Below are 288358 nucleotides of genomic sequence, written 5' to 3'. Positions count from 1 at the left end.
AGCACCCATAAGATCATTTGATATAATATGATAGAAAGAATCAGGTTCCATTAATACCACTTACAAGCATGACCCACCCTTTGAAACTAGACTTTTAGTTCATTGAACATCTGGTGACTCTTTTAAGGACTAATTTCAAGTATCTTCACAGTATTCTCCTTTTATGGGTTCAATCTCTAAATTCTGAAATATGTGGGATGAGATGATTATATTTTTCACAGTTTAGCTATAGCAGTGAAATGGAATTGCTGTTTCACTTGTAACAGACTTGATCCAACAGCAACATATAGGACTAAACTAGTGGCATCCGTTAAATTACAGAGGCATGTTAGGGGTAAACACCCCTTACATAACTAGCCCTACTAAACTTATCTCCATTCTCCATGAGCAGGAAAATTTCTAGCTGCAAAATAAGAGTATCTTGTGATATGCTGGTATGTCCTCTTCTGGCTCAGTAAATCATGTCACTGGGATGTCTACACTGGATGAAGAAAGATGGAAGGTGAGGTGCACTGCTTTTACCAATTAATAAAGAGACAGATACCTTAATAAGGCATGGAAATAATGCCATAAAACTAAAGAAGGTGACAGTAACTAATCTTACAGTGATTATTTTGGCCAGAGCCTTAATTGTATAAAGGCATCTAATTACCACTAATTTCAATCAAAGGAGTTGAATACCTCTGTGATTTGGCTTTAGATACCTTAAATAACCCTAGGAAGATGGATCATTGTTCAACTTTTGCTACATGTTTCCCCCATGTTTCTCCTCTTATTTTCATACTCAGTCATGGTTCAAATATTCTAATTTATTTTGAGATATCGAATGTAATACAGAAGTAGCTGAGGTTGACAAGGGCCTCTGGAGATCACTTAGTCAAACGGCTCTGGTCAGAGCAGGGTCATCTAAAGCAGGTTGCCCAGGACCGTGTCCAGTCAGATTTTTAATATCTTCAAGGGTGGAGGCTCCACATCATCTCTGGGCGACCGGTTCCACTGTCTGACCACCCAACACTCTGCCTCCTGACACACCGCCCCTGGCTTATACTGGCAGCCCGCGCAGGGTGCCACCCACATTTAATGTAAGATGTCATTCATGATCACAATTTGCAATACCATTGATGGAGCCAATGGGTGGGTGTGATTCTTACCCACATTGCCTGCCGGAGCCATGGCATTGCCTCTGATCCGCTGTTCGCTATCAGTGATGGGGTAAGCTGCCATACGGGCCCATTGCTGTTCATCTTTCTTATTGCCTTAATAAAGTTAGTTTTCTAATGTGTTGTCAGACTCTATTACTGTTTGGATTCACGTAACCCTCATGGTGAACCAAAGGTCCCAGACTGAGGTGGAAGAGTGGGTCTGGGCTTCAGGTGGGGCGAGTCAGTAACATTAAGGCCTATAAAGTGCCATGAAGGTGTGGCAAAATCCTTGTTTAATTCACAGTAAACAACATCCACTGCTCTTCCCTCACCCACCCACCCAGTAATCTCATCCTAGAATACTATCAGTTTTGTCCACCGTGATGTCCCCTTCACAAATCCATGCTGAGTGCTACCAATGACCTTTTTAACTCCCATGTGTTTGGAAATGGTTTCCAGGATGACTTGCTCCGTCACTTTCCGAGGAAGTGAGGTTGAGGATGACCAGCCTGCAGTTCCCTTGGTACTTCTTGCCCTCCTGGAAGACAGGAATGACATTTGCTTTCTTCTGGTCCTCAGCAACTCTTAGCACTTCCTTATGTGTGTTTGCCTATGTTTATGGTGGGCCACTTCTGCCTTGTTTTATAGTTTTCAAGCTCTGTTGTCTGTATCTGGTACTTACTGAAAAGAGTAAGATATTATTCTTATATATTATAGTACATACTATTCTGCATGTACCACCAGACAGAATTTTTCAATACAGTGTCATAGTCCTGACACATTTAACTGCTAACTGAGATTCACTCTTTCAAATGGAAGAGTGTTTTTGTTGCAGACAAAGATCCCCAATGGCACTCGAAAATCCTCGTCAGTCAGGATACACAACAGAATGACAAAAGTAAAGCTTCCGCTGACAACAGATGTTTTGTCATATTAGGAACAGAAGAACAAGAAAAAGGCAAGGCTCTTGCCTTCATCAAGGTTAGCCCTGAAATAAAACCATTTGTTAATATTTTATTTTCCAATTCATTTTCTGTGACACAGAATGATACAAATGTTCATGCAAAAACCTTCTTAGTACTGTAACAATTAATTAGACCTATGTAGCAGCAAAAAATAATCATTCACAAATAATGAATAAACTCAGCGAGCCAATAAATCAAAATAATATGTCTCTACTAATCCCAAATTTTCTATTATACTCTGGCTAGAAGTGAGTGGAAAATTAGCATTTAACAACACAATCACTAAATATAATCTTTTTATTGTTGTAAATTCTATGATGTGGACGGACTTTGGTTCTTCTTTGCTTTGTCATTGTTTGAAAATTATCCATGTATGGTATATGCAGTTTCATTTTAAGCTATAAGGTAACATTTACAAAACCCTCTCTTTTAACTTTTCATTATGTCCATTTTGTATTTGGCTTCTTCATCTGACATGCAGGTCATCAGTGCATCAGAAAACACTAAAGAGTTTGTACTGTGGTCATCAGAAGGGTGGTAGTGTCTGTTTCCACAAACATTCCAATGGATACAATTTTTCTTGCATAAGTATTTAAAGACAAAAAAACAACAGGAAGGCCATCAGATTAATTCATTATTTTTATTCAAGCATGTTCTGTAGCATTTGGCCTGCCCTGGCATTGTCACTGAGCACCAAATGCTTCATTTTACCAAGTGTAATGTGAAATGGACTTAGAAGCATAAATGTTGTTTGATTGTTGTGATCTCTTCTCTGATGTTAAATGAACAAGTATTCAAATATTCCTTTCCAGAGAAAGGACTGTCTTGAGTTTATAGCTCAGGAATTTGCAATGAAGGTAAATCAAATCCTGGGCTGAGTCTGCAGGGGCATCATTTGCAAAGATAGAGATGTGATCATCCCACTCTACTCACCGCTTGTCAGGCCACATCTAGAGTACTGTGTTCAGTTTTGGTCCCCACAATACAAAAAAGATACAGAGAGACTGAGCGGGTCCAAAGGAGGGCCATGAAGGTCAAAGGGCTGGAGAACCTGCCCTGTGAAGAAAGACTGAAGAAGTTAGATCTCTTCTTCCTGGAGAAGGATCTGGGGAAACTCATTACAGTATGCCAGTACTTAAAGGACAGCTACCAAACAGATGAAGGCTCCCTCTTCACAAGGAGCCACATGGAGAAGAAAAGGGGCAACAGGTAAAAGTCACAGCAGAAACGGCTTCTCCTTGATGTAAGAAACACATTCACTGAAACAACCTCGCTAGGGATGTGATGGAGTCCCCATCATGGGAGATTTTCAAGATGCTACTAGACAAGGTTCTAGATAATCTAATCTAGGCTTGCTTTCCCATGAAAGGTTGGACCAGATGTTCTTTAAATGTTCGTTTCAACCTGAGCAGTTCTGTGAATCTATGAATACCACTCCTGACTCTGATACAGCTGCTGGCACCTAAAGCCTTAGGTCCAGAATCTCAAAGTTATTTTAATCCCTAACTCCTGATAAAAACAAGAGTAAGGTGCCAGAGTAGGATTCATGGTTATTGCCTTTAGAATGAAGAGTAAATAAAACTCTAATAAAACTATTTTTTTTAATCAAATGAATTATTTGTGTACATTAAAGGCTAGTGAGATTAAGAATGGTCTTGTAGCTAATATTCTGTTGGTCCAGTTTTATAAGGCGTTTGGCTAATCCACTATTATAAAGATAAAATGTAGTTCACCAAACAGCAGCAGAATTCAGCAGAAATATTTCTGTAGTCTTTCATGAGATTTTGACAGGCCCCATTAATATTTGGGGTAGAATTATCTCACCATTGTTATCTCACCGATGATATTTTACATCATTATTTTGGAATATTTCACTCCTGAAATAGTAATATCCAGTTCTGACTATGTATATAATTTCTAGAAATGTCTAGAACACGTTGACCAGAAATTTTTGTTTTGTGTGCATAATATAGGGAGAAACATTCTGGGGAGGTTTTTTTTTTCTTTTTTTTAATCCCTTTTTAATAACCATTATGCATTTTTTCCCACTAATAGTGAGTTCCACTTACAGTTTTATGTATTTTCATGAAAACCCAACCAGATGTTCTTCATGAAAGTGGACATTTTTTCAGGAACATTTTTGTTTAACTGAAAAGCTATTTCATATTATTAAAAGTGGAAAACCTTTCAGCTAGTGCTAGTTTTCACAGATTTCTAAAAGATTGAAGGATACTTTGCAGACCTCTTCCTGAGAGCCAAAGTGGGAATAACAGAGTTGATCTTTTATCTTCCTCTTGGCATTCTGTTGTAGGTATCATTAAGCATGACAGTTTTTTAAAGTCTTCTGTTTCAGAATGCCCATTTACAGAACTCAGTATAAAACCCTGTCTCTCCTGTGAGAGCACAAAGCAGTTTAAAATGCAACCTGATTTAATATAATTGCCATGTTCCAGTCCCTTACCTCTTCACTTAAGAAAACAACAATTTTTATGTTTGTTATTTTTTCTTTTTAAATACACTTTTCAGACAAAGTGTAGCAGCCAGCAATTTCTTTCTCCCTTGATAAAAATACAGTGAAAACAAGCTCCCTCTCACACTCATTCTTATTAAAGAGGGTACAAAAGGGGAACCTGTCCTCTTGGAACAAGACGTTACCCTTGGAAGAGGGTAACAGAATGAAAAATTTGGGTTTCATGACAATAGACAAGCATTGTCTTCATTCCATTGTTTATTCAATACAACTCACTTCACAAAGACAACTAGTTGTTCTCAGATGATTCATTCAAATACTCTACCTCTATGTCTTCCTCTTCAAAGAACACATTACAGCATGTGTCCCTAAAGCTCCATCCTCAAGATCCAATATGAGGACCCAAGGGGAAAACATGGAGTCTTCCATCTCCAGATCTCTAATGGTTTGTGAGTAAGATACACTAGGTCTTCTATTTAGCTGTATAGTCCCTATTAAAAGAGGTAAAAAGTGTTTCTCCCCCTTCACAAAATATCAGTGGTGGCAGTAGTAACGACAAATGTATTATACCACTAGCAACAAGAGCTTTAAGAGTGGTAGGAGTGTTGCTAGTATTAGTAAACACATAGGTCCTCAAAGTCTCTTAGACACCCAACAGAAATACATCAAAGCCAATATTGAGTCAAATTCTCTATTATCAAATCCAAGTGTTTAAAATTAATAAACTGCACCTTCTCCCTGCAACCCTTTCTGGCTTCACTCAATGAAATTATGCAAGTGACATAAATATTTGATGATTTACAGAAATACACAATATATTTAATGAGTTCTACTCACCTTGTGTTTTTGAAGCCTTGGCAATTTACTGAAGCCATGTTTTCAAGCTCTGCTTCTCTGCAAAGCTGAGATGCATTTTTTTTTTTTAAAAAAGGTTGAGATTCTCACTTAAACACATCCCCTGCAGCCAAAATTTTAAGAAAAGCATCACAAATGGCAAGACCACCAATAAAATTCTAAGCATTGACAACACAGTAAGAATTAGTATTCTCCTGTTGAAGTCAATGGGGTTGTACTGATTTTGTGCTAGTTGAGAATCTCATCCACTGTTTCTACTGCAAATAATTTATAGTCTAATTAAGAACTTATTACTCTGTGAGGACTAAGTCATGCAGCAGGTAAGGAACCAGTTTTATAGAGGATATCTCTCTTGAATTTATGTAGTGACCAGTATTACAGGCTAAATTCTAGAAACAACATGAACAACAGCTTGTACAGCTTCAGATGTCACATAAATTAGGTAATCTTTTAATCTTTGGAGGCTCCCTCTCTAATTCTTCAATTACAGTCCAATTCAGCAGTTCAGGAACCCAGCACCAAGCTGTGACGTACTTGTGTATAACACTATGTGCAATCACAGCCTGGGGCAAGGAAGAACCATCCCTCCCTTTCTGCTGCATGGAGTAAGAACTTTTAAAATTCATATCATATGCCCACTTCCAGTGCCCAGCAGCAAGACTTCCCTGGCTCAGTAAATAATGTTCTCTGCTTTTGGAACAGAGAGAGCTTTGTTACAATAATGCCAATATCTCAGTTTAATCATCACAACTGAATTTGGGGCATCAGAATAGATCCTCTGACTGTAGACATGCAGCAAAGAAGCACACCAGACTCCACCAGGTTCAGCAAGCCCCATTAGGCAGCACCAAAGAGAAGGATGAATCCAGCTGAGTCAGTGGAAAGGGATAAGAACTTTTGAAATTAACGTTCAAATAGGTACTTGGACAAGGCTCTATAAGGGCTTCAAACTTCTGTGATCTTCATGTAGAATGACCAGACATCAATGTAGCCCAGGAAATATTGATGTAATATTGATGATTCGCTTGACTTGCTTCTACCAACTGGACATTATTCTTATCTAAGTATATTGTAGATTCTGGATTGTTGACAGAGACTACATAGACTGACATACATTTTCTGCAGAAATAACTGAAGTGCTGGGAAGTACAGCGCACCAGTGTCACAGTGGTAGTGGATACTAATACTAGAAGGTTTAATCATAATGGTTGTTACAGTAGCCTAGATCATTGTGAAAGGTGGCATATTCCTTACAATTTTTTTTAAGAAACTAGAGGAAAACTGGTGTGACGGCCAGGTAAAGCCCTGGTCATTACAAAAGTTGTTTTGTTTTGGGTTTTTGTTTTGTTTTGTTTTTTGTTTTGTTTTGTTTTGTTTTGTTTTTTGTTTTGTTTTGCTTTGTTTTGCTTTGTTTTGCTTTGTTTTGTTTTTAAATAATTGTTAAAATCATCCTGTTAAAGGATCTAAACAACAGGAGGAAAGCACTGTGAAGGAGGAGCCAGTGGCTGTGCCGAGTAAACTGGGGAAGATGTGCCATTGAGGACCTTGAACAATGTCAGTAAGAAGAAGCCTAAACAAGTCTCAGGAAATGTTAATAATGCCATGGAGGAATAACTATTAAGGACATGAGGAGTTTACAAAATCTGTATTACAGTGCAAAAAGAGAACTGAAAATCATAGTAGAGACTAAAATAAACTGCTACCAGAAAAAGACATTACTAGGTGACCCAAATTAGTCAGAAAATCCAATAGTTAAGACAGTTTCAAGGTAAGTCAGTGGCTGAATCAACTGAAACTGAAAAGTTGATTAAGCCAATGGAGTTTATTTGGAAGAGTATGAATCTTATAATTTGATTTAGTGAGAGCCAAAGAGGAATCAAAGCAGAAACAGCAGAAAGGGTACATAGTACGCATTTGATTACACATTAAAACAACTATATCAACATAAAAGTGTTTTTAAATGACAAAACTACATCATAGATTTGAAGTAGAGGGATGAAAAATTATCATGATAATCTGCATTTGAGTAGCAATCACAGGGAAGGAAGTGGAATCTGCACTTAGGTACTGAGTTTGACAGACTTGCATCCTTGGCTTCTCTACAAGAAACTGAAGTAGAACTATGTCTGCATAGCAAATTTACATGGAAAAGAAGATAGTCTACCTGAAATAGTTGACTAGGAAAAGTGTAGAACCATTACAAGCTGATACTATAAATATTTAAGAGTACGTAAATTCTGATGAAGAAATAACAAAACTATTCTGGTGTGGACAAACAGCATGCTCTTGGGGAAGGAGGAAATAATAGTAAAAAATATGTCTGAGGCAGTGAAAAAATGATTCCATCACAAATACATAGAATTTTGTGGCAGTATTGCATTGGGCAAAGATTGATATAAGGGAGTTGGGCAGATAAGCCAGGCTAAATTTAGCAATTTTTGCAAGGCATGGAACATGAATTTAGGGTGAACAGGCTTTATGATCATAGAAACAGTACAACAGGCTGCAAGTGAACTAGAATGTCATAGAAAAATTTTTATTGTGACAGACTACTCTTGAAGAGACAGAAAATGGATTGAACATACCTTGGATAAAGTTCTAACACTGAAAGAGGAATGAAATGGCACTGAGCGTAAGCCACTGTAAAGACACCGGTGTAAGATCTGTAGTTAGAAATAAATAGAAAGAAGGGTAACGGAGTTAGAAGAGTTACATACAGATTTACAAAAGGTGTCAGGTTTTAAATGGAATGCAAACCTGAGAAAAGAAATTAAGAGCAGTTTTAGGTGTGAACCAGTACATTAGATGTCTAACATCCCTTTACACTCAATAGAAAGAATGAAATTCAGACAGTGGACAAAAATCTGGATCTCTGCTTCAGGTTAAGCTCAAGTTTCACTGTGTGTAATGAGTAGGGGTTTGCCCTACTGCCATTTCAAGTGCCCTATGGGAGACTAGTGGCACCTGGGCACCATTGCCTGAATAAGGGTGTCCAGCACCATTTATGATGCTCAAAGGAATTCTGTCTGGCCTTCAGCTGACCCTCCAGAAAAACCAGGAGGTCGTAGAGTTCTGCATTATAGCTACCTGCCTTGTACAGGCAACTTCTACAACCTCAGGCACCCATAAAAACCATAGATGTTTGCTTGTTGCACTTAAATTATGCCCCAAAGAAGCCTATAGATATAAACATGGAAATGCCTAAATATAAGCATCTCAAGTTGGAACTAGTTTTTTACCCAGAAAGTTTAATTATGGAAATATAGAAAATCACTCACAAAAAGAAAAAGACACAGTAGAAGAAGTACGTATCTAGAATGTATGATATGTGTCCAGAACCTAAAGACTATTAATCGTTAAGCAGATGCACGAGATACATTAGAGATGGATATAAAATACAGAATTGCCAGTGTTTAGTGCTGTGAGCTTTGCAGGAATTACAGGCTCAAAAAGGAAGAGTTTCCATACTGTCAAAAGTGTGACAAAATGGTAGACAAGAAAGATACAAAAATGTTACTAAACTTTTGAAAATCATTATCATTTGTGAAGTGCATTCAAGAACACCAAATATGTGGCTTAATATAGAGGAAGGGAAAAGAGTGCCTCCCTATAGACTTTGTTGTTTGATAATTTGCTTAATTAAAAATTAAATTAAAAATGGCAACTAGGATCTGGCAGAAACTGAAGAAACTGTGGGGCATGAAAAACATAAGCATAAACCAAATTATTTGCTGTGCACTAGAATCTCATGATACATTATCACAGCAGTACTGTGCACACTGAGTATAGTCACACTGGATATAGACATGACAGAAAGCAACCTTGATGGGAACACTTGCAACACTGAAGAAGGTGATAAAATTCTGAATTCACTTACAACAGTCTAAGTTAGAGATACATTAGTAGTTATGTTTCCATTGAGATCTCAGGTAATGGGAAGAAATAACAATAATATATAGTTTTTATGTGGGATAATCCAAATGCCTTTGACTTCAGTAGAGCTAAGCAGTGAGCATGTATTTAACTTTGAAGTCAATGACTTCACAAATATTTCAACAGAGGTGATTCTCACCTTCTAGATAAAATAAGGTATAGATTTCACAAGTGATTCATGTATTTGGTTTATGACTTTTCACTGAACTAGATTATATGCTTTAGAAGATCACCAAATATGATTTATTGGTTTTAAGTGATTTTGCATCTACACATCCTTTACTGAATAGATCAAATGATCAATTACCACTATTCCTATTAAAAAAAAAATGTTGGTTGATAGTTATCTAGAAATGTACAATACCTGAAATATGATCAGTAGATTAAAGTCTTCATTACCAGTCAGGCAGGTTAAGATGAAGACTTCAGCTAAAAGAAAAACAGTGTGGCTTTTAAATTCTATAATGAATTTGGCTGTTAAATTATATGGACTTTTTAACTTTTTTCATTTAGCCTGTATAGAGTTCATATATATTCTGAAATTGGAAAACTATGAAGAACCTGAGCTTCTGCTATAAGTTGAACCTACAGATATTCAGCGTTTTTCTACTGTTAAGAAGTCTAAATATACAATGAGAATTCTAACCGTACTTACCCTTGTTTGAAATGTTGGTTGTATGTGTATACTAGGCAGGAAACTTTTCTCGCATATTGTTGCCTTATACAGGTGAAGAATGCAATAAGAAATGTCTGGACCCACTGTGAAGATACATCTGAGAAAAAGGACAGATAAGAGTGGCTAACACAAGGTTGAACCAGCTAACAAGTTACCCAGACAAAGAATGGAGAACCTAAGTCAGACGACATTTTAGAGAGGGCTGTGTCTGAAATTCTGGATGATTACTATATTTTTATTTGAAGTAGTAGAAGAAAATTGTTGGTAGACCATACCTGGCATTTGCAAACCTCTGCAGAAACATTATGGTTACCATACCCCAAAGATTGCTCCAGAACACATCATGGACAAACAAATGAGCTAGAACTGACTTTACAGTGTTTTATTGAAGGCTGTGGCAGCTGTGTTTAATTTCCAGTGACATAATTTGTCTTTACTCAGAACTAATCTGCCTTACCCAGACAGATAAGGCCAGATAAGGACTGGGTTAAATCTGAGATACATTCAGATGACTATTCATGTGCAATAAGAATTTGTCCAGATACTGTGTGTTCACCAGTTCCAGAGCTTTTTATCAGTGTTTGAATCTAAAAGTAGGTTGGTTTTTTTTGTTTACTCATAACATAAAGAAACCTCCTGAGATTATTTCAGTTTATTCTGTTTAAAACAGAACCAGTTTGTTCTAGATTAGCAAGTAATTTAATCAGTATCTCCAAGCTCTTAGTGACTTAATGATTTTAAAATCAATATTTAATAAAGATAAAACTTAGTATGCCCCACACAGAGTGAGTCCTGTCTGTCTTTTGCAATAACGACATGCTGCTCTCCTCCATCTCCAGTAGCTGCATTCCAAAATGAACTCATTTAAACAGTGAAGCATTATGAATTACTCTCAACTGGTTTTGCAAAACTAATTCAAGTGTGAGAAGACTTTTCTTCCCTGAAGTGTAACCTTCCCTCTGCCCTTCCTTTTCTTCTTGCACAGAAGAAAATAGTTGTTTTCTCTGTGAAGGAGAAATGTGTTCTTTGAGGAACTGAAGAGCCACACACACACAGGTACAGAGGGGGAGAGTGCACCTATTGTGCTGTTCAGACAATCAGGTGAGTAACATTCTGCTTCCCCTATGTCAGCTAACCTGGATTTTTTTTTTCTTAACCTAAATCAAGCGCTAGTACAATTTCCGCTTTGTGTATACACCCAGCAGAATAGAGTGGAAATAGAGGACAGAAGTTTTCAAAGTCTGGACTACAGCAGTATTCAAACCGTGTACTCAGAACTAGGTATTTTCTATTCTTGTAGGAAATACAAGGGAAAACATGCAAGAAAACCATTTCCTCTCAAATTAACTATGAAAAGCTTCACTTTTGAAGAGTAATGGAGAGTGGGAGAAAAAAGAAAAAACACACTATTTGAAGATGATTTTTTCATACATTTTGTCAAGAAACCAGCGTACTTTAATATCAAATGGGGGTTTTAATTTTGTCTGAAATAGTACAGGTTTGAAACAGTAATTTTGTGAACGTTAAAATTAACATCCTCCCTTAAAAGTCACAGATTATCAATATGTTATCTACAATAGTTATTGACCACTACATAGTCATTGGCCTCATTCATATCATATATCATTGAATTTTCTGAATTCACTACTACTTGAACTGAACACAATTCATATTGTGTAATATTTGGTTTCTTCAGAAGCTTAGTTTTCCAACAAAAATAATTTAATGGGAAAACATCTTCTCAGACCTGTTTAGGAATATAATATACAGATAGATTTTAAATTGGAGCAAAAGAATTTCTTTTTTAGACAGAATCTTTAACAATATACACCCAACAACGCTTTCCAAAAGGACTAATAATTCTTCACTAATGCCCTCCTGTACGTTCTATACTAAACCAGTTATGACACTTTATTAATTTTTAGAAATTATAATCATACCTTCTGCCTTTTTTTTTTATGGAAATAGGTTCTTTAAATATTTGTTTCTACTGTGATGAATAAAAGTATATTGGCTGTATTGTCTATAAATTTCTGACTATCTCTCCAGGTAATTGTAATCTAGTATATCACCACAGAGTCTGATAAAAGAAAGTAAAAACCTCTGCGAAGCCTGCAAGATCAAGTATCTGTTGTGTCAAGGGGTGTTTTAATTTAACTAGTTTTCTAGATTCCTGTCACTTCTATAATTTGGAGGCTAAAAGTCTGGTGATCCCATCACTGTGCTCATAGAGCTGTTGATGGATGTATGTAAATTACTTATTTATTTCATCAAGAGGCAGTAAGCTGAGGGCCTCTGCAAATTAGCAAAGCCTCATGTTAGTTTATTGTGAATTCAAGGTTGTTTTCCTTCATTTTGTTCCTCTTTTTTCCCATCCCTTATTTTCTGTCTCCCTCTCCTCTCCCAAGGCAACCTTACATCCTATTAATTGGTATATTTGTGTATAACATATTAAAGTAAATTTTTGCTCACCTTTTCCTTCCACTTTTCAATAATCTCCTCACTCCTTCAAGTATGTTTCAAATAGATTTATTCAGGAGAGTGATGGAAGGGGAAGGGGTTTATTTCCAAGGTTTGGAGAAGAGCTATAAGCTTTCTTCTACCCACAGGCAGAGGTGATGAATGTGTGTCACCTTATCAGGAATACAACATGATGAGTGAAGAACAGATGCACCATGCAGGAGACATAAGAATCTTCTTTCTTATGTCTAGTAGAGAAGCAGCAGCATACGAACTGTCCCATTTATGCTTATTTTAACCTCTGCTTTCATATATCACTGCTATTATTGACAAAAGCTTCTTTTCTACTTTTCCAGTTAATGGAAACAGCTGTCTTCAAAGATTCAGAGCATAAACCTAGAAGGGATTGAATAGTCTATGCTTCTGCATGATACAGGCCATTATAAAGACTGTGAATCAGTGTTCATTTGAAGTAGAGCATATGTCTTAGGAACACAGCCACTATTGATTTTAAAATTTCTAGTGATGGAAAACCTACACTGGCTGTTAATAATTTCCTTCCATGTTAAATTGTTCAGTTTGTTAAATACATAGACTTTATTTCTAGTCTGAATTTGTATTTGGTCTTCTAGGCAATGTAACTGTATACGTGTTCATTCTGTACTGAGCTAGGGCACCTCTTCTCAGAGCCACACTGGCCAGCACATTGTTTCCACTCTCTCCATAGCAAATAGAAGGAATTCTGTGTTCCTAAAGGGAGAAACCACCATCGTAAGCAAGTAACTTCCCAGGACTAACCAAAGTGAATCAACCAGGAGGAGTTTCCAACTACCTTTCTGCAAAATACATTCAGACTTACAGCACTCCTGCAGAATATGCTAAATACAGCCTTTAAGTCATTTTATTCATGAAGGGGTTTGAGTCTTCCCATTTTACATCTTTTCCAGCTGGGCAAACTGCACAGCAATGATAATGCATATAAGTAGATGGCACACTCACATTCTTCCATGGAAATTGTTCTGCTTCGTAGGGATAAATACAACAGCTGAAGGAGAGCAATTTTATGGTATCATTACTTATTGCACAGTGAGACCAGAGATCAAATCTGTACCATCTTAGATGAACTGCCAGTACACAGAGTAACATAATTGTTTTGCTGAATCCAATAATAAATCATGCTTTTATTTTCTGTATTAAAAATTAAATTAGAAGGGAAGAAAGCGTCAAATTCCAACATTGATCCATGACTTGGCTGCTCTAAAATTTACCTTTAAACCTAAGTAAATATTCTATATGTAGTGCATGTTCTTTCCAAGGGGTCATTGAGGAATCCAACTTCACTCCCTTGCAAGCTACTTTATCTAGGCACTAACCCTCAAACTAGAGAAAGGTTAGTGAGAAAAGGTTAGTTCTTTGTTACAGTGGGAAGAACATTGATTTTTTTTCCTTTTTTAATTCATGCCATTCTCTGAAGCCACATGTAGGCTTTCAACAAGCACTCCACCAGGAAAAATCTCTTGTAAGTCCTTCTTGAAGATAAAAATCCCACCAATAAATTCCCATCCCCACCCCCACCCCCACCCCACCCCACCCCCCCACCTTACTTGCAGTGCTGCTGTACCAGTCTAGCAGAAATTGTAAATTGTTTCCAGGGAAGGTTATACATTTCTAGAGACCTTTAGAAAGCCAAGAACTTGATAATACGGAGGTGATGGAGGAAGGAACTGTTGGGATTCAGAGATGTGAGGTTGAGAAGAACTGAAGTCAGAGGTGAGACTGCTTCATGGGTGATATAGTCCAGATTACCACTATTTTGTCAACCTCAGAAAGATGGTAAGGTCCCTAGAGAATTGTAGTCCTTGGATATTTTGTCTGAAATTGAACTATGTTTATTATTTTTAAATATTTATTGTAACAATTGTGACAACCTCCTTTTTCTACCTGGAAAAATGGTAACAATTAGCTAGGAATATTTTGTATATACTCATGAGGTAAAGATACCTGCTGGAAAGGAAAACGTATGACAAATTCACATAGACAGCTCAAAAGAGAATGAATGATTTGCCATAAGATCAGATGTGGTACTCCATTTCCAGTACATAAAATGAATACAGAGATAAAGCAAATCATTTCCATGTTAATCTGTAGGATACTAGTAAGAAAAAACTAAAAAATTAACCTTTTTCTTCTCTGACTGTTGTGTCAGCTTGCAGCATCTGCAGCAAGCTATTTTGTTCCCCAAAGGGGAATGTACGGTTGTTATCACATTCATCTTCTAATCCATCTATTTACCTCATCACTAGAAATTATTTGCTTTCAGCATCTAGGTCTAGCTACTTAGTCCATCTATGTTTTTCTCCTTTTTGACTTTTATCATAAGTAAATTTCTAAATAGTTTTCCAAATTTTGGTGTTGCAGCCTCGAGAACACAAAGGGATGAGAGAACAGGACCTTAAACTCTTACAACCTTTAGCTAAGAGAATAGACTCCCCTTTGGCTCCCATACGCTATCATATTATCATATGATAATATATCTATCATTAATAATGATCTTTGCAACCCTGCTAACCCAATATTGAAGCTCCATGACAGAGCTGTCCCAAACCCAGGGAGGCTGGAAGTTTGTTCCCAAGCAATCCAAGCTATTTACTCCGTCATGCATAATGAACCATTGACAATTCACCTCTAAGTCTGCACCACAAAAGTAATTGCAACATAATTCAAAAGAGAAGAACTCTAGGTTTTACATTTATTAATTCCTTTTAATATTCCTTAAGAATATTAAGATATCATTGGAATTATCTCACAATTCTTGTTGTTTTGTGGTTTGGTTTTTTTTCCTTTTGTAATGCCCAAGCCAGATCTGGAATGGACCAGGACTTGCTTTTTCATGTAACTGTTACCTTTCCTTTGTTCCATTTATCTCATCACTAGTAGGAGCAATGCAGATGAGCTGCAGATGTGCATTAGGAGAATGTTGAATGGAATGGAAACACCCCTGGTGAAAAACTCACCTGAGAAAATAAGTCAAGCTGAGAGTTTTGGCTGAGTACTTGGGCATAACATCACACCAATGAAGCTATTTTGCCTTAAAAGCTTTACCTGAACTATATTAGGTGGGCATACTTCCTTAGGTCAGCATTAGCTTGGGTATCTTTATATCAAAAGGTGTAATGTAGCCATGCAGTAGACAACAATTATGAAACTAATACAGATTTTTATTATAATAGAGCTACCATTATATTACTCAAAGGCTGAGATGTCTTATCCCAAGTTCATCCCACATCAAACTCTTCTGGATGAAAAATAATCCCCAGAAAGTACTGGTTTGTAATGGAAATGCTGACAGGCCCTTAGTTATAGAAGCTCTACCAGCTTTGCTGTTCTACAAAGTCCCTAACTGAATTTTTATTCTTCAATTCAATGAGAGGATTTTGCTTCCAAATCACTTTTAAAATCCTCCAGCTGTGCTATTTCTTAGTTTATGATAGCTAAATTAGTTCTCAATTAAATTATTCCAATTTTCATGTATTTTCCATGTTGCATTGTAGTCATATTTACACTTTTCAGATATACTGGGATCTGCCCACCTCTCTCATTTTGCCTTATAAGCACACAAATGTAGGAGTTTTATACCATATTTAAAGCTAGGGTGACATCAACTTTGAAGCTTCTCTTATATTTTACCAGTTTCTCCCTCAAAAAAACTTAGTAGACCTTGCTAAGTTCTCTCAGAGGAGACAGCAGCAAATACGTTAATATCTGCCATTCTAAGTATGAGGCAAGAGAAACAGAATTTGTGGCACGGCATGCGGTTGACATCTTGCTATAGCAACACCACATAAATGTGTTAATTTGATACATGCCACCACTTCTAAACATTGAGGTCATTTGAGATACAGTTGCCTGAACAGAAGTATCTAATGTTCTCATTCAAGTGTGATGAATTTTCCCAGTTGTGTTGCAGATGCTAGTCGAGAACGAAATGATCTTGTATTGCATGTACCAGCCCTGTGTGGTTGTCTGGGATCTTCCAGGGCCTCCTAAATGATACTAGATAGCGATTCTGACTATGCTGCTACTCCTTGGTGGCCCTGGGGCCACCTTTAAAGAGTAGATTCATCTTTCTGCAGAGCAAGCCTGAAGCAAACTCCAGGTTCTATCCAGAACACAGGGCACATATACGGTAGAGCACACTGCTGCACTAACATGCCAGCAAGACTATTTGGAAAAGTTCTCTACAGTCAATCTTCAAGCTGTCCACAGGGTAGCCATATGGACAGAAGGTCAGCAATATGTAGACCATGGAGTGCCTGCAGCCAATCTAGAGCAGAGTAAGAAATACCCATTGACAAAATACAAAGCATTTTTAGGCCGATGAATCTCCAGCTTTCTTGCTGTCCTTTTGGCAATGTTTCCTAGGACAGTGTTCTGACTGCTGTGTGCTTTGTAGAAACAGGTTGCCACACGTAAGATTGGGAGCACACCACTGCCATTATAATTTCAAATGAAGCTTGTTCTGCTTCATTGTCTTGTGATATCAGGACAGTTGTTGTGTCTCAGAGCATGACTGTGATTAGCAGTATATTTTGGGGGTGGGTACGGGCTTACATTGCAGGAATCTAAGCAGTTTGAGGAGATTTCTGAGGTCATCCCTTTGGTTTTAGAGATCTGATTTACATATAAATTTAATTTGAAGTATGTAGGTGTTATTTTGGCTTTCAATCTATGTCCTAAGCTAAAATTATACGGAATATGCTGCATTGTTAGCAAAATATGTTAGAACCGTATATACTGAAGATTAGAATCAAGGTTGTGTTCTTAACTTTAATTTTGGTGGTTTAAAGCAAGATTTATCTACTTAATTCAAGAAAGGGAGGGAGGATTTATTCAAAGATTAAAATGCTTATTTTAAAATGTCTGTATATAGATTTCTAGGGGGACATTAGGGACAGGATTCAGCTTCCTGAACATAAGCATCCACTGTTACACCACCATGGGATATATTACACGGCCTCCTGCTGTCAAACCAGAATGCTATGGGTCTTGTGTAAGTCTTGTGTCAGAGCTGCCAAACCCATGTGGCGCTGTCACCTCAGAGCATCTCAGCAACTAAATCACCTCCTACTTATCTTCTTTGGACTAAAATGAACCACTCTCCAGACTACTGATTTCATTTACTAGAGTTCAGACTTTCAGTACTTGTTGACAATTGTGGTGGATACACAGATGTAGATACCTCAGTCTCAAAAGAAATCCTACTCTAAGAATTCACAGTTGCTTTAATATGAGATCCTTGTACTGAGATCTAACAGTCTAGATCCACTTTGTAATGAAGAGGGAAATTGTCATTTCTAGAAAGCAATTAATTTGACTTAGTGTGGTGGGTTGACCTTGGCTGGACGCCAGGTGCCCACCAAGCCACTCTATCACTCCCCTCCTCAGCAGGACAAGGGAAGGCAGGAAATAAAATGGAAAAAACCCAAACTTGTGAGTCAAGATAAAGGCAGTTTAATAAAGCAAAAGCAATGGCCATGCTCAGAAGCAAAGGAAAACAAAAGATTTATTCTCTGCTCCCCATCAACAGGCGATATCCAGCCACTTCCCAGAAAGCAGGGCTTCAGTACATGTAGCTGGTGCTCCAGAAGACAAATGTTGTAATAATGAATGTCCCTGCTTCATCCTCCTTTCTCTTAGCTTTTATTGCTGAGCAGACAACATCTAGGATGGAATAGCCCTTTGGTCAGCTGGGGTCAGCTGTCCTGGCTATGCCCTCCCAAGACCTTGCCCACCTCCAGTCTACTAGTGAGGGGGAAGGCTGGGGAGACAGCAGCCCAAACACTGGTGTGTTATCAACATCTTTCTAGCTGCCAAGACAAAGCACAGCACTATCAGGGCTGCTATGGGGAAAATTAACTCCATCTCAGCCAGACCCAAGGCACTAAAATATGCCTATTTTAAGAGCGACATATCCCTGTTGGATATTTCATGACCAGCTTAGAAACAGAAGTCCTCAAAGTAGCTAAGATTAAGGTGAGATGTTTACTACAGCCTTCTTAAATTATGAGAAAAAAGAGAAATCTACAATGAAAAGTGCTCTGGATTTTATTTTTTGATTAGCAATGAGTACATATTTGTCTTCATTAAATTGTTACCTCATTTCAGAGATGTGGATTTACAAACAGTCAAACTTTGGGAGCTTTGAAACAGCCTTTAATCAAAGCAAATGAGACATACACAGTTTGATGTAAAGCAAACATCAGAGTGCTTACACTGACTTTGGACTGTTGCCATAGTCTTTGCTGCTTCTGAAGCTGAAATCCAGACAACAGGAGGATGATTGTACTAGTGGAAGACATTATGCAGTGTACTATTGAGTATACCTGCCCAAACAAGTCATAATGAACAATCCACAGAAGATAGTTTTAGATTGAAGTGCAGGACATGGGGTAAAGAAGAGCACAGATCTGCTCTTCACCTGCCTTCCTGTTTTCCCTTTGTGTAAGTCTCGCTACCCTGATTAGTCTCCTGCCTTCCCCCTTTCAAATGGGCACACAGGTGGCCCCCACTACCTCCAGCACACATCCATAGCATTTCCATAGTCAGATCATCAGCTCATGTATGTGCCACACTTTCTTTATTTCCCTGAATGATTCCATACCTGACGGATTCAGCTAATCTACATCATGGGGAGACTTTATAGACTGTGGAAAGGGAGCAGATATACCTGTAACTTCACCAGTGTCCTTTGTCTGACAGGAGCATTAGTCCATAATGGCAGTGAATTTTCTGATAGTTTCAGTGATCTTTTCCCTGAAGGTCTTACACAGCTAAGTATATTAAACACACTCTCACACATACAGTAACTTGCTTCCTTCATCCATCTTGTCTTCTCTAGAGGGATTTTTTTTCACCTTGATATGTTGTTCACCTTGTTACCACTCATCTTGTCAGCTATTTCCTCTGTGGTTTCAGACATTTTATGTATGGCTGCTTATGTTTCGTTTTCAGATTCTTTCTGCCTAGGCCTGGAATAATTTTTGTTGATTCAATACCACGCTCCATTTCCCATATATAAAAGTTTAAATTCATTTTTGCAGTATCTTCCCACCTACTTTCCAACACCTCTGAGGCTTAAACATTGAAGGGAGCAGTACAGGGAGCGGAGGTGGAGAGGAAAAATTTAGTGAAGGGGAGGTAAGTGGAACTGCCACGTGAAACACACAAAATGTGGCACGTTCATGTCTACAGCACAGTTAATGATGTCTAGAGTAGCCTGACTCAAAGCCCACTGAAATAAACTGTAAAATGCAGACATGCTTTTGCAGTTTTGGAGCTTCTGAGACCAAATTTCCAGAAATAGAGAAAGTGGCATGAAGTAGATATTGAGATGAGGGTGCAGTGCAGATGGCCTCACAATGAGGACACAGGAGACTTTCTCTAAAAGCTGGTAATGGTCTGCTATGTTCAGGCCCTCACATTCCAAGGGAATTTGAACCATCCTAACATCTGTGGGGAGACAACATGGACCTGGGTGGATGGTTCAGAAGGCTCCTAGATCACGCTGGTGACAATTTCCTTACCTGAATGCTGGAGGGGCCAACCAGGGTTGATGCTGAACTTGACCTGCTGCTCAAAAATGAGGCCAACCATGGTGACAGCGATCATGGACAACAGCTTCAGAGTTGAAAACAAGACAAAGGCTGGAGGATGGGCAGCAGCATTAAGACTATGGCCTTCAGAATAGCAGGCTTCAGCCTGTGTAGGGGACAACTATGCAGAATGCCCTGGGAAAGCACCATAAGTACAAAAGGTACCAAGCAGAGCTGGCTTGGTTTTTTAGGTGTAAACCACTCTGCTATGCAGAAGAACTAAGAATTGTAGCAGAAGGCTAAAATAATTTTTTTTGGTGAACCGATACACAAAAAGGGAGCATATAAAAGGGGGAGGGGACGGGGGGACACAGGGCGGGGGGGGGGGGGGGGGGGGGGGGGAAGAACTTGGCAGCGGAAAAGCCCACTCCAGTAGAGGAGTTGGATTAGTGCCCTCCCTCTTAACCTTTTCTTCCACTGCAACTGTATTATAGAGCATTGTTAAGTGGGATCAGGCAGAGTAATGTGGAATGGGTGCCTCTGAGTACAAGGCTGAAAAGCCAAATAAATGTAGGGAAGAGGAAAAACAGAGAGCTTTCATTGTGCCAGACATGGGGAGTACTCTTCCTCTTAAACTTTGCTCTAAATTCCAGTCTAATACATGCTTGCATTAATCTGTCCATTGGCTTCACTGGCTTTGGTTTCAGATCCCTGATGTCTAAGGATTATGCACAATAAGACAGGAAATAAGCAATCAGGGAACAGAATTTTTTGAAACCTCATTATCCCAACAAAATGTGTTTGCCTAGCCAGGTTTTGCTCTCTGTTTACAGGTGTCATATCTGCACCTTTGCAATTCTTTTTTTCTTCCACCTTTTGCAGTCATAAAGCTCTTAGGCAATACAAGGCAGTCTGGAATTAAGGTGTGAATAACAGCAAAAGTATCCATTATTCTATTAGAATGTTATTTTAACATCCACTATTCTATTAGGAGAAAGCTTTTTGATTCATACAAATTTTGAGGATTAATCAAGTTTTAGCTCATCACCTGCACCATTAGCCTTAAGCACTATGAAAATCTTCTGCATAATCTACTGAACATAGACCCAAGTTAGTTAAAGGGATTTTTTTTTTTCTGATATCACATAATCATATTTAGGAAATTTGAACCTGAAGTTCTAAGGTTTTCCACTGCTATAATTCACAAACAGATTGACCACGACATACCTCTCTTCTATAATAATTACTCTCCTACCATAAAGACTATTCTGCATCAAAGGTTATTGCTTAAAAATATTTCTAGCAGGCCCAGGAGAAAGCTGGAAATGTGTAACCCCTCGTTTTCATGAAGACAAATTGCATTTTAAGATTCTCCTAATGAAGCAGCATTCATCAGCCCTCCTTCATCTATCTTTTCAGAGTGAGTTTCAGTGCGCAGATAAGAAGATTAATGCCTCTGAACTTTCCAACACTTTTTGTGCCGTTATAGTACTACCCCAGTGAGATGAATTAAATCAATATGGCTACTACTGAGTCCAGAAACATTTTTATATGTTATGATATTTGTCCCTTCTGCCTTTCTCTTATAGATAAAATAAAGCTATTGTGAATCTGATTGGAACTTTGAATCTCATTTCAATACCTAAGGACTCTTAATAAGCAGAATGAGTAGGACAACTATCATCAGTATAAAAATTCTTCCATGTTCATGTGTGGCTGTGTTTATGTGAGTGTATATGAGTATATGCATCCACTAGACAGGTTTATTGTTTAGGGTTTTTTTGGAATGCTTAAGGAATTTGCATGCTTCTTATTTTCAAACAGCAGAATTTTCATGGGGTGTGTCCTCAGCATCCTACAGCAGTATCTACAATCAGCATAATTTGGATACTGACTGCCTTGTCACACTGTCATGGTTTAACCTCAGCCAGCAAATGACTGACCCAGCCACTTGCTCACTCCCACCTGGTGGAATGGGAGAGAGAATTGAAACACTAAACATGAAAAAAAACTCATGGGTTGACATAAAGACAGTTTAATAGGTAAAGCAAAACCTTCATGTGCGTGCAAGAAAAACAGGCAATTCATTCAGTGCTTCCCATCAGCAGGCAGGTGTTCAGCCATCTCCAGGAAAGCTGGGCTCCATCACACATAACAGTGACTTGGGAAGACAAACACCGTAACTCCAAATGTCTTCCCCACCTTCTTCTTCTCCCGCCTCAGCTTTATATGCTGAGTACAATATCATATGGTATGGAATATCCCTTTGGTCAGCTGGGATCAGCCCCCTCCCAACTTCTTGTGCACCCCCAGCCTGCTCACTGGTGAGGTGGGGTGAGAGGCAGAAAAGACCTTGACTCTGTGTAATCCCTGCTCAGCAATAATGAATACCTCTGTAATGTCAACACTGTTTTCAGCACAAATCCAAAACACAGCCCCATACTAGCTACTATGAATTTATCCCAGCCAAAATGAGCACACACATAAATCCCATTTTTCCAGCTCCCTCATATGACTGCAGAGAGAAAAGCTCCCAGAGTTTCCATTCAGACCAGAAAATGCCATGATTACAGGTTTTAGCTTAAGGTTTAGTTAAAAGCTGCAATGCACCCGCTTGGTCTGACTAGCACCTCATTCTAAGTGCCTTCCCATGGAGGCAAGGCTAGTGTAGCACAAAGGGCTTTCCAAAGTTAGGAAAAGGGTGAGATTCTAGTAAATATGCCTGCGAGAAGTAATCCTGATGGAAGGAGCTTGCAAAGAAGATTGTTATGATAAACTTATTTTCTGGCATATATGAAGTTTCTAATCAGCAACTAAATTATGTGTCATAGTAAGACATCAGAAAAAAATATCACATGAATTGTCAGAAAAATCAAAACCACTCTAATGAGAAAGGTACTTCATAGACAGGATGTTTACAAGAAAGCATGTGTAGCAAATTTTTTAAACTAAAATGTTTTGCAGAAGGTATTTAGCAAATAGTTTTAAATAATACACATAGCTGAGAACATCACAGTCTGTTTAGATTCCCTGGTAATGCCAAAATGCAGGGAACAAAAACCAATTGTGTGTGTAGACCAAAGCTGTGACAAAATCATCACGTCACGTGGTTCATACCTGAAACTACTCTCAACACTGTTAGCAATACCATGAGGATCAATCAGTTTTTCTTTAAGGCAGTGAAAATTCAAGGTAACATCAAAGGAAGCAGCTAAGTAAAATCAGAATCAAGCTCTTGGTTTTTAACATATATGTGAATATATATACATGCACATACACATATAAATGAATCAAGGCTCCAGCATAACGTGCCAAGAATATCAGTGACATGTTACCGGATGGCTTTTTATCTATAATGTGTCTCACTGGAAACAGCAGTTTGACATGTCTATTATTTCAAGGAAGCATTCACATTTCACAAAATGTTGACACATCCCTCTCACAGTTTTTTTTAGAAACAGTTTTAATTCAATTATTTTTGCATGATAAACTAGTAGTCAGGAATATTTTCCTACTCATGCAACTAAATGAGTCAGGTTATAGTTTGAATAGCTTTAAGATGACAGGGATAACTCTCATTACATTTTTAAAAATATTAAAGCCCCCTCCTTTTTAATATACATCTTGGTACATAAGACAAACCCCTAAATTTAGACCAACCTAATTTTTCATAATTTTTCATGTTCTTACTGTTTTACAACAGTTTAAGACAGACAACGAAAAGTAATGGATTGTCATTATCATTTATTTGTACTGTGAATGGACCAAAACTTAAGCATAGCACACATTGAACAAACCCAGATTCCTTTCCAAAAATACTTAGGGTTTATGTATATATGTGTATGTATATGCATTTATAAAGCTGCCAGTGAAGTTGATAGGTCGTATTATATCATTCAGTTAGGAATATATTAATAGCTTTTTCAGACTTCCTGAGAGACATAGATTTTGCTATTCCCAGTTTGGAAGCAGCTTTGATTTACCTCATATGGAAGCACTACAGCTAAAGAAGAACTATGTATTTCAAAATTATAAGAGTTATTCATTTGCACTATGATCCTGCTTCAGGTCTCCAGTCAGAAAAATGTATCTATCTCCTTGTAAATTTTGGGCAAACCCAAACAGGAAAGATGGTCTTTGCTACAGAGAGCTCATGATCTACATGTAAAACAAGCAAGGACAAATAATATACTTGTAGATAACAAGGTGAATGGAAAGAAGTGTTGCTTACCATGATATACAGCAGCTGAAAGGTTTATAACAACAGGATTATTTTTTGCAGAATATTTTTAGTAACTGTTATGTTGGACTGGTTAAAAGAAGGTCTTAATGGAAGCCTGAAGCTGTTTGTGGACATCTTCTAACTTTAGGTGGCAATAAGAAGGAAAGTCGTTGAGTCTTTGATGAAAAACTTGAGTTTGGCTTAGAATATATGGCCTAGATGTTGTCTCCGAAGAAGTGACTGTTAAAGGTACACAGTAATATTCCCAAAATACCCAGAGCAGCAGAGCAATGTCTCCCTCCCACCCCATAACCGTGGCAGACAAGCCTAGTATTTAGCTTAAAGCCCAGCCAATAAAAGTCAGAATTCTGATATGAAAATATTAAAGGATTAATACAATTTACTGGCCAGGTTCTTAGTTCTTGGTCTTTGGAGGTCTTTCTAACAGGCTTGGCCTAGTCTGGGGACTTGAAGCCTGGTGATTGTTAGACAGAAGTGATGCACAGACTGAAACACAAGAGTCATGGAAGTTAACACCACTAGCTTGTTTTCAATGTGTCTAAGGGGGAGCTAGTGAAGCATTAGAGGGTAAGTTGTAGCATGATCTCACCCATGTGATAGGAAAATGATCTTTGTAGCAGAGAAAGCTGTAAGCAGGGTAAGATTTTACTCACTAGGGCCAGGGAAAGGCTGCCTAAGGATGTAAGCCGAAAAAGTGATCTGACTGTATGGGGTTTCTATGTTTTGTTCTGGGATAGCTGCATTAACATAAAGATCTGCAAAATCATCAATCTAGTAGTCATTTCCTCATCAAATTTATTTCTGGGGATCCTCATTTGTGTTGTTTATTCCAAAAAATATTGAAACTCAGTGAAATTCTCTGCATGCATTAGGCAGCAGGTCAGACTAAATGATCAGAATTATCCCTCCTGGCATTAAAATTATTAAATCCTGAAGCATATGAATATATATTGCACTTACAAAATGAGCCCAATATTCTAGTTTACAACAGCAAATGCAAATATGTGATGCATACGGTTTAACTCTAGCATTTTGCAGTGTAACTGTACAGCATATACACCAGTACGATATACATGAAAAATTATGTTAATATACATTACCTACATTTCAATGTTTTAAATATACATATCTCTGATTATTCATGAGATCAAACAACAAAACCTCACAAAACATTGCCTACTGCTAGTATGAGCTAAAACTACTGCACCACCTTGAGAGTTCTCCAATGCCTAAGAACACACAGAAGGCTAAATGATGCTTTTAAGCACTGATCACACCAAAGGGTGGTGAACAAAGTGCAGTGTCCTAGGATTATCATTTTAAAGACACCACACGGTGTATGGGAATCTCTTTTTTTGCTTCACCTTTGCTTGTAAGAAGGGGAGTAGGTAGCATTTTGCTGATAGTGTATCTCATTGCTTGATAATGCCATCCCAGAAGTTACCTTGCATTCATTTAACTACATAACAAGGAAACAGCCAAGAGTCCATCCTCCCCTGATTATTGCCTCTTACCTGTAAAAGATAAGAGCATGCACCTGTCTAACTAGACCAAAAGCTCAGGAAGTTTACAAAAAGCTGGAGAAACACAGCTTTTTTCTTGAAAAATACAATTTGTCAAAGTACGAAGTTCTGTATATCCAATACATTTTTCTCAAATGTTTTAAGTTTGTATGTTGGGGTTTTGCCATTTCCTACTGGAAGCGGAATTTATGTCACTTAATATTATGTCTGTAGTGCAAAGCTCTGTACACTGAATTAGTTTTTCAGCCTGTCTTTGTAGCCTGGGGAGAGAAATGGGCGCTGCTAGATTACAATTTGTATCCACCTCCTTCATATATCTAAACTAGATATAACAAATTACTGCCCAGAAATTCCCTTTCTCCTGTGGATTATCAAATGGGTCTGGACTGGCTTGTTCCAACATAGGTGTCTACGTTGCAGTCATGGGTGTTCTTTTCCATGACTGAGTTGTTAAGGGAAAAAGAAAATGAAAAGAATTTGCAAGAACTGACAAAGCTTTACTACAATTTTCTGAGTATTAGCAATCTGAAAATAATGAGATTTTATTTTTCTTGCCACTTTCACAATTGTTATCATTATAGCCCTGATGGAATAATGAGCAGAGAAGTGAACAGCAAGTATGTGGTAAGTGGTATCAGAACTGCAAATAATATGCAAAATTGCTAATGCAGATAAAAGAAGTAGGATCTCAAACTATACAGGAAATCTATTAAGTATGTTAATGAGTACATTGGGTCTACGTGGATTGACCTATCAAAAGCAAATGTAAAACAGTAAGATTAGTTAGAATGGAAGAGTAAAAACTCAGACAAAAGACTGTCTTGAAATCTCTAAAAGGAAAGCTTTGATACCACTGAGATGCCAGTTACAACACAATGCTTAAACATACACAAATATAATACTTACAGTAATTAGATTATCTTGGGGTATTTGTTGTATCGTGGTTGTAATACGAAGTATATAACTTCAAAAATTCATCTTTAAGAATGACAAATGGGGTTGTGTGACAATATTTGAAAACTATACAGAGAAGAGATAGCGAAAGGCAAAATATGAACAAACAAGGAACAAACAGAAGGACAAAGTGTAAGTACCATAACATTATCATAATAATCTCATCATAATACACCATCGAATCGCTAAGAAGATTGAACAAACTTGAAAAAGCAGAGTAATGAAAGGCAGCTTATTCGCCATTGGTGTCAGGCAGAAAAAAGTAAAGGAAACAGATGAGAAAAAATAAAGAACAACAAAACAGTCATCTACATTTTAGTCATCAAAGAGAAGATTAAACCTATTCTTCTTCTTGAATTAAAATTTCCAGGGGTTTTGGTAAAGTCTAGATCCCTTTACAGACAGCTAATTTTAGTTGTTGAGGTTAGCCATAAATAATTTGTAAATTATGCTATATAGAATGTAATGGGAAAAAAAAAAAAAAAAAGGAATCAGAAGTATTTGGAGAAGAACACAGAATCACAGAATAAACCAAGGTGGAAGAGACTTTAGGAAGTCTCTGGTACATCCTGTTGTTCAAAGCAGGCGCAGCTGTGAGATCAGACGCTGCTGTTCAGGAATTTCTCCATTAGGGCTTTGAATATTTCCAATGACGGAAACTGTACAGCCTCTCTGAGCAACCTTTCTGAGCAACACATGGCATGCTCAGAGAAGGAGTATTTATGTTCATATGCGGGTATCTATGAAAGGTGACCGTGCTGATTTTTTCTGGGGTAGAGTTAATTTTCTTCGCAGTAGTTGGTATGGGGCTATGTTTTGGATTTGTGCTGAAAATGGTGTTGCTAATTCAGGAATTCATAGATGTTTTCATTATTGCTGAGCAGTGCTGACAGAGTCAGGGGCTTTTCTGCTCCTCACCTTTCCCCACCAGCAAGTAGGCTGGTGAGGCACAAGAAGTTTGGAGGGAACACAGCTGGGACAGGTGACCCCAACTGAACCAATGGATATTGCATACCATATGGCATCATGCTCAGAATATAAAGCTGAGAGGGGAGAAGAAGGAGGCAGGAAGACCTTCAGACTTATGGTGTTTACCTTCTCAAGTAACTGTCACATGTGCTGGAGCCCTGCTTTCCTAGACGTGGCTGAACACCTGCCTGCTGGTGGGAAGTGGTGTATGAATTCCTTGTTTTGCTTGATTGTGTGTGCAGGTTTGGCTTCACCTATTAAATTGTCTTTATCTCAACCCACAAGGTTTTTTTCACTTTTAGGCTTCTGATTCTTTCCCTTGTCTGACCAGAGGGGAGTGAGCAAGTGGCTGTGTGGGGCTTAGTTGCCAGCTGAGGTTAAACCATGACAGTGACAGATAGTTTAAGAAATAGATTCTTATACCAGTCTCCTGGTTTTGACTGGGAAAGAGTTAATTTTCTTCCTAGTAATTGCTACAGTCATGTGTTTTGGATTTAGGATGAGAATAATGTTGATAACACGCTGATGTTTTAGTTGTTGCTGAGCAGTGTTTAAAACAATTCAAAGACTTCCCAGCTTTTCATACTGCCCTACCAATGAGTAGGGTGGGCGGCACAAGAAGCTGGGAGGGGACACAGCCAGGACAGCTGACCCCAACTGACCAAAGGGATATTCCAGACCGTATGATGTCATAAAGAACAATAAAACTGAGGGTAGAAGACAATGGGGTGGTGGCTCACATCTCAGGGACTGGTGGTGCATCAGTCAGCAGCTGGTAAGCAATTGCATTGTGCATCAGTTGCTTTGTATATTCTTTTGGCATTATTATTTTCCCTTCCTTTTCTGTTCTAGTAAACTGGTTTTACCTCAACCCATGAGTTTTAACTCTTTTCTGATTCTCTCCCCCATCCCACTGGGGGGAGTGAGTGAATGGCTGCGTGGTGTCTAGCTGCCTGCTGGGTTAAAGCACTACAATTAGGCACTACCTGTTTCTGTGTTAACATGTTAGTATTGACTTATGATATGGTATACGACATGCTTCAACTAGTGCTTAGAGACCTCAGTCAGGGTAAGAATACATTGTACTAAAGAATTAATCAAGAATGTGGTCTTTAAAAAGGAGCACAACCACTTAAAATGGGATGTGAGACATAAAAAAAAAAAAAAAAAAAGGAAAAGAAGGGAAAAATAATCTCAGTTTTAAACAGATAAACATGATGCGGAATGAGAAAAATAATAACAGTTGAGCATCCTGTTGTGAGAACTACAAGCTTTAAATTGACAACAAATACCCAGAGTAGTCTGCAGTTTCTTTTCCTCATTTGAAAAAATTATCAAGATAAAATGTTTGTCCTTAAAATGCCAGCATAGGTATTACTGGAAAAACCTATTAGGACAGTTCTGTGTGTCCCAGTTGAGTCACAGAGTGCTCTCTTATCTCAGTGATCTGCCTCAAGGATCTGTCAGATTCCAAACTCCTGGTTCTGTGTAGAAATACATAGAAAACATAGATTTATTGCTCTACATATTTTATTAACTAATCTCTATTACTAGAAAAATCATAAACCTTTTATAAAAAATCAAAATAATAATGGTTAATATCAAACCCTCAAAGTAACCTAAATATCAGATTGAGTCCAACATATTTAAATTATTAGGTCATTCAACTGCTACATTATCATTTGAGAAGACAGCAACCTTATTTCACTATCAGCTATAAAAGTGATTGAATATTGTCAGTCTCAATTCTGAACAGTATATATTTATAGCATTTCCAGCAAAATGTCTGGCTGCATGAGGGTCATATCACTGCCAAGTTTAAACTAATGCCAGATAAGGCAGCCTGCCCAAACTGTAATTCCTCGCGTTATGCAGGTCCTGTGTTATACACAGGAAGACACAGTAGATGATGGTAGAATTCCTGCTGGCTTGGAAATCTATGAATCTAATACTTCATCTCTTCCGTGTCAGAATAGGGTTTCAACAGAACATCCCAATACAAACATCCCAAGGTGACACAGACTGCTACATTTCAAATTTGCATGACAAATTTAGGTGAAATTACATGAGCTCTCAGGATTAAACGTACAACTTCCAACCCATGAAATATATGCATGTGTGATCTTTTAGACAGCGAAGTTGTTTACCCAGGGGCTGTTTTGAGTTTATGAGGAACCATCCCGTCAACACTGTTTTCAGATAAATTCTGTAAGAAATTAACATTCCCGTGCATACACCTATCACCCACCACTTGTTGCATTAATGCAGGAATGCTGCTTGACTCCTCATCCTGGTAAGTGAGATGGGGAACAAGCCAGAGACAGTATTCACCTGTATGGTTGTCATGACAAGGAGATATCAATAAGATTGCACTCTGGTTTCACTGGATTTTATCTTTAAGGGGTGGATTCTGTGGCTCAGGGAGGTTTAGTTCTGTCAAATACTAGATGTTTAATGCTCATGGAGTATTCACTGATGGAATGTTGACGGACCCTCCTCAAGACTGGCCAAGGCACAGAGGAATGCCCTTTCTCAGGCGTGGTTTCATAGGCTGAGGCCAACAAGTGGTTTATCAGCCCTGTCATAGATGGTGCATTCAGGAGCTTCACCTTCTCCTGTTATTTCCATTTTTGAGGGTAGAGGTCTAGAAGAGAAGCTCTTCCTATGTAGAGGAATCAGTATAAGACACAGTTATGAGAAAATGGAATCCAGTTGTATTGGTTTTGTGTACAAAGAAAAAAAAAAATTCCCAATCCGATAACTAAGAGCTTGGTAATTGTACAAATACAGGAATAAAACTTTTAAGTTAGCTAGGTATTTTAACATATTTGAGGTGACAGCCTACAAATATTAACTTAGCCACAAGATCATTTTTTAAAAAATAGCAACAGAAAAGTAGAAATAAAACTATCCAGAATAAATTAGTCAATTTTGTTCAGCTATCCTCTGGGAGAGATAGTTCGTGCTTTGCACTTAGCTTTAGACCCACTTTTATACTGAATATTTGGCAGCTCAACTTTGTATTTCAAAATGTAAAACTAAAATCAGCCAGAAAGTTGGATTTTAACTTCACTAATATAAAAAGTTTTTCTTCCTAAAAATCAAAAGTTGGATTGACAGTTTTTATGTGTGGACCTATCTACCTTACAGTATAAGGTACATGTTGGGTTTTTTTATTCTGATTTTGTGTGAAAAGATCATCGTAGTTGGTTCAGCTGCCACTTTTATGTGTGCAAAATAGGAGAAACTTAAATTAACCACAGTTATACATGATTTGTTGTCATTGTGACCGAGTTCAGAATTTGATCTAAGAATTAAAATAGGACAAACCCATCCAACTGCCTGTAAAAATCAGAGGAGACAATACCAGCTAAATCCATTGTTCTTGAAAGTCTAAAATACTAATTGCTCTCTTTAGTAGGATGGTAAATTCCAAATTTGGTTAATTTCTTTTTTTATTACTTTTTAATCTGATGAATACGTTTTCATTTATATAAAGCCTAATAGATGGTTGATCTAATTTAAAGCTTATGAATTATACAGTTATATATATAATAATTACATTATAGAAGTCTAATAGACTGGTGATCTTTTTCAGAGATTCAAAGAGTTGTTCAGTTCAACACTCCATGGATGATTAATTTTCAGTGGTTTTCTGGTCTAAAATTGCGAATTGTTTAATATGAATTTGCCATGTGGATCACCAGTCTTAATAAGTGGTAAAAGTGGTTCAATTAGTTACCAATACCTCTTCAAAGGAGAAAAAAACAACAACAACCAAACCAAGACATTTTAATGAAAGATGGATTTTTATTTTTTGTTTGTTTGTTTGCTAGGGTTTTTTACAGTAACGGCTGCAGCTTCTATTCAAACAAGGAAGCAAACAGGTAAACAACAACAAAACTACCTAGAAGTAGTCATCATTTATACAAAAAGACAGGGAGAGCCCACAATATTTTCTTTTAAATGTCACATTTCATGCTATTTATAGTGTTCTTGCATCACTCACTATCTTCAGGATTCTTGACCTTAGGGGAAAAAACTATCCATTTTTCTACAAAATATCTTGTTCTGTTTACTTGCTAATGACTTCCGTTGAAAGACAGCAGAATCACCTTCTGTATTTGAGGTAATTTGGTTTCATTACCAACTCTAAACTAAATCCTTGAAATGATGCCATTAGCTGCACAGCAATAAGAACTGCATACTTGCCCTTTCACCCATCAACCTGAAGCAAATGGTATTCCATGAATGCTCTTTTGATACACAAATGTGCGATCATGTCATTCAAAAATGCATGTTCCAGGATTATTTTTCTTCAGGTGAACATAAGCAACTGGAACTGTGCCAACACAATGATGTTAAAACCTGCTTTCTTACTAATATTTCCTCAGAGCCCTTCACTAGACATAATTAAAAGAGAGATTTGTGTTTATTAGCCATTCAAAAATAAGGCATCTCACCTTATCTGTTGAAACTGTACAAATATTTTGATAATCCTAATGTTATCTTTTACAAAATAAAATACAAAAAACCTTAATAAAAATCACAATGAAAAAAATGCCAAAAGGGGTATAACAGGAAAGTGCCATTCTTCATTCCTTTTCTAGTAAAAGATCCTATTAAGATGAAAGAAAAAAAAAAAACAAAACCCACACACATACTTTAAGAGAGGTTGAACACTGCTACTAGCAGGTAAAACTGTTGCAAAATTGCAAACTTTGGGATATAAATCTCAATAGCTGTAATTGTCATAGAAGACACCAGTATGATTGCAATCCACCTGCTGTGACCAAACCTGGTGTCTCTGGATTTGAAATACAATGCTAGGAAGAAGTAGATGAAGTAGCAGCATACTTGATACAGCCAGTGGAGTGAGACAAAGATCTGCTCTGTACTAGTAACAGTAGCAGAGGGGAAAATTAACACAACAGGCTTCCAAAAGAGTTGTTAGTCCTGGTACAGTGGATAAATTTCATAATGCTGCCTACTCCCAGCCTTTGAAATTCTTCTTAAGCAGCTGTGAGTTTTAGCTTATTCTCCTTACTTTTCTTTCTTATGATTAAAAAGAGCAAAAGCAAGTATCTTCCATAAAAATACTGAAAGAGGACACATCACCTTCCATTTACTCAGCATCATTCCTCAGTTTCTTGGCCAAAAAATGTTGACTCCAAGGAAATAAATATGATGCTGTCCAAATTACTGATAATCTGCCAGCAGTCGTGCCAGCCTCAAATATGCTGAAATCTTGCAAATGCCCTGCAAAAATCATTAGCCAAGTTCTGAAAAAAAATATTGTTCTCTTATGACTTACTGAACATTTACAGCAAAGCACAATACCCAAGCTTTTCTCCTCACCTACTGCAGACATATAATTAATGAAAAATGATAATCTTACCTAACAACTATCCCCCAAAGAAGATGTTAAGAAGAAGGAAAAGCATATTAACTGGGAATGCTGCACCCATGTAGAGGTACAATTTAGAGATTCTCTAGCTACATCTGTGTTAGTGAATTGAACTATGTCAGGGACTGCTGCTTGGGCCAGGTGCCCAATGACAGTTTAAAGTCTCTGGGAACAGACAGAGCTTGAAGTACACAATGTAAAATCATGACAAATCAAAATACTTTGGATTACTTCAGCTGTCACAGATCAGTATCCTCTTCTGCCCTGATTTATCCATCGGTCCTTCACTTCCTTCAACATGTTTAAATGGTGTCTTGGAAGACTTGGATCTCCCCAGCTTGTGGCTCCTTTTCTTCCCATCATGGATATACTCTGCCTCTTCACACCCCCACGTCTCTTCACTGTGATTACCATTCATTCCATCAGCTCTCACTTGCCTTCTGTCTTTCTTAAGCCTCTGAAACGAATCACCTCTCCTTGTAATTCTGAGGCCCCTTTAAAATGTGACCTCCTTATCAGCTTCAACATTATCAAAATGTGTTTCAGCTTATCCATTGCTGGTTACCTGCCCCATGGGCAGAGGAGGTTATACGGTTAATAGTAATGTTCCTTTCAAGGACAGCCAGGTTTAAATATAAAAAAAACAACAGGATTTAGTAGCTGCTCTGCTAGATGAGAAGGCAGGTGTATCTTTCAGTCAAAACTGAGCTTGTCATTTGTCAAGTCAGGTAATATCCTGAAATTTTGTTTCAGGTAAAAATCAGCAGCTACTCAAGTGAATTACTAAGTCATGATATTCAAAGAATCACGATATTTAAAACAGGTCACCTCAATGACCTATTACAACTCCACCTCTAGCTTGTCTGTTTTCATAACATGAAACTGTGGAGATTAAGGAATTCAAACATAGACAATGCAACCTCCATCAACCTCCAGGATCTTAATACCACCCCACACTAATGAAAAAAGCTTTTTTTTCATTTTTCACAAATATTTGTTTTGTGCCATATACACTGTAAGAACTAAAATTTAATTCCCTTTTCTCTATTCAACTTGCTGCTTTAAATATTTATATTGCAAAACCACAACATTCATGCTTACTTGAGTTCACTGAAGGCTTAACAACTGCACTGAGATGAAGGACATTTCCTGAGGAAGTTTCTATGAACAAGTTTGAAATATGTTCATATAGTTCACTGTTTGCTACATGTTATCTAAAGTGAATTTTAAAAAACTGTTTCTTTAGATCAAAAATAAAAAAAGGAAGCTCTAAATACCCAAATTCAATTTTAAGCAAAAAATATTATCTTGCTTCTTTTTCAGTGTAATTTTGAAACCATTATTGAGCTTGTTCTGTTTTTGCAAAGCCTTTTGACTTTGAAAAATTTACAGTATTAAAGTAAAAATGGTTTTAGCTTAGAAAATGGCAAAGGATGATCTGGTTTTAGGAAGAAAATACAGGAAAAAAATTGAGACTTAATAAATATTTTCTTCCCTTTTCACCCAGACATTAATATTGCCAGTATTACAAACAATAAAACAGCTTGGACATCTTGTTAAATAAACAGGTCCTTATATTTAAAAAATAACAAATAAAACATACCAAACCCAGAATTTAGGACTACTTTTGGTGAGACATAATTGCCTCTATGCCCAATAAAAATACCTTTTGAATAGCTAACACCTCCTTGAAGGCAGAAAAAAAAATATCAGTCCAAGGGATATGTCTTCACCTTCTGAAATTAAACATTTCCACGAGAATTAAAACTAGCATCTTTTTTTGTGTATTTTATAATGGTAAAGGTTACAACTAATTGATTTTGTCTTACTTTTACGAGGTCCTGGCAGAAATGGTGACTAGAGGTACAGGACAGTGCTCAGAGGCAGAGGTTAGGAAGATAATAATTTAAATAAATAAATTTAAAAAAACCCAAACAAACCAAACAACCATGCTGTTGAGAGGGTTAACTTGAAAGACGATTTCATCCTCTGTTTAAATAAATTGTGTGCAATTACCAGTATGAGACATCTTGTGCCCTCAAAACAGAATACACAGGTTACTCTCTTCAGAAAAAGCCAGTCCAAAGGGAACATCTGGGATCTCCACAGACCATCCAGCACCTTGGTGGAAAAAGCATCCATGTGAAAAAAAGTGATGATAGTCTACTCATTTCTTTTTTTATGAGATACACGTGCTCTGTGTTCATTACCCCTGAGAAATGTGGAGTTGATTAAATAGCAGAGGTCTGCGGCAGAGTGGAGAACTTTGATCAACAAATGAATGCAGCTGGTGAGTGTATCCATCCACACCACCGTGCTCTGAAGGAAATTTGTAAAGTCAGCTCGAGGAGGAGTGTAGTCCTGAGCAAGCAGGTCTGATTCCAGGGTCCTGCTTTTTCTCAGAGGCCATGTAGGACAAATGGAATAAGTCAGGCGATATGAGACTTAACATCCGTCTTGACTGGGTTTCTCAGGGATCCATCCTAAATGCTGTGGTGTTCAGTATCAGAATTAACAACTTCGGATCACAACAAACAGTGAGCCGGCTTACTGAGTATGCAGATGTAAAAAGTCGAGAGGGACCCTTAGCACATTTTAGGTAAAATTACAGTCGAAAATTACCTTTTCAAATTGAAGAAATAAACTGGGGCAGGGGAGGAGGAAATGGCAGGAGGAATTTTGACATTCTGTTTTCAGGCAGAAAAGAAGGGCAGATAGAGGATGGTGAATGGCTAATGAGTATAGCAGTTCTGCAAGGAGCATCTGAAGGCTGTAAGAGGGGTGCAGTCACCACGTGGCAGCAGACAGTAAATGCTTTATTAACATTAATAAACTGTGGTATAGCTCTGATATCAAGCAAGAGTCAGGAAGCAGTGCTTAAATCGCACTATGCACTGAGAATACTTCAGTCTGAGTACTAGCTAGTTTCCAGCATTGCACTTCTGTGAGTTGACCTAATTGGAGAAAAGCAAAGGAGAGATCTAGAAAACACACGAACAGCAAAACAGCAAAAAAACACAAACTGTTTGAATCTACAAATGAGAAGACTGAGACACATGACAGTAAGCTCTTGAAATAAAGGAAGAAATAACCCATGCTTAAAATTTATGGAGGCTAAGACAATGAATATGGAGAAAAAATTAGATTGGACATCAGGAAAAAACCCCACATTTTAATATTAGTATTGATTACCTCAGGAATCTTGGTGTTTCCCTCATTTGGTCTCTTTCAGAGGAAGCTCTAAAACACCTGTCAAAAAGAAATAGCAATAACTTATCTTGCCTTGGGTTCCTCTCTTCCCTGGATGATCCCTTGAATTCCTTTTCAGCCCTGTTTTTCAGTGATTCTATGACTTCAGAAAGCTTTCACAAAGATAATGGCACTTTATTGCTACCTAGCTTTTCAGCAGCTAAGTCTCATTAAATTTAATTCTATTTCTGAATTCATAAAGCTAATTCTGAAGCTCCCATGAGAATTTTACTATCTCCTAATCTTTTTTTTCTGCAAATACTCTTTTATCAAAGGATTCCTACCAATACATCCAATTTCTCATGAGAGATCTTTAACTGGTAATGTTGTAGAAACAAAAGATTCTAAAGCAAATGAGGATTAGGAAAGGTCATTCTGGAAGTCAGATTTAGGGTTACAGTATGCTATCAGGTATTAGGTACCAGGCACTGATTTCATTGCCTGTAGGAATTGTAAAAATTACACCTGACTGCAGGTAGTAGAAATTATATGTGTTTCTAAGTAGGGTCTTGTTTCATTTTTTGTGGTTTTTGTTTGGTTTTTTTTTTTTTTTAAATATGTGTGTGTGTGGTTTTGGATTGACTGCATGTTTCATTGTCTGCCTCAGCATGGGAGAACACTGCTGCAATCTGGCAAAAAGTACACTTTTGAGCTCATATATGAACTAAATATCTTCTCACTGCTTGCAGCTGAATTCAATGGAAATTATTATGCACCTGTGATGATACAATCTGATAATTCATGAAGCTCTTTGCTGCTTAGCTAGCTCATCAAAAGAGGATAATATTTTTTTCCTTCCTCTCTTCCTCTGCTTTTTACTTTAACTCCAATTTAGAATGTTAGCTCTAGAGGAAAACAGATACAGTATTGAAACTCATTGCCATAAAGCAGGATTGAAGTGTTTTTATGATGAAAAGGTTTAAGTGTGCATACATATATATCAACATCGTGACTGAAAGACATCAATTTATACTGTTGCTCCAGGCAAGTACTCACTGGGGCAACCCTTTTATCTTTCAGTTTAATAAACTTAATATTTAACCCATCAGTCATAATATTATATTATAGTGTTATAAAGATATATGTGTTGCTAATAGTGTAAGTGAGGAAACTAAGGCACCAAAGACAAAGCTCTGATGAAAACTTCTCGTATGTTAAGAAAGGATTCAGTGATTTGAAGGGATCTGTAAGCTGTCTTGATTGCAAGAGTCAAAGATTTGTTAAGGTGAGAGAATCCTTACTCATCCAAATCTGTCATGTCTGGACCTTTGCTTACCACAGTCATGCAACCCCAGCTGGCGGTGAATGTCAAAGCCAAAGATTAAGCAAATTGTAATACCGAGATCCACCATGTTGTTATAACATAATGACCCACAATTGCCACTAAAAGGTAGAATATACCTGAACCCTTGAGGGTTGCTGTAATTTGGCTGTGGCCTCATCTGATTATTCAGCATCCAGTTGTGAAGCAACAGGTTCTCTAACCTTACTCAGATTCACCTTCCTTTCATTGAACTGTACTAAACTGTGTTGTTACCAACTATAACACTTCAAGTTCAAGTGACTTGATGAGGACTGTGAATTTATCTCAGTGTTAAGATTTAGAGTTTGCAGGTCATATAATATCTCTAAAATTTCCTAAAGTAGATGCAGATAGATAATTTGGAAATGTGTTAAATATCCAGGAGGTCACAGAGGCTGTTTGGAAAACATGATGATCTAGTACCTGAATTGGTATAGGGTTCATGTGTGTATGTCTGTATGTGTTATACTCCAGGTGGTAAGGAAACATTTATTGCCCATGAGATCTATAAAGCTATCATGTTTAGAACGTTTCCAGATTATTTTTTTTATACTCAATAGACTGTAAAGTTTGTTTTCAAGTTCATCATCTACTGTGCACATGTAGACCCTAGAATTTTGTGATAAATTAGTAGTTGACCCAACAGGACATTTCAATAGTTCAGCCTGCTTCAGCACATTATTCTAGGAGTACCTGAGGTCTCAGAAAAAGAGTGATTCATTGACTGCCATGCATTCTCAGTTGATTAAGTATGCCTGGTAAATATTCATAGGATATTTTTGTTAATATACTGTATACTATATGGTCTTTTCAGTTAATCACATTCAGACAAAAAATAAGGCAATTGCTTTTAATTTCCTTTTTTTTTTCTCCAGTGGTTAATTGCCTGAAAACAGTCAGTGTGTGACAAAAATATAATGCATTCATTAATAAAGCCATCCCTCCACAAAGAGATTATGAGGTGTCAGATCACATAGTGACTCCCTTCACAGTTATGAAGTCATACAGATGGCTTTTTTTATTATTATTACTTTCTACAGGCTTGATTAGGGTGCCCCAAGGGATGCTGTACCTCAGAGAAAATTATGGGAGACAGACTCACCCTTTGTTACTTCTTGTTTTTTCTAAGGAATAAATTTGTTGCGTGTTGCCCACCTCAGCAACCCATTACAGTATGGCTGTGATTCTCTTGTGCTAGAGCTGTAAACTCTTGGTTAATTCCTCATCAAGCTTTTGGAGAGTAAACAGATTTCTGGTACTCCAAGTATATGTAGTCAATACAGAACACAAGAGGAATCACATTCTCAGTTCATGCCCAACGTGGTCAAATTTTCTAAATAATGCAACTGTAAATGTTCAGCAAAAGAGATGGCAAAGTCAATAGTCTAGAAGGTGGAGTGAGCGGTGTCTGTAAACCATGCTGAGCACAGGAGATTGGCTCATGAGTCCCACAGAGGTATGAGGGCCAGAAAGTTGGGCTGGAGGCAAAGAATGAGACTGATTTCAGAAAAGATTAGTATCTCCCAGATACAGAGAAAGGCTAAAGATTACAAAATAGAACAAGTACCTGCTTCTGTGGAGTGCCCACACTCTTCTCAACCAGAGAAATATTTCAGGCAAACCACAAAAAGTAAGTATTGCCTCTTACCTGGGGATGGATCACAAGACAGATGTCAAAAAGTGAAAGACTGGGATTGTTAAAAATAAAAATTAGATACTTAGATGGAGGAGACACATGAAATGTGTAGAACTACAGAAAACTTTAAGTTGGAAGGGATCTCTGGAGGTTATTTAGTCCAACGCTTCACTGAAAAGTGAGCAAATCTCCAGGTTTAGATTGTGCAGAACTTCGTCCAGTCAAATTCCAAGAGTGGAGGTTCAACAGCCTTTCAGGATGAGCTGTTTTAATTCTTAACCACTTGCATTCTGAAGAACTGATTCCCTTCTTGCAATTCCTGCCCAATGTGTCTTGCTCATTCACTGCACAGCTCTGAGGAAAGTTTGTCTCTCCTTCATAACCTCTCTTTTAGGATGACTGCAGTCAGATTTCATATGCCTTTCACACAGCCTCCTTTTCTCCAGGCTAGGGCACTTCATGCCATCATCAGCTGAGAACAAACAGTAATGAATCCAGTATTAATCCATGAGGAACTATTAGCTTGGTACCAGTTGGGCTTCTTACTGCTGAGTTCGAAGGTTTGTTGTTGGTTGCCTCTAATCACATATCTTTCAGTAAAACTGTCCAGCCAGTTTTCCACCCAACTTATGGTCTTCTTATCTAAACTATAACTAAAACATATCTAACCATACAATGATGTGTACTGTGTCAAAATCCATGCTGACTGTCCCCAACCACCTTTATGCCTTTCATATGCCTGGAAATTGCTTCCATGAGCCATATACAAGATCAAGCCCTGTAGAGAAAACGTCTAAAGCATTTCTCATCTCAGAACACAAAACCTAAGGGCTACTCATTGAAATAGACAACAGATTTAAACACGTCATATTTTCATGTGCCTCCTATTTAGATTGTGTAAAACATTGCCACAGGATGCCAAACACTCTGCCAGTACTAGAAGGGAGGATTCATGCCTTGTGCACACAGATGCAGAGCTTGGCCTTGTGCAACTACTGCATCAGAACAAGAAGTAAGTGTGCAATGTTCTGCTTCATTTCCTCCTGCCGTTTGCATGGAAATCAACAAAAGAGAGGGGCTGAAGTTTATTCCAGTGGATCCCCTCAGGTACACAGCTCTGTTATGCAAGGAGTTGTCCCTTATATGTGTCCAGGTTCAGTCTGTGATCACACTGCTCTTTGATGCCAACGCTGTATTTGAACCCAGTAGTAGATAAACAATGCGCACCAGTCAGAAAACACTTCTGTACAAGTGGCTTCTTCCTCAGAGGACAAAATAAAATAAGTTCAAAAGATTATTTTTCTTAGGGTATTGGGTTTTTTTTTTCCCCTTAGAAACTTGATTTAAGATGGTCAGAGTCCTCACTGAACACAGTTTTAAGTGTAGACTAGGCCTCAGAAAAGAATTGCTTGCTTTTATTGATAAGGAGACAGAGTTATTATACTTAATGCTAAAAAAATGCTTTGAGAGCAGTTATAATCCTCAGTCTTGAGAGATCAATGACATCTTAACAGAATGAAGCCTTCCAGGGGACAGGCTTTAATGCATTTTCCAAAGTTTCTTAAGTGGCCACTACTAGAGAAAGGATACTGGATTAGGCAAGGTATTCCTATGTTCTTGTGCTCCACTTACTGGTAGGAAGAGTAATTGGCAAGGGGGTTACAGGTCTTAAGAAAAAGAACTTTGTATCTTGCTTATGGGTTGACGTTATGGACATGCTGATATTTTTCCCCCCTTGCAAATGTTGAACTCATCTGTGTGTTCTGAAGAACATGACACTTATCAGGCATGTTTGAGGAAGGTGGGGTTTTAAAAAGGCATTAGTTAAATTTTTGCATCCTTCAAAATTCACATGCACAATCACATGAACTCTGAGAAAGAAAATATAACTAGTTTGTATTATATATGGCAAAGAATTTGAATCCAATAAATTGGGGTCTTCCTCACCTGCATGTACTTTTTCTGGTTTTCAATGAGAGATGTGCAAATTGTCCAAGAACATAAAGCTTTGATTTCTGTAGATTAGCAATGCTGAAATAATTTGTCAAATATCAAAATCACTGTATGTGTTTCAGGGCCATGTGATAAATTGTAAGGAAGCTCTCATAGGTGTTGGGATTGAAGTGCAGTGAAGAAATGCTTCCCAAATGTTTGAACACAAAAGTGTTGCCCATGAAATATAGAGTCATCATTCTGAATCTGCCACTAATTTTTGATGTTGCCTTGAGCAACTCACCTAAATCTCTGTTCAGTTTTGTCTGTTTAGAATTGAGATACTAAAATTTTCTTTTCTATTCTATGTAGGTATCTTTGATTAATTAGTTAATATCTGTAAAATCTTCTGAAATGTAAATTGTTATATAAATATGATACATTGTTTAAGAAGAAATTTTCATGTATAAATGACAAATTTCTCCAGTCATTAAATTTCCTAGAGGAACAGATTAAATACAAAAATGAACATATTCAGAGAGTGAAAAAGAGCAAGGTTAGATATACCTTGAAAGAGGAAACTGGGGCATAGATGGGATGGACTGGTGCAGCATCACAGCTATCAATATTAGGCATATTTATGTCCTTCATACATTGTACACACTGTAGATCTGCTGAAGTGCTTTAGGATAATGATGTGGCACTAATACACTAAAATGTGGTGTCACTGTACAAAAAAGACAGTTGCATTGTGGAAGTACATTTTTAATCTATTTGAAAATCAGAAAGGTAAAGAATTGGGCTACAGCAGCTTGCTGTAATAAAACTATAGTGAATGAAGGGACAGAGAACAAATAAAGAAAATATCATGGAAAGTGGCTTGGAAGGATGTGGTATTTGAAAAGTCATGGCAGTCAGGTGACTGCAAAACAGAAAACATTGCACCCATTTTTGAAAAGGATAGAAAGGAGGACACTGGGAACTACCAACCTGTCAGCCTCACCTCTGTGCCTTGGAAGATCATGGACCAGATCCTCTTAGAAGCTATGCTAATGCATACGGAGGACAGGAGATGATTTGAGCCAGGCAGCATGGCTTCACCAAGGGTAAGTCCTGTCTGACCAACCTAGTGGCCTTCTGTGATGGAGTGAGTCCATCAGCAGACAAGGCAAGATCTACGGATATTGTCTATCTGGACTTCTCTAGGGTCTTTGACATGATCTCCCACAACACCCTTCTCACTAAATTGGAAGATGTGAATTTGATGGATGGACTGTTCGGTGGATGAGGAATTGTTTGGATGGTCACATCCAGAGGGTCAATGGCTCAATGTCCACATGGAGACTGGTGACCTTTAAAGGTCACTTCCAACACAAACTATTCTATGATTCTATAGTCATATGCTACAAACTGCTGATAAATAAAAGAATTACTGAACTCTGGGAAATAAAACACTAAAATCTAATTATTAGATAAATATACAAACACAAATGAAACAACCAAGCAAAGAAATCTTGAGACTGAAAAAATCAAAATAGTCAACATTTTGCCAAAGGAAATTGGTGTGTTTTTAGAATGCATATAAGATTTAATGTAGTAGAAAACCATATTCAGAAGGTTGATGGATTATTGCAGAAGAGACTCCCTCATGACAGCAGATTATTTTATTTTTGCGTTGAAGGGTGTAAAATTTACTGGTGTCATCAAGGTTATCCTTTCAGTATTGCCCAATACCATGGACAAAAACTAATTTTAAAGTATTTGGAATAAAACCCCCCTCTAGGTAATTGTAATAGATTGGATGGAAAGAATAATCTTAACAATTTTTTTTTAATAAAATAATCATTTACTTGCAAGAAATTAGAAATGTTACTCTTCCAATATAAATCCTTTATGGTTTGAAATGTATACTAATTTACACCTATAAATATTTAAAAATGGAAAGGCACAACTCAAACCAAAACTTTCCTAAGTAACTGAAATGAAGCTTTATGATGGATTATTTTATGTTTTTCCCAAAGCACCTGAGATGCATGTATTTTAATGTCAATTTAGCAGAGAAACAGTAAGCACTTTGTTGTTGTGAGTTTCCTGCAGCTGAGAATGATAATACCGTTTAGGAGGTAACTGAGAGATGCTGAGTAGCTGAGCAGATGGTGTATTTAGACATGGTAAGTCTCTTTTATCACGCAATTTACTTAATATAATAACAAATATCACTAAATAACTCTTACGAACATCTATGAAGATGCTGAAAGTGGGAACAAATTGTGATTTCCTGCTGTTTGTTCAGGTACATTCTTCACTCTGAAAAACTTTTATTTCTAATTGTCACTAACCATTGAAGTAATGTTTGCGCTGGCAATCTGAACCCACTAACCAATACATTCAGCTAGATGCTAATAACTAGCTCTTTTTTTGGTCTCAGTACCCAACACACTGCAACGTTTCTCCAGTGGTCCCTGTGTCTCATCACCTGAGAATGAGTTAAGGTCATCCAGAGACATCTCCCCAGTTGGTGATATGGTCACTCACAAGGACCAAATCTCACGCTGCTCCAGCAGCATGGTCAGCTTTAAACAGCTGTTGTCCGGTGAAAAGCCTGATCTTGTATTGATCCTAAAATCACTTGGTAAGCCTCCCTAAGGTCTGGCTAGTCTAGACATGAAGGAGTTCCTTTCCATCATCAGAACTGGCATCAACACTGAGCTGCAAAACTGCCTTGTGAAATCAAGCACTGCCTTTTAAATCCCACACATAACCTAAGACCCAAGTTCTGTAGAGAATGTTTAACTTTGTCATGTTTGGTACATCTCAGGTTTGTATATATGTATACCACCTTCCAAGATTGGAAACTACTAAGCCATATTCACCTGAGGACCTCTTTGAATGCTTGTAAGATCACCAACATGGAGAGAAGAGTTCTACGTTTGGAGATGCCACAGCTGTCAGATACCTGCCTGAGTTGTGTTTGTAGCTTTGATTTGTTTATCAGTCTTTTGCTGTCAGGTGATCTTTCAAGAGGGCACGACATGAAATAATTTTCATATTTCCATTGTTTGTGCGGGTACATTTATACAGTTTGTACACTCTCTATAAGTAGAGAAATAACAAGATTTGTTACTGGTATTCTAAAAACCCCACAAACTTCAAGCATGCAAAAAAAGAAGCAAACAAGCTACTGATACTCTCCTCCTTCTATGTCTCCCCATGTCAACAGTTGAGTATACGTCTAGAATAAAGTATGCAGGGCCTCACATTATTAGAAAAAATCTTGACACATTGGAGGAAATTCAAGGAAAAGCAACATAAATTATTAAGGGGCTGAAAGGATTGACTTAGAGTGAAAGATTAAAAGAAATAAATATGTATTACTTGCCAGGCAATGACTGGAGGGAGGAAGGGGGAAGGGACATGTTAACTGTCTAGATACATTTGAAGGCTATAAACATCAGGGATGCAGAGGAATTATTTAAGGTGGTCTTAGCCTATAACCAAGATTAAATAAGATGCACTGCAAATTAGTGTTGGTAGAATTAAACTAGAAAATAAAGACATCTTAAACTGTACATTCTTTTCAAACACAGGCAGTCTTTTAAGGGAGACGCGACTCTTCAGACTTTTTACCAGCCTTCTCATTTAGCCAGGATGTTGCAAAGGTGTATTCCAATCCCTCCATTGCAAGAAAGAGGAGTTCAAGTTTTCCAAATTCCCAGTGTGTTTTCACACTGGTGGGAACTGGCTTTGTATTGGTGTCTCTATATCTTTTCTCTTCTTTCATGAGTTTCAAATGGTCTTTTGATTCAGAATGAAAATCTCTGCTGGGAGAGGGTGGTGGTGTTTTGGTTTGGTTTGATTTGGGTCTTTATTATTTTATATGTATTTATTTTTTTACAAAATTGAGTTGTTTTCTGTCTCGGTCACCAGTAGATAATTTACCATATGAAATGTTCTTGCACTGACAAGGAAAGGGATGAAATGATCTAATAGGCTTATTTCATCTGTAATACCTATATTTATGTGACAATTTTTTTCAGAAAAACAAAGGCTTCACACTCAGACAGTGATCAAAAACCTCACAAAATAAAGCACAGAGGTAGAATGCCAAAATAGCCTGACAGCACCAGACTTTCAAACACCTTTTTTCCCTGTGTCCACTATTCTTCCTTGTAAAAGGCTCGAATTCCTTTAAACTGCTGGATTGTCTGTAAACCACAAAAACTGGTGTCATTCCAGCTTTTTTTAGCTAGAAATGAGACCTTTAAAGTTGTTCTAAATCTAGAAATACTTGAGTCATTAATGTAACTTTAGATTTCCATTTGTCAATAATGAAGAACAGATGGAGTCAGAGAGGTATCATGGGATCAACAATGAAGTAACTTGTTAGGTGAATGAAAAAAAGCTCTGGAGAAGAATGGATTGGAAGCCAGCTTTTTATTGTATAAACATAGGTTGCCTGCTAGCTTGAGAAACCTAAAATAACAATTTCTACTAATCGTGCATCATTTGTCTTATGAATATAATTTCTTTAGGCCAAGGCTTTTAGGAATTGCTGATGGAGAGTTTACTTTCAAGTAGTATTAATTGCCTCTATTATTTTTGCTTATGAAAGTGGGTTACTGGGAAATAGTAGGTATAACATGTCCAGGACTCTAATTGAAAATATTTATTGGATTGCTTTCCTGTACCCTTTTTCCATCAAATAGTAAATACAAGTTTATGATCCTTCCATTCACATGTCTGAAACCTCAAATGCAAATGGAAGGAGTCTCCATCTGAACCTGTAAGCATATATGACAGTTTTGCCAACAAGAACTTGCATTGAACCTGCCAAGATCGTGGACGTCTGTCTAAGTTGTAAAGCAAGAGAGAAGCCGCTATTTAGCCAATATTGCACATAAAGGGAAGAGTTCAGAATATTCATTGCAACCCTGAAGCATTGGTTGTTGTGGCTTAGCCTAGTAAGCCCCAAACCATACATGAAACTCTGCTGATGTAACAGACAACATATTGTTTACTAAGAAGTTATCCTTAGCATAGCCAAGTGGTGGACCAGGCCACATGTCATAACAATCAGCTGCTGGAAAGTACTTTAAGCTATTTGAATGTTGGAAGGAAACTTCAAAAAGAATCTTGTAAGAAGAACATTTGGTTTTGTATGGGAGAGTGTTGTGGTTTAACCTCGTGTGGCAGCTCACTCTCCCTCCCATCCCACCTGAGGGGAATCAGAACTGTAAAAGTGGGAAACCTCATGGGCTGAGATAGAGACAGTTTAATAGGTAAAGCAAAAGTTGCATGTGCAAACAAAGCAAAATAATTCCTTCACTACTTCCTATTGACAGGCAGGTGTTAGGTATCTCTAGGAAAGCAGAGCTTCATCACACATAACGTTTACTTAGGGAGACATAACTCCAGATGTGCTCTCCCCCCAACTCCTTTTTTCCCTGAGCTTTTATTGCTGAGAACAATGTCATATGGTCTGGAATATCCCCTTAGACAGTGCAGTTGGCTGTCCTGGCTGCATCCCCTCCCAGCTTCTTGTGCCCCCCCCCCCCCCCCGCCTCCCCGAGCCTGCTCGCTGATGGGGTGGGGTGAGGAGCAGAAAAGGCCCTGACTCTGTGTCAGCGCTGCTCAGCAATAATTAAAACATCCCTGAATCATCAACGCTTTTTTCAGCACATATCCGAAACACAGCCCCATACCAGCTACTGTGAAGAAAATTAACTCTAGCCCAGCCAAAAACAGTACAGAGAGACGGGAAGGAACACAGCTCTGACTTGCTACAGTGGAAAACTTTTTCACCGCAAGGGTAGCCAATTTTTGGAACAAGTTGCCCAGAGGCACTTTCAGGTTCTGAAAGGAGAAAAACCCTGAGTGACCTGGTCTGATTCATAGCTGACCTTACTTTGAGCAGGAGGCTGGGCTAGAGATGTCCTGCAGTCCTTTCCAGGCTGAATTGTCCTGTGGTTTTGAAGGGGTGGGTGGATCTGGTAGTCCAACAGAGGTGAGGCTGCTCCAGCTCCATGTCCCCACCTTCAGCCACTAGCAAGTCTGAACGCATACTCCCAATAGGCACACAGACAGAAGTAAGCAACACATATATAGATATACACGGCCAGCCACACGGATCAGCTCAGACAGAAACACAAACAACATTCATGCAAACACAAAAAGCACCAACAGACTCATGCTGTTCCCTTTTCTGGTTGATCAGGATAAAAGCCCATTAGTGGAAAATATATTGGCATATATAGACATATATACAATGTGGATCCCTCCAGGAGCTGGCTTTGGACACTGTTTGTTTTGTGAGTGGGTAGCCTGAAAGCTTCAACATTTCCCTAGTGATATTTTTCATCTGAACTACGATATGATCAAAATGCAATAGGAAACTGTGTACTTGAATTTTGGATCCAAAGATCTGCATTAGCGACCTGGGTTTTGATGAACATACAAAACAATAGAATTTCAGCACTAAATCTTCTAGAAGAAAAAAAAAAAAAAAAGGAAAAAAAAAAACAACCAAAAAGCAAAACCCCCAAACATTGTGTTACACTGAATATTAGCTTAGTAATCCTGAAGCCAGAAGAAGTTAAAGACATCACAGGTTCAAGGTGGTCATATCCTTTATATACCTGAATGGTGTTGAATGCTTTCTCTTACCTTAAACTGTTTCCAGCAGATATTCAAATTACTCTGTACTCATTGTTTCAGGAGTACCTGTGATGCTTTTTACCTAGTTTTCAAAGCAAATTTGGATCTATTCCAGATAGTTAAACAGAACAGAGATATTCAGTTCATGAAGGTATTTTCCTTTAAACTACACCGAGATGCATCTTTACATGATTGCTTTACATTCAAAAGACTCTGGTGAGTAAACTGCATATTCCTTTACATATGAATAGATGTTGCTAATTATTGCAGTTTTCTCACAAGTCTCACTATGGTTGGTAACGACCTGAAAGATACTGTTCTGGAGACAAGCAACGATATGATACAGCCTTATATATTTTACATGTGTGAATTTTGTAGCCTTGGTTTTGTGGTCTAGCTTGAAAGTATCATTAGTAGGTGACTTACAAAAAGTTTGGAAAGAATATATGTATGAAACTGTATCATGTTAAAATCCATGTTATATCTATTTATATGTTACAATATGCATATATATGTATACATATATGTATATATAACATGTATGTATCTATTTAACAACATATATGTGTTTAAATGTTAAAACTAACTCCTGAGTTCTGAACCTTTTAATTTTCCATACCATGGCTGCAGCCTATGTTCTCCTAAACTAATGCATTATCTTACGATTACACAGTATTTTTCATCCCTAAAAACCAAGAGGCCTATTTCTCAGTTTCACAGAAGCCATTTTACATTTCATGGCAATATAACGGACCATTTAGTGGACACAACTTCACTTAATTCTTATTTTCAAACCCCTTTAAACTGCCACAGTTGTATAATTTAGCATTTGTGTGACCAGAAATCACAGCCAGGGTTATCATTACAAGATTCACTCTGCTGATCACTGTCTGGGAGTCAGCAACATTGCATGACTCTTAGGACACCAAGGGAAGTTGTGGCATATGAAGGCACAGATCTCACATGAGATCTTTTACTGTGTTGGTTATATATAATCACTTATCCATCCAAGTTTTGCCCCGGAATGTGTCTGTGTGTAGTAAAGCAAGTTTGCAGCCAGTTCACACTCCACTGAGGTGTTTACTCCTTCTACTCTCATCTGAGATCTCTTCTTCCCCAATACTTAAGTTGAGGAATGCTTTGGGCACACCCCTCATTACAGACAGGTGAGGCATAATCACTCTGCAGCCTGGCACCCAGGCAATGAACAAAGCCATTTCTCAGAAAGGGCCCTTACAATTCCCCAATTGTTGTTTGTAAAATTGGATGAAGTTAAGGTTGTGTGAATTTGAACTTTCATAGCTTGATGTATAGCCCTTTCTATCATGGCTGACATCAGGTTAGACCTATAACAATGGCCAAAACCTCTAGCAATATAACCTACACATCTTTCGTATCACATCCGAACTTACTCAGTGTGGTTTAAGTCTGTGTAGTGGCAACGTCAGGTGCAAGGGAAGAAGCAGCAGGAAGACCCACATTATTCTGGCTTGCCATTGGTAGGAGGTCTGTGATCAGCTGGTCAAACAAGCTGAGTAGGGATCCACCAAGGCCCTCAATCTATATTTTTCATGTTCTTTAAATTATCCATTGTCTGTTCAGTAGCTCAGTCCTAGTACTCAGTTATCAAAACTGTATACTGCATAGAGATAAGCGTCATATAACACAGCATTTTACAATCATATAGGGTAATTGCATATCTTTCTGTAATGGCAGCGTACAAGTTCATGGTAAATGTCGATCTGAGTCCAAGATCTTTAACTGAGCATCTTAAGTTTTTACAGCCTCATATGGGAGTTTTCTCACACAGCTGGTCACTCTAGCTGGTATCAGACAGGGAATACACTGAATAATTCCACCTCTCCCTTTCGCATAGCCTCCTTTCTGCACTGATCTAAGGCACCATACCATACTCTTTCTCTTACTTTCAGAACTGCTTCAGCTCAAGTCTCTTTTCAGGTCTTTGTCAATAAAATGCATAATACAATTTAAATCTGCAGATCTAGTCACAGTTGCAGCACAGCACAGCAAAGATTCAGGTTTTTCTCTTGTTCCTTGCTGCAAATACATGAATGAAAAATCATACAGCCTTTATTAGACATGATATCCTACTGTTGCAAGAGGATAAACATGATTACCAGGGGAATGCTTGTTTCAGAAGACTATAATCTTGGATGACTCACTGGAATGTGACAACTCTGTTTTGTCCAAAATACAGAATCTGTGGGTGAGGGCAATTTCAGCTGTTTCAGTCCAAAATATCCATATGACTTTTCTGTTCCTGTATTAATGATTGTCCCACAGTTCCCAGCTGCTCACCTACTGTCCTGCAGTGGTAATGAGAGCACTTACATATCTTTCTTCACATACCCATCTTCCCCCTCCATGCTCATTTAAAGAGATCTCTTCTTCCCCAATACTGAAGATGGGGGAGGCTTTGGGCACACCCCTCATTACAGACAGGTGTGCACAGAATTATGGGCACACCCTTCACTGGGATGCTTTGGGCAGCCCGTCATTACAGACAGGTGAGGCATAATCACTCTGCAACCTGCTACCCAGGCAAAGAACAAAGCCTTTTCTCAGAAAGGGCCCTTACTTACAGAAAGGGAGGGATATTACATATGAGAGGTAGAGATGTCTACAAAAGGTAGTTTCCATTATTAATTTTGACTGCTAAACCTGTTCCTTTTTAAAAAAAAGTTGTATTCAGTTTTATTAAATATTAATAAATCACTCAGCAATAAAATTGGAAGGCTTCAGTGAAGAAAAACTTAGATGTTGTAGTCACTAAGGAACATGTCATGACTCAAAGTTTTCAGTCTAAAATGACAAATAAGCTAAGATTGAAGGAATTCTATCTACTTGCCAAGTGGCTACTGAGAGGACGACTATAACTGAATCCTCCGTTAGTGACTGCTACAGTCGCAAATGCAACAGAAAAAATGTATTAAATCCATATGGTTCTCAGAGGCAGCTGAGAAACTGCTCATCTACTGCCTATTCATATACTGTTGATCAGGCTGAACTGAAGGTAGCAATCGTTCTAAGGCATTGATTAGAGCAGCAGAAGTCCAAAGAGAGGTTTCCTTTCAGAGAGAGATTTGTCAGCTAACTCTGATTCTCCACCTTCTTTACAGAGCCAGCTTGCCAAAAAAGACAATTTCACTCATCAGATCTTCAGTGGCATTCCTTGCAGCAGGGTCAGTGGGAGTCTATGCTTTCAGAAAGCCAAGACCACCTCTCAGAGAGAAAACATCCCCATACTCTTATCAGGCGCATGAACTGGAGCAAAAGACATGGCACTAGGAGAACAAGGTAGTTATCATAACTGCTTGACCAAAAAAATGGTTTAAAGGTTTACCTACAGATTCTGAGATCTTTTGATACCAGTACACCTCTAATATTCACAGACAACATTGCTTATGCTTGGTGTTTTAAGAAAATTTATGTGTGTGATAAATAAAGCCATGACCTGCTTTTTAATCCTTCGTGAAGTCTCTGTATCATCCTCAGTCACACACCTAGGCCAAAAGGAATACAGTACCAACAAAATAATCAGCTCCTTAGTTTATGAGATTCATGATTTCCCCCTCCTCCTAAGGATGTGACCTCCCTACCCTTCATCATCTTTCTTACAAGTTCTCTTCCATGAATGATAGACTGTTGTTAACATTAAAAAACACAGCTGATTAAATCTCAGCAGGAGCAACAACTGAGTTTTAAAGCTCAGGGACTCTAGAATGAGCACTAAAGCCAAATAGCATTGCTTTGGACTCAGGCTGGTAAATGTGAGATCATAATATGGAGTACCAAAATATTAAATACCTTGATTTTATATCTCAGTACGTCATACTATGTCTACTTAGTAGTCAAATGCCACCCTCTAAATCAACAATACTTCTTGCAGACTTTTCTTAAAACTCCTGCCTTTGTACTAATCTAATCACACCCAACTTCACATCAGCTACTGACATTGAGATGTCTACATCCTTCTGGTCTTTATAAATCTATTTTTTCTTATTCTAAAATATTAAATGTATCGTTACAATTCTACTGTGCTAGGAAAGGCCTCTCAGAAAAGTTTGTCAGCCTGCTATCAGGTTTAATGTTTTAGGGTGGTATTGAAGAAAACTTTCTTGATTATAGTAAGATAAATTCTCCAGACAATTTATGTTAATTTTTTTAATGGAAGGGAAGTTTGGAACACAGTGATTATTAAAACAGAGAAACTCATCCAGCCTCTTATTAGATTAGATAAGGAAGTCATTTTGCTTAGAGCAACAAATTTGAAATCTCTTAATTTTCTTTCCTGTTCATGTGACTCTAACAGTTTAGATAAAACAAGCAGTTAAAGCAGATGATGAGTATCAGATCTCAAGTTAATACAAAGTAAATTGAATTCTGAAGTATCTCCTCTCTTTGTAAATTTGCTGCAGGTGTCAGGGTTCACTTGCTGAATAGCTTCATTTATTTAGCAACATTGCAGAGGCCCCAAAGTCAGTTTGAGGGAACATCTTCCACCTTGACAGATTTTCTGATCCGAACAAATCTGAAGTACGCTTCAGATTCACATACGGTTTTTAAGGAAAATTCACATTATAAATCCCCATTACCATTTTCCTTTCCCAACATGTCCTATTTTCAACCATTTGGTTAACTGGCATACATACTCCAGGAAGCCTCCCAGCAGAGAGGCCTTCATGAAACCTTGCTGCAGACAAATGAAAAAACTTCAGTTGACATCCACGGATTTTCAGTCAGGTCCTCCTTAAACGGTGCTCATCTACGCTCAACACAGCTAGATTTGGGGCTGTGCATAGAAGTGTGTCCAAAGCTACTTGGTGAAGGATTATAAGGCTGCTTTTCCACTATTCTGTGAAACGCAGTGAATTCACATCACAGATAAATTTAAATTAGCACATGAACATCTCTTGTCTCATTAGGGCTCACCAAAAAATCTTTGGAAAGAGAGACTTTATTTTCCAGAGTCAAACCACCAGGAAAAAGGCTCAAGGGACTACATTTAGAGGGTCACCCATGAGTTAGACAAAGCTCTGAATTTGACTCCATTAGGTAGGGGTTGATGTCTGTGTCCCCTGCCACTGGGGATGATACACTTCCTTCCATATTTGTTATTCATAATTCTATCCTTTCTATTCATATATTTGAAATTATCTGTGGCTTTGGATTGTCTGAATTTGGCTGTATTCTGAAATCCAGCTATATAAGTTATATACCAGCAATGAATAGACCAAAACTGGGATTACAGCAACTTGGAGAGACAGAAGGGAGGAGAGACATCCATCTGTATCATCTCTCCATATTCCTCATTCTTCTGCTGGAGATCTCCCTTCTGTAATATTTTCTTCTTGTCATAATCACCATGGTGATAGTCATACCATTGTGATTCCCTGAATGTCCAAACTCTGTGACTGGGTTCTCCAAGTCATACAGCATTGTTTATATCTCTTTCTATTTCTACAAATAAGAGGAAGACATGAGAATTTTGCTAGCTTAAGGGAGAGAGCATCTTATGGAAAGGCGTTAGGAAAGGTGACCAGGTCTTGAGAATATTAGGTGTGGTGGGTTGATGCTGGTCAGCAGCTAAGCCCCCGTCCAGTTGCTCACTTACTCCCCACACATCTCCATGGGGAAGAAAATAGGAAGAAAAAAAGTGAGAAAACTGCTGGGTCAAGGTAAAGGCAACTTAAGTGAAGCAAATCTAAACATGCAAACACAGCAAAATAAGTAGTACAGCAACTACTCATCAGCATGCAGATATCCAGCCACCTGCTGGAAAGCAGGTCCTCAACACGTGTAATGGTTCCTGCGCAAGACAAGCACTATAACCGCAAAAGTGACCCCGTCCTCATCCTTTAGCTCAGCTTTTATTGGTGAATATGGCATCATATGGCATGGAATATCTCATCGGCCAGTTTAGGTCAGCTGTCCCTGCTTGCTGGTGGCGAGGTGTGTGTAAAGAGAAAATCTTGACACTGTGTAAGCACTGCTCCACAACAGCCAAAACACAGGTGTGCTATCAGCACAGACTTAGTCACAAACTCAAGACACAGAACCATATGGTATGCCACAAGGAATGTGAACTCCATCGCAGCCAGACCCAGCCCATTACTTTTCAAAAGAGCTGGCAAATTAAAAATGTTAGAGTTTAGTCTTGCATGCAGGAGCTTCTTTATCTGTGTTGTTAAATTATTCAGGGGGTCACAGGTTTTGTCAGCCAAAGCTACTTCTCAAACAGTGCCTGGCCATAGCTCAGAAGTGAGCAGAACGCAGGGACAGGTATCAGTGGGTGGCTTGGATGCAGTCACTCTGTTTTGGAGAGAAAGAGATTGCAGCAATATGCATGTGGCCTGAAGGCCAGATAATGGACTCCAGTTCTGATTAGTTTGTAAAATAAAGAAACCTGCATTAGCTGTCCTCTCTTTTATACATGCATTATCTTGTAAATATATAGATCGTATTTCTAAAGTAACATGAATCTTTAATAATAATAAAAATAACTGTGGAGGAAGACATAAACGATTTAGACTAAAATTTACTAGCAGTGTACAGACAGCTGCCTTTAATTACCTTTTGTCACCATTATCCATGGTAATCGTATTTGCATTTACAATCCTGTTTGAAAAGGGCATTGTCACATATCTTTGCCCATCTTGTTTGATTAATTGCCTCACTGTCAAGATGTTAACCAAGGATTTTGGTACTCTGTTTTTCCTGTCACTGATCTGATACTCCATGACTGCTTCTGTTAAGTTAGCATTTTATTTTTTTTTTCCTATAGTGTTTCAGTTATCTTACTAAGGAACTTACTAAAGATCTTTAAAGCATCTCGTGTTACATCATTAGTAAGTTCCTTACATTTTTAGATGTAAGGCAAGTAACATCTTTTCTTAGATCAGCAGATACAGCTGGGAGAAAACAGACCAGCATTTGGACACACAGGCATATATGACCTATAACTCCCTGTCATGCAAGAATAGTTTTCTTAAATTCAGGTGATCTCTTCTTTGTATTGTTATCTTTTCCTCTTGTTTTCCAGGTGGGAAACAAGACAACTTTCCTAGATAAAAAAACCCAAACCAAAACAAAACCCCCAAATCCAGCACTCTCCCCCACTCCAAATATCCAAATCGGATTTAATTTAAAATATGAGAGAATGTCTTTATTAAAAGACAACAAAGATTACAATTCTTACCTCTTCTTGAGGTAAGACTCCTCTCTTGTAATACTCACAACACATTTTTTCACTTATCCATTTGCCCATTTGCCTTTCTAATTTTTTTTTTTTTTTCATTGTTACTTGTTACTCAGGTAGTAGCACCTTCTCCACCTCCAGTCATAGCCCAGCCCATGTTGTGCTAAACGTTATACAAGGAGAGTAAAACAAAAATTATTATGCATTCCAAAATCATTAAAATCTGAACATTTGCATGTAAGCATGAATACAGAGCTTTCTACATGAAAACTTTAGTGTTTTGTTAGGAGTTTTCTTCTGCTTTGTATTCCTAAAAAGACAGAATCAATTAGAAACTTCTGTTAATCCCTTAAGTCACATGTGAAGCATGCTAAAGATCTTAAAGATGAAACCTTTGGGGTCAGCAGTGTTGAAAACACTACTAAATTAATAACAGTAATGAAAGAATGCTTTGGTATTGATGCTGAGGAGATACACTTCGTGGGTTTCAGTTTTCCGTCATTTCACATAGAAGGAAAAAGGCTCTATCCAGAATACAAATACTAAATGTTTAGCCTTCAATACAGAGGGTAAGAGTTTAATATAAGTTCACTTCCGTTTTCCATCTGTCTATTGCTGTGGAATTTGAGCTGCTATTCTGTCATGGAAGCCACTACAGTTTAAAGGCCACCCATTTGTGCAATGACACTCTTACGGTTTTGCTTAGCACATCGAAGGCTTGAGAAAGGTGTGAGATTGCCAGCTTTGGAGCCAGAAAGCGTGGGTGGACCCAACACACAAATGCAGCAGAAAGTTGCCATGGACTATGCAAGTGGACTTGTAGAATTGCATTTATAACGGCACAGCCTGACATATAGAGAGCAGAGAAAATAACCTAGTTTACTGCAGACACCACACAAACAGCAAGAAAAGGAAAAAGCTGTATCTGTAATCTCTGGCTAATGCTGAGTTTGTTGGAAAGCTTGCATCTTTCCTAGTACATGAAGGAGAACTAAGCCTGAGATTTGACTCCCCAGTTGACAGCCTTCATAAATTTTGCAGAGTGATGAATCTGAGATGTGAATGGCTATCTTCCAGGACAACATTTTTCCTTTAAAAAGAACAAAGAATTTAATCACAGTCCAGATTTTGAGCTACTGTTTTGGTTTGCTTTATACTGCCTAGCTAATTCTAAGCACACAGAATCGGTTACTGCTGGGATCTCTTCAGTTCCTAATATACAGTCACATTTTTGAGTGAGAAACATTTCAGTGGTTCTTTTTAAAGAGGTGAATTTAGGACTCAAACAGCATTAATATGCAGGGATAGTTTGACTGAGTCAACTTAATCCTGCAAAGACATTTATGAAATCTTTGGGACTCCATTTTGTGTTTATATAAAAACTTCACTAAAAAGTATCAATGACTCAAAAAATGTGAAAAGATGAGGAGAAAAAGGGAAATTCCATATCAGATATCTGCATCTTTCTCCCACAGCTTCAGCTGTGCATTTAAGTCTATCACTTTTCACATTCCTGTGACTTCCCTGTTATTTTTAGCATTTCAAGAGATGCTTAGTAACTACTTAATTCTGCAGTGATTAGAGACCACTTTACAAAATAGTATCAGTAAACAAGGTTAAATTTGGAAGTCAAAAGGAAAACCAAGTAAACAAACAGAAAAGCAATATCTTCGATAAAGTAACAAAATTCTTATGCAAATAGCAATTTTCCTGAGTCGTATACATGATGCAAAAACTAATGCATAATTATTCACAAAAATACTATTCACTATAACATAATCATCAGATCTAGATCAACAAAGGCAATTTTTCATAAACATCTAAGACAATTAAAATCACAATCTCAAAAATATAATCACCAGCTATTTAGTACTTCTGAATGTGAAATATCATTTAGAATATTTTTATTCTGCAGGAACTTCTTGAGCCTTTGAGTAGGTCATTATTTCATCTTGCATTTAAAGTTCATTCAGTTAAAGAGCCCAGGATCACTCACAATTGAATGAATGGGGAAAACCTGCCACATGTAAAGATATTGTATCACAAATTCACAGAAACACTGTGGTTGGAAGGTCCCTGTGGAGGTCATCTAGTCCAAAGCTTTTGCACTCATAGCAGGTTAAGCCAGAGCAGGTTGCCCAAGACAGTGTCTGGTCAGGTTTTGAGTATCACCAAAGGTGGATACCCAACAGCCTCTCTGGGTAACCAGTTCCAGTGTCTGACTATCCTCCCAATAAATTCTTTTTATGTTTCCATTGAATTCCTGTATTTAAATTTGTGCCCATTGTCACTTGTTATCGTACTGAGCACTAGTGCGACTGGCTGTGTCTTCTTTACTCTCCTTGGTCAATTTATGCATTGGTAAGACTCCCTGAACCTTCTTTTTGCCAGGTTGAATAGCCTCAGATCTTTCAGCCTCACCTTGCAGGTCAGATGCTACTACATTAATCATCTTCCTGGCCCTTTGCTTGACTCTAGTGTGATTATGTCTCTCTTGTACTGGAATGCCCAGAACTGGACCTATCGCTCCAGATGGGTCTTGACAGGACTGACTGGAGGGGAAGGATCACTGCCTTTGACCTGATGGCAGTGCTCTGTTTTCTGCAGCCCAGGAGGCTTTTGGCATTCTTTGTTGCAAAGGCACATTGCTGACACAGGGTCAGCTTGTTGTTCCAGCAGGATCCCCCAGGTCCTTCCAGGATCCCCCAGGTCCTTCTCTTCAAAGCTGTTTTCCAGCTAGTTGGCCCCTGCCTGTATGGGTGTGTGGGGTTATTCCTCCCCAGGTGCAGGACTTGGCATTTCCCTTTATTGAACATGGGGAGTATTGGCCCATTTCTCCAGCCTGTGCAGGTCTTTGTGAATGGCAGCATGCCCATCTTGTTCACCAGCCACTCCTCTCCATTTTGTATCATCTAGAAACTTGATGAGGGTGCACTGTGTGCCATCATGCCAATAATTAATGAAAAGGTTACACAGGACTGCCCACAGTATCAATCACTGAGTAGACCACTATTGACCATCCTTCAGCTGATGTTGCTGATCACAACACTTTGGGCCTGGAAGTTCAGTCAACTTTCAGTCCACCTCTCTGACCATTAGCTAGCCTGTAGTTCATCAATTTACATATAAGGATATGATGGGAGACAGCATTTAAAGCCATAGTAAGGCCAAAATAAACACAACCACTGGTCTCCATTCACTGAGCTAGTAATTCCATTTTGGAAAGCTATCAGGTGGGTCAAACATTATTTCCCTTTCATAAGTCCATGCTGTTTGCTTCCAATCACCTTGTCCTTCATGAGTTTGGAAATGATTTCCTGGATTAGCTGCTCTGTCACCTTCCCAGGGATTGAGGTGAGGATGACCATTCTATAGTTTCCTGGGTTCTCCTTATTGCCATTCTTGGAGATAGGAGTGACATTTGCTTTTTTCCAGTCCTCAGGAATCTCTCCCAATTGCATGATCTTTCTGAAATTATCAAGAGTGGCCTCACTTTGACATTGGCCAGCCTCCTCAGCATTCACAAGTGCATCACATCAGGTCCCATGTTTGTGCATATGCCCAAGTTGTTTAAATGTTTTCTGTCCTGATCTTCTTTTGCAGAGATAGCACACTCTTTTCCAAGTTACCCCCTAAAATTCAACTCTTCTGAAATGATTACCTTTATTGTTGTACAGCGAAACTTAGCAATCTACCATCTACAAGTGATCTTATACTGTCCTCTCCATCCCCTGATGTTATCCTGTGTTTGCTCCAGACCCTGGCTAAATATCACAGGTCAGGTTGTGGTCTCTTCAGAACAAGGACTGACACTTTACACTTCTTCAAGAGCTTTGTAGCCTCTGTTGTACTGTTTCATGATGCAACTCCAGTGAAGAGATATAAATACATAGTAATAATAATAGCCCAACACCATGAGACACACTGACTGAACACGCAGCTACCACTGGAAGGTCTATTAAAAAGAGATTAAATGCCTGCAAGTGAAGTGATAAGACACCGTTATTTTTTGTGATGCAACTGCAGAAGTCTAAAGAGAGATGATCAGCTGAAGATGCTTCAGTTTCTTGAATGTATAATTCTCTGAGCTGCTGCATGTCTGATTTCACTTTAGTAATCCTACTACGTATGTAAAATAAAAGAACAACTCCCCCACAAATGCCTTCCATATTATTATCATTATTTATTTGAGATTATTCCAGATTTATTTCTGTTGGAGTTTTGCAAATCAAATGTCCTTCTAAGCCCATAGCACATGTGAGAAAAAACAATGGTGAAAAGCAGCTACATCTGGAATGGTAACATGACAGTGGAGGAAACTTCAAGCCATCTAGGTTCAGGACATTCCACTATTTCATCCATTTCTGATCATTATCTATTCTATTTCTCCATCAGACTTGACCTTAAATGTACTTTTCAGCTCTAGTTGTTTGTAAATATAAAACCTTTATAAAACAGATAACACCTGCGCTACATTAACATCAATACTTTAAAAGTCTGTTCCAAAAAGCCACACAGTTTGACCTTAAAAAAACCCACAGTATCCCCTTCCAGATGTCTAAATATTGCTCCTTTAACCCATTATTTCTGTACTGCCAGCAATGTGTCTTTTCCCACACGCACATTAAAGGAATCAGGAATCTCTGTCCAGCACTAGAATTGAATTCAAATGGATGTTTATTAGAGATGTCAAAATATCTACAACATCTACATTTTTCTTAAAAAACATTTGTCTTTTTTATTATAGGCATGACACCAAAAATGGCAGAAATTGTCTTCCTTCTAACATTGAAAATAGTTGTGCTGGGAATCTGTTTAACACCCCCAGGCAGCACAGGACTCCCAAAGCAATTTTAACACTGGTAAACTTCAGGTGAACATCCAAACCATCAGGTATAAAGCTGACATGTACGTGAGCTGAAACATGTTTGAGATTTATTTTTATTATACTGCCTCTGAAATAAGATAAGTATACCAACACCGAAGGTATATTTGAAAGGCACTGTTCATGGCTGATACTGAATTGCAGCAAGCTCAACAAACTTCAGCTGAAATCAATATGGTAGTAGAATAGTCATCAATCTACTCCATACTTGTTTAATCCAGGCCAAGATTTAGACAGATTACTTATGGTGACGCTGCATACTGACACAGGTATTATTAGTGTCTGGAAGCTGGAAAACCAGGGAGAGTTCTTCTTGTATATGAGCAGGGGAGTGGCTCTAGTAAAGAACACTGACTTCACTTTCTGTGTGGATCTGAAGGGAAATGTGTGTAATGTGGATAACCTCAGAAAGAAGATCTTCCAGGTACGAGAAACTCAGTGTGTGCACCTAAAAGGGTCTCACTGGAGGCACAGGCAAAGAAGGAGGTGTTCTTCAGTCTCCCTTGAATCTGACTTAATGGCATACAATGTATCTCATTTTATGGTGACCAGAAATTATAGGATGACTTCTAGTGAAAAATAGTTTTCCCCCTTTTACCTGAAAATGCTCTGAGTGGGTAAAATTGCTAAGGATTGTACCCAAAGGGACCATGGAGAAGAATGGGGTTTAGAGGATAGGAAGGAGAAGGATAAGAAAATAAAAGCAAAAAAAGAGAACGAGTCAATGCTCTGTATTCATTCATATGGGTTTCCCTTAACAAACCTAACTGTTGCGTTCCTTTGTTTGCACATCTGCTGTGATGTCTATGAAGTGCCTGTGAAGTTTGATTTTTGTTTTAAGAAGTTAACTTTTCGTGACTGATGTCTTCAGCAGAATACATGGTGACTGATATGCAAGGATGGCCTGAGGCCTGATGTATCTTTATACTGACAATCAATGCCAGGCATTGCACGGTGATTAAAAGGAATAAAACTTTGTTTATTCTAAAGCTTAAATGCATCAGTAAGAAGTAGTCTTCTAAAGCTGCTCAGTAACATGAAGATTTGGCCTTCTAATGTGTTATGGTTTATTCCCCAGTTCTACTGTTAATTATCACTTGGTCAAACCAGTTGGCATCTCACAAAGCTATTTTAAGAAGTACAGTCATTATTTTTATTTTTGATTGAGAGGATATATTTTGATGACCCTGATCAATATAGTAGGCTGATGATTAGGGTCAAAATTTGCAGTATATTTTTACGAGAATTTGTATTCCCAAATTGTACTGTGTTTTCATACTTGTGTAGTAGTTAACATCCTTTTAAGTAGACTGGTTTCGTCTTGAAAATATTTGATGCTGCTCTCAAATTAGAATGATGTGGTAGAAAACAAATTCATCATGACCAACAAACTCTAAAGGGAAGCGACACAGATGACAGCCTGTGTTATATAGCTGTAAGGTTTTGGCTTGAAACAACTCAGGAAGCAAATGAAAAACTATTCTTCTTGGAAATAAAACCACAGCATGTATTTTCATATTGCTGTGATCCTAATCATAGTAATCATGGAACTTGTATGTGTACTTAGGGCATGAGTGATGGGCTTTAAATCCCACCCTTGGACCACAGATCTGAAACTAGCAGTCGATTTTTCTGATTTTCTCCTTCTTTAGGAAAGAATGGCTTCTTCCTAGAGAAATAGCATCAACAGCAACCCACCCCCTGACAGAAACTGGTATTCCCAATTAGAAGGGTGCTGAAGTCTCACAACCCATGTGTCTGTTCTCCAGCACACATTATTTTGGAACCACGGGGGGGAAATGACACTGCATTTAGCATCTCACTGGCCTCTGTCCTTGGTACAGCATATGCAGACCTCAAACCGTATGTTCAGCAAGTGTAAACTCATTTGGTTCTATTGCCTTGAATGGTTTTATATTAATCAGCTAAGGATGTACACACACACACACACGCACACGTGCACACACACACACACACACACCCACCCCACCCCCCACACACACACACCCACACCCCACCCCCCCACACACACACCCCACCCCCCACCCCCACCCCCCCTTCAATATATATTTTTTAAATATAAGAGTATCATTTTCTATGGAAAATCCTGACCCTCATTTCTTTATACAGTACTCCCATTCAGTTCTACACCATTGATAACTCCTGCCAGAAGCATTGATACCTGACAATACTATAAAGAAGCTAAATGTTAAAGGTGATAAAGTTCTAGAGTACCAACCTGCGTATGCACAATATGAAAAATTGTGGAGTGAGAATTCAAATAAACTAGAAAAATGCAATGGAGAGAATGTAGCTTCTGACCCCCACAGTTTCAGGAAATACTGCAACCATGATTAAAGACATTAGAGGCTTTGGAAAGCTTCTTAAAAAATAAATAAAAGGAAAACAGCTGAGAATGATGCAGGAATATCAATGAAGGAGATGTGTGAAAAACAGATAAGGAAAAGGCAACATCAACACAAAATTATTGGCAATAAACTAAATCATTAACAAAGGTTATATTCAACAGCCCTCTTTCCCCTGCTTGCCCCTGAAATGTAACTATTTGACTATTTGACTGAGATGCTGAAGGTAGAAGCCTTGCAAACTGTATGTAGAGTACTACAATAAAACAGTGCAGACCATAAACAGGCTGAATCTAGATCAAATAAGCCAGGTCTTTTGGAGTGACACTCCTCAGTCCTGCTTCACTCATAAATTCAGGAAGTTGCTAAGATTGTTCCAAATAGATGAACATGAATTATTTCCCCTCTCTTTTTGCATCACTTCCTGCCTCCTTTTTTTCATATAGACTCAAATAGAACTCAGGTGAGCAACACTGCCTCGTTGCAGGTGTCTCTCTACTGATTACTGCAAAAGATCGGTGTATTTACACTTTGAAGTTAGGCAACTGAATAAAAGCTCTAAATTTTTATGACTGGCTTTTGGTGTGCTGTCCATAGAACACATTGATTTTGCATTCACAACATAAAGGACTGTGGCCCTGGGATTGAAAAAGAATAAGGTGCTTCTTACAGCAGTTAAGAAAATACACATGTGAAATTACACAGGTAATCCTTGTCCTTCCATTTATAAAAGCAGATGGAGCCAGTTTATATGCTTCATTCATAAACACATGAGTTTGTTTATGAATGAAAAATGACGTTTCTATGAGCAAATCATTGGAACTGTTCTGGTCTCTGTGTAATGGCAGATAATAATATTTACCTTTTTCACAAAGCAAAACATATTAAACTTGCTGTCAAGTCTAGTAAGTATAGCATTCTGCTGCTAACACTAATACTGAGAATGTAGATTATTTATGTTTAAAGCCATCGTATCTTGCCAGAATGACAGATGAGTTTGGTGGTTTGGATAATTACCTAAAAGCTTGGACATGTGTCTGAATTTCATCCAAAGAATGAACTTCTTGAAATGAGAACATTTGGCTAGAAATATTTCATAAACAGGTTCTGTTGCACTGCATCCAGTATTTTCTGCACTCAGTCTGGTTTGAGAGATGGAGAGAACAATGAAAGCTCCACTTGTTGCTCGCTGAGGTTTTTGGTGCAAGGTCTATAACACTGGTTTATTCTGGAGAAGACCATACTGTGGATAACTGTGTCATCCTGTGTCCAGCATTATCCTGAAGTGGAACCTAAGCACAAAGTATCAGGACAGCTTCAAGCATCCTTCAAGTGTGTATAATTTATTCTGTTCTGAGAGAATCAGAATGTGGCCTGAGCTTCTGTTCCCTACAGGTAAAAGGTTTCCGGTAGGTCTTTTCTGGTTCAGGATTTTCCCTCTGTTTAAATAATGAAGCATAACTATTTTCAAGTTAAGATAATGCCAGAAAGTATGCCTCTGCTGAAGCAGATGGCAATTTTGCTGTCAGGGGGCAGGATTTCACAAGTAATGGTCTTTTTGACATACAAATTAAAGTTCTTAATAATGGCTTAAACTGATTGTTTTCAAAATACATAACAAACTGTATTGCAGGCAAATCTTTGTGTACTGGATCAACTTTATTTTAAATTAATTATAATTTTGTTTCCTAATCTTCCCAGATGGCAAACAGGAATAGATAAGAGAAATTAATAATATTGGAAATCATTGTTCATTACATTGGTGTATCTTCACTGGATTAAAGACAAGTACCTTGACATTAAAATAGTGTTGTGAAATGCAGAATCAAGCCCTTCGAAAAAAATTCCCAGAACTTTAATTATACTGCAGCTTTACCAGTGACCCCCCTGATGACAGACATCCTCTTTAGTTTTGCTCAGGATTTAGTTGTTGAATACCCTCATAATCCTCTCAATGCCTTTTCTTTTAAGCAGTGCCATTTGCCCTGAATAAAACTCTTTGTTGTCTTATGCTAGCAAAAATCAAATGTAGCACTTACTGGGTGCTTCACGTTTTCTGGCACAGTGCTGTTATGGGTATACTGGTCTACAGACATAACCAAGTCAAGTGTTGTAGGCTGAGGTAATCTTTGATATAGAGATGTCATGACTGGAAAAAATGTGTGTGTTGTGGGTTGGAGTTCCTTGTGTAATAAATATCTCAGGTCAGTAAATATTCAGGTCAAGGTGTTGTTGACATCATTACATTTAGATGCCAAGCTCATACATGTATCTCCCATTTGAACTTCCCACATGCCTGTTTTTGGAGACATACTGGAGATGCAGAGGCCACTATGAGCTCAACCCAGCTAACAGATGTGGTTAAAAACGGGATGGGGGAATAAGGGCCTGGTGCTGCTTATATACGCAAACCAAGGGAGATGCAGCCTACGAAATCCCCTAAGTCAAATGGACAAAAAGGTTTATAGCCAGAAAGACAAGTCTTTTCCCCACAACAATATCAGTCAGTCTAATAGAAGTATTTCACTTTCAAAGCACTGTACAAGCATGAATCAATGTTTTAGTAAAACAACATATCGGTCTTTTCTTGGTACACTTTCTGTGCTTCACAGCTTGGTAGTAAAACTAGCAGTTAGGAACAGACATCTCCCTTCATCACTTTAGAGTCTTAAGCTATTTCCAAATTATAATACCAGCATTCTTACATGCTCGTCATAAATTCAGTCCTAAAAGTCTTCTCCTATCAATATACTGAGATCAAAATGTATCATTAGGCAGCATGGGCATTGCCATTCTCATCTTTATAATTCCTAATCAAGAACACTTCAATATCTTATTATTATATATTATATATTTTATAATTATATATTATATATATATTATAATATCCAGGTCCATTAATACCTGGAATCATGTTTCTTTTTCAGAAGAGAGAGGAGGAAAAGTTCTGTCTCAAACAAGTAGTACTTTCAATAAAGTAACCGAAATACTTAAGCTACATGACCTTGAAAGCTATCAGTAACAAAGGAGGAAGAGCCTTACAGCTAGAGCACATGGTCCTGCCCTGAAAAAAAAAGAAACTCTAGGCACAAAAAGAAAGCTTTTCAAGGGAGTTACAGGACATCTCATCACTGATTCTCAGTGCAGCATGCAAAAGAAATTAAAGAAAAGGAGAGAAGAAAACAAAGAAACAAAATTAGAAGTATCCTTAGTAACAAATTATTGCAGCTTTTCATAGGGAACAAAAGCATTAATATTGTACATGAGAAAAGTTCTGAAAGTTCCACTGAGGAGACACAAATGGTACCTGGAATAACTTTGTGATAAAACACATTTCCATTTAGTATCATTATCTAAACAATTGCATTAGCATTTTGTCTTTCAAAACAACAGAAAATACAATTGCTGAGATATAGCCTATTTAAAATGTTTACTTTTTGGAAGCTCTTGAAAAAACAGGCATGGCTCCTAATGAAGCCCCATGTTGATCTGCCATAATTATGAGAAACTGAGACACTATCTCCTACGTACACACAGAAAACAGAAAGAAAAGTATGGTAGTTCCAGGAGGGAGTGATCTACCATTCTTTCTGCAAGAAACTTGGGCAAAACTGAAAGCAAAATAATTTTGTTTTAACAATAGTTTTAACAATAACATTTGTTTAAAACAAGAGCAATTCTCTTCATCCTGTTACAATATTTACTTTAAAGTAGATGTTCTTGAATAAAGACATTTCTTTTTATACTCTTCACAGGTTCAGTTTTGTTGCAAAAAGCCACAAGTCGTAATTTCCTGTGATTCATTACCAAACCCTTCAACAAATGCATACATACACACACACTGGTCTTTGTAACCAAGCTTCATTCTAATGATCTACTCTAGGGTGTTTTTTTCTTGTCCTCATTTGCAATGAGTCCATTCAGATTTCATGTTTCAGAACATTTCCTCTAGGAGAACTTACACATTGAATAAACTTCATATATAGGAGCAACACAGTCCTATCTGTTACAAAAAAAAAAAAAAAAAAAACAACAAAAAAAAACCAAAAAACCCACACCCAAAAAAACCCAGGAGAAAGAGTTGTTAAGTATCACATTTTACAATCAATAGGTTGGGAAAAGTAAAAACATTTGTAAGAACCTGAAGAGTCAAAAGACTAGATCCACTTGAACAGAGTTTTTAAGTGACAGCTGAAATACACAAATAAAAACTTTAAGGAACACTGAAAGAGTTCTTCTATATCTCTATGAAAATGTATACAATCTTGTCTGAGAATCTCATGGGGTATCTCAAACACACTATCTAAAGTGTGTTTAGATGATCACGGTCATTGGTACCAATATGTATATACCCACAAGTGTTCTAATTATCAAGCTACTGAACATAATGCAGCGGGGATCTCTTTTGCTCTTTACTCCTGGTTTCTAGAAGACAGTGGTCCCCTAGTTTAAGAAATTCAGCAGGTGCTTCCTACTTAAGAATCTGAAGCTGAACAGGTCCACAGTAAGGATTTAGATGGGTACTAATGCATGTTTCAAGACTAACTTTGAAAAGGTAAATGTTGATCCTCTCTTTGATATATCTGCAAGCAAAGTTTGGCAGCTCTTTGCTTAGCATGTAAATTCATTTATTATTTCTATGGCTATAACATTTGGGACCCCTGAGTGTGAAGCAGGTTGTTATTGTGTTTAAGCATTGTATACAAAGAAGAACACTTGTTCTACTGCATGAGGCAACAGTCAGACAAACAGAGCAGTACCATGACACAAAGCATGATATGCAGTTATCTCAATATATTAGCAGCCTAACTCTTGCCAGGGTTTTTAGGCGTGGTGGCAAACAATTTTAAATATCAGTCCAAGGAAGAAGAGTGATACAGACTGAGAGGGCTATTCAGTAATTTTCATAGAGGTGCTTGCTCAAAGTAGTGTCAACAGTTGATCAGAAGTGGTAACAAGAGACAACACAGAAAGCCTTGGATGATCTTTATATGACTAGGAAAATCTTGAAAATAAAATAAAGGCAAAAAAACCCCAGGCAGTTTATGCTGAATGCAATAAAAGAACAAATTAAGTAAAATGTGAAGAGAGGGTGGGTACAGGAAAGCAACTGCATGGGGAATTACCTTTGTCACAACATTGTAGATTATTTGACTGGAGGTGGACTTATTTCGGAAAGGTCCAGAAATGTGAGTTTCTTACATTGACCACTGAGTTTATCCTACCTATAACTGTTGTTTGATATCTCTTTATCCTCATTCACTAGGAGGGAGAGAGCCTTAGATAACTTATCTCCTCCTTTAGTCACCTGATGTTGTTTGCCTTGAATCTTCTTTCCAGCAATGAATCTATCTACAGATTGTGAGTATAACGCCATTGAAATTACTTGCATTAAACAGTGCTCCCTTGTTCCTTTGTTGACTGGGCAAATATCTGCAAAGAGGTATAAGCCCTAGGTGACTGCAACATCCTAAGGAAAGACAGAAAATATCCACGTCAATAGGGAAAAATGTGTATTGACCCAATTTCAATTTACCATGTGCTCAAAGGACATCTGCTGTTGTGGTGGTGGTAGGCATTCAGCTTCAAAGTCTAAACTTTAAGTGTTTACATGTCAACTTTCTTATTGGACTCCATAAACTCAAACTCGTTACGTAAACAGAGGCACCTAGTACTATTTTACACATTATACACTATCAAAGATACTTCCACCCCTATAGGAAACTTTCTTGATCTCAAACAGCAGCAGATGCCTGGTTTTAGGCAGCTGAACAAGACCTAAGTTTCTACTAGGAAGCTGCCTGTCTCATCTCCCATTTTACTGAATGGAGCCCTTACCAGTACAGTCCATGAATCTACAGACCAGTTCAGCTAATAAAATTTGGTTCCCTACTATAAAGCAGTGATACCCAGCTCTGCTCTGTAGACTCTATTGACTGGGTTTACCAGGGGGGGCACACCTTGCTTGTATTTTTTCTAGCCTCCACCTGTTGCTTCAGAAGGATACAGATCTTCCCTAGCTTCCAGGCCATACACATAAGGCCTGTGCTGATGTCTTACAACCCCTGAGCCCACACAGCTGCAGGGACCCATGGCAGGTAACTGAAACCCACCTGAGAACCCCAATAACTAGATTGGAAATTTTGATACCAGAACACATCTTGACATTGTGAACACCTAAATTAATCTGAAACTGAATCTTATTGTTTCTTGAGGGTACTGTGGTAGACTTCCACAAGCATCACTCCTGGGCTAAAAACAGTTTCATATTGTCTTCTTACCCTTCTCTCCAGTAGTGATTCTATCTTCACATCGAGAGTAAACTTGGCTTAACCTCAATTGCAATTAGATATGAAAAGGGACATGAAGACTAGAATTTGGGATTCAACATAAAAGGCAGTATGCCTGAAAGGGAAATGGAACCTTAAACAAAGGAAATTCATTTAGTAATATCATTAGCCACTGTGAATATTGGGGACCCAATCTTTTTCCTAGCATAAATAACTTTAACAGAGCTGCCCACATGAGTGAAATTTATCTGACATCCTAAATACAGGTTGTCTGGAGAATTGCTCTGTAAGGTAGAATAAATCTTTCTAAAGGTGTATCTCACGTAAGTTACAAAGTAATTTGTAGATGTTTAGATCTGTTATTGTTTGCTGTTGCTTGAAATTTTGGCCCAACTTTTTTTCTTTTCGTTTTGTTGTTGTTACTGTTGTTGTTTTTTGTTGTTTTGTTTTTAGGAACTATTTGCTATTTGTAGTATATGTCTGGAATGTCACAAGTAAAAATAATTCTTTAATGAAATTTTCATCTTTTTTTTTTTCTCAGACTAAATACTGTTAGTTTTAGGAATTTCAAGATTTCCCCAAATATAATGCTTTTGTAAGAATGTAATAAGTTAATTTGGTCACAAGTTTCCTATTTTTATTTCATATAGGAGACTAACAGTTCTTTCTTTTGTACTGGAAAAGAATATGTCAGATTTAAACATTGACTGAACTTCCAGGGTGGTGTCATTAAACAAATACAGGAAATACATATTCACATCACCAAAGCTCTATTACAGCGAAGCCACTTTTAAAACCAGTACATCTTCAGCATAAGCAAAGCTGTCAGCAGCATTTTGCCAGATGCTCTGGAAGAATATCTGGCTTCCATTCTATTTCTTCATAAAACTACAGTTTCATGGGATCCAAGTTCACTGCTGGCTAAATTACTTTTACAGGCCTCAGCTGAAGCGACTCAGCTGTCTGCTCAGGATGGCTGGAGGGTCAAGAAGGGAGGAATGCTTCCCAAGGCTGAGGAATGATAACGGAACCTCTGTATATCTCCATTTTACTCCCGAGGATAAATAATCTTCTAAGACCAGGGTATCTCAGGGTCAGATAGGTCTAATCTAATTCTTAAGCAGATCCCCACAACAGGTGGGCTCCTTCTCCTATAATCCTATTCTGCTAAGCATTAATAACCCAGCTGCAGCTGGTCTTCTTAGCTCCCCCCGCACTCAGGTAGTCATTCATCATCCTATGTGCTACTGCCAACATCCCAGAGGCGAGAGGGAAACAGAACTGGTCAAACAGCAGCAAGCACTAAGCTGTGATCGATTGGAGGAGAAGAGAGAGGTGAGAAAGGAAGGATGTTGTCCCTCTGGCTCAGTCTTTTAATGTGATTCCAGGATCCCTTCTGCTTACAACAGGCATATCCTGCTGCATAATGCAAGTTACCTTGTACACTGTATTAAGACCATATGAAATATCTGTTGGTAAATCACAGTTGTACGTAAATCTTTGCCTAAAATATGGCCTCTTAAAAATGTGTGTAATAACCAAATCGACACCAGGAGAAAAAAATGTTTTAATTATTTTAGCTCATCCATAACCACTCTGGATCTCTCTATGAAAACCAGCTGCAGAGGCAATCATTTGGAAACTGCAGTGTTCAATAACCTCTGCATATCGCTTCCCATTAAGATATGAAAGCCTAAGCTATCTACTTACGTCAGAGGCTAGGAGTCAATGCATCTTCAAATTGATGCTTAATATTCACAAAATTATTGTATTAGCATGCAAGAACATAAGCTGTTGGGGTTTTTTCCCCGCTTCTTTTTATTTGTTATTTTAGGTTTCTTCAGAATGCAAACAGTCTCTTCACACAGGATGTAAATTAATATTACAATGAAAGCAGCCAGAAGGACAGAAGCTTGGAAATGATTTCTCCTCTGAGCAGTAGGAGATTGTTTGGGTCCTGCTGTTTTGAAAACCTTCTTCCCCCCACGCAGGCTACCCCGTGAAGAGAAAGCCGTTTGAATATTTTGGCAATCAGAGAAGGCCCCAACATAAATTATGGATACAAAAACTCAGAAGACATTCTAACAAATAGGATACTATGGAATCCATTTTTCAGCCACCATATGGTGTCAACAGAATGCTACTTTGTTTCTTTTGGGTAGCAGCTCATCGTTAAAAAAAATAAACAGGCTAGGGTTTTGTGGTGAGCAGAGAATCTGCAGTTACTGTGTTGAAAAGACAAGTGATAAACTGGCCTATTGCTTTACCATCTTCTTTCATTGGTGCATATACATAGGCATTTAGTTGTTTTTGTTTTCAAGCAAGATCAGGAAAAAGGCTGTCATTGAAGCTCAAATGCTTTAATTTTCCAATATATTTTCAAATGTCAGAAAAGTTATTCAAACTCTTTTATAACATTAGATTTGTTTCAGGTAATTTACAAGTATTATTTTAAAGGCTAAACCTTGGTTCCTTCTCAGACACACTGTCCATGTATTTCCCTTTTATTGTGGAATATAGTAATCAAAAAGGAGACCATTTGGGGGTTCTGGTATTCATTTATGGGGAAAAAAAAGAAAAAAAAAAAAGGTATGAACTGAAGAGTGCAATTACCTTCTAACAGGGAGAAGACTTTGTTTGCTTTGGCAGGGTTTCCTTCATTATATTGTCTGACATAAACCCAATTATTTCCTTCCATTAAGTAGAAAACTTGAAAAATATATCAGTTTTCATCATAATTCCATGGATATTTTATGCAACTTTAATGATTTTCCATTCCTTCTAATCTAACCCTAAATTGAATTAGGTCAGTTTATACAGTTTTTGCTTTTCCTATATTGAAAGTAATACAGCTGTTCTTGAAGGGCTACCCAAAAAAAGCTCCAGAAAAAGTCAGTCTCTCTCTTAGTTTTTTTTTGTACTCCCATCTTCATTTGTTGCCTATCCTGCAGACAGGTCATGAATTGGGTCTTTGACTGATTTTCAGCCTTATGATTACAATCAGCTCTGACAGAATGCAAGATCACAAGCAGAACAACATGAATTTGATGCAGACTTGGTATTTTTAATGAAATAAGTCAATGGTTTGTGTAGATACCAACATATTGGGACTGGAGCCTGAAGTTGTTTTTCTTACACTTTAATTTTTACTTTACTATCCCAAAGTAAATGTACTTTGAGAGATCTCTTGGCTGTTTCATTGGCTTTCTTAGTCTCTTCTTTTTCCTTCACTAATACCACATTTTGTATTTAAAAAAAAGAAAAATCATGCCATACCATGGAAAAAGCCATACCAACAAGCTGTCAAAACAATGAGCCTGAGTCCATTTACAATCATAGTAGTTTGGCTCTGTGTGGAAAAATATTAATTTGTCAATAGTCCCATGTGTCTTCTTCCTCCCTTATGGAGGAAAACAACCATTATTGCTTTCTCCATATCCCAGCTGATAGCAGTAAATCAGAAAGTATGTATAGCAACTTCTCCCCTGTGTCAGGTTAATTTAGCCTAGGTAGAGGTTCATGTAATGATAAAACATTAAAATGTATCTTTGTAGCTAAAGATCATACTCTTCAAAGCAGCAAAACTCAAAAATCAACTATATGGAATTAAAGAAATCAGAATGAAATTACTACTTTTTATGTTAACCCAGTATTTTACAATTTAGGAATGTAATAAATCTACCAAACCATTCTCCCAAGACAAAAATTTTCTGGAACAATTTGTCCAATGCATTTTCCAATCCAGTTGTAAAAAGCTATTGATGATGTGCAATTTCCTGTAAGGGATCTATTATTAGTCCAGGATATACCACAGCCAGGAAAATCTTACTGTTTCTCTTTTACTCAGTGGGATATTTTTCCCAAATAGGGCCTTCAGCAAGTTTCCATTGTTAGAGCAGATATTCCTCTTTTTTATTTGTTTAGTCTAGCCTTTTTTTTTTTTTTCCCTTTTTTCTTTCAAATGTGAAAGCAAGTAATCAAAATACAAAATCAAACATGCTGGCTATAAGCACAAGTCTTTTTCTTCACTGTTGTTCTGTGTCTGAAATTCATAAAATCCATCTATGCTTGTCTGGTCACAGTTGTCTTTCATTTATATCTGACTGGATAACTATGAATTAGAATCATACTTATAAATAGCTGTTGATCTTTATTATTTGTATAGCACCAACACTATGAGATATCTTGCAAAAAGTATTATCATATCTTTGGCTGCATATAGTGGCAGCAAGAAATGATGGAGCCCTGACAGTTTTGTTTGGATTGTATACTCAGATGCACAAAATACAGCAAGACTTTCTTCTAAGAAATTCCCTACTCTTGACCAGGGATAGAGGTAAAGTAGGGACAGCTTAGAAAACAGAGTGTTACAGTGTGTGTATATAAATATATATCTGTTAGGGAATTAGAGATCACTAGGATGGGAGTGTTTAGAAGACTTATAAATCAGTACAGTGTAAATAAAATCTTTGCTGAATTAATACATTAACAGTGCACATGCTAATGGTTAGGTCTTACATACTATTAATCATTAACACCATACAAAACTGTTAGTCCTTAGCACCTATATGCTAAATTAGAGATGAGTGCACACCACCACAGCCATACAGTTAGCACTGATTGCTATGACCACTGAAGATCTTGGCAGCTGAGATCAGACTTCAGAGCTCATTGATTAGAGAAATCAGAATTGAATCAGTCTTATCTCCTTTCACCTCCTGACACTTTTGCTATTGCCCCCCTCCCAAAAGGAGTAGTCTCATCTGCCTTATCTGCTCCTGACACTGCTTATCTCAGGTTTAGGTTTTGCCAGTCATCTTTTCTATATTCAGCAGGACATTCTGTTTGCAATTACTTGAGCTTTCCTTGTTCGTTTTCTAGTAAATTATCATCGTGTGGATGTCTCCTACAAGCAGCTACATTCACCTTCCCTTGCCCATTTGGTGGACACATAGCTTAAATAGTTATGTAATAGATGTTATGTCTGTCTATGCCATGACAGTGCTACAAAATACTTATAGACTTGTTCTCATTACAGTATTTTAGTATGCTGATGTTCAGGTTCAAGGCAAACTAATATTGATTATTCTGATCAGACATCTGTTTTGGCTGCAGAGGTAACACAGTTTGGTCCCTTCTCAAAGAAAGATGAGAAGTATTACTCTTATAATCTGAGCTAATATTCCCTACTTGAGATGTCCTGAAAGAATCCTACAGAACTTTACTTGCTCACTGAAAGACCTGAGATAGGATCCTAATTCCCCAAGTCTCGTTCAGTAGTGCTAAGAGCAATCTGGAACCAGTTGCTCTCCATTGTGCTTAGGCTCCCTACAAAGACAGTTCAGTAAGGAGAATAAAGCCACGTGAGATGAACTCAGATCTAGGGTCTTAATCATATTCTACTGATTATTTTTTTTTCTAGAACTGAGCAAACTTTGAAGCAGAAGCAATTATTTCTTAAGCAATAACTGTATTACAAAGCTCCAAAGAGCTCAAGGCATGTCTTTTAGAAGATGTACAATGCTGTAAATATCACTGTTTACCGTTTCAAATCTAATAAAAATCCCTGTGTTTTATCTGATAATTTATGATGTGAAGGGAGAAAGAAAAGGGTCTTTATGTGGCCACTACTCTCTTTAAACTAATTTTTATGGTGCTTTCTGAAAGTTATTGTTATCCATTTCACCAATAGATAAATGAATCATGAATAATGGGTAAGCACCTTTCTACTGTTTACAGGGTTTCAGACTTTAAAGTTTACATCCTAGTAAGCTGATATATCAACTTAATTAGGTGCTTTGAGTAATTTAGCCAAGTAAGTTGTTTGGTGATAAGTCCTTAGTCCTCAATCTTCTTCTGATTAGAAGGATGATTAATCTTCAGTTGTTTAAAAAGCCTTCAGTGACAAGTATCCAACCACAGTTTTTGCTGATATTCCCTTTTCTGTTTATATTCTGAGCATGGGAAGTAGGTGGAGAAGAGGTGCCTGACATTTTGTTTGTTGGAATATATTCAGTATTCCATAATTGCAAAATTTCCTCATGTCATGCTTCAAGGGTGGGTAGTTTTAGGTTATTCCCATTTTTGGTGATATGCCAGTTGGTACAGCTCAGTGCATTTTGGAGCACTGTAAAATTGGAGTTCATGGAACAACTGGTTTTCATTTCAGTCCCTCCATTCTCATAGTCTGTTGCTTTCTCCTTGGTGTTCTGAAGTTCAATCTTTATCTGCAGTTGTACTTTTTCTTTTTGTAAAACCCTACACGCACACACACACACACACACACACGTTACATAATCTCTCCATTAAAAACTGTGGATTTAAAGCTTCTGTTCCCTTTTGCTCTCCCTGGAGGAATAAAGACCTGCTACTTTTCCACCCTCTGCTTGCTTCATTTCTTAATAGCCAAATTACAGCAGTGGTTTCCTGCTGCCCTAGAAGTATGGGTTGCACCCTAAACAATCCAAGAAAGCGAGCAGGAAAGCAAAAATCAGGCTTCTGGCTCATGGAGACCTTGCATTTCTTCCTAAAAGGGAGGTTGTCAGAAGAAGAGCTACTTTGTGACAGAAAATGCTACCTTTGGGCCACCAAGGCTTTCTGTCCTGGTTTGAAACCTCTTCATGATGACAGTGTGCTCCATCCATGCTTTCTTACACCAGTGGTGTATTTTGCACGCCAGGCAGCTGTGCTACATATCACAATTATTGGCCAGCACCTGCATGTAGCACTTTGCAATGCAACATGGCAGATGCCTGTTTTGTGGGATCTGAGACACCTTTGCTGCGCTGGGCACTCTCAGTACATGAATGTAAATGATGCTGGGGAAGGAGAAGGGATACCTCACCCAACTTCTTCACTGTAAGTAAGAAAATTATAACCAAGAGTTAAGGTCTTTGCATTTTAAAAGTAATTGGAGGAAGAATACAGCTAAAGCCAAAGCATCACACTCCTGTCACTTTTCTCAGGGCAGGAAAATATCTCTCAGAGGTTCCTCATTTGAGTTATACTCAGACCCAGTAATTTTAAGTCATAAAGGTTTACAATATATTTTTTATACACTGACTAGACTGGCTCTTATTTCATGGACTACATTTTAGCTGAACCAGATTAATTTAACCCATGTTTGTGGCTGGCCATATTTTAAACTGCCTTCAGGATGCTACTTTACCAGATTTAAGTCAGCAGTGAATCACAAGCAAACTTTGGTCTGGCATTACTTACCTTGCCCTCAGGTTAGTGGCACTGCTTAGAAATGCCTCTTAAGGAAAGTTGCCTAGAAATGCTAGCTTGAGCATTTTTAACTTCTCTCCTTTGTATAATACTGCTCTAGGCTTGAAGAGGTAATTACATAGAGTAGTAATACCTGCTGCCGTGCTCATCTTCTGCACATGTGCAACAGGAGAAGCTTTGTGAATCCGATTGGGATTTTGTAATTTATTATTTATCTGGGGGCACTTAGCCCTATCTCTCACTGTGTATCTTCTCCCTTTCTCTCTTTTGAGCTCATTCTCTCTATTTCCTTATGTTCCATAAGTTCCTTGTGATCTCTTTCCCCCCTCCTTCCTTTTTTCTTGTCTGTTGTTTCTTTTCCTCCATTGCCAAGCCTTGTCTTTCTGCTTTCCTGTTACATTCCCTGCCCTTATTTTGTCCAGGTATTGCAGTTGACACAAACCTGGTGTTTCCAGAACGACAAACTGTCCAGCAGAATGCCTCTTCCCTGATGTACCTCTGTTAACTAAGGAGAGAGGATAGGGAATTAGCTGGGCAACTAAATCTATTTCAGAATAGTCTATATTTTTCCTTATCTAATCCAGAAGATACTGCTGCTGTGGGAGAGAGACAACTGATTTCAGGATACAGCGAGTGTAATGATGACATAACATCTTTGCTAAGCTTTGCCAAACAATCCCTCATTACATTTTCCTCTCATTTACTGTGTTTATTGTGACACGCAGAGCATGACAGAGGATTTACTTGATTTAATGTCAGCAAAACCATTGGGATCAAAACACTGTTATCCAATGTTATGTTAGTTTCAAGCAGGTCATGGTGAGTTAAACTACCTGAGCAGTCTCCTCCATTGTCTCAGTTTAGACTTTCCCTGTAAAGGAAACCACACACAGAATAGGGTTTGATTAGCAAAACTTTTCAGAAATGTCCCGCTTTCTGTACCTCAACTGAACACACACTTGCAAGGATGTGTAAAGAACTGACTTTGCATGAATCCAATACCTTCTCTCAATAAAGAAAGAAAAATTATAAAAGCCAGCTTTAATTCCTCTGCATTAAGATATACCACAGCTGCAGAATCATGGAATCACAGGATAACTCAGCTTGGAAAACACATCAAGGAGATCAACTATGAAAGTCAGAACAGATTACTCTGGGCCTTATATTGAAAGCCACAAGGATGAAGACTGCACAACCTCTCCAGGCAACCTACTCCACTGCAAGACCATCTTATAAAAAAAAAAACCACCCAGGTTGAAAATGTTTTCCTTATATCAAACCTGAACTTCTCTTGTTTCAGCTATGTGTAGTCTCCCACTCTCATAGGATGCCCCACTGTGAAGATTCCAGCTCCATCTTCTGCGTTTTCTGCAGAGCTGTCCCCCAGCTCCAGCCTGGATAGGACCAACAAGTTGTAGTTACAAATACAGTTCTTCTGCACTTTTGATTGGGTCTTCTCCCATAATAAGGATGAATATTTCTTCTTACTCTTAAGCAGAACCATAGCATCTTCTGATGACTGTGCTTACCTTGTTTGTAACCAATTTTTCAACTGATACTAGATTTTGCAAGACACATCATGACTGATGAGTCAAGTTCCTTGTGCCTCTCTCTCTAGGACTTTGCACAAACAAATCTAAATATTTCTCATGAGCATCACTGTTCAGTGGGTAAATTTTCTCTTTCTCATCTTTTCCTTAGTATTATGGTCATTAATCTTTTTTTGGTCTTCAGTCTCTTTATTTTAAAATGAGTTGTTTTCTTCTCTTTCGTGACCAGTCAACCCTTCATAGTAAAGGGTTCTCGTTTCAAAAATCTCTCATAGGAAAGAGAAAAGAGTCCTGTGACAACTTTTCTGATTTTATAATTTTATTTTTTAAGAAAAGCTTTATCACTTTAAATCTTACTTTTCCCATCACCATTGTCCTAGTTCATTTCCACTGACAATTAAATATGGAAAAAACTGTCTCTTCAAATCTTTCTGCCAATCTTGTCCTTCTCAAAATAGCAAGATAAAGAACTCCTATAAGGTTTGGTTTGGTTTGGTTTGGTTTGGTTTGGTTTGGTTTGGTTTGGTTTGGTTTGGTCTGGGTTTTTTGTGTTTTGTTTTCTTTTAATTGCACATTCATAATTTTGGAAAACATGGCTGGGCACTACAGTTGTGGCAAAGACAAAAGCTTGACCAAAGGGCTCGCTAAGAGTTCAGACTCTTCTTTTCAGTTGTGGCTATTGCAACCATAATGTACTGACCACACGATTGACATTCAGCAGAAGCAATAAATAATATATTTTCTTCTGTAACACACTTTTCTGATCCATGCACAAAAAAAGCATCATTGCCTCATGCTATTTCCTTTCTTTGATACACATCTCTTCTATTTTCATGGTTAAGGGCACCTATATGTGACACTAATCTCCTTTTTTCTTGATAATGTTGCTTTTACAGAAACAATGTGACTTCTACCAACTCTGATCTGCAGCTACACTAAAATTTCACCAGTTCTGATGCACTTTCTAGCTCTTCATAGCAGGTGTATGTCTTTATATAGCTGTGGCACTTTAACTTATCCAAAGCAGATCAGTCACAAGATTTAAGCTCCTCTTCTTCAGTGATTTACATTTGGCTCTGATTCAGATTTAAGCTGTGCTTCCTACTTCTCTGATAATGCCATTAATTTTTAGTTATGCTCATCATTGGTACTGCCAGGTGCTAAAAAACTATTCCTACATTTCTTGCCCCATTACCTAGGATGTCTGTTTTGCACAGGAAGCACCTCGGAGACTTTTTTGAAGTGCTGCTTTCCAAAGGAGTGTTGAAATGCCTGTTTTTAGCCAATCCAGCCTGACAGAATCCAGTGTGATATCAAATAACCTGAATATGTCTTGCCATTAAGAACTCATATACAACTTAACAACATAAGGTTTGCAAATAGACGTCCAACATTGTCTTCCTTATAGTCAAAGGGCCAAAAACATCCCACCATAATGGAGTTTTTCAGTGCTACCCCCCAGGAACAAAAGCTTTTCTGAAATTCTCCAGGTTTCTTTCTATTGCTACTGCAAACATTAGCTGGACCATTTGTATGGTCCCACCATCTCTTCATTGACGTACAGAGCTGTAGGCGCTGGCAATCCTTTCTCACTTCTAATATTACTATTTTGGGCAGTTTTTCCTGACATTACTCCTTCACACTTGAGTGGAGCAGATTCCTTTTATATGCCACCAGTTTGACTAATAGAGAAATACTTTTGCACTCTTAGCATCATGTTTTAGAAACACTTTTATTTTGCTCTGTCTGAAGGAAACTTTTAAGGTGTGATTCAGTATCAGTTTTGAAATTATGCACTTCTGGTCCTTCCAAGATGCACCTTTTTGAACCTCCCTGGGAGAATTTAATCTTTCTCCACTGACTAAGAAGACATTTAAGAAGACAAACTTGGAATTATGTGGAAGTTGGCATAGCATACAACCAATAGCTAACTGTCCTGGGAAGCAGCAGAAGAGGATTTGAACCCATCTTAAACTACAATGGGCCTAAGACCAGATTTCCAATGCCTATGTTACAGTTTACCCCATGGCCTACAAAGTTAGACTAGTGCTATGATTCTGGTGCCAACCTGTTACTCTAGTATGAGCAGACAGAGCAGAAGGGGAAAAGACAAGACTTTTTTTTTTTTTTTTCCCTCTATAAAAAATTACCCTTAAAGAAATCCATAAAGACCTAAGGCTATATCCCTTTCTATAAAAGATACCCTGAGGATTTCCCTACTGGTGGTAAACTACATTATTGTGTGGTGAGCCATAAAGGAGCAAAAGGGTGAAGAACAGTGATTGCTGCTCATTGTTTTGTCTCACTTTTCCTTGTACCACCAGCAAAAGTCAGAAGACAGACTCTAAGATTCAAGAGAATTACTAAATTATTTTATTGCCTGTAGAGTTTGTTTGCTGCACCAGGTGATTTGTAGAATCAATGCTAATAAATAAAGCTCTGCTCCGTGATTACTCTTACCTATGTGAGAGTTCACTATCAATTTAAAAGGAAATAAAGATGTGGTCATAGAAAAAAAGGTCAGTCCACCAATTTTATTTAAAATAGCGCAACAAGGCTATACAATCAGGAGAACTGCTGCAAGACAGTAACAGACAATTACTCTGCCAAACAAAACAGAAGCAAGGAAGGAAGTCAATTTGTTTACAAAGTAAGGGATGTGACTGTCCTGTAATAAAGTCCCTTTCCAGCAATAGCTTGAAGTGATAAAGCTTAGAAACTGTTACAAAACCCTGTGATAAAGCTTAGAAAAATTTATATTAGAAAGAGAACAAATTAAATCTCAACAATTCGTAGTGAAATATTACTATATTTTTTTAAAAATATAAGTATCTAACTTCCTTTTCCTATAATTTGAGTGTCAAAAGAAAAATGCTAAATAATGAATGCCCTGAACTCTCAATTTAAAAAGAAATAAAGATGTGCGCAAATAAAGACACCTCCATTTAAATAAAATAAAATAAAAAACAAACAAAAAACAAACCAAAACCTAAACCCAAACATTTAGTGGAAAGCCAAAAAGTGTTCAAAGATTTTTACATTAGTATGTGTTGGAAGAGAGAAAAACAAAAATAAACTACCCAAAACTCCAAAAGCTGCCAGTATGGGGGTTGCTTGCTATTGGCTAGGTCACGTTCATCTTTTTCTTTGAAAAAGTACTTATGTGGCTCAGGCTCATATACCAAGATATTAAACAATGTCAGACTAGATGGCCAGGATCTTTATCATCTGTACTGCTAAACTGTCTGAGCGACCTGCAGCTCATTTGTACCTCACTACAATAATCCAAACCAATTCCTAGGCACAGTGCCAGGAGTTGGCACAGGTCAACTGACGGCCTGTTTCCAATAGGTGTATGGATGCGGCCATCCTGGTTTAAATCATAACACCATTTACTGGCATGAATGAGATCTCATGGTATACTGGGTCTGACTGGGTTGGAGACAGTTTTCTTCCATGTTGTGCTGTGCTTTGTTTTAGTGAGTAAAGCAATGCTGATAACACACTGGTGTTTTGGCTGTTGCTGAGCAGTGCTTGTCTCTTTTTCCAACTCTGCTCCCTCAACACCTCAACAAGTAGTCTGGGGGTGCACAATCGACTCAAGCTGACTAACCATGCCATACAACATCATGCTCAGCAATAAAAACATAAGGGAGAGGTTTTACAGGGGGGGAAAGACAGACATTGCTCAGAAACTGGCTGGGTATCATTCTGCTTGTGAGAGGTGATTAGTCATTGCTTTTGCATCACTGGTTTTGTTCTTTTGCCTTTTTTTTTTTTTTTTCCTTTCATCTTTCTCTTTCCTTCACTTATTAAGCTATTTTTATCTTGACCCATAAGGTCTTTTTTGCTTTTGCTTTTTCTCTTGTTTCCCCTGTTCCATTGCAGAAGGCAGGGAGTGAGCAAGCGTCTGTGTGGTGCTTAGCTGCTGGCTGGGGCTAATCCACAACATCTGGCCAGAGAATAGGCTCTAGTACAGCTAGTTTGCTAGTGGATGTAGCCTGAGTCATCTTGTTATTCACTAGTACATAAATCTATTTTTAATCCTTGGTCAACTTCTTGTATTAAGTTTTGGTCTAGAAGAGTGGTTCTGGCTATTCATTTTTGAGTTATTAATGCACAAACAGTTTCAGAAAAAGCATAGGATCAATAGAATCAATTATTCTAATTAACTGGAAAAGAAAAGAATGACAAGTGATCTCACATTGCAGCAAGGCATATTTTAGGTGCCTCATATTAGGAAAGTTTTTATATCAGGACAGAGTTTACTGTCATTAACAATAAGGAAATATATCTGAATATCAGCAGTGCTTCAGACTTTAAGGATGCATTTCAGTGGTAAAATTTGATGCAGAAAATAACCTGTTAACATACCCTAGTCAGTATAACACAAGCACAACTGTGCTGGAAGTTCCTCTCTCCTGGGACAAGGGTTTTTCCCTTAGGGTGGATCATGGTATTGCTTTTTGCCAGTTCTCTTGTGTGACCTTGGACACATCACACACCTATTCCTAAAATCCCTGCTTTAAAAATACTTTAATACCATTTTGGGAAAAGATTGTGAAATGCAGAGATATTATGTTGATGGAAGCTGTATATTTTCTAAAGTAATTGTTTTTCTGTTTGACTTCTTTTTCTTCCTCTAGGGCACTGAGAGTTTTGGTTGCACAGGCTCTAGACAACTGAGTAGGCTCTGCGAGTGATGAGGGACTGTTTGGAAATTAGTTCTGAGCCATGTCATTATGCTGAATATCATCCAAACTCGAGTCTACGTCTGACTCTCTAGGTTTGTAGAATGTTTTATTTGCCATGGTACAGTGCAGCATTCACATTCAAGCCAAAGCTCTTGCTGTCATTCTACTTTAACCACATTGTATCATGTTATGTTATTTTGAGAAAATGTATTACAATTGTTCAGATATTCAAGGTCTTAATAAGCAACCAATTCAGTACAAACCATTAAAATGTGTACTGTATAATGGAGGGACATGACATTGGTGAATTATTTCCTTTTAAATCATTAACTGTCCATTAGTGAGACAGTTTAATTAAAGCTTTAAAAGGCTAAGCTACTGCTAAGAACCAGTGAAGAATGACAGTCATATGGAAGTGGTTCTGAAGCAAAATATTTGCAAAACATACGAGGGCCAGAGAATATGCCCATCTGATCCTTGAGTTTCTCAACTTTTTCCTCCAAAAAAGACACTATCAACCTTAAAACTGCCTGCTGGTGCCAAAGTATTTAGCACATGGGACATCTTCATCTGTGCAGTTGGAAGAAGCAGAACAAAGTAAATTCTTTAATCAGCCTCTACTTGGCCCTGGTGAGACCTATCCAGAGATCTGGGTCCAGTTCTGGGCTCCCCAGTACAAGAGAGGCATGGAATACTGGAGTAAATCCAGCAAAGGGCCACAAAGACAATTCAGGCCTTGGAGCATCTGACATAGAATAGGAGGCTGAGAGAGCTGGGACTGTCCAGCTTGTGGAAGAGAAAGCTCAGGGCACGACTTTAGCAATGTAGATGAATACCTGATGGCGAAGTAAATCATACAGGCCCAGGGAATTCTGTTTAAACACAAGAAAAATATTTTTTCACTGTTAGAACAGTCAAACACTGGTGCAGGTTTCCTAGAGAGGCTGCGGACTGTCCAGCCTTGAAGATATTAAAATGTGACTGGACAGTGTCCTGGGTAACCTGCTTTAGCTGGCTGTGCTGTGAGTAGAGGTGTGTGTGTTATCTCAAGGTGTCCTCCAGCCCCAGTGATTCTGTGTTTCCTTGATTATTAAGCTAAAAGACTTCCTCAATGTCTGTGTAGCAGCTTCCCAGCTGCACCACAGAAGTGCCTTCCCCATCCTTCTTTCCTGTGTATTTCTATTTAATCACTACTTACAACATTAATAAAACCTACCAAGAACCTTCCAGCTAACTGCTGGAAGAGCTGTGAGTTATATGAATTGAGTACCTACTGCTTAAAAGAAGTTCTGGACAGATATATAAAAAAAATAAAATTAGTACTTTGTTTTCACCAGAATAATGTGGATGTACACAATGCCTGAAATGGAATGTCCATTTCTGGTGAGGAGAAAATAACAATTCTGTCCTTGCTTTGCTTGCCACAGAACAGCACTGATTTATGTCAATTGTGCTGGTGGCTTTTGTGTTAGAGGTACTTGTCTACCCTGTGCCAAAGAGACATCAACTAATTTTAATTAAATTTTCTTTAGGGGGTGTTTAGTAGAGCAGAATGTAATTACCCAGACAGGAATTTTGTAAGAACATTGAAATTAACATCTTCTGCTCTGGTTAAACGTGCCATTGGATGTTTAATGAAACAAAATGGTCAGGGACCTCTGTTTTAGTTTTCATCTAAAGCACAGTACTTCATGCTAGGTCACAAGTACTGTTTTAGTGAGGAAAGCGTTAACTAATGAACCACCCACACCACTTCATTTAGCTTGTTGCTGCAGTAAAGCATCTTCTTGACTCATTTGTGAGAGGTAAGTGTACGAAAGCACCAGGTCAGACTTCACATTTAAAGAACATGAACACAGACATGACAACTAGAAGATTTTAGTTTTTTCTTGTGAGAAAATTGTGTTAATTTTTAAATCACTTTTGCTCCTCCCAGGAAATTATTTCACACAAGGAGATTGTTGTCTTCACAGTTAGAATTTATGAAAGAAAAATAAATCTACTTCTCTACTGAAAGAAGAAAGCGAGGTTTTGCATCAGAATTCATTTATGTCTATCTATAGTCAGCTTGGGGTGCAGCTTGGATTGCAAATTGATTTACCTAAGAATGCCATTTTGTTTATGGATCTGCAGTTGTCAAATGATATATGAGTTAGACAAGGTGCATGCGGACTAATTATGTCTCTCAGTGTCAATATAAGGTGTCCTTAGAAATCAGGGAAGTCATGTTCAGCAAGGAATTCAGACTAAAACAGACCAGAAGTTGCTGCAAAAGTACTAGTGAAACATCCAGCTGCTCACGTCTTTCTTTGTGTTTTTTCACTTTGAGACTGTAAATTCAACTTAAGCTTCAAAGGGCACACTTAAACTCGTATTAGCAGAGCTGAGATGGCTGGGCTGAACTGGTAACAGCATTTTTGCTTTGTAGGACCTTCCACAGCAAATTGGTGGCACTACCCCTACCAAGTCAGATCAGACAAGATAGTGTCATAGTATTGGCAGGTTGAAACCCCACAACTACAGAAAAAAATTATATTCTCATCAGACTGGAACTCAACTAAAAGTAACAAATTTGGCCTATGAATTTGGGGGAAAGGAAGAATTGTATGGTAATCAGGTATCGTAGGCTGTCAAATTGGGACCATCAGGTTGCGCACAGTCCTGAACTGGCTCTTCATAATCCCCAAACCAATGTAATTATTGGGGTTTTGGGCTCTCCATCACTTTCCGAAATAAAGTATCTTTTACCTCCAAGACTAAGAAGTAAAGATGAAAGAAACAACAATGGAGTTTATCAGACTGGAAAAGAGGAGGTATTTGAGCATCTTTTTTGTTGTTGTTGTTGTTGTTGTTGTTGTTGTTTTGGTTTGGTTTTTTGTCTGTTTGTTTGTCTGCTTTTTCCAGACCTGGAAATGAACAGAATTTAGGTTAAGGTCAAGTTAAGTGTTTCACTTACCAGGAACAAACCTCTTTGTCAGCACTGCATATATAACAGTAAGAAGAGCAAATTGTTGGCTTCAGAAGTCACCCCAGTTCTTTGAGACCATTAAGAAGAATTGTTTGGAAAGTCAGGCACTTTCCTGAGGACCAAGGTTCCAGATTATTGAGGAATCCCAGGTATAAGACAGCGAGACCCCCACCTTTCCTCTCCTCCTTCCTATACAATATGCATATCCATAGAAACATTTGGCAGGATTTAGGCCCCTGTTAATTTCATGCTAACTTAAGCACATAAAGCCATAAGGACCAGATGTATTTTTTCTATGACTACTGATCTTTCACAAGGGATCTAAAGATCCTTTACCCTTAGCACGTTCTTTAAGTGCCTGAGTTAGATGCATTACTGGAGTTAGAAATTTTCAATTTAATTGGGGCACAGATTGTAATCAATTACTATTAATTCCTGTATCAACATTAGGAAGGGCAAAAGGAAAACACACTTTTCTAATAATTCTTCTGAACTTAATTAGTTCTACCTGTACAGGCAAATATTGAAGCTTTAATGAAATTTCTGACAGATTCCTCCAAGCTGCTAGGCAATTTAGAAGAAGTGAGAGAGAGACATGGAAAATAAGAGATACCATTTCTGAGCAATAGACTTACAAAATGTGTCTGGCAAAGAGATTATCAATAAACAGAAGGTATTTTAATACTGACAAAACATTCAAAAGGCGTATTTTATATTGCTGATAAGTAGCAGTATTCCCATCTCTTTCTTCCCTCCCCATCTAACTTTTGCACATAACGTCAATAGCTGAACTCTTCAGTCCTTTATATTCAAACGAATGTTTCCCACCAAAATATTTATTCAAATGGGAATGGTAGTGATTTTCATATTCTCAAAGGCAGGGTGGAAACAGAAAGACAAATGACTTTCTCACATTACTTCAGTGTTATTGTTATCATATATTGTGCGATGTTCCCTCATTATCTGTCAGTACACAAATCCAAGCAATGCATAATTTCTGAACCAAAAGTAAAATAGCAAAACATTTCTCAAGATGTTTTCAACTTTTTTAGGTTTAGATGAAGAGAAAAATGTGCCTAACCCTGGATGATAATAGACATTAAAATTCTGAACATGTACATAGGTTTGAGGTACCTGAGCAGACAAGCAGCCAAATTCTCTATTGAGATCTGGTACTTTTGTCCCTTGTTAAGTGCCATGTAGAAAGGAGAGATTCTAAATTTAAACAGCTATGGAGGCCTACTATTGCTGATAAAATGATGGGGTGGTGGGCTCTGCACTAATAAATGCCTCCCTCCATGCCAAAAATTTTATTTTGCAAGAGGAAGGAAAACATAGCAAAGCAGAGATCCCCTGAACCTGTTTCCCACTCTCGCAGCCTTGACCACCTTGGCATACACACTTAGGTTTTGTAAACCAGCTCTTGAAGTGAGAGAGCTCATCTGCTGCAGGAGACCTATCCCAATACAAGTCCCAAGCTGAAGTTTTCTCTTCCTTTTGGCATAGAAAATGTAGATTCATTCACATGAGAAGGTGTGGGTGAAAAGGAATCAGAAGAATATAAATTTAGGAGAAGATTTCTGAAGTAGACAATACTTTTAATTACTTATATTGTAAGCAAATGAAATGACATATAGGTAACCTAAGAAAATATATATATATATATATATATAAAACACAGGCAATTGCATGTCAGTTTGTGTGTTTGATGAAGCACAGGCAGGAGCTTCATCCATTTTTTTTAGAAATATATAGAGTTAGATCTTTGGTAGCTGACACAGATACAAGTTAATTTAAGTTAGGTTTATACCTACATTTTAAGCCTCTATTGAGTCACCGTTCCTAAAACCTGCATTCTTTAGAAAGTCAGAGAAGAAAGTAAATGCATTTGAGGACCCCAGTGGAGGAACCCGTTTGCCTAAATTTGAATTTAAACATAACATTTATATAAAAAATCTACTGATCTTCCTACATGCTTCCATCTCTTCTTGCTGTGGCATGTCTGGTTTTGTGTGATTGCATCTTTGTGCATATACAATTATTTACAATTCCCAACCTAAACAGAAATCTTTGATTCGACACTGTTTTTTCAGTTTTCATGCTGTTACACACAATTTGAGATTTCTTTTCCTCAACACTTCAGTCATGCAGGGTTCATGAGTGGCAGAATCCAGTTTGGATGAACTTGGGTGAAGCTGAGTGCCTGCAAAATGGAAAGATCTATTTGCACCCACATATGTTCCCAAAGCAATCCAGATATAAAAATCAATATATGTGCACCTGTAGAAGCTTTATAAAAGTTTGACTCCAAAAGGCACAATTCTTTTCATTTAATTCCAGACAAGGCAGATAAGAACGTAGAGAGGTATTTACCAAGCTTTTAACCCATAAATTAATTAGACACTACACTAAAAGAAATTAGCTTATAGGTCTCCAGAAGGTGCAGTCTCTGTAGCCAGTTTAGATCACACCCTCAGTCCTCCCACAGCCACATCATAGAGAAAAACATTGACGTAACAAAAGACCTTCCTAGTAGATGATGTTGAAGTGAAATGTGTGTAGGGATTCAGATGTCAAAGAACATTGCTTGATCTTAGATAGATCGGAAGCTCCTGAAATCACTCCTAAACCAATTCATATATTTATGATCTGCCTCCATCCTGGTGTCTCATATCTGTTGGGTTGATTGAGGATGGTATGTTCACAATGAAATGCTTTCAAAATGAAATGAAAATGTTTCAAGTGCTGCAAAACGTTAAATGTTAGGCATGTCCTTTTTCTGAATTCTTTGGGATTCTTTTAACAGTGTTGCCCTGCTTTCTTCTTACTAAAATATGGAAATACTAGAAATAATCACATTTATTTTCATAGTTTTCCTACCTGTCTTTGGGGAAAATGACATATGCGACACAGTAAGTCTCTCCTCATGAAACTGCCAGTGTAGTTGTTCTAAAGCACAGAAATGGGGAAAACCCCAGCAATTACACTAGAAGATAATTTCAGATGAATAACCTTAATTTAAGGTGATCCTCCAAAAGCGGTGCACTGGTGAGGTCTAAGTTAGGAACCTAATTACCTGAATTCCTACAGTAGAAGTTAACAGAGAAGTACTTCTGGAAAGCCATTTCACACAACTAAGATGTGAAATGCCCTTACAAGTGCCACCTGAAAAGAGAGCCTAAGGCACTAGCTTTTTCAGGTAACTAATCATAAAATCATAGAACCATTTAGGTTGGAAAAGACCTTTGAGATCATCAAGTCCAACTGTTAACCCAGGACTGCCAAGTCCATCACTAAAACATGTCGCTAAGCACTGTATCTATGTCTTTTTCAAAGACCTCCGGGGACGTTGATTCCACCACCTCCCCAGGCAGCCTGTTCCAATGCTTCAATACCCTTGCTGTGATGAAATTTTTCCTAATACCCAGCCCAAACCTTCCCTGGTTTTTTGAGGATATTTCCTCTTGTCTTGTTGCTAGTTATCCAGGAGAAGAGACTGACCCCACTTACCTACAGCCTCCTTTCTGGTAGTATAGAGAACAATAAGATTCCCCCTGACTCCTCCTCTGCAGACTAAACAACCCCAGTTTCCTCAGTTGTTCCTCATAAGACTTGTGCTCCAAACCCTTCACCAGCTCCGTTGCCCTTCTCTGGACATGTTAGACCACCCCTACATACATCTTCAAGTGAGAGGCCCAAAACTGAACACAGGGTTCAAGGTGTGGCCTCACCAGTGCCGAGTACAGGGGTACAGTCACTGCCCTGGTCCTGCTGGGCACACTGTTTCTGGTACAGGCCAGGATGCTGTTGGCCTTCTTGGCCACCTGGGCACACTGCTGGATCATGTTCAGCTGTCTGTCAACCAGCCCCCCCAGGTCCTTTCTCACCAGGCAGCTTTCCAGCCATTCTGCCCCCAGCCTGTAACACTGCATGGGGCTGCTGTGACCCAAGTGCAGGACCTGGCACTGAGCCTTGTTGAACGTCATGCAATTGGCCTTGGCCTATTGGTCCAGCCTGTCCAGATCCCTCTGCAGAGTATTATTGCCTTCCAGCAGATCAACACTCCCCAACAACTTGGTGTCATCTGCAGACTTACTGAGGTGGCAATTGATCCCCTCATCCAGATTGTCAATAAGGATATTAAATAGGACTGGCCCCAGTACTGAGCCATGGAAAACACCACTTGTGACTGGCCACAAATTGGTCATAACCCCATTCACCACCTCTCTTCGGGCTTAGCTGTCTAGCCAGATTTTTACCCAGCATAAAATGCACCTGTCCAAGCCATGAGTAGCCAGTCTTTCCAGGAGGTGCTGTGGGAGACTGTGACAAAGGCTTTACTAAGGTCCAGGCAGACAACAGCGACAACCTTTCCCTCAGCTACGAGGCAGGTCACCTTGTCATAGCAGGAGATGAGGTTTGTCAAGCAGGACCTGCCTGTCCTAAACTCATGCTGGCTGGGCCTGATCCCCCTTTTGTCCTGCATGTACCATGCAATGGCACTCGGGATGAGCTGTTCCATAACCTTCCCCAGCACCAAGGTCAGGCTGACGGGCCTGTAGTTGCCTGGATCCCCCTTCCTGTCACACTGGCTAACCTCCTGGCTTCTGGGACCTCTCCAGTTTGCCAGGACTGTTGATAAATGACAGACAGTGCCTTGGCGAGCTCCTCTGCTGGCTCCCTCAGCACCCTCAGGTGGATGCCATCCAGCCCCATAGACTTGTACATGTCTAAGTGGAGCTGCAGGTCACTGACTGCTTCCCCCTGGGCTGTGGGGACTTCATTCTACTCCTCCTCATCCCTGTCTTCCAGCTCAGGGGGCTGAGTACCCAGAGAGAAGCTGGTCTTGCTATTGAAGACTGAGGCAAAGAAAGTGTTAAATGCCTCAGCCTTTTCCTCATCCTCTGAGACAATGAGCCCTGCCACATCCAGAAGAGGATGCAGATTATCCTTGGCCCTTCTTTTATTTCTAATGTATTTGTAACAACATTTTTTATTATCTTTTACAGCAGTGGCCAGCCTGAGTTCTAGCTAGGCTTTTGCCTCTCTAATCATCATCCTGCATAGCCTCACAACACCCTTGTGGCCCCCCAGAGCTGCCTGCCCCTTCTTCCAGCGGTGGAAACTCTCCTTTTCCCCGAGTTCCAGCCCAAGCTCCCTGCTCAGCCAGGCCGGCCTCCTCCCCTGCTGCTGGCCCATGGTGACGGGCTGCTCCCATGCCGTTCAGAATTCCTTCCTGAGGAATGCCCGGCCTGCCTGGAGCCCTGGGCCCTCCAGGGCTGCCTCCCCAGGGGCTCTGTCAGCCAGGCCCCTGAACAGGCCAGCGTCGGCCCCCTGGAAGCCCAAGGCAGCCGTTCTGCTGAGCCCCCTCCTCACTGCTCTGAGCCTCAAAACCTTTTTGATTTCATGACGGCTGTGCCCAGGACGGCCTCCAGCCACCACATCACCCACCCGCCCGTCCCTGCTGGCAAACAGCAGGCTCAGCGGGCACCTTCCCTAGCTGGCTCCCTCACCAGCTGGGTCAGGGAGCTGCCATCTTCCACACACTCCAGGAACCTCCCAGGCTGCTTCCTCTCCGCTGCGTTCTATCTCCAGTGGACATCTAGTAGCTTGAAGTTCCCCATGAGTACAAGGGGGACCTCTCCCAGCTGCTTGTAGAATGTTTCAGCTGTCTCTTCATCCTGGTGGAGCAGTCTATAACAGATTCCCACCAGGATAACTGCCTTGTTGGCCCTCCCCCTAATTCTTACTCATAAACACTCGACCCTCCTGTCACTATCATTCAGCTCTAGGCAGTCAAAACAGTCCCTGACACAGCTACCCCACTGCCTCCCCTTCCTTGCCTGTCCCTTCTGAATAGGTTGCAGGACTCCAGTCTTGCAAATTATTACACCTCTTCTGTGATGGCAATTATATTGTAGTCTTTATTATTATAATAATGTATGGTCAGTAATGTAGTCTTGGCTGTAATCCTCAGATATCCATTATTTTTTCCTTTTTTCCCCTTTATTTCATTTTACTGCTTTACCAGTTACTAATATGTAAAAAATTTTTAACTTTCCTCTGTAACTACTTAGGCATTTAAGTAATATAGCTTGACAGGGACTTTGGAACCTTCTAAAAGCCATGTAAAGTACTTATGAGTGCAAATGTATCTTAACCTGTAAGACAGGAGTCCTCAAACTGTTTAACTAGGGGGCCGGCGCACGGATGAAGTGGCAGGAGGCCATCTGCGGCTGCTTGGTTTCCCCCCCAACCCCCAGCGGGGGGGGGGGGGGGGGGGGGGGGGGGCGGGGGGGTTCTATAAATACCGGGGGCCGGATTGAGGACCCTGGGGGGCTGTATCCGGCCCACGGGCTGTAGTTTGAGGACCCCTGATGTAAGATAACCCTTTATCAGTTTTGTTTTCTGGGTCTATCTTTCTCTCTTAAAAGCTCCAAAAATTATGGTAGATCAGTTCCAAAATTTTAGAGGGAAAAGTATAACAAAAAAACAAAACCCAACCAAACAAAAAAAGGTATTTTCTGTCCTTACTGTGGCATGGTTTATAATTTTCTTTTAAATCTTAATTTCAGCAAATGTTCCAGGTCTTGAAATAATTTTGACTGATCTTTGCTTTCCCTGGATATCCCTTTCCAAAACTATTGAACCTCCCAAGCTAAAAGTTATTTGGAAAAAGGACTTCCAGAGTACTTTATGTGCTTTCTATTGACCACGATGCAGGGAAAAGTATCAAGAACCATCCTTCCAAGTATTTTGCAGTATCTATACCCAGACTGCATAAGCACAGAACATTTGAAACTTGAACTTAAAAAAAAATAATCATTCATATGAATATGAAGAAGTTAAAATTTAAAAGAATCAAGATTTTTGGATATAAGGATATATCGGGGATATAAGTAAATCTGTAATTAATTTTGAGAAGAAAACTCTTTGTGGGTAGGTTGTTGCATAATGTATTTTGATTATATAATCTGAATTCTGTCATGAGGCTGGCAGGACACAGGTCTAATGGGCTACTGGCCAAACTTTATGTGATTTCTGTGAAGTTCTGAAATTTCTATTTCTAAGTTGAGACATACTGAAAGGAAAACTATGCTACATATCCCCTAGGCTGTGTGTCCCTGAATAGGATATCCACTTTATCAGCCAGCAAAAGAGTATCCAAATTCAAATATGTCTCCCCGAGTCTCTGTTTTACAAGCAACACTTAAAGTAGTAACAGTTAATTCTTACGTCTGACAGTTTTCATGCCCTTTCATTTTCCCCACAATCTTATGCTTCAGACTAATTCAATTTATCTTGTCCATTTTACTCAAACAACTGAAACAGATCTATGGTAAATTAATGTACTATAGATAATTTGGAATGCAGTGCAAGAATTCAATGCACACCAGCACTACTGTATTACCTAAGGATATAAGCTTTTAATTTAAAAAGTTAAAGGTCCATAAATCACATTCTATCTACACTTGTCAACGTTTCTGACAACCTATTTTAACATCTAGAATTATTTCCTTTTTTATCACATGAGAGAGATTTTAGTTTAACTCCACTTTACCCTAAAAAGTAAAGAGGGAGCCTTAAAGCAATCAGAAAAAGGAAGAGAATGTTGAAAATAAAGGAAAAGAAGTACCAGGTACTCATTGAAGATATTCTCAAAATATGGTGGGAGTACTTGGTGAGACAGAAATGACTGATAAACCATCAGGGGAATGAGGAATGAGAAAATAACTTCTTTGAGGTATTTTCTTATTATTTAGTTCATGCAGATGAGGCTAAGACACATGGGAGATAGGACTCAGAATGCATGTGGGGCTACATGGCAGAAGACAGCTGGTGATATCTAGTGCACCTCTGACAACCTACATTTAGGAAAGCCTGCTATATGTTTCAAAGTTTGGGGGCAAAGTGGTCACCTCATTCCAACTTGGGCATGTAAACAGGGATTACAAGTGACTCCAGCACAATAAAGATGTATGAACAGACAAATTAATGTCTATTCTGACTCAAATCTGGAAGGCAGTCAAGGTTTATTATGTTGTTCTGCTTCCTATCTCAAGGGCACACTTAAAAGCCTACAGCAAACTTTGTGTTGTCATGGCTATCTTTCTAACATCTGTAGAAAGTAGCTAGTTCAAAGCTACCTTGCAGATGTCTCTTTACATGATAGTCGGAGGGTCTTGGTATAAACATATTCTAACAAACTGTTACAAAGGGTAGCAAAAAAGGATATGAGGTGTGGGAATTTCAGATAGGGAAACAATAATTTATAAGAAAAAAAGTTGTTTATTAGCTATTTAGGGCTAGAATCTCAGGAAGTGAAAAGATGAAAGAAAAGCCTTCCCAGTTATACTCCCTGATACTAACAGGAGTTCCAGTCTTCAGTATCTTTTACACTTTGATTCATGTGTCATTAAAATTTGCTCATATGTAGTACCAGCATTGTAGGAAGCTTTCGTGACATCCAAGAGATTTCACAACAGTGTTATTGTCCCATCCACTTCCCATCCACCCTCCCAGCACACCCTCTCTTAGCCTCCTATGCATCTCCTTGCAGCCCAACACCATGACTTCTCCCATGAGCACAGGCCAGATGTTGTTGAGTCAGGGAATTTCTCTTAGTTCCAGCCCTAGTTGGGAAGAAAGTGCTTATCCCAAGGAAAAGATAAAGATGCATATTGGTTTTAAATCGATTTGTTCCCTTTTTGTATTAAACACTCCAGCTGCGAGCTGTTTAAAGCCCTCTGTCTCTCAAAGCCAGCCTTTCCTGTGCAGCTCACCTGGGTTTATGTCATTGCATTGTCCCCAGCTTTTGGAATAATAAGCAAAACAGCTGTACGCTTCTGCCACTGCATACTTCTGCATTCGCCCACTTGGTATCCTCTCTCAGAGGAGTTTTTGCAAGCATGTGCCTCACATACTATTCTTTCTGGAATTTTGAATACTAAGAAGTGGGAGAAAGGACACAAATGTCGGAAAAATAGAGGTACTTCTGTACTGTCTCCAAGCATGAATGTTTCCTCATGCAATAAAGTGCTGGAAGATAAGTAGCCAACTAGCCAAGGATGCAAATTCAGTGCAGATAATACACCAAGGTTTTAACAATACATATCTCAAAATGAATGCCAAAGGAAATAACAATAACTAAATTCATCACATTTTTAAACTACCATTTCTATGAACCACTGTTCATTACAGTTTGAAAAGCAAAGTATAATTACATCAAACAAATGATGATAAGTACTTTTTTCACAAAGCATGCCCTTTATCGTGGATTATTTTCCACTGCATTCTTTTTATGATGGGATTTATCCCACTTTATTTCAGCTTTTTAAAACTGGGCAGCTAATTTTAGCCCGCTGAAGAGAAGGGGAGGTACTTTCAGCAAGCAATTTTTTCCACCTATTTAGGGTGTTATGAATTGGTGCTCTGCCATTACACTGCTAAAATTTCTTAAAAGGTGCTGAATGGAGGGAAATTAAGCTAATTTAATCTGATATATAAAAAAATGCATTGAACTCTGCTACACTGCTATCAACATTTAATTTTTTGTTTTGAGGCATGGGGTAGAGAGTAAGGAACTTGGTGACAGCCTCACTGTGGCTGTTGATCTGCTCCATGTAACTTTGTTGAAGCAAGGGGTTTTTTAATCAAAGAGGACAGCAATTTTTTATTTTCTTCCTCAGCACTCAAGCCCATGCCAAACACAAACTTGGACTTCCAAAATTCAAAAACTCTACTCACTATGTTTTTTCCTTCCTGAACTTCATGTTCTAAATATGATTCACATTAAAATCAAAACTGTTTGGTTGCAGTTTCAAGCCATTGGCTTTTTTTCTGAATCCAGTGTTAAAAAGCTCTTCAATATCTTGTATTTTCTCTCTTTGAAAAAACATACACACTGTCATCAAGCCACCTCTCGTAATTCTTACAAATAATTTAAATAGCCTGAGCATTTTAGCAGGTCTGTAACTTTTTTTTCTCTGGCTCCTGAATGTTTCATGGGATCCTTTTCAGAATTTTCTTCATTTTTGCCTGTAGCCTGTATAAAACATGAATGCCATAGCTCATCACAATTTCTTGATTTTGCTACAGTAATGTCTTCTACATAAAGAGTCATGAAATTACATATATATTCTAAACTCAACCTTGGTTGATGAAATGTCTAACATTATGTAAATTTTCTAATGTAGATTATTTTTCGGGGGGATTTCTTTGTTGGTTTGGGGTTTTTTTCCACTTTTTCATACTCCCTGTTTACTCAGAAAACTGTATGAATTTACTTTGTGTATTCTTTTCCTTTCCCACCTGTACTTATTTGCTTCAATGGTTCTCTGTCACTCAGAAAAATTTCACTCAACATTTAAATACATTATTTTTTCTCAGCTTTGGTATTATTAACAATGGTCTTTTCTCTTGGTAGGGTCAGGTACTTCACATGTCCAAAAAGAAGTGTACTTTGAAATTTGTGTAAATAGAAGTTTCTGGACATTGAGCCTGTCACCCAATATTCTCTCATGCAATAATATAGAAAAACCAGCTTTGATAGTTTCTGTCCTAGCAATATATATTGAAGATAATCATCGTGATGGGTCTGTGTTGCTGCTGGTCTGTCTAGTGCTCCTAGGTCTTCTTGACTCCCAGTAACTTGACCTCATTTTACCTGTGTGTGTTAGTTATTTGATTTTGATATTTGATCTCTGAGCTGATCACAGGATTACTTTGTTTTTGCTTCTACTTTACTTTCTAGAGGAGGGAATGAAAGGAAGATAAAAGTCACTGTACCCAAGTCAGAACATTGTCAAAAGCAATGATGTCCACCTGCTCAGATCACTGGAAGTCACTTCATTCTCATCTACCTTTGTGGAACAGTGTGTTCTGCAATATGTTGCAATAAATGTTACAATAATTCACAAATCAGTGACCCACATCAGGATGAAAGTCATCTCCCTGAAGAGTAGTTGACTAAAGGTAGACGTGTTCCCTATTAGCCATTTAAGCTCCTGCTACAGCATTTGAAGACAGAGTACAGCATATCAATTGATGTAATTCAGATCACTTTCCTTACATGCCTGTTTGAGAAGAGAATGAATAATTGTTCAAGACATCTGTCTTGCCTATAAAAAGAGCCTCACTGATCACCTTACTCTGGACACGTGACTTTTAATTTGCTAACTCCAGCCCTGCTGACTGAGATTCATAGTTGTAGCCTTCAAGAAAGATTTCTGCATAGCAAGTGATCTACGTTTCCTTCCTGAAACCATTTCCTTCCTTAAAAATATTATTTTATCTAAATCTGAAACAAACACACAGTTTTGGAAGATTTGTCCTGTTAAGCTAGTTAATGCAATTACCATTCCCATCCTGACTACTGACATCAAGGCACAAAGTCAAATACTCTACAGAATAGTTTATTGAGATGTACTTACCAGTCTCTTTTCATTTATTCAGCATCAGTGAGCACCTTTTCTTTGGGTTGTGCTGTCTATGGTCAGGGATCATGTAGTTAAAAATAAGTAATCTAATTCACAACCCGAAAGAAAACTAAGGTAAATAAGCCTTCTCTGCTCTGAGTTGTCCTCTGTGTAACTTTTAGTCATAAAAAAATGACAATAAATTATGAGTATGTAATACATCTGTTGGTATTCCAAAGCTAGTTAACTGTTAATTATTTCAGCAAACTGGTTGGCTTGCTTTGCATTCCAGTACAATTAGATGTGTTAGGACTTCCCTAAGCATGCTGCATTCACAGGCTGATTTATTTTTATGAACATCCCAGGAAACCGAAGGCATTTTGCTGAACTTTGTTAACACAACTTGTTGTCAACCTGGTTGGTGCATTAATGAAAATAGTTCTACCTTTCTGATATGCTACCAACATTTAATTTCAATAGCACAATTAATATATGCAATGTTATTGTGTGTGTCTCTTTTGTCAGCCGATAAACACTAACTTGGGATTTATTAACTGCTAGAAGCAGTAGACGTTCAATCAATACTGTATACTTCTGGCATGTGAATGTGGCAAGAGCATAATCAATCTTTTGGATGAAATGTAAAACTTAAATCCTGACCATCTGAGATGATTAAAATCTTAGAACACAATTTTGTGTGGGTTTTTTGTTTGGTTTGTTTTTTGTTGTTATTTTTGTTTGGTTGTTGGGTGGGTTGTTTTTTGGTTTTGTTTTTTCATAAAAGAAAGTCAGCTAAGGAACTGCATATATTAGTCACATTTCGCTAGCAAAATGCCATAGCCACTTTCAAAATACCATGGCCATATTAATCAGGATGTCCTGCTTGAATTCACAGTCTCCTGTTATTTGAGACAGAGTAAAGCCTTTGTTAGCTGCAGCACTCTAGAAATTTATAGTTGTCTCTACTGGATAGTTACCAGACAGCATTTGGGTGGCCCAACACTCTATCCTCTAGAAGTCAATAGAACCTAAACACTACCTAGTAGATTATATTCTGTCAAGCCCAATTTGGAAGCCTGTTTTCATCCTGCATTCCTGCTGTATTTTCAGTATCAGAATCTCCAGGCTTTTCTCTTGAAAAATCTAGCATTGTTATGGGGTTTTAAATAACATGAGAATCTTTTGTTACAAAATAAGCAAAATAAAAATATTTTAGTAAAAATGTAAAACATTGCTTCTTTCTATGTTTTAGTTGCTATAGGTTGAAGATAATATTTTTTTAAAAAAAGGCCCATATGAAAAAATGCAAGATCTTAAAGGTTCATTTTTGGGAAGATAACATGTTATTGCATATGATTATTTTTTAAATGGCTTTTATCTGCAGATTGAATTAATGTCCTGTAAACAAAATTTTGTCCATAAAAGCATAAGATAAGGTTCTTTTCTTTTTGTAAAAAAATGTCAAATATTTGTCAGTGTCTACTGTAGATTTTTTAACTTAATCATAAAACTTAGAACAAGAGATAATATTTTTAAAGTCAGCTGTTTAGAACTGAATGTGAAAACTGCTAGATTTCTCATGAAAAGTATGTTGAGTGGAGTTTGCCATGTCACACTACTTAACATTTGGCAGTATCCAGATAATGATGCTGGCCAGTGACAGGCTCCTGCACAAAGGTCTCAATGGCCTGAAGTTCATTGTTCACTATCAGAGTTGAGTAAAGCTTTTGCAAACTAGGCTTTTGATGCTTAATCATTTGTGTTAAGCATCTACTTCTCTGCAGCATTCAATGATTTCATGGAGAAATTAAAAGCTCTAGCCTAGACTATCTGATCAGAATAACTCTCCCACTCTGCCCCACAGCTGCAGCATACCATACATCCCACCTAGGGCCCTACAGAATCAATATGTGGTTCACCCCATGGAAGGGTTTAAAAGGACATAGGCATAGCAGTATTTTGGCAGTACCCATGTTCTTCATGAGCATGTTTAAATGATGAACTTCAAGGTCTTTTCCTTTTGAAAAATAATTATCTGCTGGTCTTTTGTCTACATAAAATAAGTTTTGCAGGAAAAGGCACTGCTGGAGTGCTGGCACAAGCTGTTGAGAACCAGGCATCTCTTTTCTTCATCAGCATAATGCCATCTGCCACAGGCAGGAAGGAGGAGGCTAAAACTGAGGAAGCAGGAAGAGAATGACACCAACAGGAAAGTTGTTCATTAAGTCTTTGGTGATGTCCATCCAGCCTTCTCTACTTCTGGTTAGGCTAGTGTGTTCCTAGAAAAAAAACTGCATTAATTTTCTTTCTCCTTAATAATATTACAATTGATCCATGCATACTTTTGAAGGCTAAGAAGCTCTGAGGATATTGCAAAAAATGCATCTAATGTCAACAATTTTGAAATAAGGAACACTAAGTGTTTTGTGTTTCAAATATTTGAGGGCATTATGGAAATATCACTCAGGGCAGGAAGAATACCAAGAAAACATCAAAACCAACTATGTAAAAGGCCTCTCATGTCTATTAAGAAAATAACAGACTGTCTCTTTATTTCTGCATTAGCTGCCTGAATCTAAAATACTAAAACAACAGACACAAGATGTGCTTTCTGTTCATATAAGTTAATGAGCTCCATGGAAAAATGGAAACTACTTTGATCTTTTTGCATTAAAGTAACACTTACAGGTTTTAACTAAAATGGATCCTGAATGAACTAAAGTATTCCAGAAAGACACAGTTAGAAACAGCCCCAGTCCCTTAAAATTTACATCATACACACAGAAAACAGATCATGAATGAAGAAAAATGAAGGTTTTTTTCTTCACACACTTTGTGGATTTGTGCACAGAAGCAGAAGGAAGCAGTAAAATGACTTCTAGCCTTTTCTTACAACTGCTCATTTATAGAAACAGAGTATAAGATGGTGTTCTCACTGCTACTCTGATTTGTAAAGAAAAGTGGTTTTTATTCTCTTCCTGAGCTCTGAGAGCAGGACTTAGGGCCCCTACATCCGTACAGGGGAACTGGGCTGTGAAACGCAAATGGAGGGAAATGCATCTTAACAAGAAGGAATAATTAATCTAGCAAACTAATACTTAACCCAGACTAGTATTCCCTTGGCCAGCAACTTGCTTAAAGATTCCACTTTGGTACATTCAGTTCTGTATGTGCACCGTATAAGGAGACAAAGCACCTAACACAGGATGCTGGACTCCCTCTGGAAACCTATAACATAAATGCTGTGATATAGCCCTGGTGATATATAGCAGTATAGACATGGTCCCAGACAACAATGACTTACACAAGGTCACACAGGAGAACTAAAGTAGATTTAGGCAAATTCATGACCTGTGTCATCTCTGTGAATGAATACTTCAGTGAGCTGACCCATTTAATTTGTGATCCCTTTTCAAACACACATGCCCAGTCATTACAAAGGAACCTAGTAGCTCCTGTGTCACATTAACACAAATACAGCAGAAATTGAAACAGGAGAAAATGTTAAACTGAAGAGGTATCATAACATCATAGATATCAAGACTGGAAGGTCACATAGCAATATACCTGCCAGTACTGGAATACTCCTGGGAGTATGATTCCTTGTACTTTTTCAACACTGTACTATCACATGTTTGAATAGATTTCACTCTCTGAAAGTTTGGTTTAATACTCAGCTTGAAGCTACCTTTCCTTTTCTTCACACCATTATTTCTAATTTCTATTAAGAATCTATAAATGAGGCTCTGCTCAAGCTGAGCAGAAGAGATTTTGCTCAGGCTGTGGTCTGTGCTTCAGAAAAGAGGCAGACTGTAGAGGAAAACACTGAGGGTAAAGTACTGAATTACATTAGTGACTTACTGTTTGCCCATTTATCCTATACAGATTCTTATACCCACTTTGTGGATTTTGCCATTTAATTTTGTCTCCCAGGATACATCTCTTACTCATTCTTCTTCCTATTCTTTAAATACTATCAAAACGGTCTTTTTCTTTTCAGCCTGAAGACACTCAAACCAATGATAAAGTAAGTTTTTTTGTTCTTTCTTTCTTTTTTTTTTCCTGACAGAATATATTCTTCTCTTTAACTATATTGGTCATCATATTTGCTGTTCTATGCTGTTCACTCAAGATGAAATGCATAATCTCACCACATTCAACTTGATGAGATTCTTGCTATTGATTTTCCTGTAGCCAGGATATCAACTGTTAGCCATATCTTTCAGTTTTCTGTCAGCTATATCTGTGAGGTGAATTACTTTCCATCTATACGTAATACAACATTATCCTATGGATATTTAAGAACAAAACCAGCAGACTAAACCCAGGCGTGTATTTATAGCAAGTCAGTAATTTGTAAGGCCATAGGAAAAATCTTAGCCCCTAGCCAACGTGATACTATTCAGCACAGCTCATCTGGGGCTAATATATCTCTAAAATAACTTATTCATATAGCTTGCTCTCTCTCATACTCCTTTGTCACATTTCCTTACTAAATCATTAATATCATTAATATTTCTTATTTATTGCTGAAAAGTAAGAAAACACATGTAATATATAATTTCCATCTCACCTTTAGATGTCTAAATGCCTTTAAAACTGTAGCCCTAACTGATTTATGTGCATTCCGAACTGAGAATGGGCACCTTAAAAGGTTGCTTAATATTCATAGCCATGTACTTGTCAATTGTTTTTAATGAAAAATCACAGAAACATGGTATGAAGCGCTCTAGTGCTTATTGTGGGCAGGGTTTTCTAAATGTATGTGTTTACATTTGAGCTGCTTGTCTAGGTTCTCTTAAGTATCACTAAAGAAAGATTGGCATTTGGGCATACGATTAACCCTTCCTAAAGTTGACACCTAGTAAGATTAAGTAGATCATGTCTTGAAGTGCCTGTCTCCCCATTAATTTTAAGAGGAACTTGGAGCAGGTTCTGAAGTTGATGACTTCTGTGCTGTAGACATCAATATTATAGGATGTGATTCACAGGCAATGTTAATATGGGTGCCTGTGTGAGCAATTGTTCATGTGTGGGTCGGTGTGTGTCATCCTATAATTTCGATGGAGGGTTAGCGGTGTGAAAATGGGATATGGATTCCATTTTCAGTTTGACTTTCTGAAATATATATATAACCTTAACTAATTCCTTACTCCACATTTTCCCCAGGGAAAATGGAACAATACTTACCTTTCTAAACCAGATGTTCTAAGGGAGCTGGTTCATAATATGTGTGAAATACTTCTGAGATTTCACACAGAAGGTTTGGAAAATTTTACAGTATTAACTTGTACCTTCCCTTTTCTGACTTCTGATTCAAGTGGCTCTGCCAAACTCAGCTTAAAACAATTTTAAAAAGGATCTAAAGTTTCACTGAAGTGAATTAATCCAGGACTCTAAGTGGTAACGATATCTGCAGAATGTGCTGTTTTGGATAAGTCTAGAGTGTAAAGAGAGATGCAGTAATAAAAGGAAAACAACTTTTCATGCTCACTGATCAACAAAATATGCAGTAGGCTCTCCTTTGTGTTTGATTATAAACTTTTTGAGAAGATAAAGCCTTCTGGCAATACATCAAACCATCCTGCTTAGTTTCAGTCTAACAACTGCAAACCGAGTACTTCTTTACAACTTCCCTCCACGGTGCTCTTTAGAATGTCCTTAGGTTTTCCTCCAGGCAATGGCAGCTATAGTATGTGCTGAAGGATTTGTCACTACAGATATTAATACACCATCAAATAGAGAAATTCTTTTTAACTCTGTGTCAAATGCAAAATTATCATCACTAATACAAGAACTTAACAGCGTTCTATTTTTTTTTAATCTAATGCATTTTCATTAATGTAGCACTCTCATCAAACTTGAGAGATACTGTAACAGACAAACTATGATGACCTTGGACTGATTCAGCACTGAGCTTTTTAATTTGAATACATAATATTGTTGGGGAATAAATATTCAGAAAAGGATGGTAAAGGATGATACGGACTACAGCAATAACATTCTTCTTTTCTTTTTTGTATGCAATTAGGTTGCCAATCTTAACTAGTATACTAATTCCAAAAATAATTCTCACCATCTAAATAATGTTTTAGCTGTATATATTTAGAGACTGATTTGAACACACAAAACAGTAACCAGAATTTAAATTACAGAATTGCAGATGGTATCAGAATCCTACTTCAAAACTACTCTTTTCTTTGTTAAGGTTTTTATGTAAGCGTACATGGATGAAACTTTACTGAAATTAGTATATTTAATTAGCTTTGACATGAAGATCTTAAAATATTTTTAAAGTAGATTGCAATTACTCTCCCACTTCCCTGGGTGAATGGAAAATGTTGTATTCATGTATATATTAGTATTGAAAAAGAAAGAGGTTTGAGGGTTTTGGTCTTTTCTATATGGCAGACAAATCAGAAACTGACTGACAGCCGTGTCTTAACCAAATATGATGCACCTTTTGCCATAGATATAGAGCATTTTCTTTTGTTTTTACATTACAGTGATCATTTTTATTATTGTTAATAATAAATTCAACATATGAGTTTAATCTTGCCTTTGATATGCAGCAATGCACCACTATTTTTTTAATTATTTTTTTTTCTTGCACAATGATTTGTGCTCCCTTCTAATGCAGCATTCACAAGCCAGCTGTAACAGCTTGGAAAATACATTTTCAGCTTTAAGCTCAGAAATTAAGACACAACAGGATCAGGCTTTAGGCTTCTTTCCTCCATGTTAGAATCTAAGAAAGTTCCTGTCCTTACAAAATGTACAGCCTATCCACTTCAGATGTTTATAAAGCTCCATTTTTCTGTCCCTGCCCTAAGACATGTGGTTTGCAGTGGAAGGACGGCCAAGTGCTGTATAACGTCTGCCAGAACAGGCTGGAAAGTCTCAGATCATATGTCCTCCAAAGACTCTGCCCCTCATCTTCAATTTGATTCTAGGCAAGCTATTTTGTCTCATTCTGCATAAGACAGAGATAATGACAATGATCTTCCTATGTAAAGAACTTTGCTACCAAAGACCACAAAGCCTGGCAAATTATGTTATTTATATTAATGGAATTGATCAAAATTGAGCTTAGGGCCTTACCAGACTGCTTGGTCTGAATTACAAGCCCACTGAAAAGTTTCCTGGGCTCCATCCCTACCTTCCCCCACGCACATGTGAAAAATCACCTGTCAGAGTTTGACTATTTTGTGACGCACACAAATTGAGGGATGTGCTGGCTGACTAACTTTATTGTTCATGGAAGCCTGCCATTAATTAAGCCTGATAAAGAAGTTGTTAGCAACCTGCCTTTCCAGCAACTTAGAAATTCCTCTAACATCCTATTTCAGGTTTGAAATGTACCTTATTAGTCAATTAGTCTGGAAAGTAAGAGTGAAATCCTCTTAACCACTTTGAAGTTTTTGAAGAAGTTTTTACGTTTTTGAAGTTTTGTAAAGTTTTTGAAGGAGCTCCATTGCGATTGTTCTGAACTAGTTTTTGTTTAAGTTTTCTTGGTTCCCCCCACCCCCCCCCAAAGTTTTTTTAAATTCTCTTAAGCCAAAGCCCATTTTCCCAATTCATTTTTAAGACTTTTGAAGATTTCGTTTTTTAAAATAGAATTGGTAAAAAGAAAAGTTTTACTCTCAAATATTGATCTTTGTAGAAATAAAATTGGTTTTTTGAAAAACTATAATTTTATTCGCAAGCCTAAACCACTTTCTGTTTCATTAACCTGCACCTATTCTTTCTTTAATCTAAATGGAATCTATTTGATTGTGGTAAGAAGATAAAGTCTTAAAAATATGCACTGCATTGTTGGAATATTGTCAATTTTGTGTATAATTGCATACATATATGTTGCTTCACTTGTACAGCAACTTTAAGAAATAAGGAGCCAAATTCTTCCATCGTGTAATATCACTAACGCAACTATGTTTACATGAGTGATGCATTTGGTTTACGGATTTTACATCTGAATAATCCTTTTAATAAACAGTGAAATCCCATTGGCACACCTTACATACTGCTTAACTCCACCTGAGAGAGAAATATATTCATCTTCTCACCACAAGTTACCAGGTTTTTTTCTTTGCTTTTATTTAAGTAACAGCACAGCAATCAACAAACACACAGTTTTGCAAAGAGCACGCACATTCCCATTTCACCTGAATGCACAAAATGACACCCTTCTGCTTTATTCATGAAAAGCATAATGCTGACCCCAATCCCACAAACCCAGGGAAGTAAAGATGGAGTTAATAGGTAAAAATCACCTAAGCCAGCAAAGTTATCTTACCTATTGGGAAAAAAACCCAAACAAACCAGTAACACAGAACCAGCATATTATTTGATAATTTTAAAAACTGGACAATTTCTTTGAGTTCTAATCGATTTTCTGTGCTCCCAGTTATTTTTCAACTTCAGCAAATATATCTTTTTCTGTTTCCATTAAGTAAGGAATAAACTCACAGTCAGTGCACAGTAAGAAACAACCTTACAGAAACTGAAATTGGCCTCATAGCAAGCACATGGCATTTCCAGGCCGTTTTTTGGAATAAAATGCAGCATGGTTTGATGAACAGAGATGTGGCCTGGACTGGGCTTGAAGAACAATGTTTCACTCTTACTTTGGCCACTGACGTTCAATGTAATTCTTATCAAGCTTTCTTACTACTTTTTTCCCTTTTTAGACTTTGCCTTCTGTCTTTCTGAGGTAAAGTCTCAAGGTCGGGGCACGGACTGGCTCTACATCTGCACAGAATTTAACAAAATAAGGCTTTAATCTCAAATACATTGCAAAGACGTGTACATTTATTCTTACAATCAGATGGTTTGGTCATGTTTGGTCTGGATATACTGTACAGGTACTCTTGCATGAAGAACAGAAATACAATATGGGATTTCTTCAGATTCATTATTCTCAGGATAGTCTGTACTTATGTGCTCAGCACTAGCAAGGATGAATATTTTATACCTGCAAGCACTTTAAGTGCACCCCTTCTAAAATATCACTTTTATGGTTCACATAAGAACTCAGCTGATACCAAAACATGGATATTATACATGCTGCACAAGAAACCTGATGTCTAGGGAATCTACTTAACTTCTGATGTGAAATAGCCTGTATTTGTAAATCTTACAGATACCTCTTTCTTCCTAATGTATAAGAGAGACAAGCCAAAGGAGCTCTACATTCATGCAAGGAACAACATGTTGGATGGGACCCTGAAGAATAGGTGTTCAAATACTCCAGTGATGGGCAGCAGTTTTAAATCCTGCAGCGTGAGCATGGAGTTAGCAGAAATATCAATATGAGCTCCATAAAGCAGAATGCCACCAGTGTTCTCATTGAGGGACAGGAAAAGGGAAATGAGTTTTTGAAAATAGTCATAAATAATAAAAAATGGTTGGCCTATAGCATTTTTCTTAAAATAACAAGAAAAACTTGAACCCAGTATAAAGTGCCTTGAAGAAAACCTGTCCAGTCTTGAGGGATGGGGGTTTTGATCAGGATAGATCAAGTGTGTGAACAATTTTCAGATACGTAATTTATTTCCTGTTTTGAAAGAAATTGCTTAGCCTTGAAAGGTTTGTCAAGAGCATTATCATGTTTTTAAGAGTGTTCAGGGAGTTTAGCAGGAAGAAAGCAATACATTCCTAGCAGTTCCCTTCCAAACTAAAATACAATTTCATAAAATATTCAACATCTATGTGGGCTTATAGTTATACTTATAGGAACCCGTTCTCCTAGGATAAGGAACTGAATCTGTTGCATATATAATGAAGCAATAGATAATCGTGGTCATAACTGAGGGCAGAATCCGTCCTTCTTTGCATGAAGATCTTCTGGGGAAAAAAAAACTTGAGGAGCTCTGTGGCGTGTCACAGTTATTATTTGAATTTATGAGCCAGTCGCCAAACCGCAGTGCAGCTCCCATATAGGCTAGAAAAACATTCATGGCACCTCTGAGCAGGTCCTTTTAGTAACAGAGGCCTTGGTTTTGCCTATGAATACTACCACAGCTCTTACTCCTCATACTTTGCACAGAACTCTCTGAGAACACTCGGTACTTGCCCCAGGTGCCTACCCTGGCTGGCTCAGCCAGCTTTACATTGTCTGCCTGCACTCTGCCCAAAGAAGGGAGTGAGACTTGAAAAGAAGAGGTTAGCTCACTGAGGTGGGGGGGGAACTCAAGGAAATCTGTGAGGGGGAAAAAAATGAATGAATATATTTCTGTCTGGTGCTCAGTGAATGTGAGCAACTGATCATCAGATTGGAGGCAAGGGAGTCAAGCCAGCTCTGTGCTAGACTAGGACCAGATGTACAGCTTTGGGTGGATCACTTCTATTCTGCTTCCCTTTCTAGTATTTCATTTACTGATTTTTGGTCAGATCCAGCATTCATAACTGAAATGCTCAACCTCTGCTTTTAGGAAAAAAAAAAAACAAACCCCCACACTATTTTAATGAAGCTTTCCTCCCCAGTAACGTGCTACCTACATTTGTGTCACCTTAGCTGCTGTGCTTTTTCAGGGTCCAGGTCCCAGGCTTTATTTATCCTCTGGGTAGGAGAAGCAGTCCAGCACCACCCATCACCCACTTCTGCTAGGGTTTTGCCCTTCAAGGGAACTAGTGCATTTGCATCAAATCAGAGTCAGACAAAAAAGAGCCATACAGACTGTGCTGATGCTCAGGGAGGTTAGGTTTTCATGTCAGGAGGACAAGACCAAACTAATATGAGAAGATAAACACTCAGTTTGGTATACTTGAGTGGTCAGTGAAGGAGGTGGAGGCCCTAAAAGACTTCCAAGTGGAGCAGAGAGCTTCTTGCTTGTAATAATCACAGAACAGTCCAGGCTGGAAGGGGCTCTGAAAGATCATCTGTTCCAGACTTTGGTGGGAAAGGGACCCTGGATTATGTCCATTTGCATCTTGAAAACCTCCAGCAGTGGGGTGTCTGCAACACCCCCAAGGACATTGCTCCAGTCTTCATGGTACTTCCCACTGGCTCTGTGAGGAAGTCAGGTATTTTCTTTACTGCCTCACTGTATGCTTCACATGCACGTCTGTCTGGGGTGTCCAAGACTGGATCCCACTATTATCAAGTCTTCAGAGTAAATATTGTTTCTCAGCATGAAACTGTGCTAATAAAATAGAGTTCTGGTTTCTTCTAGGTCCCATAGCTATTGCTGTAATACAAATAATCACAAATACAAGATTGGGATTCTCAGAAGGGCTTGGAAAAATAGGTTGAAGGCAGTAAAACTTATGTAAAGAATATCAAATAAGGCAGACTGAAAATCTGTGAGGAAAATGTTGAAAAATGAGTCAAGTAGAGGTGGTAGAATGTTATAGGTAGGAAAAAAGCTAGATAGTTAGTTTTACAAAAGGATGATATTTGAAGATATGAAACTTTACACACGTTTCTCCCTGGCACATCCCTTCCAATGAAAAATATAAATCACAAAGAACTGATATTTCTCTGTTAGTAATTCAACTAGAAAGCTACCATTCTTGAAGAAGTCATTCTTTACAGAGGACTGTAAGGGTACAGCCACATGGAAATGGAGATTTGTTTTGGAAGGAAATAGCAGAGCAGCATATGGAGTAAGGTACAATGAAGTATATTAGCTACAGCATGCTATTTTTTGAAAACAGTGTGTTAAATTATAAAGTAAAAAACTAGAAAAAAATAACAGAATAATTTATTGATAGTGTAAGAAAGTTATTTTCAATCCATCTGTGAGTGTATGAAGGTGGGTGCATATAGCCAATTAGTAATGAGAAATGTTAATAAAGTAAGATAGACATGAAAGAGAGACACGAGAAGAAACCTAGAAATCCTTTAGGAAAGTTTATAGTTATTATTTATCTGCATACTGGGAATTTTACAAGCAGTTTTACACAGTGATCTGTATCATGTAAACGTGAGCATCTGCCAAAGATAACCTGCTTTTCCTAAAAATCTGTGTATTAGACTAAGATGTAAGAGCACACAACACAGTCATAAAGCAAAATCTCTTCTGTGAGAGAAAAACTGTATGTGTGAGTGTAGGTGCATACGCAGATCTAGACATAAATTATTATCATGCTTTTTTTTTGCTTTTTTTTTGCTTTTTAGTGTTTGCTATTATACAGGCATTACTTGCACATGACTGTGTTATGTGTCTTCTGAACCTTTAGAAAGTTCATTCCTGGGGAGGGCACAAGGGGACCAAGAGAGATATGTAGGAAGTAAAATTGCACAAAGGAGACAGACGTCATTAATCCATCGATCTGACTGCCTGGGTCTGTCTTTCTATGCATTGCTAACTCCCTGGCAGGCTCTAGCCAGGTAGCATAGGAAGTGCTAATGTGATCTGACTCAAGATCAATACTAACATGGTCTTAGATGCACTGTTTGTGCTTGCCGGAGTACTAGTTTGGAGACAGTACTGGATTATGTTTTACAACTTTTTAACATCTAACAAGAATTCTGGGCCCCTAAGAGAAACCAAACACAATTAAGTATCAGAAGGCAGTAAAAGGCTGGAGGACTTGGTGATGTTGTGATAACAGAGTGAACCTTTGACCTCCAGGTTAATAGTCTAAAACTTGCCTTAATTAGTCATGACAGAGGGCTAAATTCTGCACTGACTTTTACCCTTTAGAGCCTCGTGGAAACAAGCAGGCTTGCAGGAATTCAGGCAGATCTAAAATTCAGTCTTCAAACTGAAAAGCAATTAGAAATGAATTGGGATTTTGAACCCCGTTCCTGTGATCAGTTAAGACATGCAGGCACACAGCAAGTGGCACCGGTCATGTTTGCTAGCAACCGCCATGGGGATGCTGCAACTGCAGACGTCATCCTGCCCATCTGCAAAGAGACCTACCTAGCTGGTGACACAATGTGTCAGAAGGCAGTGTGGGGTGATACTGCTGCCATCCATCCTGTGTGTGAGCTGTGGGTAAAGGTCTTCTGCCTCCAAAAGTGAACCCAGCCCCTTCCACAAGTGCCAAAACTATCTGACAAACAGAAGGGTCTAAAACAATGTAGAATCATCTAGTGAGTCTAATATCTGTTCACTGCAGAGCTTCAGAGTTACAGCTCCTGTTCTACCTACAGGATGCCATATAGACACTATGGTATGTAATAATTTCAGATAGCATATTTATACAGAGCCATTTAATCTCCCTAAAACACTTCATACGTGAGGCATAGACAAGCATTATTTCATTCACTAGCAAAATGAATCCTGAAGTACTTTTCTGTACTTCAAGCATATTAATCTCTGAGCAAAAGTTTTAAAAAAATAAAATCATAATAAAAAAAAGGCAAGAAAACCTCTGCAAGAAACTGGAAGAAAGGGCATGAAAAGTGTAGTCTACAAAAGATAAAGGTAACAGCCTTGTTTGCTTTCAAGAGCTTTCAGATAGTATGGGGAAAATTCATCTCCAAAGAAAAAATTCCATCAAAATTTATGTTCTCTCTGACAAGATTGTGTGTTTTGCTTATATGCATTTCTCAGTCCTCTTTCTGATTTTTAAATTATTCAAGGTAGGACACTTTCACCAATTCAGGCACCTGAGAAAATTTGTCCTGTTCAGCTTTCTCTTGGTTTCTTTGGAGAGCAGATAGTCAATGTGTGTGGACAGAAGTCCTCCAGATCCAGCTAGAATGCTTCTGTCCCCACAGAGGTTCTGGTGAAATTTGCCACCCTGCTGGCTAAGCTCAGCTCGAACAGATGAGAATTGATGCACTGCTTTTCGGCATAACAACCAGATGGGAAGAAGTCTTCATTTGCTATGCTGCTGGAAAAGTGGATATCATTCACCATGAAAGGACCCTTATCAAGGACACAGACCTATTATACCATGTGCTGTGACATGAGACAGGCAGTTTATTACCCAGAAAAACCTCAGAATTTGACTCACCAGGAGTACTACATGGACAAAAGAATATGTGAAAATTGTTGTCTGCTATTTTAAACTACAAACTATTTATACTTCTGTTTCTTCCCCTGTTGTGACTGACTCCAAAATCCACATTTCCCTAATTCTTTTCTGTCTAAAACATTGTTGCTAGAGATGCTAAGAAATGAGCATGAAGCATCGATGGGTCTGAGGCAATGTGGGATATCTGTGCTGCTGTTTTTCTTTTTAATAAGGAAAAGGATGTGTTCAATTTAAAGACTTATTTTTAATGTAAATAAGCAAATGCTGTACATAATCCACAGAGTTCTGGAGCTTACGGATAACAAGTTTGCACAGCACAAGCAAGGCAGCTTTGTTTCTCTTTAGAGCTGAGGAAGGCGAAGGTCAGACAAATCAGAATATGGAACATTTGGTTCCTCTTTGGCCTCCCTGGTGCTTTTTCCTCTCAGTGCATTTCATTTTCTTGGCAAATGTCTGTGACATATCAGTAAGTCATTTTAACACTTCTTCATGCCCTACTATTTCAGTTTCAAGATCATTAATAAAACAGCAGCTTGGAAGGTGGCACAACAGGCATTCTAGTATGCTAGCAGGTAGGGTGGCTGGCTGATTTTTTTTCCCAGGTATTAGCATAGCCAGACCTCAGCCTCATAAATAAAGAGTACATAGTCTACAGAGAGTTTCATATTAAAAAAAAAATATGCACAGTATGCTTTTCACTGACTAGCTATGTGCAATTGAACCATCTATTAGAGAAACTTTACCCTGGAAATTCAGGCCTTATAATTTTAAAGTTTTAAAATGAAACCCCCTCAGGCTAGCCCAGCATAAACAATTAGTTGCTCCCTGTTAAACTCCATATCCATAACAGCCCATTTTGAATGTTTCATAAGGTACACTAAGGGACATCATTAGTATGTGAATTTCTTTTACAAAGATCACAATGAGGGCTTTAGGAAGAGAATGCACATATCCAGGGAAGACTGGCAGAAAGAACGTCGCAAGCTGCTCGTGCTGAGTCGATTCAGAATCATGGAAAGCATTTGAGCCATTTAACTCTATTTCTTTTGATCCTCAAATCTCTGCCTTCACATAATCTTATGAGTACAGTTTTCTAAACCCAATTTAATATCCTATCTTGATATTCCCTACTGGGTCTCTGGATTATTTTCTTCTTTTCTATTTTTCTTTTTAAACCTTTATGATTTTTTTTTTTTTGTTCTAATATGAAAGCATCTGAAGATTTTGTCTTTTAACCTATTTGCTTCTGACACAGTTCAGGGGTATCCACCATAGAGTACATTTCCTCATCTATCTTTATAGGCAGGTCTAATGCCGCTTCTGATCAGTTTCATTGACTGCTGCATCCATGATGCTCTCTACTCAGAATAGCATGAAATTCACACCACCTCCTCATTGATTCCTAGCTCAGAATCCAACTCCAAAACTTGAAATATAAGAATAGTTTTCCCTCCTTTATCCACATAAAGAAATTCTAGGCACCTTAACAGAAACCTTTACCTGCAGATAAACCTTGGACTTACTGAAATCAGTAACTGGAATTGTAACCATGCATTGAAAAAAAGATCTCTTGAGAAAAAAATAAATTGAAACTTTGAGTCAATTAGGCTGTATTAATGTCATTGCAGGACAAATAATTTATTTTAGCTCAGCTCCTCAGTGGCAAAGATTATATTGGGAATAGCAGAAAAAATAAAATGCTGAAGGTTCTTCAAAGAGTAGAATTGTATTGCCAATATAAAGCATGTTCTGTCTTACTCTACGTGTCCTCAGGTAATCACCGAATCCACATGGCATATTTGAGGGCGATAATGTCAGAAACTTTATATCAGTCAGGAATGACTCCACCCAAATACTCTGATACGTTTTATAACACTGCAGACACCCCAAAAGGAACAAAATGGTTTCTTATCAGTAACAATTCATACTTTTTCAAAGAAATCAGTATGTGATGAAAACTGAGGCAATTTATTGGTGCTACACATAGATGGAAAGCTCCAATGAGGAGCAGAGCAGAATGCAAAACATGAAGCCTCTGTCAGATGTGTTCTTCTTTTGCACATATTCATCACTTATACCCACTTTAATGATTTTGGGTTTATCTACAGCATGAGTAAAACTGTAATAACAATCTCAATAGTAATTCACAGCTTTCCCTGTTTTGGGTTGAGCTTTATGTGGCCACTCTTATTTCAACATAAGAGTGCTTTTATATAAATTTAGCTAAATTGGAAAGGAATCAACTTTAAGCTATATCAAAATAGGTCACACAGACTGAAATAATAGTGTCAGCACATAGACTTAAAACAAAATAATGAAACCTGTGAATAATAGCTGATATATTTATTTGGATTCCATTCAACACACAGTGTTTTATAGCAGAAGCAGCAAGTGAAGGTTATTTTTAAGATAACTGCACTGATAGGAAATAAAAAATAGAAAAGTTTTAAAAAAATATCCTGGTGTTGCAGTTTTTGCAGACTGGCAGGTAGCACTGTCTCATAGCCTGAACTGATCACTGGATCAACAGAGAAATAGAACGTTAGAAAGAAAAGAAGGCCTGAGGGTCTGAACTGGAAAAGGGAGATGCCTGATACAAAAGATACAAAGCAAACTTGTGTCAGGCGTATGAGGAATTTATTTAGACACTTGGTTCCTTCTAAGGTCTCTCTACTCTTGTTCAAAAGTAACTGCAAAATGTATGTATATATACATTTCTGGATCTGTCCCAAGGGCTTCAATATTAAGAAAGTATTTAGCTCAGTTATACTCAGGAGGATTTCTCTCCTGTTTGTAGTTATGCCTGTGCCTGATTTGCTGAATCAGGGCCAGGAAAATCAGCAGCTTTTAGAACTGAGCCAGGATTAAACTAACGGAAAAATAGCTAAGATCAGGAAGGCTTGGTCTGGCTATTGATCTTACTGGCTTTTATTTTCTCACAATTTCAGGTGACTTTTTTTTTAATTTCTACTTGATGAGAGTTAATTCATCTGTAGTTAGAAAGTGAATGTCTTACAGGTTCTCAATTATTTTCAATGTAGTAATTTCAAAAATAGCTTTGTGATATTAGATTGCACTTCATAAATTATGCCACACAGCTTCCATATTAAAGAAAATGTTGGGAACACCAGGGTGCATATTTTTATTGTTCTGTATGCATAGATAAAACCTGACATTTCCTAAGGGAGTGCTTCAGCCAAGGCTACCACAATGTTAAATGAGGCCACAAATTCATAATTTATTACTCCAGGTTAAAGCAAATATTTCAGCATCCAACATCAATCCATGCTACTAAAAGTTAAAACTGACTTTTAATCAGTGAAGAGAAAGCTTATGGAAAACAGAGGGTGGTGGGTTTTTTACTTTGCATTTATTGTTGCTTTGTAAAGTTTCATCATTCTTTTCTTTTACAAATAAATGTTACTGAACTATCAAGTTAGCAAACAATGCTGGTTTCAATTTCAACTAGTGCAGCATGAATAAAGCCCCCTGTAAACCATGTTGCATGATGTATATTACAAACAAAAAATTTGACACACAATGGATTGCTAGAAAAAAATCTGCCTCTTAACTAAGTGGCAGATGTCGAGGTAGTTTTTGTTTTCTTTTTAAAATTATGTACAATTGCTGGATTGTGTGTCCTCAAGACAAATTATACTTCAGAAAAAGACAAGTTTATTGAAAGCAACTTCTGGTTTCATCTGCATACTGAGGAGATTTTGGTATGGTAAAAACATTTAAAATGTCTTTCTGGAAACAATCTAATTTAAGATTATTTGAGAACTGTAGAGAGCAAGGTAAACTAGATGTAAGTAGCAGAAGCACAGAAGGAGGGGGGGGGAACCACCCACTCCTGAAGATTGCTGCTGTCCACCTATGTGCCTGAATGGCCCCAAACAAGTCAATTATGATATACAACAGAATGAATGTTAAAATTCAAATTAAATACCATACTTATGCTGTAGGTCTGTATGACTCTGTCTTTCGAGCTTTGAAAGTAAAAGTCATTTATTTTGTAAGACTTTCCCATGGAAGTGCTTTTTGTCTTTCTATTAGTTTCAGCATAAAGAGAAAAGTAAAATTGGAAGAAAAAAAATATCTTACTTGCCATTTGTAACATTAATAGCTGCTTTCCCCAAAAAATCTTCCTAAGAATATATTCTCCTACTATGCAATGTATTATACATCAGGCAGGAGCAACAGCTGCAGAAGAGCAACATATCATTGGGATATCGATAAGCTGGTTGTAAAAGAAAAAAAAAAAGATACTAAAGAAACAAAGTCTGCTTAAAAGCTGATATCAGGAAATGAAGGGCTAAAATGCTGCCTTGAGAAACTGAAGCCTGGGACTAGAAGAAATTATCTAGGTCATTGAAGCCAGTTCCTTGCAGTCACATACATTCATAGCCCCATCCAACTCCAGCCAGCTCACAGCTATAACTCTAAATTGAACTATTTGTACATGGACTGCTATTGTAAACAGTGAGATGGAAAACTGTAGTGAGGAAGCAGTGTGATATTAGACAGGTCTTGGAGGCCCAGGTTCCAAGAACCAGCACTCCAAAGACATCCACATCCATTAAAACACATCTCGGCAACTTAAAGATAACTCCAGGGCATTAGGAGAAAGATCAAAGCAGTACAAATGACAGACAGTCAGTGACACAAAAAGAAAAGGAGAGAGCAAAAGTATTGCTCATATCCATATTCCTGCAATAACCAATAATTTATCAGGAGAAAACCCCAGCAGGCTCTAGGAATACAGAATACACTAGTATCTTTAGCTACTGCTCAGTTCTGGGATCCCACTGTTCAGAGCACCATACAGCATGTACTGTGTGTGCAGTATGTACCATATAAGTACACATATGTACAGTAAATAGATATCTACATAAAGTACAGTATATGATCGACTGAATCAAATGACAATTTTTATTCTGCTAGTTGTGAGGAAACCTCACTACAATATAGAGGAGGAAGGAGAACAATAAGGCAAATATTCCAATTGTTTGACAAGACAAGCAGGGTTTTTTTCGGACAAAATGAGGTAGAGCTAAATAAACAGAGCTTTCCTGGAGAAAATTCCATTATAACAGTACTTAAGGCTTTTGGCTCATTTTTGCCTGAAAGACAATGGCAAGGTGAAATACAGAAATTGTCAGCAAAATGAAATGCAGTAAAATGCATGTGCAGTATTTTATTTTGTGGTGAAATGTTTGCTCTGAGACAGTTCAGCATCAAACATAATCACTCGTGACTCTGCATAGCCGCTGGGAGCTGTGGTTGAGTCTTTTGCCCCATCTCTTGGCTATAACCTGTGCCACTTGGCTCTCCTGTGAGCTAGAAGGCAGTGGCTTCCTACACTGAAATGCCTGCCTGACGATACTGTTGCCTATATCTCTATATACGACAGTTTCCAACAGTATCATTATGTTCAATCTAAATTAAAATGAGGTGTCCACAAATGAGTTCCCACAAATGAGAAAACGCTATTTATGTGATATCAGCCAAACAAGACTATCAGCTTTAGACTGCAGTTTAATCTGTTTCATATTCTCAAGCAAAATTTTTCTGAAGATATTTGACAAAACCCTGAATTGTCTGAGATACCACGTTGTTGGATACTTGCAACAGCTTATATGGTCTTTCAAATTCTGTGGTATTTTTTTAAAATCCATAAAGTTATAGTTATATTTAAAATGCCATTAAATCCAGACAGTGTTTTCTAAGTTAAGCTTTTTCACATTCTCTGTTGCATGCCCTTTAAAAATGAAGTCAGTATCTTTCAAGTTATTAACACTGTCAATATTTTCCTTTTCAGAATGAAAGTATTTTAACTTAAAAATTAGCAAAACTGTTATCAAAACTTTCTACCTCTTGAACAATGTACCTCTGTGAACAATGAGGTTCACAATAAAAGAAATATGAATAGCCAAATTGATCAATTAACACTTCAAAAGGCTAAGCAGTGACAACAATATGTTGCTCAGTCATTTCCCATTTATTAATTACAATGACAAAACCTCCCCAGATTATGAGAAAGAGGAAACTTTTGATTAACCAGTTAAAAAAACCCCACAACCTGTTAAAGGTCTTTGTTTCCCAATATTTCAAACTCTAATTTTAATTTGAGCCAATTTAACTTCTCATCTTACTGGAAATCAAAAGAATATAATCTTTTTCAGGGCAGCAACTCAATATCAGCCTTAGAGACAGACAAATAGAGACAATGCTAAGTATATCAGCTGTTTATGCTCAACTCTACTGAGTCTGGCTGGGATGGAGTTAATTTTCTTCATAACAGCTTGTATGGTGCTGTGTTTCAGATTTGTGACCAAAGCAGTGTTGATAACACATGAATGCTAACAGTGGGTGAGGGAGTGAGCAAGTGGCTGTGTGGAGCTTAGCTGCCAGCTGGGGTTAACCCAAATCATCAACTCATCTTTCATTACTTTAAGGGGTTTTTAATTGTTATTTTATTTAATTCACTACCTTCCATGTGTAACATCTGCAAAATACTATCTATAATTAAAGACTTGCTTTATTAGAGATTTGCAAATGTAAACAACAGGCAGAAATTCAAAGAAAGTTAATTCATCCCATCAGAGACAGTTATCCTAAGTTTTCAGCCCAGAGGGATACATTTTCTGCACCACTAAAAAGCCCCAAATAGTCAAATAAAATATGTTACAGGAATCCAGGTTACAGTAGCAAAGATTTGGATAGCAATGGCAGACTTCATACAGAAGAGGAAAGGAACTTTCCTCACAGACTAAGGAACCCACATATAATAGAAAGAACTTTTTTGAGACTAGCACTATTAGCTGAGACATTTTTGTTGATAATATTCCCTCATATTCCTTTGGTTTTATCATGAAAATATTTCAAGATGCATACACTAAATTGTTATCTATAATAATTTCTGCAGTTTAAAGTTTGAGCATTTTCCATTGTGCCCTCAACTCTGGCATTTCTTGAAAGTTTTTACTTTCTTTTCTAACACCTACTGGCCTAGTTTTAGTATCTGAAGGCCAGTAGTAGCAATCAGGAATTATACAGCTCAACCTTAGAGTGCTAGGAAATGTGAAAATATCCTTCCTCTTTCTTTCTATTGGAAGTGTTATTATGAAACATTATTTCCATTTCTTCCATTTTGTTTTAGCTTACCACAGTCTTCTACTCACATTTAGGGTGTACTTAGACTTTCTTATATAATGACTGTGTTTAAAAGACATACCTTCTATTCACCAGATCTGCTGCAGAAATATTCTCAGTATCCTTAACTATGTGGAGGCATTCTGCTTGCAGGTAACTTCTTGTTCTTATTCATCTAATCTCTCATTATCTAAAACAATGTTAGGCAAGCAGTATATTACCTCCACATTTCTGCAGCCATCCTCAGAGGTCTCATAATCTCTTATCACTTACCTAACAACCAGCAGACAACTTCCACATCTTACTTGAACTATTACGAGCTAACACATCTCATTTGCTTAGTTTAAGAGCTAGAATGCAAAATACTGTATTTACTTGCCTGGTTTAAGGTATTTCAAATAAAGACCAGACTTGGCATTAAGTCAGTCTCCAGGGATCATGCCTACAAATTAGGTAGCCAAGAGAGGCCCTTAATTGGGTTTTGGATTATCGAGATGAAATGTAGCCGTTGGCGACAGTCCAGATCCCTAACACTCTGCAATAATCTGTCAAAAAAACAAAACAAAACAAAACAAAAGTTCATCTAGCTTTTAGCATGCTTGGAGACAGCTCCAAGAAAGCATGAAGAAACCTTTGCTTTAGAACAGATTTTCTGGCTCAACCAGGACTTGACATTACTGTAAATGTAACTCAAGTAAATACCCCTAAGGAACCCAGGAAAAAGAAGTATTTACATTTAAACTCTCATATTTCTTTACCACGTTTTTAAAATGCCACATTCATCAAACAGGGTACTGTTTCTTCCTTGGTAATTTGGAAAGGACAGTAAAGATCCATAAAACAAACTGCTACTAATGCTCTGGAGGGCATAGATGTGTTTTGGTATTAGTTCCATAATTTCTTCTAGATGAGGTAGAAGAGCCCTTAGCTTCTATATATACCAAATCAAATATTAAATATTAAAGTTGCCAGTAATTTTGTGACCTACTGTGGACAATTAAACTGTGGTGCAGGTTTTAATGACTCAGTCTTTCTACCTTTATTTACTTACATATGATAATACTGGTAGACGAAAACCAAGCTGGAAAAAATGTTTCCTTCTGAATGGAAAAGTGGAACTAGATTTGTATGTTTAACCTTTTGTAAACCTCAGAGGTATTTCAAAATGACATCAGGCTAAATCTCTTAAAATTGGTCATCAATTTTCTATTAATGTGTTTTCCATAGAAAAAATGCTCTCCACAGTTTTATATTTTCTAAGGGGGAGAGGAGAATGCCAGATTTACTTAAAATAAATTTTCATTATTTAACTCAACATAAGTTCTAGTATTTGATAGATATATAAATAAATAAATAAATAAATATAAAAAGATATAAATAAAAAAGGTAATGAGGGGGTATTGCCTTTATTGAGGTAGTGATCTTTTTGTGTAATTATTTTTTGTTTGTTTTTACTGGATCAGTCTGATATTAATCAGTTTCTATTTGAGCTACCAAAGGGACTTAGCAAGTGCTGTAATTTAGATGTGTCACATCCTCATTCTCTTTCAGGTCTAGCCTGGGCTTTCTATATGTATTGTAGTTGCTGATGCATAGAAAGTTCCCTTTCCTGGCTTCTGACAAACTGGAAAGAAATAAAGGAGTCTTCCACTCCATTGGCTAAAACTCATACAGAATACCAGGGCCACTCAATTTTGAAAACAAAAAAACTTTTCATTTTTTTCAACAACACATAACAAGCATTTTGTAATTCGCTATTTCAGAATTTTTTTGGAATGTTTTCTTTCACAAATGATTTTATATGTTCATTTTGAGTTCTGCTCTAGGACAAAAAGAAATGTTGATGTATGGAATCTCTATATCATGTATACAAACCACATTTTTTTATAATTACATGTGTATGAACATGTAGGATGTAAGGGGTACTTGAGCTAGAAACTTTGCTAAGTTTTCTACAAATGTCTCATGATATTTACAAGAAGAAAGGACAGAAACAACCTAGCGGGGAATGCTCTTTAAGTCCAGGTCCTCTCTTGCCTTGTGGCATGTTCATACAGCTCTGCCATCTGTTTTAACATGAGGCACTTTTGCATTGATATAACAACATCTATAAAGGGAGTTCTTCCCTTATAACTACATAATCAGAAAAAATCACACTGCTAACCAATGTTGTTACACTAATACACAACCAATGAGTGGGCAAGGTCTACTGAAGCATGAGGCTGCATTTAGATGTGCTCTTTGGGCACAGATGAGTCAAGATAAGAGAAAGGCATTCATTACTTCCTAAGCAAAGATAACCACCTATCAAATCTGCTGGAAAAATCCATGTGCGGCTACCCTTCGTCAAAATGATAAAAGTCACAGCAACACTGTGACTCTAATTTCAGCAGTGATTGCTATTTTCTATCATTTTGACATAAGCAGGTTGGGAGCACAGTTCTGCAAGCACGTCAAAGGGAACAGTAATTGCTGGGTAGGAAAGGGATGTTATGATCTGATGATCTGATGATCTGATGATCATAACATCTCAGTCCAGTTCAGGTGCAATCTGTGCAGCATGCCTGACCATGGCCTGAGTGTGCTCTTGTCCTCCAGCTACTGATACAGGTGAAACTTCTGAAAAATTATTCAGCTTTCTTCAAACTACACAGGTGAGATGCCAGTAGCCGTGGATCCTTGGTAACTGGGAATTAAAATAGCACCCACATATGGTATGAGTGTGAATTACACTTATTATGGACAACTGTTGAAACATCCCCTAAGAGGAACTACTTTATACCATCTTATGCCACATTTTGGACTCTGCCCATCCCTGAAAGACTTTGAAAAACAGCTGCTCTAGAAACTGTGTGTTCTTCTGTTTGGATTTTTTTTTTCTCTTTATTATTGATATTCTCTTTTTGGTTCCTCTGCATGTTTGTTGATCTTTTGCTTTATATATTCTCTTTGACAGACTGCAGCTCTTTTCCCAGTGCATTTTTTTTTTTTTTTGTTTTCTTCTACCTTTCTATCTGTTATTCATCTCCAGTCTCCTGTAGATGGATAAGAGACTGATCACAGTAAAAGTTTGACTCAAATTTTCCAGCATGCAGCAGGCGAGAGGGGTTCAAAATCAGGGAAAACTTGCCTGCCCACCCATATTTAGAGGAGACACTGGAGCAGTTGAAGCAGACACCTTCAGAAGAAACTATTTTAAAAATGTCCTCTACTTAGATTGATAGATATGCCAAGTAGAGGAGCGTACAATGTTGATAAAATGATACTGCATTAGACTCCTATGCTCATAAATCCAACTCACACTCCCTTCACACGGGCTGACTTTAAACAAAAACAAAAATACTTTTCACATCTTCTAAACATCCAGCACTTCTTAGACCTGGCTTCCCTTTGTAAATCTTTCTTTCCCTGATGCTTTGTATGCCTTTATAAAGATTTCATTAAAAGAAATAAACATACTTACATTAAAAAACCCCCACCAAAACCCTTCTATTCATTTCCTTATTACAGCATTCAAGCTCTTTGTGGCACTGTGCCTACTTTATATTACCAGGACTAGGCTTTTGCAAATGAAACTCTTTCAATTAGTGTTTCAGGAAGCAATTAAATTGTCTAAAATGTATTAATGAATACATTGAAATCTGGAAGAGTACCCTTTTTCTAATACTTCCATTATTAATGCACCATCTGTTTTGTTTTGTTCCCTCACTAGTGTACAGTTTCAGTAACCTCATGTCCACAGAAGACAGTATTCTCAAAAAGCAAAGCCAAGAAATTTAAGCTGATAATCAGTCTTAATTATACAGTATACATTCCAAATAATTTTACAGATACAATAATCAAGGATAGGTTTTTTTTTCCTTTCTTTTTTAAAATGTTCTGTGTGGCAACGAAGCTCTCTGAATAACTGTGGGTTTGATCTTCATTTTCTTGCAACAATAAAGACAATTAAATATTTGGCTTCAGTATCAGGGTTTATATCTATACAAAGCAAAGAAGCTAACTTTTGCACAAGGACATGTACAATAATGAGGCGTAGGGGCAGTAGAGCTTTCATCAGAGAAGAGACTACAGGCATCAGATGCATTTGGGGCATTATTTGTGCAGAGTACTTGAAAGAATTTGAGCTAATCAAGATAGTGCCATGTGCATCACCATCTGTAGGGAGCATCCATAAAATATCCTGAGGTGATAACTTAAAAAGACATATGAAAAATATTAATTTATTCAGCCTGCCAGAAGTATTTCTTTCTGTTTTAAGGGTAGAAATCATCTCATTTGACCTCAGACCAAGATAAAGCATCAAACAGTTTCAAATATGCTGTAAATGGGACAGATTGCTCACTGGCATACTTGTGGCTCTTTCATGGGGTGAAACAGGGTGCAGGACAAGATGCCACCCTGGTTGCCATTGCATTGAGGGGCAGAGCAGTCATCACCCTTTCACTTCAGTATTGAATGGGTAATTTCTAAGGATCAGAAAAAACCTTAATGTTTCCAGTCCCACAGCAGCTAATCCTGAATATGCATTTAGTAATGGAGATCCTGAGATACATTGCTTCATCTTTCCTCATTGCATTAGGAACACAAATGTTTATAAAATCAGTAGATTGCAAAACCTCCCTCATGATAAATTTCTGTGGGACCTCCAGCAGTTTCCACAAAGAGTATGAGGCATATCTATTTTTTAGAATGAAGGCTCTTTTTTATTATTTTTTTTTAAAAGGGTTAATTGATGGCAAATGGGTTTTGATGGGATTTCTTTGGAAACAGATAGGCCTTTATACATGGAAGAGCCAAAATCTGTACAGCATCAAAGAATCAGCTTCAACGTGCATTTCAAACCCAAGCTTTCAGAAAGGCCAGAGGTGATGTGCATAAGGCAGGACTGGCAGTGAAGGGTATTATTTTGTTTTGATTGGTACCTCTGGTTGCTTTAGTGTCAGGGGGTGGTGGAGAATGAAGAGGTTTACCATTTTTATGTATTTAAATCATTTCTAGAGCCCAAGTCTGAAGCTTTAGTTCCTTTTTCATTAGATTTCTGTGCAAAGAGTAACTAGTCCCATAGCTGTGTAACATAATAAGACTGGGAAATGCATTTGTACACTGCAAGATTTTTTTCAGAGTGTAACAGTTTACTATTATTTTGCTGGTTAGTCTGCCAGCTGAAAGTCAACTCCCTTTCCCAGGAATAAAGAGAGCAACATATAGATCAAGTGTAAGCAGATGAAAGGAGTCCACCATCAGCATGAGAATTTTTTTATATCACAGTCTGTGACTGTAAGAGCACAGACAACTACAGAGTACCAGCCCAGGGTCCTCAGGTTCCACAGGCTGCACTGTACTTGTTACCATTTGATCACTCAAAAACCAGCTTGGGGTGCATTCACCTGCATTTACGTCCAAGTCTCCTCTGAGAAACTTCTGTTCTGTTAATTTGTAGGAGCTGGAAGAGAAAAAACATAATTGCATTTGTGTTCACTTTAAGGAGGCTTTTTATTACCAGAGCAGCATGAAAGGATCTAATATGAAGGAGATTTAGTCCTTAAATTTTAAACATTATATAAAAATTTAAATTAGTCTCTATTCTTCAGATTGTTGTCATTATGGAAAGGTCAGGGATGATGAATTGTTTGTTGCTGCTGCAGATATAATGTACTGTACAGTTCTATTATTTGCTGTTGAAGAAAACATGATTTATTGGATAGTGTCAGAAAATATTTGCTCCAGGCCTGCAGTATATGAAATATATAGCCTGTATTCAGCCATGCTGCTTAAGGGAACTACTGCACAGTCCTCTGAGGCTAAAAATGAGATCTTTCTACTAGTCTAAATCATTATTTAGTGATTCAGCAGGAACACTATGTCTTCAAAATAGTTTTTACAGCTACACATCAAATGGTCTAATTAATAAAAAATAAATCAAATAAACAAAACATGCGCTAAGTGGTGTTTCAGATGCTACTCTGACCTTTACAGTTGTTTGAGGAGGCATTCTGTATGTTGCAACCACAGTCACGTGGTGGGAGTCATAGTTATAAAGTCAACAAAAAACTGTGGCTTTTAACAACAGATAGAAAAAAGATGTAAATTTAAACACTAACTTCTATAAAAAAACCTACATAGAAAAAGTTTGCTTGTGTTATTTAAGAATTTTAGATTTTTGTTTATTTATTTGTCTATTAATTTATTTATTTATTTCCCAAATGAGAATCATAAAAGCAGAAATCAACAAAATGCTAAAACCCTAAATTGTAAAATAACTTGTTTCACTTGAAATTTTTTTGCTTAGTTCTGGTAACTTCAAAAATACTGTATTTAACTCAAAGTTAAAATCTGGAAGGTGAAGTTAAATCACAAGATTTGAGATATTGGAAGAATGTGGAAGGTTTTTAAAAAGAAACTAAATTTAAGCATTTTTCTGCAAATGTACTCAGTTCCAGGAAATTGGCCCTTTCTAGCAAATAAAAATTATAGAAAATGTTGTAATCTGCTTCAGTTATGTGTTCTGATCTCTATGTCCATCACTTAATTTCGTATCAGTGTTAGCAATTTCTAAGCAATGGCCATTTTGAAAAATAACATCTTAGTCCAGCCTGTGCCATGAGAGCTTTTCTGAGCCATGGGACACACAGCCATTTTGGAAATGGACAATTTTTCATGAGATTCTCTGAAACAGGTTTCATTCTTCAGTCTTTGCTGTTGAATTCACCTTCACCTATGCAATATAAGAACAGAGTTATAATTAACACAGTTATTTTCAGAGTATCTGGGGCATCATATCTGCTCAATAGGAGATCTGAGGGTGGTGAGATGGTGTGAAAAGAAATGTAAGGAACACAAGAAACTGGGAAAACTGGCATGTGCATGAGCACATACCGAAAAAGGCAGAGAGACAACTTTCCTAGGGTGTCTTTCGAGAATTATGACATCAAATTCTAAAGAGCTTTACAAAAACGTGGCAAATTCATCTCAGCTGGTAGCTCTGTTAATGTCAGTGGAGTTACAGTGGGAATGAATTTGTTCCAATGAGAGCATCACAAGGAGTACACTACTGTTAGACTGTTACATTGGTTATTAACTCGCTTTCCTTTCAGTGTTAAAGAGTATAGCGAAAGCTTCAGGGATCTATTTTTAAACTATGTAAAGTATTTGCCTCACGGATCAAAGAAATATGAAACCAAACTTACCACAGCACAGACTGGTGGAAAAATGGGCTAGACTGAAAGAAATGTCTTTGAAATATTCTAGGGACCCAGCATGAAACCTGGTTAAAGTTGTATAGCTTTCCATTTGAAAGGTCACATTCAGAATTGGCTTGTAACTTTGTGAGAGGGTTACTTTTCAAGCTGAAATTGTCCATAGTGGTTCTCAGTCAGAGACTTTTTTTAATAATGACCAAAAAAGGAGAAGGGATTTTTAAATTTTTGCTTTTGATTAATTGCCTTCAGTGCATACGGGAGCAGAGACTGAGCAGCTGATTTGTATCGGTATCAAGAAGGTGAAAAGTCTGGTTCAAGCAGATGAGAAAGTTGTCTCCCTGAGTGCAGAGAATCACTTGGGAAGCAGTAAAGAGATTAGGGACTGTACTGGGACTGAAGAAGGGGAGAATGGTGTCCAGACTTGTGAACTTCTTTTTATTTTTATTTCTTTTTCCAAAAAGTTCCCATGGCATCCCATTTTCAGTCTCCCTACAGTGGCTTTTCACTCTTGGTGCCCTGTGAGCCTGAGTCTGTGGTGTGCAGCTAGCAGCAAAAAACAGCCCCAGGCTGGATGGGGCAAAAGAAACCCTACATGTGCTCTCTGTCTGCTCTCAGGATCAGACTTGCACAAAATAACCCCTCAGCTCTACACACAGAAAAAGGTCACCCTGGTCCTGCTCTGTCAGCTCTGTTTCTGATATGCCTACTGTGAAGTGTGGACAGAGCCCTGGCTGAGGGTGCTGAGCTAATTCATGATCTAGCAACTGCCCTGATGGCTGCTCCCCCAACACAGTGGGTTTCCAACCCAAGCTCTAGATTAGGGATGCAATGAAAAAGCACATAGCTAGTGAGGCTCACACAGCCTGTGCTAGATCCTGAGGCACCATTCATTCAGGGGTGTATCTCGCCAAAACTAAGTTTAGGAAAAGGACCTTCTCCACTAGGTCCATGAAGGTTATCTGATGGACAGTCTGTAGGAAACAAGCCCAGCCAAGGCAGTCCTAAGTGAAGATCAGGATCTCTGCTGTGATTTGTGTACTAACATGGTAGAGGTGGTTGACCAGCAGCTGTTGGATGAACTTTGATGCAAACTGAGAGAGAACGCTGTTGTATCAGGTATTGTCCTGGCCCTCCACCACCACAGAGAAGCTTTGTCCTCTTTCCCTCTATGGTCTCCCCCTTCCCTAAGTCTGGTGACAAGGCACACACACCTTTGCTGTCCCCACAGCTGCCCTTTGGTTTCTCATGCTGCTCCACTAACAGCTTGTGGTTTGTGTCCTGGCAGAGGAACAGAAGATGGGCTCTACCAATGAACCAGGTGCCTACTTCATGGCTTTACCTTGGATGAAACCCAGCCTGTTCATCTACCAGTGTAGACGTAATCTCAGGCTAACCTCTCTTCTTCCTTTTCTGTTTAGCTTTGTCCTGAATTAGCTTGAAATGGAGCCCTGTTTTCTGTTCCATCCACCTGAGAGGACAGAGAAAAGCCTGCATGGGTGCCTCTCTAGCATTGCCTGTTTGCTGGCAACAGAGAACCCTACCCCTCTCTTTGCTGTAGTCTTTTTGTATGAAATAAGATGCAGTGGTAAACAAAAAATAAGCTTTGTCTGTTCTAACACATTAATGACCAAGCAGTCGATACTACCTTATTCATTTATTAGAAACTGAGAAAATGCCTGTTAACTTTTGAGACCAGACTACTGCAGGTGGTGGGTTTGTTTGTTTAGTATATAAGATGGTATTGATCAGGATATTTAGTCAAAAGTTGGAATGCTTATTGTGAACAGTTGCTGAGATTTGTGGTTTTACTGGGCTAATCTAAAGCAAAAATTATTAAAGTCAGGTCAATAATATGGATTGCTCCCTTCTTTAACATCTTGCTCAAAGAAATACAAATGAATTTATTTATATCCATTTGTAATATAGATTTCTGCATCCATTTCTAATATACTAATGCTTATTCTTGTGGGAATTCAACTGATAGGTCTTTCCTTATCTTATTTACTGTCATTAAATGTGTTGAGTAATTTTGATACATAATTCAATGTGTATCTCCCCTAAAATAGCTTAATAAAATTGGTGTTTAAGGCTCTTCCAAAGGTTTAAAAAACATTTAGAAAGAAAAATATATTATGGATTCTTGACTCAGCTTGGGAAATACACTTTCTTATTTCCCAGCAGTATATACAGCCCCTTTTGAAATAGATACAAATCAGATTTCCTCCCCTATACCTTTCTAATTTCCTATGGAGACATGTTTGTCTGCATTAGACTTGCACACATTGTAAATCACACCCTACTTACATATTGTGTTTTACTTGTGACTACAAACGGGAGCCCCATGCTTCCTTTCTTGAAGTCATTTGTACTTTGGTAACCAGCATTTAATGTATGCAATTTCTGTTGGAATAAGCCTATTGCAGCTTGCTTTTATATTACTGCTCAATTATAAAGCACTCCAAATGCATTATGGAAACTTTGAAGGTACAGAAAATGGAAGTTCATTTGCAAGGAGAACATATACAAAAGGTCACATTTGATACTTAAGATACGATTGATGCTTTCTTGCATCCCAACTACTCTTTTGAACCATGGTGCTGTATTGATAAGCACACTTATCTTTCTCTATGGTAAAAATGTGCTGCTTTCTAGAATCAGTCAAGTACTACAAAAACTAGTGGGGTCTCCCCAGAGGCATGTCTTCATGTCTCGTTGTTCATATTTGTGTTTTTCAGCTGTCTTGCACAAGCATAGCATCCACATTCGGGCACATTCATCACTTCAGCATTAGGAGGCTTATCACATGCTGTCATAAGGTGATCCACTGACAGATGCTCTGGCATTTTCATCACCCTCGACACTGTTTCCATTATATCTTGTATAGGTTCTCTGAGGGGAGATGACAAGCACATGTGGAGGCAAATTCTTTGAAACACTGAATAAACCCCAGTCTTTCTGTACTGAATATTTCTAGCTTATTTGAAAAGGAGTTGTGCTTTCTGAAGTATTTTGGGTTCGAGTTATTTTGGGAGGGGGTAAATTGTGATGCTGGTGAAGGTTCTTATCCATATCAATAAAATAATTACAGTCCTATTACAGTATTTTATTTTTTCACTAAATTTATTACAACTCACCAATCTCAAGGCACTTTAAAACATATGCAATAAATTGCCACATGCATGCCTTTGTCATGTAATTAAGCCAAGTCACAGAGAACTGAAGGATGGCATGTCCAAGGTCCTACCATAAACTGGAAAGCTTCTCTCAGCAGATCCATAGTACCTCATATTATATCACTAATAATGCATGTGCTGGTTCTTTTTTCCCCCAGAGCACTGGCAGCCAGTCTGGAGTGGTCTATAGGTGGAAACGCTGGCAATAATGTGGCTTTAGAAATTATACCACTGCCTACCTCCTTTGCAATAACCTTTCCTGTTCAAAGATAGCAGAAGAAAAAAAAAATTACTTGTGTTATGTGCCTTTTTTTGGTAACTTGAACTATTTACAGTATCTCCATTATTTTCCTCTTCTGCAGGAAGGGCATAGAAAAACATATTTATTGTACTGTCTGTCTTAACCACAGGGCTGCAGGTTTAATATCTCAGCACTTCACAGCCTCATGTTTACAACATCCGTGAGGTAGTGAAGTTCAGCTTGTAGATAGTATATGATTTTTTCAAGGCTGGAAGAGTTTAGAAATTCCTTGAAATTCTATCATGTACATTATAATGCAGACAATCTTTCCTTCATGTACAAGAGCAAGAGCAATTATCTCAAAAGAAACAGTCATTGAAAGTCAGAATATAGCAAAGTACTATGCATATGCCTCTGTAGGAGTCGGTCTACTATCTGATTTGCTCATAAACCACTATAACCATCCCACACTGTATACTGTGTTGAAAGGGAGGGGTTCTTTATGCTAGGGCATTGCTGTTGCTCCTCAGTGTGAGAACGTTTGGTGAACACAATCTTCAGGCAATATAGGAGAGCAATGTCAACACCTGCCTGCTTAGCCAGCATATGAAAAAGTACAGAGAGAACAATGTTCACAAGCTGTGAACAGGAAAGCAGCTATCTGGGTGGAAATGAAAACCATGTCTTTTCTAATTAGGTCAGAACTGAATGGTCTGAAAAGGTCCCAAAACCACTTTTGCACTTGTAGTTGGTCACTGACAGTGTGTATGGGATGTCTGGCAGGCAGAGTTTTGAGTTCAGTCTGGGATATATGACAGAAGTTAGTGCAAATAAGCATTTCTGTGGCTATTACTTCATACTTGTGAACCTGAGAAATAAGGTCTTGAGAGAAGACATTAAAGGAAATATTTGTCCTTTTTCCTATTAAAAAAAAAAAAAAAAACAAAACAAAAAACCCAAAACATCATGTGGATAATTGTTTTAACATACACCTTGTATGCAAAGCTCTTTTTATGTAGTTTTTTAGCCTGGGGAGAGTTTGTATTCATCTGGGGTTTGGCTTTTTGAGTTTTCATACTGTTGCTGTTCACTATTTTGAAAAACTGTGGAAATAATCACTTTTGGACAATTCATGGAGAGCATAACCAAGGCTTCTGTGTGTTCCTTCCCCATTTTATTTCTCAAAAACTCCATGGGATAGGCAAGAACCCAACTTCTGAAATTTAAATTTAACACCAAGATGCCTGATCAATAGATCTTTGATCTCAGTAGGACTGTTCCGCTGGGACTTGGACTAGGTGCAGATTTATTTAGAATAAAGCAGCCTGTGTGTGGCTGTTCCCAGATGACTTTCTGAGCACTACACATTTGTAGGCATTAGTTTACAGGCTAGCTAGCTCAACAGATTTCAATGTAACAAGGCATAAGACCAAGACAGTCCAGACATGTCAGATTACATGTTCTTTTCTGACTATATTCTCTTGGTTTTCTGGTACATTTTCTGGACTAGTTGTATTTGTCCACTTGTTTGGCTTTATATATTTCTATTCTAACATTTCAATTGAGGCACCAAGTTACACCTATTCAAAAGACTGTTTTGTGAGTAAGAATGATCACCTGAACAAAATCCACTAAATCTTCTGGGTAAAATTCACCTTTTTTAATTATAACCTTTCTGGTAGGCATGAGAGGTGTATATACTTTTTTTTCTATTCACAACAAGAAGAAGCTTTTTCAGGAATGCCATTAGTACTGTTGCTCTCTGCACTTGGGAAAAAAGCAGATTCTAGTCCTCAGCGTAACCAAATTATACAAGTCTACTGAGCAATGATATAAATAACAGCACTGATGTCTTCAAGCATCAACTGATGTTTGCTAGACTTGACAGGTTCTAGTAATTGAAGAATCTGTGATTGACTTAGCGATGCCTGTGCCACTGTATGTTGCTGTAGAAAGAAGATTTCTCTGTGTCTGTGATGAGGGGCAGGGGAGTCTAATGTAAAAGAAGAACAGAAATGGATTTAATTTATTAATCTCAAATGTCAGAACCACAGAGACTTAAATCATTGCTCTTTTTAAGGTCCATCTATTATTACTGATTTTTTTTCCCATATTTCCCCAAACCTGAAATGAAATAAAAAGACATAATTGGCTTTCTACTGATAGCTGTTTCTCTGCCACTGATCGATAGCTAATGGGTACTCTTGGATCTCCAGTGCTCTGTGGGACCTGAAAAGTTTACACAGCACATGGATAGCTACCGCAATACTTGTGCATCCCTGGAGAAGTTTTTCTGTAAACCCCTGTAATTGGCTACGCAGCCGTGGCTCAGAGTGTGTGTCACAAAGCAGCATTTAAAGGACTCATTTGACTTTATAATGTCTAATTTGTGCATGTTTTTATCAGAAGGAGAAGGTTTGACATGAGCACAGGGGCAAAATAAGACATAAATTAGGACAGTGAATTCTCATAATACTCCAAAATTCCCCTTACTTTTCCATTTCTTTCTGACACATCATCTCTCCCAGATGCGACAAGAGTGAAGCACCAGCTATGTCTGTCAGCAACAGAGTCTTAAAACCCTGTTAAATGTACTCAAACAGGAAACTTTTAGTGCTTCAAACTGGCAGAGTAAGGGGAGGAAAGCCGTGTGACCTCCTTCTGTCTGCTGCTCCTCTGATACTAATTTCAGTCTGCTGACTGATTGGCAAGTCGCAAACCTGTTAGCAAGAGATTTTTAGCGTGGGATCTGAGGCAGGGTTGTTCAATAGTATCTAGGTCTGAAAATGAATTCCTTCAAAGTTCTTGGAGGGTTTGGCTTCAAAAGCCCTTTCAGTCCTTTCTATGAGTGGAGGTTTTCAGGAACAGCTTACACAGAAGTGCCAATAAGAGCATAGCCCTGCAGGCGTGCACATGTCTCTAACTCCTTGTGCATTTGCTACATGCATTTGCATAGAGGCATTTAAGTTGGACCCCTGAAGAAGCTGATTTCCTGGCTGGAGCAGCTAGAATTCCTTTGTGTTGCTCTTCAGGTGTTCTTCTGCTGACCTGTGATCCCTTTCTGGGCTCTGGGCATCTCTTGGTGGCATTGGCATCAAAGTGGTAGGTGTGGGATGTATTGAGGTTCCCCTCCCCCAGCAACATTAGTTTAAAGCCCTCTTCCCCAGCTTAGTAAGCATGTGACCAAAGATGCTCTTCCCGTTCTCTAACAGATGGATCCCATCAGCCCCCAGTAGAGCAGGTTTCTCAAAGCAAGTCCCACAGTCTAAGCAGTCAAACCACCAGTCCTGCAACCATTTGTTGATTTGCCAGACTCAACTGGCCCTTTCAAACAACTTCCCTTTGAGAAGGAGGACCAGTGAAAAACCTACCTGCACTCCAGAGTCCCTTACCATTGCTCCCAGGGCTCTTTGCTTCTTGATGTCCCTCAGACTGCTCCTGGATCTATCACTGATGCCCACATGAAACAGCAGTGGATAATAGTCAGTGGACTGTATGAGGCCTGGTAGTCTCTCAGTGACTTCCCTGATACAAGCCCCCGGTGAGCAGCACACCTCCCTAGGGAGTGCGTCAGGCCGGCACATGGGTGCCTCCGTACCTCTCAGAGGAGAGTCGCCTTCTGCTGTCACCCGTCGCTTTTTCTTAGTTGTGCTGGTTGTTACACGGGGAGCAGACCGGGCTGCCCTGCTCAGCCCCGGCATCTCTCCTGATGTCATAGGTCTTTCCTCAACAGTCTGCAGAGTGGTGAAGCAGTTCTGCAAGGGCACTCCGGCTTCAGGTGAAGTCTCTTCCTCCCACAGCTCCTGGCCATTGCAGGCCTTTGCCCTCAGACAAGTGTCCCCCATTCTGTCATGAGGGCCAGGTAAGATGAGAGCCCTTGATCTGCAGATGGTCACAGAGTGGTGCCCTGGGATTTTCCCAAGTATAGCAAAGGCTGTTTCTGAGCACAAGTTTGGAATAGATTACATCTTCCCATGTCTTCCACACATATTTTATAGGTTTGTGATGGTGAGCAGATCTAAGCCACAAGGTTCTGATAAAAAGGCTAAAATTTACGATGCTTTGGGCTAAAGGGTAAAGAATAAATCAGATTTTATGGTCCCATCACATTGTGTAAAATCAGTCTTGGAAAAGAATATCCCTACTAATGGGTTGAAGCATTTAGTCTGGGCCTGCTGGACCTAGATAAAACCTTTTCTTTCTTTTTAGCTCCTTTACCTATCAAATAAATAATCACAGCCTGTGCTTCCTAATGTCTGCTTTTCTGGTCTATTTAGTTCCTGGCCTGGTCTGAGCAGCCAGAAATGGTCTTTTTATGGGCTCATCTCTGGATTAACATTTTCATGGTGTAGAAGACTGAAAATGTTCTGATCAGATTTTATGCTGTAGTTGCTGCTCACAGCATGAATTTTGGCTGGAGAGGCTCATGTGCAATTTTCCACAAGACTCAAGAACCATGTGTTCTCCATGGAAAGGCCACTACAATGGCATTCATATGCCCACAGCTCAGGTTTTGTATTTTCAGAGCACAATACATGTGTAGGATTACTTTTATTTCTTTTTTTTTGCATGAAGTAATTTAGTAGGTTACTCAACACCTCTTTGTACATTCTGCAGCTGACATTTAGTGCAAAAGTATAAAAAGATGGAGACAGTGAGAGAAGAGAGAGCTCTTCTTCACAGGTTTTTGCTGACTTATTTTTAATTTTTTAGGATGACCATCTACCGTACCAACAGATGCTTTAGAGGGGAGCATAATAATAAAAATCACTGTTAACATAATTCAGCTATATCTCATTATTGTGAGCACTGAAAAGAAGGGGCTAACAAAAAAGCTGGATTATATTGCTTTATGATTGTCCTCATTTAGCTGAACTCTCCTTTGAGAAAGCACTCAGGCAGAGTTAAATTGCTTAAGTATTTGCCCGAAAGAAGAAATAACTGGAAGAGATAAAGCAGTTGTTTTTAGTGTGTCTATTTCTGCTAAAGTTTTAGAGTGATTACCTTAATTGGGACTGTTAACAGGAGAATGAGATGCCAGCTGTTGGAGAGGGGGATAATGGAAAAGGCTTTGTAAAAGAGGTTTACGAGATCAAGCCTTTTGGAGGACAAATTATAATTTATCTGATGAGAATCTCCAGTAGGTTTGGCTGAACTAAAGATACAAAGAGATGACTGGTTTTGGGTCTTTTTTCTGGTAGTTTTTCTTTTTTTTTTTCATTCATAATACATTTTAACTTGCAGGAAAAACAAACCTGTTCTGCAAAACAAGAGCTCCACCAGGGACACTGCAAGGAGTGAGCACTGAGTGTAATGTGTTTGCCCATCTTACAGGTAAATGTGCAGATATCTGTTCCCACAGCAGCCAGAGGGATAACAGGGATGCCCATCTGTGCCCCTTTTCTATCAGCACAGGACAAAACTATTTCAGGAAGCTCTCACCGAGTGTAAACACTTTCCTCACATTTTCTTTGCCTTACCACTGTGAATGTGAACGCAGTATGTCATCCTTTAAACTTTCTGAGGGCACCATGAATGTGGCAGTCCATATTTCTTCCTTGTTCTGTGTTTACAGCGTGTGATGTCACAAAGCCAAATGAAGGGGGTGGGGAGTGAGGAAAGCTAAGGAATAGCTGTAAGAAGGAAGAAGCTGTTTATACAGCAAAGAAAAAAACGAATAAAAGCTGTGCAGAGACAATACATCTTCCTGTGCTATTGCTCGTGTTCCCGACATACCCAAGGGTGATACACGGGTTGCTGAAGGATGAAGATAAGTCCGCTGGTTATCCTTTCCACCATGTCTCTTGGGAACAACCGGTCTGATACTGTGCCTCTCACTCATCTCAGTTATGACAGCATTCTCTGCTTAACAGCTGAGGACTAAAATGTTACTGATATCCCTACTGTGACTAGTGCAGAAACACTGATGAAACTGTTGAGTCCAGGCACATCTTGAGTGCTGACGGTTAAATAAGTCCCTTCTCTGAAGACATCTTTATTTCTGAAAATATAGCATGGGACTCAGACCAATTCTTTATGGACTACTCTTTATGCAAACATGACTATTCTAAACATTATATCAGAATATTTAGAATACTTATAAGTTACATTTTTGAATTGAACCCATCTTTTGGTAACCAGTCAGTGGGGAGGATTGTGCTGGTTCTTGAAGAACCAAGAGAATATAACAAGACACAACTGATTGTACTTTTTCTGTGTTATATTTCTAGTTGAAATATTTGGTAAGACCACATAACACCATTTCAGATGCCCTTAGATACATGAAAGTCCAGATGAGCCTGGCAGATATCCTGGATAGTCTACAGGAAACACCTGCTGCCTTAGAGACAGGTAGAGCCACCACAGAACATTGAAAATAGTTTAGTTGTCCATGTGTGGGCAAACAAATCAAATTCATTTTGCCTCATTTAAGGCAAAATAAATCTCTTTTTAAGCTCCACTGACTGTATTGACAAGATGCTTGGTTCAACTGTGTTAAACTGTCTCCCACTCTACACTGCATTCGTGCTGTCCCACCTCAAGTACTGTGGGCAGTTTTGGGGGCCTCAGTATAAGAAGGACATTAAACTATTACAGTCTGTGCAGAGAAGGGTGGCCAGATGGTGAAAGGCCTCAATGGCAAGATTTACAAGCAGCGGCTGATGTCACTTGGTCTGTTCAACTAGGAGAAGAGAAGGCTGAGCCGTGCCTTCATTGCAGCCCACAACTTCTTCAAGGGGGGCAATAGAGGGAGGAATGCTGATCTCCTCTTTCTGGTGACCAGCAATAGGACATGAGGAAATGGAATGAAGCTGCATCAGGGGAAGATCATATTGGACATTAGGAAATAGTTCTTCATTGAGAGGATGGTCAGTCACTGGAACAGGCTCCTCAAGGAAGTGGTCATGGCACCAAGCCTGGCGTAAATCAAGGAGTGTCTGGACAACACTCTTAGTCATATGGTTTAGTTTCAGGTAGTTCTGTGAGGAGCAGGAAGCCGGACTCTATGATCCTTACGGGTCCCTTCCAACTTGAGATATTCTGTGATTCCATGGTTCTAACGAAGGCACTTGCTGACTTTTTGGAAGTCCTTTTTGGTGCCCTGACCTCCAGCTGCCTTCCAGAAAGATTTAGCTCTCCTTCAACACCTTTTTATTAGCTATCATCTCCAGATATAAAACTCAGAGGTACTGGCTACAGAGGGAGCTTAGATACTTAGTACACATTTAGAAGCCACATGTCGTTATTTGCATGTTCATTCTTTGGTTTCAAACTGAGCTCCCTCATTTCACAATATCAAGTACAGAGCTGTAAACACTGGCCTCATACTGGCTCCTAAAGACATTTTTATACACCGTATTTCAAATGCCTATGTGTGTTTGAAAGATATGCATGTAAAGGGACTGAGACTTGGTGTCATTTACTTTTCTAGTAGGGAGAAGACTGTTAGGTGGCTATTAGCTTATGCTCATTCTGTACTGATGAATTGAAAGATTTGGGTTTAAACTTTGTGTGTGCAAAAAATATGCAATACAACTGCATATGAAATCTTTAGTTTCAGTTTATAGGGGTTTTAAAATAAATTTAGATTTGGTTGCAGCAGCTCAGATAGAATGCAGATATCGTTTGCACCATAGACAGGGAGACTTTCTTACTTCTAGCTTACCTTAAGAATGAAGTCTGATTACTAAGTGTATAGGCACACAGGAAAAGGTTCTAGATATCTGGAGTACTGTCTATGCAGCTAATAAATCTGATGTAAAGTGAATGGTGACATTTGCAGCAAGCTAAGTATAAAAGTGCTTACAAATGCTGCTAAGTATGTCATAGTTTCCATTAGAAAAAATCCATTTCTACCAAGGATTTGAAAATGTGCTTGTAGCAATCCATCCTGCACAGCACAACTTAGCAGGTAAGTCTGAAGCAGAGAGCAAGTATTTTATTAATTTCCCTATATTGCAACCAGAACAAGTAATTTTGATCACATCTGATGCAGGGTGGGCAGGGGCATGCAATGTTTTCTTATTCTATCATTTTTCAGTTTAAACTATTCATCCTCACTAGCTTGCTTTATATATATTTTTAAAGATCTGTGAAAAGATTTCAGTCAGGATATTTCCCATTATGCTAAGTGCTAGATAAAGGCAATGGTTGCTGTCCCCAGAAAGCTTACAAGTTTAGGCTCTAATCGTGTAGATTTTCTGCACCCACCAAATTATAGACAGGACTAATGACACTGCCTATTAGTAAGGTTTTTCAACACTTTCTGTCTAAAGATTCTGTTTACAGTGGCTGAAAACTACCAAAATTTAACTGCTTTGAGTAAAATGCATGCATGTTACCTGCTCTGGAAAGTTTAAGCCATGAGTACGAGCAAGAAACAGTTTTGTTTGTGTGTAAAAAATGCTTATGACATTTTTACTTTTTTTTTTTTTTTTTTTTTTTAACAGTCTGGTAGTCTGGTGTTTTCCATGCAGAACCATTCAGCATATTCTTTTTGCAGTGATCGTGATACTAGAACAGCATCTTCTACCACCACAACAGAAATCTACAAGTCAACAGTCAGCTTGGGGGAAAAAAATGCATGTTCACTCCAGATCTACTGAAGCTTCACTACAAAGAACTCTGATGGCTTCGAGTACATTGAGGGTGGGGGTGGGATGTGTAGGGAATTCACTGAAATTATGGCAATTTTCCCTCTAAAGTCAGCCAGAGGAAATGGCTGCAGGATTATTGTCTCTTACGTGTCTTCAATGATTCTTCAGCTGTACAAACTAGAAAATACAAAGTACAGCAGCTGGACCACAGTAAAAATACAATAAGGCAAAGAGAGTAGTCTGAGACAAAGAATCAGTCTGGGAACACTATAATTAGAGGATTCAGCTTTGATAAGAGGAAGACATATTGCAACAGTGGAGATAACATACAAGATTGGAGAATTTGATATAAAACTAAAAGAAAGGAGAAAGAGAGATTGAAAGAGGAGCTGAGAAGGTGGAAAAGTGAAACTTGCCAGGCAACAAGACTAAGAAAATGGGGTAGGTATGGGTGATAAAGGTCTGGATGTTACTGGAATAGAGCTTGAAAGTAAATGTAATCCCCTCAAGAAGGTCACAAGCAACCATTGCACAATCGATCACTCAAAAGTTAGGAATACCAGAATTCAGGTTGCTTAAGTGACATAGAAAGGTGCTGTAAAATGCAACATTTCTTGAAAAGAAAATAATCAGAGTTTTTTAATGACTTTCAAAAACTTATTTAATGCTGCATCTTACTGTCAGTAGGATAGGAATGGTACCATCTCTTCCCCCATAGGAATATCAAGCAGAGTAGTTAACATTTTCAGAGTGCTCAGATACTACAGAGGCGCATGTAAAAGGCAAATGAGGAAATTGATCATTCTGTCCCTAGAGAGCAGATTTTACGTTCCAAATTTATTTCATTGGATCCAGAATCTTAATGCTTTTGAAAACCTCACGTGAAGCTGATGGTATCTTTAGGAACATAAATACCATAGAATTTTTCTAGCTAGATCTGTATCTTCTTCAGTGACAATGTCTAAACTCATATTTGAGTTCCTTTGACAAGGAAACCAGCTGTTACCCCTCAGCACACATAGTGAAGTGGGCAGTGGGGACTAAGACTCATATGAGAACATATAAATGTACCAAAAAGGCAAGACATACTTACCCTTAGTACCTCAGATAAGAAGGACCTTGTAGTTTCTTACACTGCTGTAGTAATAAGTATAGTCTGAGGCACCTAAATATAAAGTCTTATGAGCAAGATAAACATTTTAGGGAGATGTAACATAATTTGACACCAGCATCACTGAATAAGAAATTAACAATCTGAGAAAGAGACAAAGCTGCATATTTCACCTGCTAATGGAGGTTCTTTTTCTACACTCATTACCACAGCTGACTGGCATATAGAGGATTTCATCATCAATCGTTTGTGAATAATCTTCATCCTTACTCTCCAATTTGTTGAAGAATTACTTTGTTTGAAAGAAAAGAATTGAATTACTATTATTAATGAAAGTTCAGTTAAAAAAAAAAAAATAAAATCAATGCCTCACTGTATTAGAAGGAAAGAAGTAGCATGAAGGCATGATCTATCCAGAGAGTCTGAACTCTGGGAGCTGGATAATGTGCAAAAGGTGAATAAACAAAGAAAAACATACAGAAGGCAAAAGGTTATAATAAATAATAAAAAAAAAAATTAAAAAAAGTTAATAAATACAGGTGTGACTGTGTAGTATACAAATAACTGCAAAGAAAAAATACTTTTCAGAATTTTGTAATTTCCTTATAGATAACTAATGGAAAGAGGAGGGAGGGAAGTGATAGAGATTATCCAAGTCAATCGTATTTGCCATATTCTGGAAAAAAAATAATAGATTTATGTCCATCAAGCACAGCTAAAATGATGTCACACTTCTTACTTTGGTATAATTTGTGATATCTAGTGCCAAAAGAGATCAATATGCCATCTAGTCTAATCTCCAGCCTGCCACATGCCATACCATCTAACTTCCTCTTAGTTGTGCTGAGCTCACAAACTTACTTCCAGTAAGTCATAACTTCAGGAAAGGTATCCTGTAGTAATCTGAAGCCTTCAAGGAACATAGACTTCACCAATTCTCTTAATAATATGTCTCTTTAGTTAATCAAGAGAGGTTTACCACCAAATGATCAAACTGCAATTGGCAGTTCTTTGCTTCCACTTGTTCATTCATCCTCTATTTTTCAGTTATTTTAAAGTATGTGGTACTTCCTATCTATTGAAAGTATTTCTACTCCATAATCACATCTGTCTTCAGTCATTGCTATGATAAACTAAGTAGATTGAAAAAAAACATTTCTTTTTAATTTTCTGTAATTCAAAAATAAATAGCTGCTGCTTCAATCTCTTCAATTTTTTTATATTCCTTTTAAAACAGAAGACACTTAGGGCAGGATTCAGCTCCAGATTAAAATACGTGACTCATTTTTGTAAATATCTAGCACTATTTGTGATATTCACAGACATCTAAGACATAACACAGTGCAAGCAGAGGACTTCCAAAAGGTGCTCAGCTTTTCTGACAGGAAATTAGAGTTCAAACAGGTTATCCTAGAACATCCCAAAAGCCAATAGACACTAACGTTTAGGGAAAGGAATCATGCCATAAGTTCCAGACTTAGTCACCTTATTAATTGCATAATTTCATATGCACATGTAAAATACACTTTACATGTGCACATGTATTTCACATGCACGTTTAAACTCCCTTTACAATCAACAACAATCTCATCAATGCAGTCAGCACTACTTAGACAGAAAGTCAGCTAACTGAAAATAGGTGAGATGAATCACTCCTTAGGTTATTGACTGTATTGAGTAGGATCTCAAATGAGTAGCTCACTCACAGATATTTATGGCCACTTAAGATATTCTAGGGTATCCTTCTTGGTCTCCAGCTGTCATACCAGGCAGGCAGAAGACTACCATCACCCTGTATCAGCTTTGTGTGGGCACCTTGGATACCCTAAGACATCTCAAGTAGCCCAAGGCAAATATGTTTCATCAACAGATTGAGGCCTTTCCTTCAGGGTATGAAAACAGAACTATACTCCAGTACTTGTAACATTTGTACTGTGTTCACCTCTGAACACATCCCTCCTCAAACTGCTCCTATTCATACTCCAGAAGTTACTGTAGCTGTTTGTGCTGCAGGTGTTTGTGTTTGCACTGAGATATAATGCTTATTCCCTGTAGTCCTAAAACCCTTTCAGCGAATGGATGAAAACCACCTCAACTGTCATATAAGCCAGGTTCATTTTATAGCCAGTGGAGAAAAATCAGCATTTCTACAGCATGATTCATCCAGGCTGTTTTAGAGATCTACTTTGAGATGAGATGTATTACAATACTTCTCAATATAAAACACACAAATATAATACAACACAATACACATCAAAGAAGTGCTTGTTTCTTCAAAGTGACAACAAAGAGAAACTAGATTATTATCTCAGATGTAAATATCTAAGCTGTAGAGACCTTGAATTGTATATGATTAATACAGCTTTACAGTCTAAGATACAGTTTTCCCTCTAGAGAATTAAACAGACTTCACTATGAAACTGTTGTGTAAGGGAGTGTTATACTTTCTCTGCAACTTTAATTGATGGGACTCTAATTCCTTTCAGGGCTACATCACCATTTATGAGTGAGCATTTATGGGTAAGAATCAGGGGGAGCCAACAACGCAGATGTCCTGGTGGGAGTCTTTTATAGACCACCCAGACAGGACAAAGAGACAGCTGAAACATTCTACAAGCAGCTGGGAGAGGTCTCAAGATGCTAGCCTTTGTTCTCATGGGGGACTTCAACTCACCAGATGTCCACTGGAGATAGAACACAGCGGAGAGGAAGCAGCCTGGGAGGTTCCTGGAGTGTGTGGAAGATGGCAGCTCCCTGACCCAGCTGGTGAGGGAGCCAGCTAGGGAAGGTGCCCGCTGAGCCTGCTGTTTGCCAGCAGGGACGGGCGGGTGGGTGATGTGGTGGCTGGAGGCCGTCCTGGGCACAGCCGTCACGAAATCAAAAAGGTTTTGAGGCTCAGAGCAGTGAGGAGGGGGCTCAGCAGAACGGCTGCCTTGGGCTTCCAGGGGGCCAACGCTGGCCTGTTCAGGGGCCTGGCTGACAGAGCCCCTGGGGAGGCAGCCCTGGAGGGCCCAGGGCTCCAGGCAGGCCGGGCATTCCTCAGGAAGGAATTCTGAACGGCATGGGAGCAGCCCGTCACCATGGGCCAGCAGCAGGGGAGGAGGCCGGCCTGGCTGAGCAGGGAGCTTGGGCTGGAACTCGGGGAAAAGGAGAGTTTCCACCGCTGGAAGAAGGGGCAGGCAGCTCTGGGGGGCCACAAGGGTGTTGTGAGGCTATGCAGGATGATGATTAGAGAGGCAAAAGCCTAGCTAGAACTCAGGCTGGCCACTGCTGTAAAAGATAATAAAAAATGTTGTTACAAATACATTAGAAATAAAAGAAGGGCCAAGGATAATCTGCATCCTCTTCTGGATGTGGCAGGGCTCATTGTCTCAGAGGATGAGGAAAAGGCTGAGGTATTTAACACTTTCTTTGCCTCAGCCTTCAATAGCAAGACCAACTTCTCTCTGGGTACTCAGCCCCCTGAGCTGGAAGACAGGGATGAGGAGGAGTAGAATGAAGTCCCCACAGCCCAGGGGGAAGCAGTCAGTGACCTGCAGCTCCACTTAGACATGTACAAGTCTATGGGGCTGGATGGCATCCACCTGAGGGTGCTGAGGGAGCCAGCAGAGGAGCTCGCCAAGGCACTGTCTGTCATTTATCAACAGTCCTGGCAAACTGGAGAGGTCCCAGAAGCCAGGAGGTTAGCCAGTGTGACAGGAAGGGGGATCCAGGCAACTACAGGCCCGTCAGCCTGACCTTGGTGCTGGGGAAGGTTATGGAACAGCTCATCCCGAGTGCCATTGCATGGTACATGCAGGACAAAAGGGGGATCAGGCCCAGCCAGCATGAGTTTAGGACAGGCAGGTCCTGCTTGACAAACCTCATCTCCTGCTATGACAAGGTGACCTGCCTCGTAGCTGAGGGAAAGGTTGTCGCTGTTGTCTGCCTGGACCTTAGTAAAGCCTTTGACACCCTTTCCTACAGCATTCTCCTGGAGATACTGGCTGCTCAGGGATTGGATGGGTACACTCTACGCTGGCTAATAATTTTGCTGGACAGTTGAGCCCAAAATCTGGTGGTGAACATAATCAATCAAATTTGTGGCCAGTCACAAGTGGTGTTCCCCAGGCCTCAGTACTGAGGCCAGTTCTGTTTATTATTTTTATTGACAATCTAGACAAAGGGATTGAGTGCCCCCTCAGTAAATCTGCAGACAGCTCCAAGTTGTGGGAGAGTGTTGATCTGCTGGAGGGTAGGACGGCTCTGCAGGGGGATCTGGACAAGATCGATCAATGGGCTGAGGCCAGTTGTGTGAGGTTCAACAATGACAAGTTCTGGGTCCTGCACCTGGGGCACAACAACCCCACACAATGCTACAGGCTTGGGGCAAAGCAGCTAGAAAGCTGCCTGGTGGAAAAGGACCTGGGGGGGCTGGTCGACAGACAGGTGAACATGATCCAGCAGTGTGCCCAGGTGACCAAGAAGGCCAACAGCATCCTGGCCTTCATCAGAAAAAATGTGGCCAGCAGGACAAGTGAAGTGATTGTCCCCCTTTACTTGGCACTGGTGAGGCCACACCTTGTATCCTGTGTTCAGTTTTGGGTCTGTCACTTGAAGATGGATGTAGAGGTGCTGAAGCATGTCCAGAAAAGGGCAACGAAGCTGGTGAAGGGTCTAGAGTACAAGTCTTATGAGGAGCAGCTGAGGGAACTGGGGGTGTTTAGTCTGCAGAGGAGGAGACCCAGGGGAGACCTTATCGCTCTCTACAACTACCTGAAAGGAGGTTGTAGGCAGGTCGGGGTCAGTCTCTTCTCCCAGATAACAAGCAACACGACAAGAGGAAATGGCCTCAAGTTACTCTAGAGGAGGTTTATATTGGGTATTACGAAAAATGTCTTCACCGCAAGGGTGTTCAAGCATTGGTACAGGCTGCCCAGGGAGGTGGTGGAATCACCATCCCTGGAGGTATTTAAAAGCCACATGGATGTGGTGCTTAGTGACATGTTTTAGTGATGGACTTGGCAATCCTGGGTTAACAGTTGGACTTGATGATCTCAAAGGTCTTTTCCAACATATATGATTCTATGATTCTATGATTTAATAATGAATAAAGTATTGGATTAAATTTGCAGAAATGCTATGCTGGAGAGGAATTCCGGATTCCTATTCTCCCAGAGGAACAGAAAGAAGGAAAGAAGAATATGTTTTTACCATATAAAAGAAGCTGGTTTTCCTCTGTGGTGTGAACATATACTGCTGACCCTGAAGAGTGAATGTTGCCAAGTCTGGCAATCATATCTGCAGTTCCTGCAAAAGCTGAAAGAGTTTCTTGCATGGGATAACCTGGAATTATCCCTTTACTTGACAGCACTTGGCTTAGGTTAAAGGCAGTGTGGAACAGCAGCATGCTCTGTGACATTTGAAAGGCTGTTCTCCCTTCAGCATACATCTGTAACTCTCATTAATGTCAGTGGAAGTCAAGGATGCAAAACTGGACACCTCAGAAGGCACCACTGGGGCCAGCCTTCAAAAAGATGAGACATGGGAAGACAAGAGTCACTCATACAGACAGGAGGGGCTTCAGTAGATGAATATTTGTTATGCATTATATGCCTGTTTGCATGTTGATCTGCACTTCTGGAGCATAAACCTGTGAAATACTAGGCTGTTTCAATACCAAATACAGCTGAGAGCACTCGGCAGCTTGCAGAATTGAACATCTGAGCTTTCTGTGTGTCTCCTACATAACATATGACTGAAAGCATGGGGTTGCTTGGTTTTCAGAAACCATGTGTGTGGAAAATAGTTTTAAAGTGCTTTTGCTACCTCCTAAGACTAATTTGCTGTCTAAACCTGGCACATATTATTATTATTATTATTCTTCCATAGTCCAACATGCAAACACATACATAACATTCATAAAACCAATGCTAGATGTTCAAGGAAAACTGAGCTTTTAATCGTGGTACTCTCACTAGAGGTTTGCTCCCAAATATCTTCAGCACATTCCAAAACATAAATGGTCTGGCATGTATAGATTGTGTCAGTTATAAAGCAAGCAGGCAAACATTTAATCTCACACTTGTAGGTTCGGAAAACAGCTTTTTTTTTTTCTCAGCTGATGTCAGTGAGACTATTCCTGCTGCCACCACAGCAGCTACTGCCATTGCTATTTCTGCTTCTGCTGTTACTTCTTCCACTATGCCCCATGTTGCTGTCTCTGTCCCGCACGCCCAGCAGTGATAGATATAGCAGTGTGGTAATAGCAGCTGCAGAAAGAGCACAGAAGGAACTGTGACAGTGGAGGGAGCAGGAGCATGCAAGCACCTCTCATCTGGAGCAGGTTCCAGGAGGGCAACACAGATCCTATGGGTACATTGGATGTTGTGGGTGATTAACTAGCAATCAGATTTCAAAAAGCCACTGTGGGTTGGTGCAGTGTGTTAAAAGATTGAAACGTGTACTTTGCTTTTGGAGAATGGAAGAAAGGAGTTTATAGTTCAAGCAATGCAAGTTATCTTTTCATTAATATACTCTAACAGGCATTTTCTGACTTCTGAGAGGTACATTTTCTGCTAGTATTTCAAAATATCTAACAGTTTGTAATCAGATTAATGTAGTCCCTAGACAGACAAATATGAAAATTGCATTGTGTTCGTGAGGGCAAAGTTCCCAGCTCACAATTATTGTAACTGAACTTATGTGGCCACATCTGTGGTATCTAAATTGTTTCTCTGGCAAGATAGCTGGAGTAGAACGGGGTGTAATCTCATGCAAATGAATGACAGGTTATGAAAAATCTAGTTCTTGGAGTCAAGGTAATATTTGCAGACACTTGGCTTTTCCTTTTTCTGTCTCTAAATTTTGTACAGCTGGAATTCAAGGAGCTTGGACTAAATTTCCTCCAGGATTTCCTGACATCTGGCAGCTTGGTTGGAGCACCAGCTCCAGGAATCTGCAGAATTCACAGCCTGTCTTGTGCACGCACACTACAAATTTAGAGAACATATGCAGATAGGGAGCCTTTGGCCTCTGATGCAAGGTATTCTGCTCCTAAAATTCAGCAAATCCAATGTCTTTAAAACATCAGACTTACAATGTCTGCAAAAGCGTCAGTTCAGCGAGTATGTAGTTGGCTCAATGAATACCAGAAACTCTCTGCTTATTCCAAATATGCACATTTCTGCTTGGTAAATGCCATGCAAAAATTTGGCACCCTTTGATCAGGGAATTGATTGCCAAATCATTTTGTGGTCATGGTTTTCAGGATAAGGAATCCTGAAATCCTCCTATTTACACTGCTTTCTTTTGCACTTCTGTCTCAGTAAAGACAATAATCAGGTAGGTCACTGCATTGTCTTGCCTGTCCATTAGGGATCTGGAAGAAATCCTAATTCCCACAAGACCAAAGAGTCAAGCGATAGCTAGACTTCTCCTGTCACAGGAATGCCAAAGTATACAAAGAAAATCTGGTTTTCCAACTCAAAAACAATGAATTGAGCAGTTATTATAGATGTCTAGTGGAATTAACAAGCCCTGTGACCAGGCAGGATTGCCAGCTCAAGTTCAGCACTAGGTAAGGGTGGCTCAGTACTAGCGTAGATAGGAGTCCAAAAGGTAAAAAGATGTGGTCACATCAGTTCTAGTCATAGACCGTAAAGACACAGGCACAAAGCTCAGCTTTCACCTCCTCTTGGCTTTCCCCTCTAAAATGCATATGGATCTGTTACCTTAACCTATGCATTTACAGTCTGCACGCTATCAACCCTAGTTAGCTTTGGCTACCATGCTGTCTGACAGTTTATTGTTCAGGATGGTTACTCCTGCTGTCTACAGCTGGGTTTTACTGTTCAGAGGGGCTGTATAGCACTTGGGTTGTGTCTGAAACAGAATACTTGACACACCAACAGCCTTTAGAAATGTCTGTGATTGTCTATGGATCTGAGATCCACTAGCAGGAAGCTCTTAGCACCCTTCAATGGAACCGTATTTCTAATTGTACAAAAAGAGGTCACATCAGTTTATTGGCCTTCTACCACAATAAGAGCCTCAACTGCTTGCAGATGCTATTCATGAGTGAGAATAATAGCTATTGAGTTAGCTGCAGAACATTAGAAACTTACTTAGTTGCTAGGAGGTCAGTTCAGTTGCGCACAGATTGGTGTCCAGAGCCATATGAGACGCTGTAGTGTGACACACAACTTCCATTTTCCACACCACGAGGGCAAAAGTTTTTCCCATAAGTCCTGTGTGATACCTACCAGCCCTGATATCGTCCAGGTCATTGCAAATGACACCAGATTAAGTGTGGACAGAAGAAGCACATCTCCAAAGCCACAAGGAGATTTTAAAATGTAAGTGCAAAAAGTGTCTATACATTTCTGATCTAAACACATAAACCACAAGGACTGAGCTATAGCCATGAAATGCCTGTGAATGTGGCCAGTGGTAATGCTACGATACTTTTTCTCAGGTCCTCCTGTCCTGTTTCCTCCTCTATTCAAGGTTTTAGTATTTAGCATTTACTACCACTAGTTCAAATACAACAACCACTGTGTTAGAACACTTCCATGAACTGTGTCACAGCTCTTTTTGGTAGGATCTAGCCTTCCCAAACTCAACTGAGCAGCATCCAAGTTTTCCACAAGGAACACCAGCTTCTTGTAGCAGAGGAAAAAAAAAAAAAAAAATAGTAGCTGAACAATCTCCCTTTAATCTGCAGTTAGAAGAATCTTCTTTTCCGCTTGTTCTCTTCCAATCAGGCAGGGGCACCTGCTGTCAAAACCCCATAAATCATCCAAGTCTCTAGAAAACAATCTTTACAATGGTCTTTGCACTCATAAGAACTTCAGTATGGTTGTATAGCCTATTTATATACTCTCAGTGAGCTCCTGCTGGTTCTCAAATCAACTCTAAAGTGTCCTGCCATGTCATTTGTCCACCACAGAAGTCACCTCCACAGCTACTGATAATTAATGAAACCACACAGTGTAAGATTCACCTCAGCTAGTTTTGGCCATCTAAAGATTAGACTTCTCAGTTAAGAACTTGCCCTTGTAGTACACGTATCCATGCACCTCTAAAGGATAATTCATGTCACCTAATATAAATATAGCTGACATGCCCTCTGAACAAACATCTCTTTTCCCTCTGTCTAGGAGACAAGTTTAGATGCTAGAGTTTTAGAAAGTTTAAGTTAAAAGAGATTGATCACACCTGGTTTGATTTTTTTTTTTTTTTAATTTTTGGCCCAGTTGGCCAAGTTTGTCAGCTTACTGAAATCCCAAACAGAAAATTATAGATGTAATTTTTTTCATCTCACTTTAGGTATCTAACAGTCAAAACAGGTCAGTTCCTTTTGCAGTCAAGACAGATTAATGTCTAAATCACCCTGGGGGTAAATGACTGATGTTTTTGTACATTAGCTACAGAAATCAAGGAGCAATATAGTTCCATTTCTCCCTTTTAGTTATCTGAAGTACAGCAAACTAGTCCTCCCTCTTATGATTTCCCTACAGTTTCTTATTTACACTGTAAATTTCTTCAGTCCATGTTTATAGGTAAACCCATACCTCATCTGTATCAGCAGTTACCATTTTTTTTTTCCCCAGTGTATTTTCTCATGATGGGTCCAAATTTACTATTTGTCACCAAAAAGTAACTGTTGATCTGCTGTACTTCATTTGTTCATCCAAAGAATCAGCTTGGTTGTAGGACAAAATGCTTTTAATACTGGAAATAGGATTTTTATTCTTGGAGGACAATGCCCAAATAATGCAAATATTAATTCAGTAATTTATATGTATTGAGTTTCTAATTAAACTTATTCCTCACAACTCCATTTCATGGTTGAATGTTCCTACACACTAAGACTTGACATGACCAAAGGCTGACCAATCTCCAGCTTCTAAATCTCTTTACATGTTAGAAAACAGCATATCCCAACAGAGGAAAGCAATATCTTCCAAACAAATGAACAAGGTGGAAGGTACAGTCATGTCATTTCTAAGTGATACATTGCTCACTGTCACCATTTCAGGAACAACAAGCCTGATTTGAAAGTGAATGTCCTCCATCCCTCTCCAGTGAAAGAAAATCAATTTGTTCATGTCCACTCCTAAATTAATTGTTCTCAGGAGGATCTGGAACCTAATCCACTGTGAGGTTCAGTTTATTTTTTCTTCCTTCCCTACATTTTCCTCACTTGTTCTTAGTTCTAGGGCTACTGGACTAAGGCAATGTGCAAACACAGAAGTATTGCTATGAACCAGCAATGCCATTGTTCAGGAGTCTTAGAAACTTGCAGCACAGTAGGAATAAAACTCCAGCCCTTACCATCCCTGGTGTATTTTGGCCATATGTCACCTTCTTTCTGTATTTCAACTCACGGGGGATTTCTTACCATAACTGTCCACTGCTGCCAACACTAAAGCATTTGGGCTCAAATATAACGCACTCTGACTGTAAAGAAATATGCAGGAGGCAGATGGCAGGAGATGAGATTTTATTACTGTGTTGCTTTTCTTTCTAGAGTAAATCCCAGAATACGTACTGTTGAATTTACACTGCCATTTGTGGTTAGAAAGAAAGAACAACCACTAGACGGCACATTGAAGGAGAGTTTTCTGTATTACAAAAGACACAGCACTTCCAAATACTGCCCCATACAATGAAGAAAATGGGCTAAAAACATACAAATCAAGAGCTGAAGCATCTTGCTAGTGACTACAGTCTAAAAGAAGACCAGGCTAGCATTCCCCAGTACAGAGCAGCCTGGGAAGGAATATACTGTCACTGGTATTGATTTTCATTCTCTCCACAAACCAGGACTGCAGAAATGCACGCTGTTGTTTGTACAGGAGAGTGTGTCAGCAGACAGGAGGGACAACACACGTGGGAACATCTGTTCTGAGAAACAGGTTGAAAAGAGCCATGTAACAGCACAACAGAAACATCTGTGCCATACGCAGCCTACCATGAGCAGAGCATCAGGAGGGACAAGGACACAAACAAGGCTATGAGCATTAGGTCAGGAAGAGGCTCACTGCTAGGCAGGAAGTGCTCTATTAATCCTTTTTACTCATTGCAGTCCCATTATAATTGAAAAGGTAGGAGTACAGCAGGAGATGGGGCTTTGTGTGACATGTGCAGATGCTACAAGAAGGGCTGAATTGCATATCCGATGGCCCAAGGAACCTTAAGGAAATGTGCTGAACAGTAATCATAATTAAGAGACAAGCAGCAAGCTAAATATAATACTAGAGCTGCTGTGCCATGTGTTAACTAATACTGCATATTTTTCTTCTTTTGAGAGGAGGAGAGGAATAATGGATTATACTATACCTGTTCAAATAGTAACCCACTTCTGAAATTCCATTTCAGATGCAGTGAGGACATGGAATAGATCTGCTTGTTTTTTTCCTTAGACAATCCAGGGTATGTGTAATCCAGCAGGCTGGAAAAAAACAGGCGACTCTGTGAGCAACAAGTCTTCCCTGTGCAATTTTTGCTTCATCCATCGGCAAGCAGGCAGAGACTTCTTGTTCTTCAGGCTTCAGCATGTTTCCTGTTACTATCAAAATAATCTGGTTTTGCTTAAAGAAAGAAAGAATGAAAGAATCTAGTTCACTAAACTTTCAAATGGTCTTGCAACAAATTCGTCCACATCCACATTTGCATGGAGGTGGATGAGACAGCACGAGTATGTTACTTAAGTGCACAAGAAAGTGTTTCTGCATTATTCTTGAACTGCACATCTATCACCCTCCTTGGAAATATGCAAATACAAGCTATGCAAATTTATCACTTTTCTGCACATATCCTTAGCACAGCCCACCCATTTCTCAAGCCTTAGACAATTTGAGGTTCTGTGTAAAATTCAAACTCATTGTTGTAGTTTTCCAAAGTATGACAGATTAGTGGTAATTCTAGAATTTTTTATTATATGTTAAAATAGCTTTGTACTTGATAAAACTGCACTTTGTAATCTGATTGCTAAAAAAAGATGATGGATCAATAAGAGAAAAAATTAATACACTGTCCTGAAACTACCAAAGAAAGGCAGTGCTTATTTCAAACTGACGATCAGTCTCGATGAGGCTGCCTTTGGTGAAGGGAAGATTATATGACGTGGAAAAAGCATTGCAGACCATAGCCATTCAAAGTGGTTGATGACACACTTATAACAAAATTACCAGCCACCATTGTAGACACACAAAAGAGGACTATTTTGGGAAACAGTTCTGACTGCATGTTCCTCCAGAACACTTTGACTTCCTTACTCACAAGGTTAGACTGACCTAAAATAGTACTGCAGTCAGTGGGCAACATTGCCAGCGACATGTCAGAGATGGCTAGCAAAGAAGAAAAGATTTCTGTATGTGCTCATATCTGAGTACTCATCACAAAATGGCTGTGAAAAAGATGAAAAATCTCTGGGTGTGAAAGAACCAGTCACCAGAATCTTTGCCAGCAAGACTGCTGTCATTTTTTTCACACTTCCTTTCATACAGATCACAATCTTCCTCTTCCACCTCCTCTTCTTCAGGACAGCAACTTTTGGATGAGCTCCCAGATTTAACATCAGTGAAAGAAAAAGGACCAAATGCCTGAAGAAATCCTAAGGGGTTTGACCAACCATTAAGAAAAACAAATGTTTTCTGCCTAGAGACTGAGCTTTTGCAAATGTGTGTTACCAGCCAAGGAAAATTAAATTATGACTTCTTAATCTGGTTTTTGTTGTTGTTTTTTTCCCTAATATCCACAAATTGACCAAACTCTTCAATTAGCAAATAAAATAAACAGATCCAGAGAATTCATAGCTAAATGTAAGGTAGGAAAACTTGTACAAAAAATGGGGATATAAAGGTAAGGTAGAGAGAAAGGAAGGAGTAACAATCAGTATCTCCCAGGTACTTTCACACAGCCTATTTTTTTCCATTGCACATTAAATGCAATGCTAACAGAAAGAACTAAAGACTTTATAATACAGGTAGATTGAAAAAGAAAAAAAAGGAAGGTGGGAAGGTGCGGGAGACAGACCCACATATGAGATACATGAATGAAGCAAGAGAGACAGTATAAATGGGAGCATTTGGAGGATGAAAGCAACTGAAGAAGAGACAAAGAGCTAAAAGATCCAAAAGCAATAACCAATTAAGTAAAGTAGCCAACAAAGCAGAGACTACTGAAACAGATAAAAGCAGAGTCATTGACTGATACTAGGTTGGCTAGTTGTTGCTGGAGCAGAAAATGGTTGCAGGCAACCAGGCACACCTCTGATGCTTCAAGTGTGAAGGACAATATGGATCCTTCCTGAATGACCCAAAAAGCCTGAAGGTGGGTAAACAACTGACTGGCAAGGAAATGAATGTAGCTTTATTGAAGTCAGACAAAATCAGATGGGAAATGTGGCATTAATTTTAAGCATATGGCATAAATGATAAACCACTGGAACAAACTATTGAGGGAGGAGGTGGACTCACCATCTGTTGATACTCTCAAAAATAAGTTTGCATATCTTTCTGGAAAATAAATATTTTGTACAACCACATGTTACTGAGCTCAAAACAGAAGCAGCTGCAGGAAATCTGAAGTCTGTGAAAATATACGTCATCAGAAGAGTTGTACTAATGGTCTCTTTTTCCTATAAATCTGTAAAGCTTTACCAGGAGCACCTTTGGAGTGATAAAATGGTATCAAATAGCACATGAAAGATAAAACGCTGATACCGATACACAGAGTGGTACAAAACAGACCATAATAGTTAAATCTTCTTTATGTGTGTGTATACATGTTTAAATAAAAGTTAAATCAGAAAAAAATGAAACACATTTGAGATGCTTTGTAATCTTAAAACAGTGCAGTGCTGTCATGATCTCTGCAGTAAAATGACTGTGATGATACTGTCAATTAGGAGGTGACACTGTAAATTATGAAGTGAAAGATTAAAATGAGGTAGTCTAATATATGTGAACCATAGTGCCATATATTCCTGCTTGGATTAGGATTTAACTTCTGCTAGTTTGTATTCTTTGCTAATTAAAATCAAATATACACAGATGGAAGCTACTTTATACACTTGGCCTGTGTTAAACTAGTTGAAACCAAGACTAACCCACTGTGGCTACAGAGTGAAAATCTTTTTTTCCTTTGTCACCGAATGCTACAACTTCTGTAACAGCCTATGACAGCAAACTGTCATCTTTCAAAAATAATACAGGCTTTTCCCCCCAGTCACTAAATTTTATGAAAGGTGTAGTTCCAGAAAGCCAAAACAGGAGGCAAAACCCAAGACAAAACCCCAGATTATTTTCGTTCTTATTTTACTCGATCTTGCTCAAAGACTCCACAGTTTCAACATGCAGGAGTAATGTTATCAAAGGCAAGCATCTACATTAAAAATGCTTCTGTCTAGGCTTGTCACCCCACCTCCATTTAGAGGCAGCAGAAAGAAATAAACACTTCTAGGACACTATTTCTCCTAGTTTATAGTCGTCATCTTAAATAAGGCAATCGATGAAAGTGCCTGTTTCATTTAGAGGAAGACAAGAATGAAAAGTGCAACATGTACTTCTAAAATTAGGAGAGATGAGTTCCCCTCTGCCTATCTCTTTCTGGAACAGAAGAGATCTGGAATATCTTAGAAGTTTTCTAACCCTTGTATATAAATGGAGAGATATGGCATACAGCTCACTTGGATTAAAGCATTGACAAAAGACCTTTAGAGTTTTAACTCCACTAAGTAGGTTCAGTTGAAGCCTAGACTGCCCTAGAAATTTACAGCAGGTTGCAGCAGCCTGAGTGAAGGGCTATTTTAGATATCTTGGGATATCCAAGACATCTGCAGATAGGTGGCAGATACAGGACAGGGCCTACAGGATACCCATTACCTTCCAGCTAAAGGTCAAGGATACCCCACTAAGTCCAAAATGGTGTTGGTCTGAATGCTATTTTCTTGTTGCTACCTAACTTTCAATCACTTTGCTTTAAGCTATCCAAATTAACACCATAATTTTATTTGCTGTATAGACCAAGTTGAATTATCACTAGCAAGGGAATCAAGCAGGTTGTCTGTCAGTATTGGTGGGTAAAGATGCTTCCCCCAGTTCATTCTGACAAAAACATTGCACCTCATCCAAATGCGTGCTCCTGTTCCAATATCATGCTCTATATTTACTTGCAAAGTTACTTCCATAAACATTGTCTAATCTCACACTCTTTTTAAAATTAGATTGTTTAAAAGTCTAGGGAGGTCCATATGCTTCAAGGGATATGGAAAAACTTTTCAAGGCATATCTTTATATTACTAAGCCATACTTCTTCGCATATTACTCATATAAAAAAACCCTTTGTTTTCCTATGTAGAAATTTTGACTTAAACAAAACTGCCTTATTTAACCTCGTCTAATATGTAAATCAGTATTTCACATTTTATTCTCTTTTATCTTAAAATCTTAACATTTACAAAGTTATTCTATAGAACTTTTATTTTATATTAAATTTAATTAATAGAAACTATTCACAGTCATTTGAAATGCACTCCACGTTGAATGAAATAATTAGTGTAGGGCTACTCAATATTTACTTAAGATATGAATCTAGAGGGATTTGATAAAATTAATTAGCGGGAACTAATTATAGTTAGGATATGAGTTAGGGTTTAATAAATATAATTACAGAGTACAAATGATGGATTCTTAATTAATAGATACTAGTTGCCAAACACTGAAAAGAGATTATCATATTTCTGCGCAGGACATGCCATTCAGCACACCTTCAGTTCCAGTGGAAACAGTGACATTTAAAGTGCTCAGGGAGGGGGGTTAAGAGGGAGTTAAAAACAGATAAACTAATTTGTTTCAATTTTGCAGTGAAAGTATCAGATCAATTGAGGAAAGCTGCCTTCTAAAAAAGAACACTTTCCTGCTTGTAGTCTGCGTATGGCGCAGTGGCTACAGGACAGAATTTTAGAGGTATTTAGGCATTTAATTATTATGATAGGCTCCTGATGGGATTTTGGTATTACTTAGCTGTTTCTGAATATTCAACTTGGCACCTGTTTTCTTTTTATGCCTAGCTCTCTAAAAATATTGCTTTCACTTTGTCTATGCCTTGCTATCCTACCTAAAAAAAGGGGATAATAACATTTTCCTACCTTAGAAAGGTGTTGTGGGTAAAATTTCTTCAAAGACTGTGAAGTAATCAACTAGCAGAGTGTTAGAGACTGTATAAATATTATGATAAATTGATGGAAGAATTGCTCTCTGTTTAGAGGTAGAAAGCTGGCCATATTTTAAATTAATTTTCTGCATTTGGATTCTCCATCCAGTTAGGGTTTGTTGCACCCTAGGGCTTCTTAACACATGTCTACATAGCAACCCAGGAAAGCAATTGCAGTATCATGGACTGGTATTTGACCTGTGTGCTAGCACACCACAGGAAGGATGGGAGTGAAAGGATACATATTCTGTTGCTCCAAAATGTGAAGGGCAGATTCATTAAAATCGCAGTTACTGACCAACTAGTGAGGTAAGAAGCTGATTATTATTTGGATGAGAATAAAATTGATCTATTACATCCTTTATTTTCCCTTAGTCAGTCCTAAGAAATTATTTAAAGAGTACTCACCAGCTCTGTCTGAATCACAAATAATCTTAAGTCACAAGAAATTGAATTTCACACTTACCCAGAAAGTCATGAAATTATGAAAGGACAAAAAAGGCACATTTATAGTATAAACAGCCATGCTGTAAACAGAAAATTCTGTTTATTGTCCTTTTAAGAATCCAGGGGAAAACTGAGATAAAGATGGTGTGTTTTGTCCTGGCACATTTCCTCCATTCATCTCACTTGGAAATTCTCCAATTTACTCTCAAACAAGCATATTGGACTATGTGCTCTGAAGAGGTACCTTCCAACCTACAATGCTGTGATTCTGTGAGCAACCATTACCCAGAATCAAAAAGTGCAGCTGCGTCTCTTTCTAGGACAGGAAGAGCATTACATTTAAGTCAATATTCATTTTTCTCCCCAGTTTACCCCTTTCAGAATGCAACTAAAGGCCCCAAGTAGAAGAGATGCTACCTACTCTCTGCTCCTATATATTATGTATTTGGATGTTAAACCGGAAAGCCTTACGATTTAACCAAATAGGTAAATTCTTGGCTTCTAGCAACTCTCCCACCTTCTTATACAAATGTTTGGCTAAAACAGGCTTTGAATACCGTATTTTTGCCAACATAGAAAAATTTCTAACAGTATGGCATTATTTTTTCTGCCATTAGCTGAATACCCAGCTGGTGCAGAAATGCAAAGGCACACCTTCTTCACAGCAGTTCATTGAAACAGGAGTTTATCTGTTTGCCAAGTATCCCATAGTGAGAGTCAGTTGAGAAAAGCATGAGATTAAGCCAAAAAATAGAAAGTATTGAATCATAACATCACTCGGATATTGCTTACCAATCAAGTCACCTCATACTTGCTGCTTAAGGCTTATTCAGATATGATTCAATTCACTAGATTTAACTTTCTTCCCCATTCTTTTAAGTATCACTGTAAAACATGAAGCTTTAAAACTCATTCGTTCCAAAAAAATCTCATGTTTTCCCCCTAAATTCAATGTACATTAACAAAAAATCCCCTCACTGGTTTATACCTGCCATAAGCATTAAATAGTACTAAGTCTATCAAATTTATTAGTAATGCTTTAATTCTATTACATTATTTTATATGTCATTCATAATAGGAATAAGAATGTAAAATAATGTCTTTCCATTTATCAGTGTCTTAATGAAATACTACTGGTATTTCTCATACCAGAGCCAATGACAAAATTCCCCAAAGTGCTCCAAAGGCCAGATTGCAGCTGACATTGATGAGAAAAAGAAAGAGAGGTAATGACCAAAGATACTTTCCTCTTTCCAGACTGCATCTGACTCAAACTGAGAAATTATATGATCTCTAATCCCCTGTGGCCTTCCCACAGGATTATATGTAGGCTGAGGTTAAGAAGCCACTCTTCTACCAACAACAGTGGGAAATCTGCTAATCAGCAGCACCTTGGCCACTGTATCCTTATGTAAACATCAAAAATTGCCTCTTTCTGAGCTACAGTATAGACTGCAACCCAGAAGGAAGTAAAAATTACCTTTATGCATAAAACTTCAACCTTTAGTAGGTAGGTTGGTCGTCTCTCCTAAGGGGCTGCAATTTGTAGATTCACAGGATCTAGTATTTGTTTTTGACAGTGATGGTAACAGATGGGGAGAGGGGCAGGGTTAATGAGTAAACAAAAAGGAGCAAGTTGTTAACAGGGACATAGTACAGGTTTATAGACCGATTCCTCCATTTTTCTCTTAATAAAAATAGCAATTTAAAAGAATGTGAGATGCATGCATACACAAAGAGAGAAAATAAAACACCCAGCATTTAAAATGGATACAGAACAGAACACATCTTTTTTTTTTTTTTTTTCTTCTTTGTCCCCTTAAATGAACTGTCAGAGTAGCAAGGGAGAGAAAGCGATCCTTCATGCGTTTGTACCGAAAGGAATTTTAAATATGTAAAGACAGGCTGGGAATAGCTGCCACGCTATGACTGTAAACTGCAGCTCTTCTGTTGCACACTTTCTCTTCTACAGCCTACCTGGAAGGCAACAGTAATAGACTCTTGTGCAATTTCTACCTTGCTCCTTCACACTAAGCAGTGCTGACAGACACATCACTGCAAGTTTGCCTCTTTATCCAACAGTAGTACACACCTTAAAGGAGACCTCTCAAGTCTGAAGAGTGAAAAAGCCTCCTCCACCCACTCGTCTACTTTCTCCTGTCATTACCATGTCATAGTTTATCGGTTTTCAGAATTGCCTCTCTCCATCTCTTCCTCGCAAAGTGATCTCACACGAAACTGTATAGCAAAAAGATACTGGTACTGTGGGGCAAACCTGCCAAATACTATGTGGTTCCTCTTTGTGGGTGAAATCTTGGCATTTAGTACTCCACTCTGTGGTTCATATGCATCCACTTGTGTAAAATTCACAGTGTATTCAAGTCAAATACTGAAACACTTGGCTGAAAACAAGGTCAGACAGCAATCCAGGCAAGGAAAAACATGTGTGTACTAATGATGAAAAAAGAGTTCTAGGGTCAAGACTTCCCATTTTGTCCTTCTGGCTCCCCTACAGACTTATTTATAACCGCTAACTATTTAGATAACTGCCCTTTCTTCCTTACTTGGTATAAATGAATTTGTGTATTATAAGCACTGTAACATTTACAAAAAAACAGTCTTTTGTTCAGACCCAACATAGGTGATTCCAGGTTGAACCATGTAAGCTTACAGTTTCTGAAAGGATTCATCCCACAATGCTTCCACCCAGATTCCAGTCAGGCATCTCATGAGAAGCGCTGCCACCTCAGTGCAACAGTAGAGATGAGGTCCTGTTAGGAGAAAGTTATCACAACCTCCCTTCTGCTGGGGCTGACCTGTTTGGGAACAGATCAGCAAGGATCTGTGAACTCCTGAAAGTAGGAGATCCAGATCATCAATATAAGGGTTTCAGAGTGATCCCCTCAGCTACCTCTTTGAAAAGATCCCTGGGGCTGCAGCTGGTTAAGGAGATTTAAATTCATGTTAATGGTCTTTGTTTTGTTATTTGCAGAAGGTACAGTTTGCAACATTATATGCCATGTTTGTTTGCTGAGCTAGTTAAAAGAAATGAATGAATGCACAGAAATTTCTGAAAGGCATGGCTGCTTTATCTAACTTCAAAACTGTTATGATTATACCTCCATTTCTATTAACTCTTCTTGGCCTGTTCTAAATCCAGGAGAGAGTTTGCATCCATTTTATCCTGCAATCCTTGCTATACATTTTCCATCACATACCCACACTGATCAGCAGTTGCCAGAATTATTATGTCTACTGTTGATAAAGACATCACATCCTCCTGTCTATACCACTGTCACTTCTTTATAAGTACACTGCTAAACAGGCCATATCCACACTGAGATTAAGAGCTTAGCAGGAATGGACATTTCATCTAGAAAATAAGAATGGTCAGACTAACAGTCAATAGTCTGTCCCACACTTGGCAGTACAGCGGACTAGGATGGTTAGGGTGTGCCAGTCCTTACAGCCAAGAAAATGATGTGACAAGATAAATCCCTCTTTCCCAGTTCTGGCTACCTGCTTCTGACCAGACTGATTAAATGTGGTTCTTTGTGACAACCTGGAGCAAAGCCTGAATTCTTCTACATGGAATGGCAGAAGAATACGTAATAATTGGTCTCCTGCTCTAACTCAGATATTTCTTGCAAGTTATTAAAACCATAAATGTGCGTTTGGGTGGTAGTTTAAGTCCTAATTCATGTGTTCACAGTCTTCGACTACCATGAGGTAAGTAGAAACGTGTCCTGAGGAAAACTGACTTCTGTCTGTCTTTTGTCTGGATCCTGGCTTCTTGGTGGAAACAGCTGCCACTGGTTATTGTCAGAGTTTGCTGGATGATCCCCCTCTGTGCAGGTATTTCTGGCTTTATTACATCATTCAACAGGTAGATTAATTCCCACTGGCAGGATACAGGTGAGTCTGAAATACTGTAACGATCCAATATCAAAAGGAAGATTATTATAAAGACTCATCTTATTCATTTGAATGTGTACCTTGGCTCATCTCTCTCTATAACACAGGATCAAGGTTACATGTACCACTTCTGTTGCCTTTTAGTTTTTGTTAAGGAAGAATTTTCATTTTAAAGAGGTTATGAAGCATCAGACATCTATAAGGCAAATAGGCTTTGAGGTGGAGATTTTCCACTTTTTCATTAGGACTGAAAGGTCATTTTTCAGACTAAAAGAAAGGGGGGAAAATCCACCTGACTTGTGTGAGAGCAGCAAACACCCGGGCTTTTGCACATTGACAGAATCTCTTCTGCTTTTCAGGTAACTAAACCCGCATCCTTTCTAAAACTGCCCTTCTTAATGCTTGACTTCTTATCTTGAGGATAACAGGACATTGCCATTTATGAACATACCTTTTTTACCCCTCTCCTTTCAGTGATAAGGTGGACCGGAAAATGTAACTCATCTCCCTAGCCATGAACTGTCCCTTCCCTTAGGGAAAATTCTCTGGGCTTAAAAGCATTCATAAGCTTCAGAATGGTTTTCTCAGTTCTGGTAGCAACTCTGAAAATTATGTACTTTTTGCAATGGCAACGGAAAACAAAACCTGTTCTATTTGTTAATTGTCCGGCTTCTGGTCTTAAAAGTCCCACTCTTAAGAGGGGTTGTATTTGAATGAAGTTCCTTGGCTTTATAGGGAAAGTCTTTGTTAGAATCACTACATTTGTCAGTTGAGAAACAAAATATATGAGGTATGCTATGATTAACTATGGAAATTTCTCAGCTGGACCACTGAAGTCGGCCACAGGGCCTTCAGCTAGAATGAATGCTCATTTGTATTCCCCAGGACAGAGCTGGGCAACCAGAGGTGTCATGAGATCCTGAAAATTTAATGTATATTCATAGAAATTGTATTTTTTAAACTTAAATCCTCTATTCCTATAGAAACCAGCAACGTGGAATCTCAGATTCCTTTCTAGTGTGTGTATTGGTGTGTTCAGTTTCAATTCTCTGCCTGCAGAGAAGCTTGCAAATGTGGCACAGGTGTGCAGTGCAGATGCTGGACAAGAAGATAAGTAATAAGATGCTTGATTCTATAACACAATTCCAGGGTTCCTGATTCTCATTTCCTGAATGCTGAGGTTGCCACTATTGGACTTTCATTTATATTTGAATACCAGACTGGTTGTCAACACAGTGCTTTAGATGATCTTCTGCTGAAGGATAACATGCAAATTATTATGGTCTTGAACACATACTGAAGCAATTTACTCAAGTATGAGAATTGTTGCTTGCCCTGTCAGTTAAAACCCCCAGGCAAACATAATACATGAAAAACGAAACAGTTAAATGAAGCAGCAAGACAACATATGCATCAAGTCCTTCTTAGTCTTCATTTTTCAGTTATCTTCATTATCACTCTCCTACTATGACAGAACTGCAGACGCTCAAAGAACTGAGAAAATGAAATCTCAGATTTCATTCAGCACCCAAGAAGGACTGGTATATTTATCATCTCACGTTTTGGAATTCTACTGACTTGTGAGCAGCAATACCAGCCTATAGGCAATAAAATCTGTGGTGAGAATGTCATTATCATGCTAAAACTGAGGTGTCCACCTGTGCACAACAGACTTGGTTCTACTGCCTCAACACAGGCATGCACTGCCTTTTTTGACCTGTCTGGTTTATTCAAGGCATCCTCAAATGGGCTTGTAGATCTGGGAAAGGACATGCTGGAGGAGATATGTGTACTTTTAAAGCAGCAGTTAGCTGTCAGGGGATACAGTAGTGCATTTCCAACAGTATTAGACACCTACGTTTAGGAAACTGAATCAAGATCATTATATAAGCTCACGTTATCGTTAATGGAGGAGTAATCAATGCAATCTATAAAGACCAGGGAGCTGGAGAGACTCTATGATCTGTATGCACTAGGTCTTCATTGATTGTAAGAGGATCATAGACACCTAGTGTAACAGTAGACAACTATGCTAGATAACTAAATTTAGATTTTCTTAATCTTAAACTGAACCAAGCACCCTAACATCTTCATTTAGAGACTCGGAGTAGAAATAAATGTTTCCTGAAAGTTAGAAGCAATTTCAAATTAAGTAATAAATGAGAATATGTCACTGTGCAGTGAGAATGTGATTAGATTTTTAGTAGAATTTAATGAAATTGGGGAAGAATATAGGAATAGTCTCACTTGGTCAAGTCCAAGGTCTGCACAACATAATATCCCATTTCCCACAGTAGCCATAAGCAGATGCCAAGGGAAATATGAGACAGGGTAAACCTGGTTTTACCAGGATGCTCAGTATTGTTGTGATCACTGCTCCATTCTAAATATGTCCAGGTATTTCCAATATAAATACAAGCCAGAGGTACACACCTGTATCACTTCTCAGGCAGATTTTGAAGCTCCCAGATTTCGAAGAGGACTCCTACCACCTATTTGACTGTCATTAGAGAGTTTCAAAATTATATAAGTTTTCAGTGGAGCTGATAATTTTTAGCCCTTTGCCCAGACAATTTACATTAAAAGAACATATTATGATTTACTGAAATATGTATTACAAAATCCATTCCCAAATAGCCCTGACATGATTAGCAAAAAATAATTGTAGTTATGAAAGAAATCTGCCAGTGTCTTCCCAGAATCATGCGAATCTGCAAAATCAATCTCCCATTTTAAATTGTGTTCTTACCCTCCCTCCTCTCCTCCTTCCTTTATGTTGAAAACTTTCAGAAAACTTCCTGTCACATATTGACAGTGATGAGACAGGAAGCTGACCTATTCAACTCAACGAGCTGAGGACTTCAGAGACTAACGGCAATCATTGAGGACTGATCAGTTTATGGGAGGGATTGTGTGGCTGTGCCAATGGCAGCAGGGAACTGGAACTGATGATCAAAACTGACCTTCCTATTGTGTGTTCTTACTTCAGTGAAATGTATTTAAATACATGGCCTTTTCTACACTCACTTTTGTTTTTTTGCTTGCTTGCTTTTTTTTTTTTTTTTTAATTGTCCCTTTTTGAACAGAAAAGTACAGAGGAAACAAAATGTCCTGCTTCACAAAACATACACAGATGCAAAACTCAAACCCAAATGAGACAAGACATAAATATTGGAGAGGAAAACCAGATGGTATTTAGGTATTCTAGTTACCCTACTAAAGGAACATGCTTTGGCATTGCAACAATGACCCACGTCCATATTACTGAATTCTTCCAGCCTACCAAATACGAGAGCCACTGGAAAACATCCAGTATGACTCGTCCCTGGCCTGCTCTGACTCTTGCACTGTGGCTCAGAAATGTTTGGAGAAATGTAGGTTGCACCCACAAAAACATGTCAGAGACTACTGTAATCTTTTGATAGTACAGATAATCAAATTCCAAGGCTTGACACAGTACTGATATAGCCTATACATATAGGCTATACGTACAGGCTATACACTCCACATACACAATACAAATTACAGAGATACACTGAAGTATGCCCTAGTCAACCAAGATGCCTATCAAATAGCAGCACAGTTTTATCTGGCAATGTAGCACAAGACCAGCTATGATCTTCCATATGGATCCCGGGTCCTTGTTACCAGGTATTTTTCCTTTCAAGCCTGAGATTGAGATTAAGAGTTCAGTGTTGTTGCAAACTTCACCACTAACTCAATCATTTCTGTGTGAGTGGCAATTAGGACACTACCATGTGGATGTAGGCATGAACATGTATCAGTTTTCTTCTTATTTATATTCTTGTCTCTTTCTGTTATAAAATGAATGCCAATGAAACAGCAACTGGGGAATGTTAATGTGGACACTGAGACATTAACTTCTCTGAGATATTTTTGTGATTTTAGCTGTAAAGTCTTAAATAACATTGACAAATCTTTATTCTGTATTGATTCTATTGCTATACTAAACTCTTCATTATGTGAATTTGTGAATGTTCACAAGAATCAATCATAATTATGCATGGCCCAATACAGTTAAAATCAAAACAATGGATCGATTCATGCTGTAAAGTGCATTACATCTAGCAATCTGTGTGAGGCAATCAACCAAAAATTAGATCTGTATATTAGCATTTTAGTTATTTAAATATTAAGCAATGGTAAGCAAACCTCCAGAGGTCCTCTTCACACAGGTTCACGTCAGCATATGATTAACTGATTTCAGGCTCATCTCCCCAAAACTCCAAGGAACTATAATCAAAACCACCAGGCCAGACTGTCTTTTTATTAAAAAATTTAAAAAAAACTTTTAAAAAGTCAGTACATTTTATTCTAGTAAACCATGTTCCTGAAAGTCTTAATTTTTGTTCCAGATAAATGAAATAAAAGTCAGACAAATTTTGTAAATGGAATGAAATGATTCTACTTTATCTGAACCACTAGTATGTGTTTTTGAAGTAATGGGAACAAACTACTATCAATAGTGACAAGGACAGTGTAAATAACATATTTTTTATTTTTAACCCATCCTGGAAATACGCTTAGCAAATTGTGAACCAAAGAAGTCTATTGCAAAACTAAGTTTAAGCTACATATTTTTCTAAAATCTATTAGAAAGAGTAAAAATTGTGTGGGCGTTGGGTACCTTACTGTGGTTCTTACTAAACTACGATTTCTTAGAGAAGCTGCTGTGATTCCTAGTCCTAAATCCTAACACAGCAAATAGTAGCAAGTGGTAGGCAACCTGGAGTAGCTTTAATCGGCTGCTGCATTAACCATGGGCCTGATATTACACTATTACAACACCAAAAGAAAAATAATCAGTGTTGCAGATGGGTTTTTTGAAGAAAATGGGGAAAGATTAAGCACTTCAATTTTATTTTGTCCTGGAGAGAGACTCGGGTGCAAAGCCTACTGAATCTTCACCAATAATAGAAGAATTCAAAAACACACATCATGTACAATTCCATCCAATTCCTGTATCTATCAGAGGTATGTTTAGAGGGATGTTTATCCCATTCCAGTGAGCTATTAATTTCTTCCATATTGTTGCATAGACTAATATGTATATTGAGTCACTCTTCTTTTGTCTTTTACTATAGTTGTTTAAATTCTTCAAAATCTTGGTTTCAGGTAGTTCTGAGTAATCTGCAATGATTTAGTGAAGCCATCTTGTAATCCCAGGCAGAAGAAAGACATCAATACAATTGTCTTCCATGTTCATTCAAGGTGTTGGTGCTCCTGATTAGACTCCACTTAGACCACTTAGTGATCACTTAGATTAGATCACTTCTTTCACACATGTCTTCAAACTGTATAAAATATACATGTTACCCTTAGGACAAACTGCTCTTCTACGTGTCAAAGAGCAGAACATTATAAATGCTCCTTTTTAAAATAAGAAGATGACATGTTTAGGAAAAATGGTAAGCCATGTGAAAACTTCTTTCTTTTCTCCTTCCTCCTCTTCATTCCCCCATACTTGATAGACCATGGATAAAGCAGTATTTTTCTTTTTTCCTCATGAAAAGGGGCTGGCTCTCCACTCTGGAGTTCAGAGTCCTGCACTACTGGACAAGGATAGAAACACAGAGTGAAATGTGTTTCCCCACAGAGCTCCTTTTTCTGCCACAAGGCTCCTCAACTCTTACCCAAGGAGATAATTTCAAGAAAGGAAATAAGTTTAATTTAGCCTCTGAGCTTTTTCTCTCCTCATTTCTCTGATGAGACATTCAATTCACTCCATTTTGTTGTCAGATTTGTGACACAGAGACCTGACTCTAAGCAATGAGCCTAAAGCCAATATCTCATTTCACATAAGCCACTAAGCAGTCATCACATGGTAATGCTTTCCAGTCACTATGGGTGCAATGGCTGTAAGCTTTCATCTATAAATTCTTTTTCAGTTGCTCATTTCTGTCAAGCTGGTCTAATCTACTTACACCTGGCACATTAATTCTTATCTTTTCCCTGCAACATTGTAATTATATGTTATTTCCAGCAATAATTAATTCTCTCTCAGGCGGGCTTTTTATAGCTTGTAAGTCAAAGTGGGCTGCACCATACTAAATAATTAATTCAGACTGTGTTTTATGTCATGACATACACACAGCCCCCAGGTGTAATTGTTACAGAATTCTTTTGAGAAAAAAGTCCTTGGCTCCCAGGGGTTGTACAGACCAGAAAGCACCAATTATGGTAGTTATTTCTCTCAGACCAACAGTAGGTGTGTTCAGTTCTTTCGACCAACAATCTGTTTATAGGAGTTATTTCCAGAAGGTCTTGCTACAGCACTAACCTACAAGAACATGCAGCTGCAGACCATACGAATGACTCCAAAGAGTGTGTAAGTCCCTTCAGAGAAGACGGCAACAGTTCACATACCTGCAATTGCCTAGATTTCTTTGGTTTCTTAACTGTACATAAAAGGGACATTGACATGACAAAAAATGTGACATGAAATTGTAGCTATGAGGTATCGACAAGCTGTGTCCATAGAAAACTCAATCATTAAGAAAAAGTCGATAGCTAGATACAGTATCTTACATAGAGGTAGTACAATCTCAAATACTTCACCACTCCAGAAACACAGCAAAGAAAAATGACAAAAAGAGAAAAAAGAAAGAATACTCACTTTAAAACTAGCCAGGAAGACAGATTAGGTAACAGAAGTCTGGAAGTTACAGTATGCCTAAAAGGATTTGCTGGAATCCAATGAGATAATATTTGAAAGACAAAAGAACTCTATTAGTAAGAAAAGTATAATTACCAATCATGAGCCATAAAGGATGCAAATATATTAAACACAAAATTATAACACAAACCTCCTTATCAGGGGAAGGATAGCAACTGCACAAGGAAGAGAAAGATCAGAGACTAATATTGTATAGAAAACATGAATAGTAGCTATTTAGATTTCTGAGTATAATGAAGCATCAGAAGAGAATATGCTCAAGGAATGTCATTTGCAGACACCTTAAAGAAATAGCTCCCAGATTTGCTCGGGTTTTGTGCAGCTGTAGTGGCAGTAGGAATACCAGGTAATACCAGATCCTAGCTTCCCTTTTGTCCATACAAAGTCTTTCAGCTATTTCAGGAGTGGTCTCATTCCAGCCACAGTACATTTATCAGTAGCACCACATGTACCATCAGCACAGGACCATTCAAGGAGTCAGGCTAAGTGAAGTTCTGTAAATTTGTTCCTTTGGGATCATTGGTCAGAAGGAAGAGTAAACCAGAGCAAAGTTCTATTCAATTTTACTGATAGGGAAAAAAACCCCAACCTATCATAAGCCACTATAAAAATGTATATATCCTACTGAAAGACCTAAATAGCCTAGGCAAACCAAAGTCTTGAATCGAACTGACCGTAATCCTCTTTTCTTTTAGGTAATATTTTGTCCTATTGATCCAACTTATTTTCTGATTCTAGTTGTACTGGATCGGACAGCTCAAAAGGAACTTGTGATAGCCGCAGGAGTGTAAGTCTAGGTCTTCTGTGAGGGGTAACTGTGTGGCATGACACTATCCTTTCTATTTGTATGAAAAAATACTGTTACGAAGCTGAATTATTAACATGCATGTGTGATTCATGCAAAGACAATCAATGAAAATATAGTAAGGTCTTTGATTCAGCTGTAGCTACAACATGCTCTGTATGTGTGGTATATCTTGTAAGTGTGTGAAGATTCAAATTAAGGGTTTTCATTGCACCTCTTCTGAAGATGGAAGAGGTTCGTGTAAAGCCCATCACAAATCTGTGTAACAACCGTGAGGCAGAGCTGGTAGCTGAAACCTGAACATCATATTTGAGAAGGAACTGGTGTTTGTAGTGCTTTTCCTTTATTGCAAAAGGGAGGCAGAGAATGAGGTCTATCTTCTGGCATATTCCAAGACTACTGGACCACTGGACCACTGCACATCAGCTGCTGTCCCCATAGGCTAATACAGAGTGGAAAAAAGGATAACAGTATTTCAGACTGCTTGAAAGCACCTGCAACAGATTTGAATGTCATTAAAGGGGAAAGGTGCCAGCCAATGGAAGGGAACTGCATGGAGCCAAGGATGTATTCTTCAGTAATGAGGCAGGAGCAGAAATGCTCCATGAATGCAATCAATCATAATGGCAGGTTGTCTATACACACCCTCCCAAGGAAAATGCCTTGAGTTCTCAAGTTATGAAGCCAAGATATTCCTTCACTAGTTGTATTTGCATGATAAAGTTCCAGCCATCAGACTTCTCTGAGCACCACAAGCAAGTTAACAGCCTGACAATTAATAATAACCTTCAGCAATATGGCTGCAAGGAGGCCCAGAGCAGTCCCGCAGCCCCACAATGTGAAAAGCGCTGGCAATATTTCTTTTACTTTAAAGCTGCAGTAGGTAGGTGAGGGCTAAATAGTATGAAAATACTAATTTCTGCAGAAAACTGGTAATGAAAAGTGCATGATTATATTTTTTTTTTTTTTCTGCTGTGGCTCTCACACAAAAGCTTGGAGGATAGCAAGAATTTTGCATTTGTGTTGTCTCAGGAAATTACTGGACATTTTGGTCCCCCCTGTGTTGAATTGTGGTTTTTCTCCCCAGCTGAATTAAAATGTAAAGGGTTATGTTTGGTCAAGAAGGAGGAAAGCTTTTGGACATAAAGAAAAAAGCCACATACTTTTCACCTTCTAAATGATAGAATTCTTAAGAACAGGCAAAAAGCCAAAACTATGTCAACTTCTTGTCTAAATATGAAAATTTTTTGACAGCTCCATTATGCATAATTTTTTACATCCCATGAGGGTCCTGGTGCCTATAAAGAACACACTTTCTGTCTCCCTTCTCTCACAGGAGGAAGGTTAGTACAGTTTCTTAAAAAGACTGAACAGGAGCAAGCTTAAATGCCTTGCATTTTGCAAACTGTCTCACAAGGTCATTAGTGCTGTTATAGTTGTTTGTTCGTTGTGTTATTTATGCCGTGGCATCTGGCCACATTACAAGCATTAAAATAAAATATCTGTCCATAAGGTAGCTATAATTGTCATCTTCCTATTAACCACCTCTACTTATCATACAGGAAGAAAGCTGCAGCATTTTAGCTTGGCCCTGCTGATCTGTGGGGACAAGGCGAAACTCATCTCATTTTCTGAACAGCGATAAGCCTCTGCCATAGCCAACACCCACAAGTGAAGTTCTGGAAATGCCATGCATTCAGTCAAAACTTTGAAGCTGAGGATTTTGTAAATATCAAAATATCTTTTATGATTATGATGATGACTACAGACAGTCCTTTGAGACACAGGCATATATGGCATGAGCTCAGCAGAGGTGGAGCAGGCTGAATGTATACTTCTCACACAGGCACTGAGGAAATGTGAAGGTCCTGGACACCACTAATTAAAATTTATAGGAAATATTATGAATTATTAGATATTCAGGTTATCTTAAAAATTCCCTAGCAGGTCCTTGAAAGTTAGTAAATGGCAGTTTTATCAATGTCTTTGAAACACAATGTCCATGCTATGCAATGCATGAAGGAGAAGGAATGAAATCCTGTAAAAAAAGTACAAAAATATGCTGATATAAATAGATGCTATTATAAGGCACATATAGGTTGGTCAAAATAAGGTTTATCTAGACATGATAACACAGGTGTTTACTAATTTTCAGGGGCTCAGCTCTGAATCCCATGTTTTTGCTGCCTTAAGTCATATCAGCTTTTGCTATTTTACATATTTAGATGCAAAACTAACCTTGTTTGAAACACATTTTCAAGGTCTAGCCTTCTGATTTAAAAATAAAATAGAGAAATTTCACCTGCACTTTTAAAACAGTGGCATGGAAATGAAATGCAATTTCCTTAAATGTCAAGATTTCCAAATTTGATTGGGAATACATTGCACACACATTTTGTTTCTGTCTTACCACAACTATCTAATTTTTTATCTCCTAATAAAGATTAGGAGAGCTGAAGGTCAAAAAATATTGTAATTTCCTGTTGGTTTGATGTCTCTGAAGCAAAAAGAACTTTGGAACACTGAAGTGCAGAATCCTCTTTTCAGTTCTGCTTGACTTGGTCATAGGGTACTTTCATGGACCCCCTTTCTGAAATGCAATTCTCTTATTTTGTATCAATGCAGTAAAAATAAGTCAACATCAGAAAAGAGTTAAAATCATACAGATACAGTCAGCATGATTCATCTGGCTAAATACAAATGCCTACAGTGCAGATATTTGCATTGATGATGTCAGTGAATGTGCCCCTTTCATACCTGACAGAGAAAAATTGCTACATCTAGAGCTCAGCTAATTTCATCCTAGTGTAGGAAAGCACAAGAAATGACAAAAAACTCCAGAAGTGTCTATTTCTCTCCATCAGCTAAAGAAGTAATTTAGGCAGCCATTTAGTTGTAGACATCTGCTTTGTAGGTGTCCAGAGTTAGGTGAGATGAATCTTACCCCAAATGGGTGTCAACCTTTCCTGTATTTTCACTGTGTTAATTAAGAGCTAGAATGCAGACTTTATTCATCATACACCAAATGGTCTGGTTTATCTGTCATCATCTGGATTAGTGAGGACTTTTCAACATGATTCTTTATTCTTAGAAATTTGTCTCCATCACTTAAATTACATTGTTTCATTCTGCTTTCAGGACTGAAGTAACAGTTTTTCACATAAAGGGATAACAGACAATATACTTCCTAAATTTTAAGACTATGTGATTGTCTTGAAGGCTAGTCTTTGAAAATACTTAAATCACTGACTAAATACTCAAAAGCTTGTGGGTACAATTTTTCAATAAACTTTTCATGGCATCAGGAATTGCTGTTTCAGCTACAGTGGCACAAAACATGTGTCTGGAGTGAACTTCACAAATAAAAGTGAAAACAATTTAAATTTTTTCCCTTTCAAAGTTAGTTGTGAACTCTGCAGTTTATATTTGCCTGGTTCCTTCTAGGAATGGTTCTCGTGAATGTTCCTTAGCTGCCCTCAAAGCAAACGCAGGCAGCCAGTGTGTAGTAACAAATGTGCTGGAGAAAAGGGACATGGTAAATACAGGGATCTGCACTGATGAGATCAGACTGATTTTCTGGTGAAGAAGTGTAAATATTTAACCCTCATGCACTGATGGAGAGGAGATTCCCCAGCACTCCACAAGCAGGTTTGGGTATAGGTAGTTTTCACAGCTTTACCAGTGACTTTAATACTGGCTGCCCAAACCTGACTATGTTAATACATTAATTCCAGGGACTTTACCCAAGAAATCTAGATTAAAGGTAGCTTAGGTACATTTATGAAGGCTCTGATCCTAAAGGCCTTGGCAGCAGTGTGAATATTCACTTACTGATGTCTGATTTTCATCACCTCAGAGCCAAAGGAGCAATACAGAGCCCAAGAGGCAGATGTGCACATGTTATAGGCTGGGAGTAGAAATGTGTTTGGAAATGCTGCCTCAGTCAGAGGTGCCTTTCCTCAAATTGGCAGTGCTGCCGCCAGTCAAACGATATTATATGGTTGATATATCCAGATGTGACATGCCATTGTAACGTACCATCAGCCCAGGACATGGATGCTGTTTTCTGAAAATTGTGATTATAATCACTCAAAACAAAAGGACTTTATGGGGTTTTTTTCCTTCTTTTTAAAAGTTTTTAAACCCATTTACCAAGTGTCAGAGCCCATGAAATAGAATGATATAGGGTGCTCAAGTTAAGATGCTGGAGCAGAAATACGAGAAAAACCTGGGTAATTTCCCATTACCTGCTAGTATCAAATACTTGAAATCTGGCTGCTCTGCTTGAATCACAATAAAGCCATTTTTTCCCTTGTGAGAAGCAACAGAATCTTAACCAGCTTCATTATTTCCACTTCTCTGCTGCTTTATTTTTGATATTATTAACCAGTGCATTACTGGAATCTGTAATTTTGTACCCATATGCAAGCTAAAGAAAGAAATCAGTCAGATCTTCAACATTAGAGCTTAAAAAGAATAAGTATAACCTTTAAAACATATAAGTATAACCTTTAAATCTTGCATCCTACTGGATACGCTTTTATACTTGTCTTTAGCTGACTCCTGTTATAGTTGATTTAATAGATGGGAAAATCTAGGTATAGCAAAGCAAGTTATCCTAAGTCAGGTGGATATCGTTTGCACAGGCTAGAAATTAACATTCTGATTTCCCACTGCAGTTGTTTAACCTCTAGAGCATCTGTTCCCCTTACAGACAACTGCCCATCTCCCTTGCCGTTGAATTTCTGGAAATGCTGATATGCCTTGATACATTTACCCCTCTGGTCCTTTCGAAGGCCTTATCTTTGTCAATAAAGATTTTCAGCCTCTTTTTTTTCAGGTACATGAGAAGGTACTTGAAAACAGCACTCTTGCAGGTGTGCATGCTGTATAGGTGTCTATACCCTTCTTGTCAAGCCTTCTTGCTTTGTGGAGTGTTGGGGGAGGGATGCTGGAGAGACAGGCATGATGCTGTGGAAACACCATTCAGCAGCAGCCAAAACATTGGTGTGTTATCAGCACCGTTCTAGCTACAAATACAAAGCCCATCACTATGAGAGCTGTTAAGGGGAAAGTTTACTCCATCCCAGTCAGACCAGTACAGACATTGTATGCCCCAATGTACAGTTCATTCCATGGATGTAATTAGTTTTCTATACCTTTAAAGGCCTAAAAGTTAGCTAAGTGTCATCACCTTTGACTCCATTTGTTGTCCTTGGTCTAAACCCCACCAAGATGACTCATGGGAGAGAGCATCTTCCCTTGAGTACTTTGCATGCTAAAAGAGATGTTTGCTACAGGAGTACAGAACTGAGTATGGGAGACAGGGGAAGAGGACTTTTGGTTTGTGTAGAAATTAATGTGGGGTGCTTAAGGGGTTGTGGAAAAGTGCAAAACCTATTATGGGACATATAGAAGGACCAAAGATGGGTAAGTGAGACATCAAGGGGTGTCAGGGAAGAACAAGTGTGGGAAAATAGGGAACAAAGAGGTTTCAGTACACTGGGCCCTGCTCTTGACCATGAACCTTATGGCTTTGAGGGTTCAGTTCAGGTATGAGCAACTGGAGGGCATTGGGGGTTGGGAACCAGCTGCTGGGTAGACAATGCCTGAGGCCAGCTTCTGGGGTGACCCACATTGTGTGTGTCTGTATCTCACCAGCAGACTTCAGCCCTGATCAGCTGGAGAAGAAGAGCAGGATGGTGGGGCACCTCTGCTGCTCATGCACATGTGAGTGTTGAGTGTGATTATGCAGGTAACCACTTTACTCTCTGGGCTGATGTGTGTGGTCAGTTCTGTTTATATTTTGTGTGTGTGTGCGTACCTGTGCCTCTCAACTAACCCAGCCCGGGGACATGGAACTGCCGCAGCCTTTCAACTATCAGGTAGAGGAGGAATTCCCCAGGGGTCTGTAGCTACCTCATGAAACTACCTCTAAGAGCCCCACCTGGGCATCTAGAGCCACTAGAGCTGCTGAAGGATGTGCATCCATATAGAAAAGCAGCAGGAAAGCAAAAAGGATACTCTAGGGCATTTCAAATGGCAGCTGATGACCATATAGGCAGAACTGAGACCAAGGTGTTCAAAGAAGAATCTGAATCTCATCCCTAGCTTTAGACTATATTAATCCAAACCCTTGTCATTACGAGTATTAAGTGGATTTCTGTGTCTTTCAGTTCACCTACACTTGCAATATATGTTTGCTTGCCCGAAGGAAACGTTCTGATCTCCTTACATGAAAACACAGATCACTGTCATTATTCTTTCCAAAATAAGTGCTAACTTTATACTGTATTTCACACAGGAATGGCTGTTTTTCAGAAAAGATACTTCTAACCTTCCCTCCACACTGCAGCTACTGGGAATACCTTGGGAAAGCAGCGATGGCAAAATGCTGGCTCAGCACTCAGGACAAGCAAAGCTGTGGTATGGCTCATTTGCTTTTACAATATTTCGTTGTGCTACAATTTATTCTTTTTAACCCTTTAACTCCTAAATCCTTTATTGAAATAAGACTGTATGGCAAAAAAGTCATTAAATAGCAGATCTATTTAAACAAGCCTGAATTCCGTGCTCTTTCTCCAGCTGTGATGCAGAAAGGGGCACCAGCCCCTTCTTCACAAATCTTGGCAGTGGGAGCTGCTAATGCTTGCACTGAGCAGCAAGAGGCATCATCTGATTCTCCAGGGGTTTCGCTGCCAAAGTACTCTCCCCTTCTCCTATCTCTTTGCCCCACTCCCTGCCCCTGTCCTTTGGGTTCATTATCCAGGCAACTGTAAAGACCAGGTAACACAATAATAAATACAGTCAGAAATGCAGATGGTTTTCCACCAAGGGCTGTGACCATAGGAAATGACACTGAGCTCACTGATCTGGAGAAGCTTTGTTGAGTTTGAGTAAGGGCAATGTTGATAAAAGGGGAGAGATCACCTGCTCTCCAGTTGCTTGCTCTTAATTTTATATGATGTAATGATTCTCTTGCTGGGTAAGAGTGTGTGCGTTTTCTCTTACTCCAAATGACAACAGTGTCATTTAGATGCTTGCTTTTTTTTTTTTTTTTTTTTTAATCTCCCTTTTTCTCCATATCAAAGTAAATAAGTATTTTGTTCACATTTTTAGCCATGAGTATGGTTTTGATCCATTTTTAGACTTCCTCTGAACCCTGCCTTTCTCAACACTATCCATTAGCCAAAGTTTAACATTCTGGAACTTCCAGCCTGACTTGAAAGCTGTACGTTAAATTATGCAGCTGAATTCCATCAGTCAATTTCTCCTTTGCTGTCAACACAGCAGCTACATTTTTTATTGTCTGAACAAGCTCATCCCATATAACAGGCTGCAAAAACATCAGAGAAAAAAAACAAAGATCAATAATAGGACAATACTTCCTAATCGGGCCTACATTCAAAACCGAAAGACACAAGGATTTTTTTGTAATTTTTTTTTCTTTTGCAAAATGAAATGAAAAAAAATATTCTCTTTCGCATATCAGATAAGCCAGAAATTGCCTTATTTAACTTCTGAAAGACTAGGATCATTCAGAGCAAAATTCTGCTGTGAATAAAAAATATGCAAAGCTGCCTGTAGCAGTGTGGTACAGGTTATCTGACCTATCAGCTTCATAAAATAAAAGCTAATGAAGCCATGGCAGAAAAAGCCAACTGTTACACATCAAACAACTGTGGAGTCTTTACCTCTGCAGAAAATGATTGTAAATTGCATGTTGGTATTATATGGATGATAGTTGTGCATAGCTATGTGTTTTTCTAATATACTTAAGCTAGAGCTGCTTACTGCTATCTTTTTCTAGGCTAGGTCTACATGATCTACTATTCATGTAATCTTAATGGCAACTAAAGGGGGAATAAAATCTTTATGAAAACCACTATGGTTACCTCACTTTAAGAAAGGAATTCAATCAGCAGCCCACTGGAATTACTTATGTTTTGACTAAGGTATTTGGATCCTTTTATTGAACATTCTGCTTTCAATGCATACATCCCATGGATATGAAATGATGGATCTCTTTGGATTTTAAACCAGCAGCACTTTATATCATTAATAAATATTCATTTTCCTGCTATCCCTCCAGTGGTATTTAATCATCAATCATGGCTGAAATCACAGCTGTGAGAGCTGTTTATGCTTTACTGTTCTCCTCTACATGATTTGGCAGATACTTATGAAATTATCGGAGTGTGGAAGTAAAGGGGGGTTGGAGAGGAGGGAAGATAGGAGCTGCTTTAAAAAATAAATAAATAATTCTTTGTGTCCGTATTTATTCCTGGAGCAGTACTGTTTTGTTTTGCCTTCCAAAGTACACATAAATCACTCCATTGGTCTCAACTGTCCTGTGAAAATAAAAATGATCCCAAACTGTTCAAGAATTACTCAGGGACTATTCAGTGTTCAATATGTCAGAGAAGCAAAGACAGACGCTCAGGAAGAGGAAGATTACAATCAATGAAGAAAAATCAATAGCGTGTAGAAGTTATCCTGCTGCCAGCATTGTCAGGAAAAGGCTTCTCCATTCCCCAGCCTCATTACATGTAGAAGATTATTAGAATCTGAGCAGCCAAAGTGAAGCTGTAATCATCTCCCCTTTGCTTTTTTTATGTTCTTGGTGTAAATCAACATTTCACTTTGACTTAATAAACAAAACAACCTGTTGTCCCACCAATGTAGCGTTTTATATATTATTTGCTTTACCTGCCACTGTAAATGAAAAGAGATGAGATTAAAAATACTTTGAAGTACAGGTTGTTGAAGTTTGAACAATGACTGGAGTAGCTGGCTTCAACATTTTCTGTTTGCTTGCTTTTTAGTTTGCCATCTGTGTGTTTTTCTGTCCCTCTGGCCAAACCAGTGGATCCTGGCTGCTAAACTCTGCTTGTTAATGAGATGGTCATTTCTTGATTCTCCCCTGAAAATCAATTAACCCAACAATGAAATCACTGGAATTTATAGAATAACATTTGTGTGACCTTAGGGAAATATGCATACTTTATTGTATCAACTGATAGAAGGAAATAACTGCATAGATAACAACAGTACCTCCCTGGCCCTGATTCAGAAAAGTATCCTTGTTTTGGAAAATAATTTAACATATGCAAGTGAAGTAATTGAAGGCATGATAGATAAATATTTAAATGTCTTCCTGAATTTAGACCTGTATGAACAGAAAAATAATATCCATGTATCAAATATAATAGTTTATGCATTAATATATTGTACATTTAAATAAAATATATGAACACACTGACATATAGCAGACAGTCTACATAAAAAACCCTCATATTCTGAAATATATGTCAAGATTAATTCCATAACCCTTCGCTTCCCAAGACCCTCTAAATTATGGTGACAACTGTTAGCAAACACAGATGTCCAAACTCATAAACTTTGCATTTATATGAGCTAGGACTGCTTGTGCATCCAGGTGTTTGTTTCATTTATGAAAATACCAACTGTATGTACAAAATAGGGGCAATTTTTTCAGACAGCATTCAACAGAAATATTTCCAAATACTGTCCTACCATCATCACCGTCACCATCAAGTCTGTTTCTGAGCATGGTGCATCAGATGTTGGTGGGATGTAACGCATGAGATAAGTCAGTCTGTAATATTTCTGTTTCAGAGAGGGCTGCTGTATAGTCAAAAACATGTCAAAATGGACATTTTTTATTAAGTTAAATACAAGTTGCTTAATTCTGACACATTGTTTGAGTGCTTGAGTTCGTTTTTTCCAAGATTTGGGATTTTTTTTTTTCAGGTACTATTTATGTTAGGATATTTAGCGATTAACTAAACCGAGTAATTTATTATGTTGGTTTCTTGATCACTACTTCAATTGTGTTTGGAATATCCATCAACACTATAGGAAGTACCTGAAAACACCTGACAGAACCTTGCTCCTGCCCTTAAGAATGTGAAGTCAGAAGCATCTGTCTTCATAAACCCCATCAAGAACCCCAGGGGAATGATATAAAAGAGCTGTCCTTTATTTGTCTAATCTAGAACCAATTAAAAGGTAGGGCTAATCGACAAAAACATAGTCTTCAAGCTCCAGAGGGGGTGTCTGATGCTACCCTTAGAGCTAATAACAAGAGCACGTGGGCAATGCTGAACCTGGAATGTAAGGTGTTCAGTTCACCTTCTGCGGCAATGAAATAAAATCAATCCTTTCCAGGGAGGAAATCATAAATAGCACTAAATTTCACTTTCCTATATGATCTTTCAAGCTACATGGTAGGCAATTTGTCACTTTTGAGAGCTCTGGTAGCCAAAAAGTTAATTCTTCAGAAGTGAAACTCTCCAGCAGTTCTTGAAGTAATTGACTGGGATCTGGAAGTGAGCGATTTGTCTTGCCTGGCAAGGGTATCCTTTAAGTTAAAAGAGAAAACGCCAAACACAGTACTTTAGGCCCAAATGTTAGTATTTGTTTTTATAAAAGAAATCTATGAAATATAATACCATAATAAATATTCCTTATTCCTAAATTCTCCTTTATTCTGAAAAATAAAAATAAATAAATAGAGTTCTTTCTCACACCACCAGAAACTCAGATGCAAGGTGTTTCTATATGTAAATTACCAAAAATAAATCACTACAGCCCAGTTTTACCCTGGAAGAGGTATGTACCAAGCAGGCAAATAAATGGTAAAATGACAGCTTCCATGAAGCACTGTTATGTTATATATGTCAGATTTATTTTAGGGCAAAGTAGCCCACTGCTGTCAGGGGATGTAGTCAGTTATTATCTCTACCCGTTTTCCTACCCTTGTCACATGGATGTTCCTTTGTAGTAAATGGAGAGAAATAGGCAAAAATACTCCACAGCCAAAAAGGCTATTCAGAATTAAATTAATTAGACCTTGGTTCTAATAAGATATTTTGTCCATATCTCTTTCAACAGCAGTGTATGGACACTAACTCAAGCACAGATGTCACTACTGTAGCTGTTTGAATATGGTAAGATGAATTCAAACCTTAATGTTATTTCTTCCACTAACTTGACCAAATAGCATCTGAACAGAGCTGAAGACTTTGTAATTATTTTTTATAAAATATTATAACATTTCAGCTAATTTTTCATAATAGGTGTTAAAAATTGTGTTGTATTAGATAAAAAGATGTCTCTTCCTCATTATTTTCTGTCTGATCAACCAATAAAGTAGTGTACAAAGGAAATACCTCAACCCATCAACTAACAGCTATGGATCAAATGTGTATCTGTTGATGTTCAGTGCAAATGAAAATCTAGGTGCCAGCTCTGAAAAAAATGAATGTATACATATAGGTCTGTGGTGGTTGGCCCTGGCTGGACGCCTGGTGCCCACCAAAGGTCTGCTGTCACTGCCCTCCTAAATCGGACAGGGAAAAGAAAACATAAGGAAAGGCTCCCGTGTAGAGATAAGGGCAGGGACAGATCGCTCAGCAATTACTGTCACAGGCAAAACAGACCGGACTGGGGGAAATTATTTTATTACCAATTAAATCAGAAAAAAAAAAAACCAACAAACCACAAAAAACCACTTTCCCGCCACCACCACCCCCTGCCCAGCTCCCCCCGCGGTCCCTCCCCGCTCCCCGGCAGCGGCGCAGGGCGGGCCCGGGGCTGGGTCAGTCCCTCCCGCGCTGTCCCTGCCGCTCCTGCCCCTCCGGGGGAGGCTCCTCACACCCTGCCCTGCCCCAGCGCGGGGCCCTGCCAGGGCAGGGGGCCCTCCACGGGCTGCCCCAGCCTGGGGCCCTGCCGGGCTGCAGTTCCCCACGCCCGGCCCCGCCGGGGGTCCCCCCGCGGGGCGCAGCCCCTCAGGCCCGGCCGGCCCCGGCGCGGGTCCCCGCGGGGGCACCGGCCCTGCCCGCAGCCCGGCCCCGGCCCGGGCTCCTCTCCCCGCGGGGCCACGGGCCCTGCCCGGAGCTGCTCCAGCGCGGGCTGCCCGCGGGTCACAGCCTCCCTCGGGCACCCCCTGCCCCGGCGTGGGGCCCTGCCGGGCTGCGGGGGGGGAGCTGCCCCCCGGGGGCTGCGTGGGCTGGGGGCACAGCCTGCCCCGCCGGGGGCTGCGCCGCGGGCTGGGGGGAGCCTCTGCCGCGGCGCCGGGAGCCCCCCGGCCCTGTCCTGCCCTGGCCTGGGGGCTGCAGAGATGTTTCTGTTGCATATTCTCACTCCTCTCTCCATCTTGCATAATTTTATTCCCCCTCCCCCCTTCTTAATACACTCCCCCAGAGGTGCTACCACTGTTGCTGCTGGGCTTGGCCTTGGCCAGTGGTAGGTCCATCTTGTAGCCTGCTAGCACTGGTGGAAGCTTCTCACAGAAGCCACCTCTGTAGACCCCTCACTACCAAAACTTTGCCATGCAAACCCAATACAAACTCACCTTCTTTTCTCTTCATATGAAGAAAGGTATGCAAAGCTCTTTATCCAGTGATAGCTTTTACAGAGGACTTAAAAGTACTGGTATTCAATCTGCACAACTCTCAAAAGAAATTCAGGAACCTAGTCCAATTAAAATAATACGGAGTCATATATTTAAGCAATCTAAATGTTTAATCAGACATCTATCTAAAACAATGTATTCTTCAAAAGTCTAGTCCTTTGTAATGTATTGCTTATTTATCTGGAGAAAAGGTGGTGCCTAGTCCTGCATGCAAATAAATTACATTCTTACCCTCAGATCATCCTTTGCCACTTCCTTCATAATCTGTCCATTTATCTCTTTTGTGAATGCCTCAAAATCTATCTGTTCAGAACCAAGCACAGGGAAAATGTTTTCCCTTCAGTTTACTGTATATTCACACAAAAAGTATGAAATATTTCTCATATGCTTTTGGCATAATTGCTCTCTATAATCAAATGTTGCAGTAGAAAAGTCCCTGTTCATTAGTAGCAAGACTTATATACACACACATACACACACCTCATTTAAGCATATTAGCAGTAAAGTTAAATCACGTAAATGTCTGCAAGCGTATATGTTTTAAGCCAGACTGAGAATGTGTGTTTCTTGAAATTATGTAATGATAGTAGCTTTTAAAACCATCTCCTAGACATTGTTTTCATGAATATAGTTTTGAAAGAATGTATATCTTTCAAAGAATTCACATCTTTCATGAAAACAATTGTTTTTTATTGTTTTTGCCTTAAATATAATAAAGAGTTAAAATATATTGAGGATAAGAAGTCCCATAATAAGAAAAACAATTTGCAGTATTTTTAGACTTGATTTTGGTTTTATTGTCAGAATGGACAATAACAGTTAAAAGAATTCTTCATGACATGTATGAATACCATAAATATTGGCAAGTTACTTTAGTTTTAACCCAGTAGAATGATCCATAGAGAAAATTTAAATTATTATTGCACATGCATTATTTAAGCAATGATATTTTAAAATCTAGTGAAACCAATTCATTCAGAACTTTAACATTTTAGTGTCATTTCTTTAAAAAAAACAAACAGTCCCAGTACAGAAGCATTACGTGCAAGGATTTCCAAATGTGGGCTGTTTAAATTTCAGTCAAAGAATTGGCTACATGACCTTCCTCTGCAATACTGCACAATTCAGTTACAGTCTTGGACATTACTGCTACCTAATTCTCTTAAAGTTAGAAAAACCTTATTTTTCCACTGTTTTTATTATTATTATTTTACAGCTACAAGGAAATTCCAGGTCTGAAGCCTTTGGAGGTTGATCTTCGTTAAGATTAATTATGAAGTCAATACAGCAAATGAAGCACTGAGTTGTTGTCTTGTTCTTCTTTCCTGCTTAGCAGGTGGACTGCCACATTTCAATCCAGCTGCAGTTCTTCAGCTATCATCATCCTTTACACAACTACGAAGCCTGCAGTTCACCAATAATTAATGTAACCAAGGCAAAGCCTTTTGGTCGGTTGCTAAATAAAGCAAGCACAGCAGAAACTAGAGACAAAAATGGATGCCCTCAAGGTTAAGAGTGTTCTTGCTAACAGAAAGAAGACTCCCTGTATTGAAGGACACACTGTAATTTTTTCTAATCCTTTGTAGTATTTCATCCTTCATAATAATTTCATTTCTGTCTTATCTTGATTAATCTTTGGACAGTTGCTTCAAGCAGGCTTTCTATTACAACAAGGAAATGGTTTCATTGGCATATAACATAAGGAATATCTATCATTGCATGCATACAAATTATTTTCCTCTATGGTGATGATATCTTATGGTTCCTTCTAATAATTTTACAGCTCTAGAAAGAGAACCTAATAAACACATCAAGACACTAAGGTCCAATTGTTCATGTCCCTCTCTGTTATTCTGAAAGCAATATTACAGTATACTGATCTATGTCAGTATACTTTGTTCAATTCACCAGCTCTTTCAATATGCTAATAAAGTCCTGTAGTTAAATGTGCAACTGCCTGAGTACTGTTCTCCCAGGTTTCTTCAGGGAACTTCCGCGAGATCACTGCAAACACCTTTACTACTGTAGTACCTGATACATTATTAAGATAGAACAAGGTGGAGCTGTGGTGTTCTCAAACTCTTTGAACAAGAAGCAGGGGAGAGGATGAAATGTTTTTGGCAAAGCCATTTGTAGCTGATGATCATTTCTGAAGCGCACTCTGGACTGATTTAATGTAGTAGACACTGTCTGGTTCAAATGGATCTTTCTTAAAACTGGTATTTGTGTTCCCCCAGAATTTTTAAATTTTCCACCGTTGCTTTACTGCTGCATGAATGAGTCATATAAAAATTAAGCTGTTGTAATAGCCCCATAACTTTAGTCACAGTTCTCTACTTCTAGGATTCAAAGAAACCTCCATGATGTGAAATTATTTCATAATTTTGGCTAAGAGATTTTCAGGGTGAACTCTGCTGATATCTCAACATGAGGGAAGGCAAAACAGTTTAATGAACTATAGCTTTCTTAATATATTCTACAGAATAATTTAAAGTTTTTAGGAACAGCAAAGAACGTAAATGTTAGGCCCTATTTGCAACAACTAAGTAGGCTGAAAGTAATTGTGTTACTGCTATTAAAATTAATTATCCATATCTGTTCATATTTCCACCAACACCACCCAGTATTGCTCCCATTATGATCCTATCACTTTCTATCTGACACTGAAAGTACTCCATGAGATGTTTCTTACTAGTTTATACTATCATAATAGGAAATGCTTATGCGAGAATATAAGAAAAAGTATTTTTTTAAAAAAACCAACCAACATCCATCCTTTCCTGGATTTTCAGTTTCTTTATTTACTGGTGATAATATTTTCTGTTTCAAAAGAAGTGTAAAAAATTATCATTCATGCATTGTTGAGGACAAAACAAAATGCATATTTGAAAAAGAGATTAGGTGGGTAGAATTGAAAACAAGAATGATAAAGGAATTACAATGCACAACTTGATTAGGAATATAAATTCTAATAATGAAGAATTACTTGAATTAATCACAATATATATAATTAAAAAAACCCAAACCCCAGAAGGCTCTAAGAAAGGATGTAATGCAAATTATAACTAGGAAAGACCAAGAGGGAAATTTACTCTCTATTACAAATTTTCCTTCCCTTTTTATTGTCAGAGACCATGTAAAATCTGACTTCCTTAGAAAACGAATTGTCAATTTACCAAGAGAGACAATTTTGGGGGTTTCTATACATTTTTTTTCAGAATTTCATAATAGGTAGGTACATCTCTAATAGCAATTAAAGATATTTCAATAATCCAAACATATTGCAGGGAAAAAAAATATGTATTTCTTCCATACCAGTGTCCATTTCTAATTTCTATGATACGATTAGACAACTCAGTATCTTCTGCTATACTGTACTTCTCTGTTCCTTTACACTGGAAGGTTCTCCAGGAAAGGAAGAGATGTTTTAATTTTAATTATTATTTTTTCTTTTTTATTATTTTTTATTTATATTTTCCAAGCAGTATGTCTGTGAATTAATAAAACATTTGGAGAAGGGAATAAAAAACACTCAACATTTACAGTTTTAGATTTAGATCAAATGATGAACAACCAAATTCCAATGCACACTCTTACCACTGACATGCAAGGAAATGAAAGGCAAGGAAGTGCAATTTGATAATAATGAAATTCTTGAAACCCCAAGAAACTTTAAATCAAGCCCTTGGGATCTTCCTGAGGGAGTAATGAGGCAGAGGAACTGATGCATAAAGTTGAAAAGAAATAATTTAACACAATTATTAGGATTGTTTCACACAGTATATACATCAGTATATTGAAATAACTGTTGAAATAATACTGAGCAGAGATGGAGCAGTGCTGTGAGAGTGGCCTGATGACTTAGAAAACTCAGGTAGTATGGCTTGATGACATGGAAAACGGAATAACCCAATAGGCTAAAAAGAAAAAAAAAAGGAAAAAAAATTAAACTTCCCAGGAGTAAAAACACAACAAAGATCTTTAGGAAAAAAAGCAGTATTTATACAAGGAATATGGATTGAATAAAGAAGTACTGGTGTGAGCAGTTAACAGCTGAAGAAATTCAAAAACTAGCATTCATAATCAGCAGATACAGAAAAATGGTGGACTACAAAGAACAAGACCTGGATTTGTTAGTCTTGTCTATTTTATTTGCTGCTTCTACTCTCTACAGCCCATGTGCTTCGCTGTCTCGTAATATCCTCTCATGCACTTAAATAAACTGTACTTTATTGTCCTGCAACAGACACTTGGGCTGATGCTATTACTCCAGATGAAATCAATGGCAGAGCTACCATCAGCTCGATGGGAAAAGATCTTAACCCACTCCCATAAAACACAGCGAAAGAATTAGCACTGAGCCTGATCAATGCCTTTTCAAATCAGAACTTAGCGCAACACTCAATAGGCTTCCTGACTTGGGCAGGTGGCTAAGTGCAGGTTCTTTATCACTCGCAGAATACCTGGGCATTTCTGTGGCATCTTACCTATAGAAGGCCTTACTGTGATACATTTTAATTCCCTTTACTGTCTTGCAGAGTAACTTCTCCTCAGCTGAAGAGAAGTATCTTTCAACACTAAAAATATTCTGAGAAAATTAATAGGAAATAAACTTAATCTTCATTGTAGGAAGTGCTGCTGTGTCAACAAGGTGACATTTTTCAATGAGGATCTAATTCCAAATAGATCTTCAAGCAACATACTGAACAGCAGAAGAGAAGCTGATCTCATAACGAGTGATCAAAGACACAAATGTCATTCAGGATTAAGTAATTCCTAGTATTTTACAATAATTTAGAGTTGTTACTACTCTAAAGAGAAAACAAGATCACTATTGAGCAGGTAATAGCAACCCGTAGCAGATTAGACCTTGCTGAACTTCTCAAAGACTGACTGACTTTGCAAGCAGAAGGCACTAGAGGAATTTTATATTAACAGGACTTAACTGATTTTCCTGTGTTTATTTGCTGATGCATTGCTATGTACCAGACAGATGTGTGTAGATAGCCACTTGTTTTGATAGAATTCTAAATAAATTAATATTTAATTTTATTTAAAGTATTTCTTGGATACTTGAATTCTTAGTGAACTTCAAAACAAAAATATACAGGATGATCTCTGTATAAAACTGGGAATGAAAATGGGTCCCTTCATGCAAAAAATCTTTTCTGCTAGGTTTTACTTACATACCAGTAGCTGTTAGCTATCATCATTAATATAGAAACTCACACACACACATCTGCATACGCACACACATACACTCACATACAAAGCATGGAAACCCATTTGGGAACTAGTATTTCAAGAGTTTCTAATTCCAGAATTCCCGTTTGTTTACCGAGTTACTTTAAATAGATTATTTTAATTGGATGTTTTAGTACTTAATATGTGTATTAGTACTTAGATGTGTATAATAGTGCTAAGCTGTTTTATGAGCATAATTTTGTATCTGCACAGTGATTCCAACAAGTATAGGACCTATTCAGCATTATTAGAAGTGTGTATTAATAAAAATGCTGGAGAATTATAAGTTTCAGAGATCAATGATTTTTTCCCACTTGCAGATATTTTACTAAAACAGTATTCCTACAGAACTCAGTAAAAATCTTCTATTTTCCTTTTGGAAGAATCAACGTATAACTTTTCCAGTTGAATACAACAAATTCACTCTGGTAAAAATACTGACATTTTCATCCCAAGATTTTCAAGTCAGAAGGGCTTTTTTAGCTCTTTTTCAATAAACGTTTAATATTTTTATTTTTTTCAAGTGGGTTCAGAAAAGCACATAATTTCAAAATTTCTTACAGAAGATAATTCCACTGTTCAAACAGTTCAAAAGAAGTCAGGTTGATAAGCTTATATAAGTTAATGGCTTATGTAAAAGTTAAGTTTAACTTAAAAATGCAGTATCATCTCTTTGCATTAGAAGTACCTTGTCAAAAAGTAGTAAATCTGTGTATGCATGACTTTTTAGGCACAGTATAGTTACAGATTTTATATTTTCTTCACTTAACCAGTTTTATACTGACTGCAGCACTTAAAAGCTTATCTATTTGGCTTTACTGGAGTTGATCCTGAATTGCATGCATGTGAAGTGACAGAAAAAAAATCAAGCTTGCCCTCTCAGAAAAGGATAAGAATTACTGGGAGACTAGGTATGGTTTATTGTCCATCACTAAACCCCCATATCCAGATTCAGAAACAAGGATATCTGGAGTGAACCCACATGCCTCCACACTTGGTGATTTTCTGCTGATTAGATTCCCCAGCTTTATTGCACTTCAGCAGTAGCATCACCTTGATCAAACGACAACAGAGGTAGACTCAAGATATCAATCAGCTCTCTCCTCACACCCAGTCAGCTGCAGGTGTCATGGTGTAATCAAACCGAATGACACCACAAAGTAATTTCAGTTGCAGGCTCTGCCCACAGCACTAAAGAGATGGCATTCATGTTAAAAAAAAAGGGGGGGGGAAAAAAAAAAAAAAAGCACAAAAATTATTTCCTTGAGTCAGGTGGATGATGGACACAGACTGCAGGACTTGTTTTTGTTAGACCCAGTTCTACCCCAAATAAACTCAGCAGCTTGCAACTTAGCAGCAGTTTGCTGATTTCTGTGTCTCTGTTTGGAGAGCTCTGTCATATGGCAGTTCTAACAGCAAGAGATCCAGAGCAGAGGACAACACTCAGTGGATTTATTTGTGTCAGTATCCCCCAAAATACCTCACCAGCTCACAGCCTTCTCAGAGCGGCAATGCTGTGTCTGATCTGGAGACAATCCCAAAGTTACAGTATTTTCTCTTTTTATAGGAGCTGATTCATCATAGCTGTCCAATTGTTTTTCCAACTAGAACTGAAATTCATTATGTGGGGGGGTTATTTTTGGCCCACAGCCCTTTGTAAGGTGACATCGATATATTGAATAGCTAAACACTGAAGAATATTGATGTATTTGGTCTTTTGTATCTTTGTTTTACTAATATAGGTGACTGCCCAATCCCTTGGGGCCTGGAAAGGTCCTGTTGTGCTTTCAGTGTCAATACCACGAAAGAAGGAATGGAAGAGATACAACTATACAAAAATGACATTGTGGCAACAGCAATGCTTTTCTGCTCCTGTCCAAGCCCAAGGTAAAACAAGTCCAGTTGGAGCCATTTCTGAAACTGGAGAGACCTGGAGCTCACAGGCTATGGCTGAGCCAACCCAAGTTAAACAACATGTGTCAGCAGGCAAAAATGAAAGTCCATTTTCAGAAATGTTGTTCAGCACTAACTCAAAACCTGGGAAAAATGGAAATATGAGTGACTTAGAGTTTTCATCCTCATATGGCTCTGCAGATTCAGGCAGACACAGAGAATGGTCTGTACATAATATTCAACTTAATTTCAGCAAAGTATTTGACTCAAGAACATGAAATTTTTGCTTTCCTCCAGATACCTGGGAAACTACCCCTCCCCCCCCAGCCCCTTGAGCCTTTCACTGTGTTAGAAAGTTCTATATGTTCTCTTACTTTATTTCAGAAAATAAAACACGCTCTAAATATGATTTCCCACAAACAACGTTCTGACCTTCAACCTACTGGATAACTACTACCTCACAATAGGGTAGGGAACACAACACTAGCCAGGTGCTATGCAAGAAAAATATATTCATATAACCAAACTGTGAAATTATAAACCTCCATTTTTTTGTTTGTTTTCAATTTTGATCTTGTATTTGTTTATAATTGGGGCGCTACTGAGGAGCATTTTCAAAAGCAGTGTTGGAAAAAAATGTTAGGAAGTAGCTATTACGAAGGATTGTTGTCTTCAGGCAGGATTAAATATGTCATTGCCCTTGTAACAAGAGTATATCCCCAGTGTCTTGGCCAAATTCCAATTTGAGAAATTGCATTCTGCCTACCTAAATTTTTTCAGCAATTGGAATGGGTATCATAATAAGTAATATCATAAGCATATTAAGCAAGTTGTTAAGGATCTGGTAAATAACACCGTCCTTTTCCTTTTTGGAAAGCAATGCTCAGTGTTCCTTAACAGTGTCACCAGCTGACCGTGAGAGGTGCTAGGCACTGGAGCTAGAGAAGAATGACAAGCACTGACCTCATCCCCGGCAAGGTTTAACATTTGCAGGATCAGGCCCCTAAAGCAATTATTTTTTGTGCCAGTGAAGGCTGCATGTTATCTTACATAGAGAAAGTGAAATGTTTCTTTTTAACATGGGGGCTTTCATATATACAATTACAGCAAAAAATACAGAGCACTGTGTGGATCCTCTGCCCTTAGGTCGTTAGGGCCCACTGACCAGCAAAAGAGAAAAGCAATTTAAATAGCAGTCTTACTGGATGCTTAGCTGATAGATACACATAGCAAATGGAAGTTGTATGAACAAAATGTTATGACCATGGAAGAACGCGTGCACCAGTAACCTGTGACATTAAGCACTGTACCACTTACTTGGAATTGATTTGCAGTCACATGTCACCCTACAGTGTTGCATACATACTTATTTAGTATTCAGTCTTCTGTATCTCACACACACACACAAACACCCCCCCATACTTTTTCTATTTTTCCTCCTTAAGATCCATATGAAATCAGTTAATTCCTTTCTTAGAAAAAAAAAAAAGCACATTGAAATGGTAAAGAAACAAAATAAGGTTCCTCTGAAGTTATTTTTATGTTTAAATGCAAGTACCTGAAGGATTCTGTACAGGTGGAAACAGTGGAGGAATGGAAGAGACTTCTGCGGTCTCTTTTGTGGGCTAAATGAGGGATTCAGTCATCAAACATACTACGTGGATACCTGGTGGAGAAAACTGTGACCTTATGCTGATGACCCCCCCCCCCCCCCCCAGATTCCCAGAGGCTGGATCCCTTGCAAATGCCTGTCACAGCACTCTCCAAACTATCAAGCTGCAACAAGGTCTTTTACCATCTCATACCAACACACACTTTATGCCAGTCCCTCTGCTGCTCTCTCCTTACCTCATCCAGAGCACACTCTTCTCTTGCTTCTTCCTCGGCTGCCCTCACTTCATTGGCTCTCAACCACTTAACAGAACAGCCACAGCTGCACCTTATCTACATCAGCCAACCTGTCGCCCCTGAAGCCAGCCCACAGTTGTATGTTATCAATGCTAATTAACCCAGCTTCATTCCTCTACAAATGTCTGTCAGTATGGTTCAGGCAAATCCATATTAACAGGTTAAGACCATGTGATTTAGCACAAGGTCACAAAATAAAACAGGTCCTTCCGTACCTTTTTAGAGAACTCCTCACTATGCCTACTAGCTCTTCAGTAATTTTCTACAGCCCCTTTCTGCCTGTCATTTGATGGCCTGGATCCATCACAAATCCTTATGCCTTTTAAGGAGCTCTCCCAAGGTGTATATTTGAGGCTGTAAAAGTCTATATATTTAACCTGTTTCTTCCATGGAAGCTTCCTTCTGCTAGTGATGGCCTCTGGCTAAGAAAGCTGGGTGGATCCCACAACCAAATCTACAAATTCTGTCTAAGAGAGAACAGAAGTCAAATTCACTGACTACGTTCTGGTCTGTCATACCACAGGCTTCTCCCGTACCTCCATATGAGGCAACAGACGACGTTTTCCAGTTCCTACAGGAACTGGATGAAATTCACCTCAGCTGATTACAGACACCCGGTAGATGGATGTCTAATACTTCCTAGTCATTCTGGACTACTTGATAGTAGGAAACAGTATGGAAAAAGAAACCCATTGAACAGATGGTAACCCTTTAATTACAACACACAAAAAAGGAGTGGGATAAAAAAGTTAAATTTACAGTCTTCTTGTACTTTTTAAAAGTTGAAAAACTGTCATTTTTATTCAGAATCAAATAAAAAGGTTTGAAATTTTACAGACTGGAACATTCATAGGAGATTAATTTAAAGCAGACTGAAATAGTGTATGCTAACATTAAAATGAAATAGTTTTGTTTTTAAAGGATGTTCTAAAGTGAAGGATTAAGCTAAAGAAATTAATTAAACCAGAGAGATAAAACCAAAGAAAATGAAACATCTTATTTAGAAGATCTTAGAAAGGTGGGGAAAAATGTCAAATATTTCAGTGTTTTTAAAAGTCACATTTTTACATTTAAAATGTTATTTAAACTAAATTCACTGAAATGTTACATTGAATTATGCTTCTACAGGCAGATAGTGTTATTTTTAGAGTATTCACATTTACTGTCATCGTTTTAGAGATGATTCAATGAATTCTTATACCTAAAGATGGACAGAGGATAAGGCCTATAATATGACATGATAAGAACACATAATTTAGCAGTTTAGACTTTTGTACATCTTTCTGATATGATTAAATCTTCTTTTTTATGTCACATTAGTATCTCATTTCTGGTAGATGGATGGTATGTTGACGATGCAGCCAAGTAAAAGAAGAGTGTTGCAACTTGAATAGTTTGAAAAGAACAGAGGAAAGCATAGATTTTGAAGCAGAATGAAGGAAGAATATTTGTAACCCAATATGATATTTAACATTGAATTGACAACCTTCACCCTTTTGTAGTATATTGTTATAGATGCAATAAAACAGAGCTTCACACATAATCCCAAGGAATCTGGAGAATCAGAAAATTAATGAATAGTTTAAAGAGAAATGAAAAAGGACAGAAACCTGTAATACTCTGAAGCAGATATTCTCAGTGCAAGGTTGCTATGTATATGAACTAGAGCTCGCTCTCTTCCCTTTGTGTTTTAGGAAGATATGTGATGTCCTAGTTTCTCCTAGTGGGGAAAAAAGTAATTTAAAATAAAAACACAAATCCTGTGCTAACATACATGGATACATGTGACTGACAGTCACACGGAATAAACCTGACTTTCTGAAGCCAGTAAAAGACTTCAGTGATCCCATAAGAATATTGCTCAGGTTGAAACCTTTATTTAGCCAGTTTTGATAAAAAAATGTTAACTGTGACTTTCTGATAAACTTTATTGCATAGCTTTATGAATGCTCGATGTGCATAATTCTTTAGTGCCTGTTCAGATACTCAATCATGAAGCCAAATGCCAAAGTTTATGGAAGGGTTTGGCTCAGCAGCTGGACAATAACATTTTAACAATGAATATGAGACTGTCTAGGTCTGAAATTACATACCATAATATGCCAGATAAAAAATAAGATCTGTGCCATCAATGGCAATAATGGACCCATAAATTATTAATTTCCATGCAAAAAATGCAGTAGGTGAAAATCAGAAATAATAGTAATATTTAGATATTCCATTCATATTTGACACCATTGAAAGTGACAGAGTTTGGAGGACATATCCAGAAAAACGTCCGAATAACCTTGGCAGAAACACCCAAACTGTAGAAATAAAGCCTCAGCTTCAAAAATTTAATTCCGTTTTTTAATATTTTCTCCTCCCACCAGGAACTTAAATCCTAAAAGTATGGTATAAAAAAGCATCATTATAAAAATTATTTGAGTTCAGTAACCACTTCCTTTTGACTTTTGTTATTCCACTCATGGCTGTGTCACCTGGAGACACTGGAAAACACAACAGACCAACCCTAGTGAAACAGGTAAGATTCAGTCTGTAAAAACAGCAGCCACGTATTTGCCAAATACAAATGCTTCTACCGTGCAAGGTAGAACCATTCATTCGTGCAGGAAAGTGTGAGGCTAAATAATATAATTGCTGTATTATAATATATAGTTCTTCACTGTGGCATGACAGCCTATGTGGAGTCTCAACCACACAGCAGGACTAATTAAGAAGGCAGATGAAGACTAGTACTAGTAAAAATTGCAATAAAGGCATCACTTTTTTTCCACCTTCCTTTTCTTATAGCCAATGGGAAGAGAAAAATTCACAGTGTGCTCCACATTAGCCCATACGTGCATGCTAAGAGAAAATTCACTCCCATTACTGCATGGCAGGTGTGCATCCATGGCTACAAGTCAGGAATTGAGTGCTCACCATTAATTATATAATTCTCATCCCACAGTGGTGTGGAGCTGTATAATGAAGGTTTCATCCACCAGGTGAAACTCACCCTTGTACACAAAGCTGCGATACAGATCATACAACATCCTACTTATACATCCAGAATTTAGTTAGTAAAATTATTATTAAAACTTCATTATGTAAATATTATGTAATCAGTGTAATATGGGGGCTTGAATCTGCATTTTTTCTTTACTGAGCTCAACCAGTGGGAGATGTATCTGCCAACGGAGAAAAGTTTTTTCTCTTGAAAACAGTATATCTAGGATTCCTTTCACCTAACTTTAAAGGATTTTTAAAATTAAGTATCTAGTGTGGGATTATATTGCTTCATGTCATCTAGACAGTAAAAAATAGGTAAAACCAATCTCTTCTTAGAAGTGCCCATTTCTCTTCAGTGGCTGTTAATGGACTCTGGAGTGACCAGCTCAGATGGACATGTTGGGCACTGGAGATGGCTGCAGTTGGTTTAGGTGACTAGGAGTGTAAGGCTGTCTCTATCATCAGTAAACACAAGGATCTTCAGATACTCCTCCTTAGTTTGGACTCCTCTCAAGATGACATGAGAAAATTACCTCACAAGTACCCTATTTCTGTGTATTATCCATTGAAAGTTCTTAGCTAAAAAGTTAAGGGTAGACAGTTTTCACAGAGATTTCCATTCACTTGTTTAAACAAGGGTATTCAAAGACATTTGAATCCTTCAGCAGTGTCTGAGACAGCTGCGTCGATCTGGAAGATAGGGTACAGGACTTGTAGGAGACCTCAGCACACCTGGAACAGCATCTGGAAATCAGGCAGAGGATTTTTGGGTGTCTCAGTTCCCATAGGTGCCTATGTTTAAGGAACAGGCTGCCCGGGGAAATGGATCAGTCACCATGCCTGGAGGTGGTTAGATGTATAGATGTGGCTCCTAGGGACATGGTTTATTGGTGGCCTTGGCAGTATTAAGTTTATGGTTGGACTCAATGATCTTAAAGATCTTTTCCAAGTTTAAAGATTCAATGGTTCTATGATTCTAACTGTATTTAGCACTTAGAGTTAAAAGAGGTAAGTCTCCTTCTATGTATACATGATATAGAGCATCACTAACACTACATTACTTCCCCAAGTTTTATTTTATGCAAACATGCTTATTGATAGTATTTCAAAAGCAGTTACAAAATCGTTCTTAAAGTTCCTTTAAAAAACTGCAACCTGAAACTTGCATACATGTTTATCAACACAATTTTGCATCTTTATAACTAAGTATAAGCCAGTAAAGTATTACCAGCAGTATTAAAAATGTGTTTTATTTTTCTGATGTTAACCTGCAAAAGTACCTGCAAAAAAGTGCTATGGCCCAGCAAATACAGCTGGGTAATGAACAAATCCCATGAAAAGAGTCTGGAATACCAGGTCGTTGCACCTTGCTTATGCCCTGGTCCTGCCCAGGTTATTTCTAGGTGTAGGAGTCAACGTTCAGGTGGCTCCATGTGGATCAGTAAGAAATACCTCCAAAGCCACATGAGCTCCACCCTGTGTATCTCTTTGACAAGTTGCCTACCTGCACCCTACTATTTTATGGTACTGGGTTGCTTTCCCCTTCCATCTTCTAGCAGAACTTTTGCTACAAACTGTTTTTTTCCCAGGTGGTCCTTGGGTAGGGGAGAAGTTTTGAAACTATTGCAACCTTTAGAGGCTCTGTCACATAGCATCCAACATTAGAATGAATTTCAAAGGACAGCATAAAATCTAGAAAACAGTATGTACACCGGTAAGCCACAAAAGGTATTCTAAGAAGCTGAAGAAATGCATAGGAAAAGGTATAACCGAGTAGGTACTTAACTAAAGACAATAGGCTGCATCAACTGTCTTTTATTTAAGATGTCGACACCTGCAATTAATCTTCAGTTGTTCACTAGGGGACTCTGACATACAGAACTTAAACTAAGCCGCTAACACCTATGGTCATAGCAGGACCAAGACTCTTCCAAGTGCCTTTTGCTTTAAGCTAGTCACTCTCACCTATTATTGATTGGTAGCTGAGGACTTTCAACAGCCTAAACGATTTCAAAAGCTTTAAAATGTTTTACGTCTTTTTCAAGGTAAAATGTCACATCTATTTATCATTAAAAAAGAAAATTTTCTCTGTTGGTGAGATCAATCCCCTGACAACAGCTGGAACTCAGGAAGCAGAAAAAAAAGACCTAGGTAAACAAGTAGAACTACACTCTTTATATAAGGTACATTAAAATGAACAAATAAATGAGGCCAAAATCAACTTATCTCAAGAAAAGACAACCAAGTCACCCAAAGGAGCATATTTGGCCCATTCCTTTTTGTTATATTTCATCAAAATGCAAAATCTTTGTAAAATTTTAAAACATGAATGTAAAATGTTACATTTTTTTTAAAATGTAGGAAAAAAGCATATATCCAGCAGGGTTACACTTGATATACAGCATAACTCATTAACACTATTATAAACATCACCTATCTTGTTTGAATCTTTGATTATTTAGTTCATTGTAATACTATACTAATGACGAATCTTAGCAACTATTTAATAAATAAATACTGAAAAATCAGAGAACAGTTTATTCTGATTAAATTTTGTTTTGCTCCCTATAAATTTTATTAAATTCATGAACAGATATACAGTATACGCACAACAAAGACATTACTTATTTACAGACAGCCTGAATACATTCATACTCAAATATATTTAGGGGGGGTGGGGTGGGGTGTGTGTGTGTGGGTGGTGGTGGTGGTGGGAATCAGATTATTCTTTTTTCTCTAGCTGCCTGTGGTGGGTTGACCCGGGCTGGACACCAGGTGCCCACCAAAGCTGCTCTGCCCTTCCCCTCCTCAGTCGGGCACGGGGAGAAAATATAACGAGGGGCTCCTGGGTTGGGATCAGGACAGGGGGAGATGGCTCACCAGTTACTGTCACGGGCAAAACACACTCGGCTGGGGAAATTAATTTATTGCCAGTCAGACCAGAGTAGGACAGCGAGAAATAAAACCAAATCTCAAAGCACCGTCCCGCAAGCCCCCCCTGCCCAGCTCCCCCCGCGGTCCCTCCCCGCTCCCCGGCCGCGGCGCAGGGCGGGCCCGGGGCTGGGTCAGTCCCTCCCGCGCTGTCCCTGCCGCTCCTGCCCCTCCGGGGGAGGCTCCTCACACCCTGCCCTGCCCCAGCGCGGGGCCCTGCCAGGGCAGGGGGCCCTCCACGGGCTGCCCCAGCCTGGGGCCCTGCCGGGCTGCAGTTCCCCACGCCCGGCCCCGCCGGGGGTCCCCCCGCGGGGCGCAGCCCCTCAGGCCCGGCCGGCCCCGGCGCGGGTCCCCGCGGGGGCACCGGCCCTGCCCGCAGCCCGGCCCCGGCCCGGGCTCCTCTCCCCGCGGGGCCACGGGCCCTGCCCGGAGCTGCTCCAGCGCGGGCTGCCCGCGGGTCACAGCCTCCCTCGGGCACCCCCTGCCCCGGCGTGGGGCCCTGCCGGGCTGCGGGGGGGGAGCTGCCCCCCGGGGGCTGCTTGGGCTGGGGGCACAGCCTGCCCCGCCGGGGGCTGCGCCGCGGGCTGGGGGGAGCCTCTGCCGCGGCGCCGGGAGCCCCCTGGCCCTGTCCTGCCCTGGCCTGGGGGCTGCAGAGATGTTTCTGTTGCATATTCTCACTCCTCTCTCCATCTTGCATAATTTTATTCCCCCTCCCCCCTTCTTAATACACTCCCCCAGAGGTGCTACCACTGTTGCTGCTGGGCTTGGCCTTGGCCAGTGGTAGGTCCATCTTGTAGCCTGCTGGCACTGGTTCTGTGGGACATGGTGGAAGCTTCTAGCAGCTTCTCACAGAAGACACCCCTAATAGCTCCCCCACAACCAAAACCTTGCCATGCAAACCCAATACATTGCCAGATTAATATTCCTTTGATTTCACAGAAATGGAGCAATCATGAGCTAATTGTAAGTTAACACTTGTATAAATTTCAATTTATGTATCTGAGGACTATATTTCTTGATTTATGGTGATGGCTATCATCTCTGTGTAGAGATAAGGACAACCTATGGAGCTGAGGAGGCTCTCCATTAACAACTGTATTTCCAAAAGCTCTGTAATATTCCCAGATTATTCTTCCCTTTCATTTAATTGTTGAAAATATTACCAATAATCCTTTACCTTTGGTCAGAATGCATATTTCTAATTCTAAGAAAAATTAATTTGTGGAAATATTCAGCATGTTTTTCTGTACAATGATACCGTACAGACCAATAAGATGGTCTGAAGGAGGTTGGTAAATATGAGGCGGATCCAGGTACATTTCAGACAAAGAGCATAAAGACTTGGTGTCCCCGCAATGTCACCACTTTAAAGACACAATCAAAATATGTCAGAAAGATAGAGAGTTCAGGGTACACTAGTCTGCAAAATGCTTTATGCTTACCAAAGAAGTCCTAGGTTTCCTTACTGCCAGGTTCATAGGGTCTTAAGACACTACAAAATCACACAACACCCTTCAGCTTGTATTCATGACTCATTTTAACACATTCACACTCGATCCATTTCACACAGTTACTAGAAAGTTAACTTATAAGTTCTAATGAGTTTCCTGGAAAATTTTGTGTAATAAACAGTATCCCCAAGCTCCAGCACTGTATAAGCATGGTTACCAAGACCGTTTTGGTGAGAATGATGACACAATTAGAACTTTGCTTGAGGAAAGAGAGAAAGCCTGTAAAAGTTTAGGTTCTTTTTTAGCACACTTATTGAGAGAAAAGCAGAAGATTAAATACCAGTACTTAAATTTGCAGCAATTCAAACCCTTTAGTAGCAAAGATAAGCTAATGAAATCCAATGGGACAAAGCATTTTCATACTTCACTAAAGGAGGAAAATTTTTCTTTAACACAATGATTCTATGCCACTGAAGAGTTTTTGTGCCAAAACAGTATCTCAGCCTTGCTCAGCGGTGTAGCTCCAGTGGAGGAGTTCCAGAAAGCTTTCAGGAGTCAGACATAATAAACTTAACTTGTTTGAGCCAAGACTGTGGCAGTGAGAGTTCTTCAAAAACACTGAGATGCTTGTCTGCCAAATGCCTGAAACTTGAGTTTAGGGAGGAAGGAGGGAAGAGCAACAGTGGCAGTTTCTCTATGCCAGTGCTACCAGCAATGTTCAACTTCTTGTGCTGCTTGCAAACAAGGAAGAGCCATTGTGCACAGGATTGTAGATGAAAGCTTCAGAAGCCTGAATTTGGGATCAAAAGGAAAGCTGAAATGTAGACAGCAGGGTTAGTACTGGGTTGGGCCCCCCAGTTCAAGAAGATTGTTAAGAAACTGGAGAGTGTCTATGCAGAGCTGGCAAGCCATTAGGACCTTAAGACACCTACAAGAAGAGGTTAATGGAAATGTGCTTATTAAGCCTTGTGAGGAGGAAACCAAGGCTAGTAATTTTATTGCCCTATGAATCCATTTCTGATTTCTGAGTAAGATCTCAAAAAGGCTACAGAAGAAAGGAGCACCCAGAGAATATTAACCTGGGCTCACAGCCCATTGCTTAAGTCAGGTTTTGATCAAAATTTTCAAATTAATATTTTTGAAAAGTATTACTTAAAGTAGTCTTTTTGAGTGCTATTTGTCATCATCTTCTTTTCCTGATGGATTGTGATTCATGTGATTCCGAACATCAGGACCCTATGGATTTGTGTACTTTGAAAAAGATGTTTTACAAAGTTCCCAGATGATACTTGCATTCACTAAAATAGCTGGAAGTGGATTGCTCCCCATATTAAGTACTTTCTCTAAGCGTATATTTATTCTGCCTCCCTTTCCCCTTGCAGATTACCTATTTGCTAGATACAAACTAAAAAACCATCACTGTTTTGTTTGGGTTTTTTGGTGTTTTATCACAGTAGAGGCAGACAGTGTGATAACCACAGGGCAGACATTCTACTTGAGCATGATGTTGATTCAAGTAGCTTCGGCAACCTAAGATATGACAATATTTCCAGTATTCCATTTTATTACATAATGAAGAGTCAATATTTGAGACTGACACTCAACATTTTCAGATGTTACCTGTTAACAGTAGTGAAAAAACAAAGATAATGTCTTCAAGACAAATACAAAAGTGTGCCACTTTCTTCAATCAGTTTAAGACTCAACAGTACAGCTGACTGATCACCAACATTTGTGGATTTCTGTTGTGGCACATTTTTGCAAAGAAAGATCAGTGTGAATGTGTTCTTCAGATTCATAAAAAAGCCTGTGATATCTGGATACCTAACTTAAGACCCAAGTGCCAGCTTCTGGTGAATGTGAGTTTAGGAATCTTCATTGACTTTTAACATACATTTAAAGAAATATGAGGCTGGTGAGAAAATAGGAAATCTGATATAAGGTCAATTAATCTTTTAGAGAAAATACATGAGATTACATTTTTTTATTGTGGTGCACAAAGTTCAAGGCTTCATTTCCGTTATAAGTCTTCTCTTTAAGTATATTACTATCTAACTGTGGATTGATACAGTGAAGCAATGGCATTAGACTCTCATTGTTTTATTTACAGTTGCAAATACAGAGAATCCTTCAATGATATGATGTGTAAATCTATTCATACTCCTTTCAAACCCAAAAATCTTTCACTGGGACTTGCAATGGCAGAGGAAAAGACCATCTTCCACCCAAAGATGTGGAGATGTTGTTAACTAGATTTCCAAAGTTCTACTGTCAATAACAGCCTGAAGTACTGGTTGGCTGAGATTCCTCTGCCCAAAGAGTACTACATTTTTTATTAGACTTTTCTCAGCCATCGGGGGGAAAAAAAATCCCACTCCCCAGAACAAAGGAGAGAGTGAGTTTTAATAGAACATCCATTAAGGCTCTTAAAGAGAAGGCAGCTAATGCAAAAAAAGAAACAGGTGCAATGCTGGTCCTCAGGAGACTGAGCAGATAAACCCACAGAAGTAGTTAATGTGCATTTGGTGAAGATAAGTGTCTGTCTGTGAACGATGGGTGAGAAAAGCAAAGTGATTTGTAGCAGGGCATCATCAGGAGAATCTTAGCATTATATGTCAAAGGGAGAAGAAACAGTCTTGCGTAGCCTTTTTCTCTTGTTTACAGCAAGATGAAAATTAGACCAGTGAACCAACTTCACCAGTCACTAAAAGTAGGAGTCACTTTGCCTGAATTTATCTACCTGGAACTTAAATGACCAATTTAAACTAGTTATTTATTTCTTTCCCTTGTCAATAGGACAGGATAGTGGTACCAGAGAGTGACTCTTTTGTCCTTGAAAAAGTGCTAAGGTAGCATAAGTCTCTTGGAGAACCCGGCCTTCCCCCTTTAAGCAAATAAAGCCCAGAAGAGTAGTTTAGACTACACTCTTTTAGATGGTTTACATTAACTTGAGAACACAAGAACAAAACCAATAGGTCAGACAGTGCCCAACATCTGGTCTTCAAAGTGACCAATAGCAAATGGCAGAGAAGCCACAAAACACATACAGTAACAGCTACCCAAAATTATCCTGGCCTCCAGTGATTTGTAGCTCAGGGAATTAATGAATCAGAGACAGTATTAAGTAAGAGTACTTAAAAGCTCTCAGTATATTTCTTTTCCATGAAGCTGTGTATGACAAATTGCTGTGAGTTCACACAAGAGAAAGCATGACTTTCTCCTAGGTATTACCAGGAAAGATAGCCACCAGACTTGTCTTGTTTACTTCTTTCTTTCCTGTGATGTTAAACACTTACAAGCTTGTGTTTAGCCAGAGTGCAACCCACTCCTTTTCACAGATCTAAAGGCATGTCATTCAGTACAGGTGAAAATAATTTATTCTTCTTTCCTAAGAAGACAAAACTGCACTCCATCTCATTTTCTCACTTAGTATGTTCTTTTTCATCCTTCTGGACTGGATGCGTCAGTCTCTGAATGAGCACCTAACCTCTGCCATGTTTTTTTTCCTACAAATCATTTGGGTCTCTATTCATACCTTCCACTATCAAAATAATCTAAAATGGAATTTAAGCACATTAGTTGTAGAGAGCAAGTTCTGCTCACTTACTGTCAGAGGCAACCTGGCTCTAGTGGTACTTACCATCTCTATTAGATTATATGTTTCACAAGACATCTGAACCTCAACTTCTTTCCCCAGTATGAGCTGTACTGGTGTGTATATTGTAATGCAGCTCTGCAGCAGCTGGAAATCACCTAAACACTACCTAGTCCTACACAAATTATCCTTAATACACATACAGAGCACTGAGTTCAACTCCAAATCAGGCAAACAAAGAATCTTCCATCTAATTTTTTGGTGATTAAAGTGTTCCACAACATGTAAGAGCTAAACTCTAGTCCTCTCTCAGCCTCTGGGGGCTCTTATCACCCAAAAGAAGAACTTAATCTCAAACACAGGTTTGCCCTGTTGCTGAAAGTGGGTCATGGGAAATAAAAGATTGTAAGAAAAAGAAGTAGCAATGGGGATCATTGTTCTGTAAAGCAGTGGAAAAGGGCCTTAGACGAAACTTGTCATTTCTGGTATAACATTTAACTTGGAGAGCTACAGAAGGTAATCTGAGTATGATTTATCCACCCCAGTCTGCTATTTAAAGGTAATATGCTATCATTCAAAGCACAGAGAAACTTAATCTTTCTCCAGGACCCACTAAATTTTGTCCCTTCACAAGCAAAGGTGTTCCTTGTCTTCTTTGCCCTCTGATACACTGTACATTGATGTTCAAGTATGTGCATGACTAAAAGAACACTGCACCAACAGTATGTCAAGGATACAAAGGCAAGTACCCCAGAAATTTGAAACTGTATTTCTAAGATTACTCATCCAACCTAATTCCGAGTTTTGTGTCTTTGATGTTGATTTTTTTATCACAGATTTATTTCCAATCTTATTCAGTGTATAAGGTAGATGGAAATCAAAGCAAGAATGAATGGTTAAAGAAACCATTGGTTGAAGAACAACCCCAGTAGACTTAGTGGGCATAGCTTCTTCCAGGGAGGCCTCAATCACCTGATAAAATCATGGCTCAAGAAAATAAAATACCTTGTATGCTGTTACACATCTAATGTTCCATGCTCATCTCTGACATATCATAAACAAAAAACAGATGGTATTACATACACCACCTTGTCAGAGGGCAAACCTGAATTTCATGGATGGATGGTCTGAAGGTCAAACATACAGATTTTCTCCAAAATATCAGTTTTTCCCATCAAGAAGGGAATAATATCATGTGGAAATACTTTCCAAATATACTGTGAGTTCTGTATATAGCTTCAAGACCTTGAAATAAACAGAAGTTCAGGGTGTTCTTATGTGTAGCATCTTTAATGAGAAACTTAAGAACATTACAGCTTTTCAAGTAAAGCAGTGTGAAAAGGGGAAGTTGGGTAGATTTAAATATCAAAAGATACAGAGAGAACTACCAGCACCAGCTAACAGGGTCTGGCTATATATGGCATCCTGGAGTGTTTATTTATCTAGAGCTTTTTATTTGTGCATTTTCCATAGAGAAGGCTGTTTATGATGGAAATTCAGCCTATTGACTATAGTAAGTAATTGATGAAGCACTTCAAGAGTGGTGTTTTATTATCACTCAGAACACATTGTAGGAAACCACTTGTAAAATCTTTCTCTATTATTTGTATATTTAGATCAGTGGATTCATTGATTTTAAAACTATTTTAATGAATCCTGCTGAAGTTCATAATGTTTTCCTGCTTGCCAAGAAAGTCTGTGAAGGAAGTCTATCAAATATTGTACATCTGCTCTCTAGGTAAAGCAAAGGGTCATCTACTGGTGACTGGACAGCTGCAGATGCTTTCCAACCAGAAGCATTCTGACTTTGCCTCCTTATTTCTTCCGTAATAAATAATTAAATAAATTATGTATGTATTTAGTTGACAGATGTCTCAACTAGAGAGACAGATATATAGACAGCTAGACATATTTAGATCCCTCTGTGTAGAAGACACTACCAACTAACCTTCCTCTGGCAGACAGTAATGTGAGCAATGATGTGTCAAAACTGATTTCCCCAGCCCTTGGAGTCTTGGTTAGGTAGCTGATACACTCCGATAATTTCCTAGTTCGCCTCCCACAGTTATCTACGTCTAGCCTTGAACTTCTGCTCCAACTTTTTGTTATACCCTCACATTGTCCCTAGATTTGTAGTTAAAGCAATTATTTCAGGATTAGGATGTTTCACTGTCATGTGTGAAATAGGTGTTTCCTTCTGTTAGAAGAACAGAAGAAAGCTGTTAGAAGCTACTGTAATTCAACAAAATAAAGTCAGTTGCTCTTCTATTCTTTTGTTTTGCATAGAATTTTATGTCACCTTTCTCACTGGAATTCCTAATAGTGCAGTAAGCAACACGGCTATGCATATTTTTTCTGTCTTTTCATCTTCTCCCAAAGGAGCAGCATATGAAGTAGTTTGTTTTGGTAAGGTTTTTCTAAAAGTTCTGAAAATAATTATGTAGCTTTGCTGTTTCTTATAGCAGATACTGATGAATTTGTGGTCCCTAGTTCCTGGGGATGGGCTTTTGTCCATTTGTGTGCTTCCTTGTTTGTTTCCTTCCCCGGAATTAGAAGGCTGAATTTAAATGTTATTACAAAGTGATTCATTGTGCTAGAGAATCAAATCTCATATAGAGTGGTTCCCATTCAAGCTTCAAAGTAGTCTTAAAATATGCACAGAACCAAACAAAGATGAGAACTGAAACCTCCTTCTAACTTGAGCTGAATGGCGCATATATTTGTGCAGAGGGAAGCCCATGTTGATGGGAAGATGGACTGCAGCACTGGTAACTGTGCAAGGTCTCTTAAATGTTGGAGGCTCTGTGTCCAGTTATATCACATTACTATGGCCAAGATGAAAAGTAAATAAAGATGTGAACAGCTGATAACAGCTGCCACAGATGAACAGACACTGGAGTTACCTAGCAACTGGGGAGGAAGTTTTGCTTGTGCTAGGCTAGATTTTAGCTAGTGCACTTGGAGATTATGGGGCAAATTGACAAGCTGATGAATTGCTGATAAGTATCTGCAAACAAAAATCTGAAAAAGACAAAGGAGCTGCAAACTTGCCTGAATGCTTTCTTCTCTCTAGTAGCATCACTGCCATCTTACTTGAGTTTTTAATATTTATTACTTTCTGATGTCTTTAAAACATGAGACTGTTTTGGAGGTAGGAACATTGTTACAGTGAAGGACAAGTAGTTGCATTCATCAGCTGCATATTAATACATATCTTTGGACAGTTCATTTAACAGCTACATGCTTACGTAGGGACTAATGGGGAGGTTGGATCATTATAGCACTTCTAGATTAGTCGGATTAGTATCCAGCCTTGGCAAACTGAGGTTATACGCTGGGCCACATGCACACCTGCAGTGCATTGTAAGCCACTGCTTTTGATTTCCTCTTCTCTCCCCGGGGGAATAGGCCTGGAAGGGATCTAGATAATTGCAAACTGCCAGTCTTATCTTGTAACCTCGTCACATAATCCTGTTATCAAGTTCCCTCTGAAAACGGTTTCTCGCTTCAACTACTTTTATGAGATGGCTGCTCAGGCATCACATTGGTGGTTGGGAACACTTTAATATCCAACCTAATTTGCTCATGGCAAGTTTATACGTTTTTGTTGTTGTGGCAATATCATTTATATAGATATTCCACTACTTAATGTCTACCATAACCCTGTGTTTAACAATCAATGCCTTTATCTTTGTTTTCGATTTGAACACATGCCTTCTTTTGACAGGCCAACCGTTCACTGCTGTTGCTCAGTCATCACTCAGTCATATCTCCTTTCCTTCACAAGTTCCTTGTGTCTGAGCCCCTGAGACATTTCCTTGGTTCATTGGTACAGCAATTCTCAATTTTCCTAGTGTACCTTTCTCATCCAATACCTCCATTCCTCAAAAAAGGAGTCACCACCTTCTGTTGATTGCCCTACCATTCTCCAAGTCATGCAATAAGGCATAAGTGCCTACATCTGTTCAGATAAACAAGTACTTGTATGTGGTGGTGCAAGTCGAGACGGACTCAAAAACACTATACCTACATGGCTGGGTTCAGACAAAATGGCCAAAATGGCTCTTTATTGTCTTTACATATTGCTTATATATCTTAGTACATGTCAGATGCTGATAGGCTATGTCTTCTTCTTGCTTGCTCTTTGCTGTCGCTGTATGTGCCTGTATACTGCGGTTCTAAGTTCCGGGTTTTCACATCCTGTTTACATGCTTGACATTTTTGTGGCTGTCTTAAAGGTACACAACTAAGTCCTTAAAGTCAACTAACTCGTCTGCAGACCTGCTGCAGACCCCAACACTCGTAAGTGAGCAGGATTAGGCCCTTATTTGTTTTATTTAATAGGGCCCCGCAGAAGGCATATCCTTTTGGCAGTCTACCACATACCAAAATTCTATAGGAAGTGAAATTTTGGTGAAATTTTACCATTCATGGTGAATTTAACACGTTGGATACCAATATCCAGATCAAAGTGTTCCACTGAGAGTCTCTTAATACATAGTTCGAGCACCGTAGACCATACTGAATTTTGCTGACACTGATGTAAATCTGGTAATTTCCCTAAAGCCAGCAGGCCTGTGTTATTCATTGCTGTTGCTGAAAAATGATGTAACTACAGATAAACAAGGCTTTGGATGTTAGAGCAGGTTCAGGATTTCTCTGCTATGATCTCTGATTCATGACAAGGAAGGAGTAGTTGTAATGTACTAGATAAGCTTTGCCCTACACTGATGATAAACCTGGAACTAAAGTTTTCTGTGCCCAAAGACTTCACACTGAGGCACCACAGGTTCAAAATCAGAATATGGCTCCACTGTATACAATCAACATCTGGGACTCCCCCACATGCACAAACAGAGGAAGACCTTTTCATCAATGGGTAACTTGCAATTATCTGTCTTTTTTTTTACACCAGCAGGTGGCCCTAGCTCCAATCTTTTCTGGTGCAGTAGGAGACCAATACACTGAATGGAAGAAGTGGGGCAAGCTGCTAATCAGAGCAGCCCCTCAAGGCATCTGCCACCTCCTGCCTCCTCCAAGGAGCTCTTCTGATTAGTTGTCTACTAATGCATTCGCCTCCTGCATATGCAATATGATTGAAGCTAATGGCACTACTTTCCACCGGCACAGCAGGCAGAATTTGGCCCAGACTTTACTACCACATTGAGTTCTGTTGTGGGCATTAAAGTTAGCACATATTGACTACCTTGTCTAAGTTGATTACCTAGATTTGGTTGGTCAGGAGCGATTTATTTTTTTTTAACTCACTGATGTAAAACCCACTGGTGTCATGGTAATGGGTCCACTGAGCTTGCTGCTGTTGCTGTGGGGCTTGCTCATAGTTCTTTCCTTGAACACACTGAAGTATTCCATTGTAATCAGGCCTGCACTGTGGATATAAAATTACTTTTTTACTATTCTTACCTATTTATTAATCAGATTGTTCCACTTCTGCGTGCTTTGCATGGTAGAAAACTTTTACATTATACTAGCAGATGCATGTTGGACAACTGTTAGTTAAACTGCCTTTTTTAGGCAACATGAAGGAAAAGTTTTACTCTATTTTTTTCCCAGACTATAATGGCCTATTTATAGGCCAGTGCTGAAAGCAAAGTGTAAATGGGAAGATATGCTGTCAGAATATTTCTCTGTCTAAATAACATTATTGGGAGCCAGAGGAGTAATAACATAGGAAATCAATTGGGAAATTTTGTAAAAAGTGATTCTCATAAAAATTCTTCAGAAAAGGTATGAGCCTACTGTATTCCTCTTTTTTTGCAAGCATTCAGCCTCAACAGTTACCACATTTTCAGCTGAGGGAGCTCGGGCAATTCTCTTGGAGGGAAAACAGGAATTTAAAAAAATAAAATAAAATCTGTAACAACTCACAATGTGCTGAGACAGGGGCAGCTCTTCCTCTGCCATAGTGCTGGGCGCTTGTGCCTCATGTCATTAATGAAGAAATCAAAAAGTTAATACAAGAAAGTATAAACTAAAATAAGAACTTGTGGAACCAAAGTCAAACCTGATGAAAACAAAACATTTTTCTGTTTTGTATGGCATCACAACGTATGTTATTACCCAGTCTCACTTTGGACCTGAAATAATCAGAGGAAAATGCAGGAGTATAGTTAGCAGATATACAGGAATAGTTCCTCCCTTTCCTGTATTTGAGGCTTCTTGATAACCCTTATCATTCTCCCAGTTGGCATTAACAGCAGAAAAGTCTTTTTTTCTGACTTGCTCACTTTGTTTGGCATGATAACAAATGTTAATCTAATAAAATCAGGGCTATCCACCACCCAAGTGCAAAAAAAAAAGGAAAAAAAAGGAAAAAAGTGTTTCTTAATGGGAATAGGAGCTAGGCATAGAAGAAAGAGCAACAATAATGGTGGCACAACTGCAAAGCAAGCTATAGACAGGGAAAGAAAAGTGGAAAGGAAGACATGAAAAAAACAGGTGAATATGAAGATGTAAAGTCAAGTCAGTCCACCCTGCTGGTAGCTGGTTCTTAGTAACCTCTTACATCTAGATACCTCTACAGCTAATACCAGATCACAACGATGGTGCCTCACCAGCTGATGATGCAGCCTCACCAGCAACCAACCTATATTGATTTTGTATTAATGAATTTGGCTCAAGCTAGAATATATTTCAATATCATACAACTTCTGTCAGATCTTCCCTTCACATGACAGAAAATGGTTTCTCATCAAAGTATCTATTGGAATGGAAATTAGATTTTTTTAAGAAACATTAAGGGTTTTTTTCATGCAGATGTCCTATGTCAAAGGCCCAATTGCCAAAGAAAACACAACACTTGGACTTCTTTTTTTGTTGTTTTTTGTTTAAATTAACTCTTTCTTCTGCTCAGGAGAATTTGAAAGCTTAATTTTAATTCATAAATGTAAAAGGAAAAAAATTTCAAACAAATATATGACATGTCCAGCCATACAAAACAGTACACAAACATGTTGCCCACTCTTTCACAATATATAGTACTTCTTTATATTTCTTATGAAACTCAGCACCAATATGAGGTCACTGGTGAGAATCTCACCTTTCATTTTCATGTATTTTCAGGTGTTCCAAACCTTAATCCTGCCATCTAAAGCTAAAAACATACGAAACAACATAGGGGCACCATACCTTTTACATTTTTTTTCTTTTTTTTCGATCTTACGGTTCTTTAAAACTCACCTCATAATGACAGGGTTTGGGCTTCTGGTTTGATATGTTTTACTGTTGAACAACATTGAAATGGCAGTGTTTCAGACAGAAAGCAAACTTCTCAAATACTTTATTTCTACAAGTCATAATATAAGCCATTAGAGGAACTGATACATGGCAGATATCATGTTTGTCTTCTTCACATAGGGAAATTTTCTTCAAAGATCATAAACATGATAATTTGAGACAGTTAACTTTGGTCATCTTTTTTAACATGACTATAAAGAACATAGGAGAATGCAGTGAACATCACATAGAGATCTGTAAAAAAAGCCAAACGGTTCAGTCACAATGGCAATCACAGAGGAGGAAAAGTCCCCTTTTATTTTCCTCTTTCTCCTAATCACCATCCTGGCCCACTACTTATATGATACCATGGCTTTCAGGTGAAGTAGTAGCATTGGGAAGATGCAGCTGTGTACACCTGGGACGGCTGCTTTGGCTCCTCTCTTTTCTGTTTCATCGCTGTTCTGCAGACACCAGATGTGTTTCTGTTTCCACGGGAGGAGGGTAATCACCAGCAGCTGTTTCAGGCGCAAGGAGACAGAGATTTGTTTATTGGTGCTAGTCCATAGGCATTACAATAACTTGTTGGATGTATCATTTTTTTCTGCAGAAACAGAGCAGCCGGAGTGGAAAGTAAACTTAACATTTCTATAATGAGCAACAGACTTTCTAAAGCAGAAGTGTAAGCGCTGCGTGTCACACACTCTGAAGGAGCAAATGGTTTCTTTCAGGCTGTGTCAAGCATAACGCGTCTCAGCTGATAGGATTCCCCTCTTGATACTCATACAAAACAGAAGGAAATAGATCTCAGCAGCAAAACTCAGTGAGTTTATGCCCTGAAGCTCAAGCAAGAACACAGGGGTAAGGCTGCAGTTGGCTAAAATTTTTAACCTTAGCTTCAGTACATTTCAGAGCTGCTTTCACTGTGGTTCTCTGACCCACTGTATGCATGAGATATATTTTTAGATCTTGGCTTAGCTAAGTGGAGAGAGTTGGTTTCTACTTGTTTGTTTCAGAAACCTCTCCAAGATAATGACTCTTCCTAACTTTTATTTTCAAGGCTTCCATGATATTTTCAGATATTCCTCGTCAAAAGAAACATGGGACGTAGAGACTTAGGTAGAATCTGGCTAGCTAACCAGGTATCCAGCTGGCTCAATCAGAACCCTGAAGTTCAGTGGGAGAGTCTGTGAGATTTTTTTTCTTCAGTCACTTAGGCTCTTTTGAGGAACATATTCAAAATCTAAAACCTGAGCCTATTTCCAAGTATCTCATTGGCAGAAAGGAAGTTTTACTGGGGTGATACTGGAAATATCTCTTAGAAGTCATCACCATCTGTTCCAGCTGAATGAGCAGTCCTTAACAGACAGATGGAAGATAAAGTAGGAATGAATAAAACTTTCAGTATCTATTGTCATTATTAAATACTAATACTACTACTAATAAAAAACAATATTATCTGTTGGAGGAAACAACTGAAGAGTAAGATAGGAGAAACTCTGAAATAAGATGAGAAATAAGGTCCTCTTTTAGCCTTTGGCCAAAGGCAAGTCTTTAAAGTCAGTTCATAATTGCACTGGCAACCAGTGGAGACTCTTGTATATGTCAATACCAATGAGCGATTGTCAATATCTCTGATCAGCAACATTTTGCATCATTTGTAACTTGTATACTGAGTCTAAAGGGAGACTTCTAAGTAAATCATTACAGCACATTGTAAATGCAGCAACCAGTTTCTCTTAAAATGCTTTAGTAACACTTCATTAATTATATTGAACCTGCAGACTGAAATTCTTCTCACTTATATTCATCACTTACCACGACCAGTTGTCTATATATTGTCTAAGACTGTACTATATCAAGCTGAATAACCAAATTATACCCCATGGATCTTTGTAGACGGATAGAGAGCCACAGTTCTCGCTGGTGTCAGCAGTTCAGACACAGCTGAATGTGGCATCTGACAGAAAGAGAAACAAAGCAAGGCATGTTAGCAAATACTTTGGTTAATAACGGCAGCCACCTTCCAGGCATTTCCCACAGGCTGGCTCAAAATCTCCTTATTGGTACCCACAGTTATTCACTAAGCAATTCTTTGTCTGCACCTTAGTTGCGCTCAGTTTTTGTGAGTTGATCCGCTTGGTTCAGATGGCAAGATAGATCACATGGCTCTGTATCTGTTTTCTTTGACAAGAATCAAGGTACTGATCTTCAGTTCCTCAGGGTTATGGTATCCTGTTTATTTCTGCTGAAGATGATTGGAAAGCACTTAAAAGATAAATTACAAGATTGTCAGATTTTAGTCTGGAGAAAAATAGCCACCAAAAAGTCATAGAAACCAGCTCTTTGCTTATAGAGAATCACTTTGACAAATATTTGCACGGAAGTTAGGCCTCCTGTATGGATCCTGCATCTACCTCATTTTCTTTTCTGCAGAGAGCCAAGCAACATGGATTTCTTAGTCTGAAATGATTACAAAAGGAAGGCAGCAGACCAGTGTTGCAATTCTCTACCAGAATCTGCCATATCTCCTGGCAGCAATTTTGTGTTGGGCATTAGAGATAGTTTCTAACTGGACCCTGTCAAACTTCCCCCTTTCTCTGGGCTTGAGTAACCCTCCAGGTCCCAGCCTAGGTGTGAACAGTCCACGCAGCAGCATGCTGGGAACACTCAGAGGATATTGCCTGGACCCTGTCAATGTGTCCCATGAGAACATCCCAGCACCAGTGTTTCCTCAGGCCTGGACCCATTGCATCTTAAACTAGGCAGCAGGAAAAATTCCTGGGCTGAAACCATAGGAAATGACAGAATCATAAAACTATAGAAATATTTAGGTTGGAAAAGACCTTTAAGATCGAGTCCAACCGTAAACCTAGCCCTGCTAAGTCCAGCACTAAACCATATCCCTAAGCACCACATCTACACACCTTTGAAATACCTCCAGGGATGGTGACTCAACCACTTCCCTGGGCAGCCTGTTCCAGTGCTTGATAACCTTTTCAGTGAAGAATTTTTTCCTAATATCCAATTTAAACATAAAACCTAAATGCAGGATGACTGTAACCAGATACAGAGCTTCAGCCATAAGAAACAGGTTCTAGGATCACAGTCTAATTATCTGAAATAAAATGACAGAACACATTATCATTTTCATTACACAGGCCTCATATATTCTTCATACAGTAGTATGACTACAGCTTTCAAACCACTTTTCTTTTAATCTCCATTCTTCTTTCTTCATCACCACATTTGCCTGTTTTCCTAATACCTGCACCAACATTAGTCACAACTGGCAGAAGCCCATAGAGAGCTTTAGAGAACATTATTTTTTGCCCTCTGTGCATACATTAGTGTTGCCCTTTAAAGACATAGCCCTTTGTCCTTTTAATGAAGAGTAAAACTCATTTCCAAACATCCCAATAAGATTATCTCAAATAATAGCAATCCAATTAGCTCAGGCAGTTTGAAGTCTCACTTAGACTCCCAGGTGGTATTCCCCATCATTAAATATACTACTGTAAAATGCTTTCAAATACCTGTCTAGCATCTAGAGCCAAAAATGCTTCTAAGAATGCAGGTAACAACCAGCCCCTAATATCAACAGCTTTTAAAGGAGAGAAACAGGGATGAAGAATACCCACACTTGGCACACTTTGCCTCACAGCTTGGGAGCACGTCAGCCTCGTCAGTTCGCTCAGGTCCCCTCTGTCACCTTAACGTAAGATTTTGAGCCTGTCTGCTGTAAGCTAGGAATTTTAAAGTAAAGCATGTTCAGTTTGTCAGTGAATTACAGATGCCTTTCATCCTTCAGGTCTCGCTGTCGCCTTGTCACTGTCAGTACCTTTTCTTCCTTTACTTCTTAATGCAGGGATTCTATTGAGATGAACCATAATTACTTAGGCAGCTGCCCTGTCCTTCTATGGCCTTCAGGCATCTTTCCTGGCTACCACAGATATCTCCTTTAGTTCCCACTGCTAACTTCCCTTTAGAAACTGTTTTCTCTAGCTGGCTTTAAATATAACTAACTTCTTTCATGCTCTAAATACTCAAAAACTGCTGTTCTTGCCTCCAGCGTCCAACTTTATTTTCCTTTACACTTCTCTATCCTCTTGGGGAATTTTACTGGTTTCAAAAATCATGAATTTCAATTTACTATATTTTTAAGCTTTCTTTTAAACCCACTCACCTTAGTGAAAAAAAGCTTAAGTATTAGACCATGTTATCACCCACTTGTGAGAGAGGATTGAGGGAAGAATTAGTTGAACTGGAAGTCAGACTCTTAATACATGTCAAAAAAGTTCAAACTTTTTCTGTCTCACAGCCTTAGGCAAAAGGAGATTTAAAGAGGGCACAGAAAGCACCAACCTGTTTTGTCTTGCATGTCTCTTGTCCAGGTCAGCTGTGTAGTCTGAAAGCTCTTCAGTGCTGATAGAACAGTCAAAATATGAAGAAGGCTTTATAATGTTATTATTTCCCAGTGTTGGTATTCCCACCATTTTTAAGGCAGTCAAATCTAAAGAGATATATGTATATGTATATAAGTAATATATAAAAATAAAATATATGAAGACTTTCTTGAAATTGACCACTCCATTTTCATTCTAATTTGGACTTTTTCTGTCAAAATCATTAAAGAACAGAAAATTCCCAGCAAATAAAAAAAAAAAAAAAAAAGAAAGAGGATGTTAGGAAACTCTAAAAAACCCAGTGTTGTGTGTGATACAGTAAAATATGCACAACATTACCAGGACCTAGAGCCAATCTTACTCCCTTGGAGATAAAGAAAAATAATGATGAAAAAGTGTTGAGATTCAGCAAGATTTGGATGGTTTGGATGACTGGACCTGGGGGGTGGGGGTGGGGGTAAAGTACTTCACTGTCGGTTATTATTGAGACAAGGGAAGAGTCTGTGCGATATTGGGAGAAACGGCTCAGTTTTTCAGTTCAATGACAAAAATGGTATATTTGGGGCTAATGGAGAAAAGGAGGCCTCCAACATCACTGCCATAAAAAAAGTTAATGCTGTACTTGGTTCTATTACCAACTAAGCGCAAAAAACAAAAGTGCTGATAAAGTTGGTGCTGGTCAGACCCAAGGTTAATACTCTTTTCAGTCCCCATTGAAGATGGAAATAATATTGCTATAGGAAGAGTGCAGAAAAAGTTGGTATCTGGTCTAAAAACATCTGACTTATTTGCATGGCTGGGAGGCAGAAGTAGGGAAATGGAAAGTTTGAGGTAATACGGCAGATCACAAAATTTGAAGGAGTGACATCTTATACAAAGACACATTATGCATGGTCATATTAAGTATGCAGGAGAGAATGCTGCACTAAAATGTCAATAAAAGTTGTACATTTATATCAAGAAGAAAAAATTCCTTTTCTACCTTTTTGTCTGGGTGGTTTTATTCTCAGACAATTCCAAAAGTATAAATTAGCTTCTAGGGCTCAAATATATGGTTTCCAATCAACTGTAGTTAAAAACCAAACAAACACAAAACCCTCATAACTTAATATCTTCTTGGATCTGTTTAATTGGCCACATATTGGCAAGGAACTGGAGCTTCATAGAAAATCATCAGGCCGCTGCTGAAGTCAATGGGATGATGCCCTTTACCATTTCCACAGCAGAGGTGTCTGCCTTTGTACTATGGCTGCTTATGATGCTGGCATGCCAAAGTACATGTGGCATAATGTTCTGAGACATGGCCAAGGGGGATTCTTTTCTGCTCACAGCGCACATGACACACTGGTGGCTGCTGCCTTGCTCCTGCTGTTTATGCTTGCTGTGATCCCACTGCATACACCCCTTGCACCTAATGAAATTCGCTTTGCTTCAGTCATTCGTCTTCCGTCTCACAAACCAGTCCATTGTGGAACATTACTTTGTAAACTGATGAGGAGGTCTCAAAGAACTATGCCTCTACATCATCTTCATAATCAGACCTTTAGGTCTGCAGCTATATGCTCAGAAACATGCTTGCTATTTCTTTGTCATTTATACTGGAAGCGACACAGGCTTGCAGAAGATGTTTTTTATTTATGAATCCTAATCCTTGTGCTGGACTTCTCAACATCATGCTGTGATTGCTGCCATGTTTATGACAAATAAATCTAGACTCTACCACTTGTTTACTTTTTCACTCTCTTTTTATAACTCAGTATACAGTTTTTAATTAGATCAACCACAGTTCTTTCATTGCTTGCTAATACTATCATTTGAACAGCACAGCTTTGTTAAAACCTTGAGGTAACCACTGCCAATTTATTGTAACCACCTTGTTTTGGCCTACTTATCGACAACTTCACAAATCATTCACTCAGTCTCTAATTAGTTCATATATAACCATTCAAATGCATTCAAGTTAGCTTTATTTTACAGGTAGGTGATGGAATGATCTGGTTTCATGACCCAGCTTTTTTCTCATTATACCAGGCTTGATAAATGACTGTCTGTATACACATAAATACAACTGACCCTCAGAAATACAGAGGGTTTTATACAATCAACAAAACTTCATTATGTACCAAATATTATTTCTGGTTTTAGGTAGAGAAATTGTACTGTGTGAGACAAGTGGCTGTATGAGAGGGATCTATGTCGAGGCATGCAATAGCTTCACTTGTAAGAGGCAAGCTGCTGAGACACAGGACATAAGACATAGTGTCAGTTGACATGGGAGTTTCTGTAGCATTGTGTCTGGTGGGCAACATGCTTTCTAATGCACCCCCTGGTTTTAGCATCATGCTACTATGTTTCCTTGAGTCCCCAGCGTTGCCTGCACTTCACCAGCAGAATCTCAGTGCAGAAGAAAGGCGGTGATGCTAATACAGGAAGATGTCTGGGAAGCCAGAAGTCTGAGCTTTCTCTTCACCTCCTGTGATTTCAAACGGTCTGCCTTTCCCCTATATAGTGGAAGTTCAAGCGACCTTATTTCCACAGTTATTTAATTTACCTCTAATTGAATAAGATATTGCAAGTGCGAGGAGTGTGCAACTAATTATATTTCTTGGGTATGTGATTGACTTAATTTAGTTCCCCTGTCATGACAGAACTCTACACTAGGAACACTGTAAATCTAAAGCTGTGGTTACAGTTAATTTTTCATTTTGATGGCCAAGAAAAAGCTTCAAAAACATGTTCTATCAAAATTAAACAACATTTTCTGTTGTCTTGCCAAATCAAAACACCCTAAAGAAATACATGAAGGGAACTTTCTGTTGACATCAGCAGCAATTAGTCACTTTTTTTTTTTTTCTTCCCTATTTCAATGTATCTTGGTGTCTCATTCCTCACTTACCTGATAAAGATACTAGTTTTCTATTAGATTTTCATTCTGTTGGCATCAACTCAAATATTATTGCTACATCTAAACTAGTGAAAAGAGCTTATGTCTGTTTTCTGACCCTGGATTCAAAAGGTGCAGAATGCACCCATCACACAGATGAACTTTCTTACCTGCCAAAGTAGGAGTCCACAAAGTCTGTACTGAGGATGGTCCCTGGGGTGCATGTTCTTCTGATGCATGTTCATACAGTGTCAGGGAGAGTATGGGTTACTGGCAAAAAAATTCCAGGTACCATGTTACCAATTCAGTTCTCTTCATGATCATGGGATACTACCTTACCTGGCCTTAATTTGCTCATATAAGAGATTCTGTACATACATCCTCTGAAGGTTACATGATATTCAACTGTAAATAGACAAGCTGAAAAGACAAAACTTTTTCCTGCTTAGCAAATATGAAGTACTCAGGTTTATTCAGAGGTTAGTCTGAGTATTTGATTCATATATAACCCTTTCAAGCATTTAAAAAAGCTCTTCGTAAGTAGTATTATCTATCCACAATATTTTCTGCTGCTGCTGAAAAGTGGATCCATTCTAAAAAGCAACTCCAGATGCTTACTACATAGGTGGGGAAAGATCTTCAATCTTGTTCTTAATTACCATGGCTCAAATTGATTTGACCTGAACTCTCTCTGCCTTTCAAGTAGAGCAGGATCCACAGGCAAGCTCCCTAGCTTTTTGAACTAACATGCTGGCTGACAAATAAGTAATTGTAAGAAGCTGATTTATTGCCCAGCCAGACACAGCTGGATGTAAAATATTAATTTTTAATGTAAGAAACAATTTCCATTTCTTTTACCCATAAAATCCAATAAATTAATCCAAGCACTTACAAATAATTGATATTTCACAATGGAGAGATTTTTTTTACCACTTACAAATGCACCCTTTTTAAAACCAAATGCTTTAAAGAGAAGATGTTTGTGAATTTCAAGGCTACAAATATACCTCAGGGCTCTGCTGACATCAAAATAAGCCATAAAAGCAAAAAGCAAGAGTATTTTATGATGCCACTAGGTCCCCAAAATACAGCCTTGTCCAGGTTTTATTTTTATCTTATATAATACATGGATCCTACTACAAATTACACGCTGCCATCCTTCCAATTCCTTCTTGTAACTCTTTCTCGCTTTTCAGTTCCCTTATTCTGAATTTTTACCAGGGTAAGATAAAATAATAATTAAAGCATCCTGGATGCACATACGATTGGCAATAGACTGCTGACCCTTTTACCTCCAAGAACTTTCTTCTTCACATGAAGAAGAAAAGTGATTATCAACTGCTAATTACAGGGGGAAATGCCCATCTCAACAGCTAATTCAGCTCTAAAATAGGTTACTCAGGGAGTCTGTGCAATCTTTACCACTGAAGACATTTAGAAACATTTGGAAGCACCTAAGGAAGCATCTGCCTAGACAAGTGTAACTCTATTCAATTTTGATTAAGAAGTGGACCTATGTCCCTCCCACATCTGTGTTTTAGGATTCTATATTTAACCTGACTTCATTACCAGTTGACAGATGCTCAGATGACAAATCCCCTACTCTTCCAGGAGTCTTTTCTCCCACACAGTAAAGAAAAACTTACTGTTTCTGCACCAGTAAACAAAACAGACTAGGGTCAGTTCTCTAACACTGAGGTATATCGTGGCATAGCCCAGCATCACACAGCTAAACTTGCCAACCCTGACAAAAAAGGAGGAGACGACACCCAAAGTAGATATTGGGAAGTTCAATAAAGGCAAGTGCAGGGTCCTTCACCTGGGGAAGAACAGCCCCACGCAACAGCACAGGCTGGGGCTGACGTGCTGGAAGGCAGCTCTGCTGAGAAGGACCTGGGAGTTCTGGTGGGCAGCAAGCTGCCCATGAGCCAGCAGTGTGCCCTGGGGGCCAAGAAGGCCAATGGGATACTGGGGAGCATAAGGAGGAGTGTGTCCAGCAGGTCCAGGGAGGTGATCCTCCCCCTCTGCTCTGCCATGCTGAGGCCACATCTGGAGTGCTGTGTCCAGTGCTGGGCTCCCCAGTTCAAGACAGGGAACTACTGGAGGGGGTACAGTGGAGGGCTGCAAAGATGATGAGGGGACTGGAGCATCTCCCTGATAAGGAAAGGCTGAGAGAGCTGGGCATCTTTAGCCTGGAGAGAAGACTGAGGGACCTTATCAATGTCTACCAATATCTTAAGGGTGGGTGTCATAAGGATGGGTCAGGCTCTTTTCAGTGGTGCCTGGAGACAGGACAAGGGGCAATGGCCGCAAACTTCACAGGCAGTTCCACCTAAATATGAGGAAGAACTTCTTTACTCTGAGGGTGACAGAGCACTGGCACAGGGTGCCCAGAGAGGCTGTGGAGTCTCCTTCTCCGGAGACATCCAAAACCTGCCTGGACATGGTCCTGCGCAACCTACTCTAGGTGAACCTGCTTTAGCAGGGGGTTGGACTAGATGATCTCCAGAGGTCCCTTCCAACCCTGACCATTCTGTGATTCTGTGAATGATTCTTGGCTTCTGCTAATCCCTTACTGTGCTCAGACAATGTCTGTTGCAGTGCTACCAGACATCAGCTGAATCCACATCAGGTTTTCTAACAGTTTAGCAGGGTGGGTGATTGTATACAAGCTCTTAGGTTTGTGCTTTGTTCTGTTTAATTTGCCAGTAAAGATACAGCCCTTGATTGGCTTTCCCTACCTATAAATGGAGGCAGAGCTCTAGCAGATAGGGATAGGAAAATTTGCAACCTTACTCTGTAGTAAAAAGACACACAAAACTCAAGCATAAGTAAGTGAGGCAGGGAAAATTTTATGTAAAGCCTGTGGATCCTATCTACATGTCTATATACTACCCCGGTGACAATATGAAACAATAAAAACTGATTTTCTCTATGTAAAAAACTTGTGAGGCTCTAATGCAGGCCTTCAAAGCTGCACATTATTTCCTTTGTAATCATTACCTTTTAACAATACCAGAAAGCAACTGATTTCTTAGAAACCTGAAAACATCAGCTCACCTCATGTCATAAATCCCTTTCACTTTTGGCCATGATTTCACTTCTACTTTTACAAAAGAAGTCCAGACACAGGAGCAAAACTCTTTGCTTGTTGGACTCAAAGGATATAAACATAAGTATAGAAAAAACTCCTTTAAAGGTATTCTGCTATTATGTGATTTATAATTTCCTAATGATGGTTTGCGTTACAGCAAAGAAGACTGCAGTTAAATGTTCGTCCCTTTCTGTTAGTACACAGATAGAGGGATGCCACGGCCCAAAGAGTTCATGTTACCTGAAACTGCAGGGCAGGCAAAGGCTTATTATTAGCATTCCTATTTTAACATGAGGAAAACAGGTTATTCCCCAGATCAAAGAGGAAGTCTATGATGAACTAGGAATGAAGTGCAGAACTTTTGAGCCGCAGCTCAGTGCCTTCCCCACGGAGAGGAAACTGACAAAACCTTTAAGAATATTACGAGCACATCCAAAATCTCAGTAGTCCTGACTTCCTTACTCCTCTGTAAACCCCTGCAGTGGACTGGACGGAGAATGACTAGGGACCCTCTGGAGCAAAGACTATATTAATTCTCATAGAAATGTTTTAATTTTCCATTTACTTGTCCACACTTCACCCCACTGTTTGGGGTTTGTCATAAGTATAGAATCTTAACCAATTTAAACCATCCCAGTTCCATTAATTTATATGGCACTATACTCCACTGAGGAACTATCTACCACATCTTAGGTCAGGGCACTGCTCCTTCATCAGTCTCCCTTGGCATCACCAATAAACAAGTAAATAATAATAATAATGCACCTAATCACCTGCTGATTCCATAGGGATTTCCTCATTTCCTTTAGTAAATCTTTGATGATGAGCAGTGCCATGTGAATATCAACTGGGTGAGCAAGGAATTGTGTCTAGAGGGATTCAAGAGTAGAAATGATGCACAGTGGCATTCTTGCTGTTATTAGCCAAGTGATCAGGATTCAGAAGCACTGTGAGAATTCTTTTGCCATGTCAACCATCAAAGAGAGACACCAGAGAGATAAAAGTTACAGAGTGTTAAACCCTGCCTGTCGCCTTCAGCATGTTTTTGTTTAGTTCCATACATCTCAACATTTGATTTTTAATAGTTCACTTTTGTTGTTATGAGTGAAAAATAAAAAGGACTATTAAACAACAAATTGTGGGTAGGCAAAACACAGTTGCTGGCACTTTGCACCACCCAGAACTCAACGCTGTCTGCCAATTTGACTTGCTTTTATTTCATATTCAATTACAAAAAAGGTACAGGGCAGAGCGAGGCCCAACTTTCCCTTTTCTAACACCACCACCACCCATCACCCCCACCACCCCCCCTGTTTAAAAAATACAAGCCAAGCTAACAGCATATGCAAAAACATCCCCTTAAACCCTAAGAAGCTGAAAGCTATTTTAACTTCCTCCAGGAAAATTGTATAAATACTATCCACTGCAGCAAAACATGAATTTAATAAACCCCAATATCATCACTGGAAACAAAGCTATTTGATTTAAAGTCTAAGCTGTGCCCTTGAATTTAAAGAGAGATGATCTGGAGAAAAAAAAAGTAGGAAAGGTGAATAATTGTAGAAACCATGAGCCAAATCCTCAGCTAAATTCAAAATTCAACAGCACCACGCAGCTTCAAACTGCTAGGAATCAAGGGCAAACTTTGTACATATGGAAGATTTTCTACTCAGCATTTTCTTTGAAAATGAAGAGTAACAATAGCTTGATTAGACACTAATAGGGTTATTAAAGCCAGTAAGCATAGGCCAGTAGAAGTATCTATTGACCCATGAAACCCAGCTTTGGAAGAAAGAAGGCACTAAAACTGTTCCTCTTGCAATTTTTTGATAATATCTCACACATAAACAGGGTACAATATCTGTTCCTTTCACAGTTAAAAGCTCTATAGGATATAAACACATCTAAAAGATACTAACCCCTAACCATGGCTAATCCAAGACAGGTCCATTGCTCCCAGTCCAGTTGTTGAAAGAATTTGGGAAGAAGTGAATTTTTCTCTACCATTTCCCTTCTCATGTGTTTCTGAGGAGGATGATGAAAGATCTCATCAAGAAATATTGCATTAGTGACTTGTTTCTCAAGGGCTGTTGAAATCTGAAACCTCTTTCTTATCATAAATAAAAAGATTTACCAAAGGAGAAGACAGGCATGCAGTAAATAAGAATATATGTATATTACAGCTTGTACAGCATGCAGATAACATGCATACACATAGCCTGCTGTGATTAGGTTAAGAAGGTGAAAGTTGTGCCTGAATTAGATATTTTAGCACACAAAGCTCCACCACCACTCAGTCATCTGGTTTCTCCACCTCTTTGCCTTCCCTGAGGTGCCCTCCAGCCAACAGCATTTCCCTCACCCCATCAGCCTGGGCAGCAGCAGCAGCAGCAGAAGCAGCAAGTGAAGTTTAAGCTTGTATATGTATTTGAGACCCTTCTCAAAGGAATTTTCTACCCCACTCCTATTACTACTCTGAATGCACAGTTCTGTAACATTTTACATCTGCTATTCCCTACATCACCTATGTTTGCAGGGCAGAGGGTACTTTCTGAAACTTTCGTTTAATTTTATTTGTGTGCTTTTTTTCTTATGAAATAATTTCTTCAGCTCTTGCCTGAGAGTTAGGGGGTTTATCCCACTATTCTATTCTGCATATGTCTCAGCCTCATTAATTTCTTGTTTTCTGCATAACAGCTAAACAATCATTCGGACATGCTGAACCAACCACATCACAAATAACGGATAATTTTTTCTGTTCATTAGTACCACAGTTTATTAGCTATTCTTAGGCTAATCCAACTCTGTTAGGTCTGCTACTGTGTCCTTTCTCATTTATATTTGTAGAGGCCCTGCCTTGTACCATATCCTTCTGACAATAAATACTTGCTCCATTCAGAGAGGCAGAAATTTTTCATTTTGAAGACTTCCACTAAACAACGTATTGGCTTGCTGACACTCACAGTGTCTTTGTTCCCTTGAGAGCTCCATGGTTTATTTTCTGCTCCCATAGCTTCCATCCTTCCAGTTTGTTGTCTATCACTGGTGCTAATTTGTTTCATCTGAAAGCTCAAAGGTGTTTGTTTGTTTGTTTTTCTTTTTCTGTGTGATTCCTGCAAGGCAATGGGAGCAGATACACTTACGGCAGACTGCTTTGTCAAGTGTTGCGCTTGATGACCCAGGTACTTGGGCACAGGTGATGTGATACTTGCCCATATTTCTGCTGCCATTCTTCCTCTAGGACTACAAGGGATTATCAGATAACTTTATCACATTAGTTATGTTACTCTCACCAAAACTTTCAAACCTCTAAAAGTCAGTTTTCTAGTCTAAGCTGGTCGTGAGGTCTCTGCATATATTCAACAATACCTTTAGGTATTTCCTTATATTCTCTATCTTACACATTTAGATACATAGAATCATAGAATGGTTTGGGTTGGAAAGGACCTTTAAAGATCACCTAGTCCAAACCCCCCTGCATGAGCAGGGACATCTTCAACTACATCAGGTTGCTCAGAGCCCTGTTCAACCTGACCTCGAATGTTTCCAGGGATGGGGCATCTACCACCTCTCTGGGCAACTTATTCCAGTGTTTCACCACCCTTATCATAAAAAAAATCTCTTCCTTATATCTAGTCTGAATCTACCTTCTTCTAGTTTAAAACCATTTCCCCTTGTCTTATCACTACAGACCCTACTAAAAAGTCTGTCCCTGCCTTTCTTATATGTCCCTTTTAAGTATTGAAAGGCTGCAGTCGGGTCTGCCCCATCTAATTTAAATTAGATATGTTAAATCACCTGCAGTCTATTTTTCAACATTGACTTTACAGGGCACCTAGGACTGCTTTCACCCATTCCCAGCCTTTGAGTGGCTACATTTAGGTGAGGTGAACATGATCTCTAATGCTCGATGGGTTCGCCCTTGGCCAAAATGAAGGATGCATTTTGTGGCCGTCTGATCACACAGAGAGCTGGGGCACCCATACCTGGTAGCCAAGTGCCTGTAACTGGGGCAGGTAAAAGGCAGAGATTTTTGCTGGCCTCAGGAAAGTAGCATAACTAAATTGTTTCTGAATGATTTTTTTTTTCTTTTCTGGAGGTTTTCTTGCTATTGCAGTTATTTTGAAGACATGGCTTGTTATTTCTCTCATCAATCTGCCTTTTAATACATCTTTCAGCCTTCTGAGGATAGATCCACGAAGTGCAATGTACAGTCTAGTACATGTATGGGAAGTAGTGCTGGGTCATCCCAGGCCATTACAGTCTGTGTCTCAGCAGAGCTAATTAGTCCTTCTATGACTGGAGCACCATGTCATAGCAGCTTTACTGCTGGTATCCTTACTAGCTCATAGCTTTAGTGTCCCTGCATGGAAATACATTCTGCCGTGTAGACCTGTTGTCAATGCCAGTACCTAATAGGATTCAGCTACTCCAGCAGGTTAACAGAAAGACTTACAGCTGGTTCTAAAATATCAAAAATGTAATTGCCCAACCATAAAGTCAGTATTTCAGTTTTCCAACCTAATTTCATCTCTGTCCAGGGCCTCCCACATCCAACAGCAGGATAAATCAGTAAAGCATAATGGTATTTTCATTTTACACTAGTAACCTACTGTAGTGCATGCACAACATAACATAGTTCTATGCAAAATACTTAGGTCATGGAAATTCTCCCTGAGGACACTCAAGGGGTCAATAGTTTCAGCAAAGTACTGTACCACAGTCTGAAGCGGTAATACAGATTTCAAAGTAATATCATCTGGTATGTATTCCTCCCTTTTTGTAAAACTTATTTCTTTTGAAATCCCCTGAAGTGGCTTAATACATTTTGATACATGTTCTCTTTGCATAGTCTGGTGCCTTTGCTGCCGCTGTAATAGATTATTTTTATCATCATCATCAACCACAACAATTACAACAAAGGCAAAGGAAAAGGTATTTGTCTGGATTACCTTTCAAATTTATGAACAAACAATTTCTCAGTGAACCATTTCAGATATCCTCCAAACACTACAACCTTTTACAAGTTCAGACTTCCAATTAAGATCATGCTAGGAATGCAATCAAGGATCTCAGCACTCAGAAGTTAATTATCTCCTCAGGCTAAGTCATAAACATACTTGTTTTGTTTTTGTCCACTTCATCTAATGATATAATGTATTTGGAAGATAAAGATTTTGTCAGTTGTTATCAAGAGGGCCTACGGTGAGGCTGTGGGAGCTTTTGTCACTGCTGAAATACAGCAAAAGCTAAACTGTTTCTGTGAATTAACCACACTGGGTACTCTCTGTCCAAAATTACCCACAGTCTGCCACACCGCATAAAGCTCCAAGATTGTTACAGATCTTCTCTGCATGCTCAGCCAACTTATTCATCCCCAAAATTGGCTGGATTTGAGCCATGCATATACACTTGTTCAATATATGTGCTCTAAGAGAGATGATTTAGGCTGACCTCATGGAAAGCTGAACAAGGCTGAAGATAAATAAATGAATAATCCTTTCTATCTGCGATCAAATGGCTGTCTGATTCACAAGGGCCAGAAACCTCTCTGACTATCAAAAAGCAATGGCAGCATTTGAAACTTCCAAGTTAATCCAGCTCAAAGTTGGACTCACTGCCCCAGAGACTTCTAATTGCCAGATGGTTCTACTAATGCCCACCTGGGAAAGTATGTGATTTCGGTGGCTCATATATATAACCTGATCTGCTGCCAAAAGGCAGTGGTAGAAAGCAACGTATCCAGTGTCAACATTTCTAGATTTTAGATGTGTTTGTGGACTGATAAAAGCCATCACTTTCCAACTCCACTGTAATTCTTGAAAATCCATCACAGATATACTATTACAAATGAGGTACATTTTCAGGAGGGACATTTAGCCTTGTTCAGCTTCCACTTCCAAACGGGCACATAAGCTCCAGTTGGTCTTTTGGTATGTCTACATTTTCAGCTCAGTGCTGTTCAGAGCTTGGTAAAAGAACAGATCCCCTACCACCACAGGTATCAAAACATTTCACAAAAACCTTAAGCAGCATGAAGTCTGGAGCCTTCCAGTGGGGGAGAGAGATTTATTTGTGCTGCACCATTCAATCCACAGACACAGGAGCAAATCCAGGCCCTACAGACTGAGCCAAAACTGCACATGTTCTACACTAGCAATTAAGGGTGGGATAAATACATCCTGGTAAGACCACATCCGACCAGCAGAAACTGAGCTCCATTATTCCAGAACACAGCATGAATTATTTGAACTTTAGTTACAGTCAGTTTTGCAGACAGGCTATAAGCAGCAAGATGGAGCAATCATAGGAGAAAGCACACTCACTGAGTCTTCTCTTAACTTTGTCTTGCAGATGTATCAAAGAAACATAGAATCATACAATGGTTTGGGTTGGAAAGGACATTTTAAGTACCATCTAGTTGACTCCCTCTGCCATTGGCAAGAACATCTTTCACCAGACCATGTTAATCAAAGCCCCATCCAACCTGACTTTGAACATTTCCAGGGATGGGGCATATTCTAATATTCTAATATACTATAATATTCTATTGGTCTTGTTGTAATGCCATAGCAGGTAACTCATTTCAACAGTGGGAAAATAGTATGATAGAAACTTTGCTTGGAAGAAATATCAGCAACCAACACAACAGAGTGTAATGACATCTGAAAAAGCTTCAGGTGAAACATAGCAGGCTCATGACAGCCAGCTAGTGGATATTCTCCCAGTGACCAACATCCTTAAAGGAGAGAACTGATGACTAATAAATAACCATCATTATTTCTTTGATTTTCTGCTAACAACCCTGAAAGCATTGCCCTGTCACAGTGCTTGCTCACCATTGCAGCCTGCCAGTGCCACCACAGGTGATCAGTGCTTTATTATGCACACTGTAGTGTGGATCTTATTTGTTACTCGCTGTTTTGCACGGCAAAGTTTCTATGGGGAGAAAACCACTCCTTATAATGAAATAGTGAGAATGCACATTCACCATTCCATATGCTCTTTGTGGTTTACCACTTTACATCCATCAGAGACTGTATCCTGAAAAATCTGCCAGAAAAGATCCTGCTTGTTTTTTGTAAGTTGAGCTGACATGGACAACCATTCAGTACCAGTAAATAAAATAGAGTATCTGGGAACATGACATAGCAATAGACTTTACAGCAGCTTCAAAATCAAGGAAGACATCAGGGGAGAGTTGAAAAGGTTCTCGCTCTATTCTAAATGCTAATCGATGTGGTCCCATTCAGTGTACAGAGCAGGATGAATACACTGCTGGTATAAACATGCATGACCATTTCAAGAAGTTGCACTCACAAATGCCAGCAGTGAGTTTGGGCCAGCTTTCCTGTATGCCTCGTTTTCCTGCTTTCAGACTTACTTTTTGCAACAGTCAGTGATGTCCAGAGATTCATCCTGTTTCACCAGTGTTTCACTTCTGGGCATTTAAGAGACGTGCTCTAGAACCAGCAAATGGATCATATTTTGTGTCCTAGGTCTAAAAGTTAAACTTTCATGTCTTGTGGTGGAGTCGGCAAGTCTGTTTTCTGTGCATGATGGAGGGTGGAGCTCCTAGACTGAGAGCCACAACAAACAGCAGCTCAGAGCTGGCAATGCTAGGAAGTGTCAAGCAAAAGGGTGTCTGAAATTCTTTAACTTGAACAGAACTGTGGAGGATGCCACAAGACACCTCTGTGAAATACAGCTCAAGCGTACTGTTGTCTCAAAAGATGCTGGGGACAAAATCCACTAGAAAACGCCTTTTCCTTGGTTGTTAGAGCTTATGGATAATGAAGACTTGTGCAGGAAGGGGGAGATCTGGATGTTGGAGACATTCTGAACTCTCCGTTTCCAAAGTCCAGGGGAGTGATGTCATTGTGGCAAGTACTGAGGGAAAGCCACACTGCCTGTCTAGTAGAAGGGACACTTTGCAGGCAAGAAACCAAAAGCAGAGGATTATAAGGGAAGGATGACAAAAGGGCTGCTTTTATAGTCTCAAGGGTATTTAAACATTTCCTCAGTAAACATTAGAAACAATTTGGAACCAAGTATTTGAATCTCAAGATTCCCACTTCTCTGAAGACTGCATGAACAATTAGTCTGTTATAACAAGGCACATTGTAACACCACTTCCACAATCTCAGCTGAATTCATGGTCGTCCAACAAGCATAGGGAAAATTAGCATAAAGGATGCTTGTTTGCTGAATCCCAGACATCTGAGGAAGAAACTCCCAGTGGGGCCACCCCAAGAGCTGCAGTGAGGGACTGCAGGAACCACATTCCTAAATGTAGATGCCTATATTTTATGCAAAGGGCACTTCAGGTTTTTTGGCTTGGTTGTTCTGATCCCCTATCTTAAACAAGTACAGCTTTCTGGGTATTAATAAGCACTTTTCTAACCTAACATGGAAATATTTTATCTTTCTTTTTCTGTGCTTACTGCCAGAAAATTCACATTCAGATCACAATCCCATAGGCAAAGTCGACAAACTCTTCCACAATAAACTGTACTTCAAGTCTTTCATGCTTCCTTTCTCTCTCTTTCTTTCCCTTTTTTTTTTTTTTTTTTTTTTTTTTTTTGTTTTGTTTTTTTTTTGTTTGTTTGGTTGGTTTTTTTGGGCTTTTGTTTGGGGTTTTTTTGGAGGGGGCGGGGAGGGGGGGAATAAATTTCTCATCCATACCTGTTATTGTGCCCCACAGCATGTCCAAGGCAAGAATGAAGAGGCTCTGGATCTTAAAACGTGAGTCACAACTCCCTCAATTCAAAGAACCCAACTCTTCCTGTCAGTAAAAGATTTGTCTATGAAGCCTCAATAATAAGTGAAGAAATAACTCTAATGTGTGAGCATGGGTTTTATTTTGGGCTAGAATATATCTATATATTTCATTTGGCTGTCTCAGGGAAGAAATTCTGAAGCACGCTGGGACCCTTTACAGATGTAAGGGTGGCTTTCATATTTGCAATGTTAAGCTGCCAACAAGCAGAAGCACTGTAAGCAATTACACTGGTCTCTGAAATCTTTTATTCTTTTCCTGTACACTCAAGGATGTCCCAAGGATGCTCCAAAAGCCTTTTGCTTACAGCATTGGAAAATTTACCACCATTCAACCACTTGAATTAAGGAAGAGTATCTCTTAACTGGTAGCAAACCTAACTTTGCTGTTGTCTTTTTTCCACAAGACAACAAGCCCATTACACATTGCACAATACTTTAACAAAACACTTGATTCTGCACATCTAAACTCAAACAGCAACAGCAAAATAATGTATATTTAGAAGGTACTCACAAATACAGAAACACATATGTATATGCCTGGCACACTAAGTGAGGTATCACAAATCATTTAAAGTGCTTTTAACACATTGTTCACAGGTAGTTTTTGTCAATGAACTGGAAGTAAATATCATTACAAAAAGCTTTGTTGATAATGTAAAGAGCTGAGGTTTGATAATAATGATATTCAGCCATCAGTACTTAGTCAATAATGTTATAGGTTTGCTGTGGTCAAGCAACCTGTACTGTATCACAGCAAAGCATAATCCATCTGGGACTGAAAAGTGAGGACTGCACATGTTAACTGTGGGACCACACCCTGAAAGAACAGTGTCCAAAAAGGTCATGACTAGAATATGGAGATAACAAACTAGACACAATATTGATCCAAAGAAAGAGCTCCTCTCTTCTGTCCAAAATTCTCCCTCAGGACCTGAAAAAATACTCTTCTAATGAGAATCTGAAAAAAATCCAGTGCACATTTACTTAGTGAAAGAGAATGTAGAGAAGCAATTGGATCATGATATAAGAACACTGACCAGAAATGTGCATGTCCTTTTGATGCTGTATCATTAAAGACAGAACAAAATCTCAAGTGTGGGGGCTGAAGAAAGCAACAATCAATGAAAAGATGCTCTTTTTTAATAATAGTAGAATTTAAAATTGGGGCAATTTACCAATTAAATTTCCATATTTAGGAGTTCTTTGAAGAAAACAAGGTATCTTTTTAGAAGTTATGAATTTGATATTAGGTTACTGGTTCTAATAAAAAGCAAAGTGTATATTTCTGCTACCTGTTAATGCAGGTGATCAGAAAGGTCTCTTTTCCCTTACATTGATTAATGCATTACTCAGAAGCTAGATCTTACCTAGCTTGGGTCTTTTAATGAAAATCCTCTGACCTCAGAACAGCATGAATGCAAAGGAAAACACGCAGAGAGATTTGGATTTCCTTACATTAGCCTTAAGCAGTCACTGTTATCCGTGTCTATTTTTCCAGTCATTCAATGGTTATCATTGGATTTTTCAGAGCTGTGTCAGTTTTAGGCACCCATATCCCACTGACTTTCAGCTTACACCGACTGCATTGACTACAGACCTCATCAACACAAAATGAACCTCTGACTGGACCATAGCTTTTCTTTTCAAGAGTTAACTGCAGCAAATTGGTTATATAATTAGAGCTACAACTTGCCTCATTACAAACAAGCAATGAAAACTTTAATCCTCGTTCATCCGAAGAATCAAAGTGTGGAAGCTCTAAATCTTGTCTGAAATGGCAGATTAGAACAAACCTTGACAGTGCTAAATGGAGACAGGGAACTATTTTGGAAGACTTGTAAGACAAATTGATCATGCATGACTCCATTTCTGCCTTAGGGGCAATGTTGATGAACACTGAAAATGCTGCTGTACAGAAAAGAGAAATAGATATTTCTCTGCTTTAATTTATTCTAAACTTCCTATAATTAGAAGAAATTATTGTTGTGTGATATTTGTTCATCTCATTAGGCAGTTTAAGAAGAAACAAATTCATTCTTTCTGATGAGAATGATGCTTTTCTGAAGGTGGTAAAAATTTCTCAGCCTCCATTATAAGAATCAAACCAAGTGTTTATAATCTTTTTTTCTCAAAGCTGCTAGTGGTCTGTTATAAAACCATACCTGAAGCATGTGTAAGATGCAGCTGTGGGGCTTTTGGCTCTTTCAGTCCCCTGTCTTTACACAGAAGCTCATGTCTTTCTGAAATAATAATTGCTTAGCAAAATACATGCTTTTTGCCCCTATATGGCCTGCCTAGTAACTAGGAGGGAGAAAAATGAACCTTATATCCTACCCAAATCTGTTACTGAGGATGCCACCACCACTTTATGCAGTACATACTGCTAAGAAACCAATAGGAATGGTTGATTCAAAAGTCTCATTCTACAGAGAAAACAATTCTGTCTGAGGGAGAAGCTGACATTCAGAATTCAGTTCCTATGTTCTTAGATGTTCACCTGTTGTAAAATAGCTATGATAGTCCATAAACAAAGTCAAGCTAAGCTAGAATTACATTCCACCATATACAATACACTGTTGAATTTTGAATTTATTGATCTGGGGTGAAGGTAGATGTCATCCAGAGATGTGGTGTCCAAGACAATAAATAACCAATCATTCAAGGAAAGCCTCTGAACTTCTTGAGGGGTGGGACAGCTCCAAGCAGGTAAGAAACAGAAGATCTTATTCAGGTTAGGTGTTTGTATCCTTCAGTCATTCCAGGGGAGGAACCGCTTTTCGGATAGCCCGTCTTCTCATCATCCTTCTGGGGGAGGCAGTTTGAAGTGGTAGGATTGTTTCCAGCCACCCCCCAAGAGAAAAGCCTGTAAATTTCCCTGCCTGTTCAGAGTGCACTCAGTTTTGGTCTGCTGGTTTGCAGTGCGTTGCTATAAAGTAGGATCAGGCATTTTTCCAAGTCTCTAAATGTCTGATGCAACTAGCGAAAGCAGGGTGTTGTGTCTTGCTATGATTTGGTTTGATACTTTTATTCCGAATAAACAGGAAAGCAAGAATTATGTGTCAGATTAATTGTAAAGAGTGTTTTCATAATCCAGAGGCAGAAAAAAAAAACCCCCAAAAAACTAAAAAAACCCCAAAACAACCAAAAAACTGCAGTACAGGCAGCATTTGATGGCTGTGTGGTACCCAAGACATCGGAAACTCTTTGTGTGTGTCTTGCAATTGGAGTTGAAGCAGGCTGTTCTCCTGAGTGTGAATCCCTTATATGCTACCTTCTCCAGCTTGGCTGACTTTTCATCTCAAGCCAGAATTGACCCACATGGCTTGGGATAAAGAGTGCTTAGATAGATGTGAAAAACGTGCCTCTCAGATGTTATGAAATTCTCTCTTTTTTGCAGAGAAAGCACCAGAATAAGATCAGATTAGTGTACTGTTATGATCCTCCTATCTTTTGTTCTCTTGCTCTCATGTAAGCATAAAGCCAGGCTGATGATTGTGTCAAAAGTATGGGCCTTCCACCTTATAAGAAGTCTCTCTTTGGTTTTCTGTTTGTGTACGGCTCTGTGTGTGTGTGCGCTCAAAAAGATATTTTTTTCTTTGCTGGCTGTTCCAAAGCAAACTGTATGTGGTGTTCAAAACCTATTTCAAACTAGTTCTAAACATTGATTATATGCAATATATCTGATGGAAAGCAATGTGGATGCTTCAATATTACATACACTTAAAAGAGTCATCTTTTCAATAGAGATTGGAAAATTTCTTTGAAAAATGAGCAAAAGTCAGCATACCCTGCAGATCTATAACTGGTAGTGGGGAAACACCATGACCCCTACTCCTAGTTCTGACCTATGGTGAAGTTCACCTCTGAAACAGTCCCTGCTACTCCCAGCAAGAACTTGGCTCCGTTTTTCAGTTCAACAACCTTAGGATTAATACTGACCTAGAGGTTGCATCTTTCCTTTTTCCCTTGTATTCACAAGCTTATAATACCCTTCTATAATTGAGACATTTAAGTGGTTTTGGTCAAAATAAAAGCAAGTCATTATAGGTTGAGTCAAATAACTAAATTTTTGGCATCTGGTATTAGAGAATCCAAATCCTGTGCTAACTATACTCCACTAATACCCTTTGACTACATCAGTATTCTCTATGGTCTCATGTCTACTGTATCTGTATTTTAACATGGCTAAAGGCCCATAGACCACCTGTGCTTAGCCAGGCTGCAGATGATGGTTGGCCACATGCAGGTGCCTGCTCACCCCCTGCAATGAAACATCCTTGGCAAATGGCTTAGACAACAACCTCTGTTACGACAAAAATGTGAAAGCACACAATGTGTGCAGATAAAACACACAACAGTCTCTGGAGGGTGTTTGCCAAAACCCATCATAGTAAATAAATGTAGATCAGCTGGCCTAAAGAGTCAGTGGGTAATTTCAAAGTTACTTTTGAAACAGGAGTCACCTGAAAAGGCTCATATACATAGCATAATTTTTTTTTAACAGTAGGGCTTATCTTGGAGCAAGAGAGGCAGCAGTCTGAATCTGGCTTAGTGCTGCCAGAAATTGCCCCATGGCATCACTATGCTGCCCATTCTGGGCTGAGCACGCCCTGGGATGGTGCAGGCAGATGGTGCTGAGCCAGCAAGGGACAGCCAGGGTGGCGAGCTGGGACCCTGGAGTGAGTGTGCGTACATGTGTGTGAGGGTTTTTTTCTTTTTTTAGATATGCTTAGAAGTTTCTTTCCAATTTCTTTTACTCTTGACAAGCTTTTTCCCTTTACTTTCCCTTTGTTTTGTTTTGGGTTTTTTTTGTTTGTTTTGTTTTTAATTGTATTACTTTCTTCAGTTGGAGACACTATGAAAATTTGTCACCAAGACATATGGTTTTACCTCCAAGCGATATCATATTTAATCAGTTTTTGATGACAGAGAGGATAATTTCAGACATAGTCATGTATTATCAAAACACAGAGAATGTTTATAAGAGAAGGCAACTACCAAATCTAGCAGAGAGGTTTAATCTCAGAGAGACACATAATGAGAACCAGGGACTGGAAGATGCTGAACAGGAAATTTGAAGTGGAAATAAAGGTGCTCATTTTTAATGATTTGGGTAAATAACTGTCAAATCATATGCTGTTGTAGACCGCCTGTCTCTGGAAACCTTAAAAAAAATAATCAATATTTCTCTATGAGACATAGTTTAGTTCATCTTCAGGTTATTGGGCTTGATGCAGGAATTATGAAGCTAAATTAATGGTTCAGTGTGTTGGAGGTTGTTAGACTAAGTGGTCACAGTTATCTTTTTAAGACCTATGAAACTTCAGATCTGGTTTAAAAATAGAAAATGGGGTTTGGGTTCAGGTTTTAGGGTTTTTTTGGTTAATGTGAAAATATTTTGCTTTTCCTTCTGTTATTCTAACATTACTATGTCTCAGTTTTCCATGGTATTTTTCTTTAAAAAGGGAGCTGGTTTACTCTAAAGTCAGGGGGAAGTGTTTATTTATATTTTTAATTGCGGTTTGAAAATTTAAGTTGGATCTCCTGGGATTTTGCACTGCAATTGCTGATTCTCCATTTAAAAACATCTACCAAAAGTATTCTTTTTAGTATATATATTATCTAAATGTTGTTTTCCTGTACAGAAACAGAAATACTCTGTCCCAAAGTGAGTGCAAACTAAAGGCCAAAAAAGCAAGTTTGGGATTTTGCAAAGCAAATCCTGGTTTGGTTTCTATCTTCGTTTCATTGGATCTTAAAGTAGTAAAACCTTGCACATCAGTCAGTGGGAAATGTAAGCTGTTGGACTCTACTGTACGTCAGTGCCAATGCTGTTCATGAGTTCAACAAAGTATAGCAAACTGAGCAAGAGAGCAATGCAAAATACGGACAGGCTAAGGACATAAATGCAGAAGCCTGATGAGATAAGGAAGACACAGCTAGATCAGAATAAAATTCCAGAGCTAAAATAAATGGAAAGCATTATTTAATTTTTTTTAAAGTGGCTGATTTTCAGCCTATGGTTAACATGAATAACCAGACAGGAAAGCTGCCTGATGCTGTTTATTTTGGAAACAAGAGTTCAGAAATTTAGAGAAAATGAGTTTGTAGTAAGTAAGTGTTTACCAGAAATATTAGATGCATCTGTAAACCACTGTTAACCCAAGAAGAGATTTGTGAGTGTGAGTGTGTGTGTACATATGCATGTCACCTATTTATTTCCCTTGTTACCTTGCGGGTTTTATGCATCTCCTGACCTTTCCTTGTATATGTTTGGTGTGGTTTGGTTGTTTCTGAATCTATCTTTCTTTATTCCTTTCTCTCATTGTGTTTAAAATGCTGTGATCACTAATATAAGACATAGCTTTATAGGTGTTTAATTTAAACTTTGCTTTATGTCCTTTAAAAAAAAAAAAAGAAGAACCAACACCTGTGATGGAGTGAGAATGTGAATGTGAGACAGAATGCAGAATAGCTGGGGATGTGACAACTTAGATAATTAATTAGTCCTTTTCATGTCAGCAGGAGGGTGCACGTATTTTGATTTTGTGCATATATTCTCATTCACACATCTCTCTTTTTTTCTTTTTTTTCCCCCCTTTTTTTTTTATGCCTAGAAAAGTGAACCCTTTAACTTCATCCTGGATTCAATAAAATGTCTGGTCTGATTACATAGATCTGAATGATGTGTGTTAGCACCCTGCTTATTAACCACTCTTCATCTGTAGCAGGTCTGTGTTAGACACCTGTCTCAATTTTCCCATCACATGCCTTCTGCACAGCACCGTCATAAGAGCAGCATACACCAACCCATATTTTTTCGGAGTCTTTATTATAGGAGCTAAATATAGACAAAAAGTAAGGCATTGGCTTTTATTCTTACCCTCTAATTTCTTTCCCCTGTGAATAAAAGTGTCCATGAATTTCCCTAAATCCAAATTTTAGTTTTCAGACCAGTTCTAGCTACTGTGAGTATACTGATTAGGTGACCAGCCACAGAAATGACTCTGGGTGCCCATTCCTGGGCTCTATAAAGCCTTGGCAGGCAACAGAACTGACTTGTTTGCTATGTTTCAGTTTGAAAATGACTGTTATTATGCCTGTTTAGAAAGCACTTCTGTTACACCATCAGCATGTTTAGAAACTTCATTTGAGGTCAGGATGATAAAAGCAGGAGGAATTTATGAACATGTAAAAGGATAATATAGCTTAATGGCTGAATGTGAATTTGGGGCTTTGGAGATTTGGGTACCTTTCTGTCTGTCCCATAGGTAAGATTCAGTTCATCTAATTTTGCTGTCTGAAAGTTTTGGAAAAAAAGTAAGTACCTGCAGAGTACTATTCTGCTTACCTTAAAATAAGATCCTATCACCTTCAATGTTTCTGTCTTGTTCTTCCAACAGACATTTGAATAAATCACATGATTAATAAACTTTTTATTTTTACCATCTCATTCCTCTCTTTTCTACTGCTGTGTCTAGGATTTAGCATGTCATTCCCACACTCAACCTGTCTCCAAAAATTTTGTTCTGTCTTTTTTTTCAGTATTCTTCAACAAGCTTTCTAATCCTCATTGCTCTTCCTTGGGACAAAAACTGTGATAAATGCCAATGCAGGGTGAGGCATGGAAAATTTTTGTACTTAACTTTGCTAATCGTTCCTGATGCTTTCCATTCTATACCATCCATCTTCATCCTTCCCTTGGACTTCCATTGCTAACCTTGCTGGGGACATGACCCTGTGTACACCAGCAGCAAAGAAACCAGGCAGCAGGGCTGCTGGAGCCCATCTGCCCCTCATCACCAGAGATAGGAATGTTTTTTCATATTGTTTGCTGTCTTCCTGACTTTGTATGGCTCTCATCCATGTCTGCGTTTTCTGAGCTCTCATGGAATCTATCCGTGTCTCTCTCCATTCCTTTTCCTAACAGAGAAGTTGAAGATTTATGTATTTATTTTAACTTCTTTTCTCTCAGGATGGTTCCAAGAACAGCTGAAGAAGAAAATACCAAAAGACTCAGCCTCTCACAAGAAGAGTATTCATCTTCACATTTTGTTGTGAATCACAAGATTGCCAGAACTACCTTGGTTTTCCAGGCACTTTATCATGTGCAGAACACTATAGAGCATGTAAAGGATGGAGATACCAAGTTTTGGGGTCATATCTTGGCTTCCTCCATCTGATAACTGATAGGATGCCCGAGTGAGAAGCCCTTCTGCCTGTGCAAATAATTTTTAGCAGACTTTAAAAATTTTTATTCCCACAACTATGCTGTAAAGAAAGGAAGGAGTGTGTTCATTTCAGAAAGAATATACGGAGGAACAAATCAGACTTACTGTCTTGTCCAGTATTACACAGTTTGTGGATGTGCCAGGAATTGAGTACAGCTCCTCAGCCCTACCCTAGCTCTCTAGAGTATCACCCAGATTATTGGCTCAGCTCTCCGTCAGCTGAAGCACTGAATCACTGAACAGGAGTTATTCCTTTGTTTAGCCCTCTTTTCCAATGATTTATAATTGCAACAAGCTGAACTTGGATTTTTGGGGTTTTTTTTCCAGTATAAAAAGGAAATGCTCTGTGGTAGGTTGCTTTTAAATTCCATGGAGCCCACAAAACCTTCAGGCTACCACAGTTCTGAGGTATTTATAACATGGTATTGATGTTGTGAAGTACTTCACCTCCACCCCTGTCTGCCTTGAGACATCTTGTTTTCAGAGGGAAGTGAATAGAAGTTCAAGGTTACAGGAGAACATTTCCCTGGCTTGTCAGCTCCTCCTCTTTCAGCTTCACTGGAGAGCTGCTTCATGCTCTCATACTTTATTCGTGTGATCAGACTGCAGGAGGCAAATGAGAGCCATGAGGGTTGTGGCATTTGTGGTTTATTTTAACTGTGGTTTATTCTTTATTCTTGGGGGGGACGGAAGTCCTGAAATTTTTACATTGGAAAATGATCTGGGCTGTGCTATGTTGGGTCACTGTAAAGGTGGGTGGTAGCTATTTGCCCTTTCCTCCTCTGGCAGGTTTTTGCTTAGGTTTGGCTACAAGTGACATTATTAGTGCCGATGGCAAGGCCTTGAACGCACTGCGTTGATTGCCTGAATGTTTCTGCTTCTCAGTGTAATGAAAGAACAATCAGTGCCTCTGTGATAGCCTCGTGTGGCACTAACTGCTATTAGAATTTATTATCCTTTGTTTGTAAGTATTTATTATATGTTCTGATAAGGGGCTCTACAGGTTCCAACTAAGACTGAAGCAATGTTGTATAAGGCATTCTGTAGATTCACAGGAACATGCTAAGAACTTACAATCTATATAAATGAGTAGGAATGGAGAAAAGGGACATGAAGTAGAAAATTGCCTTCCCTAGCAGTCATTTCAGCAGCTACCATGCAGCGCCTCAGTCCCTACACATTCGATCATGCTTCCTATCTCATTACAACAGCCAAAATTTACTGTCCTTCATTTCGCTGCTTCAGCTAGGAGCATAATAACGTGTAACTTTGGACAACAAAGGCTCTCTGAATACCAAAAATCACAAGAATGCAAAAGAAGGAGGAGGAAAGGAATGTATAATTGGTTTGCATGCTAGGTGCCTCCCCATCCCCCATTTATAAACAATACTCCTACCAAGAATGAAAACATATATTTTCTTGTAAGAAGAAATATTGAGATCAGGTTGCTTTTTCTTTTATTTTCTATAGAAAACTTTAGCCCCTGAAAACTATGCCAGTGAGAGAACTAAAACAGGAGCATTTTGGGAGAATAAACATATGATGCCAGAACAACACTGAGGGAAAGAAATTCAGTTGTCTAAACAGGCGCCTCTGGTTCCCTCAGAGCCCTTGGGATGATGCTGGAGAGACCTGCACCAGGCTGGCTGACATGATGTAGAACCTTGGGGAGCTCTATGACCTGGCACAACAGACAGAGGCCAGCTGGAATATACTATGGGAAAAAAAAAAACAGGCACTTGAGCCCTACATTTAAAACTCATGACAAAATAAAATAAAATAGTCAAACAAACAAACAAAAAAACCCACCACTAGATGTGAATCCACAGCATTGCACCTGGAGCCACCCTGGATGGAGAACAGTATCACGAGTGGCAGCGAGGACCCAGCCTCAGCATCTCAAGATGATACTCACCAGATGTCCGCTGGAGATACAACGCAGCGGAGAGGAAGCAGCCTGGGAGGTTCCTGGAGTGTGTGGAAGGTGGCAGCTCCCTGACCCAGCTGGTGAGGGAGCCAGCTAGGGAAGGTGCCCGCTGAGCCTGCTGTTTGCCAGCAGGGACGGGCGGGTGGGTGATGTGGTGGCTGGAGGCCGTCCTGGGCACAGCCGTCACGAAATCAAAAAGGTTTTGAGGCTCAGAGCAGTGAGGAGGGGGCTCAGCAGAACGGCTGCCTTGGGCTTCCAGGGGGCCAACGCTGGCCTGTTCAGGGGCCTGGCTGACAGAGCCCCTGGGGAGGCAGCCCTGGAGGGCCCAGGGCTCCAGGCAGGCCGGGCATTCCTCAGGAGGGAATTCTGAACGGCATGGGAGCAGCCCGTCACCATGGGCCAGCAGCAGGGGAGGAGGCCGGCCTGGCTGAGCAGGGAGCTTGGGCTGGAACTCGGGGAAAAGGAGAGTTTCCACCGCTGGAAGAAGGGGCAGGCAGCTCTGGGGGGCCACAAGGGTGTTGTGAGGTTGTGCAGGGTGAAGATTAAAAAGGCAAAACCCAACTAGAACTTAACCTGGCTACTGCTTTAAAAAATAACAAATGTTTGTATAAAAACATTAGCAAAAAAAGGAGGACTAAGGAAAATCTCCATCCTGTACCAGATGCAGGGGGAAACAGTGACAAAGAATGAGGAAAAAGGCTGGCATACTTAATGCTTTCTTTGCTTGAGTCTTAAATCTAAGTCCATTTGTTCTGTGGGTACACAGCCCCCTGAGCTGGAAGACAGGGATGCGGAGCAGAATGAAGACCCTGCAATCTGAGGGGAAATGGTTAGTGACCAACTACACCACACAAGTCTATGGGGCCGTACGGGATCCACCCAAGGGTACTGAGAGAGCTGGTAGAAGTTCTTACCAAGCCACTTTCAATCATTTTATCAGCAGTCCTGGCTAACCAAGGAGGTCCCATTTGACTGGAGGTTAGCCAATGTGATGCCCATCTACAAAAAGGGCAGGAAGGAAGATCCAGGGGCCTGTCAGCCTGACCTCAGTCCTGGGGAAGGTTATGGAGCAGAACATCTTGTGTGCCATCACGTGGCACATATAGGACAACCAGGTGATCAGGCCCAGCCAGCATCTTTATGACCAGCCAGTTTATGAAAGGCGGGTCCTGCTTGACTACCCTGATCTCCTATGACAAGTTGACCTGCCTAGTGGATGAGGGAAATGCTGTGGCTGTTGTCTGCCTGGACCTTAGTAAAGCTTTTGACACCTTTTCCTACAGCACTCTCCTGGAGAAACGGCTGCTCATGGCTTGGGTGGGTGCTCTTCTTTCGGTAAAAAAACAGCTGGATGGCCAAGCCTGAAGAGTGGTGGTGAATGGAGTTATATCCAGTTGGCATGCACTCACAAGTGGTGTTCCCCAGGGCTCAGTGTTGTGACCAGTTCTGTTTAGTGTCTTTATTGACAATCTAGACAAGGGGATTCAAGTGCTCCCTCAGTAGGTTTGCAGATGACACCAAAGTGTTGGGGAGTGTTGATCTGCTGGCATGTAGGAAAGCTCTGCAAGAGGGATCTGGACAGGCTGGATTGATGAGCCAAGGCCCATTGTATAAGGTTCAACAGGGAGAAGTGCTGGGTCCTGCACTTGGGCCACAATAACCACACACAGCACTACATGCTTGGGGAAGGGAGGCTGGAAAACTTCCTGGTGGGAAAGGGCCTAGGGGTGCTGGTCTGCAGCCGGCTGGACATGAGCCAGCAGTGTGCCACACTTGAATACTGCGTTCAGCTTCGGGTCCCTCACTACAAGAAATACATTGAGGTGCTGAAACATATTCAAAGAAGGGCAACAAAGCTGGTGAAGAGTCTGGAGCACAAGTCTTATGAGGACCAGCTGAGGGAACTGGGGTTGTTTAGCTGGGAAAAAAGGAGGCTCAGGGGAGACCTTATCACTCTCTACAACTATCTGAAAGGAGGCTGCAGTGAGGTGGGTGTCAGTCTCTTCTCCCAGATAACAAGAGATAGGAGAAGAGGAAATGGTCTCAAGTTGCATCAAGGAAAGTTTAGATGGGATATGAGGAAAAATGTCTTCACCAAAAGGGTTGTCAAGCATTGGAACAGGCTGCCCAGGGAAGTGGTTGAATCACCATTGCTTGGAGGTATTTGAAAGATGTGTAGGTGTGGTGCTTAGGGACATGGTTTAGCAGTGGACTTGGCAGTGTTAAAGGCTGAACTGGATGATCTTAGAAGTCTTTTCAAGCTCAAATGATTCTATGATTTTATGATAGGTGATCTCACACCACACATCATCCTCCCTTGGCAAAGCAGCATTGAAAGGCTCTCACCTGCCTTGTGCATTTCCAGCACTCCTGAGCATGGAGAGGCAGGTGCAGAATCAGGGCCTGAGGCTGCTTTAAGTATTCACACTAAAATATTTGCTCCGTCTTTTGCTTCGGTGTTTCAATAGATCTGGAGAAAAATATTCCTTCCTTAGAGGAATCTGGGCACATTTTTATAGCAGTAAACTGTTTTTTTAAATAACACAACAGAACAAAACAATGGAATTACAGCATTGGTGAATGAGGGAAGAGAAATGATGTCATCTACCTGGACTTGTACAAAGCATTTGATGCTGTCCCACATGACATCCTTCTCTCTAAATTGGAGAGACATGGATTTGATGGATGGACCACTGCATGGATGAGGAATTGGCTGGATGGTTGCACTCAAAGAGTTGCAGTCAGGAGCTCAATGTCCAAGTGGAGATCGGTGACGAGTGGCATTCCTCAGGGATCAGTATTGGGACCAGTGCTGTTTAACATCTTTACTGGTGACATGGACACTGGGATTGCGTGCACCCTCAGCAAGTTTGCCAATGACACCAACCTGTGTGGTGTGGTCAACATGCTGGAAGGAAGGGATGCTGTCCAGAAGGACCTTGACAGGTTTGAGAGATGCACCAGTGCAAACCTCATGAATTGCAACAACTCCTGCACGTGGGTCAGGGCAATCCCAAGCACAGATAAAGGCTGGGAGGAAAATGGATTGAGAGCAGCCCTGAGAAGGTCTTGGGGGTGTTAGTTGATGGGAAGCTCAACATGAGCTGGCAACATGTGTTTGTAGCCCAGAGAGCCAACTGTATCCTCAACTGCATCAAAAGAAGGGTGGCTAGCAGGCTGGGGGAGGTGATTCTCCCCCTCTACTCTGTCTCGTGATACCCCACCTGCATTCAGCAGCACTGAACATAAGAAGGACTTGGACCTGTTGGAACAGGTCCAGAGGGGGCCATGAAGAAGATGAGGGCTGGAGCACCTCTCCTGTGAAGACAGGCTGAGAGAGTTGGAGTTGTTCAGCCTGGAGCAGAGAAGGCTCCAGAGACACTTTATAGCAGCCTTCCAGTACCTAAAGGGGGCCTACAAGAAAGCTGCATGGGGACTTTTTACAAGAGCAGGCAGTGATAGGACAGGGGGGAATGATTTTAAACTGAAAGAGGGTAGATTTAGATTAGATATAAGGAAGGAATTCTTTACTGTGAGGGTGGTGAGGCACTGGCACAGGTTGCCTAGAGAAGCTGTTGATGTCCCATCCCCGGAATTGTTCAAAGCCAGGCTGGATGGGGCTTTGAGCAACCTGGTCGAGTAGAAGGTGCCCCTGCCCCTGGCAGGGAGGTTGGAACTAGATGATCTTCAAAGGTCACTTTCAACCCAAACCATTCTGTGATTCTGTGATTCTGTGGTTCTATGATTCTATGATAATGTGAATGGGAAAAGTTGTGTTGCTGCTATTCAGCCTAACAAATAGTATGAGACAACTTTCTGCCAGAAAATGTGGTCTATACCTCTAAGTTAATTAGCACTAAATGAACGTTTAGTTCATGGGGGAGGTTGGAAATCAAGCACCTTGTTGTTTCTGTTTCTTGGTCCCTGTGCATGTAAATTCACAATTACACTTCTAGACAAAGCTGCCACTCTAGCAGAGAGGTCTGATCTGATCAAAAGAGCTGCCTGTTTCAGATACACTTAAGAAACTATCTGTTGCCAAGGGGCCTCAGAGTTGTAACTGTTCACTGTTCTCATTTTCTCTTCTGCCAATTATCCAAACACTTTTCCCTTTCATTTCATAATAATGATAATAATAGCTTCATTAGATAATCTGAAGCAATTTCTACTATAAAGCAAATTGGGGTTATTTCACCCTATCGACAAGAAGCAGGAGAGGTCACTTAGCCTTTGGCTGAAGCTAAACGCCCAAGCAAAATAGCCAGATTTCACCAGCTTCCCTTTGTGAAAAGCATCAGGAAAAATCTGCTGCTACTACCACTGTAAGGAAGCCAGTTGCTTGAATATCTGTGGCCTTTTTTGTGCCTGAAGGAACAAAATATTCTTCCAGACTGATGGACATCCTTGGCTAACTCTGCATTGTTTGTGCCTTTGGCTAAGCCATGAGGATGAGGAACCTTAAAAACAGCAGTGTTACGAGGACATAACATCACCAAGAGAGCTTGATTGTTCCTTCTCATCATTTCTCAGCTGCAGAGCTACAGATCATTTTCTGAGCAAGGCAACAGGCTGTCCTTAATGCATCACTGAATTCATCAAAGTCTTCTCTTGTGAGTACCCTTTAATATTCCCAAAGCTTGAAGTTGGGATGCTGTGATTGAAGGTGTCTAGAGCAACAATGAACCTTTGCTGCCAGTGGGGAAGACTTCACCAGTAGCTGCTGTATCAAATTCCAGTTAGATTGGTACAGTTCTGAAATAACCTACTCTAAGCTAGCAATCACACAGCTTGCTGCTATTCATGACAGTGCTGAAAGATATGCAGAATAGAATTCCACCTTGTTGTGATTGTAGATGAGCTCAGGAAACAAAATTCAGTTCCAAATGCAGTGTCTTGCAAAAATGCACAGAGAAAACAGTCATTGGTTTAAACCTGTCTCTGATAATGACACCATTGGTCTTATTTTTATGCAAGACTAGATGTTTGTGCATTATAAGAGTGACTTAATGTGACCTTCTCAGTTCTTTTCACAGAGGCCCTTATTACTGAAGCCATAATGATCTGAAGATACAGGACTAGAAAGTTTTGCAAAGAGAGGCCTTATTAAGCCAACTAATACAGGCAGGGGAAAAAAACAGTCAAGCTTTGGCAGCAGAGTTTGTGCTCCTGACACCTCCTCTACTTTCTCCAATGTCTGGTTTAATAAAAGCTGTTACTTATCCCTGCAGACCTTGGCTTGCTACAGGATTCAAATCAGCAACCAGTCCAGAGGTATCCACCTCCCAGTGTCCTAACAACGTTCAGAACATGGCCCATAGTAATAAGCCAATGAGTCCTTGAGAAAAAAAAGCCACATTTTAATTTGTGCCTCAAATTTGTGCTGCAGATTGCTAGACATATGGAGCTCATTAAAGGCTTTCAAAGATAACAGAGCCATTGTCATTGGACTCTTGTTTCAAGTGCATATGGTTGCTTATGTACACAACAGTGGCAAAATACACAGCTTATCTCAGTCTCTTCCGGTATCTGAACAACTAAAACTGTTGTAGACAGAGGTACTGGAGGGTTCTCCTGCAGGTATGCCCTTTCACCACTACCCTCAGGCCAGAGGGCAAGAGAAGGTGGTTAAATTCACATAGAGTCAGAGACAAGATCTGGCAGAATGACTGTGTTCCATGGGGTATCCTGAGTCCTGGTTATACAAGGAAAGCACATCATGTTAGGACACCTATCAGATAAGGGGGAAGCAGGGCAGCGAACATGACTTGGGACTAGTGTAGGATGGTTGTTTTTAAAACTTAATGAGTTCTTTTTAATCTGCCCTGCATAAAGGCACATTTTAGAAAAAAGTCCGAGGCATTGCAAAATATTTATGAATGCAAAGATATAATGAGCTGATTTCAGAGATCTTTCTCATTATTATCATTATTTTTTAATATTTTCACCTTATGAGTGCCTAGAAGCAAACCATCCTGAGCTACCCTAAAATGTGCACTCTAAGGACATACTAGCAAGTGACAGATGTGACATACTCTTACCAGTGTTTCTATGGCATTGTTAAACCTGACTCATGACACTAACTCTTTAGGTTGACTGTCCTGAATGCTGTCATAATCGTTCAATGAATCATCATCAGAAAAACAGGAAGAGAGACTGCTAACTTTTTTTCTTTCTTTCTTTCCTGTCTGTCTGTCTTTCTCTCTCTCTCTCCCTCCCTCTGCAGACTGTTGTTGCTTTTATTTTACTTTCAGAAGAACTTGGCCAATAAATCTGAAAGGAACAGGGTGTGGGAAGTAAAATTAAACCAATCTAGCAGAGAAAGTCATAACAGGAGTCAGTGGATGGGAGTTAAAGCCAGATGAATTCAAATGAGAAATAAAGCACAGTGAGTGTGATTAACCATTGGAACAGACTATGAAGGGTACCAGATTTACATCTCTTCCCTTTGTGGAAAATATGCTTTATAAGGTGGTTTACACTGGTAGTTCCTGGATTCAATGGTGAAATGTATGGCTGAAATGTAACTGTCTATAATAACATAACTCAGACCAAGGCCATTTTCAGCCTTCAAATATGTAAAGTGTAAACAGCTCTTCTGTTAGTCTCCTTTTTCTATGCATGCTTTTTTCTCTGTATTGCTGAAATTTTACTTTGATATTACTGTCCAATAGGCACCAGAAAGAATGATTCAGGCACAAAAAGCCGGACAGAACAAGCTCCCAGCTCCTTGGTTACAGCCAAGCCTCAAACAATTCAAGTTTATTTCTCCACTAGGCGCTCTCTATTCCTGTGTGTCCAGAAACTCAAGCCACCAAAGAAGGCAGGTAGACACGTTTATCATCTGAGACTTCACTCTGTGCCATTCTGCAAGTCATAAAATCATTGTTAGATGAATGAAAACCCACACTACTCCTATTCAAAAACCGGAGGTGAAACCAGCTGCATTACAGCAGTCTAATTAATGAACAGACATAAATAAATGTGTTCTGTTCGCATCATGCTTAGATAGCATTATGCTGCTTTCTTCTGTTCTGTTCTACAAGGGGCAGTGGCAGAAATATTGTCTCATTAAATCTAGTGAGTACAGACAGGGGGAGGGGGAGGAGAAAGGATATTTTCTTGTATTTGGGGCACTTTTTCAAGAATGATTATGAGAATCCCAGTCTGAAGGGACGGTTGATGGTTTTCCCTGTTACAAGCAGCAGCAGCAGCAAGAGCAACTCAGTCCAGACCATGCAAGGAGTCCCAGCCTGGTCCTAGGCTGCATGCTTTATGCTGACTCAAAAACGTGTTCCCACCTTCAGTAGGAGATGTGCTCTGTAAAAAGTGGGGGACAGCCTTTCAAGACATCTGAAGTGGAAATGGCAATAAACTGTAGTTAGGGGAAGCACACCCCACCTGAAATCCCAGACTCTGTAAAGACAGGATCCATGCCAGTGCTTAGTATCTGCATGGTCCAAGTACTGCCTTACCTACAGTGTGCCACTGATGAAGAATTCACACCTTCTGCCTTCCCGCATCAACTTTCCCATCTAGTTCTGTGCTTCATCACTACAACTCACTTGCTTTTTCTTCCCAGTTAAACTACTGCATGGTTTGATAATCCACTAATGGTTATCACAGGATAACCACTAACAACCACTGAGGTACTGCTCAAATGTGAAAGCTTTGCAGAACATGGCAAGGGCCTAATAAAGAGCCGTAACAATAGTAAACCCTGGTTTAGTGGTAAATGCAGATAACAAGAATGTAGGTTCCTTTAGCTGTTAATATCTGGTTGGTTCTTGACCAAATACTGCACTATCTGATTCCTGCTTGGCCACTGAATAATCTGATTTCTTTTTTTCTGTAAACAGTTTTGTAGGCCTGACTCTTCTGCCATGCCCACTCCGTTGCTACTGCAGTGGCCCTGTTATTAACTATCTTGGACCTGACTTTGTCTCATCAGCAGGAGCTGCTGAATTATCACTGACAGGTGACACGAACGGTGAGCATGATCCCAGCCATCACAAGGGTATTCTAGTGAAGAAATCCCTCTGGCAATGACAATACACATAGTGGGAACCCTGATTATGTCTTGGACATACATATATCACTATGGAGCAGTTTTATTAAGACCGCAGTGCAGCAGCTGCTGTGGCAGGAAAGGAACTGATGATTAAGCCTCAGCATTATCTCAAGGGCTAGCCAGGACGAAGGGGTCACCCCCCTGCTCATAGACAAAGATGACACCAGGAGAGATGGACAAATACAAGGAGTGTAAATCACAGCGTGGCAACAATTGCTTCAATTGCTAATTAGTGCTTGCTAGTGCCAACACTAGCAAGGAGTATCTTCCCAGACTGTAACTGCAGTTTCCATGTCACCTGCCAATAGCAACAACAAAGCAGCTAGTGGCAGCACCAGAACAGGAAAAGTGAAGAGTTTCATCTAGCTGTGGATAGAAGCAAGAGCTGACTCCTACCAGCAAATCACTGTGTTTACATTTGAACCAGAACCTGTGAGGAAACGCCACCAAAGGACCTGGCTGAAGAACACCTTATGACTGCATGAAGGAAGAGTGACCACCAGGAGGTGCTAGCCACAACTCTTGCTGTTTGAGGGCAGCAGCAGTGAGCAGCAGCCAGCCAGTCGCTCACCTTCCAGCCTAAAATATTGTTGGATAGTTCAGGTTTTAACAGGGAAGGAGTTCACATGCATGTGGGAAAACAGGCTGGAAGTAATACTGATATGGCAACACAGAGCTCAGGAGGTGCACAGGTGCACCTGAGATGCTGCAGAACCTCTAAGGTTTTCAGGAAACAGATCATAATCACCTTCCATTTTCCCTCTGGAAGGATGGCATCCTCCTCAACACCACAAACTTGATTACACTATACTCTCTCATGTGTTCACACTACACAGAAGAGTACAGTGAGTGAGGCTGAGCAACTTTCCTCTCCATTCTGTGCCTTAGGGTATCTCAAGCAGAGTAGGTACAGAGCAGTTCCTGTGCTAATGACAGGTAAGAGGTCTCTCTGGTTTGCCCTGACCTACTGCTGCCTAGCACCTTTATCACCTCTGTGGTGGCTGGCTGAGTTCTCATAGATCAGTTCAGGTTGAAGCCCTTTCCTACTCCATTCTATTAGCACTTTCCTAATACACCTGCTTTGCTTCATGCATTTTTAGGAAAATAATTGTTTTCCCCTATACTCCAAAGAGCCACCTGAAAAACATTGGTTTTCAGCTGTGGAGAAAGTGATTTCGTCTTCCCGCTTTTGCTTCTAAACTACACTCTGAAAAATACATTTCTTCTTTGATTTGTAGAACTTAATTATTCCCTTTGGCCATGCACAACTGCCTATAAAATATTTTTTCCCCTTTGCTTTGCAAAATGTATTTTCCCCATTGGGGCTCTTAAACACTGGTTCTAGGAATCAGGTATATGCTGTCATTCAAAACTCCATTGTTTCTGGCCCAACCATAACCTCATTTTTACCTCCTCTCCCTGAGCACTGCAAGGCATCAAGCAGTTACACAAGAAAGCTGTTTCAGTGGGCTGCAAATCTGCCAAAAGAACCATTTTCACAGGATTTCAGGCTATGAGGGGGGAAATACCAGCTTTTTCTAACTTGGTAATGACAGAGTCTCCAGTAGTGGAGAAGCTCAGCATCAATGAGAGGAAAAGGAGACTCTTCTCCAGCAGCTGGACAGGCAGATCCCGTGGTTTTCTCTGGCTTCTGACTCCCACGCTAATTAACAGAAACTGGCACCCCACAGGATCTCCATAAATCCTGACCTGAATGGATAATCCACAGCACAGACATTTTCAAATTAAGGCTTCAGACTCAGAGGGAAGACAGTCACATAGCAAAGTGCATCAACAGTACCTATTTCCAAAGTGGTGTGAGCACATGATATTATTAATGTGAGGCAAAACTTTCTAACAGTATGTATAAACTAACAAATTAAGTAACCTATCAAACAAAGTAGTGCATTTTACATCTTCTGATGTCTCCGAATATAGACCAGCTGTCTTTCTGGAAGGTACACCTTAGTGCATGACAGGTTATTGGTACCTTTACAGGGTTGGCAAGGCCAAATTCCAAGTCCTGTACTTTGTAGAAGGTCAAGCTATATGGTTAAAATGATCTCTCACAGATTTGAAATCCATTATTCTATGAGCCTGAGAAAAGAGGTTTCCCATTTTATTAACTCTTTTCAATATTTAATTCCAGTTTGCATCTATCAAAAGAGCATAAAGGCACTCTAAGGTAAAATAAGGGAGAAGGGAAATTAAAGGGCTTATTATGGCGCATTTTTGCTTTTCCGTTGTGTGAGTGGTTTTAGTAGGAATCTCAGCAGTTATTCACACAGACTTACAGAACAGACTATATGTCCTGTCTGGTGTCTTCTGCAGGCAGTGTAATTTTAAAAGAATAAAAAAGAAAGGTATATTTTAGAAATGCATTCTTTCCCTGTTATGAATTTCTGCCTAAAGCTTGAACCAACTTTCTGGGATACCTGCTGAATGTAACAGGAGAGCTGTGTGCATCAGAGCGTGCCCTATCACATTAGTAAAAACCCTCCCATTGAGTTTAGTAGGATGGGAGCTTACCTACCCATCCCTCAGCAGAGCTGTTTTTCACCTTCTCTCCTTGCCCCTGACCCCACAAAGAGGAGAGAGAAAAGCAAATAAGGACTCATTAAAAAAAAATATCTTCTAACATCTACTATTTTAAAAACATTAGTAGGTAAAGTTAGGATGCATGCCTTGTTCAGGGCTGGAAAACTCTTGTTCCAAAGATTAGTGAAAAGGACCCAACATCTTAAACAGCATATATATGAAATTCCCATCTCTCTAAATCACATTAAGACTATTACACAAATCTTCCAATGCTTGGAAAACAATAGTACCACTAGTAATTATAAAATGTAATTTGTAGGTGATCAGAAGTCTCCACACACTTAATTCTACAGTTATGTCTCTAAGGCAATGGACATGCCAAAAAAATATCTCACAAGGGCTAAATCCTTAATGAATCAAACTGAATTACTCTAGGAATTAATTTGGCTCAGATAACCCTATCCACACTGGGATTTTCAAAAAGACCTGTCAAAATTTACGATGCTGAGATCTTATTTAAGCACCCTATGAAAAGCCTGAAAATTCAGAAATATTTGTTGATTCCCAGGCAGGATTTCAGCATTTAATTAAAAATAATAGCCATTTAAAGAGAATGCCTATTGCATGACAGACATTTCAAGTTATACAACTTAAACAACTAGAAGTTTAAAGGAAGGAGATGTCAACAGGAAAGTTTTTCCCTGAAGACTGGCCAAGAAGCATGTATCATCTGTATTTGGTAACTTTTCTGTTTAGGTCTATATTCAGTTTGCTTGCAACAACTGCTTGCAATTATAGTTTCTGGTCTATAGGGACTCTTACAATACCTACTGAGAAAGAAACGAGGAAGTTGTCCAGTTTTAGTCGAAAATAAAGAGGAGTAGATGGAAGTGCTACCCAGCAGAAAAAGCAAAAGGTCTGAAAGGTGACAGAGCCATTATCTAGCAGCTTCTTCAACATTTAGCAGGTTCTCTACACTTGCCTGAGATTTCTTTTGGCAAGTTTTCAATCATTTCACCCAGTAATCTTCTGCCCACTTAATTCTCAATTGTTTCCCAGACACGAACATTTATCCACATCACACATCCTCATCCCCACTGTATATCCCTCTCTCTGCTCAGAACAGTCTCCACCTTCCTCACTGACCTGCACAGTTCCATGGTTACTCCTCACCTCCTCCACTGGCTGCAGTGGCCAGTATTTTCAGCTTAAAGTATGCTGTGAGTATAAGTATGCATGTTCTAGTAAATAGCACACTTCACTCAAGGCAAGACACAAAACTTGGCATAACTGCTACTAGCAGATCAAATGCTACACTGGGTTGACTGTACAATTAGGCTTATGGTTGGTCCTGGGATTAAAAGAAGCACTCCTGCTCCTTGCTGGACTTCACTGCTGTGACTTAATGCTGGTAACCAGCTACAGGTAATTCCTTGCTTATTTTGTCTTAGCTGTATTTTTACCTTCTGATTTTCCTTTTAGTCACTGTTTTAAAAGTAGACTACTGAAGAGTTCTGCCCCAAACTGTTCAAACACAAATCTTTATTTCCTTTGAATATAACAAAGCAGAAGACCCAATAGTGAGATCTGACTGCCTATCAAGAACTTGCTTCTTATCTGTCAGCTCTCTAAGGGTGCAAAAATGAGTTTCTGAATTTTGTAAGGAAACGTTTACTTATGTGTCCTTGGTTTTTGCCAGGGTTCTTTTCCCCAAGGCTAAAACTTCTCAACATCTGTGGACAGATACATTTAGCATGATATGTACAAGTCATCCATGAAAGTCATGTGCTTTTCAATTAGGTTTCCTAACTAAGTTTCTATGTCAAAAGTATTGCTTGTACAATTTTAAGACCAGAGCAGTCCAGACTGAACTGTATCACCAACAAACTTGTAATAGTATGGGTCTATTGATGGGCACCTGGCCATCTTACACCAACTAAAAATACGACCCGCAGCTTTAATCCTAAACACTTGAACAATCTCTTTGAACATCAATGTATTATAGATAACACTGCAGTTGGAAGCAGAGATGTCAGTGGATTTTGTAACACTTCAGTCTGACGCATGCTGGTGACATTGTGCCTTCTGCTTCCTAACCTTGGAAAGCCAAGAGCTGCACCTATTGTGTTACATACACACACTCACTGGAAGATCAGAAACTCCTGAGTATGTCCTTAATATCAGTTTTCCTGATGGTATAGTCATAGCAGTGTTACGAAAAGAAATGATCACTGTTCCACCGTGCTGGTGACTGACATGCAAAAGAAAAGGGGAGAGTGACTGTTCACTGCAGCTTGAGCTTCCATGCTTTGCTGTTCAGCTCAGGATTTCTTAGGCAGGCAGCATTTAACTCTGTCCCTCTGGAAACCAAATATGCTAGAGTAATTCAGTCATGGAGTACGCAGGTTTGGTTTAACAGCCAACAGCGGAGCAGAGCCAGTCAAGCACTCTTGAGTCTCCACAGCAACATGATTTATCCCAGACAAATCGTACTTGGAATAACTGATTTTGCAATTTATTTTTTTTTTCAGCAAAATGTTATTTCTGTTAGCACAATTTAAGAGCACACATTTGCATATACATTGTCTACTGGTCAATGAACTGATAACACAATGTTATCTGACTGAATGGCTTCCAGAGAAGATAAAGCTTTTCTATGTGAACGTCTGAGCCTCCCCTACCAACGATGGGATTTCCAAGGTACCCTTGATAAACTGGACTAGAGAACCTATTTTAAACTCCTATAAAAAAAGCAGTGAAAGCTTTTTGGATGTGTTCATCACCTCCTTGCTAGTGCCACTATGTGCAGGGCTCACTTATACCAATAGCTGTTAGAACCTGCCTTATCCATAACTGCCCATGATCTGTAGCATGGAAACGGAAATCAAGTCTTCTCATAAGGGATTTGTTCTAAAAGACTGTTGATTTTGCTGAGGGGAATAATTTCCATTAAAAATGTGCTAAAAAGCAATCTGCAGATACATGTTAAAGGGGGAATATTGAGACAATCAAACCAATGGGTTTTTTTCATGGGCTTAGACCAGGAGCGAGCAACATGTGGCTCTTGAGCCATATGCACCTCTTGAGCTGTTCAAGTAAGCTTTCCATGCCAGGGCTAAATCACATCGCAGAAAGAGGAGTAATGGGCCATGCTGGCACAGGGACTGTGGGTATAATCAGACTCTCCTGCTAATAACAAGTACCAAGCCAGAAGGGGCTAATGAAGCTGATATCACTGGGTGACCTTGAAAGACTATGTGTATAGCCCCACTAATTCCCAGAACAGGATCCATGATGAGCCATTGTCATCTCCCGTCTGTGAATTGCTCTTCAATCACTTCTCCCATTGATTCACCATGTGTGCTATGGTTTACAGCCATATGAAAACACACAGGATTGGCCACCCTTGTGCTACCCTGCAACCACTATTTGATATTTTAAGTGGAGAAGAGGTTTTAAAAAAATACCTGTAACAAAGGTAAATAATTATGCAAAAGCAAAAAAATCCTCTGCTGCTTCCCAGTGCTGGACATTTGGAGCATGCATGATGTTTTAATATCCTATATAGTTATTAACTGGAATAGAGTCATGATTGCTTGGTATTTTTTTTTTTAATTTTAATTTCAAAAGGAATGTAACTTTCATGCCATCTGAATGGCAGATATTTTTTATTTTGTAAATGATTTAATTTTTTTAATTATTTTCCATTTTTTTCTTTTATTATGGATGTTCCTTCGATCAAAAGATTCTTAGCACTGAGAGGGGAAGAATGGTACACAGGACTTAGGCAAATTATGACATTTAACATTACAAACAACAATGCAGAATGGTACCCACCCATGAGTTATTATCTCTTTTCTTTCATTAAAACAAACCTCATCAGTGACATAGTGCAGTGTGTACATAGACCCAACTGATGGTGAATTCTCTGTAAAGAGGTGGAAAGGCAAGAAGGAACATACAAAGGTTTTCACAACTCTTCATTTCAATGAAGAAGACAGTCAAACTTCAGCAAGTAAAAGCAGGTGAAAATTATTTCAGTGCTTGAACTCTTAAGAAAATGTCCAATCTTGGAATCAGGCTTTTTTTGATTGTTTGTTTTAAAGTTCAAAAAAAGTTTATTTTCCAAAAATATTTGGTGGAATGTATTTTAACAGGCTTGGATTTTTTGTCTTTCAGTTTTTAAAGAGAATTATGTTTCTGTTCTTAGTATTTTTGTGAAGTGATGGGGCAATTTCTGCAAAACCAGGAGCACAACATAGTCACCTTGATGGGGAAAGAGTGGATTGACTCACCTCAAAATTGTTGGGGTGCTTTTTTCCCCTCCAAATGTCACTTTAAGAAGGACTTCATGATTGTTGGCTTCAAAGTCTTTTTTGTTAAAATCAGGAATCGTACAATTGTACAGAAATTTCACATTTCCACCATCTCTGGAGTCTGGTTAATAAGCACCGTTCCCTGGTATTACCATTAGGATCAATAGTCTTGCAACACTTGCTTTACTCCTTGGTTCTCATACAGTCTCTACCTGATTATACACAGAAGGGGATACCCTGAAGTCTCTTCACCTTGACCCATACGGAGTCTTTTCTTAGGCGTTAACTACAATACTGATGCTGTGCAACCTTACAGTAAAGGATAATGATTTCAGGACTTCCAAACTGATTGATATCTCAATCCATGCAATAATTTTAAAAGCCCAGTCATTGCCAAGAAAGTAACTGAGCAGAATTTGTCTTTAAAATTGATCTTTTAAAATCTGGGATAGTTTCCCTATGTAATGAAATTTAAAAGAACAAAATTCCAAACACAAGCATCAAAAAAACTGCACAGCATCAGGGACATATTTTTCCAGAAAAATGCGCTTGTAATTTGTCTTTTGTGCAGCAGGGAGTTGCCACTGCCATGCTGTGGTCTCAGGTGTTCATGTGGTTCTGTGCAGGCGGTTGCTTTTTGTGCCGTTGATCAAAATGTTTCCATTGTGATGACCCTCATTTTATCTACTCAGAGGAATTTATCATACACAGGATTTGGTGAGGCCCTGAACTGGGAAAAAAAAAAAGCGTACAGACAAGCTGTCGAGGCCACACAGACCCCTTAACGATTTCTTGCCCTTGCATCATTTTGTGCTACACTTAGTGTAGCTTTTTTTCATGAGATTATGTGCACACATCACACCCTGTCCACTTAAAATATCACTCTTAGTTACAAAATCAAACTTCTGTTATTGGCTACCCCTTGCTTTAATTGGAAGAACAACTCTGAAAATATGATTATGAAGAACAAAAGAAGAACAGGGTATCGATATATTTTTTTCTAAAGAAAACTCACATTTCTAAAGAACATGAAGTCCTGCTGGACCCAGTAAAGATAACAAAAACTTGCCAGAATTTCACCCAGGGAAAGATAATATGTACTTACATTGAACAAAGTTCCAGGACTGTTGTTTGTGATGCCCCTCATCCAGCACTGTAATTTGTAAGTGAATCAGCCTAAAATTTGGGAGGCCATTGGAAATTTCTAGCTATATTATTACTCTAGAAATATTATATTCTGTGTGATATGTTAGTATTGCTAGATAGCCTGGGTAGACCAACCTGGCCCAGGTCTCATTGATTTTAATAACACTGTGCCATTTTATATTAACTGAGCAACTGAGCCAGAGGCTGTGATTTTTCTCATGCTTTTTTCTTTCCTCTTCTTAATAAACAACAGAAAAGGATGATATCCTAGTTCTTCACACAGAACAGCAAAGCTGAGGGCTGTTAAGCATATTTGCTAAAGAACAACAACCAAAGACCATGTGTAAAAAGAATATATGTGGCTGTTCCTGACACATTTAGTAATGACATATTTTATCATAGCAGACATGGTATCATTTAAACATTGAAAAGCTATGATGATATTTATACTATGCTCAAGGTGCAGTGAGGGGCAATGAACCCATGATTAAAATGCAACAAAAACATAATTAAAAAACACTCTTGATAAAATTCAAACAAATAAAACTAGTCACCAAAAGAGAAGGGAGAATAAAAGGATCAGCTGAGGCTGAACAGGCAATAATTGTGAGGTGTCTCAGAGACTGGTATATTCAAGGAAAAAAAAAACAAAGAAACCCATCTTGACACTGTAGAGGAGGAAAGAAAATCTCTCCTTGAGCACTCCTGACTGAAGTGGGTAGTGGCAGAGCTTAACAGGGTAATTAAAAGTAGCGCTGCGGGGGGCACAGATGTGAAGCCTTTAAAAGACAAGTGCAGCCAGCCTTGCAGTGCCCTGCAGGGAGCACCCCCCATCCCCAGGGTTGTATCTCACCTTTCTGTGTATACGAACCCTGCTGCACTGTAAGGACAAGGTCTGAGCTAGTTTTCCTCAGCAGCAATGGACATGCGCAGCAGTCCTACCCAACTATGTTTGCACTGTGGTGCAGCCATGAGACTAATAAGGCATCTCTCCGAGTCTTCCAGGTGCTTTCCAGGTAACACATCCAAGTCACAGGTTTCCCCTCCAGCCATGGGGCTAAGATCCTATCCTTCTAAAATCCTCTGCAGAACTCAACTCATGCAACATCCTGGCTTTGCCTTGTCACAAACTGCTTTATCCCACAGAAAACAGTTGTTAAGGTTGATTTAAAGATCATTTTCACAGCCCTTCAGATTTATCCCTGTGCCACCCATTCCCTTCTCCTGCATCCCACTGGTTTTTTCCTCCTTCACTATTGCATCCAGTAACATCTAATTGTTTGTATTTTCAAAGCCTGCTTGTCTCCTGGCCATCTCATGGCCATTAAAGTGACAAAATGTCTTTTTTTGATCAGTTCATCAAGCCAGTCTCCATCACCTACTGGGGCTTGATTTTAGGCACGCTTGCTATTCTTTCCATGCTTAGGAGGAATTCCCTATGAACAGAGCTGTTTCATTACCTTCCTTTAAATCTGTGCTTATAACTCTCTTTTGCTCTGATCCCTATGAAAACAATTGCAATAATTAAGCTTCTGATATGCTAAAACCCTGTCTATGATGCTAGCCAGTATTTTTTATTATATTTTCTGCTCACTCATCCTTTACATTTTTCATCTGATACATGGCTTGTAAGCTTTGAGACAAGGACTTAATTTTGTTCTGCTTGTACAGCTCATAATACAGTAACTACTAGGTCTTTGTCTGGTCCAAGTCTAGATCTTCTAGGTATTACTGCAGCAGAAGTCGTAATAACAGCAGCAATACAATATAAAGGAAATCTACCTGGAAGTAAAAATTTAACCAAAACTTGTGCAACTGCATCTTCTGCCCTGTGTTCACGGAAGTGTTTGCAAAAGGCATAGTTACTGGAAGGTAATTGAAAAACTACCAGGCAATTCACTGTAGGAAATTTGTAGCTATTTGAGAGGCCTGTCCTTTAAGCCTGTGACCACAAACCATTTGTGAAGCAGAAAAAAACCCAAACTGACTAGTGGGATCAATAGGAGAGAGAACGAAGTAAGACTTCATACATTAGTCTTATAAATAAGTCTCAGTTAAGTTGCCTGTGATTTGAATGAAGGCTGGGAATGCTTCCCATACTATCTACCCCATCAAGCCGTCCATAAAATCTTGCAAAATTATCTGAATATCAAAAAGTACTCAATCCTGCAACATGTTAGATCTTCTAAATGCAGTCCAATGGGCTACAAGACCATGCTAAAATGTATTCACTGACTTACTGAATTCAGTGTTACTGAAACTTCCCATTTTTCTTCCCCAGAAAAAAATACAATACTGAGTTTTGAGATTCACAGTGGATGTGTCCTAGGCAGCAAGTGAGCAGAGTTTTTCTATACATTCATCCTGAAAAATAGCTAGCCTTTGATTATACATATACGCTTTGATTATGTGTATATGTTTATACACATATTTATATTTTACTTATAGCAGTGGGTGCTTTACCCATGAGTGTTTCAGGGCATCAACACCATTTCTTTAATGTTCTAGCCACTGTGGCGATACTGAGAAGATGAGGTGATGCCTTGGAAACAACTCCAGTGTTTTCCTTTCTGTGAAGTCAGTAAAAAGACAAACCATTCTAGCTTTGATTTTTATTTGAACTATTTCATACAACTCTCTCACTCGTAACGTCCCTGTTTATCCTCAATACACACTGCAGAGCATGAAGCTAGATCCATAGATTAAACATGCTATCCATCAGCTGCCTGTAGTTGCGGATAATTATTTCAACTGCCATTTAAAAAAAAAAAAATCAGAATGGTGCCAAATTGAAAAATCTGTTCCTCACTTCTCCTGGTGCATGAGGTCCCTTGTTGGGTTATTGAAATTGCTAGGCTGTTCTCGTAGCCAAGGAAAAGAGAGAAGACAGATGGAGCCATGCATTTTTGTAAAAACTCTTAAGAACTGTCCTCGTGACAACCCCTTCTCTGTCTCCAAGGCAGTGGGTAAATCTTGTTATGTGTCCTGCTCTATACTAAAGATATTCCAAGCAATGCCTGACAATTCTGGCATGTTTTCTGTAGGGATTTACTTGTACTGCATCGTTAAAGAAAGATATTTTTCATATGATCAGCTCAATGCCCCCCATGAAACAAAACAAAACCAAAAATCCAAACATTTATATTTTGTATATGTATATGCATATATGTTATATATATATATATATATAAAAATACATATATATATATAAATGCTAATGTCCTGATGGAAGGTTAAACTAAGTATTTATTTGAGAAAAGATGCCTGCATTTTAATTGTTGTGGTAATATATTTAAATCGTGCATGGGCTAAAAATCCTGAGGCAATGCAGATCACTTTCTAATATGTCCCGGGTGTTAGAAATGCAATGCACTTAATTTCACACAGAAGCAAATCCCATTCAGAAGACCTATACAAGAAGCAAGGCTGCTTTGACTCTGCATTTTAAATCATCTAAATATTTTATTTTGCTTTGCCTCTGCTCAAAAGAAAAAAGGTGCCCAGTGTAAAGGCATTTCAGCACAACCCTTCCTATTTTCAAGTTCATTTATTTCCCTCTACCTTTCTGACTTCTTATTAACCTATTGTTCTCTCTGCTCCCCAGTGTCTCAAAATCTTAGTTTCCTCTGTATATGACGTTGAGAACTCTCTAAATATTTTGTGTGTACAGGCATGAATGCATGGGGAAGAGATGGGAAAAACAGCTTTTCAAATACCCCATCTCCATATCTAAAAAGATCACATGCACACACACACACACACACAGAGAGCTCTCAAGTAAATGGAAATGATGTATTACCATATTTTCAATTTCTATAACACCTCCTAACAAGTGATTTACAAATAACAGTGAATTCATAACACTGATGAGAGGTAGAGAAATATAAATAACCTTACTGAAAGATGGGAGAGGTTGTTCAAGATGGCCTTATTTTTAGAGGTATTGAACATACACAGCTGTCTTTAACTTCAAGAAGAAAATGGAAGGTGTTCATCACCTTGGCAAAAGGGATTTAAATCCTTGGCCCCTTCTGCCTAAGATTTAAGTGTCTAATTTTCTCAAGCTCAAGTGCAATATAGGCTTGAAGTAGGAAACCCTGAAAAAGTTATTTGCCTATGTTACACAGAAGATTGGATGAGATGATCATAAAAGTGATCCAAACTTAATGTCTATGAACTTTGAAGATAGTGGCATAGGTAATATTTCTGCAGTAAATCCTCAGTAGGATCAGGAATAGAGCCCAGGTCCTCTGACGGCCATTATTTTTCCTGCTTTTATCATTTGTGCTTGTTCTTTTCAAATATGTCAAAAAATCTTGAATTAATAAAACAATGAATTGATAAAACAAGTAGGTGCATTACATTGTCAATATTATCCACATTATAGTTTTAAAAGTCTATGTAGTAGCGTATGACATATGATTCAATAATAAAGTCACTTACTGTATCCTGTCTTTAAAATAGACTAATTTTGGCAAAAAGTACTTTAGTACTTTAGTTTTTACCAGTTTATTGTTCTATATCACAGCACAATGCTCTGCTTTCAAGAGAGAGAGGACAGAACTGATTATACAACTGCATTAGAACACATTGTCCTTGGGAATCAAATTTGCTGAGTAAGTTATAAATGTGAATTTCTCTTCTTTTGCCTGTTATTTGACAGAGAACCAAAGAAAAGAAAAAAAAACCACTTACTTTTTATGTTTTTGTCTCTGTGGTATTTCGGGAAAAAAAACAACTTATTGTTCAAGCTTCTATTGGTTTTTTTTTCATGTATGATTTAGGTTCTAAATATACACCAGTACTTAATAAAATGATAATAAATCAATGCTAAAGCTGTTAAAGGAAGAGCACATAAATGTGAGATAATTTAAAGATATGTTTGTTATCCATGCATGACAAAGACACAAAAAACTGAGTATCAATCATGAGAAAAACAACCGTGCTCCTCCTTTTGTCTCAAAATCTCTATGGTCACTTGGTTAGAAATGGTTTATGCTTTCTCCTTTGCTTTGATTTATAAGCAAGTCATTGTTCAATCTAATTGTGTCCAATACATCACCAGAACACATTGCATCTTGGCATTTCACCATTTAGAGCTTCATAGAAAAACTGATACTAATAAAAGGCCTTTGTTTCCCTCCTCTCTCCCTCCCTCCCCACAAAGAAGTCTATGAAATCAGATCATTCCATGTACATCAGTGAATCAATAAAGGCAATAAATCAATGTAATTTATTAAAAGTTACAATATGCTGGACTACTACATAGTTTTATCCAAGTGAGCTCTTATCACCTTAGGTCTGCATGTGAAAAGACACTTGTGGAATCCCTGCAAAGCAGAAGTCCAGTAACTTGTTTTAAAACTCATTAAAAATCAAAACTTGGAAAGTCTCAGTGCAATTTATGACCCAGTTGGTACAAAATCTAACACATTGGCATAATGCAATCTAGACAATCCCCTAAGTATTATGTTATGGCAAGAAATATCCTGTAACAACACCATGGGAAGAAATGGAGAACAAAGGAAAATAGACTTTCTTGTGCCAGTGAGACATCACTAGGTTTATGCCTTCAGTTACATAAATGGAAATTATTCTGTGGTGCTTTCACTCATTTGTGGACTGTCACTTTCTCTGAAAAAGAGGGGCATTGGCACCATGGTACCATGGACCTGTGCATCCTTTCTCATTTGTTGATGTAAGAGAGAAATATTCAAAAAAAGCAGATAGCAGAGAGGAGCAGGGTGTGAGGTTGGCATTATACTAAGGCTGTGGCAATCCTCCTGCTCCCTCTCATCCCATCCATTGGGACATTGGACCATGCTGTGAGAAGTACCACCCCTCCCAAAGCTCACGTGCTCAAGACAGAAGCCCATTTCAGGATATGCACTGAGGAGGTGTTTGGCTTCCACTGTGTTTGCAGAATAGTCCCAGAAAGTGTTGGCTCAACTGTAGACCACATGGCTGGGGAAAGTGAATATCTTTGTGCTTTGCATTTTAGGAATGGTGGGTAGTCACCCCCATCCAGTTGCTGAGTCTGACTTCAAATGGGGAGAACATCCAGCTGCTCCTCTTTCCCCTATTCACGGGAAACTTAATCTACTTCTGAGAATTCCTTAATATTTATAATCTATTCATTGAAGATTTACTGGGTGGGATTTGCCTGCTGTGAGAGGTAAAAGAAAGACCAAGGAAATGATTCAGTATCCTCACAGCATCATCACCCTTCAGACTAGGATGCAGTTGAATTTCTGAACGACCTATTTATCAGTAAAGTGTCAGTAGGAATTGATGAAACCTTAAAAGCCACAGTTAAGCAGCATGCAGCATAAGGATGGAGAGCAGGAGGAGCTCTGTGCATTGTGCTATTAAGAAGAAAGCACGCTACGAGCAGTAGTCATCCTTTTTAATTCCGATAACACCTGTGAGGAATATTTAAATCACATTTAGTCTGAGATTAAAAAAAGAGAAAAAATTTGACTTAATAAGAAGGCACCATGAGACACCATGGTGAGAACAGACCAAAATAGACTTGTGACACAAAACCCTTTTTGAAGCATCACTCTATGCAGTGGTATATTATCAACAGAGCAGATGAATAACTAAAACCCAATCTTGCTGGTTTCATTGAAAATCTGGGTTGATTTTGTTACATTAAAGACTATTATTATGGCAGCAAAGGTCTAATTTTTACCTCACTATTAAAATTCATTGTAATAATTACTATGGCCCCATCAATGATAATGAATATTGTCTGCGTGTGTGCACCCATGCACGCCCAATGTGATATGCAATTTTTAATACACATTGTGGAGTCTTACCCCTTGCCCCTGCCTGCAAAGCCCAGTGTAACTATTAGTTTTTGCTTCCCACTCCTCCTTGCATTTGAGATTACTTGAATTTCCTCACAGTTTATTCTGAATGCAGTAAGGATTGTGTATCTTATACAGTCCTCACAGCTCAGTAAATCCGCAGAAAAAAGATGGTAAAAGAAGAGGAAAACAATGTAAATGTACAGATAATTGAGTCTTGTTATCAGTATCTTATGTGTCATCACATAGTGAATGTGCAATCTCCTGCACTAGGTAAGCACAGGGTTTTAAAAGAATTTACATTATAAGGAGTGAGGTTTAGAGTTGTTATTAGTAAGTGCTCCATCTGAAACAGCACTTTGTAACAGCAGCTACAGCCGTGTATATGTACATCAGACATACACACATAAAAATGCATATATATGTCATAAATGTATACATACACACAGCGATATTTACAGAAATTCACATTGTTGACATTTAAATACCTCTCTCTTCACCAGAGCTCCATCTGTAACAAAAGTGATTTTTCTGTGCGCATTATTAATGAGCTTAATCCCATAATTACTTCAGTTACATGCAGAGCTCTGAGAACTTGGGAAAACTTGCTTGGCAAGCAAGCTCCCAAAAAAGAATTGGCTCTCCAGATTGAATGAACTCCATGAGCCCAGGGTGGTGAGCATCACTGGAGAAATGCAGGGGGGAAATTGCAGCTAGCAGGAAGGGAAAGAAACTGCTCACCAAGGAAAAGACGATAAAAATCAGAGCAATGAGAAGAAAAACAAACATGTTGTGTCTTAATTCTGTTGTTGGCTTTCTCCCTGGAAGACCCCCTACCCCTGTCCTTAGAAAAGCCAGTTGTATGTGGCAGGAGCACTGCAGATGGAGCAGTAATAGCACACACGTGGTGTTATCTGCTTAGGAGAGAACAGCCCACGGGGCAGAATTGTTCTCACATGGTGGAAGGAGAAACTTGTGAGGTAATTATTGAAATAAAGACAAAACTCATGAGTTCATTTCAGGAACAGCTCATTTTTCAGCGGGTAATGCAGCACAGCCACAGATATTGGCATCAATTGTTTATACAGGGGCTGGTGAGGCAGCAGTGCCAGGCTTTTGGCAGGTAGTGGCAACCACTATGGATTTAAAACAAAAAATGCAACAGAAGAAAACTAAAACCAGGGTGAGAGAACAGGAGAGTTTTGTCAACTTTGTCAATCATAATCTTCCAGCATCACGTCAGGCCCTGAGTCTATGGTTTAGCCTTTCTGGTTTTCTTGTCTTTCCTGGTTCACAGTCATTATCTTGCTAAATAACTGAGATGATTAAAAAAAAATAAAATAACAAAAACAACAAAACACTAGAGAGAGAGAAGAAAGGCAAATGTCTGTTTTTGGAGTCATCACATGAATAGGTATAGCTCGCTGTTTAGATCTCTAAACACATGCCAGCAGTGTCAAACCCTGGGCCAGGGAGTGTAACTTACTGAAGACTTGCTTTTAGTAGCTACCTTTTGAGACCTCTGAGAGAAGCCACATCACATGAGGCCACAGGTCATGGGTATAAAATTATTCTTATTCCCTGACTATGCATGAATCCACATGACATGACTTACTATGCTCAGTATTGTCTAGATCAGCGCTGCTTTTTTTTTCCCCCTAAACTAAAAGATCATTTAGTATTTAAAAAAAAAAAAAAAAACAAAAAAAAAACCCAACAGATGCATACACCATCTTTTATGGTTTTCTTTTAGTCTGATTTTTAATTGACTAGTTTCTGAATCCTTATTTGTTGTTTGTATTTTCTTTCTTTCTTGTTGGTTTTGGTTTGGGGTTTTTTTGGTGTGGTTTTGTTGTTGTTGTTCACTTGCTTACCCAGATATGTGGGAATACAAATATGGGTCTTACAAAAGTAAAGTTTTAATGCCATTTTTTAGACGCACATTTTTCAGATCTTATGTCTTATGAACTGACAGTGGTCTACAAGACACACATTGAGAAACACTAATGAATGGCAGCTGCCTGAGAACAAAGAATTCTCTTATCTCCATAAAGAAGTGAATCAATCCAAGTCAGAAAAGACTTAGGGAAGACTTTGAGGTATATGTAGCCTGGGACACAGTGTGGAAAACTTGTGGTATCTTGTAATAATAAAAGATGTCCTAAGAGATGGCAATTGTCCAATAGCAAGCATGGTCAGTTCATGACTTTTGTGGCAGTGTCAGATGAAACCGATCAGGCAACTACTCCCACTAGAAATGTGCTAGCAGAGTAGAAAAAGTCATCTTCTACCCAGATCACCTCCTGAGCATGTGATATGCTCCACACAACAGCCCCAGAGGATGTGCTTGTGGAATGCAGTTCAGGAAATCCATCAGCTTGTGTTTCCATTCAAACACAAGGAGTAAAGAGGTGAAGTGATTATAACCGAAATAAAGAAGGAAGACAATCTTTGGTAAATGGAGAGATAGGAAGTGCATTCTCTAGCAGTGGTTAAGTTTTATTCTGAAAATATGTTTCATCCTTGACACAGTATTCTATTTGTGTGGGAAAGGGAAGATGGTCCATAAAAAGCTTCTGGAGTTATCTAAGGTTTTCTTCCCAATAGGCTATTTTCTTCAAAAACTTTCTGCTTATCACTATGTAGTCTATTATAAAAGTATATATTTCTTCTTCACAGCAATTTTATGAGCTCCAGAAATAAGGGAAAAAGATACTGCTCTGAATTTCTCCTTTTACAATTTTCAGATGTTCAACACTCAAAAGAGCTGTTTAGTGCCTCCACTTCTTTAGCTCACCTGTGGCAATGCGAAATGGAATCACATCACAACTACCCCTTCTTTTGCACTCATTTGTGCTGAAACTGGAGAATCTGACCCTCACCAGCAGAGCAGTATCTGAAGGAAGAGGATTGTTTTGCCTGTACCCCACTGAAGATTATTTTTTCCCCATTCTAGAGAGTCAAGTTCACTAAGAATCTCCATGCTATTGCTTACGAAATCTTCTGCTAATCATGTAATTTCTTTCATCCCCTTAAACACAGAACTTTGCCTAATTTTATATGAGACACTGATATCTGTATTAAACATGTAGGTCACAACTTTCAATATGTGAGTTCATTTCAAGACACACCTTTGTAGGGTGTCATTAAGCACATATAGATACCAGTGACCTTGTCAGATCTTTCTGGTGAATAATCTCCAGAAATTTGCTGAGACTTTTGATATAAAAAGAGAGCCTTACACAGGAGAATCCACTTCCCACAATAACTGCTCTTGCTGTACTTTTAAAATGAAGCACTCAAGGTAAATACACTTCTTGGGAGATAAGCTGCCTTGAATTGTCTTGCATTATCCATGGCGTAAGAGAACATGCACCAACTATGACCTGTAGGTCAGTGCCTTGGCTCTGAATTTAGCGAGATCAGCCCAGGTTCTCCAGTCCTATCACACTCCTCAGAATCCCATCAAAAACACAAGTCTTGAGGTTTTCAGGAACTTTCTTGTGAAAAGAGATACACAACAATTTTGCAGAGTATTCTGTAGTAAAATATTTGTTCCAAAAGACATAAAGAATAAGCAAGCACGCAGCATTCAGAAAACAGATACCTGAATGAACATGAAGTCTCTAAGTCTTTATTTTTTTTCTGTAAATTCATCTATTCACTTATGTGGCATTCCACCCATCTTGCAATAGCTCCTCTCAGTTAGAGAAAATAACTAAAAATTAAGACCAGATGCCTAGTTTAAAAGAAAAACATTCCAGCCTCTGTAAGAATAACAAACACCGATAACAACCAAAATCTAAAGGCAGATTCCCAAGTCCCATTTTCCTTATCTCAGCCTGCATTTAAGGTACCCTCACAGGAAAGCCATTCTTTTCTCTGGTGTCCATAATTTTTTTCTTTGTAATTTTCCTCTCACTTAGATTTACCAAGAAAGCCATTTGAAAGTCCTTAATGTTAGGGGCTGCTGAATCCAGCAGGCCCAGAGAGTCAAGGCTGCTATACCTCAAGCTTGATGTCCAGGTCAAGTGAGAATCAAAGCTCAGCATATATTCCTACTAGGCACATGCACACAAACACACTTATTTAACACATATGCACATACATACACAGCTGCCCACACAGATCAGCACATAGGGACACATTCAGCACCAACAGCCTCATCCTATTCCGCTCTCTGGTTGAGCAAGATGAAGGTCTGTAGTAGGAATTTATATACACAACATGCACGCAATGTAAATCCCTACAGCAGCCAGGCTCAGGCATTGAATCTGCCCAGTAGCTGTGCTTAGGTCCCAGTCTCCTCAGTTGCAGCAGCTGGATACATGAGCCCTAAGATCACAGATGCACTTCAGCTGCTGGTACACACACCCTTGCGTGCACTGACACATACGCACTACAGGCCTGTCCAGTAACAGATTTGACACACAGTTCATCCTGTTGGTCATGGATCCTAGCTCTCCCCAGTTGCCTCTTGCACAAAGACATGTGCACGCACACACACAGAGACACACACACGCGCGCACGCATGCATGCATCTCAGGCCACCCCCAGACCCCAGGGAACCTGTCAGCTGGCCAGGATTCCCCTGGCCCCTCCAACAGCCAACTGCTTCTGTGGTCTCACCCTTAGAGAGACACACACCTCCCTGGCTCCCAGGAAACTGCACCTACTCACTGGCTGCTGAGGCTTGATGTTTGCCAGTGCCCACACAGTGGCGTGAATACCCCCTCTCACTCCAGATGCTGGCACTGTAATCCACTCGCTCCCATCTCCCCAGTTGCTGGCAACACAGATACATGGGCCCTCTGATCTGTCTTCTGACTCCAGTTGCTGGCACTGGTTTCCCCCCCCCCCCCCCCCCCCGCCCCCCAAGCACCACTGTGCTTCTTTGGTCTTTGTGAAGATGAGCCTTTGATCAGCTGATGGCTCCTGTGGTGGGCTTGGGAGTAGCTGGAGTAGGGTGTTACTGGGCTCTCCCATCTGCCATTGACCCTCTGTGGTCCTTTGAGTGTGTGAAGATGAGCCTCCTGCCACGTAACCTAAACAGTACGATGCTATTACAAAGATCACATTGATGAAGCACAGGCAATATGGCACCAATAACATCTGAGTAACATTACTTTCAGATGGTGGTATTTCAATAACAAAGGCTTAGGTATTACTTAGGAGCAACATCTGAACTGATAGTGACTCCTGTGTGATATCCTGTTTGCATCCTATAGCCACAAGCTATGTTGGCATGTGGCCAGATCACAACATGAGGATGGACAATATTCCATTACCACTCGAGAACATGTTAGGAGAAAATGTCTGATTTTGGTGGAAGCTACTATCACAGCACACAGCGTGGCTTGTAAATGTGGCTTTCTAAACACTGTTTGAACTTTTTTTTAGTCTGCAGTCCAAAAATATCCCTCAGAGATGGTTCGTTTCTTCCAGTGTGATATCTTTAAAAAGACTCAAGCTGAATCAGCATTTCAGCATAGACTGAAAGCAAAGAGAGGAGGAGCATGTCCTCCACAAGCATCCATCCTTTCACTTCCCTCTTTTTGGATTTGGTATATCAGAAAAGTCCCTCTGATGTGTTTCTATCAATTTTCCCAGGCATGCAAACACTCAAATGAGGATCTCAGCTCTTACACTTATGTTTGTATAAATAAATTAGTGCATTACGTATAAACAAAACTTCCTCCAGACAGAATGATCCTTAAAGGTTTCTGTCAGGTTTCAATGGGGCTTCATGACTGTATCATGAATCTGATGCTGAATTGTTCTGAAGACAGTTTTTCACTTAGTTATGGTCAGTAGAAAGACTCAGAGGTAAATAAATCTCTTTTACTACATCATAGGCAGGGTTTTACTGCATCATAGGTCTAGCTATTATAAAAATATGCTGTTGAACTTATTCCCAGTGACCATTCCAGTGGAAGAAAAATATATTTGTTGGAGGCAAGATATTGATAAGGAGCAGCAGATGACAGCAAAACCACCAATCACACAGCCAACCATGTATAATCACAGGGCTCACTAAAGGAGATGTATCTTCAGGTGGTGCAGGATACCATGCCTTCCCTAACCTCAATAAAGCTGATCAACAACAGCAGTGAACCTGACTCAACATGACACAATATGATCAATCATCTTTTGACTGATGAACTTACAAGAAAAGCAGGTCTAGGTACACGTACAGTTATTATGGCATACAATATGTACTGTATAACACTTGCTAGAAAAGATACATAAATTTCTGTCATTCATCTCTAGTTAAACAAACAGATTATAATCTTGATTATTCTCTTTTGGAAAAAGTCTCTTTTTAAATGCTTTCCTTTGGCCTTTTTAAGTATGAGAGGGGACTTCTCCATTTGCTAAGGTATTTTGTATTATCACAGATTTTTTTCTTTACAAATAATACATTCAAACATATATCTAGCATTTCAAGCCTGTGTCTAATTCATTATCCCAGTTCATATAGTGATCAATGGCACATACACCAGAGGAAGTATGAAAATTCACAGCTGGTAGCTTTGTAAAACCATGGATACCAGAAAGCTCCTCCATTGCCGAGAAGTTACTTGCCATTCTTTTTTATTTTTTTCTTTTCTTGAAAGCAAATCTACAGGCAATTCACAAATGTTTTTCTCATCTACTATTCACATTAATAACATAGACTGCTTAATAATAAAAATCTATAATTACTCTTTACTGCATCATAATTATTAGAACACAAACTGTCAGATTCATTCTTAATGAATGCCAGTGACTGGAAAAGATTTACAGAGATCATGAGTATTGTTCAGATATCACAGTTATAAGCACTGTAAAAGGACCTAAGCAGTTAGAGTATAAAAGGTCTTTATTATAACCACAAAATTTTCACCCTGATTAGAGTTTGTGGTATTGACTTCCACCATTTAATTTATCATACTTTGCTGAACGAGTGATATAATGGAAGTTCATTGGAACTCATATGCTCTCAGAAGTAGTTCTCAACAGCTATTTATTATTATGTAAACACAGATTCAGCTGTCCTAATTAGTGGTGACAGTACCTGAAAAGGTTCAGGTTCAATTGAGATTAGGATCCAAAATCAAGTGTTAATACTAACTGCTTGAAACTTCAAACTGGAAAGAAATGTAACGTGAAAGATCGTTGGTAGTGAGATTTTTCACACTTCTGCTTCTGTCCATGGCCTAAATTAACATTAAAACAGCTTTTCTCATAGTAGTTTGGCACTTCCAGCTCTGATCACAGGCAAAATATTGAAAGCAAAAAGTAATTTTTTAAACACTACAGATTCTTAAAAACGTTTCGTTTTAGCTCAAGAATAGAAATGTAAAGGCGTTTCTTTCTTTTCTTCTTTCTTTCTTATCTCTGTCTTTCTTTTTCCCTTTCTTTCTTGTTTTTTTCTCATTTGCTGTCTCTTCCCCCACGCCCCTCTCCCAAGTAGTGTTCTTATTCCTTTAACACTTCTAATAGTGGTTTTTTTAGCAATGCTACTACTGTAAAACTCACTTCATCAAAGTGTGTAGGTAAGTGTCTGAGATTAAATATGTAAATAATCTCATTGACCTTAAGGAAATATTCATACCCTTAAAGAAGAATATGTACCCTACTGAACAGGGCCTTACTTTGACTCTGCAATGAATTCTGTTAATAGCATTAACCCTTTTTAACTATCACTCCAATAGCAAATATCTTGATAAGTGCTAGTGTCATTTGGCTACCCTAGCACTTGCCTATTTCTTTTTTTTTTTTGCCCTAGAGAACCTAGTAAAGTTTCTTGCACCTCCAGTCTGGAAAAACTTTCTCTTTTGGTCCCACCTTTGTCAGAAGATGGGATTAGGACCTCATTGTTACACACTGCAAGAATTTACTGAGCTCATGTAAATGCTGGTGAAAGCTTGTATGAAATTTCTCCAAGTGCCTTCAGGCAAAATTTGCAAGGCTACTTCTAGTAGAATAATTGGGTGGTCTGAAAAAGTCTGATTTACCCTAGAGCGACACAGGGGACATTCATACAAACTGCCCTGCCAGAGCAGTAGTGGAGTCAGTAACTTCTAGGAGGATGGCAGCTGAGGACAGAGATTTCTACAAACCAGTGCATTTGGATCTGGAAGAGGATATCTGTCCACATCCCTTTCACTTTTCTAAAATGACAAGTCTAGGTGTCCTAACCTCAAAAGGATACAGTAAGAATATATTAAGAGCATAAAATTCTCTGACACTGTGAAAGCCACATGGGTACAAGATTTTAATCTTGTGCATGATTTTAATGATGTTCCCCAAAATTATTGACAACATTTAACCATATAATGTAGGAAGTCCTAATATGCTCTAAACGTCACTGCTGAAAATACAGTACTTAAAATTGAAACATAAAACCACTATAAATCTCTGATAAATATTTTTGACAAAATGTTTTTTATTAGAATATAGTGACTTGTGGGAAAAAGTACCAGACTGACAGCTCTGGAAATGTCTGTGTCTGTCCACACAAAAAAATGTACTGCACAGGGAGCAGGAATAAAAGCTTCAACAGCAATGTTCCTAAGCTCTGATCTGAAGGGACTACCATCAGCCCATTATAGTCCCCGGCTGGTGACAAGGGTGCCAATTAGTACTGCCAAGTGCAATGATGGCTTTTCTGATGTGGATGCCTCACTGCTGGAAACTGGAACCATGAAACTCATTTCCAATAACCCATTGAAGAGCCATCAGATGGTAACAACTTTTAGTCACACAGACTTAGACTGGCATTGTACTGACACTGCAGAAATAAAACACTCGACATCATATTACCAATCCCAGAGCAATCTGGCTTCCCCTCCATTGTACTTCTAGGGAAGACAGACCTTGCAGAGATTCACTGAGAAATCATAAAAAAGAATGTGACTGAAAGTCTTTCTCAGATCACCCAGTTCAATCCTCATTTTAATTAGCTTTGAATACTTATAAATGGTGTGAAGATGTAAGGAAGGGTAAAGAATGGTAGAGACGTGCTGAAATACAAAACCTTTCATCTCCATCTTACTATCTATTTGCATGTGATGTAAAGGTATTATTCAGCTTTCCGTTGGGCAATAACATGAACAAAACTGGTGACTTTAATCCAGTTTCTAAACAAATGATCACAGCCCTCAAGCCACATCATGAACATGCAATTGCCATCTTGGCAGAGTAGCTAGGGAAACTCAGTCTTTAAGAAGGACAAAGCACCCACCAGCCTTAGTGGTAACTGGACTGGAAAAGTCTTGAGACCCATCCACCTTACACTGTATGTAGTATTGCACCATTTCCAACCATATTATATTAGTCTTAATAGTAGAAAAAGGGATTTGGTTTCCTGGTGTTATGCTGAAAAGCTTTTCATGAAAAATAGATTATCATGTGTATGCGCGTATATCTAAATAAGTATATGTATTTGTGTGTGTTTCAAAGGTATATGACATAAAGAGAGATAATATATCTTTTGCACCATTCATATACACACATACATAAATCCTTAGAGGTAATAAATGCTGAGTGACTTCGTATGTGTCTTTCCCATTAATTTAGAGGAAGATGACCATTTGTGTATTTTAACAGGTATAAGCCTTCAACACTATGGTGATAGGCAGAATAAAAGCCTGAAGCATCTATGAGGGTTTTCTTTGGTTTAAACATGTACCTGTCACATAAACACTCATATTAAGCAATAGTGAAAAATGTTCTATGTACAATTGATTTTTTAATACTTCCCTATCAACTTTTAGTCAGATAATTAATTTATTTTTTTTTTTAGCAGATAGGCTGCAGTACATGAAACCATTCAGTATTTACATTTTCAGGTTCCTTTCTCCCTGGGTATAACAAACTACAGTGTAAAGAATGTCTGTTCATTGCTGCAGATCACTTTCAGATGTCTTAAGTAACTGAACCATAAGAAATATACTCAGCTAAAGTAAGAGAAATTTTCTACATCACAGAGATTTAGGAACATAAATCATAGAATCATTTAAGTTGGAAAATACCTTTATGATCATGAGTTCAATGTTAAACCTAGCACTTGCAATTCCACAACTAAACCATGTCCCTAAATGCCACATCTACACGTCTTTTAAATATCTCCAGGGATGGTGCCTCAACCACCTCCCTGAGCAGCCTGTTCAAATGTTTGACAACTCGATTGGTGAAGAAAAGTCTCCTAATATCCAATCTAAACTTCTCCTGGCACAGCTTGAGGCCGTTTCCTTTCATCCTGTTGCTCTTATCTGGGTGAAGAGCCCCACCCCGACCTGCCTACAATCCCCTCAGGCAGCTGTAGAGAGCAATAAGGTCCCCCCTGAGCCTCCTTTTCTCCAGACTAAACACCTCCAGTTCCCTCAGCCGCTCCTCATCAGACCTGTGCCCCAGCCCCTTCCCCAGCCCTGTTATCATTCTCTGGACACGCTCCAGCCCTTCTACGTCCCTCTTGCAGTGAGGGGACCAACAATGAATACAGTGTTCCAGGTGCAGCCTCACCAGTGCCCAGCACAGGGGGATGATCACGGCCCTGGTCCTGCTGGCCACACTGTTTTGGACACAAGCCAGGATGCTGTTGGCCTTCTTGGCCACCTGGGCACACAGCTGGCTCATGTTCAGCTGGCTGTCACCCAGCACCCCCAGGTCCTTTTCCGCCAGGAAGTTTTCCAGCCACTCTGCCCCAGCCTGTAGCACTGCCTGGGGTTGCTGTGCCCCAGGTGCAGGGCCCAGCACTGAGCCTTGTTGAACCTCACACAACTGGCCTCAGCCCATCGATCCAGCCTGCCAAGATCCCCCTGCAGAGCCTGCCTGCCCTCCAGCAGATCAACACTCCCCAACAACTTGGTGTCGTCTGCAAACTGACGGAGGGTGCACTTGATCCCCTCATCCAGATTGTCAATAAAGATGTTAAACAGGACTGTCCCCAACACTGAGCCCTGGGGAACACCTCTTGTGACTGGCCAACAGCTGGATGTAACTCCATTCACCACCACTCTTTGGGCTCAGCCATCCAGCTTTTTTTTTACTGAGAGAAGGGAATGCCCAACCAAGCCATGAGCAGCCAGTCTCTCCAGGACAATGCTGTGGGAAAGGGTGTCAAAGGCTTTACTAAAGTCCAGTCAGACAACAACCACAGCCTTTCCTTCATCGGCTAAGCAGGTCACCTTGTCATAGAGGGAGATCAGGGTAGTCAAACAGGACCTGCCTTTCATAAGCCCATGCTGGCTGGGCCTGATCACCTGGTTGTCCTGTACGTGCCACATGATGGCATTCAAAATAATGTGTTCCATAACCTTCCTTTGTTGGTTGACCTTGCATGCATGCCATGGAATATCCCTTCGGTCAGTTTGGGTCAGCTGCCCTGCCTCCGTCCCCTCCCAAGACTTTGCCCACCCCCAGCCTACTGGTGAGGGGGGGAATGTTGGAGAGACAGCCTTGGTGCTGTGCAAGCGCTGCTGGGCAGTAGCCACACACCAGTGTGTTATCAACACCTTTCTAGCTACTGCTACAAGCACAGTTCTGTGGGGGCTGCTATGGGGCTCAGCAGACCCAATACACCCGGCACTAATGTCAGCCTGACAGCCCTGTAGTTCCCTGGATCCTCCTTCCAGCCCTTCTTGCAGACGGGCGTCACATTTGCTACCTTGCAGTCAACTGGGACCTCCCCAGTTCGCTTATGATAAATGATTGAAAGTGCCTTGGTGAGCACTTCCACCAGCTCTCTCAGTACCCTTGGGTAGATCCCACCACCCAGTGGAGCAGCAGATCACTTACCATTTCCTCTTGGATTACAGGGGCTTCATTCTGCTCCCCATCCCTGTCTTCCAGCTCAGGGGGCTGGGTACCCACAGAACAAATGGACTTAGTATTAAAGGCTGAGGCAAAGACAGCATTAAGTACCTCAGCCTTTTCCTCATCCTTTGTCATACAAGCAGATGAAAAGAACAAAGGTGTTCATGACTAGGAACTTGGAAATAAAAGAGGGGAGAGCACATTTTCAAACAACTCAGTCTGTCAGACAATTTCTGGAAGTCAGACAATTACTATTTGGTTGCACAATAGAGCCCACAGCTGAATGAGTATATTCATTAGAACAATTTCACTGCTGCCCTGGCATGCAACCCAATCCTGAGATTCTCATAGCTGATAGGACAAATACAGTTAAAATACACTCCACTCAAACACACTAAGCCATCAAAGCCATTTTTTTTGCAACAAACAAGCACAAAAAAGATCAAATGTATTTGTACTTGTTGAAAAATGCACCATTACTTTTCTTTGACCAAATACACCATTTAGCAAAGAATGAATAAACTCGACATTCAGGTTTACAATTACTGTAGAACATATTATTTTCAGTATTAGTTCCTGGTTCACAATCAAACCCACACAACAAATTTTTGAGCCTACGAAGATCTCCACTAAGGAACTTTGTTTATGTGGAACTGAAATACCAAACTAAGGTCCAAGTATAAGATCCCAGTGGAAAGTCTAACAGAGAAGGATTGAAGTAAGGAGCAGAAAGCATGTCTGTGGGGACAAATCCACAGCTTTCCCTTAGGCAGAACAGCTGTTTGAATCCTAACATTGGAGCAATTCAGGTTTTGGGCTTGTACCAGTGATCATGCATGTCCTAAGCTGTTCTGTTGTACTCTATTATTCTATCACAGCGTGATTTTCTTTGGTTTTGGAGAATGAATCACACTGGCCATCAGAATTCCACCCCCAATCAATCCAAGCTCTAAAGGAAATGGGATGTTTAATATTTATACCTTTATTACTTTACAGGGGGGTTAAGAGAATCAAAATCAGAAGAATATCACAGCACTCATTTCAAAAAACATTTCTTGCACAGAATTGATCGTTAAAATAGGTTGACCTTTTAAAGAAGCAGACACATTAATAATGGGCTAGACTACAGGGCATCTTTTCAAATCTCCTTGAGTGTCTATATGCTATAAAGCGAGGGTATATGTACCACTAATGGTTCTCCAGCTGCCACAGAACAATATGAAAAAAAACAGCTGACCACCAATCTTCTTTTCAGAGGAGAAAAAGCAAATGGTGCTCAGAAAATGTCTCCTCATGCTCATGAAGACCACTTGGCCCAGAACCAGGAGTCACAGCCAGCTCCAAGCTTTAGCAGAGTTCTCTGTCTTTGCTGGCAGTTTTCAAGTATTTAAAATCTGAGGACTTGCTCCAATGTTTATAGCAACTATGACAAATGTGCAGTTTGTGTACAAAGAGAGGTCACTGTTACTGTGTGTTGACCACTGGCATCACTACAGCAGAATATCACACCACAGAGGCTAAGGACCAGTAAGGCTTCGCATCTGACAATAAATTTTCACATATGGATTTATACATCTATTGTAACATCAACATATACCATAGAATCAGGATTCTTAGACATTACAGTGATTTGAAAAAAAACATCAGATAAATGAAGAGGTACCACTAGAACTGTCTGTGATGATTTAAAATATTTACAATCCACTACAGGCAAGGCTTTTTAAGATAAAGCTACAACATTTTTCAAATTTGAAAATGTGACTTAAAAAGAGCTGATCCACTTGTTCTATTTTCATTTTTTAGGGATTTTATATTTTTGGAAATGGCACCATTTTCGTCTGGATAAGCAAATGCACGATTTTTTATTTTTCCCCTCAGGAAAAGTCACAGCCTGCAAAGATCTGGTTTTGAAGCAGATGGGTTTTTTCTCTGTCTGGTATTTTGTCAAACTGGTTTCTTCCTATAGAGGGGTGTGACTGTGTTGCTCACCTCTAGGCACATACTTTTAGAGCACTGTGTGTCAGGTGGACAAATAATTAAGTCATTAAGGGCAAACTGTGAAGAGCATTTCATTTATGCAAACAAATTGAGGCTGGTGACTGCAGCTTTTCTCACTTCCACTTGCTGCTAAAGCACCAATATGCAAAGGAACACACTGCAGTGTTTTGGGTGCAGGATAGACAATCTGAAATGTGTCCCCATATGTACTAGAAGTTCTCTGCAGATGCCTGTATCTTTTCTATTTACATGACAGATTGCAGAGACTCCTAAGAAGCTGTTACTCTCATTTTCGTGCAGTCTTTGCAAATTGTTTTTCTTTTGTGTTTTATTATTTACTTTTAAAATCCCACATTGACGTTATTGGTTCTTCCAAGGTGTACTTGTACAGTCCTGTGAGAAGACCCCACGTCCTGCCCAGGTGGTTGTTGAGGCCAGGTGAGTTTAAGAATCCTGAGTAGATTTCTTCAGTGGCCTGTCTCACTGCAATGCCTTATTTCTGCTGATGGGTTTACCCTTTTGCAACACCTCTCTGAGCAAGGGATGTATTATTCCCATTTTGGAGGAGAGAAATTGAATCATGGCATTGCTTCCTTGCAATTATGTGGGAAGTATACAGCTAAAGCAGTATTTCAGCTCAGGGTTCCTGAAACCTTTTCCCCATGGACCTCTCTGCCAGTCCAACCACGAAGCAGTGTCTTGATCCCATCCTCACTCCTCATCCCTTTTCCCACAAAAGAGGAAACTGACAGCTGCACCTTAAAGAACATGAGGAAAAATAGCTACAGATTTCCGGAATGGTTCAGTACTTGTGCTAGGTCCACCTATTTAACTGAGCAGTCATCCTTCTGTCTTGTCCACTCAGGCAACCATTCTGTCTGTCACTTTTTGTGTGCTCCCCCATTTTCTATTAAACAATATCACCATTAAACTTGCTACCTCTGATACATGAACAGGCTCCTGCAAAGAATAGATTTTTCAACTTGAAAGGAAAAGTTTTGTTCAATTTAAAGTTTCACTTCATTCTCAAGTGTTTCTTGGCTTTTGGGGAAAAAAAAAAAAAAAAAAAAAAAAAAAGGATTTTTCTATTCTCAAGCATTTGATACCAAAGCCAGACTATTCACTTTGGAAAAAAATTAAACAATTCACAGGGTGTGGTGTATGTGTGTTGTAGCGGGGACTTTTGCTTTTTAAAATAAATCAGCTGTACTTTATTTGAAGCTTTTCAGCAAATTTAACTATGTTTTGGTCAATGAATGAACATCAGAGTGATGTTGCCCAGCTCCTTCATTTCTAGCTTCCATATTCTGCTTAGATTTCAAATCAAAATCCAAATTGCATTTTTCTCCCAGTAGCCATCCCTGAGGAGGACTCCCCTAATGCCTTCCTTTTAGAGATCCTTAATGTGTAATATGAAGGCTCTGCTCTACCTTCTCCTCCCCACTTAAGCAATCCTCAGTAATGCCCCAAATAAAAAGCAGAAAGAGATCATAAGGTTAAACTGTAAATTAATAGATCAAAGGATAAGAATCCTAATTCTGAAATAAACTGACTATGGAAAAGGATTAAAATGAAGAGAGAGGATTACAGTACAATAATTGTGACAGAAGACTGTGAGTGAATTGGATGGAAAACAGGCGGTAGGCTTTATTCTGTATTTCTGATTGAGCAAAATGAAAAGAGGATCTGAAAGATAATTGAAAATACAAGTGGTCTTAAGCAGGACAGCAGGCTGAAAACTCACCAGAAGATACTGCAATGAATTCCCTGCTGTGCCTGCCCAAGACCCATATCAGCTTCCTTCAAGGGAGATATCTACCCTTGTTTTGCATTCCGGGAAGCAAGATAATCATTGGAAGAGTGCAAGATTTCAGCTAATTTCAGCTTTACCACCATCTGCCACTAAGTCTCCAGAGGAGACCTAGACTCTGAGCTATCAAGAAGGAGAGGACATGAAGAATTACTTCTAAGAAGTTGCCTATTCAGCCACTATCAACCTGCAGCTTAATAGCCCAGTGCTACATGTTTTGAAAGTAACACATATTTCCACAGACTCCTCTGGGAGGAGGAGAAAGGCTTGGGATATAAACATGAAAGTGGCATAATAGGAGGAGTTTATAGGCATTCTATAAAGCCAAATTGAGTGGTGTGTTAATAATGAAAAAGTTGATAATGGATTCCAAAAGAGTGGAGATGTGGGGATAGTCTTGAATCTTGACCAATATTAATTGCTGCAAAGTGTATTTATGTGTTTACACTACATAAGAGGAGCTTCTGCCAGCAATTTCCCTAGTGAAAACCAGAATGTGAAAATAAGACAGCTTTTAGGGAAAAACATGAACTGAGCATCTCTTCTATCTGAATCTTTACCTGAGTATCTGAGGAACTAAGAACGGAGCACATGTCAGGGTACACCGGACTGAGTACCTCCTGAGCAGTGTCATGGAAAAATAACAAATGAAGCCTTGGCCATACTGAAGTCAGAGGTGTTTAGACATTGACTCCAATAAGGCCAGAAGCTTGATCTGTACCTCATTGATGTAATACTGCAATATTACACTATTGCAGCATTATACAGTTTATATCATTATAACCTTACAGGAAGGGCTGGTAAAGAGAGAAGGCTGCTTGCTTCTTTATTCAGTGTAGTAAGAGATTTAATTGAGTTTTTCATAGGCCATCATGACCCTAAGCCAAAAATATTTAAACAAAAAACCAACAAAAAACCAAGCAAATCAAACCAAAACAAAATAAAACAAAAAACCCAAAAACATTGGGTATCTAAATCCCATGCATGTCTTTGAGAAAATAAAAAACCCAAACCCAATGCACACTCTCACCCGAAACATAAAAAAACCCTTTGATTTTACATTTCTTAGCAGTCTTCTGCTCTCTTACTGTTTATCCCTTACAAAAAGTATAATCCTCTGGCATGTTTGAATCTACTCACTATGGGCATGACGATGTCTCAAGCAGAGAGTTATCACTTTAGTTGATGCAGGAACTGCTGAAAAGACATATGCAATATTGTGCTTTTATGTAAACTTTGCAGTAAAAAAGAGGGAAAAGTAACACTACTAATAGGTGTGTAAAATACAGACAGACTTTCTAGCAACTTATGCAACTTTATGAAGGGGAAGCATTGTGTTATACTTTAACTTTCAAGCCTCATATTATTTAATCAGTAACCATAATTTTCATTCACATAATGTGTGTAAAAAACCCATGATTTCCCATTTCTTATCATCTTCAATAAATGGAAAAACCGTTTGCTTGCCCCCAAAGAGTAATCAACACTGTGTTAATAAGCTCAAGCCCAGGAACACTTTTCAATAAGAAAAACATCACACATTATAAAATCAATAATGCTGCCTGACAAATGAGGTTGTGCATAAATTTTTGACATGAAATCATAGACTGAAGTCTAAATTTAAATTTGGCAATGCTTTCAAAGTCTCACGCTTTATGATAGCTATTCTGGAGAGTGAGCTGTACTGAAACTAATCACATAATTTAAAGGATACATTTGCTCTAGTACTGCAATAAAAATACATTACATCATGATAAAAGCCATCCTGGTTCAACCTGCAGTGGAAATCTGTGAACACAGGCATGGGCTGAACCCCATGTGGGAGTGCTGGGCTGCTGTTTATAAACCATGTAAATAAAACATTTAGCACCAGTCTAGCAGTCTTCATCTTCACAGTGCTCCATAAATATTAACTAATTAATCCTCAGGACAGCTGGGATATAGCTGAGAATTGGAGCCGAGCGAGGAATTGGTAGAAAATCACCAATTTGACAAATGTAGTCCTTTTCTCTGTTTATAACTTATCTACCGACAAACTCTGCTTATCATGAATTTGCCTGCCATCGAAAATAGGCTGGGAAATGCCTAATGCAAAATCAATTTTGCTCTGTGGGTGCCTCACTGAATGATTCGCTGCCACAGACCCCAAGAGCCTGTCAGACCTTCTCAGGTAAGGCAGCAGGCACATTCCCGACCAGGTACCTCCAGAAACAGGCCACACAGGTACACTGGCTGAGGATGGTGCGCAGGCTCAGGACTGGGGCCACGTACCGCCATGGAGTGTCTCTGCTGCATCCAGATCAAGCCTCTGCAGGCCAGTGACCTGGCCCATGCAGATACACAGGCTGTACTCGGCACCTGGAGCTGTGTCCATAACAGTCAACCAGCAGAGCCTGGGCACTGGCCAAAAACTACACAGTAGTTCATGTTATTTTGTTGCCAGCACAGTCCCAGCTGTGTGTTCCCCCTAGCTGGACAATACCTCAGCACTGTTCAGGGGCTGCTGTAGCCCAGTGAACATCCCCAAAATGAAGCTTGGCTACAGCCACCCCGGTTTAGGGGGTGAGAGAATTTATCTGTGCAGATGCAAACTGTGCTGTAGTACCAGCTGGTGATCTTTAGCCTGTTGTACTTAGTAGCACAGGTGTAGCCTGTTTCCACAACAAGGCTGCATTCAGCTAAACTGACATCATCTGCAGCAACACGGGAACACAAACATTTTTTACCTGAGGACCGGACCGTTCAGCCTGTTCCTTAGGAAGGGTAAGAGATACTGTGTTAATGTTACGTTATCTCTCAGGTTGTTTTACTTTTTCAGCACAGTGCGAACCCGGCAGACACAGGGAATAGACTCTAGTCTGGGGGTTCTGCTTGCAGGGCAGAGTCACACAGCCATGGTGGCAGGAGCTGGTCCCGCTATTACTGGTCCCTGTAAACACACAGGGGAAACGGAGTGTCCATCCCTCATTCCGCATCTGCACAGTGATGGCAGCTTAAAACCCCCTACCAGACCATTTCTGCTGTCCTCTGTTGGATTTACATGGCAAGGTTTTTACATCTTGCTTTTATATTTGGGGTGGATTTTCTCATACATGACCCAATACTTTTTTTTTTGAGGTCCTTGCTTGACAATTAGTCATGTTTTCCAACCCACAGGTTGCAATATTTTTCTACCAACATACCTGCTCCAGCACAAGGACAAATACATTTCACAATTATTGCCTTTAGTTCAATGTTATAGATCTCATAGGAACTTTAGCGGCTTCATAGGAGCATATAAAAGAAAATCTTCGGCAGTGATACAGGATTTCCATCACACATCAGTATCCATAGAATTTCTAGTGTTTTGTTCCTCTAAAAGCCCATATAACTGAAAGACATAGGTTACTACACAGAAAGGTATCAGTCATTTACATGGTGGGATGAAAACAAACCTCCTAACAAATAACAGTTATATTAGCCTTCATTAAAAACTCAGAACACAAGGGACATCTTGAAAGCTGCGTCTCTTTTTTTTCCTATTTTCCCCACAACAGAAAAGTAAGGAAGTAATTTCTAAAACAGGCCAAAATTGTTAAAATGAAGACAGAAAAGTTGGATATGTTCTTCCTTTTAAGCAATTTATTGTTGAAGAAAGGAACACATTAAACCAACACAGTTCATCATTGATTATTTGTTTTCCTATTTCTTTAATGGCTGGTTAATTTTATCATTATTAAAATAATTTGACAATGTGTTAGCAAGAATGGGAAAAATCAAATAGCAAGTTTGGGGACTACAATCTATTGTTGTAGAAGTAGAAATGCAACATTTACATCACTAAGATTTCCTAAAGAATCTAAGTCCTTCCATAGATTAATAACAAGAGATAGAAATAAATGGTCCATGATTTATCATTTGCCAGAGTTTTGCAAGTATCACTGCAGAGGCTTGGTACCAGACCCTGTGTGTATAACCTAACCCTGTAGGCAGTGTTTTTACCCATTTTCCAGGGTCTTTATTAATCTCATTAGTGAAATATAGGCCTGTGACCTGCTCTATCAGGACAATCCCAGTGGCAGAGAACGTGACAGTAACTCTCACACTGCCAGGTAAGTATGCTCCCTTAGTTTTTGTCTTATATTACAGTAGCTCTGATTTAACTTCTAAAAAACCTTGCTCTGGCCTGATTCAGTCATCAGCTTGGATGCTGCCTTGTGTACAGATGCTTCTTGACTCAGCCAAGCCTCTTGCTGTCCTCTCTGCTAGAGTCATCTCTGATCTTCCCCTGCTTCCTGTCCTCAGTTTGTCCTGACTCTGATATCTACCTCCTTCCTCCAAACCCAGTTCGGCTCTGACCCTCATCACTTTCCCCAGCTGCCCCTGTGCTCCTGCCTGGTGCTGGTGTAGTTCAACTTGTTCATAAATGCTTGGTAAACGGCAATTAAAAAATAAAATAAAATGAAAATTCACAGATATTATAAAATTATCCAAAATAGTCAATTTGGAGTTGACAGGGAAGAGTTGTGGAGGAAGTTTATGACACTGGGTGACTGGGTGAAAATACCTGCTAAAATGGTGTAGAGAGAGAAAAAATTATCCTGCATACACAATGGTAGGCCCTTAATGATTTTTTTTTTTTTTTCCTGTAAGGTAATAGCTCCTTTAGACATAACTGTTGGTTTGTGTGGGTAATTATGGAAGCCTCCACAGCAACATTGACTCATTGTACAAAACTCATCCAAAATAAAGGCCAGGCAGGGTGCTGGGGATTATCAGTAACAGAATAGCAAACAAAAAATATTTTTATGTCACTATATAAATTGATGGTGCTTTCAAATTTAGACTGGTATCCTCAACTTCAGAGACCTAAAGAAGGTGATGTCCCTGCCAGTAACCCTATTTTGTTTTTAGCTCCCCCACAGCATTGTGGATTCAGCTGTCCTTAGTGGGCTGCCGTCAGTCTTCTTGGCAAGAGGCAAGTGGCAACATGGTGCAGGCTAAGTGGGAGCTTAGTGAAGATGAGGAAACCTCATCACATAACGAACCGTGGGAGGGAGACTTCATTCCCTGGTCCTCCATTGTATCAAGGCTGTGTCCAGAATGTAGCTTTGATCCCCCATCTCAAAAGGAGGATCAAAGAAATGAAAATTTGCACAAGAAGATACTAAAACTCTAGAACTCTTCAACTAGGTACTGTAGAGCTTCTATGAAATGAAAAGTGGCATAGAGAAAGTGCATAAGGAATGATCAGTCACTGTTGTTCAGAAGACAGTAAGAAGGAGGCATCCAATGGAACCCCCAGATAGCAAAGCTGGGGAGCTCACTGTCACAGGATGTTATGGAGCTCAGAGTTAAGAAACTACTGTCTAGTCAGTGTATTAGTGGCTGTTAAACATCATGATCTCAACACAGCTGCAGTTCAGGAAGCCTCTAAATTCCTGATTAAAAGCACACAGTACTATGGGAAGTATATACCTTGTTTCTTATACCTTTGTTCTCACTGTTAGTAGGTGCAAGGATAGACAGACTTTTGTTCTGGCCGATATGGCACTTTTTAGGCTTTATTCCCTCTAGATAGAAAATTGCATTGCAAGAGCACCCCAAAAAAAAGAGGCAATCCTCTTAAAAACATTAGATGTTGGCTACTATTGTACTGTGAATGTTCAGCTTGCTAGGTAAAAGTTCTTATCATATCATAATATCTGCTACAATATTGAATGGAAACTAAAGAAATACTTTTAATAAAAATATTACATTTAATTCAACCCAAAATATAGATGCTAATTCAGTTCTAAAGGGTCCTTAAACACAGGAAAGGCAAAGTTCACATCTCTGCTTAAGTGGGCAAATCACCCATGCTGCTCAGCTGAATTTGGGTAATCTCAAACATGTCTGCAGTACCTGCACAAACTTCACCAGCCTCATTGCTCTGTAGCAAGTAATAGATATTTGAATCTGACAGGCTTTACCATTCCCAGTCAGGAATATTCTTTAGTGTGCCCTAAAATGGCTTATTAAAGCAGTATTTCTACCTAGTATTTCTCAGGTGGACTGAGTAAGCAGACAGGAATATGGGATGGGAAGTGGGGTGGTGAAAACAGATCCCAGTCTGGGATTTTGATGTTAAAAGTGATAAATATTAATTATTTCCAATTAAGTTAAAAGGCAAAAAAATTTTTTTGCATTGTAAAACCTCTGGGACATAGACAATTATCATCTATCCATTTACACAACACCAAACTGTTTTTCATCTCTTTGGCCTTTGGGCACAATTATAATACTTAAACACAATTTATACAATTTTACTATTAGTTATGAAGCCCTGTCATCTGACACACACTGATGTTCTGTACCTCATGTGGAGGAATTGCTCCATGGGGCAATTATAACAAAAGAAAACAATAGGTTCAAAAATAGTTCATATACAGCAAAAGTGAACTAACCCCAGCGCATAAACTTCAAAAGTGAATTAGCCCCAAGAAAGGGTAGGAGATGGAGATGACAAGCATGAGAATAAATTAAGTCAGAGGAAATTCAGATATAAAAATGAGGGGAAGTAAAATAATATCTACTAGTCTGTGGAAACTTTCCCCAAAAGGAGGTCTTGAAACACATGAAAACTCAGTGTAACAGTAGACTGGGGAATGGGAATCTTCCTAAGGGAAATATGCTTATAATAGAAAATGAATAGCTAGATGGCATAAAGCAAGACAGAAAAGCAGATACTCTCTGGATCATAATAGCAACTGCTTCTAGAGAAGCTAAAAAGGGACCTGTTAGAGTCTAGTTGAAAGGAGCACTTGCTGTTTACTGTATGAGAAAGTAATCTGAAAAAAATGCCAGCAGCTGTGAAGAAACCTTCAGTGGCACTGGCGGACAATGTTGAAGTGATAGGCCCAGAGTAGGTCCTACTTAGGTTTGAACTTTGAAGATAGAAAAGTGTTTTTTACTCATTAAATTGTTGAGAAATCATTCTATTGCTGCAAAACACCACAGGTCAGTATTTACTTTGAAATGCCTTGTCACAGTTTTTCAGATGGAAAACTGGAAACTTTTCAGATGCATTTTCTAAGTAAGAGTAGACCTCTGTTTTTGCAGAAGAAAACTATGTGGAGTTACTCAGGAGTAATTATTTCACTTTAAATTCACAGCCCACCTTCGCTTGAATTAACTTGCAACTGCAGACAAGTCCTAAGAGAAGCATTGATGAAATGCCAAAGTAATAGAAATATCCCGTAGTCAATTGATTCATCCAGGATTTTAGATGTAGATTTTAAATTATTTTTTTAAAAGTTTTTTTCAAAGTTTATTGCATTGTGGCACACATGCAATAGTGTCTGTTAAGATCAGATATTACAATATATCCTGATTTAATTCACTGCTACGCTGCATAAACACTAGCTTGTGCTTCAAGCATTGGTGGCATGTCAGGTTACGTGGTGCCTGTGAAGGGCTTCAGGTGTTACAAGACCTTGACTAAGGATGGAAGGATGGACTGAGGAGAAGCCAAGACACTCTGATGGAGGCTAGCAAACAGCCTGTAACTTTTGGGGAGGAAAGTGGAGAATGTCCTAGTCAGGAATGGTTTTGGTGGAAATCAGGGCACCAAGATTTGGGGGAGGGAGTCAAAAAAGAAGGGAGAAAACCTACTACCAATATTCCCTGCAACATTACCTCCTATGAAAGGATGGAAAACCACAGTTTGAGACATTAGGATTTCAGACAGGCTGAAAATGGTTTGTAAGCAGCTTTTTGGTAAGAAAGGAAGTATAGAACTACCCTGAGTGAGTTCCTGTTTAGTTTCTCAGGGATATGTTTTAGAAAATCATCCAGTCCTGGATAAGAAATTGCTATCTCAGCCCCAGTTAGGTTTCTCAACCAAAAAGTGTCCCTGCACTTTATTTCTCCCTAAATTTGCAACATATTTTTTTAAGCAATAACAATTAAGTGCTGGAATTGAAAAATGGGAGTCTCTTGCTTATATACCTGAGAATTAGATTAACTTACTTAACTAGCCTGTGATGGACTGATTAAGCATGGATTAACTACTGATTAACCCTTGTAGCCTTTTCAAAGATGGTGTGCTCCAAGGCTGTCTTCAACCTCGTGTGGCCAGCATTCTTTGCAAGGAAAGGTTGACAGCAAAGCAATTTTTTTCTATTTAACTGGATAATAATGGAGAAGAAAAAACACACACTCATCAAGGAAGACAGTCCACATTTTTAACTGCATTCTTTGGCCTACTAAAGGATATTACTTCTTGCTTTTTGTTTCTCTAAAGCCTTTGACCATTAAACATACAAAAATAATATTACTGTAAACTCTTTCTTCTTAGCTGTAGGACTTCACAGCTGGTCTCAGATGTGATTTGTGTTCAGCTCATCAAACATTTGCAGTCTCACTGGAGAAGTGAACTATGCTCCTCACTAGTAAATCCTACTTTGATCATCCATAAATTTCATCAGTGATAATCTTGTACTTCTTGCTAGATGCTGAAAAAGTGGTAAATTGCATGTGGCTGAGAAACAAATATTCTGAAAATTTCTACCATAGGATCTCAGTGCATTTACAATTAGAACTTGTCATCCATTAGTAAGAAAAGGTTACGACCCATTTAATGTGTGCCATGTGCATTTTACGTCTTTTTGTTTTTTTTAATGAAAGTGTTATGCACTACCAAGTCAAGTAACTTGCAGAGTATGATACATCAATACTATTACTTTAAAAACTATCTTGTAATCTGAAAAAAAGATATCAGGTTAGTTTGACAGGATCTATTTTCCATAAACTCATGTTGATTGGCATTAATTCCATCCTTCAGCTCTTTACTAACTGAGCCCTATATCAGATGTTCCCTTATTTCACCAAGGATCAATGTCATCCTGACAGGCCTGTAATTACTAGGGTTGTCCCATTTACCATTTTTAAATATTACCACAATATGAGTTTTCTACTGGTCTCAATTAAATGTCTACTCCTGCATATGTGTATCTATCTCAATATCTGGCTTCCATCACAATGATCTGACATCCTAGCACATAATGCAAAACCAGAAATTCACATTGAAAATGACAGCACCAGATCAAAAGAAATAGATGTCTTAAAAAAGGTCTCATCTCTCCCTAACCAACTTCATCCTCTCTCCCAAAGCTCCCTCCTTCCTGCAATTGGCAAAGGCTGAGAAAAGTGGTGCTTCTCGCAAGGTGGCCTCTGAGGAGAAGCTGACTAAAACAACAAAAATGCTGGAGACAGCTCTGAGTCGTGTTGATTAATGCACTACTGGAAGGCACCCAGCGAGGAGGAAGGCACACAAACCCAGCTAGAATAGAAAAATCTGGCTCGGGCTGATTTATATGACAGGAGACAAAGTGCTTGGTATTTAGAGGAAAGGTAGAAAGCTGCAGCTGTGTATAACAGAGTCAAAAGCCTAGATTCAGGTGGCCTACATTTCAACCAAGGCCCGGCCCCTGCTGTTCGCCATTGACTGTGTACCTCTGAAGGCCTACAGCCATACAATAGGAAATAATGTGAACGAGGACAGAGATAGAGTTTAGGCCACATTAATTTCCATCAAAAAGTGGTCACGTGAGTGTGAGAGAGAGAGTTAGGCCAAAGAGTGAATATGATAATTTTTTTTTTTTAGTTATATATTTTTCACTTCCAAGGAGAGAGTGGTCAGTCACTGACTTAAGCGCCCAGGTGTCAGTGGAGTTTCTGTCCTTGGAAATGTTCAAACTTTGGCTGGATGCAGTCCTGAGAAGGCAGACATAACTTTTAAGTGAGCTGTATTTTGAGCAGAAGGGTGGGTTAGATGACTTCGTGAAGGCCCTTCTAATCTAAATTACTCCACAGCTCTAATTTCTGAGGCTGTGTTATAGATGGAGCAAAGTGCAGAAGTGTAAGTAACGCTACAGTAAGATAGAACAAGGTTATTAACACTGAGCCACAAAATTATAAGGGTAGACATGACTAATTTTTTTACTCTTTGATTATTAAACTTTTCTAAATACATTTGTGGAACGAGCCAATGACAACAGCATTGGTTTTGAAGTAGCAAATCCATCAGATCTGCATCAACTAGTTTTGGATGCAACAGCACAGGAAAAGTCCAGACAAGCAGAAGGAAACAATCTTCAGTTGCACTTTGAAATAGTTGAAGGTATTTATAAGAATTTATTCCTTTTAAAATATTTGCAAGATTTGCAAAATCTTAATGCTTTAGTGCAAAAGCTAAATTCAAAACGGACAGACTAAGTACAACAAAAAAAAATCATAGAGAGAAAATGTCTATAATTTTGTAGCAGAAGATTCCTTCTGCGGCTCTGTCAAGAAGCTGATACAGTCCACTATCAGAAACGGTATAAGAGACTAAACTGCTTTAATCCCACATGCCAGTCTTTGTAATTCTAAATACTCAGTCTCAGAAAAATGCTGCTTATTAGACAGTGTTTGAATAGTGCTTAGAAAGTGAAAATGGCTACATAAGATACATTATAATGTCATTTTAGGGTCCTCGTGATTTTCTTCCATTTACTATCACAAATTGTGACTCCACCATGCAATGCAAATCCTCCTCAGTTGTACTCAATCCTCTTTTAAGTACATACATCTCTTAAAAATTGTGTTACAGAGTTCCGAAGAGTGAATTTATTATTGATGCAAAACACAAATAATTTTATGAGCACAAGACATTATTTTTTCACAAATCTTTCTCATTAATTCTCCTATTTTCCAGCTTTTGATCGAAATGGGGAAACTTAGCTTGCTTAAGAACTGGATCATATAATCATAGAATTTTTTAGGTTAGAAAAGACCTCTGAGATTATCAAGTCCAACCGTTAGCCCAAGACTGTGAAGTCCACAACTAAACCATGTCCCTAAGCACCACATCTTCAAAACTATATGTCAGAAAATATTTACCAGGCTCTGGCCAGTTCAAGTTTGATTTTTTAAAAGATTTTTCAAGATTTACATTACTTGGTGAAAGATGAACTGAATCAATTCATGGTAAATATCTAAAGTTAAAAAGAAAAAAAATGCACAGAAGGCTGCAATCAGGCAGAATGTGTGTATGAAAGTTGGAACATTTGTTCTGGTTTAACAGGTTGCTCAAAGAAAGAAATGCAAGGAGTGATTTCTTTTTTACTCAGTCATAGTTTTCGATTCTAAAGTTAATTGCAATCAGAAGGTATTGAATACTCTGCAGCACACAATAATTTAACAGAAACAACATGGAGCCTTACAGAATTCGCCATGAGCCCACGGATTGCCTAAAGAGTAAGTCTATCACTTTCTGAATGCATACACTGCATACCATGCAAAGGATGAGAAGCAGAATCACCACTGCCACCATTTTAAAGTAAAAAAAAAAAAAAAAAAAAAAAAAAAGTACAATCAGAAACAAAAGTCTCGATGTCATCCAAGGACCCAGGTGCTGGAAGACTTACTGGGTTCTGGATCCAGGTTTCATACCCTTGTAAATGGAGGAAGAAATTAAGAATTTAAGTTCCATGCCTCTGTGCCAGTCGCTGCGAATGCAAATTAGATGTCTCGCTTCTCCATTCACTCCATGAACTCAACTGAGCATTATAATTTCCATTCCCACAACTGGATATATAAATTTTAGACACCTTAGTATCTCTGTCACAATGCCGAAAGTCCCTTCCTGTATCCTGCTTTCACAATATTCCTGTTACCTGGTAGTATTTTGAAAGGGATGATGATTGTACCAATTGAGCTTAATAACTGAGACAGAAGCAAAGGGATGGCTTCTGCAACTTGCCACAAACTCCAGTGGTAACTAGTCAATCAAAAGTTCTACCAGTTATTTTATTTGGTCTTGAAAATAACATAAAAATCTATACTTTGATGATGCACTTGTTATATTCTGAGTACTTCAATGTGCATCCGGTTATTCTAAGCCAATTCTGACAACTCAGATTTGAGTCAGAAATGTTCATTAGAACAACAAAGTTGGTAGATTTAATGCATCATTGAAGTCCTTCAACTTTGGTCTCAGTAATCAGGACAAAACCACCCAGGTAATCTTCATGTATTATCAAAACTGCAGATGTAATATCCTCCTAAATGAATGAAACAATAGAAGCATTCATTTTGTGCCCTGATTGTGACATTTCCTAGGTGTTTATTGTTCTTCAGTTGTTTCTGTTTTGATTAAAAATTGAACTGAAAATGACCTATTAGTTCAAATTTTTTGTTAGTAAATTATTTTTCCATAGCCTCATAATAACAAGCATAATACTGGAAAAGAGATGTCTCCCAGAGTGATGCTGAATGAAAAAATCATGCTGTGAACTGACTGGGAAAAAGATTTAGGAGCCTTGTAAGAAATCCTGAAAGCATGTTATCTGCAGATAGACAGATGGAAAGAGGGAAAGAGGGAAGGAAAAGAAAAATGTGTCAGTGTGAGTGAACTTGAGAACCCAAAAAACATTAACAGCTTACTGCATGGGGATATCAGGCTCATGGAGCAGCAGTCAAAAGAAATGAAAATGTTGGCAGACAAGAGATCAGAATTCACTCATTTAGTGTTCTCTTTCCATCCAGTATTCCTTCCTTTTTTTTTCCCCTCCTTTTTTTTTTTTTTTTTTCCGCCCTGGAGCAGCAAATCGTATTTAGGTTAAAACAGGGTGAATCCAGATCTCTAGAGGAAAGGTTGCAGAGCTTCATCTGGGTTTGTGCTGCAGTGAAAACTTTTGGAATAACCTCATGGATGATATTCAGGATGTGCTAAGCAAAGAATGACAGCATGTGTTACGAGCAGAAAGTGGAATTCACCTGTCATAAATAAATTCAGAAAAATAAGAATATATAAAATCCACACCAGCATTAAAAATAAAATTGCCCAAAATTTCACATTAAAATTCTCATTTTTTGTAACTGTATAAATATCAGCTATCATGTTGACATCATCTATGCTATTTTACATGCATATTAATTTTCAGTCAAATTTAAATTAATAGTGATAATGAGACTAGCATAACTACATACAATCTTTACACACATACAGTAATGAAAACCCTTCTTTGAAATGCTCATCATCCTTTGAGGTGGAGAAAAACATTTAAACAGGGCAGGACTGTCTCTCATCTCTGTCACGTGCTTCTTGCCACTTCTGTGAAAAATCTGTCTGAATTTGCTCAAGGTAGATGTCAAAACTACATAAATATTTTTTAATAATAAATAACAGTTTTCATATTGTCACAAAGGAGTTCTTCAATTATAATAGCAACAGGCTGTATTCCCTCTTTGGTGACCACTTTTTCCCTTTTCCAGTTTTCCGCATTGAAGACATCTTGGTGTCATGAAATGGCTAAATACTTTCAGCTCTCCAGGAAATCATGAAATTTTTCCCCTCTGAAGTCTGCATAAAGCTGAACAGGACTGAACTGGAACTGTGAACAGAAAACACGATTGCCTTAGTGACTGTTCAACTGGCACCCAAGTAAATACACTGTGAGTGCTCAGGGATCTGTTTTCAAACCAGGAAGGAGAGGATGGAGGGTAGATGGAGAGGAAGAGATGCCTGGGATTTGAGAATCATGGGGTGAACTAGTCATGCAAGGAAGCTAAAATAAGGAGGATGGAAGATAACTGCTAGCCAAGAGTGATCAGGCAAGAAGATGAGCACTGAGTATCAGTGTGGAAAAGAGACAAGCCAGAATGTGGTGAAGGAAAAGTGGGCTTGGGATCAATTTGGCTAGAGGATTTAGAGCCCTTTGGATTAGGAGCTGGTGTGAGAAGCAGGGAGGTTGAAGACTAAGGCTCCTATGGAAAGAGTCCTTGCACAGTGTTGAAAGCTGCATAAGGGGAATAAGAATAAATGCAAAATAGAAAGAGGAACATTGCTTTCTAAGCAATGTTTGGGAACAGCCAGCCAGCAGCGCTAACCTGGCGCATGTACTTGCTGCTGTGCACCTGGTAGTCACGATCCCTGTTGTCCACATCAGGAACTTGGCTTGATTGTGCTACAGTTTCCCTCTGGCCTAATAGTTCCTTCCTATGAAACACATCATGTAGATGGAGAGGTGCGAAAGCAAGAGTGGATATTCTTCCACTAAGGACTGGGATGCTCAGGAGTGCCAAGAAGCACTTCTAGCCCTGTCAGAAATGTCTTTAAGTAAGCAGCAACCGAAGGATCAAAGCTAATATGGGAGGCTGTGGGATATGGAAAGACCAACTGGCAAGGAGCAAGGACATGGTAGCTTGGACTGTTTGTGAATTAGGGCTAACATGTTCAGTTAAGACTGAGATGTAGGCAGTAAGCGTAGAAGAGTTAATAGAAACAGTTAGAGAAGAAGATTCAACTGGAATGGGAAATGCTAGCTATCAGAAAATATCTGTGAAATTTGCTAATGTAATGCTACAGAAGTTTTACCAAATAGACATACTGGTCCCTGATGAGTTTACCTGTATCATCTGGAAGTATCCCATTTTTCACCAGCCTGGTAATACAAGTAGCTTATGTCCACAGTGTTCATGTTCAGGCCCCTTGGGGTAGAAGGTCCCCTCGCATCTGCAGAGATGCAACTGCCCCATAATGCCTCCTCCTGCTAAAATCTGGGACTCTGTGGAAAACCTGTGTTCTGTCCCCATCTAGGCTGCATGAGCCTTTTAGTACCATTAACCAAAACAAGCTGAGGACTCCAAACTGGCTCAGGTCAACTCTGAGAGTATCCCAGTGCCAACTTCACTGCCAAAGGGGAAAAAAAGACAAACCCAAACCAGCTGCAGTTCAGAACCTGTATGTAAACTAATAGGTCACTATTGTGCACAACTGAGGGTCGAGGAC

This window comes from Falco peregrinus, chromosome 7, assembly GCF_023634155.1.
Source record: "Falco peregrinus isolate bFalPer1 chromosome 7, bFalPer1.pri, whole genome shotgun sequence".
Taxonomy (NCBI): Eukaryota; Metazoa; Chordata; class Aves; order Falconiformes; family Falconidae; genus Falco; species Falco peregrinus.
Note: the sequence above shows the minus strand (reverse complement) of the source record.